This window comes from Lemur catta, chromosome 19 (genome assembly GCF_020740605.2).
Source record: "Lemur catta isolate mLemCat1 chromosome 19, mLemCat1.pri, whole genome shotgun sequence".
Classification (NCBI taxonomy): domain Eukaryota; kingdom Metazoa; phylum Chordata; class Mammalia; order Primates; family Lemuridae; genus Lemur; species Lemur catta.
In genome coordinates this window covers 17,175,485-17,463,842 of record NC_059146.1, presented here as the reverse complement: position 1 = coordinate 17,463,842, position 288,358 = coordinate 17,175,485, and the positions used below count along the sequence as shown (strand labels likewise).

Sequence of the window (288,358 nt, the reverse complement as noted above, 5' to 3'; positions counted from 1 at the left end):
CAGGTGGAGGGTGTTAACCCACAGATTGTCAGCTGCTTTCTAAGCAATGATTAAGGCCTTAACTCCCTAGTGAGGGGCGTAGAAGCCACGTAACACTTGAAGTTCTACTGTAGTTCTGTTCTGTGCTGTAGGAGAATGTTTCCTTCTCTCCACTCTAGAAGTCCAGTTTAGAGTTGATCTACGTTCCCCTCCCCCCGCCAGTTTTCATCCAAGTGGATCCAGTCTTTGACCTCTGAAGAGGTGAGAGGTTTCAGTCCTGCTCCATCATTAGTTATCAGGACAGGTGTTTCTCTAACAGGTCTACCCAGGTGAAGGCCAGAAGTCACTTAGAAACTGTTCCTGCAGATAGAAGACTAACAAGCATGTTTTAAACAAAGCTCCTAGAGGCATTTGAAGAGTTTATGTGACTTCAGTAAGTTAGCTAGGGGAGTGGTCTTGCTAAAGTACCTTTTATATTAGATGTTAAGCTAATGAAGAACAGGTGCCTTTTCAGAAAGTGAGGCTTGAGGAATGAGAGAAGTCTCAATTTGAAATCTCATCTTAAGCTACCACAGGGATTTTTTTATAGAAGCCTCTGGCTTCTCCTTCGCTCTGGAAGGTCCAGGTGTCAGGAAAGGATCTTTGGAGTCAGAAGAAAGAAAGAAGCAGTCAGAATGTCCGAGAAGTTGAAGGCGCTGCATTCAGGAGAAAAACGAGAGAAAGAAAAGCCCAAGTAGTTAAAGAAGTTTCTCCTCTTTGCATTTTGAGAAAGAAGACATGCCAGAGAAGCTGACTTCAGGGGGCTGCTATGACTTAAAGTAGGATTTTCTTTACACCCAGTAACTTGTTCCCCTTCTCTTAGAGCTTATTGATCTGCTCACTTAGGGTCCCTCATTTTTTTCCTCGTTCTCCTTTCACTTCTAAAGCAAGCTGCACCAAAATTTCCCTTGAGAGGTATCAAAAGTTCGGTCTTTGCCACCCATCCCTCCCAGCACGTAATATGCCTGTAGAATTTTGGCACACAGTCACCCTGACCGACCCCAGCTCGCCCACCAGCAGAACTGCCTACAGCCCTGCCGAGTGCCTCTTGTTTTATACTCAAAGCCACGCCTTCTTCTCGGGCGAGGAAGATTGAGAATGCCTAGCAGCTGCTTTGGCCCTACAGTTGGTTCCTGGCTGCTGGCAGGTGAAATCAAGCCTCTGGATGCCAGAGGGCTCTCAGGTGTCCTGCTTTAAAGAGGTTGCTACCCTCCCTGCTTTTTTTCTTTTTGGTACTATGTTGTGAAGCCTGCTGAGTATTTTGAGAAAATAGTTTAGAGTCACCTTCAAACAGTAGCTGAGTCAACTTTCCTTCTAGTACGTAAATCTTAACATGGAATGCGTTTGGCACGTCCTAAGGAATTGAAGAAATATGAGTAGCTATTTGGTCAGACACTGGGTGTTACAGTCAAATGTCCTTAACCTCAGATGAAACTGATGACTGTCATCACTCACCTGTGTGTGATTCATTTGTTCTTTCGTCCACGAGTCTTACTGAGGCTTATGAGGCAATGGAAGGAAGTTATCCAGTGAGGCTTTGGGTTTTGTCTGTGCTTCCACAGTTATGTGTTACCATTAGGAGAAACTAGTTGATGGGAATATGGGACTCTCTTTATCCCTTAGGTTTTATGTACATCTAAAATCATTCTTACATAAAGCATTTATTTAAAAGAAAAAATAAGAAAAGGAAATATATCGTAAAATTTGCATGAAATTTTAAGAAAGCAAGAGCCTTCGAAGAAATCTTGTGCTTACAGCAGACTGTTTAAACTCTGCCTTCTCAAGAGTACCTGGAGGCACTTTTCCATTGTTAGGGGTAATTTAGAGCAAAAGCTTGAAAAGCTGCACGTTTAGCTAGATGCATCCCATTGCTGCTTGGAGGATAAGAGGAGAGGCCAAGAGCCACCTGGAATGGAGCTGGGATGTAACCAAGGCTAAGGAAACAGGTCAGTGCACACCTAGCTACAAAGTGGCCTAGTTTGTTCCTGTGACTGCCCCCAGGGCTTTCTGGGAATTTGCTGATTCCACAGCCCACTTTCATCCTGGGTTTCCATGTATCTGTAGTCAGGAGAAAGGAGATGCTTTTCTTCCAGAGTATCCAGCTGGCATCAACAAAATGCTTGAGAACAATGTGCTTTTAAAAACTTTTCAAGATAATAAAATTAAAAAACACCTACTACGGGAGACAGGTTTAAGTAGTGGTTAAGAACACGGGCTTTACAGGTAGACAAACCAACCCGGGTTTAATCCCCAACTCTACTACCCACTAGCTCCGTGACCTATACTAGTTAACCTCTCTACGCTTCTGTTTCCTCAAGCTATGAAAAAGAGATAAAAATGGTGCTTACTTGTAAGGTTGTTGTGAGAATTGATGGATATTATGTTTAAGAAGCATCTAGAACAATTCATGGCACAAACACATATGACATTTATTATTACTCTGATCTGTTCCAAGTGTAATAGATATTGACTGATTTAATCCTCACAACAATCCTGTTATTGGTCCTCATGTTCCACGTGAGGAATCTGGGCCACAGAAGGATAAACACTTGGCCCACGGAAGCACAGCCTAAGTAGGAAAGCTGGATTCAAACCCAAACAGCTGGGCTCTAGAACCCTCGCCTTTAGCCAACACACTGCCTAACATTGCTGCTTCTGCTATCAGAGAGGAAGAAGAAAGGAAATGTGGCATATTGGAAAGTCCAAGAAAAGAGGTACCTTTGTAAAAGGGAAAAGATCAGCCTTACTCTAGAATTGCAAATGTGTAAAAAATGCAGGAATGAATTTGGAACAATACCAAATTCATGTCCAAGAGCCAACAATGGTAGCACTTGCTTCTGCAGGCCCAAAAGTAAGTGAGAATCTTCATCAAAAAGTCATAAAATAGGCTGCGCACAGTGGCTCACACCTGTAATCCCAGAACCTTGGAAGGCCAAGGCAGGAGGATATTTGAGGCCACGAGTTCAAGATCAGCCTGAGCAACATAGTGAGAGTCCCCCCATCTCTACAAACAAACAAATATATATATATGAATATTAGCCAGGCATGGCAGCACACACCTGTAATCCCAGCTACTTGAGAGGCTGAGGCAGGAGGATCACTTGAGCCCAGGAGTCTGAGTTTGCAGTGAGCTATGATGACACCACTGCACTCCAGCCTGGGCAACAGAGCAAGACCCTATCTCAAATAAATAAATGTCATATAATAACACTGTAAAACTAAAGCTTACCAAATAAGAGAAACTCCCTCCCTACATGCTTATCTCCATATTTGCTCAGTTGACTTCCTAGACAGAAAGCTCAAATACCAGATAGTCCAGTTCAAAACTAGACACATGACAATCTTCATTGTCAAGAAGCCAGCCAACATTCCAGTGTTAGTCATCATTCTTCAGGGCCAAAGGCTGGGGCCCCAGACCAAGCCTGAGGCTCGTTCTTGAGGCTCCCACTGCTCCCCAGCCTAAGTAGATGGCAACCACAAAAAGTAGAAGTCCAGCTTGGACTCCAAATTTGACCACCCCATCTCTAATGGCCTGCCCACATAGTAAGAGTTATCACCCTTTGCCTACTCTGAGCCAGGTACTCTGCATATTTTAGTTCATGCATCTATATGATAGATATTGATAGTCCCATTTTATGAATGAGAAAACTCAGGTTCAGAGGGAGTAAGCAACTTTCCCCAAGTTACACAGCTGGCAAGAGGATAGTCAGAGTCAGAATTGAAACCCGGCTCGTTTAAATCCCAAGGCCCTGCTCTTCAGCACTGAGTGCCACAGCTGTCTGTAAAGTGAGCCTAGAGGGCTGGCAGAGCCAATAACCTCTTGTCGTGGCCCTATTATCCTTTTTTCCAACGAGAAGTCCCTGAAACCCACAAGAGAAAGATAAAATGCCCTTCCTGGCATGGAGCTATCCTTAGGGCTACAGGCACAGAGAGAAGAGGTGTGGGGAAAGCACTCCAATTTTTATTTCAACAGCTTTATTTCAATTCTATTACTCTGGAGCCAAGATAAACTGCTTCGGAATCCTAATCTACCCATCCTTTTCCTTTCTGTCTCTTGTTTTTCCTCGGCCAAAACCTGAGTCAGTGAGGAGGAAACAGGAAGGGGAACTAGGGTTCGTGCAAAGAACAATTCTAGTTCCAGTTTTCTTAACCCGGATTCTGAGCTGGACTGATGCCAGTAGGTTATTCAGCAGAACTAACTGCCTCTCTTGCTGCATCCCGATGCCTGCCTGGGTCCTTGGCCTGCCAGCACAGAACAAAGGCAGCCGGGGGAACAGGTGGTGGAAGGTGGCCACTCTCCATGCCAGCAGGGCAGGAAGAACTCTCTGTGCTGGTGGTCTGCCCTTCAGAAGCTCGGATTTGTTACCATCTAACTCATTATTTGGATGAGGCTAGTGGCACTGCACATACAGGTATATAATAGCCTGTATGTGATCTTTTACAACATTAATATGCTATTGAATCCCAGAATGTGCAAGCCTAATTTAGAATATATGCAGAGGTAGAACTTTCCAGTTCCCTGCCATGGCTATATTTATACAGCCCCCGTTTAAAATGAGAAAGCAGCTGCAAGGACTGTACTGAAAAGGCCACCGAGGGAGAGTTTCTCCTGCATTCTCCCTCCTGGGCACCCACTCTGCCACTTCCTAGCTTAAGCCCTCATTTCTTATCCTCCCACTGGCTTTGCTACTTCCAGGGCCCACTCTCTGGACCCTTCTCCACACTGCATCCAGAGAGCTCTCTCCAAAACACAAAGCCCTTTCCTGGTTCCACATCATGTTCAAGAGAAAGACAAAATCCTTGCCAGGGCAAAAAAAAAAAAAAAAAAAAAAAAAGTAGAGAAAAAGGCCATTTACTGCCTGCCCAAGTCTTTGACCAGTTTTCTGAACGCCATCTGTGCCCCAGCCCCTCCCGGGGAGCTCCTCCTAGCATTTCCCCAGTGCTGTCCCTCTTCTAGTGCACCCTCTTCTCTTTTTCACCCTCCCCACCCACCTGGCTAGTTTCCACTTCTCCTTCAAGGGTCAACACAAGTTTTGTCTTCTTCAGAAAGCATCTCTTTGCTAGACTTCTCTCTTCGTCCGTTCTGGCTGCTGTAATAAAATGCCATAGACTGGGTGGCTTGTGAACAACAGAAATTTATTTCCCACAGTTCTGGAGGCCGAGAAGTCCAAGGTCAAGGTGTCAATTCAGTGTTTGGTGAGGGCCCACTTTCTGCTTCATAGATGGCACCTTCTCGCTGTGTCCTCACATGGCAAAAGGGGCAAGGGAGGTCTCTGGGGTCCCTTTTATCAAGCCACCAATCCCACTCATGAAGGCTTTCCCCTCATGAGCTACTCACCTCCCAAAGGCCCCACTTCCTAATACCGTCACCTTGGGAGTGAGGATTTCCACATATGAATTTGGAGGGACACAGACATTCAGACCATAGCTAGCCCTTAAAGAGAGTTAAGAACCTCGCTGATGTCCTCTCAAAGCAAAAATGCTAACACAGCTCTTATTATAACTCCTTTGTCACCATCTGTTCACTCGTCTGTTTCTTTCACCAGCACTGAGCTCGTGAAAATAGAACATCTTGTTCACCTGTGTCTCCCCCGCTGCCACGATAGCTCCTGGCCAGAAATGGTAACTCAGTCATGGTTTTTGAGGGAACGAAGGAATGAATAAATAGCTGGGTTGCTGCAACTAGAAGGAGATGGTAGGCTTAGATGGTGTGATTGAGGAGAGTTTCATAAAGGGGCAATTTATAAAGGTGCAGCTAGGTAAGGGAAACCCGTAAGAAACAACGAGGCATCCCTGGGGCCAGCTACAGCAGCAGCTGTCACCACCTCTAGGCTTGAAGATGCAAAGGGAAAGAGGAGCTCCCAGAACCCAGTCACTGCAGGGGAGGACCAAGCGACAGGAGGTGCAGCCTCCAGTGGAGGATACTTCCCACCTACAGTGACCTGGCAAGATGGGAGCTGAGGGCATAAGTACCCTGAACTTACTCCCTCCTTTCCCCCATCTCCTGCTACTGCCACTCACTGGCCCAACCAACCAGAAGCCAAAGGGTGAGCGAGCCAGTGACACAGTCGGTACGGAGTGGCCTCCCTTGGCACAGAGCAGGGTTGGGAGGAGTAGGGGAGCAGATCTGGAAGAGCAATTGGAAAACATCCAACACAGTTTCTTTCCAAAGAAAGAATCGTTGACTACATTCTAAAGGTTAAGGAGTTCAAGAATATACTCAGAGAAAAAAATGATCTTAGCAGCTGGTAACAAACATGGTTCTAGGGAGAAATACTTTGATCAGCCAGTTGTGGTAAAAGAGCAATGGGCTGGCACCCAAGTTTTTGGCAGAGGAAGCACATTTCTCATGATAATAAAGGAAGAATAGGGAGGGAGAACGGGGCTAATGCATTCTTGAGGTAGGTTTAAGAGTAGGAGGAAGATGGTGGCTGAGGACCAAGAAGAAAGACTTAGGAAAAAGATAAATCTGGTGGAGATTTTTCCAGTGAAATTCTAGGCCCTCTGTGTGGTGAGATATCTCCCTGTGATCTTACGAACCCACAGTAAGAATGGATAAAAGACCACGATATGCTCAGTGTGGATGGATTTCTTACAGAAGCTAATACAGGAATTAGGTTTACATCAACCATGAGAAATACATATCCCTTAGTTAAACAGAGAAGGAACTGGGCTCCAGAGAGCTAGTGTTGTCCTAGACCAATGCTAGGAGAGACAGCAAGACCCAAAACCCAGTCTGTCTCCAACTTTGGGCGTTTCCACTGTCAAGCTGCCTCCTTCCATGATATCTCTAACACAGAAGCAGAGAGGTAGGGATGTGCACATGCTTATACCTCCCTGAATACTGAAATGATATCTCTATAATTCTTATTGTTTACAGATACATAGGGGCTAGATTTATGCAGTACATACTGCATGCCGAGGGCTTTACAGGTGTTATCTTGACTAATCAAAGTATCCCAAGAAAGGTTCTATTACTATCTCATTTCACAGATGAGGGAATAGATTAGAAAGATGAAGCAACTTTCCTCATGTTGCATAATTAGGTAAGCTTGAATTCAGAAGTCAAACGTAGGCACTCTGTATTTCTAGATCACCTCAACAGCTATCCTGAATACATTTCTTTGGTCTAACCATTTAAAAAGGGAGGATTTAGGCTGGTCCAAGTGCAGTGGTGTTTTAAAAAGGAGGGTTTATACCTTTTTAAATGAAGACCTACAAATCAAGGTGTTTTTTGAAGCTGGGTCGCTTCCAGCTATGAATCTGTTATCATGAGTCTCCCTTGATTTTTAGTCCCAATCCCTGCTGTCTCGCATACCACAAGAGCTACTGCCATTGTATTTGTCACATTTTTCTCCTTGAAATGAGACTGCCAGTGGCAGCTTTGGAATCCCGCAGCACTTCCGCAGGACCCAAATGTTAGAAAAGGTCCCCTGTGACGCTCTCGGCAGCAGCTCGTCTCCACACTTGATCCTCTCTGCAGGCTGCTTCGGGTCCAGAAGCTCAGAAAAGGAGGCAAGTTTCTTTTAATAAAGAAAAAGAAGAGGAAGCCTTGTTATTCTCTGTGGCTCCTGTTCCAAACAGGAATTTCTCCAGGCACTTGGATTTTGGCAGCATTTCATCTGACTGTTACATCCAGTAGGAGTGGTGTTCTGCCTTTATCTGGAATGTCCTTGATGAGCACTGTGGTCTAAAATGCTGGTTTGACATCTTAGACTTTTCCTTAAAACACTTAATCCACGGATATCAAAGCATGTGTTAACATTGTTATTATATTTCATATCACCTGTGAGTTTTGAGAAGGTATTATTATTCCATTTTATAGACAGTAACAAAATGTCACACGCAAAAGCAAGTGACTTGCCTAAGTAAAAAATCGGTGGCAAAACTGGGACCAACAGCCAGTGTTCCAGACTCCAAGTGAAATTAATTCATCTCCTAAAAATATCCTATTTTTTCTTCTCCTTTTGTCCGAAGCCACCCTTACCTACAGGGTAAACTACCAATATTTTAATGCTACATAGGAGGGCAAAAAGCCAGCACCAACCTTCCATCATAACTTTAAAACCCAGTAGACAAAAACATTTGTTTTGGAGTCAAAAGAAGCTGAGTGTGAATCCCAGTTCCATCGCTTGCTAGCTATGACTTCGTGGGTAAATTCCCTCACATCTCTGAGTCTTCGTTTCCTATGAGAAGGTAGACACTGCTAGTTGCCTGACCCATATCTACTCCTCTTTCTGTCTTTTACCAGAAACCTGATTGACCCAGAGCATCAGTGTGCCCAGGTGGAAACTCCTGCTTCTCCAGACTGTCTCAGCCAGGAGAGCCCCATCCCATGTGACAGGGCTCTGGGCAGGGAGCCGTAAGCTGAGGGTCCCAGAGAGCTTTGGTTCCCTCAGCAAGTGCCCACCCCACCGCCTCTGCTCCTGCCTGCTTAGTCCCACTTCCTTCGCTCCCATACTTGAGTACTCATTTCCCTGTGTATGTTCATTACATTATTTCTTGAATAAAATAACTAGTTGAAGTGAGAATTCTTCTTCCTTCAATAGCAGCCAAAGGTACATTTCCAAACTCCCTCCTCAGCACCTCCCTGGAGAGCCTGCCATATCCAGATCTTACTTGAAAGCCTGAAGTTATGATTTATTTATGTTTTCAGATGTCTCAATTTTTTTTTTTTCCTTTTTTTGAGACAGAGCCTCACTCTGTTGCCCGGGCTAGAATGCCGTGGCGTCAGCCTAGCTCACAGCAACCTCAAACTCCTGGGCTCAAGCAATCCTCCTGCCTCAGCCTCCCGAGTAGATGGGACTACAGGCATGAGCCACCATGCCCGGTTAACTTTTTCTATATATTTTTAGTTGTCCAGCTAATTTTCTATTTTTAGTAGAGATGGGGTCTCACTCTTGCTCAGGCTGGTCTCGAACTCCTGAGCTCAAACAATCCACCTGCCTCGGCCTCCCAGAGTGCTAGGATTACAGGTGTGAGCCACCACGCCCAGCCAGAATGTCTCAATTTTTTAGGAACAAGTTACACCATCAGCAGACGATCCAGCCCCACTGTCCTAAAGAGGTTTGGCACCTTCTCTGCAAGAGGACAAGAAGGAAAGGAGCAAGGTGTCATCTTTCTGTTCTTCACACCCATCCTCTCTTCTTCCCCACATGTTTTCCCCCCAGGAAACTGAGTTGGTGGCTGTGCCAACAGGGTTCTTGTACTCTCTGGCTTCTGGTTGGGTCCGGTGGGAGCCCTGGCAGAGATTGGTGGGAGGGAGGAGTATGAGGTCAGGATATTTATTCCCCTGGCTCCCTCCCTCAGGCAAGCTGTAAGGTCATATATCTTCTCAAGTCATATTTTCTGTGGAACTCTTTCTTTTGGGTTCCAGCAACCCTCTCCTCCTTCCGTCTCCTTGGGCCTGGTTTGCTTATAGCTTTGCTGTTTCTAGCCCTGGCGCACCGCACTATGCCTTGTGGTTTCCCCACATCCCACTTTGACCTTTCCAAATAGTCCTTTTAGTAAACCCTCTTTGAATTATCCTAATTTGAATGTATCATCTGTTTCTCTGACAACATTGACTGAGACAGATGAGAATATCAAATGGTTCATTTTGGCCTCTCAATAGTGCTCCTCAGATTTCACAGTATCCGGGGTCCTCACGCTGAAGGGTCAGGTGCTCAGAAATCCCACTACCACCACCCTGCAACGCGGTATTCCCCGCTCTGTCTGTTGTTCTCACCCCACACTCTCTCCAACCTATTCTATATCCTTTTCCCATGATTCTGTCGTCCAACACGAGTGAATTCGCTGTGGGTACATTAATAGACGAAAGCTGGCACAGTGTTTAGCAATGCCCATTGGCTCTTGAAGTGTGTTTATTCCACTCTTGTCCCACAGACGATAATTCATCAAACAGCGGAGATTCACCTAAAAAGTACAGGTTCTACTTCCTTACTTCACTGAAGAAAAACCAAAAAAAACAGGTTACAGGTTTCAGGCTTTTGATGTTTGAAAATTATCGTTGACTAGGACATATAACCTCAGTTTGCTCTGGGGCTTAAAGGCAAACCTCTTGGTGAGATTGGAAATCACAGGCTCAGAAAGGAACTGAGTGAATACACATTGTCACCCTTCTCCAGGTTCAGTCTTTAGCTTTTTAGGTCTAAAAATCGTTTTCTCAGAACACTCAGTGAATATTGATTTCACAAGGACTGTCTCACTCTAACCAAAATATTAAGAAATTGAGGCTAGGTACAGCGGCACACCCCTGAAATCCTAGCACTTTGGGTGCCCAAGGTGGGAGGATCACTTGAGCCCAAGAGTTTGAGACCAGCCTGGGCAACAGGGAGACCCCCATCTCTACAAAGAATAAAAAATTAGTGGGATGTGGTGGGGCACACCTGTAGCCCCAGCTGCTCGGGAGGCTGAGGCAGGGGGATGGCTTGAGCCCAGGAGTTTGAGGTTGCAGTGAGCAATGATGATGCCATTGCACTCTAGCCTGGGCAACAATGAACAAGATGCAAGCACTCTCCCAAGAAACTCACAGACGGTTTTAAAAAGTCAGAAGGGGTGAGATTTAAGCCCAGAGAACAGCACATCCCTCACCAGACCCCTTCTATAACCTAAACATATTAATATTAAGTGTTCTATGCTCTAAGAGACACAACTTCAGAGATTTTCAGACCAGCATAGCCTCTCTACAGGCACTAGATATTAAATAAGGATGTGCCCGATTGTCTGCCAATCTATGCTGCTGGTCACTGTCTGGTGCCACCCTCAGATCCCCTGTGCTGATAGCTGCCTGCCCAAGATGACATTTCTCTCACCAGGGCTCCATAAAGAATGGAGCTGCCCAGTTGGTGATTAGTCCTATTACACAACAGCTACACTTGCAGCACATTCCCAGGTACATCTGCGTTAAGGTCTTTATCCTTGTCCTGGTTTCAGAATGTATTTGTGCCAAATGTGCTCATTCCCATTTTATTAATGCCTACCGTTCCGTTTTCCCATCATAATCGTTTATACAATTGTTAATCAGTTCTCTCCTTCTAAAGTAAAAATTAACAAAGCTCAAGACAGACTTAACTGGATCACAGACTGGATATAATCTTAAAAAAGATTACAACGAGAAATAATAACAGTCCTCTCACCTAGGATTTAAGAAACCCTTTCCAAGAAGACAAGAGTCTTGGGAGCTTTAGAATTTTTTCTAACTTTGGAATGAGAATGTTAAAGCTACAATGAACCTCAGAAAGTCACCTATCCCAAACCCCTCATTTTATAAAAAGCAAAATTAACTCCAGAGCAGTAAAGTAACTTGCCTGAGTCAGACAGCTGTGGATGGACTGGACTAAAACCCAAGATTTCTCCTCCCAACCCAAGATCTTTCGAGCAGCTGCCCTACACCCAGTCCATCTGGTCCCACAGCTGGTTCTTCTCCTTCCATATTCTAATCCTCAACAGGTCCTCTTTCTTTCATCTTATGTCACCCACAGCTTTCTTTCCTTCCCTTTTCCTTCTCCCTCCATGGGATTTTAAATTCCTGTCAGTTCTGTGTTGTGTCGCTTTTGCAGACCCTTTGTTTTTTCTGTCCTTGCTATTAAAGAAGAAAAGTAGTATGCGTGTCTATCTTTGTACCTTCTATATTCGGTACTTTTAAAAAAGTTTAATGTATATGGAAATTCTGAACTATCTTTAAAATTACAATTCTACAAACATAAAGTCTACTGGAAAAAAAACTACCAAATTCTCAATACTAAATACTTAATACTAACATACTTCAGGGATAGCAGAGTAGGTCTTGGAATGATCACATAGGGGCCCTCAGGACTTCAAGAAAAGATACAGCCTGGGTGCCGTGGCTCATGCTTGTAATCCCAGCACTTTGGAAGGCTAAGGCAGGAGGATTGCTTGAGTCTGGGAGTTCAAGATCAGCCTATGTAGTGAGACCCTATCTCTACAAAAAATTTAAAAGATCAACCAAGCATGGTGGCACCCGCCTATAGTGCCATAGTGCCAGCTACTCAGGAGGCTGAGACAGGAGGATCACTTGGACCCAGGAGTTTGAGGTTGCAGTGAGCTGTGATGTTGCCACTGCATTCCAGCCTGGGCAACAAAGTGAGACCCTGTCTCAATAGAAAAGAAAAGATATAACATTCCTATAAGGGAATTACAGTCTTATGGAATAGAATCAAATCAAAATGTAAGGGATGATATTAACTCTCTCTAGTAGCAATGGAAATGAATGAGGAGTAGAAACAAACAACAAAAACAACTACATGCCATCACACTAACTTGAGAAAGCTATATGGGGACAAGTTGATGCACAATATTTAATCAGGTCTTGATGGGACAGTGCTCAGAATGAGACCTACTGTTCTGCATTCACGCTGTCCAAGCATGGACTTTCTGATTACCATTCAGTTTCCCAGGTACTCTGCTAACAGGAAAAGCATGTTTTTGATGACAGGCATGAACATTCTAGATCCAAGGAAGGAAAATCCTCAGTATAAATTAATTAGTTGGTATCCCCATTTCCCTTCACTAAGAGGCTGTTCTACTCCATGTGATAGACTCTAGCTCTGGGCTGACAGAGCTGAGGTTCTGACCTTGAACTCCAGTGACCCCATGAAGGTGCCATCACCATGAACTCTGCCAACATAGCCAGCCAGCCTCCCTCGTTAGCATTTCAGGGGCCTCTCCAGTTTCTGCAAGTCGATAAAATAACAAATATCTACTGAGCATAATTGCATGGCCTTGAACATGGTAGGTTATTTGCCCTCTGAGATTGGACAATCTCATAAAGATTTGATTAAATCAAGCCAGGTGCATGCCTATAGTCCTACCTTCTTGGGAGGATGAGAGGGAAGAATCCCTTGAGCTCAGGAGTTCAAGTCCAGCCTGAGCAACACAGTAAGACCTTGTCTCTTTAAAAAAAAAAAAATTGAGGAAATGGATAGCTATGTCTTTGCTCTGTGCCGTCTTTTCATGTTTTTTGAACAGCACAAAGAAAGGAAAGAAAAGCAGTCTTGAGAGACTGGTGGGGCTGGCCCTGGGTAAGCAAACACACAGTTCTCTGCATGCCTCAGATGAAGGAGAAGCTCCTATTGTAGGCCCGTGTCATGCCTGTGTGCTCTCAGAACTCAGGGGCCGGGCAACTGCAGAAGGCAGTCAATCATTGAACCCCAACCAGGGCTCCTTCCCTAAATGCAGGCAACAGCTGTGAAGCAGCTGCACCATTGTGCTCTAAAGCCGCTTAATGTGAGATGCAAAGGAAAAAGGACTCGCCCTCTGAAGCTATGTGAAAAATACAGCCCCCTGCAACAACAGCTGGCAGGTAACATATCGTGAAGACGTGGTGGCATTAGGATGGATACATAACGAATGAGATTTAGAACAGTGTGGGTAAGAGTTTTTCCCCCATAAAAGTTATGTACTCAAATTGTTTCAATTTGAGAAAAATGAATTTAAAAAATGGAAAGGGAAGAACTATGGCAGCTGGTACAACACAGGCACGGAGGCAGGTAAAATGCGACTCACTGTCATCCTCACCTCCTTCCCCTGCCCCTGCCCCATGTCCCACCTGAAAATGGCCCAAGATGTTTCCCTGGAGCAACCAAGATGAATGTGTCTGCTCCTGGAGCTGGGCCCCAAGTTCAGGCACAGCACCACTTCTTAGAGCTGGCAGCTTGGCTTGCCTTTGATCTCCTTTCAACCTCGCTCCTCTTTAATGTGCAAGACGGGACAAGAGTGCAGGCCAGGCAGGTATAGCTGCAGGCAGGGCTTTCTCCAATGCTAGGCAGAAAGGCTGTTTCCTGCCCAGGCCGGAGGGCAGCCGCTGCAGTTGCTTGCCTGCCACGTCTTCTGGGAAGGAGTCCCGGTGTTCCGGTGTCTCAGGATGCACGTTGCCCGGTGTTGCGAGAGCTGGCTCCTGGGACCAAATGGAGGCAGACACAGGTTACTTTCTGAGCCCAGCTTTTGGGGTCTGTGATTTTTCCTCTCATCCCTTTTAGCAACACCTTCCTCTAAGCCCTTTAGGAGTCTAATGATCTCATTTGCTTTTCTGAGTCCTCCTCCCCCATCCCTGTCAAAATCCTCTGGCATGGAAGTAGGAAAATTATCACCGACATGCGTTATTAATGGAGTGTAATCCATAGCCCCTTTCTGGAAAGCAAGTAAACACTACATAAATTTTAAAATGTGTATTCTCTTAGATCCAACATTTTCACTTCTAGAAATGTATCCTAAACAAACGATTATACAGGCAAGCAGAAATGTATATACAAGAACGTTTAGTACTGTTTGATTTAAAATACTTAACAATTGGAAATAACCTAGGCATCTATCAGAAGGGGATCGGTTAAATAGATTATCACTTAAGCATGCAATGAAACACTCTGCAGCCATTAAAAAGAAGGAAGTAGTTCCGTATCTATTGTCACTGACATATGCCCCTGATATAATGTCAAATGAAGAAAGTAGGTTGTAGAAGAGTATTTAGCGTAGGATCCCAATTATGCAAAAAGTTTGTGTTTATACTTGCATAAAAAGAATGAAATGATAAATATTATTCTGTTGATGGTGGCATCTCTTTTTTGAGCCCGGGAGTTCAAGGCTGCAGTGAGCAAGATTGGGCCACTGCACTCCAGCCTGGGTGAAAGAGCGAGACCCTGTCTCTAAAAAAAAATGTTCTAAATAAAGGGGAAAATGAGAGAGTAGATGGGGAGAATGAGCTAGACTCAAGTGAAACATTACAAAGCGCTGGTCGCTGGTCGGGGTAACTTTGATCATGCCAGCCGTGTCTGCTAGCTGGCGATTATCAGAAGTTGGGAGACAGCAGCCCTCTCCTTCCTGACCGGTAAGTTTCAAAGGAATGGCTTGCAGGGCCTTGAGAAAGACACTCCTGAGCTGTGAGAGCCACATCTCAAAGGGACAGAGAAAGAATTCGTGGTTGTAAGCCCTTTTTAGTAGTGCTCCAGGAAAGGAGGAGGGGGCCTGCCTCCAGGTGTTGGCGGGAACAAACAGCAAGTTCTTTTCACAGCCCCGAGCTTTTCCAGACAGGAACTCAGAAGAGGGCCGGGCTGTCCCAGGTTCGCAGCCTCACTCTGCTGGAAGCCACGTTCAAGTTCGATCAAGTCTCCTAGTCAGAGGTTTGAATGGAGTGATTGTGCGGAGACTGTTTGCCATTCTCAGTGTTCTCCCCTTTTCAAATTAAAAAACTTCTCAGAGAAGTAAAGTGGTGTGGGACCTTCCAGAAAGAACTTGCCATTCCACGGCAAGGAGGGCAGTAGCGGGACAGCCTCCAGCTCCAGCACCGCCGGAGCCCACCTCCATGTTTGTGCGGAAGCCAAGCCCTTCCTGCGTGTCCTCAGCCAACGACGGGGCAGTCGGAAGTGTGAGGTCAGGCCATGTCTGCCCAGCTCGGGCTTCTTCCAGTCCGCAAGTTCTGCTCTGAAGCCCCGGGTTAGCTTAGTTTCCATCAGCTCTGTGACATGGTCCCCGGCTCTCCCTGCTCAGCCCTCCTGCCTCACCCTGTCCTGTTCACAAGCGTCACCCCCAACAAACCTCTTGTGCTTCTGACTTGCCTCAGTATCTGCCGTGGCCTGTTATGCAGGAACGAGGAATGAACACAAAGAGACACACACACACAAAGACGGTACAAGACTGCAGCGTCTTCTTGCTGCAGCGTCTTTTATGTTTAACACAGCCTGTTTGGCAACTGTCCCTCCGCAATTTTCTTGTTCCCACACTGTCCCTACTCTCAGCACGTCCTATTCCTTGTTGTTTTGTCTCCTCTGAGAGCCGATGTTTGCATCCTGAACTCTCTAGCCCCTCCTGTTTGCAGGGTCAGGGTGCCCTGGCTCGCGTGCAAGCCCACAGGCATGTTTTCTGAACAGAACAACAAGGAGATGTTCCCAGGGACATTTCCCAGGTTCGGGCCACATATGGCCCGAAATGTCCTCTACAGTATCTGCTTCACGGGGTACCTGAACTTGCCCAAAACTGCATTCACAGCTAATAGGTGGTTGAACTCTGCCTCAAACCATAGCTTCTGAATCCAGGTAAAGTGTAAGTCCTGTTGGAGATGTTTGCATTTTAACCAGACTCAAAGTGTTCAGCTAAAGGAAAGCCATTCTCAAAGTGGGAATGGCAGAATGAGCTGGCGGGTAGCAAGGATGTGAAGGGGCGCCAGAAAGAGGACGGGCCATCAGGGCTTCCTTTACATGACTGAAATCACACCACATACCTCCCGTTCCACGCAGAGGATCAGGAGGACACGCAGAGGCAAGACCAGGACACCAGCATAGCACCTGGATATATTTCTATTACTGTCTTTCTCACGGTACATGATATGTCTGCCTCCCCCATTGGATTCCAAGCTTCTCAAGGGTAACAGTGCTTTAATTCCCGTTTGCATTCTCAGTGCCTGGGACAAGACTCTATACATTATAGTAGCTCAATAATACTTGAATAATTGAGTCTTTTCAGGAAGGTGAGAGAGTAGAGACAATAGTGGGATGATAATTACTACAGCCAATATTTACTGAGTGCCTATCAAGCACTGTTCCAAAAGCTTTATTTTGTACCATCTTATTTAATACACATATAACCCCATGAGGCAGTGTTGCAGGTGACAGTGTCCAGCAAGCATACTCTGAGACAAAGTTTAGGGTGCACAGTGTTCATTAGGAAATGCCCTTGAGATCAACACCCAGGAAGGGGGAAGAGAAACAAGGTCGGATGGAGGGAATTGAGCTACGATGCAAGCACAGCAACAGCCTCAGCAGCTGGAGGCTCTGGGGCCAGAATGACCCACTGGGGTTGTCCTGTGTTGGACCAAAGTGACCAGGCCTGCCTTCCTGCCTTCCTTCCTCCCTCCCTCCCTTCCTTCCTTCCACTACGGGGCTACAAATGTTTAGGTTACGTATATTGCCTTTGCCCCACCCAAGTCAGAGCTTCAAGCATGTCCATCCCCCAAACAGTGTGCACCGTACCCATTAGGTGTGAATATACCCATCCCCTCCTCCCCCTCCACCTGCCCAACACCCGATGAATGTTACTACTCTATGTGCACATAAGTATTGATCAGTAATACCAATTAGATGGTGAGTACATGTGGTGCTTGTTTTTCCATTCTTGTGATACTTCACTTAGTAGAATGGGCTCCAGCTCTATCCAGGATAATACAAGAGGTGCTAGATCACCATTGTTTTTGTGGCTGAGGAGAACTCCATGGTATATACATACCACATTTTATTAATCCATTTACGTATTGATGGGCACTTGGGTTGTTTCCACATCTTTGCAGCTGTGAATTGTGCTGCTATAAACATTCAAGTGCAGAATGTCTTTCTTATAGAATGTCTTTTCTTCCTTTGGATAAATATCCAGTAGTAGGATTGCTGGATCAAATGGTAGATCTACTGTAGCTCTTTGAGGGATCGCCATATTACTTTCCACAGAGGTTGTACTAGTTTGTAGTCCCACCAGCAGTGTATGAGTGTTCCCATCTCTCCACATCCACGCCAACATTTATTGTTTTGGGACTTTTTCATAAAGGCCATTCTCACTGGAGATCAGTGATATCTCATTGTGGTTTTGATTTGCATTTCCCTGATAATTAGAGACGTTGAGCATTTTTTCCTATGTTTTTTGGCCATTATTCTGTCTTCTTTTGAAAAGTTTCTGGTCATGTCCTTTGCCCACTTTTTGATAGGGTTGTTTGATTTTTTTCTTGCTGACTTTCCTGAGTTCTATATAGATTCTAGTTATCAGTCCTTTATCGGCTGTGTAGCATTTGAATATTTTCTCCCATTCTGTAGGTTGTCTGTTTGCTCTCGTGATAGTTTCCTTGGCTGTGCAGAAGCTTTTTAATTTGATCAGGTCCCATTTATTTATTTTTGTTGTTGCTGTGATTGCCTTTGGGGTCTTCCTCATAAATTCTTTGCCTAGGCCAATATGACCAGGCCTTTCTTCCTGCTCCTGCCTCAGGCAGCCATCAGAGCTGGGCCCTCCTGAAAAGGGTGTGACCGTGGGTGACGCAGAGCTCTGCTGCTGAGGCAATCCCCGGAGGGGCTGTCAGCAGAAGGCTGCCTGCCAAGGCCACTCCCAGTGGCCAGGGCATCTAGGCAGTGCACTTCTGTGTCCCTTACAGGTAACCACTCTTATTAGTCCCTTCATACAGATGAAGAAACTGAGGCACAAACACTTTAGTTAACACCTTGCCAGGTCGGATAGGAAGTGGCCAAACCAGGAGTCAAGCCCTTACCATCTGGTGTGGAGCCTGTGTTCTTCACGGGCTACAACTTACTTTTTTTTTTTTGAGACAGAGTCTCACTCTGTCACCCTGGCTAGAGTGCCGTGGCATCAGCCTAGCTCACAGCAACCTGAAACTCCTGGGCTCAAGCAATCCTTCTGCCTCAGCCTCCTGAGTAGCTGGGACTACAGGCATGTGCCACCATGCCTGGCTAATTTTTTCTATATATTTTTAGTTGTCCAGCTAATTTCTCTCTATTTTTAGTAGAGACGGGGTCTCGCACTTGCTCAGGCTGGTCTCGAACTCAACATCTTACTCTTTTTGAATTTTAAGGTGCACATAATTATAGCGGTGGGCTGTGGCCTCCCACATACCCTGTTAATGACTTGAAATCCTAACTTTGGAGAGGTTGAATTCGTCCTCACGTGTGTGGAAGTTCACCTTCTCAAACTATGAATCGCTGCAACCAAAAATGGGAAAGACATTGTCAGGTGTGATCTGTGTAGAAAAATTTCTGAGTTGTATTCACCCACTAGACACCTTGAAGGATGTACAGGAACCAGAGCACATGGGCTCTTCTCATGAGAAGCTTAGAGTTTAGGCAAGAGGATAAACCACAGACACGTGAAATAATTACTGGAAAAATCCCAGAGCAGTAAATGAGTACGTGTGAGATGATTGGTACGTTGAATAATAGTAAAACAGGCAAAGGGCACACAAGCCTTGAGCAAAACAGTCCTCTGTTGTTCCAGGGTTCCACCCCCATTCACATTGAATGACTCTGAGTCTTGGAACCCAGAATAATGAAGTTTAAACTATAACCTAAGTGTAAAAGAACAGGGGTTGGGAAAGATCCACAGGCTTGAGTACAGAGAATTTTCCAGGGTAAATTAAAATCCCCAGCTTTTAATGAGTCCTTATTTTCTCTGCCAATATACTGCCTTGGATTTTTACATTACTGCTTTAGTCTGGCTCCCAAGTAAACAAAGACATTTTTACTGTAAATCTCAGCCACTTTCCCTTTCTATGGGTGAGAGCACTTAAAAATTGAACAAGAGACTACTGTGCTTTATTTTACTGGTATTATGAGTAGGATTTTCCTTAAAGGAACTTTTATTATTTCATTCATTCAACAACTGTTTGGTGAGTACCATCAACTGTGGGGTACTAGTTTAGCAGTGTGTTTAAGAGCTGAGTGTTTGGCAGACAGACTTGGTATGAATTATAGCCCTGCCAGTAACTAGATCTGTATCAAGGTACTTGACTTCTCTAATCCTTAGTTTCTTCATATGTAAAATGGGACTAATAGTAGTACTTGTCTAATAGCACTGTGGTGAGGATTAAATAATTCATGGTGGTTCCTGGAACCTATTAAGGGGTTAAAAGCTACTTGTTACCAGCAATAGCAGCAGGAGGAGTATGGCCCAGAGATTGTGCTGAGTTCTGGGCATTCAACAGAGAACAGGAGAGACAAACAGCTCCTGCCTTCCCAGAGCAGACAGGTAAGGTTAGCAGACAAGGTGGACAGACAAGCAAGGTATTAACTGCTAGAATAAGAAAAAGTATAGGGTTTTATGGAAACATGTAGCACCGACAAGGAAAGTCAAGTAGTTCCGGAAAGATTTCTTGGAAGAGAACGTCATCACAGCTATTAAAAATTTTATTATTTGCTATGAATTGTTGGGTTCCCCCACTTGACTGTAAATTCCTTAAGGGCAGGGATGTTGTGTATTGTGTTCGGCATTATATAGCAAGCACTTAATGTAGCACTGGGCACATAAGAGGCATTCCAATAGTTGGTGGATGAATGAAGGGACTCCTAGGGTGATTAAGTAGGAGTTTGAGGATGACAGGGTGTTCCAGCCAGAGGAAACCGCGTGCATGAAGGCCCTGAAGTGAGCGAAAGCATGGTGAGCAGGAGGAACCGAGATGCAACGAGGATGGAAAGGATGTGGATGTGGATGCCATGAGACAAAGCTAAAAATGGAGCAGGGCCCAAATCAAGCTGGGTCTTGCAAGCCATTGCAAGGAGTTTGAACTTGATGCTCAGGAGCAGTGAGAAGCCAACAAGGATTCTTAATCAGAGGGAGGAAATAAGTGTGTTTTTAAAAGTTCATTCTTTATTCTGTTAATACACTAACAATTCAAATCAATTTTAGGAAAAAATGGGAACTACAGGTAATTTTTTTTTAAATCACCTGTGGTCTCCATTTGACCATTTGATCATAAATAACAAGCCATCTGGCTGGACGTGGTGGCTCATGCCTATAATCCTAGCACTCTGGGAGACCAAGGCAGGAGTATCACTTGAGGTCAGTTCAAGATCAGCCTGAGCAAGAGACCCCATCTCTACCAAAATTAGAAAAAATTAGCCGGGCATGGTGGTGCATGCCTGTAGTCCTAGCTACTTGGGAGGCTGGGAGGCAGGAGGATCGCTTAAGCCCAAGAGTTTGAGGCTGCAGTGAGCTATGATGATGCCACTGCACTCTACCCAGGGTGACAGAGCAAGACTCTGTTTCAAAAAACAAAACCAAAAAAAAAAAAAAAAAGAAAAGAAAGAAAACCCGAAACAAAACAAATAACAAGCAATCTGTCTCAGTTATCTATTGCTATACCACAAAACACCAAAAAATCTAGTGGCTTAAAACAATGATTTATTATTTTTCATGAGTCTGTGAGTTGTTCAGAATGAGCTGAGTGGCTCCTAGGTTCTGTGGTGTAGCTGTGGATACAGCCACATTTCAGCTGGCAGTTTAGGTGAGGCTGGAACATTCAAGATGGTCTCTCATTCTCAAGAGCCTTTCTCCACATGGCTTCTCATCTCTCAGTAATCCAGCCTGAGCTTCCTTACAGCAAGTTGGCTGGCTTCCAAGAGGGAAGAAAGGGAAGCAGCCAGTCCTCTTAAAGCCTAGATTTGGACACAGACTGAGTTTCTTCCACTGCACTCTCGTGGGCAAAGCCAGTCACAAGGCCAGCCAAAATTCAGGAGAAACAGACTCCAGTTTTTGGAAAGAGCAGTAAATGGGTGAAGACTCATTGGCTGTCATATTGGGAAACCTATCTACCACACAATTTGATTTGCTAAACACAAAGACAATAACTTTGTGACCATTTCTGGTACGAAATAATTAGGAAAACTGAGTTCAAAAGTGACAAATCCAAACTACCTTGTCCTTGTTCATATATGAATCTGAGTGGGTTGCCTAAATAAGGCAACACACACAATTTGCATGTGTGGTGAAGGAGGAGGGAAGTAGAGAGAACACCATATTGCAACGTAGTGTTGAAAGGAACTGAAGGAAAAAGGCAAATCCTAGATAAAGAAAATGGGTAAAATTGTTGAGAAGTGTTCTGCAACCAATTTCTTTACAGTTTACCTGAGTATGTATCAACCCCAAGCTTGACACGCAGTTAAAGTATATCATTTGTCCATTCTCAGTTCCTGGGCGAAGGAAGCAGAAGCAGGGGCAAATGCTGGAGACCCAGGGCCCCGGCCCAATACTTCGCACGCACAACAGCAGAAGCAGCAAAGTGCACAAACGACATCTCAGGAAATGACAGGGTCAAAACCTGAAAAGCCAAATATGTTACCAAGTCAAGGGGGGCAAGTATGAGGCCAAAATGGTAGGTAGCCTTCTCCCCCTCCATTCTGAAAGGGGATGTGGTTCATTCTCAATTTTATTCATCACAGTCATGGGAAAACTGATTCAATGGCACAAGGAGAGCATAACCAGCCTCCCAGACTTGCCTGTGAGCCTCCTAATAATAAATACCTAAAGAGAAAGGGTGTACTTCTCAGTTTCCACCTCTCTTCCTCATCCCCACTTCCATTGGCTTAGTTCGGTCCTTCCTCACCTTTTGGATTTTTGCAGGATGCCTACCGGCTCCAGTGCATCTTCTAAATAGCTGCCAGAATCAGCTTTCTTAACACACATTTTTTAGTTCTAGGAAATGGGAGGGGAAAAAAAGGGCTGGAGACAGGTGCAATGTTTAGATTCGGTGGAGACTTGCATGTCATGATTTAATTTTCTCCTGACTGAGGGGGACCCATTGAAAAATTTTCCAGGATAGTCAAATTTGTTTATTTTAAAAGGATATGCCAGCAGCAAGTTAAGAGATCAGGCGTAAGCTTGGAGACTGCAAGATCAGTAAGACATTGCCGTAACCCTGCTGATGTTGAGTGCAGATTGGAACCAAGCCAGTGGCTGAAAAAGAAGAGACAGATGTAACAATACAAATGAAATCACATAAATGATGGAGGCTGGCAACCTCCAGTAAACAAACAGGCATAAGGAGATGAGGGTTATCACCTAAGTTTTCAACTTGAGTAGACAGAATTCTTATTCATTGAGAAAGACATACAGAACAGCAGGCTTGGGAGTGATAAGAAACTTCCAAGTGGCATGGCCAGTTGTGAAAAAAATAGGTTAGGAGCTCAGTATGAGGTCTAGACTCAATATACTGAAAACCAGATGGGGGAAAAGATGAAGCCATGATGAGATTCAGCAGAAAGAGCATCTAATAAAAGCAAAACAACCTGGAGGAACTAAAGGTGGTTGCAAGACTTGGAAAGCCACAAATAACTCTTACATGTCAACAAATCAAAATCTAAAAGCAGAATATATTGCCTACGATTTACTGAAATTATTTAGTAATGAGAGGGAGAGTCAATCTCAAGTAGAGATTCTCCACTGGGAGAGTAGGAAAACATGGCTATGCTTGTATCTCCAGAGAAGTTCTTACTAGAAAACCATATTCCATTATCCATAATTCCCTAACCAACTAGAGAAAACAGAGGTCTACCAAAATCAAACGAGATGGATAGGGAACCTATGGGGAGAAAAAAGGACCACCACTCGCAAAACCACCTGAAACTTGGAAAAAGAGGTCCACAAGAGCCAGAACCTGGCAGGGCTCCTTCACAGCTAACACGTTATGCTCATTCATAAAGCAACTTTCTGATTAGATTTTGGTTTGTCTCCACAAAGAGACTGAACTGATCTGCCAACCTGAGCATTCTGGTCTACTTGATACCTGTTGCTTTTCACTGTAAATTAATAGGTATTATTCTGGTAATACACCAGTCTCAGAGAGCTTGCTTAATAGGAGTCCACCCCAGAGAAAGCTTAACTCTCAAGTGACAGATTCACGTTTGGTATCTCCAAGGCTAAGGGCCAAACTGTGATGAAGAACCATTACTTAGAGAACTGCTGGAAGCCAGTGAGAAGGCTTACCCTGGAACCATTCCAGCCTCACTCAAAGCCTTCTCATTGAAATACAGCAAGCACTTTTATGGAAAGATTAAAAATTAAGATGTGATTGCAAACAAGGAGAATTCATTAATAATTTTATTTTGAATTATAATGTAATTATTACTTCAAAAAGACCATTTCTGAAAACACCCAATGGATGTTGACTTACCAGTAAAAAAGCCATCAATGTATGACTGATAATTCAGAATACACAATAAATTATATTTACATGCAATGACTAGACTATCACACACACAAGGTAAAAAAATACAGTATTTTATGTACATTTTTAAAGATTTACATTTTCATATACAGTTTAAAAAATTAAAAATTCTCTGTACAAAACCTTACGTGTACAGAGTTTACGTATCCCCATTCTTATGGCTGTATCACCACACAGATTTGCTTAAAACTGTAATACTACAAACACTTGGGCTCTTTTCACTTCATATTCAATCTTGGCACCCATATACTAAACACATTACTTTTGAAATGTGAATTACAAAGGAAATAAAATGCAATCATGCAGACATTTTTTAATATAGAAAATGAGATAAAATGTACTCCTAGATCAACACTTACTAATTCCAATAGTTACCTAGTTGTGTTCAACTGCCTGCACTGCTTTCATACAGACACATGCAAAACTAGCAGATTACGCATTTTTTAAATAACATTAAAATAATACTATAGTCTGACAATACTTAGGCATTAGGAATGCAACTAACAGCCTTAGCCTGTCGATTATTTCTGCTTTAGCAGAAACTTCAATTAAGACGTTACATACCAAAATTCACAGAAATGTCAATACAATTGTTAAATTTATAGGAACTGCATCAGATAGACACTGATCATTTAAGAAACAAAACAAAAAATGGTGTTTGACATTTAAGAGTATATTCTCTGTTCTGAGAAAGGAAGGAGGGGGAAATCTGAGATAAACCATTCAAGGATTATCTATTGTCCCTGCTGAGGAAGCACTTGCACACTTCCAATCTGCTTAAATAAAGACACCTGAAGGCTTTATAAAATGTTCAAGATTAAGCTACGCTATTTATCTTTAAAAATTTTTATGAAAAGTAATAAATTGAAGGTATAAGCACCTTCCCTCCAGCCAAGTACCTAAAGATCCACGAGAAAAATAAAGTGCCAATGTTTAAATTACTGTTAATTATTTAAGAGGCACTAACCCATTTGATGGCTTAGGATACATATGAAAATAGACCAGATCTGATCTGAATAATAAATAGAAGGCAGGTATTCCAGTCTATGTAATTCCTGCCTAGATGGGGGCTGACCCAGAAAACTACCTACTCCCCCATTTATTGCTTTGAAACCTGTATACGTAAATTCTAACATAGAACAACCAGATTTCTAAGATGGAAAGCACAGTGTCTGTGCCACTTTGAAGTTGAGAAAGAAGGTACACTCTTGATCACCGGAGGGAGAGCTGCTGAGACTCTCCTCCCCACAGCTCATATCTTCACAGGAGTCTTCACTACAACGAAAAAGACAGACAACAGAGAATACCATTACTTAAAATACACTTAAATGTTTGACAAGCAAAATAAAACCACTATATGAATATTTCTAATCTTAGGATTTTTTATATTCAAAATTTAAGCTTTACAGAGACAACACTTAGAACTTATAAGGACTTCCTAAAGTGAAGTCTATAGTAATTTCATCAGAAAATGCAGATTTTCTTAAGAAGTTTAAACAAATTACTATTTGCCAAAGTATTATTCTTGTACCAATGAATAACTACTATCAGCAACTAATTGTAGGACTCTAAATATTTTAAATCCGATAAATGCAGACTACAGACAACGTATCTTGTATCACATCATCTATTTAGATGTCTTTCTTACCTCAATAATGGCATCATTAATACTCTCAAATATCAAAGCAAGAAACTAACAAGCTATGAAAATCTCTACAGCATACAACAGTCAAATTTAGTAAAATTAAATAATTCACTTTACAAACAAAAATAATTAAACTCTGAATAAGAAGACAACATTGGACAAAACTGTAAGAACATCTATAGAATTCTGCCCCATGAGTGCTGATGGTTCCCTTTATTGTCTGGTCCAGGCGTACCTCAATCTCTTCCCTATAGCACCATATTAGGAATTCATATCAACATTAAAAACCCCAAAATGCTGTTTCAGTCTTCGGGTTTTCTTTCTTTCTTTCCCCGCCCCTCCCCTCCAACAAAACTCTATTTCAAAGAGCAAGAGGAAAATAAATAAATAAATGAATAAAATTTTAAAAAGAGCAAGGGAGATGAGGAGGAAGATGAAAAACAACCAGTTTTTAGAAAGAGCAGGAGGGAAGCCTTATAAATCATTACCTATTTTAACAAAACTACTTCTGGTTAATTTTGTTACCTGAAGAAATGATGTTAGAGTAAGGCTTTCTCTGATGCCTTATATTTTTCCATAGTTCTGCTTCAATCATAAAATCAGTAATATTTAGTTTGGGGAAGTTTAGTTCGTCAAGGAACCTGCTTACCTTTCACTTTCATCAAAACAACCCCCCTCAGGTATTGTTGGCAGCTCAGGAACACTATAGTAGCTGTTATGGAGGTTCTGGGCTGTGCGCCTTGAAACAATCCAAACCAACTTCTTAAGATCTGGTTTGCAACATTCAGGAGAAGAATATTCGGCGAGACATTTAGAAACTAACTCCCTCCAGTAAAAGAACTCAGTGTCGTTAATCTGAAAAGAAATATTTTAATGAAGAAATTATAGCAGTGTCTCCCAAACCTTGCTGCACCTTGGAATCACCAGGCAATCTGTAAAGAAATATTGACGCCTGGCTCCCAACCCATATATTTTGATTTAATTGATAAGGAGTGTGACCTGGGCAACAAGTTTGTAAAGCTCCCTGGGTGATTTCAATGTGAAGCCAAAATTTGGGAACCATTGGTTTGGAGAAAGAGAACCATTAAGTATAATTTACATAGGATTCGATACATAGAAAAGCTCTCTCTGCCTATTCTAACACACTGGCCTAAAAACTTTCTGGGTCTGTTAATAAACCAACTATTTTAATAGTTTGAAGGCAAAGGAATGTAACATTCCTTTTGTTACAGAAACATGTTGTTACAGAAACCAATAGATTGTTTGGAATGCTAATAACATATTATTTACACTACAACACCAGATACAAACTAAAGGAGAAGTGAGCAATAGAAGAGAAATTCCCCAAAAAGTTCCTCCACCACTGGGGAATGCCCCAGTTTATTTCAAGGAATCAATTTTCACTGAAGATGTTTCTAGATATTGCTATCAATAAAAAGTCCAGATGAAAACTAATAAAATCATGGTAAAAACAAAAGCTATAAAGTTATCCATGTTACAAACAAAATACTTCACACACATGCACTTTCACCAAAAGATTTGTTTGAGTATCATCTTGGCCTCCATTTCCACCCAATACATCTACACCTTAACCCCCTTCTAATCTGACTTCTGTCATTCCCTCCTCACTACTCTTTTGACACTACCTCTGAGGTACCCAGTGACCTCCTTTGATTTTCACTATATTGAACCTCTCATCAAAATCCAATACTGTTGAGCACCTTCTTCTTAAAAACCTCTTTCCAATCTGACACTGCTCTTAATTGTCAGGATGTACCTTCCTTCACTGGGCTCCTAGTGGGGGAAAGCCCAATGCTGGAAGCCCCAGAGCTTCAAATGACACCCTACTCAAAGGATTTCACAAATTTCTTATGCTTTCAACTATCGCTTCTTCATGAGAAATTCCAAATCTCAATCTCCAACTATGGTTTATCTTCTGAATTTCTATTCCAGACAGCCAAATACCTGCTAGACACCTACCTACCTGAGTTACAAGCACCTAAAATCATACTTTCATCACAAATTAACGTCTCCCAAATTTCTTGCCAATGATGCCAATGTTCTCTCCACCATTAGGTCTAAATTTTGATCATTCATGACTCCCTGACTCATTTCCATGCTTGGCTTCCAAAACTACTATTTGAGTTTGATAGCCTTACTCCTGCTTGCAACCATCACCCAGACATTCTATCTGTAAGCCTACTCTAAAATGACTTCTTGGGTACAATGAACACTATTCTGGTGACAGGCACACCAAAAGCCCCGACTTAAGCATTATACAATGTATCCATGTAACAAAAACATCTCTACCCCTTAATATTTTGAAACTTGAAAAATAAAATTTAAAAAATAAATAACTTATTATGAAAAATATAAAAAAATTTAAAAAATAAAATGACTTCCCAAACCCATCTTGTGTACCAATTTCTTGGCCATAAGCCTTTGCTGGCCAAACCTTCACTGTCAAAGATCCTTTTGCTCCAACCAGGCTCCCAGTCATAGTGCTTTTGATCGGCCCTACTTCTTTGCTAGCAAAAACCCAAAGTACTCCCGATATTCATTATTATCTGGCACTGGGACACAATAACAAATGACAGAACATACCACCTCATGTTAATTTCCATATTTCCACGAGACTATCAGCTTAAGACTTTAAACTTTTGTTTGTTTTATACCTCTTTATGACTGCAAAGACTTACTGGGCTGGTTTGTCTAAGGGGTTTAAAAAGAGACATTGTGGTTTAAAACATCAACATTGCTGATGTTATTTGGTGATGCTACTAATGGGATGATAATTCAGCCCTATAGGTGCAATGAATGCCACCCTATTACACTGAAGTCTACTTCCTAGTATGAATTTTAGAACAATGCATGTGTTGCAATGTACACAGCTGTATTACCATATGGTATGAATACTACAGAAAGAACATGTACATGCAGAAAGCAGCTGGGTTAAGTGACCAAGTTCCCCTCCAAATTAATACCATCTGGGTCAAAGCTGCATACTGAGAACTTTTAACACTTGAGATATAAGAAAAAATGACCGTGTTTAAGTCACCACAGAAAAAATAAAACATTAGGAAAGAAACTTGTTTTAAAGAATAAGGACTGAAGATATTTACCTTGGAATGTTTTTTAACTAGCAAGAGAATTTCCAGTAATTCAACGGATTTCAAAGTTTCTACTTCCAAATTGAGAAGGCACAAAGCTAGTACCGATGGCTACAAGAAAAAACAAAAGTTTGTTTAAACATTCAAAATAGAAACTGTAACTCATATGTAAACAAGAATTTGACTTACTTTTGCTTTTGAAAAGACAAGTCGGCAGTTGCAGGCTTTCAGCTGAGCTTCTAGTTTATCAAGGTTCAGTATTTCTTTCCTACACAATGCAAAGAAAGACAATAGATTTATTAAACTTCCAAAGATTTAAATGATTTTTTTTTTTTTTATTCTTTGTAGACACAGGGTCTTACTACGTTGCCCAGGCTGGTCTCAAACTCCTGGCCTCAGGCGATCCCCATCCCCCGCCTCCGCCCCCAGCCTTGGCCTCCCAAAGTGCTGGGACTATAGGCCAGAGCCACCCTGCCTGGCCTTAAATAATTTTAAGGACTTGCCACTAAAAGTCCAAGTTGAACATTTGAAGGGGGTAAAATTATAAATTTCACTTTCATTCTAATTCTTACTGTTAGCTATGGCAATGCTCAAAGTACAAAACTTTTATTTTTAATCCCACTGACCTTTCTGAAGTATGACAAAGTACAATAGTATGGTATAAGTGCAAAAAGTTTAAGGCAGTAGTAGCTTCCAATTCATAGTGCAATTTTTCTGAAATTATTTTTTCCATCCGTTTTATGTCAGAAGCAGTACATTTACACTGACTAATCCGGATTACATCATGAGTGGATGGAATATTGCATTCTTCTTCAACTATTCTAGCAGCCAGCAAAAAACAACAGACTCCAATGCAAGACAAATGTTTAGGTTTCACCTAAAAAACAAAGAAAAAAAGGCTTCTTTTAACAATTTTCACTTTGATTTACCAAAGACACTTAAAAGACTATTGTAATGATGTTCCTACCATTAAGACAAAACACGATCAAGCTGCTTCCCTTATATGTAATTGCCTTTCACTGACAATTACACTCATATTCACATTTTAGACTTTCTTAACCTCCCTTTAAAATAAAAGAGGCTTTTTGAACTTCTATATCACTTAATTTAAATTTAAATGCAGGTAAAAAAAACTTCCATGCAGGTTCAAAAGCTAGATTTCTAGCATTGAGTTATGCTTTATATTTCAGACTTATGAAACTCACAATAATACAATCGCCCCCAAAATAAATTAAGCCTTTCAACACCAAAAAAATATACTACCTCTCTGGATATAAAAATAGTATTTTCTACTTATCTGTTTACATACAAATCTTTAAGAGTCATTCCATACTTCAATGTAATTTTACCCAAGAGAAATATCACATCAGTGATGCAGAGTGGGACATATGTAAAAGCTGCCACAGACAGATGGCTGCCCTTTTCTTCTCAGTGCCCTGAAAACTGACCCAGCAGCTGACAGCAATCCTACTGGCAAAAGAATCACCACATTTTTCTAACAGTTGTCGGTGATTGTTAGTAAGACTGTGGCTCCCTGCTTCAAAAAGACTTATAGTGAGTCACCTTTCATATACTGTTGTACTTCATTTGTCATGTTTCAGTATTAAAAACATCTAGGCTCCAACAGAAATATGATGAGAGATGAAAATATGAAAACCTTATTTTGAGGACTGTATACATAGACTGAATACCTAAAAAAACAGTAGTCTCCATTTTGTCACATCTTCAAAGAGACAGTACTTAAGAGGTACAGCAAAAGCTAACTTAGAATACACCAATACGCTTAATTCTGTAGTCTCTTAGTCTAGTACCAAGAGACTACAAATAATCAATTCTGATTGTTATAAATATGTACCGTGGGCATTATTACACTCACTCAATAAATATTTATTGAACCCTCGTGTGCTAAGCATTGGGCATAAAAAACGAAGATGTACTAATAAAAAAATGATTGAATACCTTCATAAGAGCCAAGAATCTGTCCAAAATATTGACAGCCAAGACAAAAGTTTCAGTGCAAGATCCAAAAAAGTTAGTTAAACTCCTTAAATCTTCTACTTTGGCATTTCTCAATCTTGGACACAAAGTGTTGTCATTCTGCAATGAAAACCAAGAGCCAAAGTTTATAATTTTCTTAGAATTAGATGGATAATATACAGATTCAAACAATAAGGTAATTTTTTTGCCTTAATCTTCAAGAATATAGGGGAGAAGAGTGGTATCACTTAAGGTATACACTTTATCACATGGAAATCACTTGCTTTTAAAAAATACCCATCATAAAAGCACTTCAGCAATTCAATATAAGGTGAACTGTTGCCACATTCCAGAGGATTATAGCAAATATAATTCAATTCCCTTAGAATGAAGATAGAGCCTTTCTTGTTTGCTTCTTTTTGTTTTTCTAAAAATCATTTAAAAACCCATTATAAATAAATATCCCATAAGCAGAGGAATTTCCACAAATGAATTGCTCAATTCACAAGGAGTCTCCCACCCAGAAGCTGCAGGCTGGGGATGCCACATTTGGAGAAACACTTCTGTACACTAAGTATCACTACTCTCATTCTTGCTAAGAAACAAAGCATGACCTTGTAATAACGTTTACCTTGATACTCCAGTAACACCAATTTTGGTCTTAAACTTTGCAGTCTTTAGTCGAGATTCAATTGCGTTAAAAATAAGTTATCTCCTCCTAGCCCTATCAGCTGCTTGAGCAAGTTATCTTTTCTGCCATCTTACCTCCGGGGTAGCCTCGATCAAACTCAGCCCTTTTTCTCGAGGTTGGAATCTCTGTTCTTGCTCCAGGTAGAGGGTCAATAATCCGAGGAGCTGGACCCTTTCACGGCCTGCCAAGCGCTCTGCCCCCAAATCCTTCATCTGCAGCAAAGACACCACACAGAATGTAACCTGAGGGTGACAGGGATGGGGAAGGAGAGCAGAAAAGACTGGAGCCAATACCTCCAGGGAGGGGCCCCGCAGCACGCCCCAGCACACCCCGGCGAGGAGCGGGTGAGGGGACCGTCACGTCCGCCAGAACCCCGGAGCAATCCTCCCCACGGTCAAGGAGGTGTGGCAGGGGGAGGGGCCGCGGTCACGGCGGTCGGCCAGCGCTGGGTCGGCCCGGCCAGCCGTTTCACAAACAGGAAACTGCCCGCGGGCGTCGGTGTCCCACGGTCCGCCACACCTGAAGTCGCCCGGGGAGGGACCTGGGCCCTGGGGACTGCACCGGGGTGGGCAGGGGCTGCAGAGAGTTCTAGGGGTGCGGAGCTGCACAATAGGGGGGAGGGGAGGGAAAGTCTCGCGACTGAACAAAGAACCAGAGGGAGGAGACTCCAGAGCCCAGCCCCGCCCCGGGGGCCCCGTTCCAGAAGCCCCTCTCGCTCGAGTCCGGGCCTCGCGCTTTCCCCATCCGCTGCGGCAGCGCCTACTCCGGACATTCCAGAGTGGCAGACACCCCAGGGCGAGGGAGCGGTGGTGGCGCGGCCCGAGCGGCTGGGGTCGGGGGAAGGAAGTCCAGCCCGCCCCGCGCCCGGACAACACTCGTCCCTCCGCTGATGCCCCCCGGTTCCGCAACTCTGCAGAGCCCTGGGGCTGTCAATCCAAGAAGCGCCACCCCGGCGAGACCCGAGACAAAACGAGGGGGGAGGGCACCGAAGCGGAGAACTGCCTTTAGCCGCGTCGCCCCTCCCTCCAGCCCACCAGCACCCGTCGCCGGGCGCCAACTCCCACAGGGCCGGGGCCGAGGACAAGCTCCGGGAGTGAGGGGTGGGCAGCACCGAGGCACGGATACCACCTCCCCTCGCGGCCCCGACCACGAACAAAGAAACCCGGGGCGATCCCGGCTGGGCCCACTCACCGTGCCGGAGACGCGCCTCCACCGGCCCGCGCGGCCTCGCGGTCCGCAGGGACTGGGCGCGGCGGCGGCTTCCGAGCCGTTCTCCGAGGTCGGGGACCCGCCGCCTCAGCGCTGCCCCTGGACCCGCATCCGACCCTTCCTCCCTGCCACCGCCGCTTCGGCCTCACAGCCCCGGCTCCATCCCGCTCCCCGCGCCCGCCGTCCGCAGGGACGCGCGCCGGCCCCTCGAGGCCCGCCCGTCACAGCCCTGCCGCCGCCCCCGCCTCGGCGCCCCAGCGGAGGCCGCAGCAAACCCCTTGTTTTTGTTTTGAGTTTTCGACGCCCCCAAGGGGGCGGGACACGTGACTCCCCGCGGAGGGATCTTCCACCGCCACTACAGACTTCGAAAAAGAGTCCCGCCCTAGGCCGCTGTTTCCTTCTCTCTTGTGGCTCCCTCGGCTCTCCTAGGCTTCGCCGAGCTTGTCCTCCCGCCAGGTGCCAGGGCGGAGGGTGCAACCTGAGCGCCGCATTTATTCCGCGATTGATCCGGACGGGGAGGGTGGGGACGGCGAGAGGGTTGAGGAGCGGAAGGAGATCGTTTCTGGTCGCATTGCACCTTTTAAAGGTCCCCGATTTGTTTTGTTTTCGCTGTTTTGAAAAGTCCGCCCAAAGCAGCCAGCTCTCTGATTGGATACGGGTGGGGTGAGCAAAGTGCGGAGGACCTGATTCACTCTCAAATCTGGATTGGCTAACTGATTAGTCTTCGAGCCCTCTGATTGGCTTTCACCGTATCCTGCGCCTCTGTCTTCCTCGGGGCCTTAGCAACTCTGGGGTCTGCGTTGCGCATGCCTGGGTTGGGAGCTTTGCAGGCGCTGGGTTCCCTGTCTTTGGGGTCTGTGCCTTCCCTTCCGGCCGCCGCCTGCCCGGGGGGATGCCTGGCTCGCTTCGCACCTCCTAAGAGCGCGAACAGCTAGATGACCTACCTCTGTGGCAACCCCTTCCGCCCCAGGAGAGTTTTCTAGGATCCTTCTTTTTTTGTCCTGTGGGTCCATGTTGCAATAACCAATGAAATTATTCTGACATTTTCGGGGTGCGTTCTGAAATAGTCAATAAATGCTACATGTTTTGGTATTTGTTTTCAAATTTTCTAACCCAAGAGGAAAAAAATGGAGGAGATAGATGAAACGAGATGAGCAAAAAGTTGAGAGTCGTTGAGGCTCGGTGGTGGGGACACGAGGTTTCGTCATACTATTCTTTCTACTTTTGCGAGCCTTGGAATTTTTCCATAATTAAAAATTAAAAGGAGGGACTTTCTAATAAAAACTTTGCGCGTTAATGAGGGTACATAAAATCTAATAATTATAATAGCATGCCTCCAGAGGTTGTAGTTTGTGCTGTTGTTTTAATGAAGACTCCCAGAGCTGCTTGGTCCATGGTCACCCATACATTATCATTTATTGTCCATTATAATTAGCGTTGTTATAATTGGTGACACCTCTCTCTAGGCGGGGCAAAAAGCAAACAGACCAGGTGCCTTAGGCCTGAGAAACTCTCACTCAAAATATCTATCGTTGAGGGATGTAGTTGATTCCCCTGGAACATTTATGGTTTGTTTACTTTCTCGCTCCTAAATTAGTAAATAGCACATTGGAGAGTGCTAATCTAAATAATCAGCCCCTGGGAACAGATTTCTCTTTTCTGCTCTTCTGTATGTTTTCTGTGAATTGTTTTGTTACTTGTGAAATATGGGAAGGCACTTAACATAGCTTTAGCAGCAGCTCTCTCTGCTTTCCAAAGCACCTAGGAAATTTTAGAAAGTCTCTTTGCATATTAGCTAGGGCTAAACACAGGCATCAGTCTGGAGCCCAGAGAGCTAATCCTCTTATTTCAGAGAGGTGTGGTCTTGTTGAGGGTTTTGGAAAATAAAATTAGCACATTATTTTTAAATGATTTTACAGGTTATATAATTTTATGCAATGCAGTTGGATCTTTCAAACATTATTTAAACAGTTACTTTTATTCAACATAATCAAATTGCAACTAACTTGGAGAATAGAGCTAAGAGTAAAATTGCACAGATGACAGCTCATTGTACAGAGTGTACAGAGGGTCCATGGACAGTCCATGGAGATACAGAAAGCAGCTGAGCAGAACATCCACCATGAGAGAAAGGGGAGTCTGTGACCAAAACATGAAAGAGACTGGGGACTTTCTTTTTTCCAAATAAGAGGCCAAAAGTAGAAAAGGAACATAAGTCATAAAATAAGTGATATGAAAGAGGAAATGTGAAATGATGTGGTAGAAAATTTTTAAAATGGCAATATGTAAGACAAAAAGGAAGAAATCTAGAAATTGTCCTTTCCTTAGATCACTAAATTTTATAAAGTCTTACAAAATGTGTACTATATGATATTTGTAACTGGTATCTTCTGTGTCTTTTTACAGGCAGCCTCTTGAATGATGTGAACAGTTCTCTGAGAGTAAGACAAGAAAGCTTTGTGAATGGTGTTGAATTTCCTGCTCTTGGCTGGCCCCTGCTCAGCACAGAAGAAAAAGCTGATCAAGTTGTCCAAGATGGAGCCCTTTATCCACTTTAGTCCACTTATGTAAGATTAAAGGAAAGCAATCATTAAAAATATTAATCCAGTAGTTACATCATTCTTTTTTTCAAAATACCTCCTTTTTTCCCCGTCAGCAGGGACAGAAATAAAAAAAGAAAAAATACAAAAAAAAAAAAAAGAAAAAAAACACCTCCTTTTAACAAAGATGCCATGGGGGAGGGGGGTGGATTATGCAGGTTTCTCTGCTGATTTTTTGCTGTTTGTTAATATATCTTTTTTTTTTCTTTTAATAACAGCCCTTCTTCAGATTCTCTTTGTCCTTACCACCTTGGCTTATGTTGCTAGAGCTGAAGGTGTTATTTACTAAAAAAACATTATTCCCTGTAGGCTAATCAGACTTTACCCATCAGCTACCTTTTAGCCTTTCCTGAGCTTTCTTGAGGGCAACTTTCCTGCAACATGCACACGTACAAAATAAGGAAATCAGAAAGCTGGCAGCCCCCAAGAACAACTTTGAGAGAATTTATTTTTAAGATATTTGATCTTCTACAGCACAGTGAGAGGGGTGCGGTGGAGTTGGGTGATGGTCTATCCCAATAACCCCGTGAAAGCCTGACACAGAAGCCCATTGTCCTCAGTGACACATGAGACTGAACTAGAAGGTGAGCACAGAACAGGTAATGAGCAGGGAGAGCCCGAGCAGAAACAAGGCCGACATTCAGCGAATCTGACTCCTGAGGGGTGTACTTCAAACCACTTAAGCTTCTACCTTAAAAAGAAAATAGGGCATTCCCAAGGGGTTTCTGCAGTGCTTCTCTGAATGATTTATACTTAGACTTCCTTGAACTTTTTTTTCTTTAATTAAATTGTCCTCTTGTGCCTTTAAGAGCCAGTCCTATTCTTAGGATAGTTCTCCTAAACTGAGAGGGAGTTTGCTGTGTGTCCTGCCAGACTATTCCCTGCACTTTGTAAGGCATCAAAATTCCCACAACTTTCTAGATATCATCTTTTTCCTGAAAGATGATGATGTTTAACAATAAATCCTAGCTTTTTATTCAATAGACATTTAATAAATACACACTAAGTGCCATGCATGATACTAGACACCAGGTATTTAAAAATTGGACAAATAAAACAAGGTCCCAGAATATAACCTATTATATATGAGTTGTAGGGCAAAGCACTGGCTGAGGATCAAAATGGCTTTGAATCCCAGCTTTCCTACTCATTAGACATAGTACCTTGAATACCTTGAATAATTCCCATTGTCCTGAGCCTCAACCTGAAAAAAAATGAAAAGCCAAAGGTAATTGTGTCTACTTCATATGGAACAATTAAATACCAACATTTGTGAAAGCAATTACCTATATATTTCCAGGCTCTCAGAATTTTTCACAATGCTGTGACTTCATGAAGGGAAAGGGATCAACCCTAACCTCATCAAAGCAATCTAGTAGAAGGCAGCCCTGAGAGGAGAGAACCTTACCATCAGGATCTGTTAAAGCTGACATGAGTCTACTCACTATTTCTGCCTCCCTGGCAGGGCTGTTTTCTGTCATTAAAGGTGGTTTGCAGCCTCAAACTCCCTGCTTAGATTAGCCTGGGGAGAGGAAAAGGAAAGGTACACAAGTGCCATCTTGAAATGATTCAGATTTTTCAACCAAGCGCTCATCTTTTAATCTGAACCTGAAAGAATGAGATGATTTATATACCAGACAATTATCATTTTTTTCAAGCAATCAGTAGAATAAACCTGTGAGGCATCTCATATTTTCTCCTTTCTAACATTCTCATGGACCAGATCTTCTCAAATCTGAAATCAGCAAACCCCACATTTTACAATCATTTATCATATAAATATTGTGTTGCTTTTGTTCTTTATGCTTGAAGCATGTCCTCTCTTTCTAGACGAGTATTTAGTTATTAATATCTATGCAAGGGTTGGTGATATTCACAACACAGTGAATGTCCAGACGTTGATGAATCCAGCTTTGGAATTGTGGGAATTACCCACACTGTAGAGACTATTGTTTCCAGCCAGTTTAGCCCCTCCCAGCTCTACTAGCCTGCAAGAGAGTTAGCCTTGTGCAAACTATCTCTGATACCTGAGAACTGGCTTCTCGTTTGACTGCAGCCCGTCTCATTACTTTATTATCTAGTGCTCTCTGTAATGCCAAAAGTCAACCAAAACAAATGAAGTAGGCTTGACAGGACATGGAAAGGCTGGCAAAGGACAATGAACTGAGAATACAGCAATTCCTGAAATCAGAGCTAATTATCTCAAAATGGTGGGTCTGTCCCAAAGCAAATATATATTAAGTGGCTCAGACTACATTCTGGAACATTGTACATTATTATTTACATACATATTATTGTTTTATGATTTGTTCAAAGAACTATAACCTAACTCAAATATTTCCTGTCTTTTCTTGACATCACAGCATGATATGAAGTTGACACTGTCAGCAAAGAATAATTTAGGTGACATCTGTTGAATATATCATCTTATTCCCAAAAGAAGTTTTACTGTCTGTGAAAGTCACGATCTCTTATTTTGATCTCAAATGAAAAGGCAATTGACATTTAAAGTGATATCAATACATAGTATAAGCTTAAATTTTGCTTTGTTAACTTGTGTTTTCAAAATGAGGGGTTTTCTTTAACTTCTAAGAGAGATTGCTTTATATCAAAGCTTCTCAAGTCTGTTTAATTAAATATATTGCTATGTTTTCAACCACATTCTGAAAAATAAATTGTGACTACTTACAGGAGTAGAATCAGATTTGGAGGAGTGGGTTTGAAGTTTTACAATTTGGAGAGGCTGTCTTTGGGAAAAATAGTAGGATTTACAAATAAAAAATAAGGTATGAAAGCCAGTATTTGTAATGATACAAATTAGGACTTAATGTAAATGGCCAAGTGCGGTGGCTCATGCCTGTAATCCTAGCACTCTGGGAGGCCGACGCGGGAGGATCGCTGGAGGTCAGCATTTTGAGACCAGCCTGAGCAAGAGCGAGACCCCATCTCTACTAAAAATAGAAAGAAATTATCCAGACAACTGAAAATATATAGAAAAAATTAGCCATGCCTGTAGTCGCAGCTACTCAGGAGGCTGAGGCAGAAGGATCGCTTGAGCCCAGGAGTTTGAGGTTGCTGTGAGCTAGGCTGACACTATGGCACTCTAGCCTGAGCAACAGAGTGAGACTCTGTCTCAAAAAAAAAAAAAAAGACACAATGTAAAATTTTTAGAAGTTGGCATATACTCACTGCTATGCAATGAATTACCCCAAAATTTAGTGGCTTAAAACAACAACAATAATTTTATTATCATCACTCACAGTTCTGAAGGTTGGCTGAGCTCAGCTAAGCAGTACCTGTTCAGGGTCTCCTATAAAGTTGTAGTCAGATGGTGACTGGGGCCGGAGTCATCTTGCAGCCCACTCACTTACGTGTCTGGAGTTGATGCTGTGGGCTGGGACCTCAGCTGAGGTTGGTGGCCAGAACACTTACATATGTGGTCTCTCCACATGATCTTTCCACTTCCTCATGGCATGGTGACGGGGCCTGAAGAAAATCAGGTGGATTCTGTATCTCCTTTTTTGAACCAGCCATGGCAGTCATATAGCTTCTGTATTCGTTTTGCATTGCTGCTGTAACAAATTACCACAAATTTCAGGGTTCAAACCAACACACAGTTACTACCTTATAGTTCTAGAGGTCAGAAATGTGAAATGGGTCTCACTGGGCTAAAAATCAGGTGTCAGCTGGGCTGCATTCCTTCTGAAGGCTCTAGAGAAAAGACATTTCCTTGCCTCTTCCAGTGTCCAGAGGCCACCTGCATTCCTTCACTGGTGGCCCCGTCCTCCATCTTCAAAGCCAGCATCGTAGTGTTAGAGCCGGTTCTCCTCGGCCCCGGGAACAGAAAGACAGAGTCATTGAGGCTGTAAAGGCAAAGGAGTTTTATTTTGACTAGCTCGAGCTAGGGTCCAGGTCCCAGAGCACCAACGCAGTGGTCTCTTTACGAACCAGGACCCCGCCCTGGGGTAAAAACAAAGTTTTTATATTTTTTTTTGCTGGAGTCTGTTGCTAGTTATTTTTGATAAGAGACTCTTTTCCAAGAGATTTCCTCCCAGGAGATTTTCTCCCCAAGGACACTCGCCCTGCACAGCCGGCCTCCCTATCAGGAAGCCACCTGTGGTGCGGTTTTTTTCTTTTTTTTTTAACTGCATTTGAGCATGGTTTTAGCTCTTTATCGTAATCAAGCAATAAGCAAGCAAGCTTTGTGTACAGAAGCGGAATTTGGCTGTTAGCTAAGAGCAAAAAACAAGTCACCATCAAACAAACTAAAATATTGTTTTAGTCCTACTCTACAGTAGTGTCTTCACATCTCTCCCAACTCTGACTCCTCTGCGTCTCCTTTCCATTTATAAGGACCTTGGTGGGCACATCTGGAATATCCAGGATATTCTCACCACCTCAAGGTCATCTGATTAGGGACCTCAATTCCCTCTTGCCAGGTAACATTAACATATTCACAGTTGTGCGGAGTAGGAGGTGGACATTTTTGAGAGACTTTTATTCTGCCTACTACAACATCCCTTTCAGCCACAGTCACAAGTCTGCTCAGGTTCAAGGGAGGGAATATAGACTCCACCTCTCAATGAGTGGTGTGTCAATCACTTTATAACAAGAGTGTCTGGGATGAGAGATACTATGGTGACTGTCTCTAGAAAATAAAATCTTCTATACTCACAAACATCAAAACTCTGAGAAATGCCGTGATATTTTTTATTAATAAGCTGGCTGACATGGCTATAAAATTTTTTGCCAATATCTTTGGCTGCGTACTCTCTGATCCTATCTTTATAGGATAACAATATTATAATTTTCTATAGAGAACTTTTTTTAATTTAGTCTTTAACATGGCTGATGAAATTTTGTTTTTAAAAAATTGTGGCTATTTTAAAGTGTTTCAGTTTTACAATTCATTAGTAATATATTTTATGATTGATGTCTGATTTGGGAAAACCTTTATGAAGCTTTTTCTGTGGATGAGCTGTAAAACTTCAGGGCCTCAGTGAAAACTAGACACACTCATTTTTTTAGCTTGTCTTCTGTTTCCTTATTGCCGAAGCATATTTTGGGTTTTATGTCTTCTCTGTTGATGTCAGTATTTTGTACCAAATCAGCAAGAATGTTCTATTTTTTTTCAGTATGAGCTTCTGATTCCTTCCTCTTCACTGATTAGAGTATCAAACATTCCAAAAACCTATCAATTACTTCTACTAAAATTTTCTCTTTTCCTTTTATGGAAGTACTGCTTTTAGAATGAGCTGGGAAAAAAATTTTTTTATTGTTGTATGTAGTTTGTGTTTTGATGTCTGAACACATTCTATTCACTTCATCGTGCATTTTTATCACTTTTATTTCCTATCATTAACTTTTTACCTAAATTTTCTCTTAATTCTTTAATAAAAGCACTTACAGATGACAAAAGAGGGCACATTTCTTTTATATCCAAATTAACAGTCCATAATTTCTCAATTGTTTTGAAATATTCCAAAATGTTTTTCCAAATTTCAGTTAAAATGGTATGTCCCCAACTTAATTTCCCCTTAGCCAGATCCCCAGAATGTTGGTGGACACTCTAGCACCCCTAAATGCAAGGGAAAATTAAACAGTGGAATTTGACATGGAGAGAGATAGCGGCCTTAGCTGATTGCAGTTAAAACCTCTTACTTTCACAAAACTCAAAAAAAAAAAGAAAATTTTATATATATATATATATATATATATATATATATATATATGAACTACATTAGTCAGGGTTTTCCAGAGAAATGACCAATAGGAGGATATATACAGATACAGTCATGCATAGCATGAGTATTAATATATTTCAATCAACAACAGACCACATACACATTGGTCATGTATTTTTACTGCACTTTTTCTATGTTTAGATGTATTTAGACATATAAATACTTACCATTGCGTCACAGTTGTCTACGGTATTCAACACAGTAACATGCTGCACAAGTTTGGAGCCTAGGAGCAATAGGCTATACTGTATAACTTACATGTGTAGTAAGCTGTACCACTGAGGTCTGTGTGAGTACACTCTACGATGTTTGAACAAACAAAATTGCCTAATGACACATCCCACTTGTTAAACAATGAAGGACTGTATGTAGAGGGAAATTTATTATGAGGGATTGGCTCACGCATTTATGGAGGCTGAGAAATCCCACAATCTGCTGTCTGTAAGCTGGAGACTCAGGAAAGAGGGTGGTGTAGTTCAAGTCCAAGCCCAAAGACCTGAGAACCAGGATAGCCAATGGGAAGTCCCAGTCCAAGTCCGAAGGCCTGAGAATCAGGCACGCTAACAGCCAATGCAAGAGAAGATGAAATGTCCCAGCTCAAGCAGAGAGAGCTAATTCACCCTTCCTCTGCCTTTTTGTTCTGTTCAGTCCCTCAAGGAGCTGGATGATGCCTGCCCTCACTGGTGAGGGTGGATCTTCTCTGCTAGTCCACCAATTCAACTGCTAATCTCTTCTAGAAATACCCTTGCAGACACACACAGATACAATGTTTTTACCAGCTATCTGGATATCCCTTAACCCAGTCAAGGATTCTGCTGGGGGTCTCCTAAGAACTTGAAGAAAGCTGTGCAAGTGAAGCTAAATTTTGTTAACTTCACAATAAATCTACTTAGAGTAATCAGTAATTGTCAAGCACTGTACTAAGTGATTTACGTGTACTGACGTAATTTTACTGTCCAAAATACATGCAAGTGGTAAGTACTATTGCACAGATCCAGAAACAGGGGCCCAGAGATTTATGTAACTTGATCCCACAGCCAGACAGTGGTAGAATCAGTAGTCAAACCCAGACAATCTGACTCCAGCACCCACACTCTTTTACGTAGTGATTCTGGTATTAAGGAAGGAGAATAAAACATTATATCTGTGTGTGTCTGCAAGGGTATTTCTAGAAGAGATTAGCAGTTGAATTGGTGGACTAGCAGAGAAGATCCACCCTCACCGCTGATTTGGATATATTTGATTCAATTAACTATATTTTCTATTACATTCACTTAAAATGGTTGCATCAGTAATTTCAGTTAGCTTAAGCCAAGGCAATGTGGATTGGATGTTTTGTTAGGAAATTTAATTGATAAACTATTCACCTGTATACCTTTGTGTATGTGTTTTTCCTTTTTTTTCCTCTCTCTCTCTCTTCAATAGGAAGTGCATATACTTTTGAGAAATCTTAAGATTTTTCTCTACCGAACTAATCTGAAAAGAAACTGTCCAGAGAGATCAGCCTGCCAGGATCGACTGCCCTCAAAGTTTTGGATTAACGTGTTTCTTCCAAAACCGGCCAATTGCTTCAACACAGTTTCACCCCTCAAATCCCAGGAAAGCCAGTGGGGTAAGGAAAAAGAGGTTCTTTTCTGCCTGGGGAAGAGGTCTCAAGACTGGAGACATCATGGGAGGGTGTCATATCAGTAGTTTGCAAATGTTCAGGTGCTAGGAAGAAAGTGTTACTGTGTTGCTATTGGTCTTGATAAGGACAATTTTGCAGACATTTGGGCTGTTTTCCATCTTATGACAAGGAAGCATTTTGAAAGCCTTTATAACAGAAAGATGGTAATCAGCATATGCTCCCATTGCTCTACAATGGCTGGTTCTGCTATTTTATTCTCAGAACCTGCATACCATCATCCTAAGAGGAAGTCAAAGCCCTCTGATAACTCGCTGCTAAAAATAGCATGTTTGAGCTTTACAGCCTGTGCTGATCGTAGGAGGTAGAGATGGTGAGAGGTGGCACAAATACAGTATGTGGAAGAAACTTCTCATGTGCCCGAAGTTACCACTTTATTGTGTTGTGCAAAGTTTGTAAGTTTTTATGATGGACATCATATACTATCTCTAGATCTTATATTTAAACATGACAGAAACTTATTGACTCATTCTGCATGAAGATTAGCTTCCAAGAATATTCAGGTTTCTGTAGCCATGTATCTTACAAATGCAGCCCCCACTGCATTTTAAAATCTTTGTTGCTTCTTTTGCTCAGTTTAATAATAATTTTCTGGGCAGCTAGTCTATTCCAGACACAGTGGTGGAAACAGGAGATACAAAGTAACTATAATTTAGACCCTGCCCTCAGAGAGCTCAGAGCCTAGTCAGAGAAAACGAGTGGGCAAATCACAATGCTGCTCTGTGATTTGTGCAACAAGAGCAGTGTGTACAAAGGATAGCAGCAAAACAGGGAGAATATAGTTATGTAAGGAGAGAGGGATTTAGGTAAATCTTTGCAGTGGAGGAGGAGATTATTGGCGCTTCTACTGTGTCTTCTTCCTTCAGCTCCGAATGTTATTTAATATATACATTTTTAAGAGTGAGCAGTTTTCACCACAAGAACAGATTAACAGCATCTAAACTACTCAAGACTACATACATGTTGGTAGAACTTCCACCTGCAGGATGCCCATTTAACACTGGTGCTTCCCAAATATTTTTTTGTGTGTGTGTGTGGGGGGGGTTGTTGTTGTTTTGGTTTTGTTTTTTGTTTTGTTTTGTTTTGAGACAGAGTCTTGCTTTGTCCCTGGGCTAGAGAACAGTGGAGTCATCATAGCTCACTGCAATCTCAAATTCCTGGGGCTCAAGCAATCCTCTTGCCTCAGCCTTCGGAGTACCTGGGACTAGAGGTGTATGCCACCATGCCTGGCTAATTTTTCCTATATTTTTGTAGCGACAGGGTCTTGCTGTGTTGCCCACGCTGGTCTCAAACTCCTGGTCTCAAGCAATCCTCCTGCCTTGGCCTCCCAAAGTGCTGGGATTACAGGCATGAGCCACTGTACCCAGCCTGCTTCCTAAATATTTGTGAAACCCATTATCCTAACTAAAACTACTTCAAGTTATATTTTTTTGGCTTTTTTAGGCTAAGTCAGAATATTGCCATTTCCCTATAAATGGATTACTTTTCATTTTAATTATGACAGTAATAAAAGCACATTACAGAACATGTGGAAAAGAAAAAACGAAATCACCTGTAACCAGTCTAACATATCTCACGTTATTGTAGTAAATTCTTCTAGTCCATTTTCTGATATTTTTCAAAATTGTATTGTGAAATATACATACGAGAGAGAGAGAGAGAGAGAGAGAGAGAGAGAATGTGTGTGTGTATATATACATGCACAATTCAAAGACCATCAATAAAACAAGTAACTGTGTATCCACCACCCAAGTTAATAAATGAAATATAACCTGAAATCTCAAGATGCTCCCCTTGGATCACATCCTCCACCCTCTCTCCCTAAAAGTAGCCTGAGTATGAAATATTCAAATAATCATTCCCTTCCTTTTTAAAATAGATTATTTTCTATATCTCTAAATAATATATTGTTTAGTTTAACTTTATATGAGTGAAATCACACTCAGTATATTTTTCTGTAACCTTTGTTTCAACTTTGTTTTTGAGCTTCCTCCATGTTTGCCTATAGCTATAGTGATTTTTATAGCTGTATAATTATATTGTATAAAAATACTATACTGAGAGCAGTTGAACTGATTTTCACTCCCATCAGCTCTCTGTGAGAACTCCTATTGTGCCATATTCTCACCAACACATTACCTGTTTTCATAATACTTAAAAACAGGAGCCAGAATGGCTTATATTTCTGTATCCTCCTCTTCATACAAAAGTCTACACAGAGCAGATATGCAATAAAAATTCTCTGGTTGCTTGATTTGGGGGAATATACTGTAAAGTTAAAGACAACTGTACTTACATGTGTAACAATTATTTATTTACATATGTAGAAGAATGCCATGCTTTTATTTTTAAATCAATAAATACATATATATACAAATACATACAGATGCTTCTCAACTCAATATGGGGCTATGTTCCTATAAACCCATTATAAGTTGAAAATATTATTAAGTTGAAAGTGATTTTTCAACTTACCATATTTTCAACTTAACAATTTTATCTGATTTAACTCCATTGTAAGTCAAGGAGCACAGTGAATGCATTTCACTTTCATATCATCTTTAAGAAAAAAATCATTAAGTTGAACCATCATAAGTCAGTGACCATCTATTAATGTATTCAGACATATACACATAGACACACGACTGACTACATAATGTTTATTAACACAAAAATTGGAAGCAAGGAAATAGTACTTCTGTAGTTAAAAAATAGATATTCTGAAATTTTCCTACCTCAAACACATGTGTATGTGTGTTATATGTGTGTACCTCTGCATGTATTAATACATGTGTGGATGAATGTGTATACTGCCTTAGACATTTGCATCTGTGAATAAAATGAGTTTCAAAATACTGTCATTCAAACATAGTAATCTGCTCCACAAGTCAGCATTTGGAACCACTGATTAGAGTTTCTCAATTATCTGTATAGAAGTCAAATTAAAAATATATCATTTAAAATGAGCTAAAAGACGCACCTATCCAAGTAGAAATAGTACTTTAGTGAATTTCTTAAAACTCTAGATTTCTCTTTTCTGTGTACAACAGATTGTCATCCTACTACCATCCCCACCAATTTAAAACTAGCTTTGTTTTAAAATATAAAACTTTTATTCATCTGTCAACAGAATTTCAAGAAAATCTTGAGACTTTTAAAGCTAAAAATAGTGTATTTGTGCAATTTCAACAATCACAAAGATAAAAATTTAAGTTATAATTCTAAAAAAAGAATGAAAGTCATTTCCCAGTCAAATACATTATTCTTATCTAAAATTAAAATGGTTACTAAACAATAATATATTAAAAAGAATATGACAAAGGCATTTGTTATCTAATAATTTTTTTTAAGAGACAAGGTCTCACTCTGTTGCCCAGGCTAGAGTGCAATGGCATCATAACAGCTCACTGCAACCTCAGACTCCTAGGCTCAAGTGATCCTCCTGCCTCAGCCTTCTGAGTAGCTGGGACTAAAGGCACATGCCACCACACCCAGCTAATTTTTCTATTTTTTGTAGAAACAGGGTCTCACTATGTTGCCTAGGCTGGGCTCAAACTCCTGGCCTCAAGCAATCCTCCCAGCCTGGCCTCCCAAAGTGGTAAGATTACAGGCATGAGCTACCATGCCCAGCCTGTTAGCTAATAATTTTGAGAGAAGAAAACAGTGTTTTTTCAGATACTTCAATTATGGAAAAGTTTTGTTCTACCAGTTAGAAAATATAATGGAATAAGAAGCAGAGAATATAAGCTTCCTAGAATCACCCCTGAGATATTGTATATGGATCTAATACTTAAAGTATTCTACATGCTTCATTGGTAACATTAATTTTATTAAACAAAAACGAAGTGGTTGGGCCCTGTAGGGCCTGAATAATCTGGGTAATGTGAAATCTACATTTCATTTTGTACTATACAGACTTTAATTTCACAATAAATATGCATATGCCTGACCTCAGCTGTCTAATAGTTGAAAGATCCTAAAACCTGGCATCAGCACACTTGGATTTCTGTACCGGCCCTGACACCTGCTAGCTGAGTGAACTCTCAAAGCCTCCCCTCCCTCATTTGTAAAAATAGGATAACAACCCCTGATTATCTCACAAGTCTGTCTGGGAAGATTAAGCAAAAAAATGTATATAAATACAATTAGTAAACCATAAAATGCTAAACAGATACAAATTACTATCTTGGGTTCAAATTTCAGCTTTACTGCTTACTATTTGTATGACTCACATGGCAACATACTTAACTTTTCAAAGCCTATTTCCTTACCTGAAAATGGCAGCTTTAGGAGGATTAAATGAGACAATACACAGAGAGATTAAGTAGGTGGTAATAAGGGATTGGTTAGGGTAAATAGTATTTCTTACTGTCACTTATTACCCATATCAAGAGAAAAATTGCTTTGAGTTGTTCTTCCAATAATTATAATAGATTGTTTCAAACTACCCACATGATCAAATAACCTGTGCTCGGGAGAAACCCGAAATAGATAGCATACAAGATATAGCAAAAGAACAGATCTTTTCTTCGTAGAGAGCCAACTGGCCAATATGAAAACTGAACCTTGTCCTTATTAGGTACCTGGGTGAACCAACCTGGACACAGACTATATAAACCAATTGCACGTGCCAAAAATGTCGTTGCCATGCCCAAGGATCAGCATCAGTATAATTTGATGAATAGCACACTCATAAAATATTTGGATAAGAATTAATATTGCTTATTTCTCACAAGGACACTTCGGTAATGACCTATGTCTTTCTCTTTGCTTTTGTTTTACATCACCCTGTCCTTGCAAATGTGTACTCTGTACCTCTTTATCACCCATTTCTACAACCAAATGGCTTTGGCTCTTGCTACCCAGCTGTCTTTTTTTCCATGTTGTCCTGAGAGGTGGACAAAGTGGGTCACTATGGAGGAAAGCCATGTGCTATCTCTCACAGACTTAATTCAATTTCCCCTACAGCCCTTGAGGTCAGACTTCTCCAAGCTGTTTGTGACCCAAATTCAGATCTGCAACATGCCAGGGAAATCAGACAGCTGTGCGGGACAATTCTAGCTCCAAATGATCCTAACCCTTCTGTGATTCCATTTAAAAAAACAAAGCAAAACAAAAAAACTAAGGTGACACTCAATTGAAAAAGTACAAAATTTAGGGTGAATTGTAGTGTGTGGCATATTGAAAAATAGTAATATAAACCAAGTAGTTATTATATCATTTCTCCATAAATATGTAAGACTGTGTGTTCTCAGAAGCCACTGAATCACGGTAACTTCTGACCTTACCCCAACCAGTGACATAGGTACTAGGGATCAAACACCTGTTTATTTAATGTAACTGAGGGTTTCAGTGGCTCTAAACTATACATCCATATTCTATTTCAGACTAAACAATGTATTTCATTTCATATATGGATTTATTGTGATAATCAATTTCCTATAATTTTCTATTTGAAAAAAGAACCATGCTTTATCTATCATCATGGCATTCCAACACTGCTCCTGATCAAAGAACTCATTTTATAGCCAAAGAAGTACACAGCGGGCTCATTCCCATGGAACTCACTGGTCCTACCACATACCCCATCACCTAGAATCAGTTGGCTTAATTGAATGGTGGATCAGCCTCTTCAACTCACTTGCTGTTCCAGTTGAGGGATAGGGTTCTATTAGACGAAATACTCTTTGAATCAGCAACCAACAGATGGTGCTGTCTCTTCTATAACCAAAATACGTGGGTCCAGGAATCAAGGGAGAAGTGGGAATAGACCCCCTCAGTATTACACCTAATGACCATTCACAGAAGTTTTGCCTGCCAGACTTGCCATTTTCATTTCTGTTTATTTCGAGGTCCCGGTTCCAGAGGGAAGAGTAATGTTGCCAGGAGATGCAACATGTCTACACTGAATTGAATGTTGAGACTGACACCTGGCCCTTTAGGGGTTCTTTATCGTACTGGCTGGGATGATTGCTCCAAATTACTGAGGAAAAATTGTGTGGCTGCTACACAATCTGGGCAGGAAGGATGTCTGGAACCAGGGAGCAACGATGTCTAAGATTTTTCTGAGAAGCCTCTTAGTACTTCCATGTACTATGATGATAAAATTTAATGTAAAATGATAGCAAAAAAAAATATTCAGGACAACTGAATATTCAGATGCTTCAGTATTTAGAGTTTGGGTCACATTACTAGACAAAGAATCCCAATCAGCTAAGGTCTTACCTGAGGACAAATGAAACACAGAAAAAAAAAAAAAAAGGGAGAAAGAGAAATTATAAATATCAACTATGGTCTTGTGACTCAGTTATAAAAATAAAGACTGTAGCAGCTTTGTATATTTTCTTCCTAGCTTACTATGTATATGTGTGTGTATATATATATATATATATGTATATATGCAAATTGTTTTCTTTTCTCTCCTCATTATTTTACATGAGTTTTTCTGGAGATTACAAGTTAGTCTTTAGTAGAAGAATATTCAGGTGAGGCTATGACTGAATTTGAGGATTAACTGACATGGTGCAGAGATGGGGGTGTGACTGTCTTTGAGAAATGATTCAATGAGTATTAGCACCTTGTATCCCCTCATTTTGGGAGAAGGTAAAAAAGGGTGCTGTGTAGATGCTGAGTAGCCAAGAGGCAGACTGTGTCAGTTGCTAAGCTATTATCTCTCAGCTGCAAAGGCACCCATCTGTACCGTGCTTAATGACGCCAGTTCAGGAACTGTCCAAACCACAGTTCTGCTTTGCCAGCTGGCTTCCGCTTAGGCACTGAGAACAGGGTGTTCTAGAAGGGCACTGCAAGGGGTAAGGAGAGTGAAGGGACTAGCCACATGTTTTCTTTCTGACTTGCTTTTTGTGCCTGTGAGCATTACCCTAGCATTATTTCTTCACACTAACAGGACCATTCTTTTCTCCTGTAGCAGCTTAACTGAGTTTGCAGTTTTTTCTGTACTCACAGAACTGTCCTCATTTTTGGCCCACCTTAGGACAGCACCAACTGAGCAGTGCCTCAGCCTCTGAGATCTAAATTTCAACTCCACAGGACTCTACCCAGTCTTCTTCTTCTTCTTTTTTTTTTTTTTTGAGACAGAGTCTCACTCTGTTGCCTGGGCTAGAGTGCCGTGGTGTCAGCCTAGCTCACAGCAACCTCAAACTCCTGGGCTCAAGCAATCCTCCTTCCTCAACCTCCCCAGTAGCTGGGACTACAGGCATGCGCCACCATGCCTGGCTAATTTTTTAGTATGTATATTTTTAGTTTTCCAACTAATTTCTTTCCATTTTTTTTAGTAGAGATGGGGTCTCGCTCTTGCTCAGGCTGGTCTCGAACTCCTGAGCTCAAACGATCCACCTGCCTCGACCTCCCAGAGTGCTAGGATTACAGGCATGAGCCACCACGCCCAGCCTTCTCTCCAAAATTTAAAAGAGGAAATACAAAAAAAATCAGGTGTAGGTGGCATAGAAGCTGGGAGCGGGGGAAATACCCAGAGAGGAAACGGGGCAGTGAGGGCTATGGTGCACACATAAGTTATAATGAGCCGAAGCTACAAGAAAGGAGACACAATGAGTGCAAAAAACAATGAGGGAGAGAAAAGAGGCTGAAGAAAGGGTGAGCAGCAGAGGCAGAAGCAATCAAAGGAGAGACAAAGAGGAACCAAGTTGCTGTCAGGGTGAAGGGCCAACAACCTTCTGCTACTGAATGGCAATCTAGAAAATTCAGGGCTTAGAGTTTCCATGCCAGGCCTTAACTCTTAGCTGAAATTCCTTTTCGTCTGGGTATATTCTTCCAAAAACCCACTTTTTAAAAAAATAACTTGAGTGAGCCTCTGTTCTTTGTGTCCAATGGAGCCTAATTAACTCATATTTATTGGGGAAGGCATCCCACTCCGTATGTTCACTTCATTATCTCATTTTTGAACTGTTATTTCTCAGTTTAAGCATATGTACCAATAATACTTCCAAACATCAGGTGCAATGGGAGATAACAAATTGGCATGGTTTTTATGTTTCATAAGCCATACAGAGACCACAGCCCAAGGGAACCGTGTAGTTGAAGAGTTTGTTGCTTTGCCCTCCTGGTTCAAAAACAGAAAAACAATTGAACTACATAGCATTAGGGAGATAAAAGAAAAAGGCATAACCGGTTGGGAACCTTTAGTTACAGAAACCAAATCCAGTTGAATTAAGTTAGGCAAACAAGGAGAATTTATTATATGACTACAGGGGTATCTGATGGAAGCATAGGGATGCTTGGGCCTCAGAAAGAGCCACGCCTGATTTCCTCTGTCCCTCCCATCTGTGTTTCTCTCTGTGTAACTGCCACATTCTTCTGTCCATGCACCCAGCTTACCCTCTTTCCCTGTGTGCCTGGCAGAAAAAGGCCACCCACAGCTCCTGAGTTCACAGATTACTAGTCTACCTCACAGGAAAATTAAATCGATCTCCCTCCTTCCCTCTATTCCTCATCCGCTTTGATTCCAGATTTGTAGGGAAAGTGCTCTGGTTGATCCGGCTTGGGTCAAACAGTCACTCTTGGTACAATGAACTACAGCTGAGGGACAGAGTCAATGAACCCCGTTATGCAAAATGGAAATGACGGTGGAGTAGCGTGGGGGTGGGGAGGGGTTGGTTGTCACTGTGGATCACCAGCTGGGGGCAGTTAAGTGGAGGTGTCATTATTAGTTGGCTGGTTCCAAAAGACGTCCACTGCAAGGGATGAACCATTTGTCTCCCCTACATTAGGCAAAACAACACTTAAGTGATCCCAAATGAATGAGGTTCTATCTCATGGCCTTGGAAAAGGACATTGCAGATCCAACTCCTCAAAAAAAAAAAAAAAAAAAAGGCTTGCTGACCACCAGCAACAATATCAAAGCAATACCCCAGATTCCAGACCTCTTTCTTTCCTTTCACTCAAGCAAAATCTAATGTTACATATCATAGTCTTTTTCTCTGTGATAACAGCTGGAAAAGAAACCTGTGTTAGAACTTTTATAGTCTGATACTGTTCACCATTCTAAACAAGACATGTTTACTAGATATAATTTCATATTTTAGAGGAGTGATTCTGATGGTAGCAGCAACCTTGAGCCAACTAAAAGAAAAAAGAGATACATTAAGTCAGGCTGTCTGTCACTGTACTGCTGACAATGCAAACCTTTTCTCCTAAAATGTAGCACTTGGCCTTTCCTTCTGTTTCCATTCTAAACTGGCATCTTATATTTTCCAGACCTACTTTGTAAGTATTATCTCTGTGTTTTCACATTGTAGCCATCATATTGTGTTCTTTGCATAATAAATAAGATTATAAACCAGAGGCAAGACATACAAAATCCTAAGCAGTCTGCATTCGTGCAACACATTCCAACACTAAAGAATGAACAAATTCCATTTTTAATGAGTTCTAAGGGAATTTTCAAAGATGAGAGTTTTCTAAAATTTGAAGTTTGTGTCCTCATAGGATGCAAATACACAAACACCCAGTAAGAACTGTTTTTAAAAGGAAACATTGGTGTTTATATGCATTTTGGTAAGTATTGCCCACACTTTTAACTGTTTTCATTTAAGGAGCTGCACATCATCCTACAAAGTGACCTACTTAATTGAAGATTCTGTCTATAATTATGGTACAGTAACCAAGATGAGGTTATAAATTATTCTGTCAGACCCTCCACCTTACTGTCAGCTGTAAAATCTATATCCAGAAGATCTTAAGCTTCAAGTCTCTTAATTTCCCAAACAAAAAGGCAGTATGTCTTAGTGGTTAAACTAGGGACTCTAACCAGACCTCCTAGGTTTAAATCCTTCAGTCAATAGGTGGGAGATTTTGGGAAAATTGCTTAAGTTCTCTGTGCCTCAGTTTCCTCATCTGTGTGCCTTAACTACGTAAAAGAGCAAAGGGGGGAATATGATGGCTTGAGAGTAAGGAGAATGGACCACAGGAGTTACCTCCACCATTAAGAAAATTGGCATTGATGTTCTTGATCATATAGTCACAAACTCACCTGTCAAGATACATGAATAAGGAACACAAGAGCTGAGTTTCCCAACATGTTAGAGCTTTACTAAGTATGATTGCCTGTGCTAAAAGGCTACCAGTTTTGTCCTACATAGTTTTTATTCCATAATTCTGTAAGGAGCTTGGGAGACGTTTTTTTGACTGAAATAGCTTTAAATTACCACACAACTGTGGGAAAGTGCTATAACACATATGATTCATGTGTCATACATATTTATCATGCTATGATGTTAGTCCATTCCTCCAAAAATATTAACCAAAAGATCACATTCAAAAACTAGATAATTCAGTCTTTAGAAGAAAAAAAATAGGGTGTGGGACAGCTCGATCATGTTAAATGTCCTCTGGATAGTAGAAAATGCTGGGGTCTATTAATTTACAGACCTGCATAATGTTACAGATCCTTCCCTAGTCAATGTGTCTAGGAGACCGCTCCTAACCAACAGCATCACTTGCTGTCGTAGGTTGGGTTTCATAGAAGCAGGGCCTGAGGCCAGGGTGCTAGTGTTTGTACTTGACTGAGTATCTGCTCTTTAAGAAAAATCTAAGGAAGGGAAGGAAGATAGGAAAGAGCTGAACAAGGATATGGCTTCAGGTAAAGTCTGGGGTGGGAGGGAAGAGTGTAGGAGAGTGGAAATGAGTCAGTCCTTGGTCACCCTTGGAGAGAAGAGAGGGGTGGAACGTCTCCAGAGTCTCCAGGGAGGTGGCTCCACTTAGCTAAGGTCCAGCCTCTGGAGAGAGTCACAGATACCAGCTGTTTGCCAAGGCACTCGAGCAGGTGAAGGATAGCTGCCCTGGCCGACCAAGGACACCTGGGCTGGGCAAAAATGTCTACCACGTTGCTCCTCATTGTTCTTCTTTTTAATATGTGATAGTAGAAACTTTATTTTGTGCATTCTTTGTATCCCTGATACTTATCACAGTGCCTAGCATATGGTACGTTTTTAATAAATTGGTTCATTTAAATTACATATTGAGAACTATTTATCAAATTTACAAAGCAATTTCTTCAAAGAGCCATCTAAATTTAGATTTTATTTTATACTCTCACTAAGTAGCATTGTGGTGTTTTCATTCACATCCTATCACCGTCCCAGCTGCTTCTGTATTGTTCTCTGCATATCAATTATAAGAGAGGAAGGAAATGTGGTTTTGAGGTGGAAAGAGTAGTTTGAGAACCCAGAGATCCTAGCCTTGCCTCTCTCTTATTGGGTGCCCAAGCAAAGTCACTGGACCCCTGAAAGCCTGCAGTGTTGGGAAAGAAGAATAAATCCTTAAATGGTCGGTTTACTTCAGATTAACTATATACATCTTTCATGCTTTTCATGTTAAACCTTTTTATGTTAAACTTTGCATATGAGAACCACCTAAAGCACCTCCTTGCTAGAGATAGGAGTCTGGAAGTTCTGATGTTTGGAGAACATGTTTCTGGAATCTTAGGATCCTGAGATGTTGGGCTTGGCACACTCTGCTGTAGATAGAGGCATTAAGATGAGCTCATTTTTGCTTATCTGTCTTAATGCACGTGAACAAACTGGCCTCATTCTCACGGATATACATAAAAGTAGGCAGAAGGGATCTGAGGGGTGGAATCTGATCAGCTTACTACCAAAGTAATCGTACCCCTTCAGTGAGGGTGCATGGAGCCCCTCGGAATGCCTCTTTAGCACTCCTTTAGGTTTCATCAAACTTTCTCCTAGATCTGGAGAACCTGTGTGGTATCCACTTTCTCCCTGTCTACAATCATCAAACCATGCATGTCCACAGAGCAGAGGGGGCTGGATTATGTCCAAGAAGCTCTCTTTTTTTTTTTTTTGAAGTATCATGGTATTGAAACTATGTAACTGAAGGCATTAAATCATAGAAAATTAGGGAACAGGTACCAATGAGGAAAGTGCAAAGATCTTCTTGTATAAGATATATAAACCCAAACACTCTCATAGAATTAATAGTCCAATTAAAATAGTTGCTCATAAATTACATCTAGATTAAGTTATGAATTAATAAGTGCTTTTATAACCACAAATTATGCCAGGTGTTTACTTCATAAATAACCATCTGGCTCCACCAGAGCGGAGGAAGTTTGGACTTGACGGAAAAAGAGGAGGGACTTTGTAAACCCCCTGATTTAAAGATTTTCTGAAATTGACTGTGTGTGTGTGTGTGTTTGCACTCTCAGTGTAAATCACTGAATATGTGACACGTGAGGGAAGCTGGGGTGGGGGAGAGGGGACAAAGAGGCATAGGATACTTTGGAAGCAAGCAAACAGAAAGTTCATAGACCTCTAAAGGTAAGTCTCATGTATTTCAAGAATTTCCCAAATTGTTGTTTATTCTCTCAGGGACTAGATAGAAATCAGATTCCCCTCTTTAGATACTGAGGTTCAAAAGATAAGATGTGTTAGCAAGTATGTGGGGAAAGGGGAACCCTTGTACACTGTTGACAAGAATGTAAATTAATACAGCCATTATGGAAACTGTATGGAGGTTCCTCAAAAAATTGAAAATAGAACTACCACATGATCGAGCAATCCCACTTCTGGGAGTATATCCAAAGGAAATGAAATCAATACCTTAAAGAGATATCTGCATTCCCATGTTCATTGCAGTGTTATTCATAATGGTATTCATTATTCATATTCAAGATATAGACTCCATCGCAATGTCTATTGACAGATGAATGAATATATATATGAATGTGTATAAATACATATGGATAAACACACACAAATGGAATATTATTCAGCCTTAGAAAGGAAGGAAATCCTGCCATTTGCAACTATATAAATGAACTTGGAGGAGTACATTGTGATAAGTGAAGTCAGTCAGTCACAAAAAGACAAATATTGTATAATATCACTTATACATAGAATCTAAAAAGCCAAACTTCTTGAAAAAGAGAGTAGAAGGGTGGTTATCAGGGGATTAGGGAGGGGGAATGAGGGAAGCCTTGGTCAAAGGATACAAAGTTTCAATTACGCAGGATGAATAAATTCAAGAGATCTATTGCACAGCATGATGACTACAGTTAATAGTAATGTATATTTGAAATTTGCTAAGATTACAAATCTCCAGTGTTCTCACCCCCAAAATAAAAAGGTAATTATGTGAGATAATAAATATGCCCATTAGCTTTATTGTGGTAATTATTTTCTAACATTTATGTATATCAAATCCTCACATTGTATACCTTCAATATATGTACAATTTTTATTTGTCAATTGTACCTCAATAAAGCTCGGGGGGGGGGGAAGGAAATTAATGCTTACGGGTGAGAACTGCACGACCACCCTCATCACAGAGGCAGGACCAGATGGAGAACTCCAATACCCCATCTATCATACCACGGCAGGGCCAGAGCATAAATAGGTCTGGAAAAAGGAAAGTTGGTTTCTGCTAGCTTCTCCCTTCCCAAGCCTGGGAATCTCACCCATTGAGAGACTTATTTCCTTTCCATATGTCACCCCGACTGTCCAAACTTTCTCCTTTCTTAGCCTCTAATGTGTCTCAGGTAACTTACTGCTGTGGTTAGTCGTCAGGAATGGGCATAGGTATAGTCACAAACAATAAGTTGAAGACCTTGGGGTTATCACTGCAGAGTACGTGGGTGCTGGATTAGATGGGGCACCAGGAAGTGGGGGAATAGGGTAGAAACTTACCGGTGCTCATCATAACAGGTTTTCCTCTCTTCCTCGGCGCACAGGAAGATGCCCTTGAGCCTCCCCTGAAGTTAAGCTGGGGCAGTGTGATGGGCTCTTCTAGCCAGGGAGCAGGGAGTGGCAGTGATGTGTGTCATTTTCAGCTGATGGCAGTTGAGGGCATGTGTGAATTCTTACTCGCTCTCATCCCCTGCTTCAGTGTCCCTGAAAGCTTTGGTATTCCACACAGAGCAGCTGTTAAAATGAAAGCAACTGGATTCCTCCATTATGGCTTCGAAAGGAGGTGTGCTGAAAAGCTGCTGGCCCTATAGCATGAGTGAGCTGAGAGAGGCTTTAAGGTTTGTTTATTATGCAACATAGCAGAGCTCTGCTGGGGAATGTAGGCAGGAGGCAGAGATATGAGGTGCCGGGAGCCAGTCCTGCTTTCCTCCGGACTTTCCAGAACCACAGAGAAAGGGCCTCTATGCTGGGAAAGAAGGCATAAAAAAATCTTCCATGAAGGTAGACTTTAGTATCTGTATACTTTGGTATTATCTTTTAAAATAAGCATGTACTTCACATATAATTTAAAAAATTTAAAAGTTAGGGTTGGGCACTTTGGGAGGCCAAGGTGGGAGGATCGCTTGAGGCCAGGAGTTCAAGACCAGCCTGAGCAAGGGAGAGACCCCGTCTCTACTAAAAATAGAAAAGAAATTATATGGACAACTAAAAATATATATATATAAAGATTACCCGGGCATGGTGGCGCATGCCTGTAGTCCCAGCTACTTGGGAGGCTGAGGCAGTAGGATTGCTTGAGCCCAGGAGTTTGAGGCTGCTGTGAGCTAGGCTGATGCCATGGCACTCTAGCCTGGGCAACATAGTGAGACTCTGTCTCAAAAAATAAATAAATAAATAAAAGGCTAGCACATACTTCAGTTCCTGTCTCAGAAGACAAATTAGATTTCTCTATTGAAAACCAATTTTAAAAGTGATAGTGGCAAATATATGGGTACTGTCCAAAAGGGACTCAGCAGGAATTGTCACATTTGGAAATTTTTGTTTGAGCACCTGGAATTTAACTTTACAACACTATGCTAAAATGCAACTTCACAAGTAAACACAACCCCACTCAGTGTAGCATAGGTTTATTATGGTTTACATAGACCATCTGTATGTGCTCACATTTGCAACTACATGATAAGGTTGTAAGTCATGTTAACAGCTTTAAAACCCACACAGGAACCCTTCCAGGAAGCAGAGGGCTATGGTATTGTTTAATGACAGGTTCTGAAGAAGGCCTACAACAGGGCTGCATTCATTGGATACAATATGCTTTCTGTGTCCCAAGGATTCTCTTGGGACATACTAACTTACCTGGAGCAGGAAGACAAACTCACTGGGGAATGCAGCCTACACCCCAGACATGCTTTTGTCCTGAAGCACAAAGGCAGGACTGAGAACCTGAACTTGGCACAGGCACAAGCAGGCACTGACAGCAGTTGAAGAAGGAAAACTTTGCAAATGAGCCACAGAGCCTCAGGGCTTGGTCGAATAGGTTATTTCCTAACATTCTGGCAGAGAGTGACATTCTTTACAAAGTAGGAAAGATTTTTTTTTCTCCATTTGGAGCTAGAAAGTTTTGTATCTAAAATAAAGATGATTCATGTTCCAAGAAAGCTTGGTTCTAGAGAATTCTGTATCCTTGGCTGACGTACCCCTCCACTACCCCTTAGGCTCTGATTTCTGATTCTCAACCCTGAGGTGAAAACTCTACCCTTCATTTTCAAGGTCCAGGAAGATCTGGACCCTCAGGAGGTCACTCAAGAGGAACCAGTCTTTGGGGTAGAAATCATGCAGCTTTTGTCCCAAGAGTTTGTTTGAGCTCCAATTATCAGAAAAATGTGATAATTCCATGGTTTCCCGCCCCTCACTTTGCTACCTCTGGAAGTCCCCTAAATTTACTTAACAGTATTTCCCCAAAGCTATAAAGTCAGGCTATTTTTTTCCCCTTGAACTCAACAATATTTTAATATGTAAATATGAATTCCACAGAGATTTTGCTCAAGTACTACAGTTTAGGCTGTCAAATTAGTTCAGTATTTTAATTCAGTAAACTACATTAACTGATTTATTTTCTACTTTAAATTAATATGTGGGTCATCTCTTCAGATAGGTATGTTTTAAATTTTATACATATTAGCAATCAGTTAATGTGATAAATTATTAATTCACTCAAAAAAGCATTCTTGACTCATAAGATTAACCAAAGTTTATACTGTTATTATTATTATTTTTCTTTTTTTGAGACAGAGTCTCACTCTGTTACCAGGGCTAGAGTGCCGTGGCATCAGCCTAGCTCACAGCAACCTCAAACTCCTGGGCTCAAGGGATCCTTCTGCCTCAGCCTCCCGAGTAGCTGGGACTACAGGCATGCGCCACCATGCCCGGCTAATTTTTCCTATATATTTTTAGTTTTCCAGCTAATTTCTTTCTATTTTTAGTAGAGACAGGGTCTCGCTCTTGCTCAGGCTGGTCTCAAACTCCTGAGCTCAAACGATCCGCCTGCCTTGGCCTCCCAGAGTGCTAGGATTACAGGTGTGAGCCACCACGCCCGGCCTATAGTATTATTAAATCTATTATTATTTATACTATTATCAAATCTTTGTGTGTGTGTGCATGTGGACACTCGCACATGCATGCATTAATATTAATATGTTGTTAAATAAAATTTCTGGGAGGCTACTGTTTTGGACTGAGTTCCTACACTAGGCTCCAACAAACCAAACCAAACCAGAATGAAGTCACTCAGGTTAGATGCCACGGAATCAAACTAGACTTTAAAACAGGCCAGTTTTTTGACAGACAGGAGATTCACAGCAACCAGTTAGAAGGGAGCCAGGTTACTGGAGCCAGCATGATAAAGAAGCCCCTCTGTTTTAACTCTGTAAAGAAAGTAACTTTGTAACAACCAGTGTACTTTTTGTTCCTTGTTTCTGCTTTCCTCAGCCTTTTTCTAGCTATGAAGCCCACCTCCTCTGTTCAGCTCCCTGGAGCACCTTTCTAATTTTAGATGGAATGCTGCCGCCCCATTCATGAATTACTAACAAAAGCCAATTAGATCATTAAAATGAATTTGTTGAAATTTTGTTTTTTGCCATGTATGTGCGTTATACAAGTATCATAAGCACTTTATGAAACATATATTAATAAAATGTGTTTAGAACACAATAATTTCAGTATTGGAGTAATTTTTAAAAACAAATCTCATTATCTTTTTTCTTAAGTTGCACTTAGTATTCACGTGTTTCTTATTTTGTGATATGGAAAAATAATATTTATGGGACATTTTTTTCTCCTGAATAATGAAAATATGTACCGAAATATTAGGAAATTCATAACTATATTTTGAGGCTTCTGATTTTCCTTCTCTTTATTGGCTTGTTCTTTCTGGTTATAAAGCAACTACATAAGAATTTAACTTTCTGACAAATTCCACTTAACCTTTGTATATACAATTTGTATTTCTTCTTTCATACAGTGACAATTGAAATACCAAGTAAATGTACCAAAAAAGAGAGAGAGAGAAAGGATATTATTAAAATCTCATTCACTGCACTGAGCTCTTAGTTTATCTCAAAGTGCATTCAGACGTGTTGGGGCTGCATGCTACAATGCAGATTCCAGGACTTCACCTCATAAATTGTTTCAGTAGGTCTGGGGTGGACCCAGGAATCTGTATTTTAATAACACTGTCAGGTTATCTTTATGCCCAGTGATATTTCAGAGCCACTTATTTAAAAGATATCTGTTGTGTTTCTTTTCTAATGCCTCAATTTCATACCTAATTTTATCTTGATAATTTTACATTCTTTTCTTTAAAGTCTCCCAAGCTATATAAGCTTCAAGCACCACAAAAACCTCAATCTACTCCTGGTATAGGTGACTTTGTAATCTATATCTTTGTAGTTTTAAATGATACCTACATGTAATTCAAAGAAACAGGTGGAAAATATGGAAGATTTCAAAAGAAAATGTGAAGAAGTTATGTCCAAAATGAGACAGAATCCAGAGATTTAGATGTCGCACCTTTCCAGAAAGCTAATACCTATGCAGAAGAGTTTGCAGCCACCAATTCTTGAGAATGAGTGCATGAGAGTAAGAGGCAGCAAATTATCTGGTCATGGGAACAGCTGGCCTGCGGTGCCCTTTGGAGGATCACTCCTGGTACCAATTAAAGTGTTTTTATAACTGACCAGATGTTTAGCTCTCAGACTACTATTCCAGGACTGACTCTGATCATCCCAAATTTGGAGTAAGGTTAAAAACATGAAACAGATTATGTCTGCACTAGGTATATCAATCATCTTGTTTCCATCCACAACCCATTCTAAAAGAATCTGCCCTCTATCTGCAGCCCCAGTGGTCATGCTTGTCTCTGGTGACCCCAACATCCTGGTTACAACTGATTGAACCAGGGACAGACACCTGATCCAGGATGAGCCAATTAGATGTTGTCTTTTGAGAATGTGAACCAAAATAAAGAGATAGAGGCTGTTTCTATTGTGCAGAGAAGCTCTGAGGTGTGGGTGCATTTGGACAAACACGATGCCATGGCAAATCACAGCCATGGCAAATCACAGTGCAATTTGTGGGGAAGCAAACCTCAAAAACCTTGGACAGATCAGAAAGAATGAAATAGAAGAGAAGGAACAAATGGACATACCCAGAAAAGCAGAGTTGGGAAATCATCTGATCCCAGAAAGGGTAACTGTCAGATGACTACTTCCTATGAAATAGGATTCTGTATTCTGAAATTAGATTCCCTGATATGTCCCTGAATCCCTTCAATAAATATCCTTCCTGCCTACACCCATAGAGCAGAGTTGAGGAAGTTTTTGTTTCTATCAACAGAGATTCCTAATTAGGACAATCGTATGCTTATCAGCCATGGGTTTCAGAGCAGTGAAGGAAGGAAGCACACATCCTGTGGAATACGCTCAAGACTGCAGAGGTTCCTGTGGAATGCAAGTAGAGTGTTCAAGCTTTGACTGGTGGAATCAAAGAAACAGGAGATTGAGGGGGGACAAGGCATGCAGCTGGGGTGATGAGGCCCCAGACAGGAAGATGCCCTATCTACAAAGAGTAATGTGAAAGGCAGTCAAAAGTATTGAGATTTTAGCTGCACAGGAAAGAGGTACATTCAGCTTCCTAGTCTTAACTAGTATTAGTTATATCTTTAATATATCATAGTGTCAGTGCAGGTTACATATTTTGCAGGGACAATCCACACAGGGATATCACAGCATAGAGATCAGATCAAAAAGTCTTTCTTTTTATCTTACTAGGTCCAGCCCCCTGCTCCGAATACTAATAGAAATTTCAAAGGAACTAGGATGGAAGAACTGCACTAGCCAAAGCACCAACTGCTAGTTATTGCTTTTTAAAAAATTCTTTTTAAGAGATCTGGATAATATTAGCATGTGGTTGAGTCTGCTAATTGTCTCTCAATATCATTTATCTCTTTTTATACTACTAAAAAGCTAGGTCTAAATATAGCTAAACATTGCATAGTAAATGGAAAGTAAGCAGAAGTGACATATGCAACTTCTAGGTCAGGTGCTCCATTCGCTCTTTTCCCTGTAAGTGGGCTGGAATGAGGATGTGGTGGTTGAGATATTTTCAGGCACAAAAATGAAGCCAACTCCCTAAGGAGGGGAGAGCAATAAAATGGAAGGAGCTGGATTCTCTATACTATAGGGCCACCATTTGGGGATCTTTGTATTTTTGAGTTTCTTTCAGAGGTGAGGAACCCGTGGCCTTCTGATTTCAAGACTGTTCTTTTTTAAGCACCAAAGGAGGCAAGAAAAGTTTCATCTTTCTCTGCTGCACCCCGCCCCCCTTTTTTTGAGACAAAGTCTCACTCTGTCACCTGGGATGGAGTGCCATGGCGTCAGCCTAGCTCACAGCAACCTCAAACTCCTGAGCTCAAGCAATCCCTCTGCCTCAGACTCCTGAGTAACTGAGACTACTGGCGTGTCACCCAAAAATAAGAAAATAAAAGAGCACTAATCTCATTCATGAGGGCTCCATCCTCTTGACCTAATTATCTCTCAAAGTCCTCACCTCCAAATACCATTGCATTGGGGATTAGGCTTCTACATATGAATGTGGGGGGACACAAATATCTACTCAATGACATAGCCATCAGAAAAGCAAAAGGAAGCATTTGATTCTACTATGTCAGAAAAATTTCACACCAGACCACTGGAAAACGGTAGACTAGTCTTTGAGGTTTTGAGCATTTGCTTCCTTCTGGTTTAATCAAATCCTGAGAATATTAAACACAAACTCAATCCAATGTTGGAATAGATCAAAAATGTCCTTGAATTAAATGCTTTATGACTTCATGGGCAATTTCATTCCAGATGTATCCAGAAATTTCTAATTTTGTTACACAAAATACTTTCATAGTTGTTCCCAATTTTCCCTTAAAATTATGATCACTGCATATTTCCCAATAAGCATATTTGTATTTGTAACATTATCTCCTGGTTTTGTGGACAGCTTGATGTTTTAATTCAGCCCAAGTCCTTGTATGTAGCTGATGCTCAGTAACTATTTGAATATTTGTTTATTGAATAAGATAGGGTCACACAACTCCAGTTTTTACTAGTATAACAAATGTGGGTTGCCAAATCAACTGATAACAGCATCAGTCTGAACCACACACTGTAATATTGTGTTTAAATGGAAAAATGCCTTAGAGAAGAATTTATTGCATGCTGGGTCTTACAGAAATTGAATGGGTGCTTAAATTTTACTCTTAAAAATGTATACTCTTGGAAGAAAAAGAAATGGGGATTCTATTGAAAAGGCATAATTTCATCGACTTTTTGGCAAATACAATATGGAACAATTTTGCTTTGGCCAGGATACTTCATCCCTGGAAATAATTCCTCCCTGCAGCTTCTATGTAGGTCCTACTCAGAAAAGAGGCTTGAGAAAAAAAGCAATTGAATGTTTGTAAGAGATCCTAAAAACCTTTAATGCTAAAGAAACAAGTTGGGGGATCTAACCAAATAAAAAAATGTTTCCCATAAGAAAACCAAAACTTAAAAACTGCATAATTAAGACTAATTTCAAATGTCATCTTCAGGTACAATGCTTTTTCCTTACCTCTTTCTGAACTAACAATATTAAATGAAGAATCTTTTTATTATTTATTGAATAGAATTTTTATGTTTCTTCTTCTTTGTTGACAGAAAGTGAATTACTCTTTTAAAAAGTAAACATTACATTTAACATCGGGGCTTTTTTGGACTCTAGAAAGAGTAAATTGGAGCAGGCCAGAGGAGGCTCTGAGGGGCCTCCATGGAGAGAGAAAGAGAGAAAATGAGAATGCTCTGGAACTCATAGCAGTCTCCACTGAAAGGGTACAGGGGAGAGACAGGGCTGCCCCCTAATTTCTTTGGGGTGACCTGAAGTGGGCAGGACCCTTAAAGGGATTGATAAAGTAGCATCATATTAAATGTTACTTGACCTGGTACCACAGAAGTTGACAAGAGTGTAAGAACTAAGAACCATAAGGAAATGTGTCAACATAAAATTTAACACTGTGAGCTCTATAAAAATAGAAAGCAAGGCCACCTTGTTTAGAAATTTACTGAAAGGACTGTAACACTGGCCGATGGAGGATCCCACTTTACTCCACTCCCTCATTACCTAGAATAACATAGATGTTGACCTCAAGGGACCCAATCAAGTATCAGCAACGGGGGACTGTGATGATTGGTAAGTACAAACTATGAGGCAGTGACCTCCAAGTGGCATGCCAAGGTCAGCACACATCTAATGAGTGCCAGCATGACGGCTGTGCCAAAGCAACCAGGCACAGAACAAAGAGATGGAATTCTCTTAATGGCGGTCAAAAAATCAAGTTCACTCTTCTAGGATCTGCCAAGGAAAGGAAGAACTTGAAGCGCTGGGAGGACTGGAGGATTAGCGTGCCAGCATTGACACAGGTGGGGCTCAGAGCCAGAAACTCCCGTTGTGGGGACACTTACTGCCTTAGTTACACCCCTCCTCTCAAGCTGCTGTGGAATATGAGGACACACTATATATTGATTACATTGCAAACTTTACTAAACTTTTAAATATAAATTGGTTGACTCTTAATACAAGAAAGTCCTTCTACTCAAAAACATCTTTTGAAAATCTTTCCTAATGTTGGCCTTTACTCTAATTCCAAACATTAGGAATAATTTTAACATTACGTGAAATATTTTAGCTTTGTCAGTTTAGAAAATTTCATTTTATCTTGGTTCTTTTTTTAATGTATATCAAACCTATAAAAGTCAACATGTACTATTTGATATTTTCATTTTTATAAATTCAGTTTTAATTCAGTGACTAATAAGAACTTAGTGAACAACTACCTGGCTTTTGAACAATTTTAGGAGCAAAAACAGTAATATATTTTAAAGGCAAGACAAATAGCAACATACTATGCATAAGCATAAAAGCAATACTATTACTAACGTAGTTTTGTTTTTTGCATATGGACAAGACCAGTTTCTATGACCTTAACTGTAACTTTCTATAGTAAGGAATATGGTGCATATATTATAATGCATATGGGAGTAGCTGTCAAAGGAAGTCTGTTCTATGTTCTATTCAATAATTCTCTGCGTGAAAAAAAAAACTGACTTGGCATTCAAATCAGTCTTTTAATATTTATTACCTATTTATATGTATATTGTAAATTCCTGATAGCAGTTAGGAGGCCAAGTTTCAACGAACCTATAAAAACTGATCAGTGGCCCTCTCCAAGAGACATGATAGAGCATATCTGATATGCGAGAAGGGGAAGATCCCATAGAATATTGTAGGTTCTGCCCTATAAAGATTGATTTCTCTCACCATATTTTTTTCCAGTGTTATTTTTCCCTCCTTACTCAACCTTGTCCAGAAGACATTTTAGATTCTGGAGTGAAAATTATCTTACCCTTTCGTGGATTTTGGACTATGTATAATTTTTTTCCCTAAAATATAAGTGGTTATTGGTATAAATAAGCTTCAAGTCAAAATTAGATGATCATTTTCTACATGGGTTGATCCAAAGAGTTCTTTTGTGTGGTTAGATCTTTGAGTCTAAGTTTCTTCTATCATACAGTTCCAATGAGTAAGAGTTAAGAATACCTTCCTGAACACAATTAAAAGGAGAATAATATTCCTTTGGAATAGATTACTTAGAGAATTTATAGAATACCTTCCCTGGCAATCTTTCAAGGTAAAATAGGAAAAACTATTTTTCTAAGATGGCTTAGGTTTAATTTTATTTAAGACAGAAAGATAAATTGTCAAAATCTCCTCTATATCAATGATATAACACTTGTGTTGATACATTAGAAAATAAAAGAAACTGGTTTAGGTGAAACTTTTATGTCCCTTCATGCTACTTATGAAGCCCTCTCCCAACCTCATTAAAGATAGAAACCACACTTGACTGGGCTTGCAGGATTATCAGTATGACATGGGGAGGTTTAGAGGGGACACAGAGCAGCACCGAGGAATTAAATTTTCCTTTTTTTGGAAACTAGCATCTCCCTTGAATGGTTTTGATGTCTTCTTCACTTATGTACAAATTGTGCTCATTTAATAGAACTCACCCAACTGCCTAGTGGTTTGAAACTAACAAATTATATGATGCTGTTCTTTAGAGGGATAGTTAAAGATGGGATATTATGTCCACAGAACTAGCTCCCAATCCTCTTACCTTGTTTTATGCTTTACCATGAGGTCTCAGCCCCCATTTATTCTGCATCCAGTTCTGCTTTTCTTTCCAGCTTGTACCTTTTGCTCTACTGTTTTTCTAGATTTTGCTTCCTGCTCTCTCCTAGTAGGGTGTTCTGGTGGCCTCATGACATTCTCCATTCCACCCCCAATTATCTGTGTCTTGTCCTCAATGGGAACCCAGACTGGAGTGTTCTAAAACAGCGGGCTTGGGCTCAACGTGACTTTAAATTCTGAGGCTCCAAGAAAAATGTTAAGTTTTCCTGCTCTGTGTTAGCTACAGAGAGAATTATCTCCAGCAGCAAGGCTGAAATAGCTTTTCTTTTATGTACCCTGTGCAAAGAAATGAAGTTTGAACAATATTTCTAACTTTGGAGTCAACCTAGTCCAGCTAGTCTCCAAACTGGGCCCTTTAGTTCCCACCTACATTTCTGTCTTCCTTCCTAAATTCACATTTCACTCTAGCAGAAGGCGTGGGTAAAAGGAAGCCTTGAAATAAGGCCTCAAAGAGAAAGAAAAAGTTAAGAGGAAAAAAGTCCAAACAGGGGAGAATAAATAATAGAGAAAAATATTTTTGAAATCTAAGTTATTATTTTGAAATATATGAATGGTATGAAAAAGACTAATTACTAGAAATATGTGGACTAAGAAGGAAAAGTATTGAAAGGAAAATATATAATGAAATAAAACCCAGTCTGTCATGGGTCAAAACAGGATTGAAGATCAAGCACCACAGGCAAATATTCCAATATATACTGACTAAAGGAATTATAATATTCTATTATCCCCCGCCACCCTACCTTCCCTACCAATATTAGATGTTCAAGGTCATGTCTCTCAGAGAGAGCCACTGGTTAATATTCATAAATCCAAATAACTGCTTAGTATGGCATTGTTCTGTGGTGAGCAGAACCTACCCCCAAAGACTAAGGGAGCATAGAAGCTAAAAAAGAGGCTGATAAATTCAGTTTCTCAGAAATATTTAACAGGCAATTACAAACAGAAGCCCTGTCTTGGGCAGCCACCAGATAGATAGCTACCCCCAAGACTCAGGGCTTACATACTATAGGGAAAGGGTATACCTGCCTTGGAAGGAGTGTGTCATCAAGGTTGTTTTGACCTAAGGGCAAGATTTACAGTAAGTACTTGCTCTTAACAGGAGATAAAATAGAAACCTTAGAGGCATCCCCAGAACTGGGGTTAATCAAAAGTCAGCCTGTTGGATTAGCATTCAAGATAGAGTCGCTTTAGCCTCCACAGGCATTCAAGGCCCCTTGTAATCTGAACTCCAATTGTCACTATTGTATAGAGCAGTGTGATAGTAATCTTATACATCAACTTGGCTGGGCCAGGGTGCCCAGATATTTCATAAAACATCTAGAGTTTCTGTGAAGGTTTTTTTTTGTTTTAATGGATGAGATTAACATTTAAATCGGTGTACTCCACGTAGGTAGGCCTCATCCAATCAGTTGAAGATCCTAATAGAACAAAGACTGATTTTCCCTGAGCAAGAAGGAATTCTGCCAGCAGACTGCCTATGGACTCCAAACTGCAGCTCTTTCCTGGATTTCCAGCCTACCAGCCTACTCTGCAGATCTTAGATGTACCAAGCCTCCACAATCATATGAGCCAGTTCCTTGAAATAAATCTCTCTTTCTCCACACAAACCCATGCACACATATACACACTCCTTGTTAGTTCTGTTTCTTTGGAGAACCTTGACTAATACAAATAATGATAAAAATCATGGATTCTATAATCAGAAATGCGGATTTAGGATCTGGATCTGTCATTTACCAACTCTATATATTGGGAAAGTTACTTTACCTCTTTAAGTCTCAGTTTCCTCATCTTTAAAATAGGAATAAGCCGGGCATGGTGCTGCACTCCTGTAGTCCCAGCTACTCAGGAGGCTGAGGCAGGAGGATGGCTTGAGCCCAGGAGTTTGGGACTGCTGTGAATCATGACTGCACTCCAGCCTGGGCAACATAGTGAGACCATGTCTCTAAAAAAAAAAAAAAAGGAAAGAAAGAAGAAAAAGGAATAACAGGAACGATCTCCTCAATTCTCTAGCCATGTTAAATTGCAAGCCACGTAATACTCTATTCCTTTGTTTCTGCTACTCCCTTTGCCTATCACAAATTTGCTCCTGTCTACTTACATAAACCTTATTTTCCTTCCATATCTGTGGTGGCTTTAAAAATAGATCCACAAATTCTTTGATACCCCTTCCTTCAGATTTAATTCCCTTCTCCTTCAGTATAGGTTAGACTTAGGGAGTTACTTCTGATGAATATAGCAGAAGTGGCAGCTTTCCATCTCTCTCTTTCTCCCCTCCCACCCCCATAACTTAAGTGGGAAGCCAGCTGCCTGGTCTTGGGCAGCCCTATGGAGAGGCCTAGTGGCAAGGAACTGAAGCCTCCCGCCAACAGCCGTTGAACTTGGAAGCAGATTCTCTGGCTCCTTTCTGACTTTAGTCCCAGCCAACAACTTCATTGCCACCTCATAAAAGATGCTACCCTGAGCCAGAATGATCCAGCTGAAGTACACACAGGATCTTGAGCCTCAGAAACTGTGAGATAATAACCATTCGTTGTTTTAGGCAACTAAGTTTTGAAATAATTTGTTATACAGCAAATAACTAATACCACACTCAAATCTATAAAAGCCTTTCCTGACCAACACACAGAATTTCTCCTTTCTCTGTTTCCCCATTGTATTTTGCATATAACTACTACAATACTTATATTAACAATGTTCATGTGTTTGTCTCCCTGGCAAATCATTAACTGCTTGAGAGTGGACTATTCTTAAGTGAAAAAAAAAAAAAATCAAACTCAAGCCTAGCACACAAAGGCCCTTAAGTTAAGCTAAAAATTAGTGTTTCCTATGTGTCATACATTGTTCTAAGCCTTTTGTAAATATTATCCCATTTAATCCTCATAAAAACTCTAGGTGATATATTATTATTACCCTCATTTTACAGAAGAGGAAACAGTTCAAGTTATAGAAAAGCTGAGTAACTTGTCTAAGGTCACACAGACAGTAAATGTTGCTGAATTAGAGAATGAATGATGTTTTTTACAAGCAGGACCACATTTCATTTACCTTAGAATCTCTTACAGTGCCTAGCCTCATATACAACTGGGACTCAAATATCTGCTAAATCCCCATCTTATAATAAAGGCAGCTTAGTTTTTCCAGAATGAAGTCTTGGAAACCCTGATTGTGGATAATTTATATTGTGGATAATTCCCCAAATAGAATTCTTTTCCTTTACTGAGAAGAAATAAGTGGAATAATAAACATATATTGTGAGGAGACTAAAAATAAAACTTTGGAAGAGTTTTACCTTTCTCTACTCCTCTCCCCCTATAAATACTTGATGAGAAATAAAGTGTGTTGGTAGTCTGATTACATAAGATATTTATAAAAAAGATTTTTACTAAATTTACTAAGTTTGATTCTTGATGCTGTCAAATAAAAGTTATAAGAGGCTATTGTTTTGGACTAAGTTCATACATTAGGCCCCAACAGACCAGACTGAAAATCAAAATGGAGTCACCCATGCTAAAGTTCTATGTCACCAAACCTAAACTAAGTTGTTATCTGACATTCTGAGAAATGAGGAGAGAGCTGTTAACAGCCAATCTCCCAGATAGGCCAGTTTCAAACAGCCTGATAATGAGGCTCCCTGGTTTTTTTGTTTGTTTCTTTTTGTTTTGAGACAGGGTCTCACTCTGTTGCCTAGGGGAGAGTGCAGTGGTGTCATAGCTCACTGCAACCTCAAACTCCTGGGCCCAAGTGATCCTCCTGCCTAAGACTCCCAAGTAGCTGGGACTACAGGCGTGCACAAGCATGCCTGGCTAATTTTTCTATATGTTGCAGAGACGGATCTCGCTCTTGCTCAGGCTGGTCTCAAACTCTTGGGCTCAAGCGAAGCTCCTGCCTCGGCCTCCTAAAGTGCTAGGATTACAGACATGAGCCACCGTGCCCAGCCCCTCTAGTTTTTTTGTTTGTTTCTTAAGAGATAGAGATCTGTTATGTTCCCCAGGCTGACCTCAAAGTCTTGGGCTGAAGTCATCCTCCCATGTAGCTGGGACTACAAGAGCATGCCACTGTTTTAATCCTTAACCTGAAGTAACCTGATGTTAATCAATCAGCTATTGTTTTATTGTTGTCTTTGTTCCCAATTTACAGGCAAAGTAACTTTGAAATGACCAATCTGCTTTCGCTCTGTTTCTGCTTTCTTCAGTCCCTTTCTGTCTACAAAGCCAACCTCTTTGCTCAGCTCATTGAAACACTTACTCTATCTTATAGAATAAAGTGTTGCCCGATTCTAGAATCACAATAAAGAGATCTTTAAATTTGTTGCAACTTTGTCCTTTGACAATTCAAAACAGTTCTGGAAAAGAATAAAATGATATATTGTTTTAATGATATATTTTTCTCCCCACAAAAATAAATTAAATATTTCTACTGAAGCCTTTTGAGATACAAATTTCAAATAGGTGGTTGCTATTTAATTTCTGTGGCTTCTCTTAATAAAGCATGAAGCCAGTGATCCCTCCTGGTGAGACCTTTGTAAATAAATACCTAAATATGAGAAACTTAAAGCCAGTCTACATTCACAGTTGGCCAAAGTCTGGAAAACTGTGTGAGGTTTCTTTCTTTTTTTTAATGCCCTATTTTCTATTTATTTATTTATTTTAGAGATTGGGGGGGGGTGTCTCACTCTTGCTCAGGCTGGTCTTGAACTTCTGAGCTCAAATGATCCTCCCGCCTCGTCTCCCAAAGTGCTAGGATTACAGGCATGAGCCACCATGCCTGGCCTCTTGAGGTTTCTTAGTTCAGAATTTTTGACATTTTCTCTCTGAGCACTTTCTCCCCACTTAATATTAAGCAGGAGGTCTTTAAATTATTCGGTGGATGGGGACTCCTTTTCTCTTGATGTCTTGACAGTTAGTTGGGAGGTCTACTCTCACATTCTGCTTCAGTAGAGCAGTTAGAAGCTGTTAACAATCCTTAAGTGTAGTAGGATGCTAAATAAGTGATTATAATGACAGTAAATCATTTCCTTTGTTCCTGAAGACTTTAACATTTCTCCTAAGAAGATAGTAACTTCATAAATTGTCTGGTGGCAACATTACCTAAAAATTCCATTTATGACAAAGGAGACTAGAAATTTCTGTCATTAAACATTAAATAACCTTGCCTTCTTTACTCATAACAATGTAAGGAGTGCATTTCTAATTGTATTTTTTGAAAGATTTAATGATAGCTAACCACTTGGTGTTTGTTCATCAATCTGATTCCCTTCAGTAGTCCTAGATTTCTGAAGGGGTCTCACTTTATTTACACTATTTTGCAACACAGAGCCTTTATTATGATAGCCGTTTCTCAGGTGCTTCCTTACTCTACCACTCTGCATTTGAAGCAAAGTATGTTTTTATTTCAAGATTCAATATTCCAGTCCTGAAATAAAAACAAGTCTGAAACTCTTTTCCAGTAAAAATCAACTCTTTAGACACAAAAATTACAACCACTTGCTACATTTAAAAATATACATATATATTTGTTCCAGAATTAAAGGTATGCCAAAAATAACCATAAGGTGAGTATTTTTGTCCTAAAATTTAATGCAAGCCAGAAATATCCACAGAACGAGGCAGTGAAGACTAGTGATTGAAAGCACACTATGCTTTGGAGTCAGTGAAGCTGGGTTTGAATCCTGGCTGTACCTCTGTCTAAACTGTGTGATCAATCTTGGGGATTTACTTTATTTACTCTTTATCCTCTGTAAAACGGGGACTATAAAAATACATATTATAGAGAGTACTGTGGGAATAAAAACAAGAGAATGCAATCGAAGTGTTTAGTATAATGGCTGGCACATAGTGAGTCACCAGTATGTATCAGTTATTATTATTCTCAAACACCAATGTAGAATGGTAGTCTCATTTTACTATTTAGGGCAAAAGAGAAATATTCCTAAAAAATATAAATTCCTTACCAATACATGGATATTAATATGTTTTCTTTATATGCCTTACTTATTTTCTCAGATTGCATAAACTTTCCACTTTTTATAGCTACAATTCATTGGAAAAACAATATTACATTATTAAGATAAAAGTAACGTTAAGTTAAAGTAAGGTTTTAATGAATGAATAGTGAAGAAAAAGAATGTCCGTATTTTTTGTTCAGGTAACTGGAACTACCTTTACTCACCTATTAATTACTTGTAATTATATTTATAGTAATATAGACTAAATTGTCATTGGCAGTCTCACAGACAGTAAGACAGTTTTAATAAACCTAGACTTCAAAAAGGATAAGTATATAATTAAATGGGAGCTTTTAAAGACTCCTAGTTACATTTTAATTGGTTCAACCCTCTGCCAAGCAATTTTGCAAATGGGTATTCTTCAAAAGCCATACGAATGTAAATACTGTTGGACCCAGCAATAACCTCAAAGAGGTCATGCATGAAGATTTAACTGAATCCTTTTTTTTCACTTTTTGAGTAAAAGCGTTATTATCATTCACACACCACACAATTAATCCATTAATCCATTTAAAATGTACAATTCGATGGTTTTTTGTACAGGTTGAAAATCCCTAATCTGAAAATCCAAAATGCTTCAAAATCCAAAACTTTTTGTGTGCAAACATGATGCTCAAAGAAAATGCTCATTGAAGCATTTTGAATTTTCAGACTAGGGATGCTCAACCAGTAAGTAAGCACATAATGCAAATATTCCAAAATCCAAAAAAATTCTGAAATCCAAAACACTTCTGGTTGTTAACCATTTCAGATAAGGGATACTCAACCTATATATTCAGAGTCGTGCAACCATCATCACTATCAATCTTAGAACATTTTCCTCACCTGAAAAAGAAATTAGATGCCCTTTAGGTATCACCCCTCAAACCCATGCCCACTCTCAGCCCTGAGCAACCACTAATCTACTTTGTCTCTATAGATTTGACTATTCTGGATATCCACATAAATGAAATTTTATAATATCTGGTCTTCTGTGACTGGCTTTGTTCACTTAGCATAATGTTTTCAAAGGTCATCCATGTATTAGTACTTTCTTTTTATGGCTGAATAAGATTCCACTGTATAGATGTAACACATTTGGTTTATGCATTCATCAGTTTATGGACATTTGGGTTGTTTCGCCTTTTGGCTATTATGAATAATGCTATGAACATTTGTGTGTAAGTTTTTGTGTGGAGATATAGTTTCATTTTGGGGGGGATATGTACCTAGGAGTGGAATTTGTATTATTCTTATAGGAGTGTGGGAATGAAAATCAGAAGCAATTTTATGGTCCAACAATGAAATTATGCTATACTCTCAACAGCATTATGCAAAAATGCTACACTCTCGAGTATGATGCATAGAAAAATGTTGGCTTTCTTGTATAAAGACCATGTAGTAATACTGGAAAAGGTTACATTAAGTGAAAAAAAAAAAAAAGTAGGCTACAAGCCACTTGAAATGCTTCTGGGGTTTCCTATTCCCTTCTCTGTCCTATGGAATCGGCCCCCTGCCTTCCCATCTGGCCTCAGTTTGCTCTCCAGCAATTGTCAGAGGGCCGGCCGCACTAGCTGACAAGAGGTTTTCGGAATTTCTAAGCTTCAGAGAGCCTTTGCACACTTCGCTTCCTCTGCCTGTATCATTCTTTACCCAGTGGTTTCAAATCGCATCTTAAATGTCACTTCTTCAGAAAAACCTTCTCTGATATGCCAAACTAGGCTAGGGATAAGTGTTTCCGCAGCAGCCTGTATTTTCCATCTTAATGTTTTTGATACTGGTAATTGTTTATTCAGCCAGTAATCAAATAGTGAATCTTTTACATGCAGGGATACAGGGTGAAAGAAAACATGCAAGATCCCTGCCATGTGTGACCTTATTTTCTAGGAAAGGGATACATGTACAAGCAAACAAATCACAGTACTGAGTAATTTTAGACAGTGATAATTAGCTCAACGGCCATTCTGTTTGGACTGTAAACTGCATGAAGGCGGGAGCTATTTCTGTCTTGGTTACTTCCGGTTTGCTAGAGTCTTGCCGCTAAGCTCCATACATATTTTTTCAGTAACTATTAAAACAGGCACATTAAGACAGAAATGAAAAAAACAAATGAGACTACGTCTATAAATCGTTGAGTCTGAGGTTCCCTCTCCTTTTCTTTCAAAACTTTGTCATACTACATATTTTAAGTAATTAAAACAATTAAAAGATGAGCAAAAAAATTACCAGAACACCAAATAAAACACATTTCTGTCACCGCGCAGTAGTTAAGAACCTGGTAATAAAACCTCCTCTGAAATCCTCAGACGTGTTGGTGAAGCGGATAGAATTCCCCTGGCGCATCACCAAGCAGGTTCCCAGCCATGAGCACTGTAATTTACGGCTTTAAATGACCCCTTAAACACCCAGAATATGATCCCCTTCAATTTACCGATTTCTGAAGCGCTTTAGAATATCTCCCTTCACTTACCCGACATGGAGCGAAAAAACCCGCAATTCTATTTATATGTTAACGGTAAATAGAGAACACATAACTTTTTCGCCAGGTCACAAAGAACCTAAGATCTCTACACAATACATCAGCCGCCCCTTCACAATAAATCCTGCAAGCCCTGGAAACCAGCCGGCTTGGAGGAAGCCAGGCAGCGCCACGTCCGGCCAGAGCGCAGACCGAAAAAACCCCTCCCCCACGCGCAGCTCTCGGCCGCGGCTTTCTTCCCCGGGGCGCATGCGCAGCGCACTCTCCGGCCACCGCACGCCTCTTCCAGCCAGCCGAGGAGGCGCTGACGTCACCGCGCGGCCGATGAAGAACTCTTCCGCTCCGCCAAGGAAAATGAGTCCACGCACCTTTGGCTTTTTTTAGCCCACAGAAAATGTCCTCCCTCCTTCCACCCCAGTTCCAAAGACCTCCCCAGCGTATCTCCAACAGCCCAGCTTTTGGCGGGCCTTCTCTGTACATTCGTTGGACCTGACAGTCGCCCCAGAAGAAAAAAGAGGGAGGGTGAGACTCCAGTTCAGTGTTGTTTACAAAGACAGAGACATCCAGGATCGGTCCGCGAGGGCGGAGCCGAGGAGGCCGGCACTTCTTCTTCCTTCCCCCTCCCTCCCCAGCCTTCCCCGCGAGCGGACGCGGCAGCGCCTCTGTCTCGCCTTTTCTTATTTTTTTCCCCCCTTTCCCCTTTTTTTTTTTTTCCTTTTTCCCCCTTTCCCCCCCTTTCACCATTTCCCCTAGGAGGTGCTTCCCCCGGGCAGGGGCAGAGCCGGTCTCACCCCCCGCCTCTCCCCGGCCCCCGCCGCCCTATGGCGAGAGGGAGCCCCCTCCCCACCCGGGCTCAAGCGGCGGCGGTCGGAGGAGCGGCACCGGCGGCGGCGGCGGCCTCAGGTCCGGGGTCATCATGGAACTAATTCGCTGACTGACCCACCGGCCGCAGCCGTGCGTCCCGCGCCAGCGCCTGCGCCCTCCGGCCCGGTTCCCCCTCTTCTCCCTCCTCAGTCGGCCCGGTCCTCGTCCCGCGCGCCCCGCCGCCGCGCGCTGGGGAGAATGAGGTGGTAACGGGTCCCCGGATGACCCCGCGTCACCGTTGTGAGGCCTACAGCTCTGCCGAGGAGGAAGAGGAGGAGGAGGAGGAAGAGGAGGAAGAGGTGAGGGGGCAGGGGCGGGGGGCTTGACGCGTCTCCGCCACCGGCGCCCGCGCTGGGTCCCTGCCGCCCCCTCCGCGCGCCGCCCGCGTAGCAGCGCCCGCTGTCGCGAGCTCCTCGCCAGAGACCCGCCCTCCCGCATCCCCCCCTGGAGACCTAGGGGACGCCCCCTTCGTCCTCTCCGGCCGAGAACGGCCCGGCACCTGCCCAGCTTGAGAACGGCCGTGCTGCCTTCCTTTCGGGCCAGTTCTTGTGTCAGCGAGTAACTTTTTCGTAGCGGCGGCGAATTACCCACCCTGCGGTGTGTGCTCGCGGCGCCGCGAGCCTGTGTTAATACACAAAGAAGGGGACACACCCCCACCCTCAGCCCTGACCGCTCCCGCGGGGACTACAGCAGGATAACTCATTGCAAAGCTGGGTGAATGCCAAGTGATTGGGGGGAACTGCCAGTGCTGCGGAGATCCGGGGGAGGGGAATGTGACCCAGAGGTGGGGCGGGCGGGTCGGGGAGACCGGAGGAGGTGACATTTGAGTTGCACCCTGAAGGGCAGGTCAAAATACCGGAATTTTGAAAGGAGGGCAGAAGTGCCTCTGCTGAGTTAGGGGTTCCATTGCAGACCTTTCGACAGGGTAGCAGAATAGTGGAAGGTATGGCGGGAGGTAGGATGGATTCAGATGGATTCAGACTGTGTAAGTCTTTGTCAAGCTGAAATATTTAGATTTCATTCTGTCAGTGGAGAGCCCCTCAACTTTTGAGCCGCAAGAGCACGATATTAAATAACAACACCACTTGATGAGGCTGATTATCTGCCAGGCACTCTGTTAAGTGGCTTGCAATTCATTTAATCCTCCAAAGGACTCCTTGAGGCAGGTAGTAGGAGCCTCATTTTACAGATGAGGAAAACTGAGATACCGCAAGATTAGGTAACTTTCCCCTTAGGTAATAAAGCTGTAATCCCTTGGCCAGAATTGTCTGACTGTATGCTGTGTGGTCTGTGTCCTGAAAATGAGTCTGTTGAAAAGACAGTAGTGTTATCTGGTTTTGGCTTTTCCAGGTCATTTGTGGCAGATGAAATACAAACGGACCAATAGATTAACAAAGAATTGGACAGGGATTAGATTGGCTAATCTGGGACCTGAGAGATGAGAGATTCTGGACTGGGAGAAGTTTCTTAATACTGATGAAGGGCAGATAATAGAATCAGCTTGTGTGGGAAGGTGCAGTAGAGGCGATGTGCAGTTGCAGATTAAGAGTTTATGTGGTAGTGTGACATCCTAGTAGGTTAGAATGGCACTCTTGAATGTGTCTTATGATTGGAAGCTGAGAGTGTGTCCATGTTTTATTGATCGTTTAAACCTTAAAAATGAGTGAAATACTTGTGCACGTTTCTTTATCTTTAAAATAAGCTTAACGATACCAACTTAATAAGGTTGTATGAGGATTACATGAGTTAATATGGCATAGCACTCTGAACAATAGCTGGCGAGTAGTAAGCACTCAAGTGTTTTCACTTGTTAGTAAGCACTCAAGTGTTTTCACTTGTTAGTAAGCACTCAAGTGTTTTCACTTGTTACGCGCTTAACAAGTGTAAGCTATTATTATTAGGCATAGTGCTAAACTCTGGAAATAATTTGCTGTCAAGAAACTCAAGGTTAGTAGGAAAGGCAGGTCTACAAATTTTCATGGAGCAACTAAATGTAAAAGTAGAATTATGTCCAAGTACAGATGTAGGAAGGTGGGCACAACTGCACAATTCCAGACAATCCTGTTCACAGACTCATGGCAGTTTTAGGAAGGGGAGTATGAGCCAGAGGACAGTTCAAGTTGCAAGAACAGTGTGTGGGAAGGCATGGAGATTGCGAAAGAAAGAGGACACTGTTTTGGAACTAGAATTACTGTTTGTTGTTGCTGGTGCATAAAGTCAAGGAAGGAATAGTAGACCGTGAGGCTTTTGTATGGTCACTTTAATCCCTCCTCTCAGAACAGGGACTAAGATCCAGAAGTCAGCACTAGTACAGGATTATTCATAGAATTTGCATGATGATGATAAATACAGTAATTACATATTAATGAAGTTGTTTATATTGTGTACCCAGCGTGGTGCAGCACTGTCCTTGGAAGAGTAGGAGGCCCTGTATATATCTCTGTAATACAGTAATTTATGCTGTATAATAAGCGTTTTATAAACTGTTAGACATTAAACTATTTGATAAGCATGGAGAAAGGAGTAGAAGAAGCAATTGAGAGAATGGGAGGAGAAATGTGAAACTGTCAAAGTTAGATGTGTGTGGAATATGTCAGCCCTAGCAGTCTTTTTGTTTTTTAATTCCTAGAGACTTTTTTAAAAAAGCATTCAAGGCCAGGCACGGTGGCTCACGCCTGTAATCCCAGCACTATGGGAGGCTGAGGCGGGCGGATCGTTTGAGCTCAGGAGTTCAAGACCAGCCTGAGCAAGAGCGAGACCCCATCTCTACTAAAAATAGAAAGAAATGATTTGGACAGCTAAAAATACATATAGAAAAAATTAGCTGGGCATGGTGGCTCATGCCTGTAGTCCCAGCTACTCAGGAGGCTGAGGCAGGAGGATGGCTTGAGCCCAGGAGTTTGAGGTTGCTGTGAGCTAGGCTGACGCCACTGCACTCACTCTAGCCCAGGCAACAGAGTGAGACTCTGTCTCAAAAAAAAAAAAAAAAAAAAAAAGCATTCAAAATTCTGGATGTGACCAACAGAGAGCATACAATAACAAGATAGACTATACAGTTCTTTTGCTAAAACAGTAAAATTGTATTTTAAATGTATTTCTTAGCAGGATTCATTACTCATCTAACGCAAATAATCTGTTTTACACATTAGAAAATAGACACATTAACATTTTATCCCTTTTTTTCTTTTGTTCTCTCTCCCAATGTATAACATACATTATGACTCTTTACTCCTAAATTTTTCACTATGTGTTTCCTAAGGATAGGAATATTCTCTTAGAAATCCCAGTAAAGTTTTCAATTTTAGTCAATTTAGCATTGATACATTTAATCTACATGTGTTTGATACATGTAATCTACTGTGTTTCAGTTGTGTCTTTTGACCCAATGATGACCTGTACAGCATTTATCTCCCTCCACTACAGGATCCAGTTGAGGGTTAGGTATTGCACTTTCATTTCTCTATGGCCTCAATTAATCTGGAACATCCCCATAGGTATCCCTCCATCCTTTTTGTCTTTTACTTGCATTATGTTATGGCTCATTTTTTTTTAAGTTTAAGAAATTTTGAATTCTGTTTTCTCTGTTATATTTCCCTAGTGTGAGCAAAGAATGACTCCTTTTTTTTTTCTATTGATATGATGTATTGCATTAATTGATTTCTGAATGTTAGAACAACCTCGTATTCCTGGAACAAATCCCACTTGGTTATGGTGTATATTACTTTTTTTTTTTATGTTGCTGGATTTAATTTGCTAGTATATTTTGTTGAGGAATTTTGCATCTATATTCAGAAGAGATAATAGTCTAGTTTTCTGGTGAAGCCTGTCTGGTATAGGTGGCAGGTTAATAACTGGCTTCATACAGTGGGTTGGGAAGGTTTCATCTTCTGTGTTTTGGAAGAGTTTGTAAAGAATTAAATTTTCTGTAAATGTTTGGTAGAATTGACCAGTGAAGCCATCTGGGCATGGAGTGTTCTATGATAGTAGTTTTTAAATTACCAACTAAATGTCTTTACTTTTTTCTATTTCTTTTTAAGTCAGCTTTAGTAGTTTGTTTCTAGGAATTGGTGGTCCATGTCATCTAAATTGTCTAGTTTACTTGCATATAATTGTTCATAAAATTCCTTTATAACTTTTCTTATTTCTGTAAGGTAGGTAGTAATGTCCCTTTTTTATTCCTGATTTAGTAATTTATTCTGTGTTCCTTTTCTTGGTCACTCTGAGCTAAAGGTTTGCCAAGTTTGATCCTTTCAGAGTAGCAACTTTTGGTTTCATTGATTTTTTTTTCCTATTTTTGATTCTCTACTTCATTAGAGAATTTATTAGAATTTCCATTTTAATGTTATTTGCTTGCTTCTGGTTTGCTTTAGGTACCGTTTGCTCTCCCCCCCCCCCCATTATTGTAAGGTAGAAGAAGATCTAGGAATGGGGAACCTGCAGCCTTGGGGCCACATGTGGCCTTCTGGATCCTTGAGTGCAACCTTTTCACTAAATCCAAATTTTACAGAACAAATCCTTTTAATAAAGAGATTTGTTAAAGGATTTGTTCTATGAAGTTTGGGTTCAGGTGAGGGGCTGTGCTGGGTGATCTGGAGGGCTACATGTGGCTCCAAGACTTGCAGGTTCCATGAGATGTTCTTTTTTTAATGTAGGTGTTTTCAGGTATTAATTTCTTCTAAGTACTGCTTTTGTCGCATCTCATAAGTTTTAGTATGTTATGTCTTCATTTTCATTCATCTCCAAAGTATTTTCTAATTTGTCTTGTGAATTCTTTGACCAAATTCCTTTGTTTTAAAAATGTTACAACATCTAAATATTCAAGTCTTACTAAGGGCCTTAATTGTAGGAGATTGGAGAACAGGAATCCTTTGAACCTGGTCTTACTCCTCTTTACGTGATTCTACCCTATATGTCTTTCTCTATTCTCATCTATACCTTGAAAAAATAATCTTCAAAGGAAACCTTGTAAAGGAACGGTAATCACTAGTGACAGCTAGTCATTGGGGTGTGTTGAGAAGGCTAGTAGATCTAGTTGGATGTAGCTAATGGCATGGAAGAATTACTTAACTTTGAGGTTTTTGACAAGAGTTTGGAAGAAACTTTTGAACCTATGAAGTCTAATCTCTATCCAGTATAGCGGTTTCTTCTAAATATTTCTTGAATGGTGGTCATCTAGTTTACATTCCATTTCTAGAGTTAATATTTATGCCTGTATTAAATGAAATTATAGAGAGAGGCTGCTTATCATATTGTGGAAGATCTGAGAAAAGTATCAAGGCAACAAAATTGGATCTCAGAACATCAGCAGAATGCAACAGGGAATAGAATCTTACAAGATGGCTTTTTTTTTTTTTTTTTTTTTTTTTAAGGAAAGAATACATTTAAGGTTCTGAACAAGGATGTGCCAAAAAAGCACCAAAAACCCACTTCTCATGGTGTGGGGCAGGTGGTAGGGAGGTTGGGCTAACAATGTACCTGAGAAAGTCTTAAGAGTTTTTGCTGACCATAGATTTTATCTGAATTGATAGTGAGGTGTGGCCTTCAAAAAAATAACTGATGACTTCAGATTGCATTTGCAGTAAAACTGGTGCTAATTTAGAAAAGCCGAAGTGTCATGTGAGGAATTATTGAACAGTTTTTCAGTTATGAAAAAGATGAATTGGTAAGCATGACAGCAGCCTCCAAACATTGGAAGGATTGGCTTGTGAAAGATTAGACATCATGGGTTTGTTTTGTTTTTGCTTGTATGTTTTTATTTTGGGCCCCGATGGATGAAACTGGAACTGTTGGTTTAGTTCCTGTTTTACCAAAGTACTATGCTGTGGGCACAGTGAGTGGTAAAAAGGTGATATTGGTAGATATGACTTCAAAGGAATTTATATTTTGGTTAGGGAGATAGTGGAAAACTGCTTTCAGAGAAGAGAAATCACATGATTAGAGAATCAAGAGTTTTTGGAAGAAATTACCTTAGAGATGGGTCTTTTAAGATAAGTATTAATTCTTTTCCTTCTCTAAGTTATTTACCTTTTGTTTTCTTAATATGGAAATGCTTCATGCTCATTATAGAAAATTTGCAAAAACTCAGTTTAAAGACACAAAAAGAAAAACTTAATCCAGTTAAGTGGAGGTAGTCTGTAGTAAATTGAGTAGCAAGTAGGTAGTGTATGTGAAGTGATTAATAGGAAGGAGGGTAGTAGCTGGAGTTGGGGTAGAATGTGGAAGATAAGGAAAAGGTTTGTTATTTTTTTCTCAAATTTTTAATTATCAAAGATTTGGAACTTTTCATGTTAATTTTGGACATGTAAAAAAATTTTTAGATTCCATGAATCTGAAGCACATAATAACAGGTACATAATTGAAACGGTTCAAATAGTTACGTGAAGTTTATAATGAAAAACAGCATTTCCCTGCTGCAGGCCTTTCTCACCCTTTTCTCACTCCCCAGAGGTTAACCACTCTCAACTCTTCTGTCTTTGTCTTGTTATTTAAGATCAGGTTTTGAAATAACTTGCCCTCCTGCTGTTCTTTGATATTTCAGTTTTAGATATTTATGGATTTACTACTAAGAAATATAAAGATGTGTCTTTCATTCTACCCTCTCCCAACACCCATATTTGTGTCCCTTCATCCTCCCAATGTAGTTTTATCACAATGTATGTTGAAATCCCTATCTAGTATTTTCATTATTGTTATATAAATATTGTCATATATTTACTTATATAATCTTTTTCTGAAGTTAATTACTTTTTTAGTTGCTTAGCTTTCAGCAAATCCAACTAAGTCTTTATACGTTGTTCAGCAGGCTTCTAAATCCAGTTTTCTTTTTCTTTTTTTAAATTTTGAGACAGAATCTCACTCTGTTGTCCAGGCTGGAGTACAATGGTATGAACATAGCTCACTGCAGCCTTGAAATCCGGCCTCAAGCGGTCTTAACCACTTCAGCCTCCCGAGTAGCTGGAATTATAGCTTTGAGCCAACATGCCTGACTGTCAATCCAATATTTTACACACAGTCAAATCTCTGAAATCTGTAGTTTCCTTTTTTTTTTTTTTTTTTTGAGACAGAGAGTCTCACTCGGTTGCCCGGGCTAGAGTGCCGTGGCATCAGACTAACTCACAGCAACCTCAAAGTGTTCTGCTCAAGCAATCCTTCTGCCTCAGCCTCAGTAGCTGGGACTACAGGCATGCGCCACCATGCCCGGCTAATTTTTTCTATATATTTTTAGCTGTCCAGATAATTTCTATTTTTTTAGTAGAGACAGGGTCTCGCTCTTGCTCAGGCTGGTCTCTAACTCCTGAGCTCAAGCAATCCTCCCGCCTCGGCCTCCCAGAGTGGTAGGATTGCAGGCGTGAGCCACAGAGCCCGGCTTTTTTTTTTTTTTTTTTTTAAAGAAAACCTAGAGACTTTTCTCTTGGATGTCAGTTGCCCTGTACCACTATACTGTTGCTCTTTAGGCTTACTGCTCATTTCAGAATGCCATTCACTGTAGTGTGGAGCTTTCTAGATCAGTACAGCCTGGTAAAACTTCATAACATTGATAGAAATCTTCCTTTTCTGCACTTTCCATTAGAGTATCCACTAGCCACATGTGACTATGGAAGTGGAGCTGATGTGCCTGAAGAATTGACTTTTAGACTTTATTCAGTTTAAATTTAAATACACATGTGTAGCTAGTGGGCACTGAATTGGAAGCACAATTTAAGATGGTTTTGTACTTAAGGGGATGGTTTCGTACTGAAGAAGTGGGAATGGATAGGATTTAATGTAATTGATATAATTTTTTTAAATGAAGAAAACAAGTTAGTGGCCCTTATCTGATTAGGTTTTTAAGAGGAATGTTTGGATCAACTGCTACTTTATTTAGCTAGTTTTAGAGACAGAGTCTCTGTTGTCCAGGTTGGAATGCAGTGGTGCAATTATATCTCACTATAACCTTGAACTCCTGAGCTCAGTCCTCCTAAGTAGCTAGGACTACAGGTGCTGGCCACCACACCCAGTTAATTTTTGGTAGAGATGGGGGTCTCACTATGTTGCCCAGGTTGGCCTTGAACTCCTGGCCTCAAGCAATCCTCCTGCCTCAGCCTCCCAAAACATGGATCAACTACTCAGAATTCTTAGTGACAAAAACTGTGACAGTTTGACACAGTGTTAACATTTTTTGATCAGAGTCCAAAGGTTCTATCAGTTATATATGGCCTTGTTTTTATTTTTTTTATAACTGAATTTCAGACATAAAATGAGGATGTTTTAGATAACTGATTATTATTGTAACATTTTAATATATGATATTTTAAAGAGCTATAAAATCGTATACTGCCTCTAACATTCTTACAATATTTTGTTCTATGAATTGCTTAATAAGTACCAACATTTATATATATATATATATATATATATATATATATAATGCTGTACTTATCCTATAATTAAATAAACATACTTGATTTTATAGGTAGCTACATCAAGCTGGGTGGCAGGCAGATCCAAAGGATATCATGAAGTTTCCAGGACCTTTGGAAAACCAGAGATTGTCTTTCCTGTTGGAAAAGGCAATCTCTAGGGAAGCCCAGATGTGGAAGGTCAACGTGCCGAAAATGCCTACAAATCAGGTAATGATTTCTCTCTTTAGATAAGTATTATTAGAAATTAGTGTACTACTGCCATATATTACAGTATCTTGGAACTGTATTGGAGGAATATGTACCATTAAAGGATATGCTCTATTCTTTGGGGAATATCTTGTTTCTTTTTGAAAAAAGAGTTTACTGTTTTTATTTACATGTTTTGTTGTTATCTGAGTTACAGCTTTGGGAAGATAGTTAGGTTTGTTCTCTTTCCTTATAGTCTAATGCAGTAGTAAGCCATTTTTATTTTTGCTAATCTTTGCCGTATCATTCCAATTTTAGTATATGCACTGCCAAAGTGAGAACCTAAACCTTTATTTCTAGATATTTAGTTAGCCACAGAGTCTGAACATCTTCATACTATTGTCTTTAGAGAACAAAAAATTGCTCTTCCTTTCATCAATATTTATAAGGAGTTCAAGTAAACTATTCAGGTATTACCCGTGTTGAAAGCTTTTTGGGAGGTAGCCAGCTGATCTCTCAATTACTATTGGCTGTATGCCTTTTATTTTAGAAATTTTTACACTTCTGTCGTATAGTTATTTTGTTTTTACAAATCATCATGAAGCTTATCCACTCCAAAAGTTTACTGTATAAGATGTCTTACATGTCTTTTTATCCGTAGTATTTAATGTAGTGATTGGGATATAAAATAGTGGCCATGAAATTTTCTATATGCATGAGTGTGAATGAATGACAAATACCTAAGTTCCTCCTGTGTTCTTCTAGGTTATGATAGCATGCAGTATTATAATTGCCTGGTGATTTCGGAGTTTCTTTGAGAGGGTATGGTTATGTCATTTTTGTTTACTGGCATATAATAGGCTCACAGTTAAAATGTGTTAAATGAATGGTGATTATCTTTTTTTTATGGTTCGTTCAAGTACCTTACTGTGTTCTTGGCACTTGTAGAGCAGTTCTTTTATGTAATAGTATTTTCAAGTTTGTGATAATTTTGTTATATGAATTTGGGGAAAAAATTGAAAACCAGTCAAAGTGATACACATATCAGGTATTCTCAATTTATTTTGCTAAAGTACTTTTGATTTACAAAGATGAAACTCTGCCACAAACTGTTTATATAAAAATGATTTTCATTAGAATTTTGGAACTATAAGAAATCTTAAAGGCCATCTAATTTTGTGGTTTCCAAATACAGGATCTTGAACCATTAGACTAATAGGTGTATCAGAATCACTCAGGAGGCTTCCTTAAAAATAGATTCCAGGCCCCACTCCCAGAGCTATTGGGCTTGTGGCAGCTGTGGATATTTGTATTTTTAACAAGTTTCATATTATTATGGATATGTGTTCACTTGGGGAATGACAGTAGTCTCACTACATAATAAAAAAAATTTTTCCCCTGACAGCTCTGGTAAGTGGTTTTTCTTTCTCTAGATACACTCTTTTGTTTTTCCAAAATGATGACATTTCAGATGTCGTCATTAATGAGCAATAAAGTGAGACTATTACCTCACTTTATCTTGGCTTGGTAATTTCACTGATGTAGCTGTAAACTATTTTTGTTTCAGCAGCAATGTCATGTTGGTTTATATTGCACTTTTTCTTTAAAATCTTGTTTTTATCTATTTTTAAGCATTTTTTTGTTGACTATATGTATTGCAAATATCTTCTCCTGGTCTGTGACTTGCATTTTCACTCCATTTGTGTTGATCTTTGAGTAATAAAAGTTCTTAATTTTAATGACCAAATTATCAATTTTTTTTTCCTTTTTGCTTAGTCCTTTTAAAGGAACGTTTGCCTAATTTAAGGTAATAAAGATATTGTTTGTGCTTTCTTCTGGAAACTTTATCTTTGACATCTAGATCTACATTCCAGTTGGAATTGATTTTTTTTCTTTTGGTGTGATGTGAAGTAGGAGTCAATCATTTTTCTCCATACAGATGTTACCAAAAGCTCGGCACTTATTTTTAAGCCCTCATCAGAAGACTAAGAGAACAAGTGGTTTGAGGAGAACGAAAGAGAAGTTTATTACTTTGCCAGTAAAGGAGGAAAAATGATAGACCTTCTTATTTCAAAATCCAGATTTCCTGAGCATAAGCAGAAATACAGAGCTTTTAAAGGGAGGGCCCCTCAGTTCTAGGCTATTGTGGTTAACTATTCTAATCGCCCCATCTCTGCCAAAGACAAAGGCCCACGGTGGTGGGGCCCAGGCTGCTACTAGCCTGGGATACAAGAACAAAGGCCTTCTGCCTGCTCCTTCCAACCACTGCTGGGAGGCAGGGATGCAGGTCTCAGTTCTCAAAAAGAGTGGGGTAAGTTTTAAAGAGACAAAATATTTTTGCTGTTTTTTCAGGCCATTCCCTGTTACATAGATAACTAGCATCATTTATTTAAAAAGCATATTTCTACACTACAGTGTACTTTTGTCATAAATCAAGTGACCACTGTATATGTGTAGATATATATATGTGGGTCTGTTTCTTATTTCTCATCATTGATCTGTTTGCCTTTCTCTGAGTTAATGCCAAACTACCTTAATTATTATAGTAATATAATAAGACTGTTGTGTGGTATAAACCTTGCTTGAGATGGTCTTGGCTATTTTTAGCCCTTGCCCCTCTGTATATCTTTTAAAATATACTTGTCAATTTTTAAAAAAGAAACTGGGGGGGTTTTAGTTTTATTGACTCTATAGGTCGATATGGGGAGAATTTACATTTTTACAGTTTGAATCTTCCAATCCATGAACATAGCATATTTCTCCATTTTTTTGAAAAGTGGTCTTCAGTGTCTTTTAATAATGTCTGGTAGTTTATGCTTATTTCTGGGTATTTGATTATTGATGCTATTACAAATGGTATAATTTAAAAGTTTTTATTTTTATATACTTGTTTCTATAGTGCTAGTATATAGAAATAAAATTGATTTTTAAAATAAACGTATAAATAATAAATTACTATTATTATTGGCTACAAAGTCTTGTTCTGTCACCCGGGCTAGAGTACCGTGGTGTCATTGTAGCTCACAGCAACCTCAAACTCCAGGGCTCGAACAGTCCTCCTGCCTCAGCCTCCCGAGTAGCTGGGACTACAGGCATGGGCCATCATGCCTGGCTGATTTTTATCTACTTTTTAGCAGAGATGGGGTCTCGCTCTTGCTCAGGCTGGTCTCAACTCCTAAGCTCAAGCAGTCCTCATGCCTTGGCTTCCCAGGGTGATAGGATTACAGGCGTGAGCCACCCTGCCTGGCCTGCGCAGTGGGTTCTTAATTTCGGTTATTTTTCAGATTGGGAGTTTCCCCTTGAAGTTTTTTTAATACGCTTCATTTCTCTAGTGAAATTCTTCATCTTTTTTAATCTATTTTCCTTTTCCTCTTTTTTTATATTAATTTTTTTCCTGATAAAGATCTAGATCTTTCTGTTGCCTGTTTTTTTTCTCTTGGTTTTTGTTCACTTGGTTCTTTCTCTTGCCAACAATGTTTGATTCAGTGCTGAACACTGTGTATGAAAAATTGTAGAGACTCTAAATGATGACACCTTCTTTCATAGAGGGTGTCTTCCCTCTGGTGGGCTGACTGAGTCACGGAGTAATCACTTTACTCCAAGGAGGGACTGAGCTGACAGGAGACTACATTGGAATTGGGTGTGGCTTCATCTACCTCCGATTTGCACCACTTCCTAAAGGGGAGCCAAAGATTCCAACAGAGCTTGGAGTGTTCACTAGGACCCCTTATTTCTGAGGGGGTCTGAACTCTCCCCTGAACTCATTGTTTTCAGAAATTTTCTGCATAGCTTCTTAGATCCCTGTCCTATCTACCTTCAGAATTTTATTCAAAAAATATCGAGGGGAAAATGAGCTTGAGTGACACGTGCAGATCTCTGACCCTCCCCCTCCCAACTAGGTTCTTGGCTCCTCAGGTCTCCAAATTTTGTCTCTAGCCCTGTAAGACTCCTAAAAACTCTGTTGGCTTACTGTAGCCTCTTCCCCACTCATAGGATGGGCAAATACCCTGAAGGAAAAGCTGTTACAGAATGTTGACTCATCTTTTGTTACCTCTCTCCAGAATCTTGAGTCCTCAAGGTCTGGTTGTCCTAGCAGTCCTGGTGCCTTTAAAAACGGGTTGTTGTTTATAGCTTTCCTAGTTTAATCTTAGAGGGAGTGTAGGTTTGCTCCTACCTACTTCATCATAGCCATAAATTTAATGTTTTAAAAAAATGTTGCACATAACAGGTGTGACAAGAGATGTGGGAGCACAGGAAGGTACTTAACCCCAGCTTGAATTATGAGGAAGAGTGTCTGGTGTGGAGTGACCATTGAAATAGCTCTTGAAGGATATAAAAAGGTGGATGAAATAGAGAAGGAAATGTGTTCCAACCAGAAGGAACAATATAAACAAAGGAGCAATGGCGTAAAATAACATGGGACAAGGAAGAATCATAAATACAAGCTCTGCTCTTACAGTATGAAGTTTAAGACAGAAAGTGAAAGAAAATGTGTTAGGCTGGAGATATGTCAGAGGGATTTGTATGCCAGGCCTGGAGGATTGTATTTAATCGTTTAGATAATGGTAAACTTTTTAGAGTTTAAAGCTGGGAGGACTTGTGTTTTAATAAAGAGGCTAGTAGTATGTGAAATATAATACAATACTGTAGTAGCCTGTGTTAGTCAGTCTATTATAAATTCTCTTTGGGATTATTTGTTCAACTAAATTTCTGAATTCTTTTAACCCTATTTGAGCAATCCATATGGAAAAAAACCAGTTTCCTTGATGAAATCAGGAAATACTGTTTGGAGGGGCACACTGTCTCACTCTCTTCTTTCATTCTTTATTTTTAAATGAATGGAGTTCATCTAAATTCATTTTAGATGAATGGAGTTGCTTAGGCACAGAACTAACTTTTTGAGAGCTTGTTTGGAGGTTCTAGCAGGGGAGCGCAGCTACTCGTATACCCTTGACTGAAGAATGGTCCTCCTCTATTGGGGAAGGTCATCCTCTTCCATTGAGCTCGCAGCTTCAGGAGGGAAGCACATGGAGCGATGAGGGAGGAAGGAGGACACCTGTCTAGTCAGCCAGATCAGCCAGCCCAATCAACCCTGGTGATCAGTGGGGTGACTGATGTCACAGCTGGATGGCCCTCACATCCCAGAACTTTTTGTAACACTATCCTGGTACTGTTTAGTACATGTTTGAATTGATTTGAAAAAGTGATCTTAGCCTAAGTATTAGTTCAGTTAGAGTGGGTTTTCAGACTATTATCTTTTTGGTTTTTTTGTTATTGCTTGTTTTGGTTAGTGATGATAACCCTGGCTATCAAGGATTGCTTTCTTGGCCCTATCCTTAAATTTTAATATAAGGTATATTAAAGTTCGAAGATACTGTCATGATCTCTTTCATGACTAATTGTATAATGTTTAAAAGAATTATTCATACATAATTTATAAATTTGTATTGTCTGACATCATTAGACAATCAGTTTAAAGGTTGGAAAGGAGAAAACTAATATTTGAGTGCCTTTTGCATTCTATAATGTGTGCATTCTATATATGTATCGTTTAATTATCATAACTATAATATAGTAATCTCCATGTAACTGTGTTCCCTTCTGTTATATGCCATCTTTTGTGATTCTTGTTACGTTTATGTTTGTTACTTGTTTTATGCCAAACACCAAATAATGACATTATTTAATGTAATCTGTCATTCAGAGATATTTTTTCTCCCATACCCCCCATTGTATCTCTCACCTGAAGGTGGAATTACTGGTATTCTTGTTCCTCACGGCTGTTGTAGATCATTGTTCCTTTTGTCTCCCGAAAAGCCTGCCCAGTTTCATCAGATTATATCACCACCTCTCTTTGTGTGAATTTATTTTCTTGTCATTGATTTGTTTGGCTGGTTTACTTAACATTACTTTCCCTTATTTGTTTTGGCATTTTAGATAAAAGTTTATCTTGGTAGGAATTTAATTTCTCTAGAATGCTTAACTTTCTCCACCCAGAAGTTTGTGACTCCCTTCACCTTGGTTCCCAGAGACCTTTATGTGCCCCTAGTCCAGAAGTAGATCTTAAAATAGCGCCTCAGGACTCTATGGAAATACGGGATATTGTAGAACTTATGACCATACTAACAGTTGCTTGATCCCGGTCCTAGCTGTAAGGCTGTGTCTGCTTCCTCTCATCTAGAGAAATCATAACTCCAAATAGTGGTGTTTTGCTCCCTGTTTCAGACTCTTACAGTTGAGAGGGAGAATCCAGCTCCTGGCTTTAATAGCCTGGCTCCAGTTTCCTCTGTCATATTGGACAGTAGTCTGCAGAATGTAAATTCCCTTGCTACTCTGTGCACCTGGAACCCATCAAGCTCACATCTTTAGTCCTATGAGCTGTCTTAAGTTCTTGTTCCCTTTTTGACTCATAGAATTGTATGATTGATTCTCAGAGTATCAGTTTCAGGCAGTCTCTTCTCCCCACATTGATTTTATTTACAAGTCTGAGGAGCTTAACTAGAAGTTACTGCCGTGAGGTTGACATCATTACTATCCTTTAGAGTAAAGTTCACAGGCTTAAAAATGTCGCTCTTTTCCTTGCAGTGCAAATAATCAACCCCGTCTCCTCACTTTTGTAGCTTTTAAGGTACAAGTTAGTTGTCTTTTCCAAGAAGCTTTCACTTTATTCTCACACTGGGCCAGGTGCCCTTCCAGTGTGCTCCCCAGAACCCTGTGCATACCTCTGTTTTAATGCTTACTATATTTTATTGACATTTTCTGATTGCTTCACCATAAGACTTTAAGTTTTGGAGTTTAAACAGCGATTTTTTTTCTTTCATTCACCAGCTTAATAGTGAGATATTAGTATAAGAGATTGTAAATTTTCTTTATCTTATTTTCTTATTAGTAGTTTTTATGCATCATTCTAGTGTCATTCTTTGTTTGCCAAAGGGAATTGACTAGAAGGTGCATGTAAAAATATCAGTTATAAGTGAGTTTAGAGCTAGATGTAAAAATTATGTAAGTGTCATTAATTGGTTTGGCAAACACAAAAGAACGCTTTGTCTTGCCAAAGATAGAAAGTAAAATGATAGGAGGTAAAGAAAGAAGAATTAGAATAAGATGAGAAGAGAGATTAGCAGTTGCAGTAGCAGAGGTTATAATGAGCAGCAAGTCTTGTATTCTCCACAACACTAGAGAGAAAGTCAAAGGAGAAAAGAATTCCAACTAAAATACCTGTTTGAGAAGATATGTTGTCATATACAGCCCTTTATACTTTAATAGCTCTTAATGCTTCTTTGTATGATGAATTAATTTCATGAAGTTGACTTTAGTGAGCAGGAAAAAGATTTAAGCTATGAGCTCTGTACTTTGTAAGGAATGAGATAAGTACAGTCATACACTGCATAATGGCACTTTGGTCCACAGTGGACCACAAGTAAGACCTGTGAGATTATAACGGAGCTGAATAATTTCTGTCATCTGGTGACATCGTAGTCATTGTGATGTCACAATGCATTACTTGTGTTCTTGGTAATGCTGGTGTTGTAGTGTTCAATACCACTTGTAGGATGGCTATGTTAATTATATATAATATATAGTTTGAAATAGCTAGAAGGAGGTTAGAAGTTAAAAAAATTAAAAATAGAAAAAGTGTACAGAATCAGGATATGAAGAAAATATTTTTATACAGCTGTATAATGTGTTGGTGTTTTAAGCTAAGTGTTATTACAACAGAATCAAAAAGTTTAAAAAAATCAAAAAGTTTATAGAGTAAAAAAGTTGTAATAAGATATGGTTAATGTATTATTGAAGAAAGAAAATTTTAAAAAATAAATTTACAGTGTTTATAAAGTCCACAGTAGCATGCAGTAATGTCCTAGGCCTTCATATTCACTCAGCCATTCACTCACTCACTCACCCCGAGCAACTTCCAGTCCTGCAAGCTCCATTAATGGAAAGTGTCCTATATAGGTGTACCATTTTTCTCTTTTATACTGTACTTTTACTGTACCTTTTTTGTGTTTAGATATACAAATGCTTAACCGTTGTGTTACAATTGCCAGCAGTATTCCATACAGTAACATGCTGTACAAATTTATAGCTTAGGAGCAATGGGCTATACTATATAGCCTAGGTGTGTAGTTGGCTATACTATCTAGGTTTTATTAAGTGCACTCTGATGTTCACACAATGATGAAATCGCCTAACACATAACACATTTCTTGGAACGTATCCCTGTCATCAAGGGATACAAGACTGTAATATATTTTTGAAGAAATTTTCATCAAAAATGGTCATGATGATAAAGACTACAGCGCTTAAATTCACTTATATTGGAACTTTCTGTAGTTTGTTGTGTTTACCTGGTGGATAGTACTCACAAGGATCTGTTAAATTTGGCTTTAGTAGATTACTAATTTTGTTTAATGACTGTGAAACTCAAGAGTAGAGTTATCTCAATAACTAGTGCTGGCAAGGATGTGGAGAAAGGGGAACCCTCAACACTATTGGTAGAAATGTAGATTAGTACAACCACTATGGAGAACAGTGTGGAGGTTCATGAAAAACCTAAAAATAGAACTATCATATGACCCAGCAGTTCCACTTCTAGATATATATGCAGAAAAGGGGAAATCAGTATATTGAAAAGATACCTGCACTCCTGTGTTTATTGCAGCATGATTCATAATAACCAAGATGTGGAATTGACCTCAGTGTCCACCAACAGATGAATGGATAAAGAAATTTTGGTACAGATACACAGTGGAATATTATATAGGCACAAAAAGAATGCAGTCCTGCCATATGCAACAACATGGATGGAACTGGAGAACATTACGTTAAGTGAAATAAGCCAAGCACAGAAAGACAAATCTCATATGTTCTTATTCATATGTGGGAGCTAAATATGGAAACAATTGATCTCATGGAGACAGAGAGTAGAATGGTGTACCAGAGACTGGGGGAGGGTACTGGGGGAGGAAATAAAGTGGGGATGGTTAGTGGGTTCAAAAATATAGATATTAATAGAATGAACAATATTTGATAGTACAGCAAAGTGACTATACTGAACAATAAGGTATACTTTAAAATAACTAAAAGAGTGGAATTAGAATGTTCTAATACAAAGAAATCATAAATGCTTGAGGTGATGGATATCCTAATTACCCTGATTTGATTAATACACATTGTGTGCCTGTATCAAAACATCACAGGTACTGTGTAAAGATACACAACTATTACGTACCCACAGTAATTAAAATTTTTTTAAAAAAGGGTAAAGGTATCTAATTATTGTTTTAAAGTATGTACCTTCTAAAAATTAAGCCTGTACTCAGCAGTTAAGAATAGTATGTAGGAAGATCAAAACAACAATGTTTTGTGTTTGTGGAACTCTTTCCACATAGTAATTTAGTTTAAGTTAATTTCCTCCTTGATATTTTTTCATAATCTTTAAATGTGTAATTCATCTGTTGTCCTTGGTGTCTTTCCTTTATTACTATTGATTTTAGTTTTTTTTTAATGGGCTAACATTGTTATCATAGTCCATTTGTATATCCTAAGATAAGTTAAAGGCTATTTGCTGCCTTAAAAAGAAATTCATTGTATTTTCTTACTCTCAAGAATTGGGACAACTTAATTCCAAAATTACTGTCAGTTGGTAATAGTGTTACTTAAATTTGAAATGCTGTAGTCTCTGAACATCTCAGTTTAATTAAGCTATAGATATTTGGTGACATAGTAAAGATTTTAATAAAGAGTAAGGATATTGGATTTTGATATTAAATGCAGTAACCAATACATGAAGTTTTATCTTCACCTATCTCAAATTTGATGATTTTGAATAAACTTACAAACATTTTTAACATACAAACACATTTTTTGTAGTATTTGCTAACCTTTTATGAAAGAAAATTCTAAACATACTCTTGATGATAACTTGAAACTTTAATTTTAATTTTATTTATTTTTTTAAATTGTTCGTTTATAGAATGTTTCTCCGTCCCAGAGAGATGAAGTAATTCAGTGGTTGGCCAAACTCAAGTACCAATTCAACCTTTACCCGGAAACATTTGCTCTGGCTAGCAGTCTTTTGGACAGGTTTTTAGCTACTGTAAAGGTAAATATTTTAAGATACCATTTACACATAACCTCTTGTTTTACTGTTTATATGCTAAACTGGAGGCTATTAGTAAACATTCTATAAAGTGGAAACAAGTGGAGAACCTTCCTGGGGAACGGTGGATGTACCCATAGGAAAACATGGTGTCTTCTATTGTTTTAAATTTTTAGAAGTGTTTCTAATTGTATTCTATAATTATCTTTTTGCTATAAGTGTTCATAACTTAGACTGAAATTTTTGATCTCTTGATTTTAGTATAAAGTGCCTAGCATTGGCAGAATGTTTACTCATCTAACATACTGGTGTACTAAAGGTGGACAGTAAATCAGACTAGGAAGGTATAAGCCTATTATACATTTTTCTTTGTCACTAATTTATTGAATATTTATATTGTGTGTTTTTCTAAACAATATGTAAATACTTTCTAGTGGCATACTTTGGGCTATAATAAGATGTCATAAAACAACTCTGGTATATTTTTGTTGAATGGCAGCATACAGAACATTAATAAGTTTTATATTGTTCCTATTGCTCTGTGACTGGCTATGTTAAGTCATTAATAGTTGGCCCTCAGCATTTTTAAAGCAGCATTTATTTAATGGCAAGTCATGAAAAAGTAGAAAAGTAATTCAGCTGTAGTCATTTGTATGCCTAGGAATATGTAAACTAGGGGAACTGAGTTAAATGCTTGGTTATTAGGTATAAAAAGTAGAAGGCGAAGAATTTAAGGAGTGTAAGTTTGGATGGCCACTCAGTTATGTTTCAAACTTCTACTCTTAAGAGACTTGAAAGAACCCTTAATTATGATGCTAACTGCCTGAAATCTGGGTTATCTGGGAAATGCCTACTTTTATCTCAGCAACATGTCCACATCCCTCCTCCCTCTTTATTTACCGCAGCTAACTCACCTTTCACAGATAGTGCCACAGAAAGATGAGTTTAAGGTTAGTGTCCTTTCTTGGGTTATATATTCTTCAAGAATTATTAATGAGCTTATTGTTATGGCTTCTATCATGAAAGAGGTGTTTTTTTTTTTTGTTTTTTTTTTTTTTGAGACAGGGTCTTGCTCTGTTGCCCAGGCTAGAGTACAGTGACATCATCATAGCTCACTGCAGCCTCAAACTCCTGAGCTGGAGCATTCCTCCTGCCTCAGCTGCCCAAGTAGCTGGAACTACAGGCATGTACCACCACGCCTGGCTAATTTTTCTATTTTTTGTAGAGACCGGGTGTCTCCCTCTTGCTCAGGCTGGTCTTGAACTCCTTGGCCTTAGGTGATCCTCTCTCCTCGGCCTTCCAGAATGCTAAGATTACAAGTGTGAGACACTATGCCTGGCCAAAAGAGATTCTTAAAATGTTTAATAAACATGTTAACAAATTTGGGTAAAATTTTTTTTTCATATGTCTTATTTATTGGGTCCTGTCATGTTTTAGTAACATTAGAAACCCTTACTTACAGATGGTTAATCTACATTAAAATAATCTAAAATGTATTTGTAGCTTTAATAAAGGCATTTAAAACAGACTATAAAAGGGCTACAACAATGAATGGAGCCTCAATCCTCCTTGTGCGGAAGAAATCACTATGTAGCTCTTTAAATGTATGGAATCTGAGCTCTATCTTAGACCTACTGAATCTGAATCTCTAGTTGGTGAGATCTGGTTGTCTGTGCTTAAAGAAGCAAAACCAAATTACATAAATGATTCTAATAGTCAACCAGAATTGTGAACTACTGTTTGTTTAAAAAAAAAATCACACATTTGCTGTTGGCTTTTTTTTTTTAATTACTAAATTCTTTTTTTTTTTTTGAGACAGAGTCTCAGTCACCTCAGGTAGAGTGCAGTGGCATCATCATAGCTCACTGCAACCTCAAACTCCTGGGCTCAAGCAGTCCCCCGACCTCAGCTCCCGAGCCACAATGTCCGACTAATTTTTCTATTTTTAGTAGAAACAGGGTCCTGCTCTTGCTCAGGCTGGTCTCAAACTCCTGACTTCAAGCAATCCTCCTGCCTTGGCCTCCCAGACTAAATTTATTCTTAATTTAAGCATTGTATTACTTACCCAAAGTTTTAAGTGTTAGGCTCTTTTTTTTGTAATGAACTCAGGTTACCTGAGGGATGTGAGTTTTATATATTGCATGCATGAGAAAACAGGGAGCCTGGAAAACTGTACTGGCAGCAAGATCTGATTTCATTTCCTAGATCACCTGTTTGTGTCTCTTAACCTCTGAGACTGTTTTCTCACCTGTAAATTAAAGACATAACAGACATGATGCTATTTATGGAAGTGCCTTCTAAACCATAATGCTCTGATTAATACTTAAAATTATTTTAAAATATTGATAGTATTGAACTAACTTTCATGTTATGTGGACAGAGGATTGGAAGATTCCTAGAGTGTATGTAACTTATAGTTGTTATTGGCTTGTTTATTAAATGATAATCAAGACCATACTCTGGTCATCAGAATTCCACAATGTTAGGGGAATGTAATATTTTATTTAAGTATAACATAATATTGAAACAGGTTTCACTGGTGTTCTTTTTGTGTATTATTTAATTTGCCTTTGTGTCATTCAGTATAACTTGAACTACACTGTCCTAATTGTAGAAAACTGGATTCTGGTGCTGTGTTAGCAAACATACTGAAAGTGAGCCTGCTTTATTATAGGTAGGGAAACAGGCAAATTGGAGCCCTCCTATGTGTGTCAAACTGAAGAAAGATAATTTTTTTTTCACTAACTGATCTTGTATGGATTTAGAACCTTTTCATTCTTATCGTGCAACTTGAATATAGGTTTGTGTGGACACTTAATAATTAGAAAATTTTTACTCATCTGCTAGCATCCTATAATTTTTTAGAGTATTTGAAGTATACTAATAGCTTTATTTTTATATTCTCTTTTTTTCCTCTTTAATTCTCCTAACACCTTGTATGTTACCTTACTGATTATTTTGTTAGGTAAAGAAAATTAGAATTAAAACAAAATTTTTTACACACACAAAAGTATATCTTTTTAAATTTTGGGAATATTATTAAAAACTTACATTCTAAAAAGCTTTTCTCTGCTGGATAGAAATTTGGCTAACTGGTTTTAATTAACTTCGAGCAATGGAATACTATTTTCATAGACTATCACATGGCTAGAGTTGTAATGTTAAAAATTATCTCTGATCTAGAAAGCAACAGTAGGAATCAAATTAATTGAATTCCATAGAATTGTGTACATGTCTCATCTGCATATCTAATCTTTAAAAACAGCTATAAAAAGTTAATACACCCTTTTTGAAAAATCACTAAAGTTTTTTTTTCCCCCCTCTTCACAATTTTAGGCCCACCCAAAATACTTGAGTTGTATTGCAATCAGCTGTTTTTTCCTAGCTGCCAAGACTGTTGAGGAAGATGAGGTAATAAATCCTTTCAAGATTGGTTATGTTTCTTTTGTGAAAATTTCTCCCCATTCATTAATGGGCTTTTGGTTTGCTAAAACAAAAATTGAAAATGAGTTTATTTCTTTCTCCTCTTCCCTGTGTGTCTGTTTTCCTTTGTTTTGGGTAGAGAATTCCAGTACTGAAGGTATTGGCAAGAGACAGTTTCTGTGGATGTTCCTCATCTGAAATTCTGAGAATGGAGAGAATTATTCTGGATAAGTTGAATTGGGATCTTCACACAGCCACACCATTGGATTTTCTTCACATTGTAAATATACCTGAAGTCTCTTACTTTCTTATTTGAATATGTAGTCTTGTTTCAGTAACTTGAAAAATAGATTGCCCACTCATTTATTTTGTAATGATTTTTAGGAAAAGGAAAACTATTGAAATTAGCCAAGGAAAAATTAGAAAGTAGTATATATGTCAAGTCACTGAAGCTAAAATTACAAAGTTAGACACCGAATAAGTTGTATCAGTTTCTATACATAATTTCCTAGACAAATAAAATGATGTTTTTGTGGGGGTTTTTTTTTTCCAGTTCCATGCCATTGCAGTGTCAACTAGGCCTCAGTTACTTTTCAGTTTGCCCAAACTGAGCCCGTCTCAACATTTGGCAGTCCTCACCAAGCAACTACTTCACTGTATGGCCTGCAACCAACTTCTACAATTCAAAGGATCCATGCTTGCTCTAGCCATGGTTAGTTTGGAAATGGAGAAACTTATTCCTGATTGGCTTCCTCTTACAATTGAACTGCTTCAGAAAGCACAGGTAGGTGTCAGTCTAATTAAATAGTGTTCATTTTAAGTTTTTCTGTTGGAATACATAGGGTAACCAGATGGTTATAGAACTAAGAAACATTTTTACTCTTGTAATCGCAAATCATTCTTAAGGGTAGACAAGAATAGACAAGGGCTGGGTGTGGTGGCTCATGCCTGTAATCCCAGCACTTTGGGAGGCTGAGGCTTGAGGCCAGGAGTTTGAGACCAGCCTGGGCAACATAGTGAGACCCTGTCTCTACAAAAAATGAAAAAGTTAGCTGGGCTGCTGGTGCATGCCTGTAGTCCCAACTACTTGGGAGGCTGAGGCAGGAGGATTGCTTGAGCCCAGGAATTAAAGGCTGCAGTGAGCTGTGATTGCACCACTGCACCTCAGCCTGGGCAAGACCCCATCCTTTAAAAAAAAAAAAGGTAGACAGAGTAAACCAGAGTAAAGTATACACTTTAAATTTATGAGCTGGTGGGCTAGATGTTCCTTTTTTTCCTTGTAAAATTTAGATAGTATTTTTAAAAATTATTTTCAGGGTTTCTCCTAAATTAAGAATTTCGAAAAATTAGTAAGATTCTCAGTAATATATTCTGCTTTAGTTTTGTATAAAGAAACTTCCCAGCTACCATTTGTAGGTTTCATGTAGTACTTCTCTACTTCACTTATTTTATAAAAAATGTCAGATACATAAATTGTAAGAAGTTGCTTTTTAGACAAACAAATAATTTTTTGTTGGCTAGTAGGTGAAATATTTGTACCACACTTTGGCAGTTGGAAGCTATCTTTCTGAAAGCTTTTTGTTCTTACTGCGTAACATTAGTTTGTAACTTGTATCTACAGATTGGTATAAAATGTATAGGTTTATAAATTATCAACCACCTACATAAAGCATAGAGGTTTAGTGAAGAAAATTCTTATTCAAGTGGAAAATTGGTAATAGGGCTGTATGTTCGCAACTACTTTGAGAGAAGCCTTACTGATTCTATTCATGTCACAAATTGAACTTACCAAGTTTAGCTCTGCTGCAAACCATACTCGTCAACTGAGTCCATAAAAGACTTAGGAAATCTACTTTTACTTTATGTGGCCCTATTTATTCTCATTTATCAAGTTATTCTGATTTGTTTTATTGGATTTTATTTAGAAGACTATTAAATTCTGAGCTTAAAAACACTATGCAATAAAAAAACTAATTATAATAAAGAACTGCAGTTATTCAACTAATAAAACTTATAAAAGAATACTATAAAAGAAAAACAATAATGCTTGAATTTGGGTTTTTGTAAGATAGTTATAATTGATCTTATAGCAGACATTTAAATATCTCAGTGCTACCCTCTCAACTTCTGAGAATTTTAGGCTCTAGTTTGTAAGCACAGGAGGGCTGAGAGTCTTTTCATAAAAGGCATGATGAGCTTTACCTATACACTGTAACACAGGCTATTTCTCCTTTTCAAGGAATATATGTTCTTATTAATCATGTATCTTAGTTTGAAAAAACTTAGAGAAGTGTTTTCGTTCCTTTGAAATAAATGCTTTAATGAAAATCCTAGGAAGTAGTTGATATTTAGTGAGAATTTTGAAAAACTGTCATAAACCATCGTTCAGTGGTGTAGCACAGATAATTTACTTTGCCTACCTAGAGTGCTGGAAGGTACAATTGAATATTAATCATTCACATCATTCTGAAGTGGGGCAACAAGCTTACTAGAAAACCTACATTACATTATTTTTTGTTATTGTTGGAACAAATGACATCTCTCTAAATGCCTCCTGATTTGGTCTCTTCCTTTTCTAAAGTTAGTGCAGAAAAGATTTCCTATATAAAGTGTTAGTGTTAAAAGAAAGGACAGACTTTGAACCATAAGTAATAAGAATGTTGTATATGGCATGTGTATTCTGTAGCTTTGAGAACCTGTTCTTTACTGAAGAACACTGGAGAATGTGCTTATTCTCTTGTGTAAGTTTTCTGAGGCTAGAAGAAAGTCGTCACTGAAACTTTTCTCCTTAACTGAAGGAGTATTATACTTGGGATTTGACAGAACCTTTGTGGAAATCAATTCAGTCCCTTTATTTTATAGCCCCAGTTCAGGGAACTTGAGACTTTCTTAGAGCCATGTTGAACTACTTGGTAGTAAAGAAAACTAAAAAGAACCAGTACTTTTTCCATACCATACAAACTTTAAAAATTCCAGTTCATGGGTTTTCACAATTTCCTTTGGAAGTAGAACCCTTTCTCTGTCCCCCTACCCCCAACAAATTCTGTATACAAACAATCCCAAAATACAGAGTAGAAGAGTGGAATTGTACTTGTAATATGTGTTTAGAGCAGAGACATGTCAGGGTGCAGAGCCTACTCAACATGACCTTTTCCCTTCCATAGCTATTTAGACATAGTTTGAAAACCACTTTTGCATTCTCTTATATACATATGTTAATACTTACATTCCACAAACATTTATTGAGAAATCTATGATCTATACACTGAGGATACAGTGATTTTTTTTTTTTTTTTTTTTTTTTTAAGTCTCTGTCCCATATGTATAGTGTTCAAGTTGCAGTGGGGAAGATAGTGAACAAAAACAAATAAGGTTGCGAAACTTGGTAGAGACTTTGAGACTTGTTCTAGCAGTTCTACTCTAAAACCAACTTGGACTAATAACCAACCCATGTGGCCCAAACAGGAATGGCTCTTGGTTCTTCAGGACTCAGTTATGTCTTTGCTAAGTTTACCTGTGTTCAGGTAGGAACACCAGGTCTGATATTTCTGTGATTAGACCTGTGACAAGGCCATAGTAGTATCATATATTCCTCCTGGATTTCTGATTCTAATATAGGAAATTCTTGCAGATCAGATTGGTGAGATCTTGGCAGAATTACTTCTGACATGATTCCCAGTGTCTTGGTTTGAGGAGGGTCCATCACAGACATTTCTTGCTATGCAGAGCCCACTATTACTAGCTCTGCCTATCTCTCTCCTCTAGACTTGAGACAAAGAATGTTGAGTGTACCCAGGTTTGAAAAGCAAGCTTCCTCTTGCCCTTCCTAGCCTCCCACCCCCACCCCATTGAGCTCTCCTGCCACTTGTTGGTCACCATTCTAGGATTGCTAAACCCTTCTCTTACCCTTTCTACCCTTGCTCTACTTGTGTGACTATGTTCCTGTCTCCTCCTTTTCTGACTGATTTGGCCCACCCTGATAATTTCAGGGTGTTAACTCTACCTAGATTAGCAGGGGATTAGTGGGAGTAGATGTCTAGTTTAATACTAGAGAGTTAAAGAAGCACACCCTTCCTTACCATGGTCTCTTGGTTCTTCTTGAAGATGGCTAAGGTTAGGCTACTCCAGCAGTTATTTATAGTGCTTCTTACTGCCCACCAAACCTGGATCCATCTGGACCTATAACTTATGTCATTTATTGTTATGAAAAATAACAATAAAAGTTCTCTTGACACCCTATTATTAGAAATTGTAATTAGAAAGTTCATTTTAAATCCTTTTAACAGAGCTCCACTAGAGGACTTGTGGGTGTCTAGAGTTGTAATTCTAGTATATGTGCTTGTGTTGTTTCCTCCTAGATCTCAACAAGGATCAAAATTTTTTTTTTTAGAAGAAATTCATATTGTACTAGATAGGAAGGAATTTATTTTGATATATTATTTTGGACAAAGGACTTACTTGGTACTTGGGTGGAAGTGCAATTCATATAGATGGCTTTGGTTTGAATAATTTCCAGTGTCTTTACTAGCCCTATCATTTTTTGCCAGTCTTCACCTCTAAAATATAACTATTTACTTACTTTTTTTACACAGGAAGATTATATTGACATAAATAGTCTTACTTAAATAGATGTGGGGTTTTTTTGTTTTTTTTTTTTTCCAGGATTATGCCTTGGTATTGATCTGCCATGGTATTTATTATGCCCAGTGACCAAGGCATTAGAATATTTGTGGTACTTCTACTTTCTAGGCCACTAGGTATCATTCAGTTGCTGAAGAACAACAGTTCGTTAAACTAGGTACAGCCAGCCCTCCATGTCCGCGGGTCCCGCATCTGTGGATTCAACCAACTGTGGATTGAAAATAGAAAAAATTCCACAAAGTTCTAAAAAGCAAAATTTGAATTTGTCACTCACCAGTACTATATTGAATCTGTGCAAAGGAAGTGATGTATAGGCATTGCATTAGGTATTACAAGTAACCTAGAAATGATTTAACGTATAGGGGGAAGATTGCATAGGTTATATGCAAAATTATGCCATTTTATATAAGGGACTTGAGCATCGTCAAATTTTGATATCCATAGGGTGGGGTGAGGGTGGGGTGCTGGAACCAGTTCCCAATGGGTGGATACCAAGGGACAACTGTACTTACTTTTTAGAAGTAATTTCTATGCTATAGCCTTTTTTCACTTCCCAATTTATCTTTCCTTTCTGTTACCTATTACTTCCCTTTTGTAGGCTTCTTAAAGTATTGGCAGAAGCCCAATCCCTTCTTCGTGCTTTGTGTCACTGTTTTTAGCATGGTTCAGGTGGTTCTGCATCCATGGGGCATATGTTAAGACCTAGCCTACAGTAGTAAACTTGATAGTTGAGGAACTATCTTAATTTTTTTTGTTTTAAGGGAAGAAAAAAATCCCTCTAATACTAATTAATAGTGTCTTACCCATAGCATCTTATCTAGTGCCTTTCAAACTAGGTGAAAACTAGTAAACAAATTGTAGATGTTAAAATCTGCCATTTTCATGTCTATTTCTGACAATATCAGTTATTTTTACATTTGTATTACATGAGGACTAAGAGCATTTCATCCTTCTGTCCACTGATATTTTTCTCAATAACAAATAATATATTTAGAGGTAATAATTTTATGACCAAATGTATTCTTTTAGAATGTGTTACCTTCCTTTATGTTCTCTGTGATATTGCAGATAGTCATTCTATGTGGTTATATAGGGATGAAAAAGACTTGGTCTAGAAATGTTCAAAATACGTATAAAATACCAAAACTGGAAAAAAGTGATCCCTGATTATTAAATGGTCAGTCAGGGTAGGCTTCCTGAAGGTGATGGCATTTAGCCAGGCCTGGAAGGAATGGGTAATACAATTTCAATAGGTAAAAATAGGATGAGCAAGCATAAAGTAAGACAAGGGAAGAATTGTGCATGATAGAGAGTGGGTCTGTTTGGCAGGAATGTAGAACACAAATTTGGGAGTATGCTAAGGAAATAAGACTGGAAAAGAAGGTTGGGGTCAGGTTACAGAGAGCCTTATTAGTACTAAGCTAAGGCACTGGGGTGCTGGTGAAGATAGTGGGGGAGAAATATATGCTGCTACAGGAAGATTGTTTTGACAGTGCTGTAATTATAGGGAAAGTAAGGCAGAGAGCTACTTGGCTATAGGTAATTTGAAGGCCTTCCATGTGAAGTCATTGTGCTAGAAACTTAGGGATAAAAAGATGAGTACAATACAATGCCTGCACCTTGGATCTTGTAATCTATATTGGGAAGACTAAGTAACTAAATAAAAATTTTAATAAAATGTAAATATGACAACAGGTTGATACAGAAACAGATGACCATGGCATTTGAGGTGTTTAGGGGGTTAGGGAAATGTCAGGGGGATTCCAGAAAGGATTGATACCTGAACTGTCCTGAAGGGTAAGAAGGAATTAGCAAAACTCCCAAATTAAACAAAAACATAAGCAAAAACATTTCTTCCTAGTGTTGCTATATCTACTATTTTGTACAAAATATAACTTGTCTAAAGTTCTCATTGTTTTAAAAATATTTTAAATTCTTAGCTAGACAGGTTTCCTTCCTCATCCCTGATTAAAATTTTTTTTTCTTGCCTCTGGCTTTTTCCTTAAATTCTTGATGTTGTATTTATCTGTATTTTGGTCTGCACTGAAGAAATTAGAAGAGGCCAAGAGGGGTGGGGTTGAGGAGTCTTGTAGACAGGGGGAACAGACTGAAAAAAAAAAAAAAAAGGCAGACATTGGATATATAGGAGTGAACAAAAGAGAATAGTTTCTGCTCTCATGTAAATGTCCAGCATATAATTGCAAATGCAGAATTCAAGTTCCAAAGAGATTTATATTAGAAGTACAGATTTGGATATAATTTCTAAGAAAATTATAGGTAGGCTGGAGAAAGATGCGTTTGAAGATGTGGGGAGAGAAAAGAAGGCACAGGGCAGAGGGCACAAGGAGGAAAAGTGGCCAGCAAAGATGACAGAACAGCCTATTAAAAGTTAATTAATGAGTACCTTTGTGGTGTTGTTTTTTTTTTCCCCCCGGCCCAGATGGATAGCTCCCAGTTGATCCATTGTCGGGAGCTTGTGGCACATCACCTTTCTACTCTGCAGTCTTCCCTGCCTCTAAATTCCGTTTATGTCTACCGTCCCCTCAAGCACACCTTGGTGACCTGTGACAAAGGAGTGTTCAGATTACATCCCTCCTCTGTCCCAGGCCCAGATTTCTCCAAGGACAACAGCAAGCCAGAAGTGCCAGTCAGAGGTACAGCAGCCTTCTACCATCACCTCCCAGCTGCCAGTGGGTGCAAGCATACCTCTGCTAAACGCAAAGTAGAGGAAATGGAAGTGGATGACTTCTATGATGGAATCAAACGGCTCTATAATGAAGATAATGCTTCAGAAAATGTGGGTTCTGTGTGTGGCACTGATTTGTCAAGACAAGAGGGACATGCTTCCCCTTGTCCACCTTTGCAGCCTGTTTCTGTTATGTAGTTTCAACAAGTGTTACCTTCAAGTGCAAACTAAGGTAGACTACTCTGGGTAGAACAGGCAAAACCAGGAAAGGCTATATAGAAGGATATATACCTTATCGGGCTGATTTGAAGTGAGCCAGAAAAAAAAACCCTCATTTACTTGTCCAGCTAATTATAATTCAACATTATTTAACCACTTAAAGACCAAAAAAATGATATAAAAAATCCAAAAGATGCAAAATTTTTTAATAAGCAAATTTCTTTTTAGTATGTCAGTTGTACTCTTTTTCTGCTGGAATGTAGTGTAGCTTGCCCCATGTTAAAAATTCACATTTAATGTTTTTTTTAAAAAGTTCCAAAATTCATAGCTAGCAAACCTGTCCCCAGTATCCTGATTTATTTTTCCTGTTGCTTTTGCTTGCTTCTCCATTGAGTACTTAATGAATTTTATGCATGTTTATACTGATTTCCACTGAATAGGAAACCCCCAAAATTATTTTTTAGCAATTTAATGAACATATTATTTCAGTGTGACAGCCATGTTTAATCTATGATTCAAATTCCAATTAATCTGAAAAGGGTACTCTGGAATTGTCCAATATGAATCAGAAGTGGTAATAGAAAAAGGTCTCATATTACCACATTGATTTTATGTTTGTCTCATTTCAGTTTCTTCAGTTTAAAATACAATTACTGTTTCATTTTTGTTTATCTTAAAGTGAAATTTAACAGTGGCATGTAATTAGGATACTCTTAGATTTGTTGAAAGCATTTTTGAATTTGCATAAAAGAATTTGTGATAAAGTTAATATATATCCAGGTGCTCACCAAAGAAACGTATGTAATAACTAAAATTAAGATTTTTGTAACTGCTCCGTTTTCACTCATTAATAATCATAGTAGGAGAGACTGTCTAGGTGTTGGGGCAGCTCTATGATTTCAGCCTATAACATGTAATAACTGAATTCAGTACCCTAGTTTTATGTTAAACTGTTAGGATTTCCTTGATAAAAGTTAATTCCCCCTGCCTCCTCAGCCCACCTGTATTTCTCTTAATGACCTCTGGATCCTGAGCTCCTTTTACAGTCTGGAAAAGGTATTGCAGTCACACCATGTACTGATGATAAAAGCCTCTGGTAGCAATAAAAAGTTGTCCTTAACCTTTGTATCTGTAACTTTTTTTTGCTTGTGAAGAGGTACAGGTTCCTGATTGCTTAAGCACTGCCATTTCAACTAAGGAAAACAATAGAAATCATAAGAATATGCTTACTAAAAATAAAACATGAAGAAAAGGAGATTGGAATGCAATTGAGAGATGTAGGTTTTAGACGTAAGGAACAGTTTTTCTTTTATGGTATTTTCTCATTGGTGGATTGTGGATCTTCCAAACTGGAAATTCTCATCTCAGTTGGACTGTTCATTAGGGCAGGCTCAGACCCGTATCTAGATAACATGTCATTTCTAGCCCACTGATTTTGTTCAAGTTTAGCCGAGTAAGAGTATTTTCAGGTCAACATCTGACTTTCTTGAAACTCTTGTAGTGGGGTTGACTGCCTATTTTATGACCTTACAATCCAAGTAAATGCGAAGATAGCAAGGAATTGGCTTCACAGATACATATAAAATCTCACTCATCTTGATCTCTTCTTAGTTCTGAATTGTGGGAGCTCCAGGAAGTTTACAATTACATATATTCATAGTATCTGTAAAATGGATGGCACTTAGTTCCCTTTCTTTCCCCTATTTAACAGATGAGGACATAGAATATAGGGTCACAGTATTTCATTTGTAGTCCAATAGTTGCAAACTGAACAAAAGTTAGAGGACAATAGGATTTTCATTGCTTGATCTTAAGATTTTCTAATATTAAGAATTGATGGTAAATCACCTTGGAACATGATGTTTTTATGGGACACTGAATCAAGCGAAATGGTTGGGCTGCTAGCTAGCTCTCATGCCTCAAAGCTTATTTAGCTCATAGTTCAATCCATTGATAGTACTTTGGAGACCTGACCCTCCTGAGCATCCTTTCAGTTATACCTTCCCTGCCATGGCTCCAGAGATCTGAGCTCCCTTCTTCATGACCTTGGAGGACTTTGGGGTGAGACAAAAATAGCACAATATTCTTGAACAGCATGGAACTTTACATTAAGAACATTCCTGCTGTTAAGTTAGTTCCCGTTTTACCTGAAACTATTCTCAGCCTGTTCAAGTTACTTGTGTTAAATTTTGGCATCACATCACAAACTCTCCCAAGATTTAGAAACTCATTATGACTTTATATGTCATAATTTCCTGGTGCCTCCTGGTGGCTAAAAAAACCTGTCATTTCATGAAGTCTCTGGAAAGGCAAGGGAATATACTTGATGAACATAGTATTAATAGTTATTCTGTAAATCCTCCAACAGAAAGTGAAAGACCATGCTCTATCTAGTCATTGATGATTAGACTAGGAGAAGCTAAATATTTACTTCATTCTCTGCAAAATTGATAAGTTGGTTATCTGGAGAACTGAATTTTCTCTGCAGACAGATGATGTGTTACTGTGGAGGGGAAAGGGAGAGCTGTGAATGAGGAGTAGATGCCAATAAAAGTTCAGGTATAACTGATTCGTCAGAAGTGTTCCTAACACTGCCTTTGGCTCTGAAGGAAACTAGAAGGTAGCTAGCTCGGCACTCAGCCAAGCTGGTGAGAATTGGAGCCTACATTCTCACTGGTGAGAGAAGTAAGACTGGTGTCTGTGCCCCCAAGAAGTACTTATTTCTTTTCTCCTGTGCTGTGACAGCCACCACTTATGTGTGTCTTCTGTACTCTTTACATACATGCATTTTCATCCTTTCTAATTTACTCAGTTTGGATTTCCTGAAGCAAGAAGGCAAGTTGTGCTTGAGCATTACTGCCCGAAACAGCCTTTTACTTGAAGTTGGTTAAGCTACTGATATTCAGCCAGCATGGTGGGGAGCTTATCTTGTCCCCCAAAAGTCCCGAACTACCATCTTTGAGGTAGTTTGTGCACATTCAACTGGAAAGGAAAGAGGCTGTGCCGTATGTTCTCACAGCAACCCTGCAAGATAAGTGTCCCCAGTTTACATTAGCAAATACAGGATTAGAGTTGTCCAGTGCCACACAGCTAAGAATTGTTAACAAAGTTCAACTTCTAACTCACCTTAAACCTTTACCCTTTATATATGATATCATGAAGTTTTGTCTAAATGTTACTTCTAAAGCCTCCAAAATTCTTGAAATTAGCCTTTATGTTAAAACAATGTCTCCACCTGTTATTAAATAATGTTTTGAGCTTTGGCCACTAGAAGGCACTAATAGAAAAAGAATACAGCGTCTTTTAAAATTTCTGGGAGAAATTGAGTTGTTTGTGTATGATGTTTTGAGCTGTGGCCACTAGATGGCACTAATAGAAAAAGAATACAGCGTCTTTTAAAATTTCTGGGAGAAATTGAGTTGTTTGTGCATACTGTTCGGTAATGACCAGTTGAATACTCCTCTGGTTGCTAAGCCAATACATCAACATTTGCAGTTACAAGTTCACATCACTTAAGGTACAGGAGGCCTGTGCATGCAACACTGAGGGAACTTTAGCAAAATCAGCCACGATAACTGATAGCAAGTCTCAGACCAAGCAAACCCCAAAACAGGCTTGGTGCAGTGGCTCATGCCTGCAATCCTGGCATGTTGGGAGGCTGAGGTGGGAGGATTGCTTGAGCCCAGGAGTCTGGGTTGCAGTGAACTATGATCGAGCCACTGCACTCCAGCCTGGGTAACAGCAAGACATTCTCTGAAAACAAACCTCAAAACAACCAGCTTTACAAATTAAAAATTCCAATCAGTGAGTTGTGCAGCCCTGCAAAGTAGCCTAGAAACACAATTGAGAAGGCTTGAGAATAGCCAAGTCTCAAAACCTTGCTTTGTTTTAGTTGGATTTGACCAATTATTAGGACAGAAAAAATGAAGTGCACACTTACTTGAAAGCTTTCCTTCACCATACTGATGAGGTTAGTGGCTTTTATGATGTATTAATATGTAGGACAGAGCTATAACTCCCCCTTGTGCCACCTCTTGAATATTCTTTTCCTTGAAAAGATAGAGGTAACCAAGAATGTCTCATCAGATATAGAGACTTGAGAAGAGCTCACAATTCTAGTTTTTGTTCCCAGGAGCTTCTGAGTTAAGGATAGAATGAAAACCTCTTTCTCTGGACTCTTAAAGTAAAACCTTCATAGCAGAGCCAATGCCAGAATTATTGACCTTACTGTGTTAAACAGGAAGTAGAAAATAATTTTGAATAGCCCTAGGCCCAGTGAACTGGTTTCTCATTTCTTGGAAACAGCTTATTTTGTTAGGCAATAGGACACTCCAGAATGAAGGGCAGCCTTAGGCAAGCATCCACTGAAAAGCAATTGGTGGATAATAGACTTTTTCCTTTTCAGAAAATGATCTATCTTCAGCAGACAAGATAGCATGGAAAGGGCTTATCTTTTTCTTTACTCCAAAAATTTGCTTTGTTTATGAGACATACAGAGGGACAAGTCCAATTCATAGTGCGTGGCTACGTCCCCAGCACCTAATGTAGGCCTGGTGCTGTATAGAGAATAGAGTACTTGGAAAGAGAGAAGGAATGAGGAAAGTAGATGGGTGGGTGTAAAACAGAAAAAAAGGAGAGCTAGAATTGCAACCCCATAGAGTTCTAAAAGCATTGTACAGACAATGCACAGCTTAACCATATTATGGAATGTTGTTATGCCTTCTCCCCGCTCCAGTACATACACACATTCATTTGTTCTTTCATGGAGCAGGGACCAACCTCATTATAAAAGCCTCTCCTCTGATCTAATTTTGAAAGTTTCTACAGTGGACTAAAAGGCCATTCAATTCATGGCCCTGCAAGTAACTTACTTGGGGCAGTTGTGAAATCCTTTGTATCTCACATGATGTTTCACTGACAGTGAAAAGATCTCATTTGTCTGCAGCTGCTAGTCAGGAATAGCAAGGTTGGAAAGGGAGGTGAGTGGACGCCTAGGGGCACAGTTCGGCTTCTCAGATTAACACCCGCCATCCCTCCACCAGCCCTGGATATGTGAGTTGCTTGCTAGAAATTGATCTGAAAACCAGATGGCGTCCATCTCAGGGACAAGATATCATGGTTCTTAAGAATTCAAGTACAAGGATCTTCGAAGTGAGCCACACTGTCATCACCGTCACCAAGGGGAAAGGTAAGTCATCTGCAAAGCAAGGGGTTTTATGTAGAAAGGTCGTCTAAATACAGTGAAAAGTATGTAGTTTTTCAGAAATTTGGAACTGTTTGCCCACAATCTAGGCCAATGGTAGGCAAAAAATAAGGAAGTTTCATTTGATAAGTACAGTTGATGGGGAAGAAAAGTTCAGTCAAGCACACTGTGATGAGGACTTGTTTTTATCTGTCCCAGCTCAACCAGCACATGATGAGCAAGCTGGATCTCTCCTTTATACATGTGCTGTGTTAACCACAAGTGGACCATCTACACTACACTTGTATAAGAAGGCAGAGTCTGTATCTGAAATCAAGTAATTTTTTAAAAGATTGAATGAAGAATAAAAAGCCCGTTACCAATGAAAATAGGCCCAGATGGCTCAATTCACCCTGCTTTGCTTTTCCACAATCTGTTCTGAGATAGGCCATTCTTATTATTGCCGATAATCATCCCTGGATGGATTCATATCCCTTAATTGGTCAACCAGGAGAACCTGGGAGAATCTACCAGTTTTATCAACACTTGAGAAAAAGAACCACCTCAGGTAAAATGCCGAATCAATGGCAGCCTCTCTTAGGAGAGATGGCAAAGCACTTGGCCAGGGGCGTCCATGACCAGCTCTCCCTAGTAACTGAACTAAGGTTAACCCACTTATAATAGCCTGGCCTCTCCCGTTAAGATGATTACTATTTACTTCCTCTAACTTGGAGGCTAAAACAAAGAGAATAGCAACCAACAGCAGACTGCATTTCTTACTTAAAAAATACTGCCTAATTTGATTTTTAAATATTGCTCAAAAAATATCTTTACAACCTGATGCAGACTTTGTTTTTAAAACAACACGATACAGTTGATATTAAAATATTAAAAATAAGGGGTTTAAGAGTAAAGCCAGTTGACTTAGTGATGACAGTGATCTCACCTAACAGGATCTACATGTTTAACTTGCAAAACTGATAGTCATGCTCTGGTATCAATTAAGGGGTTGGTCCCCTCCACCCACCTTTCCTAATGGTCACATCACTAGCAGATTTCTGTCCTTACAGATTAATGTGTAGTATGAAGGGGATGGCTTTTGACTCTTATGTTTCGATCATTCAATGGCTCAAATGAATCACACTTTACTTACATTTAATAATAGTTTCTAAGTAAAGAAAGCTGCTTGCCAGCTTGTTCATCCATTGTTCTAAATAACCTCTTTCCAGGAATCAAATGATTCAAGAGGAAGGGACTGTTGCTTCATTCACCGTCCAACAGAAGCATATATTACATTCTTATACAGAACGGAACACTGCTAAGGATTTCGACCAAATGCAACTCATGCCACCAACAGTATTTTTATGATCTACCTACTATGGGGCTGAAAAATGAAGATGGAAATAAGCAAATCTATAGAAAAGTAATAAAATTAAAAAATAAGAGGTATGTCTATGCTCTACAGTAGATATGAATTTGAAAACTGTCCCTTGACTTTGAAAACTGCCCCTAAGAGGTGACTGCTAATAAATTAATCTAGCCCTGAATCTGACTTGTCACAAAAGGGTCAGCTTTAAGAAACCATAGGCTCACTCAGCTGGCAAAAGTGCACGTTTGGATGTGGGTGTATTTTTAGTGATCCAGTCCGAGTGCTTTGACTCCCAGCAGGTCTTTTGCAGATATTGTGGAGAAAGCCACCCGGGTGACTCTGAGAAGACAGTGTGAGTCAGAACCATTGTTAATGATGCTGTTATCTGGGAGAGGATATGGACTTGTTTGGGGTTCATTTTCATGGTCCAACACCATGGTCCTGGAAAACCTGTGGACACAAGGTAAGGTGCTTCCCAATAAATAAAAAGGCAGGGATGGGCCAGTAAGTTATTTTAAGGTATCTTTAAATAGAAATCGAGCCCCAGAGGCAGAAAAGTCATCTACCCAACACTGGCACATTTTAAACATGATTAAGACTTGTAGTCAAAACCCCAGTAACAAAAACGGGGATTTTTTTGGTTGTATCCAAGATAAGAAGAGCATATTAAACAGAATTTTGTGACTTCAATTTCCCCTTGAAGTGAGCTTAAAACTGGCATAATTTTGATACCAAAATTAAGTTTGAATAACCAATACAAAAAACAGAACTGGAATTTTTTTTTTTTTCTAAAACAGAGTCCCAAATCCAAAACAACTTATATAAGGGATGCAGGTAACAGAAAAAGAGTCAAATAAAACAACAATGGTTCCTGAATTTAAAGGAAGGATGCCCACTTCTCTCTCTCAAGAGGCAGATGGTCAGCTGAAAAATAAAAACATTGTATCAATAGAACACTCCAAAGAGAAAAAGTGCAGCCATCTCTGTACATGCAATATCAAATGTTAAAAAAAAAAAAAATCCCAAACACCAAAACAACCCACAAAACTAACAAAAGGAGGGAAAATGTTGCCCAGATCGTATGACCTGATGATTGTTGAGGATCCTGATCAGGCTGTCCAAAATGTTGCTCATAGGACAGAGGACGGGAGTTACCATGAGATCAAGTTTGTGGGCCCTGGAGGTGGTGGCTACCTCAGGTTAGGGTACGTGCTGTCTTCAGTCCATGAGATCTTGGATCAGCAGCTTCAAGAACATGACAGCTAAGCAAGAGGGTCCCAGCACAAGACCCTGGGTCTTGGCCCAAGTTCTCTGTTTCAATTAACTTCCTTTTAATTAATATTATTAAATACTACTATTTTTTGGTAGTGGTAAGTCACTTCAGTATCCACTATGGGCAGTGGTTTGTAAACAGACGTTGACAAATACAAACAGCAGTGCAATATTTGACCCAGACTTTAAAGGACTAGGAGGCGATGGTGGAAATGAGGTAACTCTTCCCCGACACGTGTGAGCAGACAGCTCCTGCTCTTCTAATGCTCTATGTCCATTAGGAGAGAGTAGGGCTTGTCAACAGGATGGTTACATAAAGAAGAAGCTACAGAAGAGAAAAGAGAAAGGTTCAGATTCAAATGTGATTCTTAAAGTCTTCAAAAAGAAAAACAAGAAGCTTCTCTACAACAAACTGTGAAAGAACAGCAGCGTGTCAGTTAAAGGGATGACGTCACCGAGCGCTGCAGGGTCAGCAGCAGCAGCATCGCTGCAGAGGCCGGGGACGGAGACGCCTCAGCTGGGCACCAAAGCATGAACCAGCAGGGCGGACGGGTAGAGATGGGCGAGAGAGGGTGGAGGAGATGGGATGTGACGTACAGGACACCACATGGCGACTATCTTGGAGTTGCTGCTGCCCAATGGCAGCGTCTGAAGCCCGCCACACAAGGCAAGAAAGCACAGGACTTGTGTCATCCCTATTTCTTTGATCCAATATAATAACAAGCACGTGTACATACGCATGTCAAGCAGCGACTAAAAAGAACTCACAAAAGGGCACACAAAACAACGTTTGGGTAAAAATATATTTTCCCCCGCTTTATGTCTTGGCACTAGTGATATATGCATAGATTACCTGTCCACCGCTCTCCTACCTTAATAGACACCAAATGACCGAGCATGTTACCAAGTGGTTACTTTCATATTTGAAAAAAACGGTATACTTCACATCAATACAATTATTTAGTTTTTTTAAAAAAGACAAATGTCTAACATGCCGCTTACATAGGACAATTCTGCATTAACATTGAAAGTAGATTACACAACAGTTTTAGAAAACATCAGTTCTTTTCAAACAGCAAAAAATGACAAGGATCTATGACTACGGTTTAAGGCATATCAGCATATTTTAAAATCAAGAAATAGACAAAGTTCTAATGCTGTTCACAGCTTAATTTTTCAATTTATTTAAAAAATTCCCTTCATACCTACACACACACTAGACTTTGTAGGTTATAATTCCCACTAGAGAGTCATCACATACGTGTCCTGTCAGTGGAACCAGGACTTGTGGAAGCTGACACCTGACAATTCCAGACACTTGCAAATGGCAAAGCAGAGGGGTCTGAATGGACGGTTTTGGCAGGACCACACAGACACAGGATGACGTGGGTCAGTACTAGCTGAAAGCCCTGATTCAGCAGTTTGTATGGGAAACACTTATGGGTGTGTGAAGAAAGGAAACCGAGTCTATTCATTTGAGGTGCACAAGATACGCAGCCAAGTGTCACAGCTGGTGAGTTACAAAGCAGAGAGGGAAGATCATAAGTCACCTGTGTCTGGCATTACATTAATCCCCCCGGTTGAGATACCCTTTTTGGACAAAACCTTCACCAATTAATGAAGAGCCTAAGCTGGGAAAACAGTCTCTGAATTGCCAATAAATTCTCATAAATGCTTTTCACCACATCCTACAGCACATAAAACTGTTATGGGTATCTAAAGCCCAGAAGCAAAAAGATGGTCATTATGTTTGAACAAAAGATGTGGGGGAAAGCCAGCTAGAGCTATCTGCCCGCCCCCACAAAAAGGTGACCACTGCCAGCAGTTAGCACCAAGGAGAGACCATTAAACTAAGATAAAATTAAGTGGTCATAAAGGCAGCCTGGCATAAAAATTTTTTTCCTCTTAGATTTTTCCAGTGGAAGGCAGTAGTTTCTCATTCTAGCTGGGTCTATAGTGCCAGAATCAAGGCCCCTCTGAAATATCCAACGATACCCATGGGTGCTGTGTAGAGCACAGGTGGGGATTAGCAGTTTTTGACTTCCACACTGAGATCAAGAAGTTGAATTTACCTGATTCTTGTGGAAAAAAAAAAATAGAAATGTGGCCATTTAAAATGTATCTAGTTGTTTGGCATTAAAAAAAAAAAAAAAACAAAGGCTACTCAAACCATTATCTCCCTACCCCCCTCTAAAAAAACAAGAAAGAAAAAAAATCCATCCATCCCATTTGTTTTCTCTAACTTTAAAAAGTCAGAAAGATCTCAAAGGTTTCTTGCTACTGTACTTACATGCAAAGGCGAAAGCACATCCAATTAGATTTGAGGGTATCATTTATTCCGTGCAGAGCCAAGGACTACTGTGAAAAAAGGCACAGACACAGAAAGAAAAAAGAAGAGCAGCAATAACAAACTAAACAGGGCCGGGGCGCATGGGAGGAAAAAGTTCAGAAGCAACACATTGAAAAAAAAGAAAAAACAGCTTCTAAATGTTTCTTTTGACTCTTTATTCCCTGACTCTCCACATGGTTTATTTTGCTGTGAAAAATTTAATGCATAAAACAGCAGTCAATCATCTTGGAATCAAAAAGTCAGCTGGATGCCTTGCATTGTTAGGCTAATTTTTTTTTTAAAGGTTTTAGTGATGCTAGAAGCAGAATTTAAAAGTGGACTTCCTGTTACAAGGCACAAAAATGCTCAAACAGTGGTTGGAACAAGCATACGACACACAGATTCAAGCTTTTGTCTGGTGCACAGCACATGAGCAAGTTCAGCCCGTGGTTAGAAGCAGCATGCCGGCTACCACGTGGCTGCTCCACAGCTAGCTTCGGACTAGATTGAAGAAAAAAAAAAAAAAAAGCAAAAACAAAAATATTGGTCCAGTAGCTCCTACACCTGTGAAGACCACTACTGCTGCTGTTTCTCTTTGCAGTTTCTATTCCACCTTAATCTGGGCTTCAATGAAACTGATCTTACTTTGCCTAATTAAGCCTTAATCAGTTCATGGAAGACCATTCCTTCTTTCCTCTAAGTATGATTGAGGACAAAAAGGGAAAAAAAAATATTTGTTGGAATCAAATAGGGACATTAATTTTTTTTTTTTTTAAATACGTGTCAGGGGAGGTGCAGCACATTCTATCCTATTTACTTACCCTGCAACTAGTGAAGGCCAGAAGGAAAACGCAGAGGGGAAGTGGGTTCATGAGAAATGTTAACCTTTCAAGTAAGAAACAGGAGACTGTGGTTAGAAGGCTGGGAGGATCTTGTTAGTAGATCTTGGCAGGAAAAAACAGATGAAAGGATAAGCATCAGAAAGGAACAGTACAGAAAAGAGATTAAATAAGCCCTTTTCCATACAAATCAAGCATGTAGCATATGTGCTGGCATAAGGGTTCGTCCTAATCCTGGAGGAGTTCGGAGCCTTAGACATAAAGAGCAGATAGACAGAGCTAGTCATGCTGAGGGGAAAGGTGTGGAAAATTCCTTCAAGACAACTGGATTCGAAACTCCAGCTGTTCTATTTCTTCTTTTTATTCCCATATATTGAAAGGAGACTAAACAAGGAAGCTCGATGTGAAAAATTTCTACTTTCTTGACTCATTGGTTGTGTTGTGTTCCTTCCCATTTCCATCTTAAATTGACAAGGTCCCTTCGAATTTGTGCTGCAGCAGATGACACAGAGTTTACAGCAAATTTTCTATCTGAAGTAGTTGTACAAATTTTCTCCTCTTGATTAGTGAAAAATTTTATTAGAAGTACCAATAGCAGTCATTAGGTCCTCCCCTTGGCCCACTGAGAGCAAATTTAGATGTGTTTATTAAAGATTTTTTTATTTCAAATAGTAAGTAGGTTGTGGAAAGCCCATTATCCTTAGTAGAAGATTCTTCTACTAAAGAATGTTGTATGATCCAACCTTTGAGATCTCTGTCTGTGAGAGGATCAAGGATACACCAGTAAATGTGAACATGGTCTTAGTTTTCTTGTACCAGGCGACACCAACTTGGCTGGTATTTGAAGGTTGGTGTTCAGATGCAGTTTCAAGCCATCAGAGGGGACGGTCTGAACAGACCCACAATCTCAGGCCAAATAATGTTATTGATTAAAACGAAAATTTCATGCAAGTGTAAAAATCATATATAATGCATACCCACCATTCTGTCTGCATACAAATCTACCTTGGTTTGGGGCAAGTGGGGAGAAAAGGCAGTGAGTTTAGGGGACCATGAGATCATGGAGATGAAATCAAGAAAATGCAAGCTGTTGTCATGGCTATTCAGGTTTTTAGTTCAGCTGCTGAGGCGGTCAGAAGTTTTCATGTCAGACGTACAGGCAGCAGTTTACCCCACTTTCCTCAGTCCAAAGCGACATACAAGTGACAGGCCTGCTTCCTGCTGCCATTCGGAACAGGCATAAAAGGCCAATCATTTACTTTCCGGAAACCAAGTCCAGCTGCACAGAGCTTTTGCTGTTATTCCCTTGTTCTATCATTTTCCACCACCCAACAACATTCAGCAAAATGAGTTAATAGTTATTGGTGTTTGGGGAAGGGTGAAAAAAAAACCAAACAAACAAAAAAACAACTAAAGGACACAGATGGCAGAGATACAATATTACTGCAAAAGCAGGTGAATGCGGGAACATCCTTGGCTTGCCAGGCTTTATGTGAAGCTTGCACTGCAAGTTAAAAAACAAAACAAAAAAGTTAGAAATAATAATAAATAAAAAAGAAAGGAAAATTAGGAGCACGCCAGCACCAGCATTCAGCGATGGTGAATGCTCATGCAATGATTATGGAATTGACAGAAATTAAAACCAAAAACTTGAGTAGGCTATTCTACATGACAAGCAAAAGCAAAATTTTAATACTGATTTAAAGAACACATAGTTAGTTTCCATTTGTAATTTAGAATTCACAAGTGACTTCTTGAAACCATTGCATGTTCTAGTGGAAGGATTTACTGTTTGGTTTTTGCTTTCTCAAATAACACAAAACCATTATCTATTAGGTTTGGGTATCACATTAGTATTGAACAGGAGCTTCATCTTCCACTTCTGAGCTGCTGAAGGAGTCAGAGAATAAATATACAATAAATGCCTTTGTACAACTGACTTGAGGAAAAGGTCTAAAGTAGCTTGGGGATTGAAATATACACAGTAGATGGAGGACATGCTATTAATCTAACTGGGAAGGGGGGAAAAAGGACAATTGTTATATGGTTACAGCTACAGCAATGCCAGGAGCTTTCCCCCTCTTTTAGGTACAAGCAATGCCAAACCCAAGACCCACATGTCTAATTTTAGGCAAGTCCAAAACATACAACTTTACTCCTTAGCTAGAATAAAAAAAAATATTTTTTTTTTAAAAAAGATGAGTGGATGGTTATGTAAACTGTAGTTATTAGATGTCAGGTACAATTTTAAAACTTTCTTTAGGATAGATGCATCTGAACCAGTAAATGCCTGCTGGCAGTTGTGCAGAGAGTTTTCAGAAATGACGAACACCACCCACTGACCAGCTTACCCTCAGGCAGTCCCACCACTGTGGTGCAGCCGCAAACGTGGAAAGTGACTTGGTGGCCAGAGATGGCAGAAGGTGGGGTCCAGCTAATGGCAGTGCCAGGGTTAGTTCTACTTTGCCTGTCATCTTAGGAGATGTTAACATACTCTCATGCCACTACGGGTCAAGGAGAAGTATAAAGCCTTACCTATGTTAAAAAAGGAGTGTGTCATTGGAACAGAAAAAAGAGAATTTAAAACTATTAGAAAAACTAAGGTAAGCTCTGAGGTGGAAGCATAGCGGGTAAATAAATAAGCATCTCTTTTTTCACTTTCTATCTCGAGCAAAGCCAGCTCCTAAGTGGCAACTCCGGCGTCTGCTCCCGCTATGCCAGGAGGAAAGTGTCCCTGCGTTTCTTTGCAAAGTGCTGCTCTGTCCCCCCCCCCTCCCACTACTGTCTTTCTGTGGTCCTCTCTAACCACAACTCTCCACTGCCACTGGCAGGTAGAGGGGTGACTTTTATTTTTTTTTTACTTTGACACTTGAGGCCTCCAACTGGCAGTTACTTTTGTACAAATGGGAAAGTGTGGACAAGGGTAAGAACCTAGAAAAAGTAACACAAAAAATGTGTGCCAAAACCTCGTGACAACTGTGAACCGAATTAAGTCTAATGTCATGAAAAATAAAGGAGAATATACAAATAAGGCTAAAACAGAATTCACACAGGCTTCACATAACCTTAAAAGCATCATACATTGGTGAGGCCCCAGCATGGGAAGAAAATAACCTCACGTGTTCAAAATGGCCAGGAAACCTCCCACACTGGGAAGTTTGTTACTAAGACTTTTTTTTTTTAATGGAGGCACAATACTGATCAGCTCTTGGAATTTTTATTGCTTAAAGGCACATCTAGTATACATGAAATACTCTCTTAGCGTTGCTGGTCTTTTATAAACATTTTGAGTTTTAAAACTTGTACCTTTACACACCTTAGTGCTTCAGGGTAAGAAAAGCTTGACTTTGGGTTTCCTAAGCTGTGAGTTGGCAGCTCTTTCTATTTCATTCATGCCTGCAGACACACACACACACACACACACACACACACACACACACACCCTATATTTATCTTGAGTTAGTGTGGATCAACAGGGTACGATGCCAAATGGCTTTGTCTTCACTAGAAGAGTCACTAATCTCTCAGTATCTGCATGGGAAGCATCACAATTAGTGTCATTCTCCAACATTCATAGCTACAAAGGGTTTTCATTATAATCTAGGCAGTTGTTACTCTCAGAATTAATCCAGCTTAGCTAAATTTTGGGCCCTTGGACTCCTTTGGTCACTTGGGTCTCTCTGTCACAACCCCAATTATAATCACGCCTCATCTACACCAACTACTTCTATTATTGCTTAGAAAATTCGCCTACTCCCTTGCTCTTGGGACACATTTTCTCTTGTCTCAGAGCTCAGAAAGGCAAAGTTGCTAAAGCATGATCTAAAACTCTCTCAGTGTGTCCTCGCAGCAGTGCTTGCCGATTTTCACTGCAGGCCACAGAGCGAGACCCCTTAGGGGGGACCCTGCTGCGTGCTAACCCAGACTCAGTGGCCTAATGCCCTGTGTTTGCTTTTCTATACGACAGTCTTAATTATTGTTAATTAAGAAACTCAATCCTATATGCTATATTTTTAAAGAATGTAATTCTTTGCCTGCCCAAGTACCAACACTTTTGTTATCTACTTGTCAGCTTTTTCCCTAGAACCTTGGCCTCTAAGGAGGAACAGCAAGAATCCTGAACAAGTTCTGAATTCTCTGCAGCTGCCTCTGTAGCCTGCACATGAGACAGAGGAGGCTGGATCCACCACTGGGCCACCACGAAGGTATCCTTACCACTGTGCTTAGTCAACCCAATAGCTATTGTCATAAAACTGCACCCTCTAGTCCTTGTGGCGATTCAAAGGAGAGCTTCAACTCACAGGAGAATTTCAAGGGAGGCCCCAACCCGGCACTGGATTCAGGCAACTGCTATTGGAGGATCATAGGAAGTGACCGACTGAAGAACAGAATCCGCCCCTTGGGCACATTAAACCAAGGCCCCATTTAAAAGTGTTTTGTGAGTGGGTTTAGTTGTGGCTTGAGGGTTGGCAGGGGTGTCTTAACAGGGTGAGCATTTTGATCGCATTTCACAGTAAAACAACTCATCATCTTATTGAATTTGGAGGAAAGCTAGTGGCCACTGGCCGCTCGTGCAGAGATTTCATCTTGGGAACAGACTTTCGGTGACTGGCTCACCAAGCCTTACAACACAGAATAGGAAAATAACTTTAACAATCATAATTTTAGGATGCTCTTTACCAAGAGTCATGAGAACTGTCTCCAGAGGGTACTGAAGAGAAATAAACCTGTCTTCTTTGAGAATCCTAGTGTTGGTGCAGAAGATGCTACTGGCAACGCCAGGCTACGCCAGTTCTGATTGCTTGATCAGTGTGGTCAGGTTCTATAAATTAATCTTTGTGTACCCTTTAAAAATGCTTTAAAAACCTTCATCATCTTCCCTGCACTGTAGAGAAAATACTTGCTTTTATCTTTCTGGTAAAAGACCAGTTTCCAGTCTGCAAATGGGAAAAGGAGAGACATGCAAGAGGAATGAATTGTTAGAAGTCCCCAATAGATGGGGGTGACACCTGCTTACTTTTTCTTATCCTTGTCTTTCTTGGTTTGCTGGGCCCCAGACTGCTGGGCCTGGGACTGTAGTAACTGAGCTGCTGCTTTCTTCTTCTGGAAATTGTTCACCTCCTCCTCAAGCTCCTTCTTCTTGTCTTCTACTTTCTTCTTCTCTTCTTGGTGTGTCCGCTTTAGGAGGTCAAACTTCTCATGCAGCTGGGGAAAAAACGAGGAGGACAGGCTTGGTGAAGAGGATGAAAATCTTACCTAGGCAAGGGTCTTGGGATCTGTCCAAAAAACAAAATATGTGTCAAGTGCATGAGCTTTAATCACAGTGTGAAGGACCGTCTCAGCGACTTCCTGGAGGGGCTCAGCTAGGCTGCTGGAGAGCGTCCCTCCGAGCCCTAGACCCCTTGGGACAAAAAATTCCTTGAACACTTTTCCTGATAGTAAGATAAATATTCATTTTAAAAGGCAGAATAAAGAAAATAAAAATTATCTATGATCTCAACAAAAAAAAATTCACTGTATAGGTAAAAGTGGTTCTTCACCTCTAGTCCTTTTTCAAAATGTATAAAATACATTTACGTAGAGATACACACAATCATTACAGATATATATACACACACATATATTAGCTATTTAAATAACAGAAACATAAATAATGGAAACAAAAACTGGTAAGAAGGGAGGGAGGAAGAAAGGCAAAAAATCCTCACTAGAGAATTCTAGATTTTTACCCAACATCCACATGATTCTTACAGCCAACAGCAAATGAGCCTCAACTTTCCTTTCTGCAGCAAAACCATCTTGAGTGATTGGCTATTCAAATAACCTCTAAGTTACAGCAGTTTTTATGAAGATAAATTAAAACAAGAAAATGAGGAAATTATATAGATACTTTGATTTAGAAATATGTTGAGCTACAGGTCAAACACTCGAGATACTCCTTACCTACCACAGAAGCAGACATTTTGCACACACACACACTCAAACACAATGGGATGAGTGTTACAGTAGAAATGCATATAAACTTGTAGGAAGCAGTGAATCTGGCCTGAGCACTGGGACAGAGGGGTCAGAGGACACTGGAGCAGGGAATGCGAGCCCAGCAAAGGAGACACCTGGGCACGGACGTGGAGAGTGCCGAAGCCCCTCCAGTGTCCAGTTCACTGAGTTGTCTGGCAGACTAAGATAGTAATAATAGTCCCAGAATCCCAAATCTTGCATTACAAGACTTGTAAATTGAGGAAATAGAGCTACAAAACCACGTGATCAGCTCTGGAGCCCTAAGATCTAGTTTTAGTCTTGGTTTTGCTGCTAACTAGGTATGTGACTGCAAAAATAGCTAAACCTTCATGACTTTGTTTATCATCTGTAAAATGGGGATAAGAACATCTGATCCATTTTTCTTGCCAGGTTGGTATGTCACTTGTTATAAAATGTATGTAGAGAGTACTCGGGCCATCATGATGTCCTATGAATGTGGTGTATTAATAAAATACCTCCTTTATGTTTCTTTCCCTTGAAGGAGAACAGGTGACTTACTTCTTTCTCTGCCTCTTTAAGTTCAGCTTCTTTCTCCTTCACTCTCATAACGAACATTTGTCTCATTTCTTCTTCTTTCTTCTGCAGTTCTCCTAGGAATTCATTCCTTTTTGCTTCGTATGTCTCCTGAAGACTATTCAAAATCCATAAACGAAGGGCAGAGTCATGAAATTGCATAATACATTTCAGTTCAATTTCTACCCATCTACTAAAGGGCTGCTGCTTACCATATTAAAGCACAAATAAAAGGGGGGCACTGCTTTGTTTTTAGTCACGCTGTGACCAGAAAGATGAGCGCATCAAGCACCAGAAATGGGGCAATAAGCCAGGTGCAGCACTAAAGGCGTGTCTTTGGCCACGTTTTATCTCACACATATTCACGCGACGAAAACCTGGGCTGAAGAGATGATTCAGGGTTTCAGAAGAGGGAGGTGGGCCTGGTGTAGGGCAGTGGAGTCACACAGATCTGGCCACACCAACTGATCTTGGAAAGGCACAGCTTCCCTGAGCCGCCAACATGGGCACAGTCACACTTACCTTCTAGGGACATGACTATGAGAATGAAATGGGGGGAAAGTGAGTAAAGCATGTGACATAGAAATAAATCAGGGCTTAGTGTTATGTTACCCTTCCTCACTCATCTCCCTCTGGCATCCAATAGGGAAAACAGACTTGGTGAACGAACTAGAGACAATTGTAGAAAATTGCCACTTTTCAAGTTATATTACCAATTACAAACAGCAGAGAGGAGTTTTATTTCTATTTTAAATCCCATCCTCCTCCTGACTGTCTACAGAATTTAGAGCCCAGTATTTTACATTGAATGTCACAACTCAGCTTTACCTCTAAGTCAGAACAAATGTATTTACAGAGAAATCATTTTGGTAACACAACTTAAGAAAATGTGTCCCCGCCCGCACCCACACACATACACACAGAGAAACATTTGCTGATATTTTATGAGGTGCTATTTCTGTCTCTTGCAGTTCTCCTAGAACAACAGTTGTGTAGTAATCTAAGTCTGCAGTATTATCTACCTATACCTATGGACCAAATTCATCCAAAGCGCAAACTGCAGACTAGACAGCAGCTGCGGAAGACCCCAGGCACAGGCACGGCCACCCACGACATTCACACCTGTCCATTTAGGAGGAGCAAAGGCAATTCAGGTGGTGGAAGCTCATGTGCATGTAGGTATACACATCTATAATGAATTCAACATTTAGCTTAGCATTAGGAAATATATTAATTAGGCTGGTTTATACTTCTATAATTATTAATAACATTCTCATTAGTTTATTAAAAATAAGTTCTCCTGCCCTCAACACCGTCAACAGTACCTGTTTATGAAGAATCAAGTGTTTTGAGTTTCCAGAGATAAGTTAACTTTCACATTATCTTTTGAGACAGAAACGAGTTTGGCCAATGTTAGTGTTGGCTAATATTAATAGCAACTTGGACTTTAAGATCTATAGCCAGAGATACAGCATTGTGTTGATAATAGAACTATAAAATAATTCATAAATTTTATTTTGCTTATATAATAAACCCTTCATCACTATTATTTGGGTCAGAATTGCCAAAGGCAGAGGATGACTTGTCCCTGCTATGAAATTTTACAGAAAACTCAGTTTTTGTTGATTTCAGGATAATGAATATGTCTCTCTCTTCTTTCTAACAAGCAATGGAACACCTTTTATAGAAACACCACCCAAAATGTGTCCCAGAGGTCACCGGTTTCAAGAGATGTCCTCCAAAAGAAGGGTTCCAAAGTCCAGGGAGTAAAGGGCAAAGGCTACACGTGTCTACTTTCTGGAGACTCACAGTGAGCAGCGGTCCCAACCTGGCTGCATGGCAGGACCCCGGGGACGTTCCCCTGAGCCTTCCTAAACGCACGCTCCTAAGCCCACTCCTGGAGGTGCTGACTCAGGATGACTGGCTAACGCAAAACGGTCTGTTTCTAAATGCATCACAGGTGATCTGATGTAACTAGTTTGCTACCCACTGCTCATCATAAATGCTCTGAGAAGTCCTTCAGGAAAGGAACCTGTTTACTGTGATTATCTTAGAGCCCTCCAAATTGGCTTGATCACAGAAACTTTAAGGCATCCACAGATGTACTTTGGGTGATGCGACCCAAGACAGTGAGAACTTTCACCACGGGCCTATCCAGTCCCAGCCACAGCCTACCCTGTGCTCCAGTTCCTAGAGATATGTTTCAAACTATGAATCGCAACCCAATCATGGGTCTTAACCACTATGTTAAAAGCAAAAACTTAAGAGAAAAGGATAGAAAATACCAGAGTGTGGTGCAAATAAGAGTAGGTATTACTACGTGAAATGTGTGTGCTGGATCATAAGCAGAAACAGTTTCTATACTGAAGGTTGTGGCCCAAACTGGGAAAGCCCTAGTCCCAGAGGAAGTCCAAGGAGCGACTTTGCCAGTGGCAAGACTGGTCTTGACATCCGGGCAGGGCAGGAAAACGGGCTCAGCAATGCTATTTCTTACATCATTGTGTCCTAGGATGAGAACCAGCTTTTAACTCTGACACTGGAAATGATGGTATGTAACATATTAAGAAGCCATAAAACCTTACCCCAAGGAGTCATAATTACAATAAGCTACTTGCAAATAACTTAGAGCCACCCCAGCACCCACAGCACCTTGTCCCCAGGCACTCCTGCCGACTGGCTTGTGAACCAGAGGTACCAGAAACCCTGTGTTTCCAGTCATGGAACACCAGTCCAGAAGGAAATGGTTCTACATTATCTGCTCACAGACACCTAATGTGATATCTTTTGCAATTTTTAGCTCTTCAGACTTCATTTTTAGTTATAGTTCATAACACTTTTTTCTAAGTGAGAAATTTGCAATTGTTTCACAAGGTTTTAGGGTGGTTTGAAACTGAGGATTTTATCTTCTAATTTCCTCTGAACAGCCCTTGCAAGAGGCAGGTTTTTTTTTTTTAGACAGAGTCTCGCCTTGTTTCCCGGGCTAGAGTGAGTGCCGTGGCGTCAGCCTAGCTCACAGCAACCTCAAACTCCTGGGCTTAAGCCATCCTACTGCCTCAGCCTCCCTAGTAGCTGGGACTACAGGCATGCACCACCATGCCCCGCTGATTTTTCTATATATATTTTTAGTTGGCCAGATAATTTCTTTCTATTTTTAGTAGAGACGAGGGTCTTGCTCTTGCTCAGGCTGGTCTCGAACTCCTGACCTTGAGCAATCAACCTGCCTCAGCCTCCCAGAGTGCTAGGATTACAGGTGTGAGCCACTGCGCCCGGCCAAGAGGCAGGTGTTGCGTGTGGAAGTCAAGGAAAGGGAGAGTGAATACAGACGCTGCAGTCCGTCCTTCCTTCTGGTCATTCACGCAGCGCAATTCCCCGCACCCATGCCCTGCAACCATCTCGTGGAGGCATGCCAGAGTAGGGCCATCACCACCGGCACCTGGGGGCAACTCACACATGTGGATTCGCTTCATCCTTACGATAGCCCGACAAGGTAGGCATTGTTAGGGCCTCCTGCTTTCCAGGTGGAGAAACTTGGACACACAGGTGTTTGGCAGTTTGTCCAGGTCGTGCCTGTGACAGAACTAGGATTGCAGCCAGACAGCCTCGCTCAGATGGGAGCTCTACGCCATGCCCTGCCACTCCTAAAGACGAGGGAGTCTCCCGGGCCGAGGGCTTCTTAATGTCGGAGAGAGACGTGGCAGCTGAGCGCCTGTTGCCGGCTGACTGGTGGTGAGCCATGGAGAAGCGGGTATTCTGAGATGAGGAAGGAGCAGTTTGGGCAGAGACTCAGGAGAAAGGAAGCAGGGAGTGGTTCACGGGAGACATGTGACCAGTCCCCACTCGTGTCCTACATCCCCTTTCCTCTTTTACCCTGTAATGCCAGCCAAAACGGGGCCCTGTCTGGGGGAACAAGGGGTCTGGGTCCAGGGAAGGGCTCTGGTTGGTGGAAGGATAAGTTCCAAGGCCACAGGTGGGCACGTGCAGGGCACGAATGGGAACGACCAGCATGGGAAGAGCAGGCTGACACCTGGATGTGCATGCGTTCTGTCACAGGACAGCAGGGGTGAGGGTGTCACCAGGGACCAGCTCTGTCAGTTTGCCCAAGTGCGACGCGTCACTGCGCACACCCCTCCTCCCTCTGTCTCTCACTGTGTAATACCCACACTGATGGCCGCCGTTCCCCAGGCTGGACCTTAGAGGCCACTCTCTGCTTGATGAACACAGTGTAAACACAAGTGGGGCCCAGAGGACAAATGGTGGACAAGGGTGCTCAAAGGGAAGGATGAACTTCATTGCATACCCCGTAGAAATCCTCTACTTTGAGAATATAAAAAAACCTTAATATCACTGAAATCAGCTGTGGCTTCTGCTGTTCCTTAACTCTGTCACCCTTCCAGCAGGGTGTCCTCACTCCACTCCTCCCTCAGTGTGGTCTCCAATGCACAGGAAGTGCTGGGGGTGCCCAGAATTCTTCAAAAGGAAAGACTGAGCCCTTTTAAAAGTAGTGGTTTCCAAGAAAAGGAAAATCAAATTCATTTCACATCACTATTTACCACGACATGTGATTCGAAGCCAACTGTTGGTTCCAAATGATCTTTCCTACACCAGGAGGGACATCATAGTTTGAGTGAGTGTATTTCTAAGAGGAGAAACTGTTCCCAGTTTAAATGGAAAACCTGGTCCCAGTTATCGAGCTGACAGTAGGTATTTATTTCAGAATGTCTACTTTACTTCTGATTTTCTTATATAGGGAAAAGAGTAAAAGCCTTGGCATAAACAAATTTATATATGTAAATTTCCATTTTCATCATGAAAAAGGAAACCTCAGGCCAGTAGAAATGGAACCAAAAGGGGGAGACGTGGACAAAGCACGTCCCCTAAGAGTCAGGCGGCCTCAATGACGTCTCCCACTGATCCTGAAGCCCCTGAAGACGGGAAGCCAAAGCAGTGGGCTGGACCAGCAGCTCTCCCAGGCCTGGCAGAAGCCAGAAGCCCGCCTGACCTACCCAGCTCTACCTCCTTCTGGTGGGCAGTTACCTGGGGTTGCAGGACATGCCTTACTTAAAATGCCAGCCACAGAGGTGACACAGTGGGCTGCGTGTCTGCAGCAGCAAGACATCTTCACCATCCCAGGGATCACAGAGAACCTATGGAGCCCTGGGCAAGACGGTGGAAGGGCTTGGTCTGCCCCGTCCCAGCAGGCTGACTGAGGCCACCTGGCCCTTCCTGGTGGTGGTGGGCAGCTAAGGGTTGCATCACAGACCCTTCAAATTCCACAAATTCCAGAGTTGAAAGGAACACAGCTGTGCTGAATGGTTCTTAACATTTTGGGTAAATTACCTCTAACAAACTTAAGAAACAGCCACATGTATTCTAACTTTTGCAAGAAGTTCACAGACTCCAAGTTATGATCTAGTCCAGGGGCTGGCAAATTATAGCCCAAGGACCAAATCTGGGACCCCACCTGTTTTTGTAAATAAACTTTTATTAGAACACAGCCACACCCATTCATTTATGTTATGGCTTGTGGCTGCCTTCAAAAGACAAGGGCAGAATTAAGTAATTGTGACAAAGACCATTTGGCCTGCAGAAGCTAAAATATTCACTCTCTGGCCCATAACAGAAAAAGTCCTTTTATTAGAACTAATTATCCCCTGATCTGGTCCAGTTCCTCATTTTACAGATGAAGAAACTCAGGCCCAGAAGGGTTAAGAATTTGTAGCAGCACAGCCAAGCCTTGAACCCAGACTCCTGAGTCCTCGCCCAGCACTGGCTGGATTTGAACAGAGGACAGGGGAAAATGAATTCAACCTATGGCGGTTCCTTTTGTTCTGTCCTTGTGCATGAAAAACAAATACTCTGTGAACTGCCAAAGACAGCCTTTCCACACAAAAACCATTTTCATCAGTTAAATAACCACAGAGTGGGCTTGATTTTGTGGTGAATGCATTTCAAGGTTCGATTCGCTAAACCTGTGTACACAAAAAGGCATCCTATACCTTGCCTCAGAAAGTGACATTTCCTGTGGTTGAAGATGGTCAGTTTTATAAGCCCCCAGGGCCGGATTAAATGATACCAACCTGGCTAGAAGTTAACTTCTTGGTTAGCAGCTCTTTATCTGGGGTCACCAAATATACACACATTCGTGGAACTCCACGATGGCACTGCACCAGGGGACCAGCTGAGACATTCCCAAACTTTCTCTAAAGCAGTTCCAAGAATGCCAGCCCCCTCCTACCCCAGTGGCAGCTCAGACCCAAGTGGACAGAATCTGCCCGCACTGTGTACTGGCTGCCTCAGGCTCTACAGCCAACCGGCTTCTAGACATCAGAATGTGTTACATCGCTAGCCTCAGAAGAGGAGGAAACAGTTTTTCCAAGGACTGTGGCCAACTGGTAGAGGCACGTAGCCCAGACACACCTCACACCACTTCAGTTCAAATCCCCATTAAGAAATTGCTTGGGCTCCATCTAGATCATTCTCTCCTCTGCCAGGAGCTGGTGAACCTGGCCTGGCAGCTTCACCTCCCACCATTCACCAAGCCTGGTGTGGGCAAGGACGACCCTTTCCACTGGACTGTGACAGGGACTGGGCTTTGGCTAGTGCCCTAAGTCTACATTCTTTTCTCCCCTTCACATTTTGCATCTTTATCCAGCAGTGATGTGAGCAAACACACAGATTTTCTAAAAGCTATACCCTTCCCTACTGATTAGCTGTTGTTAGAATTGTACTGACCCACTGAAAGCTAGTAAGAGACTTTAACAGCAAGAGCCTCGGGAAGTTACATTTGTATGGCAAAAATGCACGGGCAAGCCGTGCTGGGCGGGCCCGCCCCTGCAAATGCCTCACCGGGCTCTGCACCGGGACCAGGGCTCAGGGCCAGGTGGCTGGGGCTCGAAACCCACCCTGTCACTCACTGCTCCTGGGACCTTGGCCAGGTTGCTTACACTTTCACTGCCTTAGTTTCCTCATCTGTAAAATGCGGATGATAATAATGGCATCACCTACATCAGTTAGTTGTGATATATGCTAGCGATCTTCCCCCAGCAGGGGGGTCCCCCATGGCCAATATCTCAATCCAACAAGCATTTCTGTGATGCACAACGCACCACCCTCGCCACCATCCGGGAGACACCCGATTGCTAAGTGCCCTCGTACCTGAAGGGCTTGCTGTCAGGGTCGGTGTCCTTGAACCCCATCTCCTCGAGCTTACAGCGTCGATACAATTCATAATGGCGGGTGTGGGTCTGTTCTCGCAAGTCCTCCATGTTGACACGGATCAGCATCTCTCGAAGTTTCACAAAATCACAATGGTTTTCATTCTCCACTGCAAGAGACGGGGCAAGCGGGGGAGGGCTGTCAGCAACGATGTCACTGAAAAGCTGAAGTGACACTTCCAAGATGTTGTTACTGTCACTCCGGAAATCTCTGAGGTCTCAAAGCCACCTGAGGATTACCGATTCACCTTAATATTCCTAATGGACACAAGATTTCTGGTAACATTGACCATAACGCTGCTCGTGAGAGCGCTGACTGCTGGTGCCTGCTCAGCGCAGGCGCTGGGGAGGAGCTTGACAAATACCGTCTTTACCAAATCTGCCGAGTGGACGCTGGACTCCTGCCTCGTAGGTCCAGCAGCCTGGCTTTGATCAGCAAGGTGACCTCCCAAACAGAGGTGGCAGAGTCTAGATTCAAACACCAGAAGAGTCCAAAGCCAGACCTATTTCTACCACTCCACGTTGTCTCGAACTGTGCAGGTTTTACATCCCACCTCATTTAATCATGTCAACGACGCTGAAGAAAGCAGTTTCTCAGTAGCCACCCTGCTTACTCTATAGCACTGGATGACCTCCCTGAAAACACACACAGAGTCCTTGCCCCTCAGAGTGACAGACCTGCAGGTCGAAGACTGGGGTCATGTCCTACCGTGCCAAAACAGGTCAGATATTCTCATGATTCTCAGATTTCCTGAAATAACATTTAAGTGGGAGACAACCTTCCCAGAGATGATGGAGAGACAAGTACGCTCTCGTTTGCAAGAAACTTTTTGCCGCTTTTTTATACTTTGCTGATGAAACTGGTTCAAACTCCTAGGGAAGAGCTGTTTCCTATCAGGAATTCACACTGAATTTCCCACACAACCCAGCATCCTCAAGGGGCTGCCTGATGGCCAGGGGGCTCGGCAGCCGCTGCTCCCCACGGTCTCCCCACCTGACTGCTGCTTCTCTCTTCCTCACCTCCACGACCCCCTCCCGCTGCCCGCCACTGTTGAGGACCTCCCTAAATGAGATTAGGGAGGGAAGAGCCCCTGTCCTGTGCCGTGCACATACCCTGCACCACGCCCCACGGGTACTGCCTGGCCTTGGCCATCTTGTTGCCGATCTTGACCTCCTCGGTGCTGCCAACCACTGCAAACGGGAGATGGACCTGCCACGCAACAGGGGGACAGACAGCAGTTACCTTCCACGGCTCTGACGAAGACTGGTTCTCCACCAGCCTCCACGCTCTCCTGCCTTCTGCAGGCCGCCACCTGGCGCCAGGGGAAAAGGCAGGAAGAGTAGAAGAGAGTTCGGTGGGTGCATTATTTGAAACAAGCTTGATTCAAGGGGAAGCTGTAGGAGTCTTTGCGACTATACAGTAAGCTTTAGATGTGCGCTGTCCAATGCAGTAGCCCCGACTATGTGTGACTACTGAGCACTTGAAACAGGGCTTGCAGAACCAAGAAACTGAATTTTTAACTTTTAATTAAGTTACATTTAAATTTAAAATGGAAGCAGTGCCAGGTGTGGTGGCTCACATCTGGAATCCTAGCGCTGTGGGAGGCTGAGGTGGGAGGATTGTTTGAGTTCAGGACTGCAAGACCAGCCTGAGTAAGAGTGAGACCCCATCTCTACGAAAAATAGAAAAATCAGTGGTGTTGTGGCACACACCTGTAGTCTCAGCTACTCAGGAGGCTGAGGCAGGAGGATCCCTTGAGCCCAGGAGTTTGAGGTTGCAGTGAGCTACAATGATGCCACTGCACTCTACCCACTGTGACAGAGCAAGACTCTGTCTCAAAAATAAATAAATAAATAAATAAAAGCAGTGTAAAATCTTTTTCATTATATATAACGGTATTATTTTGGTAAAATTGCATTCACTGTGCTTCAAACTCAAGCCAAATCTTCCAAAAATGAAGACCAGTTTTGTCAAGGTAGATCCAAATATTAAAGAAAAAGCATCTTTTTGGTACTTATTTCATACTGAAAAACTTGAAGGTACAATAGGAAAAATTTGGGTATGTGAATCTACTTTTTTAAGTGTACATTTTATAAAATGTAAATACGATCAAATATTTCTGATGAAAATGTAAAGTCTGAAATGAGATGTGCTATCCTTGTGAAATATACACCGGATTTCAAAGACCTACTATTGAAATATCTCATTAATAATTTTTATCTTGATTACATGTTGAAATGATAATATTTTGGAACATATTGGGTTAAGTCCTTGAAATCAATTTCATATTTCTTTTTACCTTTTTTTTTTTAATGTGGCTACTAAAAATGTTAAGATACTTGTGTGGCTCACATTAATAGCACGACTTTAAACAGCTGATCACTGTATAAATTTTAAGTCAGAGACACACCCTAGCCCAAATTACTGGCTCAAGGCTTGCACTCAGATTTATCTCAAGCAGAGATGGTCTCCAAGACACCCGACTGCTTCACATTGGTTTATCTGGTAGTTATGGCTACATTCTGGGGTGCTGGAACCACTAATTCTATCTTTTTTCTGTGAGCATGTAAGAATAAGAAGATTTGAAATAGCTGCTCTGATAATTATGACTTATGGTTCCTTGATCCCTCGTTCTTCCCCTACAGGTGAGTTGAGAAAAGAGAATATTTTCAAGCCAAATCCTCTTCCATAGAGAGCCTGGCCAAATCCTTGGCTCAGGCTGCTCAAGTGGCATTTTGTCTGATGCTCAAGATGTTTAAATTTCCTAATTTATCTCACATTCTGTAGGAAGGAAAGAAAGCACATTCTCTTTGTCAAACTCCACGTGTGAAACTGAAATGTGTTCCCTGAAGTTGAGGAACAACAGGACCTTTGGTGTAATAACCAAAGAAACTTCTCCATTCAAATGTAACTAAAGTAACCGCCAAGTGGAATCTGTTTTCCTCAGATTTCCACACATCATATGGAATTTCATTAGCAAAAATTGTTTGCAATGAAGAGCCTACAAGAAAATTTCTGGTTCAAGAACTGGATTAATTCGGAATGCCAAAGATCTTCAGTTCTGTTAATCTGATAAAGAGAGAAAGAGAACAAAAGTCCATGGGTATTTTCTTTCCAAGAAGTTTAACACAAATTTAGTTTCATGACCATGAAAAATTATTTAGAAGAATGGGTAGAAATGAGACGGTATTCATTCATGTTACTTTCTGAACTTACACTAACATCCCAAATTGCAGTTCTACAGCAGAATAGAAGTGCCGTGTTAGCCTGAGCTTTTGACTGTGCTGTAAAACAAGTACAGTTGTCCCTCAGTACCTGTCGGAGCTAGGTTCCAAGACCTCCCACGCAAACCAAAATCATGGGTGCTCAAATCCCTGATAGAAAATGGCATAGTATTTGCATATAATCTATGCACATCCCCCATACTTTAAATCATCTCTAGATTACTTACAGTACCTAATATAATGTAAATGCTATGTAAATAGTTGTTATACTGTATTGTTCTTTAATTTGTATTATTTTTTATTGTTTCCCCCCCCACCCCGAATATTTTTGACCCGTGGATAAGGAGGACCGGCCGTACACCGCTGTGCTCGGGTGGCAGTTGGTATAAAGGGTGAGGGTGTTGGCCTGACAGCCCAGCTGCCTGGGCTCGTATCCTGCATCCACTGCCAATAGCTGTGTGACCTCAGGTGTTATGGTGCAGGCTCCTCACACGTGAGGCGGAAATAATAATAGCACCTACCCACGGGACAGCTGCAAGGATTAAATGGAAAGCCCTGAACAGTGCCTGCTGCATAGTTAATGCTCCATAAATGTCAGAAGTATCAAGTGCTACTATTATTTCATAGCTCTGAATACTCATAACCAGAGGATTTTAGAGGTAAAAGAGCACTGACATACTATCCAGTTCAATCCTGCTTAAGAATTCTCTCTCCAGTGTCCTTCTAAGTGGGCTGAAACAGAATCTGTTGTCCACCAACCACTTGTGACGGGAACTCACTATTTCCCAAGAAATAAGGTGTTTCTTCTATCGCGATGGCTCTGAAAGTTAAACTTTCACTTAGTCATGTTGACATCACCATAGCTCACAGCAACCTCCAACTCCTGGGCTCAAGCAATCCTCCTGCTTCAGCCTCCCAGGTAGCTGGGACTACAGGTGTGCACCACCACACCTGGCTAATTTTTCCATTTTTTGTGGAGATGGGGTCTTGCTATATGTTGCTCAGGCTGGTCTTAAACTCCTGGGCTCAAGCGATCCTCCCGCTTTAGCTTCCCAAAGTGCTAGGATTACAGGCGTGAGCCACCACGCCCAGCCTTAGTTTGGGTTCTTTTGTATAAGTCTGGTCAGTCTCCCTCGTGGCAAGCTCCCTTTCACACCCGTTCATACCTATTTCCCAGGGAGAGTCTGTGCTCCAGCTTCTTCCAAAGATTCCAGACCTTTAACTACCTTGAATTCCAGCAACCATCATTGGGTATCTGCTACTTGCAAAGAATGCTGCTTTTATGGAAGTTGTGCATTCCCCAAAGAAAAGGCTGCATGCAGTTATTGTGGCTCCCAGCTGAGCCACGCTGTGAGACACACAAAGGAGCAGCACAAAGACTCAGGCGTCGGCGGGCAGGATGGAGGCTCACCAGGAGGGATTGCATCAGGAGCACACACAGAACCACTGCAGCTTTATCATTTATCTCTTGACAGTTCCTCTCTGTGATGTGGAAATTGTACCATCAACTGCCAGTTTACCTAACGATTCAGGGAGGAGAGGGAAAATAGGAGGGAAGGGCAGGAGCCAATCACCCAAGCAAAATTGAGACAGGCAGACAGGTTTCTGCCAACACTGGCAGAAATGAGCAGAAATCTGTTTCCTTTGAGCTGCTTTGTGTCAAATGGTGCTGGGCTGGCATTTCCTCCCCACAAGATTTGCCATAGAAATCAGAACAGTTAGAGTAGGAAGGGAAATTTGAGATCATCTTTTCAAACTCTCCCATTTACAGATGGAGAAACTGAGGAGCAGGCTGGGTAAATGACTCGTAGTGGGCAAACTGAGGACATCAGGTTCCTAGTCCAGTGTTCTGGCCATTCTACAATGCTGCTACTGAGAAACACTTCCAGGAAAATCACTTGCTCCCATTTTACACGAGGACTTACGCTCATTGTTGCATTAATCTCCGCCACAGTTTCTTCATCGGTGGGAAACTGATATATCTGGACCCCATTGCTGACTAGTTCACTCATGATCTTACTCTTGAATTTGTGCAATTCATTCTTGGCGATGGTGTCAGCTTTTGCAATTATTGGAATGATGTTCACCTGTAAAACAGACATGTCCATTTTTAAACAATTCCAACATAAGAAAAAATCATTACACAAGTGAATAAAACATAGAAAACAAATAAAAATTGCAAAACCTCACTGTAAAAAAACAGAGATGTTATGGAAAATCAGACTTTCTACTTAGATGCGAAATTAAGAAGACAAGGGATAATCTTTTAGTTCCATCGTCGAACACTTTTACTTCCTCCCATCCTGCCCTGAAAGCATACTTGTAATTTCCTCTCCTGTGCTCTCTGATTCTTCACAGAGTAAGAGGAAGTGTTATTATTCTATGGCAAATAGTGATAACCAAGGAGCCTGTTCTTTGAATAACCAACCATGCCTTTTAGGCCCCTCCCAGCTGCTGAGTTTTGCAAACCCCAATAGCATCATAAAGACGTTTTTATTAGTTAGAGCAGTGGGATATTCAGCTCTATGCAATGCAATATCCTTCCTTTCTTTCGATGACCTGAAAATTGCTGGAAGGGGAGAACCTAAGTATTAACCTCAACAAAAATGGTTTCACCTACCTTTAGATTTTTCAAAATCACACAAACTAATTCTTTTGAAAACTGGCTTCTCGATCAAATTACTCCTTGATGCCAGAATGAGACCCAGGGCCAAAAGTAAGGCTCACTTTCAGAGCATCAGTTACAAAGAACCGGGGAGAACTCAGAAAGAGAGCCAAGGATACCCTAGAGTGCAAGCTCCAAACCCCCAAGTGGGACAGTCTTTTCCCAACTGCCCACAGCCCCCACAGTACACATTTTAAAAATCCATGTTTTATGATTAAATTTCTTCCACTCCCTAGTAGGAACAGAGGTTTCAATAAGCTGTTACTGACATCTGATATCTAGGACTAAAGAGAATGGAGCCTAAGGACTTGGTGAGAAAGCCGTCCTGGCTGGGAAACAGAGGTTTTTCAGGTCAAGCCTGCATTCCTTTCCTTCTCCTTTTGTCCAGAGGGCCAAATCAGAACCCCCTGATAAACCAGAATGAGATGATATACTGAAAGACCTATTTTTCAACCTATTCCTCACCCCAAGCTCATCACGCTAGGGCTTCCTCCAGCAAATTGCAGATTCAGAAAAACATCTTTGGTGGTGGGGGAAATGTTTGGATCAGGACCAAGGAACAAGCAACTTCTCTCTCGTTCTTACTGGCTATCTTTTGTACACATTTAGTACTCACTTGATGTCAACAGAGACAAAATGGCAGAGGTTCATATTTTCTTGGTCAAATTGATCAGAGTAGACAAAGAAACCAGGCCATTTAGTTTTAAATCTCTTTGTCCTCATTGGCAGGAGATTGAAGTCTTCTCTGAAATGATCATGTACCTGCTCGACCCCTTCTTTACTTGTATAAATAAAACTTTAAGGATACCATTTTCAGATGCTACCTAGCTCTCCAACTCTGCGACAATACCGGTTCTTTGAAAGTTTCACCTGCCTTCTATTACAGTGGTTTTGTTTGTTTTTATTAGCTGTGTTTGTTTTCCATTTTGTTTTTCCTTTCTAAATCAGCTCTACTAAACATAGTCCTGTCTTTGGCTATCACCCTGGCTGGAGGAAGCCACTTCACTCCAGTTCCTTCAGAGGGTATGTGGAGAACAGGGGACTCCTGAGAACAGGGGGACCTGCCCCTGCTGCCAGGGACACGACAGCCCTCACTGCCCATTATCCCTCCACGGTCACCGCTCACCACCCAGGTCCCAGGGGCTGCAGTGCTGTGGGATTCAATGGGATGAAGAAGGGTTTCTATTTATTCTCCTGAGAGTGCTGTAGCTGCAATGGTCCTGGAGGCCATTAGAATATTTTTCTGTAACCTACTGTGTCTGTGCTGGAAGCCCCAGGAGCCTGACTTGGCTTCAGCCTCTCCAGCCCTTTGTGGACCAGTTGGTTCAGACAGAGGCCTTGGGGACAGGCTGATCTCCAGGGCAGTGTCTCACTATTTTGTCCCTCTGGAGAGGAAGGGTCTTTTAAACAATGTTGTTTGGACCCCCAAAAAAGACACCCAATGAAGCTCTCCAAAGGGCTTTATCATCTAAGGGAAAATACCATCCATGGTTTAGTTTTTTGTTTGTTCTTGTTGCCATTTGCTTCATCTTTATTTCAGAAGTTATTGTCTTCTATATATTTCAAATACACATCACATTAATTATAAAGTAGAGCATGAAATTTTATCCAGTGTTTCGGTCCCTTCCTTCACATGTTGTGAAAAAGAAAGGTTACAAACGTGGCAAGCACAGGGATCAAACTGAAACGAAGACTTGCCTTCTTCTGAACACATGTGTGCAGTTCATTTTTAAAATCTAAGAAGCAGCTGGGCATGGTGGCTCATGCCTGTAATCCTAGCACTCTGGGAGGCCGAGGCGGCAGGATTGCTTGAGCTCAGGAGTTCCAGATCAGCCTGAGCAAAAGCGAGACCCCATCTCTACTAAAAATAGAAACAAATTAGCTGGACAACTAAAAATAGAAGAAATTAGCCGGGTGTGGTTGCACATGCCTGTAATTCCAGCTACTCGGGAGGCTGAGGCAGGAGGATCGCTTGAGCTCAGGAGTTTGAGGTTGCTGTGAGCTAGGCTGATGCCACAGCACTCTAGCCTAGGTGACAGAATGAGACTCTGTCTCAAAAAAAGAAAAAAAAAAAAAAAATCTAAGAAGCTGGACCGTCCTTACCACATAGACAAAAAATTAAGACTTTTATTCCATTCTAAACTTTTTGAATGAAAGCCAAATGTTTAGAAACCTTTTACAGAGATTTAGAGAACGTTTTCTAAGAAAATAAATAAACCTTGAATTTATGTTTCAATTTCCTATTTAAGAACTAAAAATAGTGCGTAGCAAGCTACATGGTTTTGTTTGCTAGTTTTGTTTTGGTTTTGCCTAACAGACAAGAGGTTTTGGAGCTTTTTTCTCACACTGCCAAACCCCGTGGTTCTGTAATACAGAAAAAACAGAGACACTAAAAGCAGAGAACAAATGAGGCCTCAGGATACAGGTGATGTAATGGGAGAGCAAGTGTGACCAGAGTGGCAGCAAGTACCTTACTGTCCAGCTTCTTCATGGTGACCAGGTCCAGGGACTTCAGGGAATGCCCGGTCGGGGCGATAAAGTACAGGCAGGCATGGATCCTTGTGTCATGGTAGTTGAAGAGAGAACGTTTAATCTTCAATTCCTCTTGCAGGTAGGCCTCAAACTGGGCATCGATATATTCCACTATGGGCTTATAGCTAGAATGTAGAAACACATTTTCAAATTAGCATCTTTCTAGTCCCAAACCTCTTTCGAGGCTCATTGTAGACAGTCCTCCACTAAATGTCATCAGTGGCTCCCTTTTTCCCAGGGGCTAACGCCCAAGTTCCTGACCTTGCTGCCCAGGGCCTTCCATCACCTGGGCCCTGAGCAACTCTCAGGCTCATCCCTTCCTGCTCCTCCCTGGCTCACTCCTCCTGTCCCAGCAGCCCACAACCACGAACAGTGGGCCCCATATGTCAAGCCCTCGTTTGCCTCTGGGTCCTTGCTCCTGCTGGCCCCCTGCTGCGAACTGTCTTCTACGCACTGTTCTCCTGGCTAACGTCCATCCTACAAAACAGAGATTATCAATATGAGGAGTGTGCTGCCACTTCCCATGGGAGATACTACTAAGAGACTGTGGCATTCTTTCCTGCTGGGCCAAAACTGAGCCTCAAAATCCATCTCAAGAAAGTGATTTTGACAGCCTTTCCCAACAGAATGGCATTGGTGCACAAAATGAATCTGGTTTGTGGTTTCAGGCTATGGCATCGCCACCTACTAGGAGCTATTCCCTGGCCTTTTGCCCCATCCTCCGGAGAGGAGGGGCTGTCTGTGCTCCTGTGAGCCCTGGCACACGCCATAACTTCATCTAGAAACTGAAGCGCCTGGACTATTACGATTTTCAAGATACCTTCCAACTTGAAAATTTTATGACTTGAAGGTAAACTCCATAACCCTCTCTTCTCCTCACCAAATTATTCAAACCTTTTTTAGATAATTATGTGTGAGTCTATAAACACAATCACTAATAATATGTGGGGAATATGTATTCCATAAACCACATGTTCTCCAGGGAGTAAGGGGTGTGTTAGGTCACTGTGGGAAACCCATTAACTCTTCCTGGTCTCCAAAGGGATGACTCAGGAGAAGTTTATTTTAGCAGCAAAGAGACTGTCTATTAGGAATACAAACAGTTAATTCTTCCCAAGCTTACTATCTTTCTGAGGAATGACTTAAGTTTTAAGAAAAAAACTTTTCAACATCCAAATCCCAGACTCATAAATTAAACTGAAATCCATGAAAGGGAACCACAAATCTTTTATAAGAAGGATGACAGCAGATATCCTAAGAGAAAAAACAAACAAAAAACCCCCCAAAATAAATGACCAACCCCTCCCCCAAGTTTATGACCAAAAATGAAAACAATTACAAAAAGCTTTTTGATGACATTTTTCTTTGGTGATTTTATCACAATCCATTGGTTCAATTTGAGTAAGCAAAATCTTGAGTGGTTTAAAACAAAAAGGTAGAATATACCTCAATAGTAAAGTTCCAAATCACGACAGGCAAAATTCCAATGAAAAGCATGAGCGAGTGGTAAGATTCTTGTACATTTTCCAGTTTTAAAATATAGGCATATGTTACATAAAAACAATAATAATAATTATTATTATTATGAGATAGTTACAGAAGACAGTGGTTACATACACAGATTCAAGCCCAGGCTGCTGAGACCATAATACAGCTGCACAACTTACTAGCTGTGTGGCCTCGAGCCAGTCACTAAACCTCTCTGTGCCTCAATTTCCTGGTAACTAAATCAGGAACAAAAACAGTACCTCCAAAAGAGAACTACTATGACAAATAAATAAATGGGCCTAAATATATGTAAATAACTGGCACATAAAAGTAAGATAACTATTTCATAACATAATAAAAAACAAATACTATAAATATAAGAAAAGCAAGCCTGACTTTTTAAGAATACCAAAAAAAAAAAAAAAAAGAAGGAGAGGAGGAAATTTACACTCACGCGATTCCCTGCTGGTGGCTGTCCTGCTACAGAGCGTGTGCCCTGTAGGAAGTGGACCAGGCCACTCCAACGCACTACACCCAGGCCCTTTCAGTCGAGGCTGATCCTTCAGCCTCCTGACGCTGAGGCAGTGCTTAGGGATTAGGGTCCTTCCCTAGCACCCTCTTTGCCCCAGGGAGAGGAAAAGCACCTCACAGCAATTGTTCCTTCCTGCCTCCCCAGTTTCTGATTTTTTTAGCTCTCAGGACCTCCTCCTCTTGATAGTAGCCCAACTATGCTTCTGCTTTCTATTAGTTCCCCTTCTTGCCTCTGGTTTTGATTCTGATCCTCCAAGGATTACGGAGGCATAACCTCTCTCTCTCTGCAGTGAGGAGCACTTTCTGTGCTGGATTCAAGACATCTTTTGTTCTCCTCTTACTTCTCAGGCCTCCTTCCGCCTGTGTTCCAGAGTCCTGGCCGATCGTTCAGTCTCCCTTCTTTTCACTGTGTGTGTGTGTGTGTGTGTGTGTGTGGTCTCCCTGGAAAATCACATTTATTCCTACTATCTGATGACCTCACAAATCTCTACCTCCAGCCAGATCTTGCCCCAGAGTTTCAGACTCATCCACCCAACTGCTTATAAGATAGTTCCAACTGCTGTTCTAACTAAATGTGTCCCAAACTCTTCATCCTGCCCCCAAACCCACACTTGCCCTGCATTCCTTGGTGAACAGCGCCACGGTCCACACCACTGGCCAAGTCAGAAACCTGGGATTCAACCTGGAGCCCCCTTCTCTCTTACCTGGAGAACAATGTACCGAAACCACTGTTCCCTGTGTCAAAGATTAATTATGCTGATGAAACACTTTGTTGTTGTTATTCTTCTTTTTTTATTTTTTAGAGAACAACTCCAAATCATCTTTTATTTATATAAAAAACGGGCACATTTAACAAAAGATACAAGGAGAAAAGAGTTGCTATGGTCCAGGAGACAAGGCAGGGAGCTTCCCAGCCCTGCTGGGGGAGGGGTTGGTGGTGGGGGCCAGGCAAAGGAGAAAGCCCCAGTTGGACTGACACTGTCAGCAGGTCAAGGGTGGGACCTGCAGCGACCTTACTGCTAACTCTCTCTTAGTGCTGCTGACTGGAGTGAGAGCCACCCCCTGGTTCCTGGAGGGCACCCACCAAGGGACACAGGACAGAAACAGTTTCTCCTGGGTAAGAATCAGGCCAGCCAAGTGGTCTTGTACTCTCACCACGATCCTTTAAACAAATTCTCTGCCCCTGCCTCCAAACCCCTCCCACTCTGGTTATCTACATTTGCAGTCAGAAAGAGAAGGATGCTGAATCCAACTCTGCCGTTTGCTAGGTTCCATTCCTACAGAAAAGACACCCGTTTATTTTCTGTTTGGCCAATTCAAACTTCTCTGGCTTGTGGGTATATCAAGCAGAGGAAAGAGGGCAAATCAAATCTAGTCCTTACAACATTTTTACATAATTTCCTTTTAAGGCATGGGAATATTCCTTGTTACGTACCAGTGACTTCTTTTATACACCTCTAGTCATTAAAAAAACACAATAAAATGACAGGCTGACCCTAAAACTGATGGCAAAAGGTATTTTATGTAATGTTTTCTATCCAGCCAAGTTGCCCACTGACCATTCTTGCAAAATGGCCAGTGCCATCATTTAGGGACTGACTCCATTTATAAGTAACCAAACACTGTACGTTTTTCTCTTATCTAGCTGTTAGCCAGAGACAATTTTCTTTCTCTCAACTACCTCCCCCCAAAAGTGTGATAAAAACTTAGAATGTAAAGGCCAAACAGCCCACATCTCCCTAGTATTTTGTAACTCTGATAAAGATTTGATGAGTTTGAGGATTCTCTCTCAATGGATTTCAATTATCCACAGTTTCGAGGCCGATTATCATTACAGTTGGTGATACGCCATGTGCCGCCCACCTCCCATCTCCCAAATGTGGGGCAAATGAATTATTCTCTTTCCAGCTGGACAAGCAAACTTGGTTTTCCTTCTCCAGACCCCTTTCCTTCTTCACTGAAGAGTACAGGCAGGCAGAACAAGGAAGCCCTTAAACACCAAAGAGTTAAACGTGCTATTAAACACAACAGGAAACCTTACCAGATCTCTCTTCCTGCCCCCTTCTAGCCAGCCTGGTCCGAGGCTGATAATAATGCAGGAATGCTGACATGTCCAAGGCCTACATAAACAAACTGGGACATTCTTGAAGTCTCGCATCTATGGCAGAAAAGCTTGCCTAATCCCCAAAGTAAGCAAAAATAATCATGGGTTTAGAGAAACAGGCCTCCCTTCCCATATGGTTACATACTGATGCAAAAATGCACATCCCACTTCCAGTTTTTTGATGGAAGCAGAGCCTGTCCAAATAACTATTTTTAAACAAGTCATTTGGGTTTACAGTCAACAATGCCGTCCGAAGTACAGGGCAATGTAGAGTTTCAAGTACCACTTAAAAAGGTTATGCAATAGCTGTCAAGAAATTTCAGAGGAAAAAAATATTTGGTATCTAGGTTAGGTTAATATCACACTTCCTCTCTTCTAAATCTCCTTGGAAACTATTATTTGACCCAAATGAGTCAGATAATTTCTTAAAGAGGGCTCCAGCTGCAAATATGAGGATGTGCACTGCACTAGCAACTTGCCACTCAGTGCTAGGGAGCGCAAACCCCCCAGCTTGAGGGAAAGCCCCAGTTGAGGGGCGAGGCGATGACTGAGCAGGAAGACCACTGTGGAATCTCAGCAGCGAGACGCTGGACAGTCTGCGTGCCCGTGGGAGGGAGCCCGGGAGAGTATGGTTGCAGTCCTCTAATCCAGGGATTCACAAGCAAGACATCTCCCGAACCCAGGGAGAAACCCACATGGGGCAGGGAGACAGAGAATAGACCTCGCTCCGAGTGTGTTCTGTGACCGTGCAATGGCCCTGGCTCTCTCCCCAGCCCCCATGATGTACCTGTTCCTTTTCTTGGCACCAGGGTTTTCTCTTCCTTTATTGCACTTGGGATTACAAACAGCCTTCAGGCAGTAACTTGAGGTCGTAAATTAAGAGCAGCTGCTCAGCTGCAGAGTGAGAGCTGAGCTTGTCCCCTGCCCTAACACAATGTACAGATAGCCCATTTTGACCAGAAGCAAAATAAAAATCTTTCTCACTACATCTAACAATTGCTCCTGTGATCACAGGACAATGTCTGCTAAAGAGCATTTAAAGTGCTCTATAGACAAAATAAAGAGCTCAGTGCTCAGCTCAAGAATGAATGAAATATTTCTCTGTCATTAGTATGGTGCTCACATCTACATCAGGAAGAGTTAAAATACCTCCAGGCAATATACATTTCTAGATAAAAATAGTCAAGTTCCTCTTTTAAAAACACATGTGTATAATATATACAGTTTTGAGGCAAATGAAAGAAACAAAATCCTGGTACTAATGCAGTCTCTTAGTCCTAAGCAAACATAACCTAACTTACTGATTTGTGTTTACATCTTCACATTGTTTGTGCTACAGGGCTGGACGCTTATGCCTATAATGCTGTCACTGCTCAAAAATGTCTCTGGAAGCCTCATTCTAGAATCATCTTTGGACCTGGGACAGTTTGGTTGATGATTGAGTTTTTAGAGACAGAGTCTTGCTCACCCAGGCTGAAGTGCAGTGGCAGGATCTTAGCTCACTGTAACCTCAAACTCCCAGGCTCAAGCGATCCTCCTGCCTCACCCTCCTGAGAAGCTAGGACTGCAGCCACATGCCACCATGCCAGGCTAATTTTTTCTTTTTTTTGTAGAGCTAGGGTCTCACTATGTTGCTCAGGCTGTTTTCCAATTCCTGGCCTCAAGTGATCCTCCAGACTTGGCCTCCCAACATGCTGGGATTACAGGTGTGAGCCACTGTGCCCAGCCACAACAGTTTAACTTTCTCAAATTTCTTTTGAGATTGAACATAATATTTAAAATAGGCATAAGACATTTGAAATTGAGATAGATGAATAGGAGGGTGATCTTGAGAAGGAATGTGAACAAAATCTTGGGACTGAGATTAACATGAGTTGTACACCAGTAAGTTTTCAGGATTAACGGCTTCCCTCAAATAATGGCAAATAGTAACTCACAGGGAAGAACCAAATGTACTTGGCTTTGTGAATGAGGTATGTTATAAGCACTCATTATACTGCTTTATAATTATATCTTCTCTTGTAAAGAAATAATTAGTTATCTGGGGCAGATTTGGTGGAAGTTCTAGAGATCTACCTCCAGCATCATGGGTACCAAGCAATAAAAGTGACCAATGGCAAGGGTTTCTGCTAAAACCGTTCTGTGGGGTGGCTGGGTATTTCTCTAGCTTGCTTTTCCTGGTAGGAAAGGCCCAAAACCTGGTTCCACGACCTTAATGGAAAAATGCCATACACTACCTTATTCCCTCCAACAAATCCCTTTCTGCTCATACTAGCTGAGATCAATCTTGTTGTCTTGATTCTGACCTCAAGGAAAATTTCTCAGAGGATAAGAATGTCATGTCTCTTAGGAGACAGAAGATCAAGCCCCACACCAAAAATATTGAGCCTTTGAACACTTGGGATGGATCCTGCTATTTCCTTATCCATTTAGACCCCCGCAAAATCCCAAGATGTACCTGTCATCTTTATTTATCTGGTCTCCAAATCCCACGGTGTCAACGATGGTTAACTTCAGGCGTACATTGCTTTCCTGAAGCTCATAACTTCTGGCTTTTAACCGGACACCTGGTTCATTGTGAGTAGCTGGGTCACTTTCAAATTTGGTGTTAAACAAAGTGTCCATTAACGTGGATTTGCCAATGCCTGTTTCACCTACATAAGCACAAATGAAAAATCAGAGAATGTGTCAGTTTCTCAGACATCAATTCACATCATCAGTAATTTTCTCATTAATCCTGTCTGTAAAGTTAAAAAGTATCATCACAAATCCCACTATGAAGAGGTAATTAATTCTTTCTATGCATGATCCGTGGAATACAACCCTAGAAATGCCTCAATAAACTTCAGAAACTATTTAGCAGAAAACATCTTGAATTTACAGATCAAGATCTTATTCTTTACCTCCAGATAGAAAAATAGTGCTTGTAAGTTTGTGGTCAGTTTGTGTATTACAAGGATATGAACTGTATCTTTTTGTCCTAAATGTAAAACTGTATTACTTAAGGGTCAAAAAGAAAACTATTGCTGAATTTCTGTTACTTGTGGTGGTGGCGGTGGTGGGGAGACTGATTCCATTCATGTTACTATGTTGCCAAAAAGAATTACATTTTTCAAAACACCACTCTTGATGACAAGCTAATGATACTGAGTGGTTACTTTGTGCCAGGCCCTGTGGTAAGAGCTTCCAGCACATTATGGCAATTAAACCCTACCACTATCTCCATGAAATAGGTACTATTGTTTCCTTCATGTTACAGATGGGGCACTAAAGCTTAAATAAGGTTTATAAGTAACCGGCCTAAAGTCATATTGCCAAGTGGCAGAGCCAGGGTTCTAACTCAAGTTGGTATGGTCTAATACAGCATCCTGACTTTACTATTGCACAAAAAACTGACTGCCTAATATTTTCCAGTTATGGTTATAATTCTGAGTTAATCCCTGTGTATTATCTTTATTTTTCTTTCCCTATTTAAAACTGGAGTCAAGATGGCAAACATTAGTTGTAACAATGAACAGAGATAATGAAACTAAATGGTATTAAGTGACCTGAAACAATGGCCCTATTGATTTACACTGATAATTCAAGTCAATAAATGTTTATTGAGGCCCTCATATGCGCAAAGCAGTGTGGCAGGTACCTGGAACCATTATACCAATCAAAGGTTGAAACCCAAATGTGGAGCCATGAACAACTTTAGCTCAACCCTCAAAATAACACCACATGAAATTCTTTCTAGATTCTAATTCTTTTTTTTTTTTTTTTTTTTTTTTTTTGAGACGGAGTCTCACTTTGTTACCCGGGCTAGAGTGCGTGCCGTGGCGTCAGCCTGGCTCACAGCAACCTCAAACTCCTGGGCTTAAGGGATCCTCCTGCCTCAGCCTCCCGAGTAGCTGGGATTACAGGCATGCGCCACCATGCCCAGCTAATTTTTTCTATATATATTTTTAGTTGTCCAGATAATTTTTATTTCTATTTTTAGTAGAGACAGGGTCTCGCTCAGGCTGGTCTCGAACTCCTGACCTTGAGCGATCCACCCACCTCGGCCTCCCAGAGTGCTAGGATTACAGGCGTGAGCCATCGCGCCCGGCCTAGATTCTAATTCTTATGTTGAGTCAAAGACAGCTAGTGGGCGATGAGAAAGAGCTCAGCCTTGTTGCTGGCGGTGGTGGTTGAGCATGTGATGGTGGAGACAGGGAGGTAAAAATCAAGAAACATTAGCCCTAGGGATGCCTTCTTTTAAAAAAAGAATCTGCAAAATTTCTTAATTAGATTTCCAGCTCAATGTAAACATGCCAACATAGAGCAGCCCTTTCGACAACTAATCCCGATAATGTTCCCAGGAATATCCTCTCTTCTGAAGGGTTGCTATATGACTTTAAAGAAGGTGACATTCTACGGAAAAAGGAAAAGCTCTGGGATTTGTAGCCTAGGGCAACTCTCCCATTGTAATGACAAAATTCAGGTACTAATTGTAAGTTCTGTACTGTGTACTCATTGCTCTCAAATACGATGCAACAGTGAATGAAGTAGGATGGAGTCTTTCTGGATTTGAGCTTTGTCTGATTAGAAAAGCCTTCTGTGGTTTGACATTAACTACAACGATTCATTTATAGGCTAAAAGTTTTGTTCGAGTACATTTGCCTTATTCTTTAACCTTTCCCACTGTGTCCCTGATACATCTAAGATCATAGAATTTCCTCTCTTTAATCAGCCTTCATTCAGCCAGTACTTTTCCACGACCTACTACATACCAAGCTTTGTGCCAAGTTCTGGGAATACAACAATGAACTAGCCTGATACAATGTTCTCCCATATCTTAGAATCTGGTCTAGAACATGACTGAGTACCAATAAGACTCTTATTTATTATTACAGAAATAATATTCTATGTGTCTGCCATACCACTTTCTCCTTATAAGCAAGACCACACTTTACACCTGTGATCTTGCTAGTTGACCACAGATAACTGGAGCAGGGCTAGGTCCCTGACCTGAAGGCAACCATGGCAGCCTGATCATTTTGCTCTTAGATGGTGCTCCACACTGGAGGGTGACCTGCCTACCCAATTGGTAATTCTCTCTTTGAGAGTCTGAATGAGACACATATTATATAATCTGCATGCAATGAGATGGTATGACAAAGAACAGACATACAGAGAGGAGTAAACAAGCAGAAGCCATGAGGCAGCAATGCTGGAAGGAAACCACACTGTGGACAGACCATTAGCTGGGAATACAGGAGAAAGAGCCGATAGATATAGCAGAGTACTGGAGATATGCTCTTTAAATTAATACCTGAGCACTTATTATGTGACAAGCATAGGTGTGGGGATGAAATGGTGAACAAAAACAGACAACTGATGCTGTTTGAACTTCTATAATATCCTGAATGTCACTCAGATCTCCGAAGTCTGCCTGTGTACCAGTTGAGACTGTTTCCTCTCTTCCTCACTTTCCTGAATATTCTTACAAAAACCCCATCCATAAAAGTAATACAAACCAGTTTCTGCTCCCTAATGTGATAGAGTTTAATAAGCTCACACTCCCGATTCATGGCTTACCAAATTAACTTTGAGTAAAACAAAGTTACAATGTAATGGATAAAGAAATATTAGTAATTCCATCCTGAAGGTACCTGAGTCATTTTTAAGTACATGTTATATGCGTAATGTTCTCAGGCACAGCCAACTTCTTTTTGGGATTTACCTATTTTGGGGACATGGACAAAGGGACAGAAGCAGAGCTACCTTATAAATGCCTTTCCATTATGCCAAAGTTCTGTCAGCAGAAAGTGACCCACTTAACCCTCATCTCTTTCCCTAAGAACGGCAACAAAGACTTCAACTTACATGCCCAGGATTCTAGGTTACCCAGACGGGACTGAAACTCCCATCTCAATTTTACTAGGTTGAGAATTACTTAAACACATGTGAATCAGGAACACTATTTTTTTTAAAAGGCATGGTAATTTTAATTATCATTTACATTAAGGTGGAAATTACGAACAATTAGCATTCCAGGCCATACATGTAGCACAGAGTTAATCAATGGGTTGAAAAAAACCACTGTTCCTCTAAATTTCAAAGTGCTTTGCTTTCCATTTCTATGCTCTGTGCTTTTAAGAGCCGTAATTAGACACAGCAACTCTAGCAGCCGTGTGACTCACCAAAAGCAATTCAGTAGGAAATGACAGCTTTTGGAATAAAAGGAATTACAGAACTAGGGGTTTTTTGATGCATGAGCTTTTGAGACTTCTCTCTAACCTTTGCAAGCAGGGCCTTGCCTATACTTTTGAGGACCCACAAGAGCAAAAATTTCTAATTGAGTAACTGAGAGCCCACTAGGCATAGGTTTCAATTCAAACCAGACAACCATAACAATATTTTCAGAAAATCTATGCCTAACATTAGCTTTGATGCATTTTGAAACTCCCTAGCAGAGTGCCTGGCACAGAGCAGGCATTTGTTAAAAGTTAATCAAAAAGAAAAATGAGCGTGGTGATAATTTATACTTAGGTTTGCCGCTTTGGTAGATTTTTGAGAGTTTGTTGTTTACTCTATTGTAAATTCATCTGCCTAAACACTTGGTTGTTGGAATAATTAGAGATCCACTCTTGAAGCGCTAACTGTGGCTTGTTTTTCCTGCTCCTGCCAATGCTGGTGAAACTGACGCCCATGTCACAAGGCAAAGCAGTCCTACCTCTACCCCCATTCTCAGGCTGATTTAATCCACAAGCTCTAAGGTGGACAGGGAAAAAGACAAACCAGGATTATGTTATGAGTTAGAAAGTAACTGTAGATTGAACAAATGTGATGCACATCTTTTACTCTAATTGCTAAGACTGGCTGCTTGGATAAGTAATCGTGCATGGGCATCTGCTTGCCTCTAAATATTCTAGATTTTATTCTTGGATGGAGCCAGATAATCAGAGAGCTACACATAATACCTAAGCTGTGTTGGTATAAGTCCTCACAGAGTCGCCTTTGACGAAACTGGCTTTGGCATAATACCAGCCTGCATGAAGGACTTGAAGGAACACCACGTGACACTGGCATTGCATCAATCGATTGCAACAATTTAGGGGCTGCCCAGGAGCCCAGACCATTATACCCACCGTATGCCGTATTTCTTTTCTGAAAATCCATGGGAGGAATTTTCCCAGGTAAAACTGTATTTCACCTGGAGTCACTATTTTGTTTTTACTTTATAGGCACTATAAATCTATCATATTATTTTTTTTAAGTTGTTTACATTTATTTAATGCTAAGAACACAGATACTCTAAAGAGATAAACAAGAAACAGTTTTATTTTTCTAAAGAGGATTTTGACCCCCAAAACACTGGTCATTCAAACCTCTGAAAGAGCACAAAAATTAAGAAAAATGCAAAACATATTTCATTTCTTACCTGAATTGACCTTAGAATACCTAAACATTGTCTTTAAGAGATATCAATGCAGTCATGTGTCACTCAATGACAGGGGTACGTTCTGAGAAATGCATCTTTAGGCAATTTCATCATTGTACAAACACCATGGAGTGTATTTACACAAACCTAGGTGGTAGAACACCCTGCACACCTGGGCTATATGGTATAGCCTATTGCTCCCAGGCTACAAACCTGTACAGCATGTGACTGTACTGAACACTGCAGGCAAATCTGTCATACTGAATTTTTAACTTGTGTTTAGCATATAACATATGCTTAATAAATATCTGTTAAATGAATCAATGAATTCCCTCCATGTTCTGACCACCACGCTGGGAGACAAAGGTATTGCTCCACCAATTAGTTATCCTAGGCAGGTCTGATTACAAGCTTCAAGTTCTGACTCTATCCCTGGCTTCACCTTATTTTCTGGGGTCAATTTTTATCTTTATTCATTTTACCCTGTAAGCCACTTCATATCCTCTCCTGGGAAAACAAGATGGGATAAAAATGTTTAAGACGTGATTGTAAAATTTCACAATTAATGTTGACACTATAGCCTTGGCTCAAATGGCCTTAACCTTGTCTGTTTTCTATTCTTCTTCTCTCATCCCCTCAACACAATTAAGGTGGAATGGTTTAAAAAAAAAATCAATTTTCAAAATGTATTATGAATTTACTTTGACTCTATTGTTGAATTGGGTCCTCTTCAAAAGCAGAGATGTTACAGTATCTTATTCGCCTTTGTACCTTCACAAAGAACTGACACAGCTGGATCAACATTGGTGAGGTGTCTCATGGTGTTAGTGTCAGTTTGGAAAATGAATCAGATACACAAATTTCAAATTATAAAAAAAGGCTGAATACTAATTTAGATCTAATTTAGATTCTCTGCAAAAACACAGCATGGGTAAAACATAAAAGGCTTTATTTAAACTACGGTGTAGCTTTGGGAGTGAGTTAGTGTGCTGTAGGCAGGACGGAGAGTGGGGGGATTATGAACTCCTGGACATTCTGTTATGTGATTTAGCCCGGAATTCCCTTTGCAGTAGAGTGAAAACTACTCTCCCTCTTTCTATACACATTCATTCCCAGGACCCACAGAGATGGGTTTCCGTATCTCTAAAACCAGACTGAGCTCATGAGAGGATCATTTTCTGCCCTGATTTCTTTCCTGTTTTCAACCTACAGGCTCTTGCCACAAAACAAAATTCCAATCTAAGACCTTTTTGATAAAAAATTTTCTTACTGGGATCTTCACTTTTTTCTAAATCCTCAATTCCCTTCCATATTTATCACAAGAAAATAAAATCATGCTATAAGCACCACACACATGCTATAAACACCATACCGTACAAAACATACCAATGGGCAGTAAGACGACAAGGGGGAAAATGACCATGGATGCTCTTAAGTTAAATATGTCACCTTCTCCTCTGTGTGACTGTCCACATATTTTTGATTGGCTAGAATACTTTTTATATACTCTTACTTTAAAACTAGATGGACCACTGATTGACAGTGGGAGTTTTTTCTTATTCAGATAGTTTGCTGCAAAATATTTGCAGTAAAAGGATTTGATGTTTTCTACACTCTGAGGATAAATTACTATTTGATGCTGATACCCCATCTCCCAAAGAGCTAATGTTGGCCTCCAAAGGGTTATAGCAAAGAACCTGGACAGTCAGATATACTGGCCATGAATGGTATCCAAGACTTAAAGTGGAGTGAAACAAGCAAATGCAGAAGAATACGAATAGCATGATCTCATTCGTATAAAAGCAAAACAATAAAGAACCTAGGTACGTGATAGCTGTTTTCATGTGTCCAGCGTGTCCCACGCCCAATCTCCTTTCTGGTAATGTCTTCGTCCCTATAGGGAACCTTTTGTGTTTTGGGGTGGGTTGGGCCCATCTCCCACCCGGGCGGGGCGTGTGACCCAGTCCTGGTCAATCAGAGAGAGACCCTGTGCCTGTTCAGGGAGACGTGTGGGGATTGGCTTGTTCTTTCCCCCGGGGTTGCTAAGCTGGTGACACTGCTGGAGGTCAGACTGCCACCGTGCGGAAACCAGCCCGGGAAGCCAAGCACAAGCGGGCCGGATGGAGAACCAGAGACAGAGCCCTGACAGGGCTCTTTGCACCCTGGGAGCCACCTGTTCTTAATTACACTGTGTCACCTTTTTAGGTGTGTCAGGGGGTGGGGGAGAGTCTTCACTGTGTTTAAGCTGGATTTCTGCACTTCTCTGTGGAAAATTCCCTAATACAAGAATAGTCAGAGGGCGATGCAATGCTGCTGGCTCTGAAGATGGAGGACAGGCTCCAAGAGCCAAGGAATGCGGGCGGCCGCAAGAAGCTGGAAAGGACAAGGAAATGCCTTCTCCCCTAGAGGTTCCTGGAATGCAGGCGGCCCCGCGGCCCCTTGCTGGACTTCTACCTACAGAGCTGTAAAGCCACACCGTGGTGCTGTTTTAGGCCACCAAAAATAATTTCCTAATACGAGAAGACGTGTTAAATCGAAAGTTTCTAGAAGGATCTGACTGTGTTTTATCTCTCTGTGAAATGGAAATGGGGCTGGAAGTTGAAAGGGAGGGATTTTATAATGTTTTAAATAAGAAGCATATATTATGTTAATTAGTTTGAAGAACTACTTCTAAACATGTTCAAGAATGGAACCAGAATAAACATCTAAGAATCCCAGCTATTGTCACCCACCCAGGAGAGTCTGAACAGCAGCCGCTTTACCAGTCGGGCAGCATCGGTGTGGCTTAGGAGGAATTCCAGCCAGCGTCGGGACTGTGCAACCTACCACGAGAGCCAGCCTCCAAGCACGCAGAGCCCCTACACGCCACGTACCCGGCTAAACCAGGACCCCACGGGAAGGCCTTCCCCTGTTACGTGGGAGCCAGGCCTTAGCTCACAGATATATTCTTGAAGCTGATTTTGGAGACAGGGCTGGGAGGCACAGAAGAAAAGCCAGAATAGCAGTTGGCCTAGGATTACAATTTTGCATACTTTTCAATAGCAAACCGACAAATCGCCAACAAATTGCTATGCTAATGAAGAATGGCCCTGCTCTGCAATGAGCATTTACCCTAAGAGAAAGGACAACTCATTCATGCCACTCTGTAGAGCTAGCTGCCATTCAGGAGGTCCCCTGCTGAATTTTAAAAGGCTTCATGCACAGAAGAGGAGACAGCATGAGAGCTGGCTGCTGTGGTCATGTTGCTGTCCAGTCACTCTCCTACCCGGTGCTGAAAAAATAATGCCAGGGAGCAGGCCGGTCTAGTGTGCCAGCCCATTATGGCTTTCTGCTAATGAACGCCCGGCACAGAGGCTACCTGCAACATAGTCCTTGAGAAGCATTTTAAAAAGGAAAATATATGCTCTTCCCACTCCCATAACAAATAAGCAAATGGTAGTTCTCACATTGAACCCACATCTTTCTAAATTCACTTCATCAAATAAGCCTGATACATCGTGTCAAGCTTGGGGGAAGGATGGTCTGCTTGGCTACACACAGAATTTCTTTGGTCTGCCTCAAAGTGAAGTCTCGGAAGGATATGCCCAGAGGACAACAGCAGCAAAACAATGCAGCCCAAACCACGTCACTGCTGTTTAACCATCTATCAGGCGTGACAGGGACGGTGAAGGAACAGCCACGTCTGTCACTCGGACATTTCTCCTTCACACTAACAGGAGATTTATATTTCGATTTTCTTCTTTTCCATCTTCCTCTTCTTAGTTTAAAAAGGACATGGCTAGAGAGATAAAGAAAAATACCAAGGCAGAGGCCTAGTCTAAAGCATGTTTAAGGGATATGAATAAAAGATACTGAGGACACAAGTCCATCAGATGTCTTTAGCCTTTTGCATTTGTTTACGAAGAAAAAACTAAGGTCAGTTTTAGATCCCAACTTAAAGACAAAAGGTTAACTCAAGAGTGTAGGCAGAAAATTTACTTCAAATATGAAATAAAATTTTAAATCGTCTTTTGTACCCAAAGCAAAAGTTTTTAACATTATAAGTTTATTAAAGCAGTTAGAGTAGTTTTAGATTTGACTTATTTTAGGTAGCATATCTTTCAAAAGACTTCAGTGGAGATGAATATTGCACTGTAGTCAGAGACCCTAGACACACATTCTTAAAAGGCTTTTAAATGTTCTCATTATGTATATCTCAGATCCTTCTCCCAACTTCCTGTAGTTCTACTGAGGGTCTAAGTCCCTCTCCTCGCCAAACATTAAAATAAGTGTTTTAACAACAATATTAAACTGACCAGTTGCTTGACTATGCAAAGAAATACAAATGATAATTTGAGCAACACCACAAAATTTACGAAGCCTTTACTCAGATACAACTCTCAATCTTTGTAAGTACGAGAAATGTGCAAAGTAGGTATTTTGCCTTGCTTTACCAATGAACAAAAGAGTAAAAATATAATTCTCATTTCACTGAAATTTGCCCCTCTGACAGTCACCTGCCAATATCTGAGCACCACAGTCCCTGCTTGGCAGCAGGTGACGAATCACTTACCAACACACAGGATGTTGAAACAGAATCCTTGAGAAGTAGACTTGTTGACCAGCTGGTCAGGAAGACTGTCAAATCCAACATGGCCAGAGAGTGACAAGTTTCGTAGCTCTTCACTCTGGAATTTCAGAGGGGAAACGTTTGAGCATCTATGAACTATGCCCCCTGGGTATCGCACATTACATACGTTACCTTCTCCCTTCCTACCGTCTTAACGTGCATGGAAAAAGGAGAATCCCCGAGTTCCCACAGCCTCCTTGGCTTCTGCACAACTGATGGCAGCAGTAACTTCACAGTCACGCTCTTTCCACAAAATCCCCAGCTCCCAGGGCAGACTATCGCCCAGGGTATTTCATCCCTTGTTACGAGTGTACTGGTCCAGGGAAATTTGATCTTCTAGAGGTGGCTATTTCAGATACGCAGTAAGTGACATTAAAAAAAAAAAAAAAAAAAAAAACTCCAACCATTTTGATAGCTTCTATTGCTCAAGAAAAGCTTTCAATTTATTTTCAACTCATAGTCAATAAATAATTAAATATAATACTCTTTCAGATACACAAAAGAGCTTTGAAAAGCTCACAGTGGAAGATACCTGCTCGTTATAATTATGACAATGCTGTAACCACTGTAAATGCAACATGTTTAGAATTTCTCAGCACATGAGCGGGTTCCATCTCCTCTGTTAGCTGTATAGGTTTCCTGAGGCTTCTTTGCTCCTCCCTCCATGGCTCCTAGCACAGGCTTTGGACTTGCTGGACCTTCGCAGAGTTACTGATGGAGACTGGGGTAAGGTAGTTACACATTTTAAAGGAGGGCGATTTATGCTCATGTATAAAATGGCACTGACTGCCTCCACAGCTCTCCCATCCGGGTACTAACCAGGCCCAACCCTGCTTGGCTTCTGAGAACCAGCGTGTTCAGGGTGGCATGGCCGTAGACGGCCTCTATGGTTCCGAATGCGCCCCATGGGTGTTGGAGATAAGTTGGGAAACTTCTCAGGAAATGACATCAGCTACTTTCAGTCCTTCAAGTGCAATACCATGGTTACAGTTTGTGATTACTAGATATTGAAAGCCTTCTCCTCGAAGACATGACTCCTGGTGTTCTGACCGTGTTGCTGATGAACTTTATATTCAAAATACCGATGTTTCAGTGAGAAAATGAGCCTCAAAGTTCCACTTTTAATAAAAAACGCCCAGGATCACTTAGTCAATGTTTTTAAAAGATTGGTTTTCGTTATCCTCCTAGTTTTGTTATATAATCATCAGAGTGATTTCTTTTAATAATCAAGGACTGAGACCCCATCTTCAAATTTCTATGGTCACTAACTACCTATACACAGAAATGTGACTCCATAAATACAGGAATTTCAATGGATTTTAATGGTTTTGTAAACAACAGAACATCTAAAGTCAAACCAGCTCTAAAATTCTGATTGTGTGAAATAAGACTAAAACCCAACACACTGCCTGAATACCATGGTGGCAGCTGCAGCTTTGAGGTCAATGGGACAGAGAACAGATGTCTAGTCTATGAATAGTTTCCTTGAAACCTGCCAACAGTGAATATGAGACTCAAGAGTAGGCACTTATCCTTGAACAGGATGGCACGGTAGACAGCTCCCCAAGCAGCTTCGGGGGCAGACCCCGTGGGCAGCAGTCCTGCTAGCTGGGCAAGCCTCCTGACAACGCTGTACTGCTTCCAGCCCCAGTTCTCGCACCTGACCCTTCCTCTCTAGATACCGCAAAGGTTCAGACAGCAGGTATTTTTAGGGTGTTTACCACATCCGCCAAGACTTGGGCAAGGAGGATCTGAAATGAGTGCTGCGTTATATTTAGAACTCTTTCCATCGCAGCTGTGCAGTGGCTGCTGTGTGTCAGGCTAGGAGAAGCCATGGCACCAGCCCTGCCTTCTGCTGCCGCATCACTGACTGCGACACTTTGTGAACAGCACGAGAGGAGACGAGCCAAGGGAGAACCCCCATCCTACATTCCCTCTTTTCTCCACCACAATAATTCTTTTCATTCTGCGGGGGGGTTGGGGGGAATGGTTTGTTGCTCTGGATTATGGACTGTTGGGTTTTTAGATACCAGATATCCACCCAAGACCCAATCCTGGGAAGGAATCAGAGTTAGTAATTATAGTTCTCATCCCAGAACCCAAAGCTCAGCATCTCATATTCTCACCGTTTCCAAAACATGAGAAACCACCCCCACACCCACTGGGTATTTTTATACCCATTGAAAACCACACACAAAATGAAAGGTTATAAAACAGTTTAGTCTTGACATTTTTGAAATTTAAAGTTTTATCTTTAGAGTCTGTCTTCTAACTTTGTAATATAAAATATGTACATTTTATAAGTTTTTTTAATTTCACAATTTGAGCCTAATTCTCTGCCTAATATTAAAGGAAGCCCAAGAGTCACTACCCATCAGTATGTGATGGGGAAATGGAAATAAATCTTCCTCCTTTGGTTCATGAACAGGCTTAAAAACTGGAAAGCAGTGGAGGAAATGCAAGGAGTGGCTCTGAGCGGCTTACCTGGTGCCTCACATACAGACACTGAATTGAATTCCTACACGCCAACATTTTATGATATTTGCCTGAGCTGTCACTGTGCAAGGAATGTGGGGGTCTCTTTTGAGTCTACAGGGCCAGTCTCAGGGTACTGCATATATTCCCATGTCATTAACACTACCACCCCTCTGGAAATGACTCTCCAAATTTCATCTCCAATACTGAACTCTGCTTGGCTTCTAGTTCTGAATTTCTTTCAAAGGGGCAGTTCTCTTGGGTTGTCCTATCTGTACTTCAAACTGATGTTCCCAAAACTAAAATCATGTTCCTCAATCCCAAACTAACCCCTTCTCCAGAGCTCCCTATTTCTGTAAATGGTACTTACCCATGTTTGAGACGACCTCCTCTCCCACCACCAATTCTGAAGTCTTATCAATGCTACATCCTCTTCATCTCCATACCTAATAATAATTCAACAGCCTCCCAACTGATCTCCCTGACTTGGTCTCAGCCCTCTCTAATACTTCCTCTCTCTACCTTCCTGCCAAAGGAATCCTGGTCCTCAAATGTCCTCAATCCAATCTCCTGGGCTGATCCCAAATCTCTATTCCTACCAAATCTCCTGCTTCTCCCCAGGGAACACCTTACACTGCAGTTAAACTGAATCACTAACTATTCCTGGGACAAACCCAGGTTTTTTCCCATCAGAGTTACTCACATGATTTCCTCTATCTGAAAGGGCCTTATAACCAATGTTTACACACCCAAACCTTCCAGATCCCAATGAAATTTCAGCCCCATCATTGCTCTTTATTAAGAAATCTTGAGGAAAATTTCAGTAAACATTTCTCTTATCCATAAAAGGGAAATACTGATTGAATAAAGGTAGCTCAAGCTATAACTAAATAATTCCATGATCATCATAACAGCTAACATTTATTGACCATTTCCAATACTCCAGAAAAGTCCTAAACATGAGTGAACTCATTTGTTTAACAATTCTATGAAGTAGTCACCATTATTACCCAACCTGAACTTACAGACAAGAAAAGGGAGGCAGAGAAGCTTAGTAACTCGCTCAAGATCACACAGCTAGTAAAGTCAAGGAGCTGAAATTTGAACCAGGAAGTCAGTTCCAGAGCCCTGGGACATCGCTACGCTATCTCGTGATGATTTAACGAGCTCCCAGGTAGCCTCAGACAGTACAATGATTTCAGCTGCTATAAAAATCCAATACGTTAAAATAGAAGGAAAAAAAATTCTCTAAAACCAAAATTATCTGGCAACCATAAGAGATGGAAATTGAGAATTACAACAGGCAAAGTAACTCCAAGCATATTTTCACTGGTCCTGGCAATGCCGAGACCAGACTTTGATTTTTGCAGCTATGGCGCGTGAAACCCATAATATAATGCTTAGTTTTAACCGTTTTGAAAAGAAAGTGCCAACATGAAGCCACTAAGTAAATAACTATAAGACCTTAATTGATTTAGCCCACCACTGGCTAATCTCTCCAGTAATTATTAGACGATTTCTATAGGCCACTCCATGTTGAAATGGGTTATAACTAACCTTGATGGTATAAAATAAAATAGCCAGTCTTTCACTTGATGGTTTCATTTTTTTTTTTAAGAAGATCTCCTCTTGGAAACAATTATTTATTTGTTCATTCAAAAATACTCACTGCTCAAAGCACTAAGAAAGCTATGTTATTTTTATTATTCATTGATAAACACTGTCCCTGCCCTTCCGAGGTTTTACAGCATAGCAGTAGCTACGGGGCAGATGTGAATGTAAGCCTACGAAGGACAAAAGCGGTAAGTAACATGAATAACTGTGGGAAGGATGGGGAGAAATAGCTTTTCGCCAGGGAAATTCAAGAGGCGCCTTTTAGGAAGGCTGGAGTTCCCCATATGGATGAGTGAACAAAAGCCCAACTTGCAGAAGTCTTTTAGAGAAACGCTCTCTACACCCAAAGGGTCACCTTATTATGAATGTGTACTCTGAAGTTCATAACCAGCAAGTTTGTCAGAAGATTCCCAGCTGACTTCATTATGGAGATAATTATAACACAAATTACATAAGAATGTGTGCCACCACCTACATTCTGAGGGCTGCTGTAAAACATGTTCCAAAATTCCAAATCTTGCTTAACCAAAGCAGGACAGCAAAAGGCTTAGAGTCAGACAGACATGGGTTTGAATCCCAGCTGTGCTTTCTACAGGTTTTAGTCTGTTCCACCATCAGTAAAAATGGGGGACTTGGCAGGGTTGTTGGGAGGAGCTCAGGAGGTATACATGAGAATGCCTAGCATGGACTAGGTCCTCAGAAACCTGGGCTTGCTTTCCCTAACTTACGAGGGAAGAAGCAACTATAACTCAAAACTCTGAAATGAATTAGGGGTTCTCTCATTGCTGCTGGGTACTCCGGGAGAAGCTGTTGACCAGGAAAGCTCCCAGACTAACAAAGAAAGTAAAATCACAAAGGTAAGAACAGAGTGAACAAAAAGAAAGTAAAAGAGAGAAATGAGGATTTCAGCAGGAAGAAAATTCACCCCTAAAGAGGAAACTCATTTACAAAGCTGGAGGAAAAGCCACAGAATCGCATTCCTGTTTGCAGCATCGGCAGTTAACAGAATCGACACACTCCACAGCTGGAAAACGTCCTGGAGTCCCCATCTCCACTCTTGCTTCTACAGTCACGCGTGGCTTCGTGGTGAGGATGCATTCTGAGAAATGCGTCATTAGACAATTTTGTCACGGCGTGAACATCACAGAGTGCACTCACACAAACCTAGATGGCATAGCCTACTACTGCGGTTCCCAACCCCCAGGCCGAGGCCTGGGACCAGTGAGTGGCCTTTTAGGAATCAGGTGCACATCACCGCCTGAGCTCTGCCTCCCCCCTGATCCCAGCACCCTCACCCCTGTCCATGGAAACATGTTCTTCCCTGAAACTTAGGAACCTGGGGTGCACAGCAGTACGTGAGCGGCGGGTGGGAGCAAAGCTCCATCTGTATTTACAGCCGCTCCCCATCGCTCGCATCACTGCCTGAGCTCTGCCTCCCCCAGCTTAGAAAAATTGTCTTCCATGAAACTGGTACCTGGTGCCAAAAAGGTGGGGGACCTCTAGCCAGCGAGGCTACATGGTATGGCCTATTGCTCCCAGGCTACAGCCCCGTGCTGCATGTTACTGTGCTGAATACTGCAGACAATCATAACACAATGGTAAGTGTTTGTGTATCTTAACATATCTAGACATAGAAAGGTACAGTGAAAGCACGATATTATAATCTTACAGGACTACCGTCATATGTGCAGTCCATTGTCGACCGAAATGTGGTAATGCGGTGCTGTATTTTAATCCAGCCCAGGGTCTACTGAAATTAACAGACTGGATGGGCCCAGACGGATTGTAGTCATCACACTTAAACTGAAGTGTTATCCCTTTTCTTTACTTTTAAAACTGAAGTGTTGCAGTAGGTGTGGTCAGGTTGCCCATAGTTTCTGATCGCTATCAGCAGGCAGAAGCAAGAGAGCATGTTACCAAGGTGATGTTTTAATTGTTTAATTCAAACAAATTAAAATGTTTCAATGTGAAAGCAAGACTTAATTTTTAACCTTTAAAATCAGATATTACAATTTAAGTTTAGAAAGATCTCCCCTCTTTAAAATTAATTTTTTTACATATTTGAGTTAACTTATGATTGACTGAGAGAGCTGGAGATTTTTGTTTACAAAAAGTGTGATTATATTTTTCTCAAAGCCTCATTTAATGGATAGTAAACTATATTGATCCAAGCCACTTCATCCCAGGGCTCATGTTTCCTCAGCTGTAAAGTGAGAAGATTTAGCCAAATGACCTCTAAGCAAAGTCTGTGGTTCTAATGTTAATTCTAAGGTTTCTTGAGTCTGGAAAACCGAGATGCATAAATCCAATTCTGTCATTTTGCTTAAGGAAAACAAACACAGGGCAAAAAACTCCTGGTAGCATATTTTTTCTTGCCAAACTAAGACAGTTCAATTTTTAAATGACCCATGAAAGGGAGCTTCTATCAGTTATCCTGGGAAACTCCAAACCTAATGGAAATCTGTGTGTGTACTTCCATGCTTTCCAGCTAAACTTTTCATTCCTGCTTGTTTAGCTACACTAAATATGGATCAACTAAGAAAAAAAAAAAGGTATGTACTCATTCTTTACAACTGCCCTGCTTAAAAGCATTTTTTTCCCTTTAGCTGTATCTGCAGTCATCCACAAGATTTTTGAAAAGTGGATTTATATCCTCAAAATAAAACCTAGGAATTAACTCTTCTGTGTAAGTTAGTCATCTGTTCTCAAGAAGAAACATAAATCTTTATCCATGCTTTCATTCATTCAATAAATATTTATCAAGTACCAATGCGTATTAGAGTGCTAAGGATATGATGGTGACAAAACAAAGCAGCCCCAGCTCACTCACGGAGCAGACAGTGTAGTGGAACACACATAGGCCAATCCAATAGTCACAAATGCATAATCACGAGCTATCCAAAGCACACGGTGCTGTGCAACCTTTAACTCATGTGACTGTTTAGTTTTTGAGTGAATTCACCAGCCTATACTCTGTAAAACACATATTGGTTCAAAGCATTGTTGAGTATTAATTTAGTAGATAGCTCCTACATACACGGATGTGCAGGTGACACATATCTGATGAAAACAAGAGTGTTTCTGAGTAGCACTGCCTGGTGGGAGAAGGTAGAAACAATCAAGATTCAAGTCTTAAGGGAGTGATGCCCAATTTTAAATGGTGCTGAGATGGAACCATGGGGAAGGAAACAGCAGAGGAGGAGTGCCCGGCATCTCCCTTTGCACTCTGTCTTGTCCCCATTAAGAAGAACACCCACTTGGAAAAGAGAAGAGGTACATATCTCGTCTTCATCGTGAGTAGTCTCTTTTCTCGAGGTCCTATTGCAGCAGTACACATGCCACCCAGCCAAAGACAGGTAAAGAAAAGAACACGCTGTTTCTCACAAAAAATCCTTGTCTGACCACCAGTTACTTTCCAGTGTTTGCAGAAATCCTGGCCTCACTGCCTGAGAGCTAAGTTTTACCCAAGTACCCTGATTGATCACTACTGTAAATACATACTCTTATCTGACTATGCTCTCGAGAGTAGTGAATTGGCTTCATATACTCTTTTACAGAAAAGAAGGTTGGTGGGAAGATAGGAAACACCCCTAGTTCCCATGCAAAAGGGAAGACACTGGAATGCACAGTACCGGCCCAAACCACAGCTATGAAGTCTGCATCAGGATGTTTCCAAGGCCAGGCATTGCTGGGGTAACTTTCAGAGTACAAAATGTCTGAAGCATCTCATTACCAAGGAGGATCGCATTCTTGAAGGATGATTTGGACAACACGTGCTACTCTGCTTGTCATCTATACCATGAAATCCCAAGGCTGGAGCCAAGAAAACCCCCAAGGAAATTGTCTCACACAAGCAGCAGAACAAGAGGGAGATGAGGAGAGCTGTTAGGAGGAAAACCATATGGAAACTTGAAGAAGGAACAACTTCTTAGTGTAGCCAGCTGGCGGCTGGGACAGAGAAGAAGGGGGCCTCCAGCGGCAAGCCCCAGGCCACAAAGCCAGGTACATCAGCTCTGAATGCCAAGCCCAGAGAGCCACCCTGGGAAACTTCACCAAATAACCAGAAAAGCACTTGATTAATACTGAAAAACTGCCCCAATTCCAAGTGGTATCTCTAAGTAACTTTCTCCAAAAGACTCCCAGTAGAGGAATAAATCTTGCTTTTCCAGATCTTTGCAAAAATAATGCAGTATAGAGGTTTTCTTTGGGGATGGTAGGATTTTAGGGAAATTTTACCAACTAATTGTTATGTTTCTATAACATTTGAATTACTACGAAAGAAAAAAAAAACCCTGCACTTTTATAATAGAAAATAAAAGATCTTAAAATCAGGAAACCTGACAATAATAATAAAAAATAATAAAAATCTTTTTTAAGGAGGTAAGCCTGTGATTTTTATTGTAGTTAACAGGGGATAGAATAAAATATAAGTACTTAATTTTTCTAATAGCAGGATCAAGTCACGTTGAAAGTGGTGAGAGTAACGAGCAAAGCAGAACAGCGCAGTAGAAGGTGTCTGACATGTGAAGACAAAGGCTCCTCTCTCTGCCCTTGTCTAGCTGTATGATGTAGGGTAAGTCATTTAACTTCTCAGCCTCCGCTTTGTCAACTTTAAAACAAACTATTAATATCTCACAAGGCCAGTGCAAGAATTAATTAGCATAGCTCTCTACCCTCTGCTCATTTTATAGACTTTTCTTGGGTGATCTCACCCTTGCCCATGGTTCAGCGGCCAACTATAGGCTAACAATTCCCTAGTCGTGACCACAGCCCACGCCCGCTCCTGGGCTCCGACCCTGGACAATATGGCCCAGGCGTCGCTAAGCCAACATCTTCAGCGAGCTCATCCTCCACTGTTCATGCAAAATGCTAACAACCCACGTCAAGGTATCACAGAGGCCCCCAGAATAACATCTATCAGCACGCATCTGATAAAGTCTGCCAAGTTATAGATCTCCACCCCCTTTGCAGGAGAGCAAAGTCCACCGTTTAATCGTGTAAAACCTTCCCCTGTGCTCTGAATTGGACAGCGAAGACGTCTGGAAGTCACCAGTACCAGGTTAGCTTTTCTCCTCTGTGCCCAGATGCAACACCTCTAACTACTGACCATCCACCACACCGTTTTTGGCCAAACCTTTCCCACGTGGCTCTCTTCATTGACATAACTGCAGCGAGTTTACCAGCTGGTTTCTATTCCTGAGCCCTGAAATCCAATGACTTAGATATTCCTCTTTTCCTAACGCCACCCACGTTAGACTTCACCAAAATTTGTATCCAGTGTGTTGTTTCAAAGAAGTCACATTCTCCAAGCTTCTCGTTTGCAGATGAGGAGGTAGGGACAGTGGCCACTGTCTGGTTTTCCTTTCAGCTCTGCAGGCCAGAGCTGATCGCGCCGCCGGTGAAGCCCAATATGACAGGCCTCAGAGTCCCATGGCCCCTGCCGTCCCCTCGACACCCTACCTTCACACACAACAGTAACCGCCCACATTTCACCTTCATTCCTTCAGGAGTTAGATTTCTCACATGCCCATTAGGAAAAATACTTTGAAAAGCAGCCCCCCAAAACAGGTATCTCAAGTGAACAGAACCTCAGCGGCTGCTCAACCCTGGATGGGTGGGGGCGTCGTTAGCAAAAACACACTTCGGCAAATGACGGCCAAGGGACACAATCCCAACGCCGCATGGAGTGGGAGCACTTTTTTCTTACAGACGGAATGTTTTTCTAGAAGTCTGTGTAAACTCTGGAGAGGTTAAATCTAACTGGATGCCAAGAATTAACAACAACAAAAAAGGCATTTTCTTAGGCTTCCAAAGACCGCAGTCTTTCCGTGAGCCCGAGTGACTGGTGCCTGCGACAGCCGCGCTACCAAGTGCTGACTGCAGAAAGTCCCTGTCTGGGGACGGCGAGGTCCACATGTGCATTCCAGGGACGCCTGCGAGTTGGGCCGTGCTCAGAGGAAGACAGGGTGGAAGGGAAGCTGTGTGACACATGGGCACGAAGTATTTATAAAGGCACGACCCGAATATAAACAGATGTCGCAGCTGTCCCCCCCGCCAGGGTCCGCATCGCAGAGAAGGCGAGAAGCCCTTCAGCGGGCAGCCCCCCAGGAAGGCGAATGAGCAGAACCCCGGGCAGGAGAGGGTGTCACACATCCTTCCAAAACCCTCTCTCTGTCCAGTGGGTCCCAATAACCCAATTCCATTTAAGACTTATCACCTCTCTTGCAGAGGGAAAAAACCAGCCAGTTGTCTCATAGTTCATTTGGGTCATTTTTGATGACCCAGATGAACTTTGCCATGTGTCCTATCTTTCAGACAAGCTTTTTCAAAACAGTGAGGAGTAGCAGATCAAAGAGAATTAAGAGGCCCAAACCAGCTGGAAGCTTTTTCCTCAAGTTTTTTTTTTTTTTTTATTTGAGACAGAGTCTTGCTCTGTTGCCAGAGCTAGAGTGCTGTGGCATCAGCCTAATTCACAGCAACCTCCAACTCCTGAGTTCAAGCAATCCTCCTGCCTCAGCCTCCCAAGTAGCTGGGACTACAGGAATGCGCCACCATGCCCGGCTAACTTTTTTCTATATATATTTTTAGCTGTCCAGATAATTTCTTTCTATTTTTAGTAGAGACGGAGTCTCGCTCTTGCTCAGGCTGGTCTCGAACTCCTGACCTCGAGCGATCCTCCCACCTTAGCCTCTCAGAGTGCTAGGATTACAGGCGTGAGCCACCGCACCCGGCCTTCCTCAAGTTTTTATGTACCACTCTACTCCTCATAGCCACACATCCATTCCTCAGCACTTCCTGTTTGAGAAATATTGTGGCTCAGTTCATATATTTCTCTTCACTGAATGCATTAATCAGCAAATAATGAAATATGGTTGGGACGCTTCCTTCCCTAGGCACCATTTCTATCACCGGATATAAATTAGCCACTTCCTTTTTGAAAGATACCATTTATTTCTGTCCCTTTCTGGAAAGGCAGGGGATTTTCAGTTACACTGATGGCCATGTGATGGTAGTCTCTGAGACAGGAGGTAAAAACGACCCAAGCCAGTTCTCAGGAAGTCACAGACAAAAGCACCAGGCTGTCTCCCTCAGTCACAGCCCGGCCACTTTCTCCTCCCAGGTGTGCTGAGCTCCTAAGCCAGGCTGACCTAGAACATCTCAGAGTGCAGTTATTTCCAGCACCTGAAAATTGAGGGACTACACCAAAAACGACCAAGGTTATGGTAAATACGCTCTTAGGAAATAAACATACAAATTAACACCTGACTTTGCTCTGCAAAGACTACTAAACAATTATGGCCAAAATCCTCAAGACTTCCTAAGAGCCCCACTGTGTCTTAATCTCAGCCCGGATGAAACACTATCAGGATGGAATAGAGGTTGTTTATATAAATTCAGGGCCTATTAGCTTCCTATTGCCATGTAACAAATTATCACAAACTTAATGGTTTGAAACAACACCCGTTTATTAGCAGTCAGTTCCGCAGGTCGCAAGTCTGGGTATGGCAGGGCTGTGCACTCTGCCCAGAGTCTCACAAGGTGGAAGTCAAGGTGTGAGCCCGACTGAGCTCTCCTCTAGAGGCTCTGGACAAAAGCCCTCTTCCAGGCCCATTCAGGACGTGGGCAGACTCAATTCCCTGAAACGGTAGGACTGAGGGCCTTCTCTCTTCTTACTGGCATGAGAGGCTGCACCCAGCTCCAAAAGGTGGCCAACAGTTCCAAGCCACGGGGCCACCTCTGTCTTCAAAGCCAGCAAGGGAAAACCTCCCTCGTGTCCCTTTCGCATTTTGAATCTCTTTCTTCAGAAGAGTCCTGTCCCTGTTAAGGGACTGCCTGATTAGGTCAGGTCCACCCAGCATAATCACCGTTTCTAAAAGCCAAATGTGCCTTAAATATAACCTACTCATTCATGGGAGTGATGTTCACAAGTCCTGGGGGTGAGACGGAGCATGTACACCAGGGAGCTGGGATTTGGGGGCTATCTTAGGATTCTGCCTGCCAGAGTGTGCATTATGATAGCATTAGTATTTCTCCTGTGTAACTCTAGGGTAGGCTATAACAATGTGTATGAGCCTTTCCCTAAATTAAAACACAACTAAGTCTTCAGGGGAAAAAAGGCAGCAACTAGTAAAAGCAGGTGACCAGGGCAATTCTTTCACACTGAATTTGATAAGGGCAGCTCACCACAGACTAGCTAGAGTCTCTTTGCCTCTGAAGGAAATCTTCCGATAATGAAAGTAAGCTTTGCAAATATTTAGGTGCTGAGTACATAACAAGAATTCTAGGACATGCAAAAGATTCTTAAGGAACTTAAATCTTATTAGGGAGATAAGTCACTGAGATACAACAGAAGATGACTTTGAAAGGTTTCATGATGAACTACAGTACGAAGGTTATGGGGTCAGACAATGGAGATTAATGGGGACCAGAGCAAAAAAGTACAGTTTTCTTAATGGGGATCAGATTAGATCTAGGTCATGGGAAGGTGAAATAAGATTTGAATAGTTGCAGAAAAGGAATGGAGATGGGAGGAGAGAAAGAAATAGAATCGTCAAGGAAGGCAGCAGGAAAACAAAGAGGGCATGGAATCCAACGAACCAGAAGAAACTAAAAAATCATTAAGAGTAGATGATATAAGACTTTAAGACTGGTTCATATTTCCATTTACTGGAAATACTCCTTAAAGGGCAGTGTTAAGAAGGCATATACAAGCAGTACCTAACTAAGCATTTACGTGTCCAGGATCTGTTACTGGGTATTCAAGCGTTCCATGGCGGAGAGATCTAGAAACAATTCCTGAGCAGCCACATTGTGAAAAATGTCTGTTTCCTAGGACCTGATGTGCTCATGAACGTACCTTCCCGCAAGACCAGCAGGCCAAGGGATTCTGGGTGTACGGCTGCCTTCTAGCCAAGGTTTTAACTCAGATTACCAGCCTGGGCACCCATCCAAATGGTGCTATTTGATGCAAACTTCCTTCAGAGCATTAAAAAAAATTACAAAGTGCATATCTTGCAGAGAACCTAACAAATTGACTCTATTAGTTATGGCTACAATTTCTGACGATCTGATCAAACTGAAGCTTTCTTATTTCTTCCTTATTCTGTTCTCCTTCTCGAAAAACAGGACTAATTAACCCCTAAAAAATAAAAATAAATAAATACTCCCACTAGCAGAAGAGTCAACTTTCTGCCTTATAGACAGTTAACTGCACACTGTGGAAGCATCCATCTGGCTGTAACAGAAAGTTGTTTAAAGGTTTTCTCACACATACCGGTGTGTTTAGGAAAGCAGACCCAAGAGGCTATATTATTACACTTTTCCTCTTCTCTGCAAGTTTTCCTATTGATGGATGATTTTATATGCTGGCTTTCTCGTCTTTATCAGCTAATGCAGAACAAACCTTCTTTTCACAGGCTGCAGGCTCACAAGAACGTTCCCACAGTCCTCTCCACCCCCTCCATTGTCCGCTGAAAATGTCTCTTAAGGAGGCATTTTCACGATCATCATTGTCATGTTGATGTGCCTGAAGAATCACGCAGGGCCCAAGTAAAATCCTGGGAAAATGCTATTGCATACAATAATCTGTTATAAAATCCCATAAACTCTAAAAAATAGATGACCACATATGTGCAACAGCGGAGGTTACATTTTCACTCACGTCACCACCACAAGCACAAAGGAGTTGGGTCAGCAGCCCCGATTTCTCACTGAGATGGGGTCCGGTTCCACACCAACGCTCCTAGATTAACCGATTAAGAGTTACGGGATATGCGAGTGGGAATAGGTTTCTGACAGTCTTTGACAGCATGATTACAAGGAAGCATCAAGCTGAAATCGAAACTTGATGAGCTTAGCAGGAGATCCTTGCTGTAATCCATACATTCTGTAGGAAGGAGAAACTGAGAAAGTTAAATGAGACCCTGAGTGAAAGACAGACAGGAATTAGCAGAAGTCTTAGGCACTGATCCAAGTAGCTCCCACTAAACTCTTCTAAAGCCTAATGGTTCATTAGAATAATTATTATTCACACAGTTAAAATGAAAGGCAGGCTAAGGGAAATACGTGATAATTACATGGGCAAAAACAAGAAGAACTACTTTGGCCGTTTGAATTTGAGAAAAATCCAAGCCTCAAATCCCTTCCCACATAGAGAGGGTCAGGCCATATGGCTCGCGGTAATCATGGCCACACAGAGTCAAACCTCTTTTGCCACAACTGCACCAGTGTTCGCACTCGGGTTGCTTATTACCAGGAGTGGGTTTAGCGCAATGTGGCAGCTGCAACCGCCAATGGAAGGGAATGACGTTTGGCAGCACTCCCCCCAGGACTCCTCTGTCCAACTTCCCACCCACTCGTTAGCCCAGATATTAATAATTCGAAAGACAGTGTGACAGCCACAAATCACATGCATGAACAAGCCAAGGAACAATCATTGTAAAACCAGATGTATTTGGACAGCAAAAGTAGTGAAACTTTGGTCCCCATGGAGAGTAGAGCACTAATAAAGGTAGCTCATATTTCACCTCATATTCTGGGATCAGGGTAGAAAAGTAGATTGATATCTTTTCAAAGTTTTGTTTAAAGCTACCTGGAGTACCTACATAATGAAAGTTAAGATACTCTGAGAAGAACAAAGAGGGCTTTTTTTTTTTTTTGGAGACAGAGTCTCGCTCTGTTGCCCGGGCTAGAGTGAGTGCAGTGGCGTCAGCCTAGCTCACAGCAACCTCAAACTCCTGTGCTTAAGCGATCCTCCTGCCTCAGCCTCCCGAGTAGCTGGGACTACAGGCATGCGACACCATGCCCAGCTAATTTTTTCTATATATTTTTAGTTGTCCAGATAATTTATTTCTATTTTTTTAGTAGAGACGGGGTCTCGCTCTTGCTCAGGCTGGTCTCGAACTCCTGAGCTCAAATGATCCACCCGCCTCGGCCTCCCAAGAGTGCTAGGATTACAGGCGTGAGCCACCGCGCCCAGCCTGTGCTGTATTACTTTTTTATCCAGAAAACCAAAAAGAGGGATCTAATATTTCCCTTGATCAATCAATCAAAAAAACAATTATTGGACATTCATGTAAAGACCACAATACTAAGTATGGTTTAGCAAAAACAAACAAGGTACTCCAAGGCCACCATGCTTGGTCTGCCCTTCGAGTTTCTCAATACATTCCTGTCCCCAACACAACCATCAGGAAAACAGTAACTGCTTACTGGGTGCTGTTTGCCCAGCACCATGCCGGCTCCTTTAAAAAATCTTCCCACTTAATCCTCATAATCCTGTGTAGTAGATAGTATTGGCCCCATTTTACAGATGAGGAAACCAAAGTTCAATTAAATGGCAGAACCAGTATTCAAACCAGTTTTGCCAGATTCCAAGTCCACCACCACCCACCCTTAAACTGGACAGCTGACTCTTCCAAGCACACATACCTCTGCACAGAGAATGCCTCTACCTTCAACTCCACCTGTCAAATCCTTCCTGAGGCAAGCTCCCCTACAATCCTCAAAATTCCAGGCAAAATGCCACTGTATTTATGAAGCCTTCCCTGGTTCCCTGAATTAGACTCCGTTGCTCTTCAATCTGACAAACATCTACTGTATTTGAGTCATTCGTCACATCTTGCATCTAGGGAGACACTGAGTTTTCCACTTGTCAGGCCCCTAGAAGAATGTAAGTTTTTGATGACAGGAACCCTGTCTTACTCATCTTACTCTGAACTTTTACTTGCCACGGTGTCATGTGCAGCCAGGGCCGTACGTAGAAAATGAATGAAAGCAGAGACTCAGTTCTCACAAAGTCCACAATCCAACTTCCCCAACCAAAATCAACTGCCACTGAGCAGCAGTGTAGCAACAGAGAACTTGCGAGAGGGAGCACTCAGTAAGGGCTGAAATGCCCAGGGTATGTTTGGTGGAGGAAGCTTAAGAGGGCCCTTGGCAAATGGAGAACAGAATTGTCAGTGCTCCAGCCACATGCTTCAGTATGGACCCTTCACGACCCTCAGCTGCAATCCGGTGTGGGGGAGGGAGAGACACGACAGTGAAGGGGTCAAACATTGGAGGGGTGCTTGCCCTCAGGAAAAAATTATTCTGCTAAGGTTAAGGTTAACATTCATAAAGCTCTTATTTTGTACATATTTGCTGGGCACCATCCTGGGTACTTTACATGGATCTCACTTATTTCCCACAATCCCCTCTGAGATATGTGCCAGTATTATTCCCATTTTACGGTCGAGGCCACTGAAGCTCAAGGAGATTAACCTGCTCAGGGACATGCAGCAAGTAAGTGGTAGGGCCTGGATTCAAAGCCAAGCAGCCACTCCAAAGCCCATGCCGCCAAGTGAGCAAGGCCTGGGAGCCTAGAAAAGCTTCTTCTGGCCAACCTTTTAATGCAGAGAGTGACAGGTAGGTGTTGGCCATCATGGGACACCCACAGCTCTGCCCAAGCACATCATACTGCAGAAGTAACCATCTTCCAAGGTCAGAAATAGTAGGAAAGGATGGCTGGGCACGGTGGCTCACGCCTGTGATCCCAGTGACTCAGAAGGCTGAGGCAGGAGGACCAATCGAGGCCAGGAGTTCAAGAACAGCCTGGGCAACATAGCGAGACCCTGTCTCTAAGAAAAAAAAAAATCTAAAAATTAGCCAGGCATGGTGGCACGCACCTGTAGTCCCAGCTTCATGGGAGGCTGAGGCAGGAGGATCACTTGAGCCCAGGAGTTTGAGGCTGCAGTGAGCTATGATAGTGACACTGCACTCCAGCCTGGGCAACAGAGTGAGACCCTGTCTCTAAAAAGAGAGAGAGAGAGAGAGAACCAGTAGAAGAGGTACACAGGCCCCATGCCACCATGTGGAAGCACACAAGGGAAGTAAAGTAGGGACTATCGAGAGTGGGAACAGCAGGAAGTCAGGGGGGGAAGAATCTGAGAAGAGACTTCCACCACCAACTGCTGGAGTGAGTGGATTTCTTGTATTTCTCACATAAAAGAAGCCGAACAAGGCTGACCTAAAGATTCTAGATAAGGTTGAGCAGCCTACAGCAATCACTTACTCTCACTCATCTAAGAGCAAAGATTATCAAGTCTCTTGTACTTTTCTCAGCCAAAGCTCCCAGAATGGCAGAGAAAAATCAACCAAAGCTTATGCAGAAGACGCAAAGAAAACAGAGAGAAGGAAGACAGGATGCAGTTTGCAGTCCTGACTGATTAAAACCACATGACTAGCACATCAGAAATTCCCATCACTTCCTCCTCAGCTTCACGCAGCCCACAGAGGGCAAACACGCATATGGTTGCATTGCCAAAAAACTCTCAGTAGTAAAGGCTGGGGAAGAAGAAATATTTTCTGTACCCTTACCTACCTACTATGTGCAAGGAACCAGTAAGCCATTCTATCAATTTAATTATCCTAAAAAAAGATGCACCTTTTGGGATGAGAGAACATCTCCAGATTCATTCCTTTACCTTGTCTAGAGAAGAAGGCTAAACAAGCTCATTATAAAAAATTCCATTGATTGACTGATGGAACTCCATTATCTACTTCTTCTGAACTTATATTAAAAAAAAAAAAAACCTTTAAAAACTAGTAATATTTTTACCCTCCGGAAAACTAGTATTCATGATACTAAAAGCCTACCCTTGCGTTAGTTGGCAATTTCACTTATGTTGTTTCACTTAAGAAATACAATATTTACTTAGACTCCCATTTCTTAAGGCATTTTAATGACACTTGCATTCCTTGACATGCATTTCTCTGCAGCCTGCAATTTGGAACCAATGTTCAAACCACCAGCCACCATGGCACCAACACAAAATACCTGTTTTGCTGCCGATTTCCTAACAATCCATGACGCAATTACAAATAGTTTACTTGGGTCTTTGGAAACTATATTCAGATGTCATCTACTTAGACAATAATATTTCAATAAGTGCAATAAATGGCAAAACATTCTAAAATCAAACTTTAATAAATTTAAAGCCATAGCTGGGCGCAGTGGCACATGCCTGCAGTCCCAGCTACCCAGGAAGCTGAGGCGGGAGGATTGCTTAAACCCAAGAGTTGGAGTCCAGCTTGGGCAACATAGTGAGACCCTGTCTCTAAAAATAATAATAATAATCTCAAAGTCGCATATTATTTAATATCATATTCCCTCTCCCTCTTGAGCCTTTTCCTATGGTTTAATTTCTCTCCCACCGAAAATGCTTTTTTTAGAATGTCATTCTCTCCTTCTCCGCCTCATTCTATATTATATTGTATAGCTGGATTTATCTACCTTAAAACAAATAAGCACACACACACAAAGCTACTCTAACCATTACACTCCCCATAATCTTCCAAGGCTTCCAATCCTATCCCAGCTGGCATCTGCTTTAAATGACGTGGACCACCATTCCCCTGGGTTTCACTTTCATCATCTGTAACACGGATTGGTCTTTGAGGAAGGACACACAAAAATCTCTAGTTCTACAGTATGGGATTCTAGCATTCGCAATGAGATAAGAGATTAAAGGTTGCCAGAGCCCACATTACAGTGGGTATCAGGCTTCAAATAAAATCTTATTAAAAGTCTTTGGTCCTACAAAACAAAAAAGTATAAAACGTCAATGCCAAATGAGAAGAATCAACAAACAAAGCAGGATAGATCCCACAACAATGCAAGTCAAATAGTGGGCTACCCTTTCCAAGAAGCGCAACTCTACTATTGTTTTGAGACCACAAAACCAGCCTGTTATCTAGCAAAAAGCAAAACAACCAACCAGCCCTTTAAGGCCAGGGTCAGTGTGACACAGGAGGCTTAACGTGGTAGAAAGCCATTGTTACTGGATTTTCCTGCTCCGAAAGATCTCATAATTCTAGCACCACACTTGAGCTTGAGAGTCTCCAGTTTTGTTTATTCATACAACAAGTAGGGAATCACAGACCTTAGATCTTATGTTAACACAAGTACAGGAAGTGGAAAATAACTGTGATCGGTAACTCATGCAACAAAACGGGCATTTTTAAAAATCGGGCCTAGAAAGATTGAAGAAATCTAAGCCACAAAAGCAGAAAAGGGTGAATGAGGAAACTAACGTATTTATTATTGCCAAGTACTAAAAACCAGAGCTCCCTTTAACATGTGAGTGAACACTCATATTTTATACACATATGAGTGTGGAGAGAGTTTTCAGTGTTGTGTGTTATCTGTAAGGCATTAGTTATTCTATTATAACATATCTTTACCATGCAAAGAAAATAGAACACCACACACCCAATATCCAGCCCAAGAAACAGAACATTACCAAAAGCTTTGAAGCCCCAGAGAACCCTGAGTGATGGCGTCCCTCTCCCTCCCTCTGTGTCCCCCACCAGAGGTAAACACTTTCCTAAATTTACCTTAAATCATTTTCTTGTTTTTCTGTATAGTATCACCTTATTCGCCACTATCAGGGCATAGTCACTAAAAGTCCTAACTTCACAATAATGGAATTGCTCACATCCTTCTCCAAGTCATCCATCACGAAATTCAGGTCTCCTTCCTAGAGGAGACTGAATGGGCATACCGAGGCTAGGAGAGTGGTTCTCAAATTGTGGTCAGAGAATCCCTGGGGCCTCCCTAGGAACCTTTTTGGGGTATACAAGTTCCTCCTTTTCCAACCACATATCTTTGTGAGGCTGTATCTTCTTCACGTACTTCAACAAGAACAATAAATTGCATCAGAGTGAACGGAAAGCAGATCTGATGACTCAGCTGTCTACTGTTAGGTCAGACATTAAAGAGATTTGCAAAAATGTGAAATGATACATCTCAGCTCACTAATTTTTTGGTTTGAAAAATGTAGTTATTTTTCCTAAAAAATTAATAATGTTATTTATGTCAACATGTGATACATTTATTATTCTAAATGAATTAATAAGTAAATATATTTAAAACTTAAAGTAATAACAATAATCGAAGTGGATTGAAGTTGCAACAAAAACCCATAGGAATGGCTGGGGGAATTACTTTGTTTTGGTATAAAGCTTAGCAACTAACCATGTCCCAAGCTGACACAGTCATAATAAACATTTTGGATACCAATTGGATATCAGACTGGGATGGAGGGTGGGGGGAGGGGATGGGTGTATGCCTACATGACGAGTGCGTTGCACACCCTCTGGGGAATGGTCATGCTTGAAGGTGCAGACCCGGGGAGGTGGGGGGGCGGGGAGGGGATGGAGGTATGACTACATGATGGAGTGCCAGGCGCACTGTCTGGAGAATGAGAACGGACGCACTTGGGACTCTGACTCGGGGGGGGGGATGGGTGGGACATGGACAATGTATATGACCTAAACTTATATACCCCCATGATGAGCTGAAATAAAAAAAAAAAAAAACATTTTGGGATGGTAGAGAGAGTTTTTAAACAGTGTTCTGTGTTATCTGTAAGGCATTAGTTATTCTTTCATCCTGAAGGTGCACACAAGAGGCATCAACAGTAACCTGCACTGTGTTGCATAAGCCTTTTTACAAGGGCTCATATTTTTTACGAAGGGCGGCTCGCCATAAATATCCAGCTGCATCAAGGACCAAGTTAAACTTGATTCATTCCATCTGCAGCCCAGCTCCAAAACTGTGAGATTCTTTTCACCATAAATTAACCAATGACCAGGGTCCTACACACAAGATCAGTGACCAGAAAGGAAGTTTTGGTTTTCTGCACCGGGCAGTGGGAAATCACTGAAGAATTTGCCTACAAACTACCTATCTAGAACACCTTAGTTCGACTGTCCTTGGATTTGTAATGCAAGCAAAAGTCAGGGGATTTCGCTCCAGTTCTGAGTCTGTGGGTCTTAAGCAGGTCACTTACTCTCCTGGGTCTTGGCTTCCTTCTCTGTAAAATAAAAGAGCTGGTTGAGATGATTTCTTTACAAGTCCTTCCTGCTCTAACACTCCAAAATCCCAAGCAACAAAAACCTTTAGTGGTATTCACTTTGCCTCTAGTGTCAATGTGAGCATGACTTACTCACCTTTAAACAGTCGATAAGTACCATAGCAAAGGGTAATTTCAAGAAGGAAGAGGACAACAAACAGGAAAAGGAATTTGAGAGTCAACACAGGACATCCACGATGTTTTCATCCAGATTTCAGCTGCTAGGGGTAGAACTTATGAACAACACCCATATCTGAGGGGAGAGAACTCAATACTTCAGGCTTAAATGCAGGGACAACATCTGAGTGATCAAAAGATTGGCGAAAAAGGACAGACCCAAAGGCAGAAAGAAGTATTCTGGGGCTCACGTGAACCCTACTTCTCTAGAGACCAGAAAAATGCCTTGATCTATGAGGGGAGGTAAAATGATATCAATTCACTGAAACTATCAGAGATATAAACATGTCCATGAACCGTTCCGAAATAGTATCAGGACTACCACTCTAGAAATAGTGGCTTAGTCCTTTAAATTGTAAAACTAGCTAACATTCAGAAGGTACTATTTATATGCCAGGCATTGGTCTACATGCTTTATATGCATTAACATTTACATCCTCACAAGCCTATAAGGTAGATATTATTACCCTCGTTTTACAGATATGGCGACAAAATCACAAAGATACGAAGGAACTTGTCCAAGACCTCAAAGCAAGTGAGTAACAAAGCCTGGATTTTAACCTGCTTTAATAAACACTATAAAGTTATACCACAATTCACTTCAGAAGTTTTCCATATAAGTACATTTTAGTTTCTGTCCTGTTTGCTTGATATGGGTCACACAAAAAGCAGTGGATAAATTTTCACCCAAGTGGAAGATGATGTTTGGGATGAAATGGGTGCTGAGCGGTTTGGAGAACTGAGCGTGGAAGGAGGAGCCCTGGGGAGGTGGCGTCCTCTGAGCATCAGTAGCTGAGCCGTGTCCCTCATGCACGCTCCGTGTGGCTGCTCCACACATACGTGTGTTGTATCAGGATACACATGCTGGCAAGCCACAGCCTATCTGCCCGTGCCACAGTAGCAGGTGGGTTTCCCGGGGACTAAGTTAAGGCTTCTGGGGAGCAAGGCTGGAGCCTGGAAAGAGACCCTGGCCCATCTGCCACCCTGGGAGGAGGCAGCACAGCCAGTATGGAAAAGCAGGGACCCTGGGAGGGATGGGGTTCTGACTTTTTTTTTTTTTTTTTAACAAGGTTCAAGTAGCAAAGTCCTGCAAAAACTTCTCACTTCTATTAAGAGCAAATAATTCTCTCAGGGCACGCCAGCAGATACTTGGTAGAGCCTGATTTAAAGCAGGCCAGGCACAACCATTGACTTCAACGACCCACCACTCAGCATCTTCACATATACTTGTTATTTTTAAAAATACTTAACAATCACATTTGGGCAGCTCTGAGGGCAGAAAGAATTGAGTTCAAATCCTGACACCAACTGCTTACCAGCTGTGGACTCTGGGCAAGTTATTTAACCCATTTGAGCCTGTTTACTTGTCTGTAAAATGGCATAATTTTGGCACATAATCATAAGACTGTTGACTGAACAAGATAACGCACGTGAAGTGCTTGGACACGGTGCCTACCATCGAGGGAGTGCTCAGTATTATTACTTACTATTGTTATTGATAAGAGCCCACGTGAAAGAAGTGTTAAAATGGGATCTCTCCTTCACAACAGTAAACGTTTACCAATCTTTGTGAAAGCCTCTGTCACTAACTTGCCGGCTTCCTCATCTTCCACCTAGCCCAGTCAACTGCTAATTACAAGGAAGGTGTTAATTATCCCATAAAAGTTCTTCAAATAACAGAGCTTTCAATGCCTGCCCTGCCTAAAAGCCTGGGTTCCCCAGTGCTCTCCCTGTTCGTGCCCCGGGTTCCAAGTTCTGCCCTTTCTGCCTCCTCTCCGAGTTGTTTCTCACTGATTAGTTCAGGACGTCTCCCACGGGACGAATGAACTGTGTTTCTTAACAGTTGCTACTTTCTTGTCCCCTCTCAACCACTGAGCAAAAGACAAAACAGTGATTTAATATAACGGAATGAACTTCAGTGAAGAGTGAACTAGATTTCTAAAACAAGACATGAAAAGTACAAATCAAAGAGAAAAGATGGCACAGTTAAAGCTTCTGTACAACAAGACACCAGAACAAAAGATACATGGCTGACCAGGAGAGGACATTTGCACCTATAACAAAGTATGAATGTCAACAAGATAAATAGCCCAACAGGAAAAAAAAAAAAAAAAGTAAGGATGCAAATAGGTAATTTGCAAAGAAATAAACATAAATGGCCAACAACCATATGAAGAGTTGTCCAACCTCACTAAGTCATGGTAATTAGAGATCATAACCACCTAGAGCTTTGTTTCTGGTGGAGTCATTGGGCATTTTTACTTCACAATTACTTTAGAAAAATAATGTACGTCCCCCTGTTTTTAAAGGCCTATTTTTTAAAAGACCACACAGAGCTGGGTAGGACAGAGACACTGTGCCGATCCCTTGGCATTTCATACCTAGACTGTCACCGGCTCATTCCAGTGCTCTTCTAAGATGAGCAGGGTTATCAGTGAATAGCTCCAGTGTGTGCATTTGAAAGTGGTTTTCTTGTTCCCACTTTCCCAAGTGAATACTACCTTTCTAAGAAGCCTATAAAAGTCTTGGCAACTCCATAAGTGTTGTGCTACACCCAAGATTCAAACATCATAATTAAGAAGTACTTAGCTAAAACAACCACCTCAATATTCTGTTCCATAACAATGCATAAAATGATTCAAGCTGAAAAATAGTGTTTCCTTTCACCAAGATACATTGCAGGCAGGTCTGCATAAAGTTTACATGCTATTCTTCAATTTAGTATTCAAATCTCAACAGCTTATATGATAGATAGGCCTGAAAAAAAACCTCTCTGTAATTAATATAAAAAAATGAAGCAGCATGGCATCGTGCGACAAGCATTGGCTGGGAGTCCGTCAGAAGTAAAAACTCCAGCTCTGCCACTTTTTAGTTGCATGACTTTGGGGCAAATTGCTTCTGTGCCTCTTTATCCTTAATTGTAAAATGGAGATAATATTTACATCAGAGGTTTGTTATAGTTTCAACTGAGATAATAGAAAGCACCTAGTACAGTCTTAACCCACATTAAGCAATTCCATAGTAGACAGTACTTAAAATGTTCTTCTCTGTCAATTCTGCTAGACATTTAAGATATTCATGTAGATATAACTTATATAAACTTTTAAAATGTAAATACTTCTTCCCACGAATACTGTATCCACAATTCCACAGGGCAGTATGAATAACCACCGCTCACATTACTATTTCTAGAACTTTAATCAAGCATGTTGGCAGTTCTCTAGAAGCTAATAAATAATGAGAATGAAAATACTGAAAGCAGCCCACTAATTTCCACACAAAATAGCTTCAGGGATCACTGCTATACATATAATTTCAGCTATTAGGGAAAATAAGCCCAGGGGAGAGATCTGAACAGAGCATCAAAGGGAACTACCCATACCACTCACTGAGGCAGCCTGGCCAGTTTCTGATTGACAGGAGAAAATTATATTTCACTGCCAACTCCAACTGGTATGGTCTGAGCAACACAAGGCTGAGAAAAACTGTGCTATGACTAGACACAGGCGAAATGAAAATTAAAATCTTAAACCCATTCATTGCATGTCTTCATTTTTCAGTCCTCCGAAAGCTCCCTGCTGTCAGATGCTCAAACATTACATACCGATAACTATGAGAATTCCTGGGGAAAATTTAGCAGATTGTTAAGTTCTTTGATCTGCAATCTCCTTCTAGGATGTTATGCTGCAGAAATTTTTTCTGATTAAGTCCCTCTACATAGGAAGAGACCTGAGCCTGTTAACTGCACAGTTACATTTGAAGCATTTACAGAATAACTCCTTTGTGCCAGCTACTACTCTATGCTGTGATTAAGATACAAGAATTAATAAGGCATGAAAACTATTATGGTACAAGATATCTGCTGACTACAGGAGCCAAAGATAAATGAGAATTCAGAAAACTAGTCCTCCTAACTCTGCCTGGGTCAGGGGAAAGCCAAGAAGCCTGGAGTCTTGAAGGCCGAGGAGGTGGAAAGAAGGGATGTGCAAAAGCAGAGAGAAGAGAGGTGAGGGCAGAGGACACACACAGGGCCCTGCAGGCAGCCTGCATGTATTCCACAGGGAACAGAGTATGGAAGAGCATTTTTGCAGACATAAATTAAGAGGAGAAAAAATAGATTGATTCAGTCTCTGCAATATCTTTTTCCTTTGGAAAACCTTTCATCTCAAAAAAAGAGCCCTTTAGTTCTACAGTTCATGCAAAAGCATTATGAAACACTTTTTAAAAACTGGAGTAAAGCATTTGGATTTTTAAGTAATAGTCAGAAAGGGGGCTGGACACGGTGGCTCACACCTATAATCCTAGCACTCTGAGAGGCTGAGGCAGGAGGATCACTTGAGCTCAGGAATTCGAGACCAGCCTGAGCAAGAGTGAGATCCCGTCTCTATAAAAAATAGAAAAAAACTAGCTGGGCGTGATAGTGCATGCCTGTAGTCCCAGCTACTCAGGAGGCTGAGGCAGGAGGATTACTTGAGTTTCAGGTTGCTGTGAGCTAAGCTGACACCACTGCACTCTAGCCTGGGCAACAAAGTGAGACTCTGTCTCAAAAAAAAAAAAAAAAAAAAGTAATATAATAGGGCCTGGAAATGTCAGAAGTGAATTTCTAACTAACCCTCTGGTTTGAAAAATCCCATTTCCAAGTTGCTGTTTGTGATGGCTCTTTAATTGTGTTTATTCAGCTGTGGTACACTGATCATTATGAACCGTGAAGTTGGTAGAGTTTGGCTTATGCCGATTGACTGGATTTGGGGCGGATTTCACTTTTCTAATTTCTTAAGAAAAATGAGTATGCATGCATTTATTAATTCCCTGGATGCCCAAAGTCAAAGATTTATTGTATTTGGTTAGGGGCCTGAACTATGATTCAGAGGTCATAACGTTTTCTCAAATTTTTCCACAACTTTCAAAGTTAAGCTCCAATATCTCTTATTTTATGCTTATTTTTGTAATCTCCAAAATGCTAAAATGTCACTTCTTTTACAAAAGTTGGTTTGACCAAGCAAATATTCAGTGGATTCAATTTAGAAAACTAGCAGAAAAAAAGATCTAAAGCTTATGATATTGCTCTCTGTGGGCCCACTCACTCCCCAGCCCCCAAATCAGAATTAGAAGGATACAATTACTATTGTAATGTCCGAGACAATGTTTTCAAGAGTCCCAGATGCTTAATGCAAGTTGTAATATTAATAACCACATATCAAACTATTGTGCTCTTGACCAAGACTGAGCATGAAAAGCACTTCCATCTCTAACTTGCTTCTGTGGGCCTGAAAAATTAGAGACAAATCCACCATCTTTAGCTGAGGAGTCTTCTCCAAGGCAAGGGATGTGTTTCAAGCCAAACATAACATGTGGAAAGAAGACTGTTCCACGTGTGCACATGGAACTTTTAACTTTCAATTCCACGTTTCTCAATAAAAATGCTCCAGCATAAATGTTTGAGCAGGATAAACTGAGAGGGGCTGAGTGCTCAATGACCACATAAAACACCAAGGATGTCTTTAAGAATAGGAAGACATCCCAATACTCATTACCTTGTTGCTCAAGCTCCTACCTTGAATCATATGAAACTATCATTTTTGTGGTTCAGAAATGGCTGAATATCAACTATTTCATGTGGTTCAGCTCACTACCAGGAAATTCTGCAGAACTAAGGGCAATTTTGCCACTTTTTTTTTTTTTTTTTTACTGTTGACGATCTAACTGGTTTTTTGCTTCTTAGAAACATTATGAAAGAGTAGGCCTTTGGAAAGAAGAATATCAAAGCTCATACAAAACAACAGAAATTTTGTCAATAAAAACATATCAATAATTAGACAGGCTAGATTAACCTTCTGGGAAGATGTTTTCTAAACAGTCTGTTTACAAAATATCTGCTTTTTTTGTTTTTCCAAGATTCTCTAATTGCCACTAACAGTTCCTGGAAGATACATACATCTTTCTATACGCAGGAAGAAGAGAAGGAAAAAAAAAAAGAGTGTTCTAGGTTCAAGCTGGAGGGGGAAAGATTAACAAGAAATTTAAGCCTCAACTTAACTCCCCAGGCTTTAGTAAGGATGAATTAGAAATTTAATTCCAGAACCATGGGGGTGTCGAAGAGAAGAAAAAGGTTCCTGCTGTGGCAGAAACCTTAAGAAAAAGCGAATGAATTTCGCAGAGCTGAAGATCAAACGCCTGAGAACGAAGTTTGCCCAAAAGATGCTTCAAAAAGGCAAGGAGGAACCTTACCTATGAAAAAGCTAAGCAGGATCACAAGGAACACAGGCAGATGTACGGAACTGAGGCTTGAATAGCTGGGATGGCAAGAGAAGCTGGCAGCTTCCCTGTACCTGCAGAACCCAAATTGGCGTTTGCCATCAGGATCAGAGGCATCAGCCGTGTAGGCCCAGAGGTCTAAAAGCTGTTGCAGCTTCTTCGCCTTCTCCAGATCTTCCACGGAAGCTTTGCTAAGCTCAAAAAAGCTTCGACTAACATGCCGAGGATTGTAGACCCATATAGTGCCTGGGGGATACCCAAACCTGAAGTCAGTAAATGAGCTAATCTACAAGCGTGGCTATGGCAAAATCAATAAGAAGCGAATTGCATTGACAGACAACGCTTTGATTGCTTGATCTCTTGGTAAATATGGCATCATCTGCATGGAGGACTGATTCATGAGATCTGTACTGTTGGAAAATGCTTCAAAGAAGCAAATAACTTTCTGTGGCCCTTCGAGCTGTCATCTCCACGGGGTGGAATGAAGGAAAAGACAGCCCATTTTGTAGAAGGTGGAGATGCTGGCCACAGGGAAGACCAGATCAACAGGCTTATTAGAAGAATGAACTAAGGTATCTACCAGGATTACTTTTGTAATCTGGTCAGTTAAGAAACAGTGACTGCTTTCAAATTGGGAAAAATAAAAAATAAAGAAAATTTCCCAGGCCTCGGTTTCCTTTTCATAAACGAAGGCCCTGGATTCAGTGACCTCTAACGTGCCCCCTGGCTCTAGCACTAATAATGCACTGGAATTTGGTAACAGACCTTATTCTACCTATATCCGCTTGCATTTTATATCATGTCATTGCCAAATTCATAAATAATTTCACAGCCTGTAGGAACAGCCATTAACTGTTACTGGACCTCAACCAAAAATACAAAATCCAACCCCATTCACTATATATAGCACATGCTTTTGCAGAGGCACATTGGCTTGTCTGCCACACACTCTAGCATCCCTCGTACTCTCTCTGCTGTGGGTCCCACCCACGCCACACATCGACTCTTGGTTCTCCCAGTTTGATCTATGCCCCAAACTTGTTTGGAGAGATCCTGCTAAGAAAATAATTTAGAAGTTTTGATGCCATCCTCAAATAACCTATACATTCTCATATCAGAGTTCAAGTACTTGCTTCACTTCTATTTTAAAAGCAAGCACACTTTCCACACACACGTGTACACACACAAAAACGCTTAAATTGTTCAAATGTTAAAGCATTCTAAAAGACACATAAAAAAAGAAGCTTTAATGTTCCTTTATTCAAATACAAGAAAAACAAATGAATTATTTCCAATGGAGAACAGATTTGCAAATTGGCACTCAGCCCACAAATGTGTTTATGTGACCTACACAGTATTTCTAAAATATTTGCTTTAGTTGCCAACATTTTCAGAGGTGGAAATTTCACCTCGAATTCTAAATGTCCATCTTCTCTTGAAAAACTGAAAACTATGGCTCCAGTAGGTCCTCATTTCCTCATCAGAGCCAAGGAGTGGCAAGTGCTTGCCCAGTTACAGCGGTTTAACTGAAGAATCTGAGAGTTGTCCTTTTTTGTACTTTTCCTCCCTCAAATAAATGTGCTACATAATGAAGCTCACTCTGGTGAAAGATGGTTTATGTATTTGACTCCCTTACTATCTTACCATGCCATCAATCATTCAATACAGAACCAAACTGAAGCCTCCCAAACCATGATAAATCATTGGCCATTAACTATATTAAAGAAAATATATGTTTCTATTTCTTATTAATCTTAAGACTACATCAAGTTAACCTTTTTTTTTTTTTTCTTTTTAAGAGACAAGGTCTCACCCTGTCGCCCAGGCTGAAGTGCTGTGGCACAATCACAGCCCACTACAGCCTCAAACTCTTGAGCTCAAGCATCCTCCCTCCTGCCTCAGCCTTCTGAGTAGCTGGGACTACAGGTATGCACTACTATGCCTGGCTAATTTTTTCAAATTTTTGTAGGGACAGAGTCTCACTGTGTTGCTCAGGCTGGTCTCCAATTTCTGGTCTCAAACAATCCTCCTATCTCGGCCTCCTAAAGTGCTGGGATTATAGGCATGAGCTACCACACCCGACCACGTTAAGCATTTTTAAAGTGTAAGCATTAATTGAGATCTAGATTATATAATTGTTTTCTTTTTCAAAATGTTTGGCCTATCATGAAAGCATTTCAAAAAATCTATAAACTTAATACATTAAAAAAAAAAAGCCCTGATACTCATACTAATCTTGTGCCCTCTTTGCTAAAAATAGTTCCTATATTTGCCTAACCAGGTCATAGTCTTTTTAAAAGCCTGAATAGTTTCCTGTCTCTACGTTGCATGAAAAGGATGGGGTAACTGATTTGACCAAACATCTTCCTAAATCTTGTTCTTAGCCCTACCATGGATTCAAATGTCTCTTGTCAAGTAGAAATAAGAAGATTCATTTCATGGGAGTATTATTTGCAAAAATGGCATAAATCTTGAGTTGTGGTAACATAACGTGTAGGGTGCTATCCAACTACTCCCCATCCCCACGAACCATGGAATAAAGCAAAATTGGACTGCAACACAGACGATGAGATTAGACATAGACTTTCTCTCTCTTCCAGGAACATGGTTAACAAAAGACTAAGGGAAGGCAGACTCCACCGGAGACAGAACCATGTGAAAGAAATGGCAACCTCTTACAGCTGAAGGCTTGCAGTTGTTCTGAACGTTGCTGCAAATCTCAGTACAGCTCTTTTTCTAAAGCATATTATCTTTATCCATCAATAGGACAGCTGAGCCAAGGCCTGGGAGTTCTGATGATACAAGATTCTCCTACCCTCACAAATTCATTCCCCTTAATCTTAAGATCCTAAGTTTAGGGTTCCAAATTTAGAATATACATATTCTGTACTCTATCATAAAGAAGAAAATCATTAGCTCCTAAATTCAACCATAAAAGCACAGCAACAATTCTTGCTTTATATTGTGAAGAAAAATGCACTTTTAAATATCACTGATGCAAGCATTATTTCCCTCAATGTGTCCACATGACTAAAATGTGCTTGCTACAAGAGTTTCTTTTATAAACAGAAATATAGAAAACAAACGGGCATTTCTTATAATAAATTATGTATAATAATATATATGGTATATAAGATATATATGTAACTAATAATAATATTACTGCACCAGTAATAGGCATAAATTCTCAGCCCAAAAGATAAAAGATCATAAATGACTCCTTTATACTGTTAATGACAAAAACATTTCTCTCCAGCAATACCAAGCAAGTAGACTTAGGCATAATATCTCTGCTCTCAGAGAGGACATGTGACTCTGCTGTTTTAAAAACTAGGTAGGAGGGACTTAGCAATCCAAGTTTTAACCCAGTGAATCAGTCATTCTGGCAAGTGTGGTATATAACAAAAAGCACTTGGCCCTTCAATGTGAACTCAATCAAATCAAGCTATTATACTTCTCCCTGGAACTAAGCTTTCTGATGAGATTGGGCTATAAAAATGATCCTCAGCTTTCTCTCCACCTTTTAAGGGTCCCATGACTCCACAGCACTGCTGGTATTCAATAAAGCTCAATGATAAATATTGCATATGAATAATGTTTAAGTGTATTAAATTATGCATAAACCCAAAGTTCAACATAAGCACAGGTAAGCAAAGACTGGCACAGTAACTGTTCCATCTCTGAGTTCAAACTTGGCTTTTTATTATGATGATCATGGTGATGAAACAGTTCATGCATACAGAGTATCACCTATCGATATACTCATCACCTATCTTTATTAAACCATGACTTTTACCATCCATATACTTCATCTTTTTTTTTTTAATCACAGATACATTTGAAGATCCCTGAGTACCTCTCTGACGCCATTCATTCCTCTCCTTCCCCCAGGTCACCAGCTTGGCTCTTCAAACAAAATGAGATCAGACTGTGCCCAAGATTGACTTCAAAATAATTTGGGGAGGAGTGGAGGGAGGAGGCCAGGGAGGGAAGAGAGGAGGTTAGAGAGAATGGGAAATAGATGACATAAGATTGGCCATGGCTGATGGGATGGAAAGTATCATTATACCATTTTCTCTACCCCTGTATATGTTTGGAATTTACATTAACAAAGAAGTTTTTCTAAAACAAAAAAAAAGAGAGAAAAATCTGACTGCAAACACTTCTGACTGTACTTCTAAAGCTGCTTTATACAATATGGTGGCCACTAGCCATATGTAATTGTTTAAGTGTAAATTAATTAAAATTAAACAAAATAAAAATTTCACTGCTGCAGCTGCACTAGCCACATTTCAAGTGTTCCAAGGCAATATATGGCTGTGGCTACCATAATGGACAATGCAATAGGAGAATATCCTCCCTATCGGGAAAGTTTTATTTGACAGCACTGTTCTGTAGCCCAGGGTGGTATCTCTATAGGTAAGAAAAGGGTATAAACAACAGTCAGAAGACTTGGCCTTAAGATCGCCATCTTGGGCAAGTCTGAGTCCTGATCCATCAAACAGGGTCTGAAGGTGTTGGGTCAAATATAATACCTAGTCAACCCACCTCATAAACTTGTAAAGATCAACTTTTACCCACTAAAATCTAATCACAGGAAAAATATGTGAAATTACACAATTTCAATTAGGAAATCATTGCAGTGCGTGCAATGAGTTTAGTGGCAAAGCCAATGTTTAAGTTAACAAAACATTCCAAAACTATATTTAAAGACAAAAAAAATCCCAAAAAACTCCTAAAAAGGATTCCAGTTTTAGTCTGAGAAGTGGAGAAATCACACATTTCAACTTCCAGTTTGCTAAGTTTTCTCCTCCCACTCCCTTTATTTTGGAATAGAAAAACTTTCTATTTGCTTTTTGAACACTTAATTTTCTCATGGTTGGGATTAAAAGTTAACTCAAATTGCTGATGGAAGATTAGTCACAGATAGCTGGAATGCACCATTTGGGCCCCAAAGCCAAGGCACTTGAATGAATGCAAAAACCCAGGAAGGCCAAGTACTAAGTGGTCTCAGCTTTTATCTACATATAATAACATAGTTTCTTCTTCCCAGACAGATTGGGTACATCTTTGAGCTATCCGTTATCATTGGTGCACACAAGCATGTGTGTCTGAGTGTGTATCTCAAAGAAAGACTTTGAAGATCGGTAAAATAACCTTGCCTTTCCAAAATGAGATTATTTTGCTTCCAAAATCACATTTCCCTTTATTCTGGGCTAACTTAAGAGAAACTGATTAAATAGGTTAATATTTCTAAACCTGACATTAGAAAAAACAAAAAAAAATCTTGATAACTTTACAGCAGGGTGTAAAAGAAGTTAAATACAGGTAATGCCAAGTGAGAGATCTGCATCTCAACCCAGGACAAACTAGTAGTTCTCAACCTTTTTTTCCTATTTACCCACGTGGAGATAGTTCCAGAAACACAATGATCCTCATCCAGAGGGCACATGTGTTAGAATAAGGAAATGGGTGAACACAAATTGGAAAGGAAAGTTGTTTTGTTAAGAATAAGACCCTCTAGCCAAGACTATTAGTAGCAGACGTTGTACAATCTTAACATCTTAAAAGGCATTTAAAGACTGGGATTTTAAAAACACTAGCTATAGCCTAAACATTTTATTTTAGCTTAAAACACCTAAACATACATTCATACACCAATTTTTCGACAAAGGGCCAAGGCTTTTTCATCATAATGGGTCAGAGGCATTCTAATAAGGGTGTCTTTCCAGCACAAATCCATAGGCATCATCTATAATTTCTAGTCTGTTTCTTTAAAGTGGAGCCAGAATTTAAAAGTATATTCGATGCAATCTGAGTGCAGATTCTTTAGATCCTTGCAATTGTTTCTCCAACTTTTTACAATTTCCTTATCTATATTAAATTCACAGTTTTACTTTAGCAAAAGTCTCATCTTTACTAAATCTTTTCAAAGCATCTAATTTAGAAGGAACACAATTTTTGCAGTTCTATTTCATGGATTTACAGAACATTAAATTAAATTATGTAATCATGATGACTACAACTGGGATAAGCAGGCTTGAAAACAACTGACCCAGTAAGCATACAACTGTGTTGGTGGGTACAGAAATGCATGTTCGGCCCTAGAATACAAGACAGTCCCAACTTAGAATGGTTCCACTTGAAATTTTTTCAACCATACAATGGTGCAAAACTGACATGGATTCAACACAGTATTCAACAAATTACATGAGATATTCAACACTTGTGAAATAGGCTTTGTGTTAGATGACTTTGCCCAATGGTTGTCTAATGTTAAGTGTTCTGAGCAAATTTAAGGTAGGCCAGGCTAAGCTTTGATGTTTGGTAAGTTAGGTGTATTACATGCATTTTTAACTTGCAATATTTTCAACTTACGAAGGGTTTATCAGGATGTACCCCCGTCGTAAATTGAGTAGCATCTGTAGTAGTCTACTAGTCAAAAGCATGTGGCATGTTGTGGGCAGGGAGAATGTTTTATAGAGGGAACAGAAAGCACAAATTAATTTGGCAGAGAGCTTAAAAACATTCCCTCTAGATTCTGATACAACTTTCCAATTCCCTTTGGTGTGCCCTTCTTATCCCTGCCTTAAATAAAAAAAAAAAAAATTTCTAATGGTAGCCTGGGAAGAAAGAAAGCTGGAGGTTACCTTTCGAGTACTCCTCAAATTACATTATAAAATGGGAAAAGATGAGAAATAAAATAGTCCCTACTCTTTCTGAGCACTAAGCCAAGTTCCTGATGTTTACTAAGAAAAAGAGGAGGTCTGAATACTGGTTAAAAGAGCCTGACAAGATCCTCCCAGTCATCGAAGTTGAGCATTATCTGAGTCTCAGCCTTTTATCCCCAACTACATGGAGTTGGAAACACAGAAGGTCCTCAAGCATCTGACTGGTTGATGATACATGATTATGAATGAGTTGAGATAGGAAGTAGGAATGACAAACAAGTCTTGGTAACTCATCCCTGAATTCAAGCCTAAGATTTTGAACCTCGGTGATAAGGAGATCCAATTACCAAAAATAGATCTGGGTTCTGGTTTGGTCTGGTGGGAGAGTGAGAAGGAATATGGATTTGACATCTTCACTCATGCATGGCATTGGCTGGGGTTCAATGTTTGGTGACTTAATGAACAGGAAATAGGAAAAGCCACTGAATAATAAAAACACAAGTTCTTCAAGAAAGAGAAGATTTAGTAATATTTAGCAGTATCCCCAACTCCCCAATATCTCTACATAAATCTCCATTGCATAAAGTCAATGAGTCCTCATCACCCCCAGCTTTGATCGGGTTCTAAAATCCAGTTTAGACTCGGTCCTCTTCTGCAGAGCTTGAAAGTCAGCTTTGGAGCAACAGCTAGTGGCAGCAAACTAATTATTAGTAATTTCAATGGCTGAGACCTTCTCTTAATTTTCTGCCTTAAGTTCATAAAACACCTTGAAATTTTAATTTCTGAATGGGGCAAATTTGATTACCAGCAACTAAAAGACTTCTTTGGAAGGCTCAGAGATAAAACTATGCTTCAACTCCAGACAATCTAACATTCCCTAGGGGTTAAGAGGTTGACTAAGGATTGGGAAAGGCTTTGAAAACAAAGAGGTATGTAACAGATAAACAATCTGATCTTTCTATCAGGTCAAGGTACTGCTCTCAGGCTGCCCACCCACAGAGGAAGTCAAACTAAACACCTCAGAGAGTGAGGGCAAAGGTGACAAATTTGGGGAGAACCTGAGAATGAGCCAGCTTGGTATATGCAGTTTCCAGGGATCACCGAGACATTCTCAGAAACTGCCTCTGCGCTAGGCTCATAGAAAATGAAGTGGTAATTTGAACAATTATCCTAAAAACTCTTAGGGAGACATTTAAATTAATCCAGGTCCTTAAAATTGCTTAATATTAGTTAATTAAAGTTGTTTCAAGAATTATTACCCCATTTTTCCAATCTATGCAGACGGTATTAGCTCAAAAATTTCTCTGATTTTTTTCAAAACAGTTTTAAGCGTTGGCCCAAGTTCACAGCTCATGTACCAAAACAATAGTTTCCCCTATTCATTCTGTATCTAGTTCCTAGAATATGAAAATATAATTAACTTGATATGGGTAAATTCAACAAATTACAGAACAAAGTAGGCACTACACACTCAACAGGAAGCACCCTTATCCTGAGACTATGAGAATTCCATTCCAAAGAATTAGCAATGAAAATTAGAGAAAAGTTAAAGTGATGCATTCAATTTTTTTTTTCTTTTCTGAGTCTAATTTGTAAAAATTTGAAGTCTGTCCTCCAAATAGTAGTGAAAACCTGGTAAAAGTTTAGTTTCAGCTGGGTGCAGTGACTCATACCTGTAATCCTAGCACTTCGGGAGGCCAAAACTGTACCTGGCAGTTAATGTGTTAAAAAAAAAAAAAAAAAAAAAGGTAAAGTGGGGGAACTCCAGAGCACTATGTGGGTGACACGTGAGTGTTGCAGACAATCACTGCTGTAGGAATTCAAAGAAAGAAAAATCACCAAAACTTGGATTGGTGGGTGGAGGCTTCAGACAGGTTAAGTTTGCTCGGTGCCTCCCAGGTGTGTTCTGGTTGGGCAATGGGAAGCCTGCTTGTTTCAGGTGCGCAAGAGAAGGGGCAAATGCTCACTTCCTACTGGGGTGAGGTGGCGTGGCAGTTCTGATTTGAGCCCAGTCTTCAGTACAAAGCCTTATTATTTCAGCATCCATTTCCCCCATAAGTAACTTTTACCCAGGCATCAGTGCAGGCACTTTGTGTGTACTAACTCATTTAATCTGTAACTCTTTGAGTGAGGGATTGTTACCATTTTACAGATGAGGTAAGTCAGCGGTCCCCAAGCTTTTTGGCACCAGGGAGTTCAGGGAAGACAATTTTTCCATGGGCTGGGTGGGGTGAGGAGGACGGCAGGTGGGTGGAGCTCAGGCGGTGATGCCAGCCACGGGGAGCGGCTGTAAATATAGATGAAGCTTCACCGGCTGCTCACTTCCTGCTGTGTAGCCCGGGTTCCTAAGTTTCATGGAAGACAATTTTTCCATGGGGTGTTGGGGGCCCAAGCTCAGGCAGCCCAGTTCCTAACAGGCCACGGAGGACTGGTGCTGCTCTGTGGCCCAGGGGTTGAGGACCACAGAGGTAAGCTACTTGCCTAAAGACACAAAGCTTAGCACCCGAGCAGCCTGGCTCTGGGGCCCACGTTTTTGACCAAAATGCTATACACTACTGCCTTTCAGTAGAGAGAAAGCAGCAAGGGAAAGAGGGTGTCATCTGATCCATCTGCATTTAGGAACAGATGGCTGGGAAAGGTCTGAAGGGCCAAGGCCCCAAGGGACATAATTCTGTCAAGCAGCTGGAAGTCCTAACGGTCTCAAAACCATTTCCCAGAGAGTACAGTCCCACAGCTGAGGGGTCTTTCAGAAGGTCACCAGCCATCACTTGCTTGGTGGTGATGCCACTGGAAGCTCATCATGAGTGAGTAGGAGCAATCACACTGCTTTCTGTTCATTCTGACTGCTTAACTCACTTGCACATGCAAACACACACACACACACACACACATACACACACACACACGCACACACATACACCCCATTCTACCATGTCCAGCCGGAATCAGAGTAGGCCAAACAGAGTAAGAAAAATCATTGCAGACAGGGAGACAATTTAAAAAATAAAGACCCTCGGCTTCACAGTAAATTCCCGGACTAGGATGCAGTGGTCAATTGTTATTATTCAAAACATTCACTTCCTCATCCCATGGCTTTACCAAGCCTTCACCTTCACCTGCCACTTTTTGCAGGAGGATTATCTATCCCCATCCCATTGAATTTAGGAGTGGCCATTTAATTTGACCAATAAAACTTGTGTGCAAGCAACCCATAGAAGTGCTTGAAATTCTCCCTCATCCTGGCTCCTTAGAGACATGCAGCACGGAGCAGACCTCAGAGGATGCAACAGACAGGAACCCAGAGCGAGAAATAAACCTTTGCTGTGTAAGCCACCAAAACATGGGGCCAATTTGTCACCTCAACCTTCCTGAGCATAACTGACTCAATCAGATGGTAGGTCTGTGTGTGTGTTGGTCAAGGAGCCTTTGATTCCAAAGCCTGGCTTTCTCCCACTAACCGGCTGTGCCAGATTAGGTAAGTGACAACTTCTTCATGCCTCAGTTTCCTTGTCTATATTACTTCTCAGGCATTTTGTGAGGATAAAATGAGATGATTGTCTTAACAGTAATTTGAATAAATTTAAAAATCAAGAGGCTGAACAGGCTTCCTGTGCACGGAGGCTTTTGGTCAAGCCTTTTTTTTTTTCCCCTTAAACAGTGAGTCCGACTAAACCTGGCGGGTACTCTGTGAGATTCACAAAATCTATACTTGTATGAAAACAGTACTCACAGAGATGAGATGAATGAAAAAGGCATTGAGTCTTACAGAAACCCTGGCTTTTATTAATAACGGACTTTTCTCCTATTCTCATAGGATCCAATGAGTTTTTAATTTCCTTTTTGGACAACACTGAGGGCCACGTGAAGTCCAAGGTGGGAGGAGTCCACCCTCCCCTGTTCCCCCGGCCCCTCCTGTCAGGACTCAGTTGCTTCAGGTCTAAGAAAATAAGAACTTCTAGTTCTGTACCCGAGGAAGGGCTCAGTGCATAAGACTGGACAGAGGAAGACCTATTGTTGTCATATGTCGTCACTGGATCCCTCCTTCTCTGTGTCCTTCCTCAGTCTTCATTTCCTCCATTCTTTAAAGGCTCAATTTGGGCATGGAAGGAATCAACTCCCCCATCCTTTCTATCTTTCCTCTACTGAATCCTTAAGAATTAGTAGTACTCTGCAGATTTTCAGTGTCTTCCAGCAACTGAATTTAAGGATCTGAGATAGCTTAAGTTAGGGGCAAAGAGTGGACAGAATATAAAGCATTTAAAGAGCTATATGGTAAATACAGGTCTATAAAGAATGCACTGAGGCTGGGAGCGGTGGCTCACGACTGTAATCCTAGCACTCTGGGAGACCGAGGCAGGAGGATCACTTGAGGTCAGGAGTTCAAGACCAGCCTGAGCAAGAGTGAGACCCCATCTCTACTAAAAATAGAAAAATTAGCCGGGCATGGTGGCACACACCTGTAGTCCCAGCTACTCAGGAGGCTGAGGCAGGAGAATTGCTTAAGCCCAGGAGTTTGAGGTTGCTGTGAGCTAGGCTGACACCAAGGCACTCTAGCCTGGGCAACAGAGCCAGACTTTGTCTCAAAAAAAAAGGAGGTAAATTTTATGCTATATTTTATATGTATATATATTTTTTTAATTTCCTTTTTGCACAATTAAAACAATGCAAAAAAAAAAAAGAAAAAGAAAGGTGGCAAAAACAAAACTCCTACTCGTCAGATACCAAAGGTGTTCCTTTGGGAATATGTCATCTTTCCTACCTCGCTACCTGAGTCTGTTCCCTCTCTCAACATATCACACTCCGTCCCACGCTGTCACCATTCAGCAGGTGGACAGATGTGTCCACACAACTGGACTGCCTGCATCATTTGGCTTGAGCACTGTACTTCGCACTCACTGGCACCAGTCTTAAAAGAAGGTGGCTCTAGTCCCCTGGCTTTAGTCATACCAGGGAACAGACTCCTGATTTCTATCTCAGACCAGGCCTGAGATGACACAAATTTTATTTTAGATCACCCAGAAAATTCTTTTTAGAAGTCTGCCTGTATCACCTTAGCCAATTATTGTTTTTATGTTCGACAGCAGCTGCATTCATGGGCTGCCAGCAGGGTCTGAGTGGGTCAGGGGAGTTATTGTTTAGCTGGAAGAGAGTTTTCTGTCAATCTAGATTTAAAACAAAACAAAACAAAACAAAGCGGGTATCGATTATACTGTAAAGTAGATCTCCTTGGAAAAAAGAACAGAAGTTTCAGGTCTGCTGGGTTTTGTTTAAATAAATGGTTCAGCTTTGCTGATCCCAGTTGAGATAACTCTAGCTAAGACTATGAAAGACAGATCCCAACAAAATGATAAAATTCGAAAGCAGCCTCTGTCCCCAACCAAGTCTAAGGCCCTATAAAGAAAAGTACAGGCACAGAAAACTCTGTATCCTGCTCCAGAGTCTAAACCCAATGATCAGTATCAGCATGGCATCATCAGTGGATACAGTATAAACATTTGGTCTTTTGGCAATCAATCCAAGTAGGCCATCCAAATTATGGAAATAGCAGAGTCCCAAAATCATTCGTTCCTTTGTCTGGACACAGACATAGAGTGGCCCATGCCCAAATACTAAGTAACCATTTCCTCCACTATCAGAGTGTTCAAATGGTCAGACTGGGCCAATCCAGGCACACAGTTTGATTTCTAAGTAGCAGTTTGTAGAAGGTAGATTGTATTTGTGGATGTAAACCTCAAAAAGTTGATGAAAATACACTAACAACCTAAGAACTATTTTATCAGTATGGTAGAATATGGGTAGTTTCGTTCTTTTAATCAATTCCTGAGTCTATTTTTCATTGTAATGAAGACACATCATTTTTTTTTTTTTTTTGAGAGAGAGAGTCTCACTCTGTTCCCCGGCCTAGAGTGCCATGGCGTCAGCCTAGCTCACAGCAACCTCAAACTCCTGGGCTCAGGTGAGCCTTCTGCCTCAGCCTCCCGAGTAGCTGGGACTACAGGCATGCACCACCATGGCCGGCTAATTTTTTTGTATATATTTTAGTTGTTTGGCTAATTTCTTTCTATTTTTAGTAGAGATGGGGTCTTGCTCTTGCTCAGGCTGGTCTCGAACTCCTGAGCTCAAACGATCCGCCCACCTCGGCCTCCCAGAGTGCTAGGATTACAGGCGTGAGCCACCACGCCCGACCAAGATACATCATTTTTAAAGAAGATCATTTTAAAAGATTAAAAAAATTAATCTACAGCTTTCAAAAGATTTAAAAAAGCAGGACTACTATATCTTAAACACTTCTTGCATTCCTTAGTAATTGCTTGTAGAGCCTCAATGTGTATAATTTAAATCACTGACTAAAGAGTTCTAATTTTTAAAAACCACCCATAGATGACAGCCCCCTTTATCATCTAGATGGCCCTCCCCTGGACCTTTTTCAGTGCCACTAATCTTTCTCCAGGGACACCAGCCAGAACCTTCCATCTGGGGCTACATCCTCAAGTCACAGACATGGCAATTTTATAACAAGGGAAAATATCATTTGATTGGCAGTACTCACCACCCCCACCACTGTGCCCCCACCCTAAAACAGACCTTATCTTTAATAATTGTCTGTAATTATCTCCAGACAGATGAGATCCTTGAATCATAATTGTCGACTCATTAATAGGCACATAACTCCCCTTCTCCCTCAGTGGTTTACAGAGTCCACAGAGATTTGTCACTTTAATACACACGGACACTAAATCTCTCAGAAAATAAAAGCTCCAGGTAAGAAGGCAATTTCTCTCTTGTCCACTGCTGTATCCCCAACACTTAGAGCAGTACCGCGCACACAGTTAGGTGCTCAATAAATAGTGTTAAATGAGCAAATGGTGAACTTGGCTTTCCATTTCTTTTGGCTCAACAGATAAAAGAGCATTAAGTGCATTTCTTGAAGGATATCATAGAGAAGTCACCACTGGAAAAGTTTAAACACAAACCTTTTGTTAGGGATAAAGTAAGAAATATTTCTGCACTGAGGAGAAGGCTAAACCAAATGACCCCTAAAGTTCTTCTCAACTCTTTAGAATCTATAACTTAATGAACACCATACCTTAAGAGAGAATGAATCAGCTACATAAAGCCTGATTCCCAGGTAGAGTAAATTACAACGTTCTGTTTAAAATAAAAGTAATAGCTGCCCTGGGACTTGGATGCAAAAATAGTAATTCATCCAAAATGTAGACACATCGGGGGTGCTCTTGCTAATCATCAGTTACTCTCTTGGAACAGCAGACAGACATGCTTCAGGGTCTTCTCAAGGCCAAGCCGTAAAATCATCAATGGGGAAATGGAAGGCTAGGCACAGAGATTAAAACGGAAATAAACAGTATCACGCTAAACTGAAGCTTTTGTTTTCAGTCAACAACAAATCCACTTAAGAAACATATCTGAATTTAGCCTTGGGTTTCAATCATCACTGAATATAACCACTTCATAAGACACAAAAAAATGCTGCAATTGACATGTGAGCATTTTTGCCCATTAAAATGTCATATTTACCCGGGATATAACACTAAGATGTTCCAATTCAAGAAGGTCTAAAATTGAGGGCAAGTTATTCAGATTAAATTCTTCTTCAAGTTGGATGGGAGAAGCTATTTGTAGGGAAAGAAGACATGCTCCTGTTTTCCTAAACAACTTCTAAAAAAATCTAACTCTAAGGGAGTAACCAGGGAAACTCCATTCACACACATAAATCAACTTCGGAGTGGGTTTGGACAATCTTTCCCATTCATTGGCTTTGTTTTGAAGACATAACTGCAGAGACCACCCTTAAGACAATAACTCAATGAACAAAGTGAAACAGTTCAACAATTCCCTAGAAATGTGATTACACATTTTCTATAGTATATTAAAAGACTTTTCAACTTTGTAGTCAATTCCTGATCACCCATACAACTCAGAAAAAAAAAAGTCTTCTGTTTTTAAATCATAATTCTAATGACAACAGGGAATGTGCGGAAAGAAGTTACCTCCTCTGTACACATATATTTAAAAAAAAAATCTCTATTATCTGAAGAGGGAGGTTTTACACAAGAATTCTGTGGGATTAAGCTCACATATGGTTGGCAGACCTGGTGTTGGATGTGATTATGGCCACACAACTAAATCTTAAATCCACATGCTGTTCCTAATTAGCTGATACAGATGAACTAATTTATAGAAAATGTGCAGCAAATTATTTCTTCCATCTCTCCCATCCCTCAAGAATGCACCAGTAATAGATGTTTCTGAAAAAGACACATACTCCACAAAATATTTGCATTCCTAGACGCTTGCCAATTTATCTAAAGCAGATATTGTTATTTCAGTTCTCTGAATCTGTGCCCTGCTAATAAGTACAGGGAGAGGAGAGGGTTGGGGAGAGTAATTTAACCAGATAAAACTGGACCTCAATAGACTTCCACTTCCTTACCAGAAAGATAAGAGGATTAGCCCAGAACTATAAGAATTCCCTCAGTAACAAAAATCTATGACCACTAATTATCAAGAGCGCAATTTGTGTGCAAGAGGAGACCAGAATTCTTAAGACTATGTCATTAAATAGTAGAGTTTAAAAGGCCTAAAGACACAGTTACACTTCGATATGACCGCTGCACATTTTCTGACCATCGTGGAAAAAAGATATTTGAAAACACCGCGGCAACCAAACCTCGAAACCGAATTAGAAAACGCAGAGGGACCCCGCGAACTTCCCGCGGGGGCGTGGGGTGCAGAAGGCGCGCGTATCTGGGGAGGAGTTAGGCGGCGAGAGACGGAAGAGCTTTGCATTTCTGGGGGTTTAGAGCTTCCAGCATCCCCGTGCGACTTTTGTCTATCACCACAAACTCTCCCAAGCCACCACCTGCAGCTGTACAGCTGCGGGGAGGGGAAGAAGAGAAAAGGAACAAGAGGAGGTGGTAGGCCGGGAAGGACCTCGCCCGAGGCGTCCCCAAAGCCGGCGAGGCGAAAGTGGACTCGGAACAACGACAAAGAAAGGGGGAAAGAGAAAGAGGACTCCGCCTTTCCCACCCGGCTCGGCTCCTTTCTATAAAAAGGAAAGGCCGCCGCCGCCCCTTCCCTCTGCCCTTCACACAGGGATGCGGAGCAGCCAGGGAACCGCACCCTCGAAGTCCCGCTCCCTTCCGCGGGGACCCGAGTCGGGACCCGGCCCCGCACTCCAGCAGGCGCGGCCCGGGCCCAGCCCGGCGCCCCCCCGGCCCCCGAACCCCGCGCGAGGGGACTGTCCTCCCTCGCTTCCCCCTCCCTCCCTGCCTTCCTCTTCCTCGCGTCCCCGCCTCCTCGGACCGCCGCCCCCGGCCTTCCAGCCGCAGAACATTTCCATACTTCCACCCACCCCGACAAGGGAGCCTTTTGAAAACTTTGTGTATCCAGGGCTTTGTCCACATCCTGGGCAGGGCCCGGTCACCCCCGTGGGTGCCTGGGGGTGTCCGGGATCTCACAATGCGCTGGGGAAGCCACCACGGAAATCCCACCCCTTTGACCCGCGTCTACAGCCGTGTGACACACGGCGTTCCCGCTCACAATTCCCGTGCCCCGGTCGCCCCCCGGCGCGGGGGAGCCCGAGGAGAGCCCCGCACCCCGCGCCTCTGTCGACTGTCACGGGGTAAAGGTGTGCGCGGGCAGAGGGAGGCAGCTGGGAAACGCCGCGGCTAACAGAATCCTTTTAAAGGGAACACAGGAAAGGGGTCCTTCCTTCCACGTCCCCCGAAAAGGGGCGCGACGAGGCGCTACACTGTTGCATCACGTAGTAACTGAGCCTCCGGGTCCTCAGCCTCCCCTCAGCCCCAGACGCGCGCCCAAATCCACGCACACGCCCGCAGCCGGCGACGCCAGGGTCCCCTGCCCGGCTGCCCGTAGCCCCCGCCGGCCCCCGCCCCGAAACCGAGACCCCCCGGCTGCGGAGGAGCCGCGGGCAGGGAGGCGAGGCCCCAGCACTCACGGACGGTCTCCCCACGGCCACGGCCATCGCGGCTGCGGCTCCCGCTCCGGCTGCGCCCCGGTGCTCTCCGCCGACTCCGGCCGCCGCCAGCGCTCAGGCTCCGCTCGCCTCCCCCGCGCCTCCCTCGCGGCTGCGCCCTGCTCGCGCCCGGGCCCCGCTCGCAGCCAGCGGCATCTGCGTCCTCCCCGCCGCCCCTCCCGCTTTATCAGAGCAACATGGCCACCCGCCTGGAAGGGACCATTCGCTTCCCCGGGAAGGGGGGTGAGCTGCGCGCCCGGGCGCAGGCGGTGGGAGGGAGCACGGTGGGCGGGTTCCGAGCTGGGGCTGCCGGCCCCGGCCGCGGGGCTCGACCTCCCGGGATTTAGCCGCCGCCTCCAGGCGACCCTCTCCGGCGCCACGGAGATGCCCCCAGCCTAAGCGCCGGCTGCCATCCCCCGCTCCACCACGTGCCGGAATCCGAGTAAAAGCCCGGGCGCGGAGGTCCCAGCCCTGAGTCCCCTCCACGCGCTTTGCGAAGCCGGTGGCTGGGGCGGCTGCAGAGGGCCTGAAGGCAGGCTGGGAGAAGACAGGACACAGGGACAGCATCTCCCAGGAAGTTGGCCCCAAACTGGCACGCCCTGCCCGGAGGAACGGGCTTGGAAGGGGATGCAGGCCACCAGGGCCAGCGGGGGGCGACCGAGGTGGGGCTGGGCGGGCCCCTCCACCAGTCTGGGAGAGACCAAAAGACAGGCAGCTGGAAGCTGTCACTGTAGCGGGCGGCCGGGCAGGGGACCGCATTGGAGAGGAAAAGGGTGTAGTACTTGGGCGGCGGACGACCCAACACTGCCTGCTCCGGAGGTAATAGAGCAAAACGCCTCCGCTGAAGAATTAAAGCGGCTATTGCCGGCTCTAGCGCGGAGGAACCGAGGCCTCCCCCGGTGTAACCGCAGAGGTCACACGTGGGGGATCAGCCGATTTTATTCAGTCGCTAGAGACCGACCCATTGGCCCCGAGGCGTGAGCGCTGGGGCGCGGCGACGGGGGCCTGGCCGTGGCGCCGGCGGGTGACTGGGGCGCGGACACGTGGAGCTGGGAACTCCTCTGTCGTGAGGAAGGACGTTTTCCCAGCAGATGTTGGGGTGTTCACTGCGGGTCTGTGGGGCGAGCGGACTGGCGGGGTCCGGGTGCGTGCCGGGTGGTGTGTCAGATGCGCTGCAGACTCCCGCATCTCCTCGTGGCCAGAGAGGGGGACCCACGACCGCAAGGTGATTGGGGATAACGACCGGATGTGGCGGGGAACCGGTAAGATGGAGGCACAAGGAAAGTGGTGAGGGCGGTGATCAACTCACGGGATTGCGCCCGCGGGGAAAACCCAGCCTACTGAATTAAGTACAAGACAAACCCACCTCTTTAAACTGGGGCGCCCCAGAGTCTGGCCTGAGCCTTCAAACTGCCAGGTTTTGGGGGGCCTTGAATCTGCCCTTCCCGCTGTCCGCCTCTGGTGGGCCTCGGGATTCGAACCCCGGCAGCCTTTGGCTAAGGGCGAATAGTCTCCTGGCGCAGGTTGGCGGCCGCGGAGCAGACGCCGCGAGGGGCTCAAGGCCACCCAGGCTGAGTCCCGTCGGCGGGACAGCGGAGGGACAGCCTGAGAACAGAGTACGACGAGGGGAAAGGCGAGGGGCGCTCACGTGGGGCCTGCGCACCCTGTAGGCAGACCCCGACCTGCAGAGCACCAGCCTCTTCAGTTTCATCAATTGCTGCCCTCTAGACTTCAAAACTTTTGAGAATAGGGACCACCATTTTATGGCAAACATACAGTAGGCTCTCAGTAAGAGCTGAATTAAGATTGCATGTGAATGGGTGCTGTGCAAAGGGAGGGGAAAGACAGAAATACTTTTCTTCTGCAGCTGTGGCATATGGACATTTTGTTGTTTCTCCCCTAGGAAAGAGGAGCCGGCGAAACTGCCCATGGACGAGAGGCCTCAGGGAAGCCTAGAAAAGACGGCTCCACACTGCACACAGGACGTAAGGGCGACGGCAAAGGAGCTCTCCACTCGGTGTTATATTGACCAGACTGCAGAACTGATTTTATTTTATTTATTTGTTCATTGATTCAAATTTTTATTTTTTTAAATTTATTTTGTCAGTGCTTATGCTGTAAACGCAGCTGATTAGAAGAATATGAATCCCCCACCTTGGTGGGTATGTTGGTTCATTCTAAAGTCACTTACTCCAACATCTCATGTGAGAAGTGAGGATGCTACAGGGGTAGTCTGGCACTGCTTGAGTGTAGGAGCCTTAGAGGGAGCATGGTAGAGTGGGGAGAATACGGCACTTCCGCTACAGATCACCACTTATTAGCTTTGTTACATCCAGCAAGTTAGACTTTCTTCATTCCATTTTTTTTTCCCTATTGTAACAGCCCGTCTTGATGGAGGGCGTATTCTGTTTGCCAGATCCACTCTCCATCCTGCTCTCTGCCCCTGGGAGCCTGAACTCAATGGCCTTTCTTTCCGTCTGGCTTCCAGTTGAGTTCAGGCAATGGGGAGCAACAGCAGAACAGAGCGAGGAGTATGAGTATTCATGCCCCAGGCTCCCTCCATACGGTACCCTGGCAGGCTGGCTGCATCCTGAACCAAAGGTCAGTTACTTCCCTAGGATGACCTGGAGTAAGCCCCCTATGGTTTCCCCACATTTTGCCCACACCTTGATAAATAGTCTTTTGCACTAAATTCTATTCAAATTATCCAGTAGGAATGCACCGTCTCATTTCTGCTGGGACCTTAGCAGTCCTTCCCAGAATTGTTTTGAGAATTAACTGAGAACACTTGGTTATATTATTATTAGAATGACCTATAATTTATTGTCCAAACTTTGAAACTTCTGAGATTGAAAAAGGGGATTGGTGATGTTAATAACCACACTAAGACAATAAGAAAAAACCAGGACCTCTGATAACCTGTTCTACGGTGAGCGGGTCTATGTAGACCTACCACTAAAGGAAACAAAATAAAACTTGAGTTTTATCTTTTGTTTGTGATCCGATAGCATTATATCATCAGCACCAAGCAGTAGCTTTCATCCTTTCTTGTTCACCCGGTGTGGCAAGTACTACTTGAAAAATAAAGACAATTTAAAATTTTCCTGGTATTCTCCTTAAAGGCAAAAATTATGTAAGCCTGCAAGGAAATTTCCATCTTTGTAGGCTTGTGCAACTCTTTAAAGCATGCTCTTTTAAAATCTGATCACAGCAAGCAGCATTCTGTGAAGTGACATGCTCCTTGGAGTATGGTGACTTGGCCTGCTGGCCACTCTCCTTGGCAGGCAGCCCTGGAGCTGGTCATTCCCCCAGGCTCTGGCACTGCCCCTTCTCAGATAATTCCTTTCTCCCTCTGGTCACTCATTGCAGTGACAGTTATTATTCCTTTTCATGAGCCTAGAAAATTTATGTAGTTGAAGTCCCTTTGAATTATAGATACTGACTTATAAGACAATCATACATACCTGTGTATTCTGACAGCGATATCCCTTCTACCGTCTCACCTTTTTCTCATCCTGTTCACCATCGTTCTACCCTTATCAGTTTCTACCAGCTGAATAACTCTGTAATGCAGGAGTTCCTCTGCACCCTTCTCTCTCTTATTGTAGACCCGTTCCTTTTGAATGAGGTAAAACTTTTTTTTTAACTTCTTTCAGTCATAAATTCCTTGCTACCTCAAGTACCAATATCTGTTGGATTATGTTCATTTTGTTAATTTTGCCAAGCTCAATTTGCTTTGCGCCTAGTTCTCCCTTTCTAACCTAAGATTTTGGAAGTCATCAGCATTATATTTCAAGTTACTTCTGTTAGTTTCATTTAGTCCCACCTGGATCAGCAGAAGTGGCTATTGATTGGTTGGCGTGATGAATTTTGAGCTACCTCCTTACTCATCAGCCGTGGAAAACGTGGGCTTGGGAGTTAGGATGCTTGGGTTCGTGTTCCTACACTGCCAAACATCATAAGCTATGCATTTTTTAAAGTTGATGTATTTGTTTAGGTATAGACTAAGTTGCTATAATAGAGATACCCCAAAACTCATTGGCTCAAGAAAGATGTTTCTTTCTCATTAAATAGCCCAGGGTTGGCTATTTAACAGCCCAGAGAAACCTGGCAGCTGTGCTTCCTGAGGTCATCAGGGATCCATGTTCCTTTTTGTTCCATTAACTCCTGATTGTTACATCATCTACTCTGATCAAGACTGGTTCACCAGCACCATATCCATATTCTAGCCCAGAGAAAGGGTGAAGAGGAGGAGGTAGAAGGATGTCGATTTCCTTTTAAGGCATTGACATGGGAATAACCTAAGTCACCTGTGCTCACAGCCCATCAGCAAAAACTCACCTGAATGTACTTAGCTGCAAGGGAGGCCAAGATATGCCCTACTAAAGGTCAGGGGTTGGAAGGGGAAGAGTCCTACTTATAAAAGGAAGGAGTGGGGAGGGGAGGAGTCAGCAGCCTCAGGTAATATATTCACATGGTTAAATAATAATAATATAAAATGGTATCAAATGAGGTTTCTTACCCTATTCACCTTTTCAGTCCTCACCCCTCTCATCAAGAGGTAAATACTTTATTAGTGTCTCATGTATCTTTCCAGAATTTTCTTAAGCAACTTTAAATATGTATTCTTATTTCCTACCCTACCCTATGTTTTACATAAAAGAAAAACATACTATGTATATGATTCTGTACCTTGTTTTTTTAACTTATATTTTGCAGTTCCTTTTATATCAGCACATAGTTATCATCCTCATTCTTTTATACAGCTGCCCAGTATTCCTAAGGATGTATCATTGATAAAGTCTTATTGATAAATTCAGAGTTATTCCCAATTTTTTACCATTACAAACAATGCTACAATAATAACTTTGTGGTTGTCATTTTGAACTAGTGAAAGTATATCTATCTGCAAGATACAGTTCTAGAAATGGGATTAGCCAATCACATGATATTGAGCCAATCTTTTGATCTCTGAGTCCTTTTTTTTTTTACTAATGAAATGAAGCTCATACTCAGCTCAGAAAGGGTCATTATGATAATGAAATAACCATACAAAAATTATTGTACAGCAATATAAAAAACAAAATAGGAGTAAATTTATCAAAATATATGCAATATCTATACTCTAAAAACTATAAAACTCTGTTGAGAGAAACCTTTAGAAACCTAAATTAATCCATGATCATGGATTGGAAGACTCAATATTGTTAATATGTAATTCTCCCTAAATTGATCTATAGAGTCAATATAGTCCCAACTGAAATCCAAGAAAGCTCTTTTATAGAAATTGACAACCTGATTCTAAAATTTATGTGAAAACACAAAAGACCTAGGATAGCCAAAACAATTTTGAAAGAGAGGAACAAAGTTAGAGAATTTACGCTATCCAATTTTAAGACTTTAAAAAAGCTACAGTAATCAATACATTGTGGAACTGGCCAAAGTATAATCATACAGTCCAGTGGAAGTATATAGACAGTCTAGATATAGACATATATGTGTTAATTGACTTTTGACAAAGGTGCCAAGATAGTCCCATGGGAAAGTATAGTTTTTAACAAATTATGCTGTAACTATTGAATATCCATATAGAAGGAAAGAACCTCAACCCTTATTTCAGCTATACAGGAGATTGAATTCAAATGGATTATAAACCTAAATATAAACAGTAAGATTTCTTGAAGAAAACACAGGAAAAAATCTTCATGACTTTGGGTTAGGCAATGATTTCTTAGAGAGCACACAGAAAGCACTAACCAACTTGACATCATCAAAATTTTTGCTCCTCAGAAGACACCATTAAGAAACTAAAAAGGGGCTGGGTGTGGTGGCATATACTGTAGTCCCAGCTACTCAGGGGACTGGGCAGGAAGATCGCTTAAGCCCAATGAGCATCGGTTTTCTCATCTGTAAAACGGAGAAAATAATAGCTGCTGTGGTGGTCAGCCTCCAGGATAACCTGTAGCGATCTTGCCTTCTGGTATCCACACCCTTATGTAGTCACCTCCTACATTGAATAGAGCTAATGTGATAACCAATAGGATATTGTGGAATGATACAGTGTAATTTTCTAAGGCTAGGTCATAAAAGACCTTGTGGTTTCCATCTTGCTCTTTGCTCTGGTCTTGGATCACTTGTTTTGGGAAAGTCAGCTGCCATGTCATAAGGACACTCAATTAGCCCCATGGTGAAATCTCCATGGAGAAAAACCAGGTCGTCTCACCAGCAATCAGTGCCAACATGCCAGGCATGTGAGTGAGCCACCTCGGAAGCAGATCTTCAGCTCCTGCCATGCCTTCAGATGACTGTAGCCCCAGCCAGCAGCATGACTGCCACATTATAAGAGACCTGAAATCTGAGCCAGAACCACCTAGGTAAGCCAGTTCTGATTTCCTGACCCACAGAAGCTGTGAGATAGTCACTGCTGATTGTTTTAAGCCGTTACACTTGGGGTAATTCATTATGCAGCAATAGCTAACTAATACTCTATATCATGATATATTAGTGTCTTTTTGTTTGATTCATCTGCTGCTCCAACATCAGACAATTGAGAGATATTTCAGATAAGCTGAGTGCTTGTTCATGGAATTTCTTACAAGGTAAGAATGCATTTCAAATCAAATAGTGACATATTAACAGCAAACAGCAACATACTTTTTAATGCATTTGCCTAGGAAAGGTATAGATTAAGAAATGATTAAAAGAATTCATTCCCAGCACTGAAGGAAATAAAACATATCTGACATTCTTTTAGAATTGTCATGTTAGATAAAGCCAAATAAATGACCTATTAATGATTGAGCAATTGTAGAATAATGGAGAATAGTCAAGAGATTTCTATTTATACATAGGTTGTCTCATATTATTGATACTCTTCTACTTGTTCTTCAAGGAAATTGTACTCAATTCATGATATTTTATACAGAAATAGAATAATGACTTCAGTATGAAATAATAAAAAGAAGTGAGAAAGTAAAAAAAATTCCTTAGCAAATGCTACTTTTCTATGCCAAAATTTTAATCATACTTGGTTTCCCCAGTTACAAAATTTTCTTTGCATTTGTTATACCTCATAAAATTAATTAAATATGCTTTAGCAGGATATAAGCATTAATTAACTATAGAAACACAACCTAAACAGTGCCTAGACCATGAAATTCTCTTTCAACTGTCAGATACAATAATAATAATTACTATCTGTTGGGGTCCTATTATAGGATCTAGTAGGTGCTTTACACACATGTTCTCAATTAATCATCACACCAACTGTGAAATGGGGTTTCCCAAAAGCAAAACCTGAGACAAGAAATTATACGAGGGTAATTTATTGGGGAGATGATTCCAGGAAGCACAACAAGGTAGTGGGAGGAGTGAGACGGGAGGAGAGAGATTGATTCACCAATATAGGGTGAATTAAAGGCAGATTATTGCTGTAGGTGACTGGGGCTCAATCCAGTGGGGACCCACTGAGGAACTGTGCCTCTGAATTATCCCATCAAGGGTCGGGAAGAATTTTGCCTCTCACTGGTGGAGGTTTTCACCTGGGGGCATTAAATCCCTGGTACTTCTGGGCTATACAAGTGCCTGTGACACCAGAAAAGACCCTGGGGCAGCAAAAGAGACCACAGCAAGCCCAGAGGTGGGCAGAGGGGCTATGCAGCAGGGCATCAAGGGTGTCTGCTGTCATATCATTAGCTCTGTCTTAAAACTGAGTAATGGGAATTCAGAGAAATCACTACACAGAGTTACATTGGTGGTCAGTGGCAGAACTGGGGATCCATTTCATGTGACTACAATCTTGTGCCCACTACTGCTACTAACATATGTTAATGCTGTAGGCCACCCTGAAGACTGTGGAACGAATCACAGAAATTTGGAGCTAGGAAGTGCACTAGAGATTCTTGAGTTTATTCCCTAGGATAAGAACCTGAAATCCAGAAATGCTACACTAACTTGCAAGTCTGAGCTCACAGAGTCTGATGGTTTCAGAGCACGACAGACCCAACACCTAGATTTCCATACCATGCTCTTTCCACTATGATCCATAGCCCTTTATGTAATACATCTAACCCACTGAGAAAATAAAAGATACATATGCATTTATCACAAATGTAATAACAATGTAATTACATTACATTTGAAGGTTAAAGTTACTGAATAGTCTCATTTCTTCTAAATAGTGTCAGAAGCCCTGCGCCTGATGGAATCTTAAAGATTGTTACATATTTGATTATTTATCTTCTTGCTGCCTAATACTTTCTCCTATGAAGTCATTTCCTAAATAAAAGTATTACAGCCCAAATTAAATTAGCAATTAAAATAAATGAACTACTTATTACAATAATCTCTGTGAACCCCTTTGAATGAACTAAAGTGTTATTCAGTTAGCAAACTAAAACTTGTCTGCATAATTTTATTCATGTTCACAATTTCCTGAAGGTGTTTTGAACAGACTCCTGTAGTTTAAAAATAGTAGGAAGGTAACATAAGATGTTTTCTCTAATGCAAAAGGCAGTCTATAAAGACTCATCGTAAGACTATAATTGCAGTCTTTTAAAATGAGAAAAGTATTGATTATACCCTTTTTATCATGATTTGATGAACTAATTTAATGAAGTACAGTAAATATTCTCATTTGAAATAACACTAAAACCACTGCTTGTATCTGGGGAAACAAGTCTTTTATTAAAATTTTAACTTGCAAATTAATGCTGTATGTTGGGGATTCTGATTTGGTAAGAACACAGTCACAATACGCTAATGATATTATTCCTCACAAGGAAGACTATATCCACACACACTGACTAGCTCTTTCTTCATTATTTTTGCAGTTGCTTAAAAAAAAAAAAAAAAAACCTCTTGTTATTTATATTCATTTAAAAAATATTTATGTTATATTATGCCACATCAATTGCTTTGAAGTTTTGTCCCTGTCCAAATTTTAAAGCATGCTCCTTCTTTTCTCTACTCATTGCCCTAAAGATCAGAAAGTATTAATAATATCTTTTATTCCCGTCTTGTTGGAATGATGTAATTTTTTTACAATGGACTGTTTCTTGTCCCTTTCAAGTCTTGAGTATTTCTGCCACTGTGTATATGAATTTCTAAGAATATCCTCCTTCCTATCTGGGGATGTAGTGTACACAAAAGGAGGCTAAAAATAAAGAAGGGTGCAAGTATCGAAATAATCAACTCTTCCAAAAGAATCAATGCAATAAAAATATCTATTGAAAGAAATATAATGTGTTACATTCATACCACCATTCACACTTACTTGGATAGGAGCAGCTATTTTGTTTCAAGATCCTCTGAGACTTTCTCCGATGGAAATATATGATGATATAGCTAAGAGAGCCTTCAGACAGATCCACCTCTAAGTAATTTTGGGTAAACAGGCTTCATTATCACTGATAAGGTTAATAAGAAGAGAAAATGTTGTTTGAAAAGTACGCCTAGCAAATATTTGTATGGTCTAGTACAACTCAACTCTAAAAATGTCAACACTTTTATCTCTTACTTGACGAAGTGCCTTGAAGTAGCACAATTGCTACCTTCTATCTATATTCAAGGTCTGGTGCTTTTGTACTAAGTACTTTTCTGGAGTGTTCTCAAACTTTTGAGATAATGACCCACTTAGCAAATGCTACCTTCCCTCGTGCACTCTAACAATTCTCCAACATCAACTGGGTGCCCAAAAATTCCGTTCAATTCTGGCACTAACTACCCCGAGTTAGTGCAGACCCCGCAGGTTATGGGCTCAGTCCCACAAGGCTGCCCTTACTTCTTCAGATGCCAGCACAGTGCCAGGGGTCACCCACATTTCTTTCCAACAGGCTTGGCTACAAATTCAGAGGTTTCCACAACTCCCCTTCAGATTTGACAATTTGCTAGGAATGACTCACAGAGCTCAGGAAAGTGCTATACTTACAAGTACCATTTTATTATAAAGGATAAGACCTAGAAACACCAAATGGAAGAGATGCCAAGGCGAGGTCCGGGGGGAGGAGAGGTGGCAGCTTCGGGCCTGTGGACTGGGGGTGCACCATGTCCCCCACCCTTATAGTGTATGTTTAACAACCAGGAAGTTCTCTGAATATCCTTAGAGTTTTTATCAAGGTTTCATTACACAGGCATGATTGATTAAACTAATAATCATTAATTAAACCCTTGTGATTGAACTCAATCTCCAGTCCCTGTCCCCTCTCCCAAGGTGGAGGGATGGGTCCGAAACCTCCAACCCTCTTATCATGTGTTTGGTCTTTCTGGCATGGCCAGCCCCTCCCTTGGAACTATCTAAAGGTTTAAGCTGAGTCACCTCATGAGCATAAATTCAGGTATTGTTGAAAGGGGCTCATTGTGAGTACGAAAGACACTCCTATCACTCAGAAAATTCCAAGGGTTTTAGGAGGAACCAAGGACAAAGACCAAATATACAGTCATGTATCACTTGTTTTCAGGGTGATACCCTAGCAGTATAGTAGCAGAACAATTGTGTCACTTAACAGCAGGGATACGTCCTGAAAAATGCTTCGTTAGAATGCACTTACACAAATCTAGATGGTGCAGCCCACTACACACCGAGGCTACATGGTACAGCCTGTTAGTCCTGAGCGAAAAACCTGTGCAGCCTGTGGCTGTACTGAATGCTGTAGGCACCTGTAACACAGTGGTCTCTGTATATCTAAACATAGAAAAGGTGCAGTAAAGGTACAATATAAAGGATAAAAGATGGTGCACCTGCATAGGGCCCTTCCCATGAGTAGGGCTTGCAGGACCGGAAGTTGCTCTAGGTGAGTCAGTGAGTGATGAGTGAACATGGAAGCCTGGAATGTTACTGTATGTTCTTTCAGACTTTATAAACACTGTATGCCTAGGCTACACTAACTTTATAAAATAAATTTTCTTCTTCCATAATAAATTAACTTCAGCTTACTATAACTCTTTCACTTTATAAACTTTTTAATTTTTTTAACTTTTTTACTTTTGTAATAACAGATTAAAACACAAATACATTAGACAGCTATACAAACATACTTTCTGTATGTACTTATTCTATAAGCTTTTCTCAATTAAAAAAAGGTGTTTTTTTTTTTATTTCTTAAACTAGTTTGTTAAAAACTAAGAAAAACACACACATTAGCCTAGACTTATGCAGGGTCAGGATCAATATCACTGTCTTCTACCTCCACATCTTGTGCCACTGGAAGGTCTTCAGGGGCAATAACAGGCATGGAGCTGTCGTCTCCTATGATAACAATGCCTCCTTCTGGAATACTACTTTACAATTAACTTTTTTTAAATAAGTAAAAGGAGTACACTCTAAATTAATGATAAAAATTATAGTACAGTCAATACATAAACCACTAGTCATTTATTAATATTATTGATATCAAGTATTATGTACTATACATAACCGTATGTGCTATACTTTTATATGAGTGGCTTATTTTTATATGACAGGTTTATTTACACCAGCACCACCATAAATGTGTGAGGAATGTGTTGCACTAAGACCTATGACAGCGGCAATATCACTAGACAATACCAAAACATACTAAAATGTCATTATGCAGCACATGACGGTACTGGGGCTTGGTATATGAGCTGAAGATAGTGGAAGAAGCCATCATGATTAGCAATATCTTTACAATTGTGTTTTTTATTTCTTTTTATAAATTCTATTTATGTTTGCTTTTATAATGTACCTAACATTAGTGTAGAGGTATGTGCATATAATTTAAAACTCAGGCATACCTAGTTTTATTGTGCTTCAGTTTATTATACTTTACAGATACTGTGATTTTCAATGGGGAGCAGCTGTAAATACCGATGAAGCTTCACTCGCTCAACTGCCACTCAGCTGCTGTGCAGCCTGGTTCCTAACAGGTACTGATCCACAGCCTGGGAGTTGGGGACTGCAGTACTGGGAAACCAGAAAACTCAGGTGGCTCATGTTATTGCAATACTTGCTTTATTGCAGTGGTCTGCAACCCAGCCCGCAACAGCTCTGAAGTGTGTCTGTAGATGAATTGCCCTGGGCTACTTGGCACTCCTTAAGCCTGTTACACTTTTTCTACAGCTTTGAACTTTTGTTATTCTCTTTCTCTCAGTCTGGTTTCTCTCTTCTCCATTTGGCAGAGTCTTAGTGATTGCTCAAGCCTTGTCCACCATCTACAGGCACCAATAACCACTCTCTCCTCCCTCTTCCTTTGGAACTTGCCTCTATTATGGCCCAGCTCCTCTTGAGTTATATTTGTCTTGGTAGTGTCTCTCCTAGAAGATTGTGAGTTTTATTTTGTCATCATTTTGTCCCTAATGCCATGCAGTCACAAATAGTGTTCATTTAGTTTAATCATCTCAGAACATTCAGTGTTCTAAACCTCAAACCAATGTAAGATATATCATACATACCATATATAAATAGAAAGAAACAGAAGGCTATGGTGTTAATGCAAGAGCCTTCACTTCACATGCAGCATTTTATAAGAATGATTCTCAAGGCCCCCCTGAAAGAATGTAAATTAATTTCAACAAATGTATTAATACATCTTTATTCATTACATGTGAAGGGTATGTGATTCCATAGACTTTCGTTTTTACATGTGGCTAAGGGCAACTTATTAGTAACTTGCCAAATGAGTTATAAGATTTGATATTTATATACTACAATTGGCACATATCTAAGCAGTGCTGAGGATTCTAATTTAGCATGCTACTAAAAAGTCTGGTCGCCAGAAAAATGCTTGGCAAATGCACATATGCAGATCGTTGGATTTTCCCCACATTTCAAAAGCCAGTTTCTTATGCATCGTCACTATTACATTGAGGTAATCGAGGTTCTGATTACAATTCTTCTTGCTTATTAATCATAAATTCCTGTTTAGTTTTATCATTATCAGTTTGTTCTGGGTTTCATTAATTTGTTGGTGTCTCTGCAGGATAGCTATAGGCTGGTGCTCTGGAGGCAGGGAGTCTGCTGTGCACACTCTGTGTGGACTGGGAAGTTATCTAATTTTTCCAAGCCTCACTTTTTCCATCTCAAAATGAAGATGGAAGGGTGGGGTTAGGAGTACTTATCTCCTTGGTTTGATGTGGGAAATCATCAAGTTAATGTATGTAAAGTGCTCTCACAGGATAGTCCTTGGCATACGGTAAGGGCTCAATAAATGATATTTGTTGTGACACATATTTGCATCACAGGTATGTGGCTTGTAGACAGGCAGACCTGTATGCGTTGTGGATTATAGAGGCATAGCAGGGAAAGTATGAGTAGTTAATGAGAATACAAGTGAGACAGTTGAGAAGGTGCCTGGCACATAGTCTATAAGTTATATTTGTTAGGATTCAGTCCAACTAAGAGTAACAGAAACCAAAATAACAGTGACTCATTCAAATAGAAGTTTGTTTCTATCACACATAACCATGGGCTGTCCAGAGTTGGTATAACGGTAATCATCATATACCCAGATTCCTCCCAGCTTGTTGTTCCACTATTTCTCAAAGTAGGACTTCCATTCATAATCGAGACAATGTGCTATTAATGAATTCCATTTTAGTGCTTCTTGTAGTGGGGTTTATACCACAAAAAAATGCATGTAGGACATTTATTTTTGGCAAGTCTTAAAAAAATTGAAAATTTCCTTATCCATCAATAGAGAATAGACCCCAGAAACTTTTAAATCCATCCCAGGTTTAACATTGCTTTGATTTAAGATGCAGTTGTGTATAGTTTTAAAATGCAAATACCAGCACCAGCCACCATATCTGCATTCCAACTAGCAGGGGAGAAGAAAGGCAAAGGGAAGAGCATAACTCTTCTCTCCAGGGACATCGTCAAGAGTTGCACATAACACTTCACTCACGTTCCATTGGCTGGAACTTAATCACATGGCCGTATCTAGCTGCAAAGGGAGTCTAGGAAATAAAATCCTTATTTTGGATAGGTATGTTCCCAACTAAAAACTAAGAAGTTTATTGTTCTAGAGCTGGGTTTATCAACTGGAGCGCTATTGGCCTTTTGGGCAGGACAAATTCTTATTGCAGGGACTGTCTTGGGCCCGGCGTGGTGGTTCATGCCTGTAATCCTAGCACTCTGGGAGGCCGAGGTGGGTGGATCACTTGAGGTCAGGAGTTCGAGACCAGCCTGAGCAAAAGCGAGACCCCCGTCTCTACTAAAAAAAAAATAGAAAGAAATTATCTGGACAACTAAAAATATATGTAGAAAAAATTAGCTGGGCATGGTGGCGCATGCCTGTAGTCCCAGCTACTCGGGAGGCTGAGGCAGTAGGATTGCTTAAGCCCAGGAGTTTGAGGTTGCTGTGAGCTAGGCTGATGCCATGGCACTCACTCTAGCCCGGGCAACAAAGCAAGACTTTGTCTCAAAAAAAAAAAGAAGGGATTGTCTCATATATTGCAGGACATTCACACCTCCAGGCCCCAGGTACTACCTGCATGCCAAGTAGCACCCCCACCCCTCATCATCGTACCAACCCAAAGGCACCTACACATTTACAATTACCCATAAGGGGTGGTGCTATCCTTAAATTTTAGGTTTCTGTGCGGATATCTATTATTTGCCAGTATTTCACTTTATTGCTATTTGTATGCATGTTGAGTGGACGGACAGATTATATTATTTAGTTTTAATTAAGTTAATCTTCACCAAGAAGGTGAAGGTGAAAATAATCCTTACCAAGAAATCATGCATTAAAGATAATAAAGTTACGGTATATACTGAAAGCAAACAGGCAAGGATGCCACATTTCTCAACCTCCCTTGCAGGGAAATGTTGTCATGTGAGTAAATTTTTTGGAATGGAATTCGAGCATTAGTGTTGTCTACCACTTCCATGCCGGGTCTATAAAAATGTCCCGCACGCCCATCACCAAGACCTTTCCCCTCCTGTCAAGCTGTTTGATGATATGGAAGCCATGTGTTAAAGATGGCAGAGCTGCCATCAGCCTTGCTCCTTAAATAACTGCATGGAAAATAGCTGCCTGCCTGTCTGCAAAAAAAAAAAAAAAAAAAAACCAGTCCTAAATATGATGTAAGTGAGAAATAAACCTGTGTTTGAGTCATTATGAGTTAGGGTTTATTTTTCATAGCAGTTTAGCCAACCTTAATTAATATAATAGCCACTTTTCTCCTCTCGGCTCTTAATGGAAAAAGTGGCTCTTCCCTGTCCAGTCCCAGGGAATCCCTCTACCTGAACTGTGGACTCCAGCCCTACCCAAGCCCTGTTTCATCAATTATTTACTCTCTGCTCTAGGTCTTCAGCGTATCCCTTCCTGGCTCTTTTCCCTCAGCACATACACATGATCATATCTCTTGTAACAACTACCAAAAAAAAAAAAAAAATCTTACATTACATGATCTGATATTTTCCTCACCTAGAATTCTCTTTTTCCTTCCTTTTGTGGTCAAGTCTTTCTCACCCCACTCCCACCCCACTCACTCCTCAGCCTTCTGTGGCCTGGCGTCTGTCCCCACCACTGTTCTGAAACTGCTCCAGAGCTGGCCCCAGTGACCCAAAAGGCTATGGTCAAATTTCACTTCTTATCTAAGTTGGCATCATCTTCTAGAACGCTGTTCTTCTCCTGCTGCAGTGCTCCCGTGACAGTGCACTCAATGGTGCTCTTCTGGAGCCACTCTGAAAGTCTCCTTGACAGGTTTCTTTTCCTCTTTCTCTTTGGTAAATGTGGATTCACCCTCTAGCCCCTTCCCTTCCCACTGCTTATATATCCCTTTCTCAGTAATTTCATCCTTGCCTGTGGTTTCAGTGATCATTAATAGGTGCTACTATCACACATTCTTGGAGCCTCAAGCCTATATTACCAACTGCTTTCTAAATAGTTCTATTTTTATGGCCCATAGGCACCTCAAACCTAATATGGCCAAAATTGAATTTATCATCTTTCCATTTCCAAAAACTATTCCGTCTATATTTTCTGTTTGGGTTGATGGTAACAAGCACCCATCCAGCCACTCAGGCTCGGTGTACATGAGCAAGCCAAGCTGGTTCCTTGCCCCAGACTTCTCTGGCTCCAAATCCTGTTTAATTCACCTACTAAATACCTCTCACATCCATCTGTTTGTCTCTTTCTTCTCAGCAACTGCTCAACTGGGACCTTTTTCATCCCTTTCCTGGATCATCTCAGTAACTTCTGGACTGTTCTCCCTGCGGGCAGCCTCACCTCCCTCCTCCAGCCTAAAGATTTGATGTGGTTTCTCTCTTTGTTGGTTTTCATTTATGTGATTTTTTTTCTTTCGTGTCTTTTCAAACTAAAAAGCAATATATTCTCATTGCAAAATAGTCAAATCGTTTATAAGGCTATTTAAAAAAAGGTAAAGTCATCCCTTATCTAGTCCTTAAATCTTACCCCTAAATATATATATACACACACACACACTTTTTTTCTAAAAATAGGATCTTATTAAACATGCTGTATTTCTGATATTACAAGAGGCATTTTTTTTCACATTTTAACATCTCTGAAATCAAAATGTGTCACACAATCAATGGTGTCTGGTCTGGATAAATTCAATATTGTTCCGCAATGTGCTCTTTTTACTTGTTCCCCAAATATCTATGCTAAGCCAGATCTCTCTGCCTTTGCGCTGATGTTTCTTCTGCCTTAAAGGTTTTTCTCACCTTTTCTTCTCAAAGTTGCCTCTTACTGGAAAATTGTCCTGATCCCCCCAGCAGAGCCCGAGTTCTTCCTTTATGCATCTCAACTTCTGTAGTATATGGTGCATGTCTGTTAGATCACTTAACACACAGGTTCATGCCCTTCCTCTTGTTGTTGCCAATAAACAGTGAGTTCTCAAGCACACTTTCTTCTTTATACCCATTTCCAGCAGTGTTGGAGCAATGTAGTTACTTCACGAGTATTTTTGGAAACAACGAACTATATATGAGGGAGGCAGGAAAATGCTCCCTGAGATAAGGTAAGGAACATTCTAAATAACCATCCCTTGACTCTGGGACAAGAGAAAGAATGAGGAGGATAGAAGGTCTAGATGCTGAAGCACCTGAGCACCCAGAAATTTAAAGCAATCAGATTTTTTTCTTCTCGTTCCCTCCAGACCTACTGATTTCCACCTTCAACTAAAGGTAGACCAATCTCAACAACCACACCCTCATGACATCTCCTTCACCTCCAACCCCCATCTTCCTTTATCTCTAGTCCTCTTAAGTCCTTCAAATCGAAACCTCAGTCTACATCATGGTCCCCTTTTGCAAAAAGTCCCTTATTTTGTAACCAAATATTTTGAAAAGTACCAGAGAAAGATTTTTTGCACTTGCCACTCTAAAATGCCTACCTGAGTTATCCATCTGGACTCCCTTATGCCTTAGGTATAGACATACTTCACTCAATCTCACCAAGACTCAACACCAGGAAATAAATACAAAAGAAAGTCAAAGTTCAATACAAAACCTTTAATAAAGGCTTGATGTTATGTAAAGACATCAGTGGAAACAGTTATCCCCCTCTCACCACAGTATTGGGTTTGGATTCTAGAAAATGCCAAAAATAGACAAAAATGTTTCCAGTTCTTCTTTCTGACCTAGATAATTTAAAGCCAAGGATTCCAATGCATTCATGGAAAAGTACCAGGGTACTCTTGGGGACTTAAAATAAAGCTCAGCTAATGGGTCCTGTAGCACAGTCACTAAGAATGGTCCATGCTAAAACATGTTAACAATTGCAGGGCCAACATATGCACTTTCAATACACTCTCAGCAAAAAAGAACAGGGACTGGTGAATAATCAGAAATTATATAGCAAAAGAAGGAAAAGTGGAAAAATGAGAGGAATACAAGAAAAAACAGAGGCAGATGACAGAGAAGGAGAAAATATAACAGAGACTTAATAATGAAAAGTTAGAGCAGGCATAAGAGGATGCTGAGAAATAGACATGTTTGCTGTCAGTTGAGGCTGAAGGTAAACTAGGATGTCTTGTAACTAAAAGAAATGGGAAAGCCAGCAAAAGAAAAGAATGAGAGAAGGCTTGGAGCCAAGATAGGTAAAGAGATAAAAGATAAAAAGAAAAGTATCAGGGCATGTAAACAAGACTGACAAAGAACAGTGACAGGCACACAGATCTCAGTGCAAAGACCCAATGATCAACTTGTGGGAAGATAAAATCGAGGATGGAAAATGCTAGGGGCAAAAGGGCTGTTAAAGACAGCTCTAGTCTACAAATGATCACCGAATTGGAGGGACGTCCACAGCCCTTCTATGGAAACTGAGTCAAGCGGCCACTGAGAGCAGTGGGGTCAAATCAGGCCAGCCTGTAACATGCTCAACTTTGAACCTGTGCGGGAAACCTTACATTCTGAAAGAAAAGACTCCACCACCAAGCCAACACAAAACAGACTGTACAAACCTCTGCTGTTCACAAATTTTAGAGTAAACAAAACAAAGTAGCTCTAGGCATCAAATACCTTAACTGGCGAGACATAATTTCTGTTCATTTTCGCTGCGGGGGTTAATAAGCTATTAAACAGTGACTGTTTTTTTTCCCCAGCACCTTAACGTGAGACAATTATGAAGGAAAAAGGCCAAAACCAGGCATTGGTGCCGAGTAACTCTCAGAGTGATTTCTCTTTTCAGCAGACTTGGGTGTATTTGGACCCCTTGGAGCTGGCTCTGGAAGGAGCGGCCCTGACAGTATCTGCATATCAGGAAAGATTTGGTTTGGATGCAAAGTCTACACTGCCTCGGGGAACCTGAAATTATCCCCCCCCCACACAGCGTTAGTAACGAGAGGCACCTTTCGGCGCGAGCTCAGCCTGTTCATTTGCACCCCCGCCCCCATCGACTTCAGCCTGAACTTACGCAGCCAATGGAGGGGACAGGAACCGGCCTTCCATGCTTTTGTTTCCTACGTGGCGGAGACTCAAAGGGACGGCCGGTCGCCTACCTGCCTTCCAGCTCCCGGGTCAGGAGCGGCTGCGCGTCGTGCAGAGCGGTTCGCTGCTGGCTCTGGTTCGCTCTCTCCCGCCTGACTCATCTAGGATGGGTGGCGGGGGTGGGGGCGACCTCAGAGGGTGGAGGGACACCGGGAGGCGGGCCAGGCCCTTCCCCCAGAGCCAGGGAGGAGGCGTCGCCAGGGCGCAGGTGAAACCGACTCCGACCTATCCCGGGAACTTTCGCTCCGGGGACTCGCCGCGAGAGGCCGGCGTCGCGCAGGGGAGGCCTGGGCGCCGCCCTCTCCCACCCAGGCTGCGCGCTAGGTCTCGGCCCGGGGCCACCCCCTGGGGACCCGCGGCCCACCTGGCGAGCCCAGGGGCAGCGGGCGGCGCCGGCCTCTGCGGCTGATGGAGGCGAGTGGCTCTCCCCCGGGCGCAGGTGACACACGCCCGGCCGGGGTTTCTGCTGGCCCGGGGAGAACACCGGGAGGGCGAGACTCAGACACCCCGGGGCAGAGAACGACAACGCAGCGATGGCCCGAGAGCTGAGCCAGGAGGCACTACTGGACTTTCTGTGCCAGGCTGGGGGCCGAGTGACCAATGCTGCTCTGCTGAGCCACTTCAAGAGCTTTCTCCGGGACCCTGACGCGCCCCCCAGCCAGCACCAGCACCGCCGCGAGCTCTTCAAGGGCTTCGTCAACTCGGTCGCCGCAGTGCGCCAGGACCCCGACGGCACCAAGTACGTGGTGCTCAAGAGGAGGTACAGGGACCTTTTGGGGGAGGAGGGGCTGCAGCGACCCCGCGAGCCGCCCGCGGCCGCCGGCCCCGCAGGGGGAGCCGCGCCCTGCCCCCCTCGAGGCGCGCGCCCGGCCCAGCAGCAGCCCGGGCGGCGGCCGCGCCAGGAGCGGGAGGAGGCGCCAGCAGGTGCCGCAGCCCGAGCCGCGGGCGCAGGTTGCAATGGATTCCCGGCCGGCGGCGCCCGGGAGGCGGCCGGGAAGGGCGGCGGGCCGCGGGACGGCCCCGGCCAGGGCGCGCCGGTGCCCGCAGCTGCGGCGACAGCCCTCCAGGCCGGAGCGAGGTGCGTGGCGGCGGAGACGCGGGGCCAATGCTGCTGGGAATGCCTCCAGAACAGCTTGCAGGGGCTCCCGGGGGAGCTCGGCGCACTCCCGGACCCCGCCACGGCCGGGGAGAAGCCGGCGCGGAGTCAGCCTGCCCAGGATGACCGCGGGGCCGCCGGGCAGCGGCGGGAAGGCGCGTCCGCTGAGCCCGCGCGGGCGCCTGCGACGCCCCGCTCGCCTCCCGCCACCGTCGAGGCTGCTTCCCCGCCTGCTCCGCTGCCCCGCCTAGCGCCCCACGGAGCCCGCCCGGAGCTGTGGACCCCCGGATCCCTGCACTGTTCCACCCTGCAGCAGCAGCAGCAGCGCACTCGAGAGTGGGTGGCCAGACACCCCCAGACGCCCGAGGCCCGGGACCAGCACCCCGTCCGGGCCTGGTCTGTGCTGCCCACGGAGCCGGGCTTCGGGGTCGCAGGGCCAAATTCAGAGCCGCCAGACCCTCCTCTTTCCTCTCATTCTCTCTTTCCTGCTCCGGATGAGTCCTCAGAATCCTGGCCAGGGAACTCTCCATTGACTGTCTTTCGTAGCATTCGTTGTCAGCTTTCCCTCCAAGATCTGGATGACTTTGTGGACCAGGAGAGCCACGGCAGTGAGGAGAGCAGCAGCGGGCCCAAAGAGTCGCCTGGGGGTTCTGAGGAGGGGCTGCAGGTTGCCGTGGGACCCCCAGATTGGGGAAAGCTCAGGAATCCAGCTAAGGGCCTTTCTGTGTCTCCAAAGGAGAGGAGCCCCAGCTGGACTCTTCAGAGCCTCAGGAACAGAGCGGATGGTCACACCTGCCCGCAGGTCCCAACAGGGGCGAATGGCCTTGCAGGCCACCCCCAGGAGCCTTTGCCTTGGCCGGCTCCTAAGTTAAGGCGATCCCTCAGGAGGAGCTCTCTGGCAGGGAGAGCCAAACTGTCCTCCTCTGATGAGGAATACCTTGATGAAGCCTTGCTGAAAAGGAGTCGGCGACCACCTCGATCCAGGAAACCCTCCAAGGCTGGAACAATGCCCAGTCCAAGGTTGGATGCAGCTTTGACACCAAAACTTGCAGAGGTTAAGGCTGTTGTGGCCCAGCAGCGTTGGCCACATAGCTGGTGGGCCCCCGGTGGGGAGGGGCCTGCGGCCTTGGTTCCCCACAGACCTTCTGAGCACAAGTCGTCCCTGGTCCCCCTAGATGCCAGGGAGCACCAGTGGATTGTGAAGCTTGCCAGTGGCTCCTGGATTCAGGTGTTGACTTTATTCTGGGAGGACCCCCAGCTGGCTTTGCACAAAGACTTCTTGACTGGGTACACTGCCTTGCACTGGATAGCCAAACATGGTGACCTCAGGGCCCTTCAGGACTTGGTCTCAGGGGCACAGAAGGCAGGGATTGCTCTGGATGTAAATGTGAGGTCCAGTTGTGGGTACACCCCACTGCATCTTGCAGCCATTCATGGCCACCAGGCGGTCATCAGATTGCTAGTGCAAAGGTTGGCTTCTCGGGTGAATGTCCGGGACAGCAGTGGCAAAAAGCCATGGCAGTATCTGACCAGTGATACCTCTGGGGAAATACGGCAGCTACTGGGAGCCCCTCGGGGCAAGCCCATTTTCCCTGTCTATCCCTCAGTCCAAAGCTCTTCCCCCACCAGGAAGGCCAAGAGCCGGGAAGTATCTAGAAATGTAACCCGAAAGTCTTCCTTTGCTGCGCTTCTCAAAAGTCAGCACAACAAGTGGAAATTGGCCAACCAGTATGAGAAATTCCCCAGTGCAAGGGCAAGAGAAGAATATAGTGACTGAGGTGGGCCCCTCTGTCAACACGTAGCCACCACACCCTTGAGCTACCCTTGAGCTACTCAGTGAGAGAATTCGGGGGAGTAGAAACACTGCTGAGGATTTGGTAGAGACAGAGGTCAAGTGAGGTGGCCTCCCTAGCGTCACCCTCCCTGGACTGATGTCAGCACATCCTGCACCTCCGGGGTCATCCAACCTTTTTGAAAGCTCAAGTCCTTGAACCGGTGGCAGAGCCAGGTGCTCAAAACCCAGAAGGTGTTCTTCCTCTTCCCTTGCCACCACAGATCTGGGCACAGCAATCCCAGGCCTTGGCTAGAGAGGGAAAGGAGGTCTAACAAAGAGGTAATTTGAGGAATTGATGAAGCACAGACAAAATCCTCTCTGGCTAGTAGCTCTCTGGCTTCTGTTCAGTTGGAGAATAAATCTTGGCTGAGAGTTGGAAGCACCAGGTTTGAAATCAAATAGCTTTATTTTATTTTTGGCATTCAGATCACTGAAATAAAATTATTACTGGAGAGTAGAATTTGATTTAAGCGATTCCTCAGCCCTGTCCCCAAGTTTTTTTTAATTCCCCCTACAGTGGCTAAGGAGTGAAATGACTAGTGCCCTCTTTGGGTCTCTTCATTGATCAGAGAAGCAGCTGGATAAGATCCAGTATGACCTTGCCTTTACTCCAGAGAGAAATGACTGGGATTCGGGCCCTGCTTTTTTGTATCAACCCAAAGGGAACTTTCCAAATATAAAAACCATGTGGCTCATTTGCATAGTGACTGAAACCATCTTTCCTGGGAACTCCCTGTGTAACAAACAGAACTATCAGTAGTAGTTGTCAATAGCTTGAATGGCCAATGTTCATACTGATGAAAAGAGAAAAATGCTTTCACTCTGGGGAAGCAGTAAAGCTTAGGAGCAGTATGCCTTCCCACCCGGACTTTTCTAAGCTGCTAAATATAAGTTTATTTGCACTAAACTTGTTGCCAATTAAGAGTAAATATTAGCCTTAAAGTACTGTATTTGTAACAGGAAGTGTTCCTTTTAATTGCTTGTGAAGGGACTGATTCCTAGGTTCATGGAATGAGAGAATGCCTAGTCTGTGAACTTCAGTAGAACATCAAGATTTCAGAATGTAAGTTCAAAGAGAGCTGAAAAATGAAATTGTTCAAGTGGAGACTGTTAATTTTTGTGGGAATGTTTTCATGTGTTGTGGCAATGATGCTGTGTTTTAAAAGTATTTTTGTGTTTCTTCTGGTTATTTTCCCCCATTAAAAGATCCACAGAACTTCATGATTTATTGTACTTATGTTGATAACTGTTACTTTTCTTCTTTACAAAATTGTGTCTCAGTGAGTGTCAAATATTTTTGTTTCTTTGATTTTTACTTTATAATTTTGCTGAAATAAATATATCTCTGTTCTACTAGGAAAAAACATAGTAAATAAATCTAAGAGTTTTTTTTTTCCCCCCAAAAAGACCTATACAAAAGATGAAACTTCGGAAATCAAATCAAGAAAAAAGACAACCACAGATGCTGGAGGCATAGTTTGGAGAGATAAAAATTTAAAAGTATACACGATAAACATCTTTGTGGATACTCTAGTAAACTGGTAAAGCACGAGTAAACTAGTGATTTTTTCAAGGTAAAAATTAGAAAAATGTCAACGTTAAAAGCCAATGAATGTTTTTGCTTTACCATATTGTTATCACTACATCAATTTATTCAACAAATATGTTTTGTATGGCGCTGTGGGATTTGTAAAGGTGAGTGGGACATGACCTCTCCCCTCTTGAAACTTAAAATCTAACAATATTTATTCTTCATTGCTTTTTACCCTATCTTGCTCCCAAGGTGTCTTTTAAAGCTGTGTTATGTTAAATCATAGGCTTGTAAAATGAGGCAAAGAGAAAAAAAGGTGGCACCGGGAATGAGGACAAACAACTGCAAAGCAAGAACAAATTTTCAAAGTGTCACAGGTAGGAAATTAAGTACTCTGGAGGATTTCAGAAGAGAGAGAGAGAGAGATATCCCTTTGGGCTGAGGAAATCAGGGAGGGCTTCATGGAGGCCAGGAATCTTTCAGTGAATGATACTGGCTTTCCCAAGAAACCAGCTTTATTAGTTCTACCACATTCTTGACTTCTGCTTCAGTGTGTGATTTACATAGCACGCGTTTTGGCTGATGATTGCTCACTGGTTAAAACACCATCCTAAGACTCCAGCTGGTTCTCATAAACATTGGTTATGTCTCTCTGGGCTTTGTCCACATGTCATACCCACCTCTGGTCAACTCCCTCTCCTGCATGGTCAACATACTATGCTGGGGAGGAGTCAGGGCAGAGAGGGTGTAGAGAACAGAGTAAAACACAAGTCTGATCCTGTTGTCCTCTTGCTCATGTCGTAAACTTCAGGCTAGGAGGCTGCCAGGTCCACCATACTTTTCCAGCCTCCTGCCAGCCACTCCCTGCCATGAACCCCCCACTGAAGCCACACCAGACCCACTGGGGTGCTAATGGCCCTGTCCTCTAAGTTTCTGTCTTGTGCTGCACCACTTAGAAAACCTTTTTGCTGTTTTCCTGGTAAACTTACTCTTAGTCCTCGGGGGACAGCTCAAATGTCACAACCTGTATGAAGATTCCAGGGCAAATATCTCAAAGCCAGAAGATATATAGCCCCTTCATCAGAATTCTCATATACTATGTACACACTTCACTTACAGTTTTTGCTACCTGGTATTTAAATAGATTGTATGTTTCCATTTTCCTTAAGACTTCGAACATCTGGAGATTAGAGAATATACTTTCAATTCATCTAAATTTACCAGCTATTTAGGGAACACTTACTATGTGAAAAAGACATAATTCCTGCCTTGGAGAGCTCATAGTCTACTGAGGAAGGAGATGTGGGGGCTCGGGGGAGAAGATCTCTGAAAAATGCTTCCAGCACAGTCAGGTAAGTGGATAGACATGCACGGGAAGGCCATGAGAACACAGAGAAGGGGATATTATTCTACTAAAACATTTTCTATGTGCCAATCTCTATGCCGGAAATGCAACATTTAGTAAGATATACCTATTTCCTGCTCCGATGTTCCTTTCCTGGGTTGTGGAAATCAGGAGGTAAAAAAGAATTTAGAAAGGTTTTGAAGGGCCAAGTGAAGAACAGGGTTTTGGAAGAATATCCCAGGAGAGAGAAGGCACATGAGCAAAGCCACAGGGGAACACTCAGCCACTTCGTGAGGCAGCAGTGAGGCAGTGTGGAAAGAGATGAAGATGGAAAGTCATTTAAGACCAGGTTGAAAGAAGGGTCTTTTATGGTATGTCAAGAAATACAGGCCTTTTCTAGGAAGTCAGGGATTGTCAAAGCTCCTCCCAGAAAACCTTAGTGTTATTCCAAATCGAGATGTTTTTCTGAAGTCTTAATTTGAAGACAAAAAATATATCAAGGTATTGGATAGAATGTGCTCAATTTTAAAGTTTCCCTTTCAAATTTTTCTTAAGTCTCTGGTTTTGTTAATGCTTGTTTGCTAGCGAATAGTGGTGGGCAATGAAGTAATTTAATAGATGGCAATTTCATATTAAAGACAAACATTAGAAATTGTTGATAAGCTTAGCTCAACGCTTTCTTCGTAGACGTAGTTGTAATGAATTTTAATGTTATATACTATAAATACTGAATATACTGGAGTCTTATTTTATGCTAATAAAAGTGCTTATGGTTCAACATTTGTATTACACATAGCATGCCATGACTTCCAGATGCTTTGATTCCTCTTCTTAAAAATACCTTTTTAGAGGCCAGGTGTGGTGGTTCATGCCTGTGATCCTAGCACCCTGGGAGGCCAAAGCAGGAGTATTGTTTGAGGTCAGGAGGTTGAGACCATAATGAGCAAGAGTGAGAACCCATCTCTACTAAAAATAGAAAAATATCAGCTAGGCAACTAAAAATAGAAAACAAAATTAGCTAGGCAACTAAAAATAGAAAACAAAATTAGGTGGTGCACACCTGTAGTCCCAGCCACTTGGGAGGCTGAGGCAGGAGGATTGCTTAAGCCCAGGAGTTTGAGGTTGTTTTGAGCGAGGCTGATGGCACAGCACTCACTCTAGCCCAGGCAACAGAGCAAGACTCTGTCTCAAAAAAGCCCCCACCTTTTTTGAGATATAATTCACATAGCATACAATTCACCTATTTAAAATGTACAGTTGAATGGGTTTTAGTATAATCACAGAGTTATGCAACCACCACCACAATAAATTTCTGTATAAATTTGAGAACCACTGACCTAGGCAATGGGGAGCCATTGACAGTTTTATGTAGGGGAGTGACATATAGGCTGGAATGAAACAAAGATTCCTTTTGCTGCAGTCAGGGAGATAATCTAGAAGCAGAGATCAGATAAATTATTATAATATCTTAGTTTCATATTGGAAATATTAGGAATGTTAATAAGCTAGATAAGGTGATAAGGTTGGATGTTTTCAATGAGGAAAGAAAATTTAATTTGGAGGATCTGATTTAGGTGGTAAGAATAAGGTAAGATCCAAAAAGAGTCTGCATTTCCTCTCACCTCCAAAATGCCCTGGTTTCATAATTAAATCACTTCATTACTATGATGACTATCTAGGTTCGTGGTGGAACTGAATCTAAGAGTGTAAGCTCAATCTCTGTACAGGCTGTTTAGCATAGCAGTGTTGCTGTGTGTGCCTGGGTTTGCTGATGTCAAAACAAATTTAAAATGTTTAATGAAAGGTACAATAGTGTTAGTGCTTAAGCTCATGGCAATGAAGCTAGGCTGCCTGGGTTCTGTCCTGATTTGGAAAAGACCTTCAAATTCTCTGTTTTTTCATTTATAAGATGGAAATAATATTCATAGCAAAAGAAAATGTGTTTTTTTTTTTTTGAGAGGACAAATTAATACCTGTACAAAGTCCTTAGAAAATGCCCGGCACATAATAAACTTCAATAAATGTTTGCTATTATTACTTTAACACAATTCAAAATATTTAGTTCACTTAAATTTCCATCTACGCAGAAGATAAAGAAACCTGCTAGTTGATTAAAAAGGTGCTAAAAACCACAATTTATTGATAAAGCCAAACACTTTTCCTTACGCCTCTGCATAAAAAAGATGCTTGTGTTTCTCATTTCAAATGAAAAAGACTATTCAACTGTCTCATGTGTGTTACAATCATTAGCTATTATGATATATCATCAAACAGAATTATGTCTAATTGAAGTCACAGAAGCTAACACCAGTCAAATTAGCAGCTCTAGTGTAGCCTAGAACCAAAACTTGACAGAGCTCTCAAGCAGTGAGGCTTATGGGGAGATGAGTGTGTGTGTGTGTGTGTGTGTGTGTGTGTGTGTGTGTGTGTGTGTGTGTAAAGCCACTATCACTCAAGAAATTTGAAAAATCTAAATTTGACCATGCAGTAAAAATTCCACTAATTTGGTCAAGATGAAGTCTTACTGAACTGGATTAAAAATTATTGACCTATAGAACTATTCCCTCTTTATGATGTGAAAATAGTACTTCTTCATCCCTAGCTACCAGGTTGACTCTTCTTTTCTACTTTATTTATTTATTTTTTTTTTTAGAGTTTGATCATTTCATTTATTCGGACTTTGTACATTATCACCCTCTGAGCACTGTTCTGCATGTGGCCCAGCGTCCTCACACAGCTCCACGGGCTGGAGAGACCATCGAAGGTGATTACAGCACTGAGGGGTCCCGGGTGAGGCCAGAGGAGCTTGGGGAGAGGTGAGGATGGGCCAGGGTCTCAGGGAGGAGGTGATGTCTGAGCTGGGTCTCCAAGGACAAGCTATCACTTAGCCAGGGCCTCTGTTTCCGCACTGAATCGCTGGAGTAGGACTTACTGAATTCAACAAATTAATGACCCAAGCTCAGGTTAATCAGCTTTGAGTAATATTTTACTTTTGTTTTCTCTGTCTCCCCTGCTAGGCTGTTGTCCCGTGAGAATGGAGACCTGCCTGCTTCAGCGTCTGCCCTGCTCTGGTGCCTGGCACAGGCCCAGCATGCAGCCGGGCCTCAGTGAACATGCATCGGGTGAGTGAACACCGATTGGAATTTGTCTTCCTGCTTTGTCCATCCATTCCCGCTAGAGTGTCAGCTCCTTAAGGACAGGAATGTCATCAGTCCTGTTGATCCTGGATCAGCTGACCTAGTGAGGCCCTGGCACATGGTAGGTGCTCAGTGAGCGTTTGTTGACTGAGTAACTGATTACAACAAGACACAAGGGTGGGCCTTGAAGCTGGGACTGAATCCCAAATCCTACCTTCAAACAGGAAGCCCTGCTCCTTTTTGGAATGGGTGAAATGGGGCGTGGGAAGGAGGTGGTGGGAGAGGGAGAAAACGCTGTCATACATTGTGACCACAGAGACAGTGGTGTAGGCACAGGCACGTCCAAGAAACGGAGAACAGAAGATGCAGAGGCTCGACCCTGAGCCTGCTCTCTCGAGCATCACTCCATCTTCCACTGGGAACAAGTGATCGGCTCTCAAGTTCCCCTGTAGACAGAGGCCACATGACCCCGACCTAGCCAATCAGCAGACATCCTCCCCGGCCACAGTGATTGGCTAAGGTCTGGCATGTGACCAACGATCAGGCCTTAGGAACCAGGAGGGAAGAGAAGTTCTATTTCTGTTGGGTTGCTGGGGCAGTTGGTGCCATCCTGTCACCTTGAAGCTTATCTGCGAACAGCACCAACACAGAGGAAAGTAAGCAGAGCCAAGGGTTTGGGACAGGTTGCCACCATCCAGCACCCAGGTGCAGCCAGGTGAAGTGGGCCCGGCACGCTGTCACCGCCACTGGAGTGGTTATGAAGGTCATCCACAAATGTCAGCAGAGCAATTCCAGCGTGTTGATTACTATTACTAGTTAGCAAAGTTTGTGTAGGTAGTATTCCTAGCGAGCATGCCTAGTTAGGATGTGTAGTTAGTGTGGTTAGAAGGTGACCATGTGGCAGGGCCTCGCGGCCGTCTCTGCTGAAGAGGAGACTACAGGCTTTCGCAGACCTTGGGCCAGGGCAGCTTTACCAAGGTGGAGTTGGCCCTGCACGTTGTCCCTGGGACCCGGGTGACGGTGAAGGTCATCCCAAAAGAGCAGCCCAGCAGCTCGCCTGCAGAGCCTATGCGGTGGGGTGAATATGATGAAGGCCCCGAATCGCCCCAGCAACAAGCCCGTCCCCGTGATTGACCCTGCAGACACACAGCGCTTGCTCATGGGCTTTACCACTGCGGGAGAGCTACGCGGCTCTATCCTAGAGCACGGCGCATGAAGGAGGAACGGGCCAAATTTGGTCAAATGGTATCTGCCGTGTAGCATGGCCACCAAAAGACAATTATCCACAGGGACCTGAAGCCTGAGCACTTCCTTCTGGATACCAATCACAACATAAAAATAACCGACTTTGGCTTTGACACGAGGTTCAGTGTAGGGAAGAAACTGGGTGCCTTCAGCGGGAGTCCCCCCTTAGGCGGCCTTGGAACTCTAACCCTTGACCCCAGGGAGAGGCTCCTACTAGACCACACCATGGGACACCCATAGATCAACAGGGCCAGGAGGAGAGACACTAAGGCCGTACCAGGAGCTGCCCTCTGATCACCAGGGCTCCCAAAAGACAGAGCTCATGGTGTCTACGGGATGTGAGGCAGACCACATCTAGGAATCCTTGTTGAGACAAAAATTTGATGACAGTGGCGTTGTACTGGCTCCTGGGCTACAGGAAACCCGAAGTGTGAGGCTCCATCATCACAGTAAAGCCCTGCCTTCAGTGGATCCCACCAACGGCCGCAACCCTTCCCCATCATGCAGAATAACCTCCTATATTGAAATATTAAACTTGAGAAGATTGGAAAAAGGTGCACAGTCATATGTTCTTCATTTATCCACTCTTAGGTGTGTCCAAAGTGTGTTGTCATTCAGGGCTGGTCTAAATATTGTGGATTAATAGAGAATTTGAGGTATGATAAGGCCAACAGATCAGGAAACAAGTACAATTGAAGAGCTAGTTTGTTCCAGTCCCCAAGAGGAGGGACAGATGCACCAGGCAGGGCTACCTGGGGAAGCACCAGGGCGGGTCAGGAGGTAGGGGGAGGAGAGAACCGTGGGCAAGAGCCTTCACTGTGCTGCTTCTCAGCTTTGCCCAGGAAGAGCTTGACAATGGCTTGGATGGGCGGACTGGTGTCCAGGGGAAGCCAGCTCACAGGGCAGGCCACCAGAGGCCAGCAGGCCACACCGCCACTGCAGTATGGCAGGAGCCTTGAGCTCAGTGTGTCAGACACCTGCATCCAGTCTGTACCGCCTGATGGCACTCCCTCTTTCCTGCTCTCAAGATTCGTGTTCTTTAAAAAAGCCATTGCTGTACATAAATTGTGCCTCAATTAAGAAAATAATAAGACAAGTAAGGAGAGAGATATTTTTCAAATGCCTGTTGGAGCCAAAGCCACGACTCTGTTTTGAAAGTGCTTAATTCTTCCATGCCCGCCCGCCCTCCCTTCCTCCCTTCCTTCCTTCCTTCCTTCTTTCTTTCCTTCCTTCCATCCTTCCTTCCTTCCTTTCTTCTTTTCCTTCCTTCCTGTCTTTGTAAGAACAGTGAACACTCCCAAATCTAGCAGCTATTAACAGGCATTTCTGTATCATCACTCTTTCTAAAACCGTAATTGTTAATCATACAGGACTTGAAGATTTTTGCTATTATATTTATGTCCCCAAATACAATTAACTTTCAGGTGAACTCATACCCTTTAGTGTCAATTAGGGAAATGCTGCAGGAACATAAAAGACAGTGAACCAAGTGACATACCACAATCCCGTGATAGGTCTCATTGCCTAAGAGACAGGATTGGCCAAGGTCGGGCTAAGACAAGAATTTCATCCTATGACCCTGGAATTGGGCCAGAAATAGCCCTATTTCCTTAGTGATTTGAGGACTGGGGACTTTTCAGGGCTTGCTAAATCTCATAAGACTGTCTAGATCAGAGTATTGTATTTGGAGTTTCTGATTAAAACAGACTTTGAAAACGAGCAAAATGGATATTTATTCTGCTATGACAATAGCTTTGCCTGCACTGAGGATCCATGTAGAGTCACACTGAATTTTTTCCTTCTGGAAAGGGCCACAGGAATCACCATGCCTTTATAGGATTTGCATGTTGAGTGGCTGTTTTTATTTTTCCACCTGCTTTGACCCTAAGAAGTTAAATGCCAAATGTGAAATCTCTGTGAATCTTGATTTTGTGAGGAAAGGAGAGGGGAGAAAGAAGAAAAACATACAAATAGAATCAAATTAATCTAAGCTCTTATATTGTGCTAAAATACACAGTATTACTAATGGGTGGCAGCAAATGGGCGGGGTGGGGGGGAGAAGGCTGATTTTGCTTTATCCTGAGGCCATATATTCTCACAATAGTGATTTTAACTCTCAGTGTTTAAGGGGCATGTGAACTAAGTAACATTTTATAGCAACATATAATTATCCTACCTTGGAATCATCTTTCTATGTGCTGTGGAAAGTTCACAAAATATTGCCCTGATTTCTTAGGCAAGATTCCTGATACCCATCATAACATCTCGGGAAAGCTGAGTCCTAGAACCACTTTTCAAATATGGGGTACAAACATTTCTTTGGGGAGCAGAGGATTCAATGTGGATAATCTTTCTGAACTTTGTCCTTGTTAGTCAATTGTAGAATTCAGTCAGGAGCTGACAGAGGGGTTGAAACTCAAGGCTACTTGCTCCTTGTTAGAATTTTTGTATTATTTGAAGTTTCAGTTATCAGTGTTATTGATACTCTGCATCTCTCCATTCTCCCCCTACACACACACATACACTACAGCGTAGATCATGGGGAATTGAATAGGTTGTATCTATATTCTTGCACCATAAGATTTATTGTGCTTATTTGAGATGTCTCCCAGATTTTTTTCCTTTTTCCTTTTCCTTTTTTCTTTTTTTTACAGTTGAGCCTCCAAAGCAGTAAACTCCCAGATTTTTAGTAAAAACGGCATCTGCATTCAGCTACTGATTCTGAGACCACTAAAATTACTAATCCTGTGGATAGCCTGTGATTCTTTGAGAAGGGAAGACAGTGAATTCTGTAGACACAGGGCAAGGACACACATATGCAGGCAGAAGTTGTATTAGGTGCCACCTGACCATAAGCCTATATCCTTCTATGTGTGGCATGTGTGTCACCTCACACATTCTTGTGACCTCTTGGGCTCAGGTGTTTTCTTGCCAAAAGCTGCCTCAAGGCCACCTGGAAAAGCAGAGGGGCAGAGCAGGTGAAAGAGTGTCACCTGGTGATCGCAGTGTCCTGGACACTTATTCTGCCCTGGTTAATCTTTTCTCTGTTACTGTGGTTCACTTCTGACTCAAATTCAGTTTTGGAGGGCTTTTTGTGTGGTATTTCCTCAGGTTTAAAACTCCTTTATTCGTTTTCTGAATTGAGAAAAGAAAATCCCTATCTCTTACAAATTTAAAGCCACAGCGTGTGGATACTGCCTTATGACGGAAAGTGACTTTGAAGCTATGAACTGTTGGCATTTCTAAAGGGAAATAGATAATATAGGGAGACATGAAGAAGCACTTTGTGATGTAAGAAGGTACCACAATAAAAACTCCCACTAACTGGTAGGTTTGAAAAATGGATTGTTTTGATTAATAAATTATTCTAGTTAATTGGGATTTCTCACATATACTTTATATGGTGAACAGTTTTAAGAAAATACAAAAATTGCAATGAGATATACTCAGCACTGAACCTAAACAGAAAGTAATTTGTGTCTTTCAAAAAAAAAAATACGAGATCCTGACACGCTTTGTACTCATCAGTCATTGCTTTCTAGATACACAGAACTAAAGTCTGTGCAAAAGGTTGTGTTTTATGAATTTTACATCTACTTTTACATTTTAAAGAATTTAAAAGTTATACAAATAATACATGTTTATTGTAAGGAAAAATCACAGATAAAGAAAAAGAAAAGAAGAAGGAAACAAAAACTGCCCCTAATTTCACTACCTCAAGCTAATCACTGATAATAGTTTGGTGTAAACCCTTCCAGAATCTACAACAAAAATAAAACCATGCTGTATGTGGTTGGCAATTTTCCAGCCTATTTTATTGTTTAATGTATCATCTTTTTTTTTTTTTTTTTTGAAGAGACAGGGTCTTGCTCTGTCACCCAGGCTGGAGTGCAGTAGCCCCATCATAGCTCACTGTAACCTCAAACTCCTGGCCTCAAGTGATCCTCCCACCTTGGCCTCCTAAAGTACTGGGATTACAGGCCTGAGACACAGCACTCGGCCTCATTCTTCCATTTGAACTGGGTACTCTATATTTAGTTCAAGATGAAGAAATTTTAGGTCTTCAGATGACTGAACGTGGGGCAGTGGAGAAATTATTTGTAGACCAGACCAAGTTTCAATGCCACGTCTGTTCTCTGCAGTCTAAAGGGCTAGGTCCTAAATGTGTTAGGTTTTAAATTATTTTAAAAATCATTCCTTGCATTTCTTTGACTTAAAGCAATAAATTTTCCTTTGTTTTTGACTAGTTTTTTTGCCCAGTGTTCAGGGAGCACAACTTTTCAGGCAAGAGGCCCCTCCTCCAGGAAACTGGCTGTCTGGTCCCACTCATAGCAGAAAGACAAGAGGAAACTCCCAGCTGTGACCAACCATCTCGCACCTGTAGCTTTTCTGTTTGCTTGTGTGGCAGTGAAGATATTGAGACATGTGTGGGCCAGATATGATTGAGAAACATTTCCTATGCTTGATTACAACTTAAAATGGGCTAGATCTAGCAGTATTATCGGGCTGGTTTTTTATCTTTACTCTTCTTAACAACTAGGGAGAATATTTTAGAACTACTTTATCATTCAATGTAATGATCGGGAAGGAAATATAGGACTCTAAAATATGTTTTTTCCCCTCTGATTGTATAGATCTTTTAGTTAATGCATTATCAGAAGATGAAGATTGATGCTAGTTTTATTTTTAATGATTTTTTTAGAACTTCAGACATCCTCTCAGAAGATATAAACCAAGAAGTAATAAGTTTTAATAATTTCTAATCCTGTAAATTCCCTTTTAATTTTGTGTTGCATAATTTTAATCAGCATGCATAGTTTATTTTACCTTCCACTACTTTCTTTAACAGAATATTCCAGATATTAAAATCATTTTCCTTGTTTACATTTTTAATAGCCAGAAAGCATACCACTGTATTAATATATGGTAGTTTGTGTATTCCTTTACTCTTTGACATTGAATCATTTCTCACTATTACAAATACTTTAGTACTGATATAAGTATCTTTGTAAAAATAATTATGAGGTTCTTTTACTTCTTGGCTATTTTCCCAGGTGCAGTTTTATAGCTTTTGCTACATTTACCAGCTTATACTTCAGAAAAACTGAATCACATTAAAGTGCCACCAGCAAGCATATCTCCCGAGAGCCCTACCAACAGTGGGTTTTATAATTTTAATTTATTTCTCATTTCAATGGATATTCCAAGCGACTTTTACATTGAGTTGTGTATCTTTTTGTTGCTAGTGAAACTCTTGTTAGATTTTTTAAAACGACCTTACTACTACATACCAGAAATGTAATATTGTAATTTATTATCTATTGCCATGTAACAAATTACTCCACAATTTATTTATTTTTATTTTATTATACTGGGATTGAACCCAGGGCCTCATACATGCAAAGCATGTGCCCTACCACTGAGCTACATCCCCACAACTCCACAACTTAGTAGTTAAAAAAAAAAATCAAACACTTCTTATATCACAGTTCCATAAACCAGGAACAACTTAGCTGGGAGGTTTTGGCTCAGAGACTCTCATGAGGTTGTAGTCAAGATATGAGCCATAGATGCAATCAGTCATCGGAAGCTTGATGGGGTCTGGATGGTGGTTTGCAGATGGCTCAGCCACATGGCTCTTGGTAGAGGCCTCAGTCCTCACCGGCTATTGGTGGGAGCCCTCAGTTCCTCCCCACAGGGCTGCTTGTGAGTCCTCACAGGTGATTGTCTTAGCAGCTGGCTTCCATTAGAACAAGCGATCCGTGAAAGAGCTCAAGGAGAAAGCCCTGGTGTCTTTTATCATGTAGTCTTAGAAGTCACACATGGTCACTTCTGTCATATTCTACTCCAAGGAAGAGTCATTAAATCCAGCTCACACTCAAGTGAAGGCGAAGAAGCCCCAGCTCTTGAAAGAAGAAGTATCAAAGACTTGTGAACACATTTCAAAACCATCTCATGCGTGGATGCATATAAACAACAGTGAAAAAAAATCAGCCCCTCTTGACTTTTCTTTGTTTCTGGTTTGGCTGGTGTTTCATTACCAACTAACGAAGTGTGGGAACACTTGCAGAAGATTTACTTACCTGACAGTCTCACCTGGGCCTGTCTTCTTGGTCTAACGTTAATGACAATGGATTCATATTATTAAAAATAAATAAATAAATGAATGAGAAATTGTTTGGAATATCCCTTCAAATAATCCTTCATCTGACTCAAAACAAGATTTCCTTCCATTTGGTAGACTGACAAACAAGAGGATGAGTTGTGATTGGATACTTGGAGCCAGGTGATTAAGGGTGTGGTATAAAGGTATCATAGGTGATCCAGGAGTTCAGGTAGATTAGAAGAAAGGAGATCGGGGTCAGAATGGAGGTACCAAGGATAGAACTTCAGACATGCTGGCACAGAAACCAGGTAGGATGGTAGAATTTTTGTTTGAGAGTAAGCATGTGAAGGCCATAGTAATGAATCTACTTTAATCACTCAGACTTATCCAACAGCACAGATCCCCGATGCCATTTTCTTAATAAAGTTCTCTCTATAAAAGCAGTTCCTGTTGGCTTCGGGTTGTGTTTAGGAACTAGTCACAAAGGACAAGATTTCCTCGTGGCATGTAATGCAATGTAATATACTGAGTATTAAAAAACTTTGTGGGGGGGAGCTTACAAATAAATTAGAAATGCGTTGCTTTTTCTTGCTAGTTATATCCACAGCAGTTATTCACTTTAAAAGGGTCCTGAAAAACGTTTCACCTGGTAACAGTATCTTACAAACTCTTTATTGACTAGTCTCAATGTGCATTTGGGGACATTGAACTAAGCCAGTAGCCTATTAATTCATCCTTTCCTAGTGAGGGAAACTTTAGAGACCATTCCTGGGACCCTACAACCTTCCTTATTTAGCCCTACTCCTTGGGGCAGTTCTATGACTTTCTGATGAGCTATGCCTGGCATTCCAACCTGTATCATCTGTGAAGGGTTCTTCGTAGCCCCTCCTGGCATAAGTAGAGTTAGCCTAATTTCAATCATCTCAAACTCTTCATTATGTATACTTGATTTATCTAAGTGTCAAGTTATCATAAAACTCTTTGATCAAGAAATTCCACTTCTGGAAATTTGGCCGGGTGCAGTGGTTCACGCCTGTAATCCTAGCACTCTGGGAGGCCAAGGTGGGTGGATCGTTTGAGCTCAGGAGTTCGAGACCAGCCTGAGCAAGAGCGAGACCCCGTCTCTACTAAAAAAAAAAATAGAAAGAAATTACCTGGACAACTAAAAATATATATAGAAAAAATTAGCCAGACATGGTGGCGCATGCCTGTAGTCCCAGCTACTCAGGAGGCTGAGGCATGAGGATCACTTGAGTCCAGGAGTTGGAGGTTGCAGTGAGCTATGATTATGTTTCTGCACTCTAGCCCAGGTGACAGAGACCCTGTCTCAAAAATAATAATAATAATTAATAAATGGAAGAGAAGATAAAATCTCCTATGCAGAAGAATTCAGATTAATTATGTAGGCTTCTTAGGTGTAATAGCTCCGCTGGGACCTATGAGGATGAATGCTCCAGGCTAAGAAATGGCACATTCAAAATAGCTCAGGGGCCAATAAAAACGTCCTGGAGAGGGAATGCTTGCACAGTTTCTCAAAAAGTTAAATACAGAACTACTATATGACCCAGCAACTCCACTGCTAGGTATACAGCCAAAAAGTTGAAAATACATATTCATACAAAAACTTGTACATAAATGTTTACAGCTGCATTATTCATGATATCCAAAAAAGTGGAAATACCCCAAATGTCCACCACTGATGAGTGGATAAACGAAATGTGGTATACCCATATGAAGGAATATTATTCAGCCATAAAAAGGAATGCAGTACTGACACACGCCACAAGGTGGGTGAACCTTGAAAATATTATGCTAAGTGAAAGAAATTAGACACAAAAGGCTGCATACTGCATGATTCCGTTTATGTGAAAAGTCCAGAACAGGTAAACTGAGAGAGACAGGGAGTAGATTAGCAGTTGACAGGGGATAGGTGAAGGGAAGAGTTGGGAGTGACTGTTAATGGGTATAGGGTTTCTTTTTAAGGTGATAGAAATGTTCTAGAACAAGATAGGGCTGATGGTTGCACTACATTATGAATTATACACTTTACAATGTTTAAAATGGTGAATTTTATGTTATGTGACTTTTATCTCAATTTTTTTTAATTGAAAAAATATTCTGGAGGCTAGCAAGAGCTTACCACTTTTTTTTTTTTTTTTTTTTTTGAGACAGAGTCTTGCTGTGTTGCCCCGGCTAGAGTGCTGTGGCATCAGCCTCACTCTCAGCAACCTCAAACTCCTGGGCTCAAGCAATCCTTCTGCCTCAGCCTCCTGAGTAGCTGGGACTACAGGCATGTACCACCATGCCTGGCTAACTTTTTCTATATAGATTTTTAGCTGTCCAAATCATTTCTTTCTATTTTTAGTAGAGAAGGGGTCTCACTCTTGCTCAGGCTGGTCTCGAACTCCTGACCTTGAGCGATCCTCCTGCCTCGGCCTCCCAGAGTGCTAGGATTACAGGTGTGAGCCACCGTGCCTGGCCTGTAAAGATCAAATTATACACACACCCCTACACACACTGCAGGCCCACTGAAGATACTACAAGAAGTGATACCAATTTGAGTACAATCGTTATGCCCATTGTTAGGGAGGCTATAAATTCTTCTACGTTCTATCTAAAGTCAATCTGGTTCTTCACCCTTTCCTGGTATGTGAATCCATCTCGTTATTTTTGGATGCACATGCCGTTCATCACTTTAGATAGTGCTGAATACTGAGAATCCTCTATCACCCTCCACTGCGAACTACAGAGATTGGAGGAAGCTCCTTTGTCTCCTTTTGCTGTAGAATGAAGGAGAAATCAAGGACTTGAGGCGAAGGGCAGGAAGCGATTTGTCTAAGGTTACACCGCTGATAATTTATGGACTCAGTATTGATTCCCTAGCCAGACTGATTTTTGGTCTCCCAAAAGGCCAGAGAGTGGGAATAATGGAGGACTTTTGGTACAACTTGTTCTTTACCATTTGTATTATTTTTAGAGACAGTATGGAAAGATGGTTAATCTGACCTGACCCAAAGCTGTAAGATAAAAATAATATTTCATTTAGAATTCAAGCATTATTAGCCCCAGCTTAGTAAGCATAAGCAAGGAACTTATTTAACTTTAAGAAAAATCCTGTTTAATTAGTTTATTGTAGGCTACAGACAAGATTGAACCACGTTTACAAAGTGACCGGGAAATTTCCCCAGAAACCCATACTACTAATCTAGGTTTCCAAAGATCACTGTTACTTGCTTCTTTTCAATCTATAAAGTAGAAGTCATTGCACAAATAGCCCAGATAATTACAACACAGTTACCTTTTGAGCTGGTGCGACATTTTGGCCTTAATTCACTGGTTTCATTGTTCACCACTGGTGCTGTTTATGCCACAACTTTTCCATTATCAAGTTCATTTTATTTCTCAGTTTGCCGAATATGCCTTGGAGTAAGCTATTCAGAAATAGTATGAATGCGGTAGATTTTCTGGATCCTTGAACAGCTGGAATGTATTTCTGTGGCCTTCATGCATGAACAACAGCTCAGCTGTGCATAGACACTTTGGGTTGCAGACATTTCCCCTTTTAAGGATAGACATAGTTCCACTTGTCAACAGAGTCAAAACATTTCACAAGTTCCAGAGAAAGGACGGGCATAAATCACAAAGGGACAGCACAGACACCTTCAGGCCTTGGTTTAGGTGTTTTGGATGCTTCTGAGGGTACCCACAGGTGTCTTTTAACAATCTGCTAGGGAGTATTGACTCTGCACTGGAGGGTATGGACAGAAGTTGGAAAAAGGATCAATTTCCATGGCAACATGAATAAGCCTCCTTTTGTTGCAATTTCAGGTTCAAAGTTCCCCAAAGTACAAAGATCTGAGGTCTAGCCTCCTGCCAACAATGGAAAGGCCGGCAGGCTGGGGCTCCAGTTTATCAGCGGAAGGTAAGAGCTCAAAGTCTATTAACCCTTGCAGTGGACACTTCAAGGCCAGTAAATGCCAGGATAATTTCATAATCCCTATTTCTATGACGCAACCAGTGGATATGGCTCCACATACCACACTAATAATAGCTAATGTGTTCTAAGCGCTTACACATAGTAATTCATTGAATTCTCACAACCACCTCAGGAGGTAGTAACCGTTACATCAGTCCCATTTCACAGATGAAGAAACTAAGACAAAGAAGAGCCAAATCATTTGCTCAGGGGCAGGTGGTGGAACCTGCAATAAAATTGGTTGAGGCTGATATTAAACACCTCACTATACTGACATCATAACATGGTACAGCTTTATCAATGTAAATTTCATTAAGGTTTCACTATTGTATTGCCTGTTAAAAAGAGCTTGTTGATTCTGAGTATAAAGAATATTGTGGAGAAATGTTTAATGAGTACATTAATGAATACACACTCAACTATTTGGCTTGAGATCACTGAAGTACCTTTTGCCAGGTGATGTTGCCTCCTGCTGTTACATCACTCTTTCCCCTTTCATGCCTACTTCTATTATTCGTAAACACAATTCTTAAAATTATATGTACCATCAGAGACTTTAGATGAGATAATCATTCAGGTTTCTTCCAACTCTAAAATTCTGTGATCTTATAAGATTAGTTTTAGAAAGGGGCTTTGCCTATGAAAATCATCAAAATAAATTGAAATGATAGAAATATATTGGATGGGCTAAGGGGAAACAGATGCACTCATACATTTTATAGTTCTATTTGTTAAATTTTTTGAGTGCAATTTGAATGTGTGTGTGTGTGTATGTACAGGTATAAAAATCTGGCCTTTCCATTTTCAGTGGATTAAATCAGTAAGGACTGCTTTTGACCACAAATAACAGAAAGCCTCACTTACAGTAGCTTAAATGTATAGAGGTTTATGTTTCTGGCCTATCAAGAGGTCACACAAACAGTTCAACTCTGGCTGGGCGTGGTGACTCACACCTATAATCCTAGCACTCTGGGAGGCCGAGGCGGGAGGATCGCTCGAGGTCAGGAGTTCGAGACCAGCCTGAGCAAGAGTGGGACCCCTGTCTCTACTAAAACTAGAAAGAAATTAGCTGGACAACTAAAAATATATAGAAAAAATTAGCCGGGCATGGTGGCACATGCCTGTAGTCCCACCTACTCGGGAGGCTCAGGCAGAAGGATTGCTTGAGCCCAGGAGTTTGAGGTTGCTGTGAGCTAGGGTGACGCCACAGCACTCTAGCCTGGGCAACAAAGTGAGACTCTGTCTCAAAAAAAAAAAAAAAAAAAACGGTCCAACTCTGTTCAGGATGGACCTCTGGGATCTCCTGACCTCTCCTGTTTGGTCACAAGAAGGCCTCCTGTGGCAGCCATGGAAATTCACCACTCTGATCTGTCACTGCAGGGAGCAGAGACGACTGACAGTCCCAGCTGTATGGATCCACTGCAGCATTCCTGCAGGCCTGCTTCTGGCCAGCCACTGAACACAGCGGGGGAGGGGGGGGGCTGTCGGGAGGCCCATTCCTGCAAGACGCTCTAAAGGACATTAGTGCTGGCATTGGCAAAATTTGAATAAGGGCTTTAGATTAGAATGTAGTAATGAATCATTGTTCATGTCTTGATTTTGATAATTATACTATGGTTATATAAGAGAATGTCCTTGTTTTTAGGAAAGAAACATAGAAATGTTTAAGGGCAATGGGATGTCATATCTATAACTTACTCTCAAATGGTTGAGAAAAATGTATACAGGGAGAGAGAAAATAGTAAGGTAAACAAGAGAAATGTTAACATTTGGGGAATTTAGTGTATGGAAATACTTTTTTGCAACTTTTCTGTTAAAAAATACTCCAAGATTCAAATTAGGCTTCACAATGGCTATGAATTTGTCAGGTTCTAAGGCATGATAAAGAGGGAAAAATAGTATGTTGTTACCAGCTTACCCCATCTTGTATGTTATTCTCTTATCTCCTAGCACTGCCCATGTTATCGAATGTCAGTAATCACTTTATGCTTCTCAATGTAAATTTTTTAAAAATAGCAGTTCGTAAGGCCCTTTTATATGGGAAAATCAGCAGGAAGCAGAATTTGGTGGTTCAGGTGTAACTCTGCTGGAGTGGGGACTCCCAGGCTCACCTGCTACACCCTTCCCCCTCTCCACCCCCCCTGCTTAGCCTCTGACCTCAGGTCCAACCTCCAGGATCCAGGGCTAGTCTGACCTTAGTTCTTGTCCCCTTTGGTCTGGTGCTTTGTGTTTTCCCCAGGGTTAGGGTCTTGAAGTCCCTCTGAATTAAACTTTAAGATTATCTCTTTGCCCGTGGTTTCCTTAAATAGTAATTTCCTTAAACATTAATAATTTTAAAAAATTTAAATTTTAAATTAAAAAATTTATCATTTCCTTAAATATTAATAATACTCTTTGTCTAACCCTGGACTTTAGAACCCACCGCTCTCCCCTGTCCCCTGGCTCAGGGAGCTGTAAGCCGTACTACTCACCCCTCCCTTAACTGGTCAGAGATAAAACAAAACCCATTGTTTCATCCCTTCAACAAACATTTATTAAAGACCGACTAAGAACCAGACACTGTTTTAGGCCCAGGGAACAAAATAGAAGAAAACTATACCCTCATGTGAGAATCTACATTCTAGTAGTGGGAGATAGAAAACAAAATAAGTAGGCCAATATGTAATTTGATTGATGGTGATAGATTGTTGGGGAGAAAAGCTTGTCTTACGGGGCCTGTGGGTCCAGACCCAAAAGGCAGTGACTGGGAATTCAAGAAAGCAGGGGGCAGAGGTCCACTGCGAGTTCTGAGGGGACCAAACAAAGGACACTTTTCTCCTAAGAGAAACAAATACCTATTTCACTAAATCAAGCTGGCACAAATCGATTAAGTTTTTTCTAGGAAACAGAATAAGCAAAGTGCACTTGGACCTTCTTGGAAAATAAGTGGTGTGATCTCTTGCTAGTAAAGACAAGCACCTCACTGAAAACTGGCATCTTGATTTCAGGCTGATGTGACAATAAGGAGATTCCAGGGACTGGGAACCTCCAGGGTGTAATTTGTTATCTTCACCAAAGTCTCCAAAGACATTGAGGGTGTTGTATGGTTGAGAGCTGCCAGTTCCAAGGGTCCAGGTATGTGCTCAGTGTCGGAGTCAGGCTGGTGGCCCTCGGTGAAGTTTGGAGCAGCCCTGAAAGTTGCCAAGGGGCTGCTGTGCGGGGTCAGGAATAAAGGATTCCCTGTCTGTGCCTCTCCTGCCTCTTCCTTCCCCAGCTGCAGGCCCTAAGTATCCCAGAGCTGCCCCTAAGCTCCCTGAAGACCCTCATTGGGCTTGCCTTCCCCCAAAACAGGGGTGACAGAGGCTGCTCCAAAATTCTTCTCACTCCACTACCTATCTTTCATTTAAAAATTCTTTTTCATGCTTTCATGGTAGGAAATCTCAGAAACAAAACAATCTAATGAAATCATCTCATTTTGGCTGTTCTCAAAGTTGAGCGTACACATCAATCATCTGGGGGAATACAATGGTGATTCTTGGGCCCCAGGGCAGATCTACTCGTAGTCAGAATCTCTGCAGGGGATCCAGGCAAACTAAAGTTTGTTCACTAAACAGGCAACTGGTATGTTGACTAAAGTATGTTCTCTACACCTAGGATTGCCCAACACCTTTTTACAAGAGGCACTCGTTTTCCAAACTGCCCTGGTAAGATGCCCATGGGGCGTTATTAAACAAACTGACACACAAGCCCATCCAAACATCTGAATCAATTCCATGACAGGCCTGAGAATCTGTCCTTCCATCAGCCCCTTGTATGTTTTTCTCATTAGAGAAGTCTGAGCTTGCTGCTCTGAAGGCCTACCTATCAGAATGACTTTTTAAAAATGGAACAGGGAAGTCACCATCAGACTAGCTGGAAACACACATCACAGACCAATCATGGACTGGCTACCCTTGGATTAAGTATCCTTTTCCAATTTAATCTGCTATGGCCAGTTAAGATGGGGTCACGTGGTATAAAATGTGACCATTTATACCATGGAAAAAAATGTCAGCAGTTCTGGAATCATAACAACAACAGCAGCAAAAAGCACAGATGTGATCTAACTTCTGAGTAAAGGCTTGAGTGGTTTTCAATTTATTGCAAACGAAATAGGCAATTCCAATACCAATGAAACAAGAAATAATGTGAAATAAGGAGAGTATGAGATGAAAACTTACAGCACAAACACATGCTGCCGTCTTAGTTTTTAGTGGTTGTCTTTGTTTTCACCTTTCTTGAGCTTGCTTGAGTGGATCCTTGACCTTTGCAACCAGGGCAGAGCTGCCCATTGAGCAATTGCTGAGAAGTGAAGTGTCATAGTCTGGCTGGGCTGCTATAACCAGATATCATAAACCGGGTGGCTCATAAACGACAGAAATTTACTTCTCTTGGTTCTTGAGGGTGAGAAGTCACCATCAAGGCACTGGCAGATTTGACATCTGGTGAGGGCTGCTTTCTGGTTCACAGACAATGACTTCTAGCTGTTTCCTCATGTGGAAGAAGTGGACGAACTCCTATGGGCCTGTTTTACAAGGACACTAGTCCCATTCATCGTGGTGTAGCCCTCATGACCTGAACACATCCCCAAAGTCCTAACCTCCTAATACCATCATTGTAGGGGTCAGGAATTCAACATATGAATTTGGGGGAATACATAAAAACCATAGCATAAAGGAAATGGATATATTATAGAAGCTTTGATTTCAGATTGCTTTCCTCATCAAATTCCTAAAAATACTTCTGATGATGGAATAACCTCTGACTATAAACTTGGAGCCCACTCTCTCCAGTGATCCTCTGGTGTGTTGTAGACATGTTCCACCCATGGCAGGTCATGTGCTTCTCCAGACCAGAGATGCTCCAACTCTTTGGTTTTAGGACATTTTTATCCTATTCAAAATTTCTATGGGTTATTTCTATTGATATTTACTGTATTAGAAATGAAATTGGAGCATTCTTTCAGATTTTTAGTTCTTCATTCATTGAAAAATAGCAATAATAAATGCATATGGTAACAAATATTTTTCAAAAAAATTTAAGGATAAGAATGTTATTATTTCACATGTTTGCAAATATCTTTAATGTCTGGCCTAATAAAACACAGCTGGATTCTCGTATCTGCTTCAGTGTTTGTTCAGGTACAACATCACATGTCACGTTGCCTCTGGAAAACTTCACAGCACCCTCATGAGAAAAACAGAGTGGAAAAGTCCCCATTGGCCGGGCGCAGTGGCTCATGCCTGTCATCCTAGCACTCTGGGAGGCCGAGGCGGGAGGATTGTTTGAGCTCAGGAGTTTCAGACCAGCCTGAGCAAGAGCAAGACCCTGTCTCCACTAAAAATAGAAAGAAGTTATATGGAAAGCTAAAAATAAATATAGAAAAAATTAGCCAGGCATGGTGGCGTGTGCCTGTAGTCCCAGCTACTCAGGAGGCTGAGGCAGAAGGATCGCTTGAGCCCAGGAGTTTGAGGTTGCTGTGAGCTAGGCTGACGTCATGGCACTCTAGCCCGGGCAACAGAGCCAGACTCTGTCTCAAAAAAAAAAAGAAAGTCCTCATAGACCACCTCAGAGAGTCTTGGGGATTCCCAGGTGTCCCCAAACCACACATTGAGAACCACCACACTAGATATTGCAGTTAAGTAGAAACATAGCCCAGTCCTTGGGAAACATAAACTATTTTTTGTTCTTTAATATAACACTCTCTTGCTTGGCTCTTAAAATATTCTCTTAGTTTCCCGTTTCATAACCTTCTCTATCCCCTCATCAAATTCATTCTCCATCACTATCAGCATCTTAAAATAATGAGATAATATTTATTGAGCAGTTTCTATATACCAGGCCCTTGACTCAGTGCTCTACATGCAATATCATTTTTTCATCTTTTTTCTTTTGAGATGGGGTCTTGCTCTGTCACCAGGGCTAGAGTGCAGTGGTGTCATCATAGCTCACTTCAACCTCACACTCCTGGGCTTACGTGATTCTTCTGACTCAAGCTCCCCAGTAGCCAGGATTACAGGTGCATGACACCATGCCCAACTAATTTTTCTATTTTTTGTAGAGACAGGGGTCCTGCTCTTGCTCAGGCTGGTCTTGAACTCCTGACCTCAAGCAATCTTCCCACCTCGGCCTCCCGGAGTGCTAGGATTACAGGCGCGAGCCACCACACCCAGCCTCACTATCACTTTTAATCTTTATAACGACTCTAATAGCCAGGCATATTGTTATCCCTATTTTACTGATAAGAAAAATGAGGTATGAAGAAGGCAGTAATGTGCTCAAATCACAGAGCAAGTAAGTGAAGAAACTGGGAATCGAAGCTAGGACCATCTGACACTAGATTTCATGCTTTTAATCAGTTGATCTTTCCAAATAGTAAGTACCCTATCTCAAACTCAGATATAATAATATAATTTTAAAACAAAATTTCTCATTTTATGCATTCTGTGTGTGTGTTTCAAATTATTTTCAGTTTTTGGAAATTCAGTTCAAAAGGTTGCATGTCTATCGGGAACCCTAAATTTGAAATTTTCTATTCCTATTTGTGTTTATCAGGCATTGTCCTTTGGTGGCTTCAGAGAACTTTGAGGCTTTGGCTGCATGTTGGTTTTGGAGAATCTCGTCTCAAATAAACATCCTTTGAGTTTTTTGGTTTTTGTCATTGCTGTTATTCTACCCCTTTGTGGTGGGTTGAATAGTGTCATCCAAAAATTGATATCATAGTCTCATGTTACAGAACCTCAGGATATGACCTTATTTGGAAATCCGGTCTTTGCAGATATAATTAAGATAAGGCTTGAAATGAGACCATGCTGAATACACCCAATGATCGTGTCCTTATAAGAGACAGAAAAAGACACAGAGAGACAGAGGGAAGAACGTCATGGCAAGATGGAGGCAGAGGTTGGAGTGATGTTGCCACAAGCCAAGGAACGCCAGGAGCTACGAGAATCTGGAAAAGGCAAGGGAAGATGTTGGCCTAGAGCCTTTGGAGGGAACACAGCCCTGCTTGACACCTCTGGCCTCTAGAACTGTGAGAGAAATAAGTTTCTGTTGTTTTAAGTCGCCTAGTTTGTGGCAATTTGTTATTGCGGCTCTAAGAAACATCATTCTCCAAGACCTGGACCCAAATCCACTTCCTTTCTATGGCCTCCCTTGTCAGCTAAGATAGAGGTATTTCTTTTTCCTCTGAATTTCAAGAGCACTTTCTGTCTGCACCATAGCCAAGGACTTAGGTTTTTATTGCATTTATGTCAGCTTCTCTAGAAGGAAAAGTTCTTTAAAATTCTTCTTTGAGCCTCTGCTTAGCTCCTAGTCCAGTGGCATACAGTAGTTTCCCCTTAGCCACGATTTTACTTTCTGTGGTTTCAGTTACCTGTGGTCAACTGTGGTCTGAAAATATTAAATGGAAAATTCCAGAAATAAATCATAAATTTTAAATTGCATACTGTTCTGAGTAGCGTGATGAAATCTCACATCATCCAGCTCTGTCTCACCTGAGACATGAGTCATCCCTTCTTCTAGTGTGTCCATACTGTAAATGCCACCCACCCATCCATGAGTCACTTAGTAGCCACCTCGGTCAGCAGATCGACTGGTGTGGTGCATTGCAGCACTTGTGTTCAAGTAACCCTTATTTTACTTAATGGCCCCAAAGTACAAGAGTAGTGATGCTGGCATATTGTTATAATCGTTCTATGTTATTATCAATTATTGTTGTGTGTGTATAATCTCTTCCTGTGCCTAATTTATAATTCAAACTTTATCGTAGGTATACATGTGTAAGAAAAAACATAGTACAGGCCGGGCGCGGTGGCTCACGCCTGTAATCCTAGCCCTCTGGGAGGCCGAGGCAGGTGGATTATTCGAGGTCAGGAGTTCGAGACCAGCCTGAGCGAGACCCCGTCTCTACTAAAAATAGAAATAAATTATCTGGCCAACTAAAATATATATATAGAAAAAATTAGCCGGGCATGGTGGTGCATGCCTGTAGTCCCAGCTACTCGGGAGGCTGAGGCAGTAGGATCGCTTAAGCCCAGGAATTTGAGGTTGCTGTGAGCTAGGCTGACGCCACGGCACTCACTCTAGGCCGGGCAACAAAGTGAGACTCTGTCTCAAAAAAAAAAAAGAAAGAAAGAAAAAACATAGCATATATAGGGTTTGATACTATCCATAGTTTCAGGCATCCTAGGGATCTTGGAAGGTATCCCCCACAGATGCGGGGTGAGTACTGTATATATATTGTCTAATGCATAAATGTTGAGTGTGTGGTTTTCCTAATTTTTTCTTTTCATTTAATGAATCAATTCAGAAGGTTTATTCAATATTTATTGAGTACCTAAAATGTGTCAGGAATTTTTTGTTACCTTTGGGATAAATCCATGCACAAAAAAGACAAAAATTCTGTTCTCGTGAAGCTTACCTTCTAGTGAGAATGTAAGGTTATGTATTGAAATTCGGATGTCCTAACCTAGCCCGGTGTTTTAGACCAGGTTCCTGCAGCCTTCCTGCAGGCAGGCTGCAGGGCACAGGATGTATCTTGGCATCCTTACAGATCTTCCTCTTGACTGTCAAGGTCAGGAGAGGACAGATGGGAGTGAAGTGATTTGAGGGGCATCTCAGTTCTCTCAGCGTCGTTCTTTCTCATACACCATCCTGTGTCCTGAACTTCTCTCTGCCCATTGAAACATGTTTGTAAGCCGTTTTGGAGCCAACTTCTGGAGACTGTATTTGCAAGTCTGGATGCAGGCCGAGAAAGCAAGAAGGCACATGCCAATCTGGGCAGAGGATTCACTAGCACTCGGTGCTTTGGTCTAGTCCCAGACAGGTGGCTGGTGCCACTTTTGCCAGGATCTGTGGCTGATCATGGCTGATCAGCTGTCCGCTATTGCTGCCAAACTAAGGGATTCTTGTTTTTCTAAATGGGGACAAATGCCAGGCACCAGGATCACGTGTACAGGAGAAGTAGAATGTGTATTTTGATAGGGGAAGTGTGCAGAACACAGAATGTGTTCTCTAGTTTCATTTTGATTTCCAGCCTCCAGGGAATCTTACTGATATGAGAGTCAATCTGTTTGCAGCTAATTTGAGGAATGGGGATAAATAGTGGTGGAGGAAGCATACCAATATGTCAATCAACCTGTCCAACAAGAAAAATGCATATTTAGAGAATAATACTTACTTGTTTGAGAGGGTAGTAAATTAGCTGTCTCATAAATTGTTATTGGGAGGAGACAGAGCAAATTGATGCAAAATTTCTAGTGAGTATCAAAAACCTTAAAAGGTTCATCGTCTTTAATCAAGTAATTCCATTTACAGGAATTTATCCTGAGGAAATGATCTTATATTTGCACAATAACTTATCCAGAAAGATTTTTTTTGCAGTGTTATTTACAATAATAAAAAATAATGCAAATGTTTATCAATACAGAATTGGTTAAATTACCAATGCTACATTTTTGTATTAAATTATGAGGCAGCCATTAAAAATTATATTCAAATATTGGAAAATATCAATAATTTTTAAGTAAAATAATGAGTACATGACCATTCATTATGATATTCTCTATACTTTGGAGTACGATTGAAATTTTCCATTTTAAAAACTAAAAAAGTCTCAAAGAATGTTTACATCTAATGGAAAAAGCTTAAAAGACATTATTAAGTGAAAAAGGCAGGTTATCAAAGAGTACATATAAATGTATGGTAGGATTCCATAGGATTCTAATTTTGTAAAACAGACCAAAAATCCTGATATACATATGTATATACATACATATAAATATTCATATATATTAATTTGATTTATGATTCGTATATACTCATTTTATATACATATCTTTCTGTTGATTATATACATCAGAATACATACATATATATAATTTGAACAAAAGGATATGTTAACAGTGGCTATCCCTGGTTGATGCAAATATGGGAACTTTAGATTTTCTTTTTATAGTTCTTCATATTTTCAGAGATTCATTTAATAAGCATGCATTACTTTTTTTTTTTTAGAAATGGAGCCTCACTCTGTCATCCTAGCTAGAGTGCAGTGGCATCATCATAGCTCACAGCAACCTCAAATTCCTGGGCTCAAGCCTTCCTTTTGCCTCAGCCTCCAGAGTAGCTGGGACTACAGGTACACAACCACCACGCCTGGCTAATTTTTCTATTTTTTGTAGAAATGGGGTCTTGCTCTTGCTCAGGCTGGGCTCAAACTCCTGAGCTCAAGCAATCCTCCCACCTTGGCTTCCCAGAGTGCTAGGATTACAGGTGTGAGCCACTGTGCCCGGCCCACATGCATTATTTTTTTATCTTCAAAAATAATGTAACCATGGGACCAATTAACCGTTGCTTAAGTTGTTACAGGTGACACAGAGCCAAAATTGTCCAGGCATGCGCAAGGGAAGGCACTTAAACCTCCTAATTGTTACCACCACCAGCCTGGCAAACCGGCTGCATTGGCACTAACTGGGACTAGTTAGAAAGGCCATAAAAGCTTGACACCCATCCCCCACAGATCAGGGAGGCGGATTTGAGCATTACCTCTTGTCTCTGTGCCAGTTGACTCTCAGTAAAGCTTTTTTCTTTTCTCAAAAGCTGGTGCCATAGTATTGGCTTCTCTGTGCATCTGGCAGGGAGCCCATTGCTTGGTAACAATTATAATTCAATATTAAAATGGGAAGATAGTCTTTTTAATGAAGGGAAGAATCAGACAGGTCTGGGTCCTGGCTCCTGCCTTCCCAGCTGCGTGACCTGGGGCAAGTTTCTTAACCTTCTTAACCCTCGGTGGATGTGTCTATAATAAGACAAAAGTTTGCACCAACTTTGTGGGGTTTATATAAAGATTAAATAAAACAATGCAGAAAAAGTTTTTAACATTGTATCTAATAGTAAAGGCTCAGTAAAAATTATTTTAATAAAACCCAAGTGTCGGCCGGGCGTGGTGGCTCACGCCTGTAATCCTAGCACTCTGGGAGGCCGAGGCGGGTGGATTGCTTGAGCTCAGGAGTTCGAGACCAGCCTGAGCAAGAGCGAGACCCCATCTCTACTAAAAATAGAAAGAAATTATATGGACAACTAAAAAATTAGCCGGGCATGGTGGCACATGCCTGTAGTCCCAGCTACTCGGGAGGCTGAGGCAGAAGGATCGCTTGAACCCAGGAGTTTGAGGTTGCTGTGAGCTAGGCTGACACCATGGCACTCTAGCCCAGACAACAGAGTGAGACTCTGTCTCAAAAAAAAAACAAAAACAAAAAAGAAGCTAAAAGAAAAGATTAAAATAAGCTCAAAGCACATAGAAGTTAGGAAATAATAAAAGTAAAAGCAGAAATCAATGAAATTAAAAATGGGCAAAATAGAAAAGCCAATTAAAACAAAAGTTGGTTTATTTGAAGGTTCAATAAAATTGGTAAGTCTGTAGCCGGACTGAACAAGAAAAAAGGGGAGAGAACGCAAGTTACTAGTATTAGAAATGAAAGAGGTGTTACCACTACAGACTAAGAGCACTTATGACAACACATTTGACAACTTAGATGAAATTGAGAAATTCTTCAATGACATAGAACTGAAACATAGCAAGAAATGGAGCGTAATGTTTCAGAGACTGGACTGTGGAGTGAGGCTTCCAGGGTTTGGATCTGGGCTCTTTCACTTATCAGTTGTGTGAATTTGAGCAAATTCCTCAACTTCTCCTTGCCTCAGTTTCTTCTTCTGTTATATCAGGATAATAAGGTTTTTAAGAAGATTAAATAAGTTATTTTGTAAAGATTTGTGCCTTGTGCTATATAAGTAGCTTTTATCATTTCTTAAATCTTATATATTTTTTCTGGATTGAGGCTTATTATTGATTCTGATGGCTCATATGAAAGAGAGTTGAAGATTTTGGGGTAATGTTATAGCTTTTCTTGTCAATAAGATAAGCTCTTAGTGGATATAGCTAGAAAGTTCATATATACAGTTCAAAAGTCTATCAGTAGTTTGTTTAAATTGAACATAGGAAATCAATCAACCTCAAAAAGAAAAAAGCCCCGATGAAACATACTTCCCTTTGCCATGACCCTCCGAGCCCTTGACATTATTCACAATTCGGGAAGAGAGTTACAAGGTTGACCTCATGGTGCGTTGGGAGAATTATGTGTGTTCAGCCGTCAAAGGGCAGCTAAAAGTGACTGTTGGAAACAGGAGGGCTCCTGGGTCACTTGGCAAATGAGGGGAGATGGCAGCTTGTCCTCCATGGCTTCCAATCAACTAGGAAGAGTTTCTCACCCCAGATTCTGAAACACTGGAAGTTTCTTGACCATCCCATTTCCTTCTTCCTACAGGCCCCCAGAGGCTGAGCCATGCTTTGCATGCCCTGAGGTCACTGCTGTGCAGTGGGCCGCCAGCCTGCTGCCACCCGTCATGCTGAAAGCCCTGGCGCGAGGCCCGGGGCTCTCCGCCAGCAAAGAATGGCAGCCAAGACCACCACCCGATGGCCAAGGCGGCGTCTCCTGCGGGCCTCTGCCTGGTGCCTGGTGAGGCCAGAGGTTGTCTCCTCACAATGCCCTGCTCAGGAGGGTTCTTGTCCTCGGTTGCTCTGTTGGGACTCAGTCCCCACCAAGCATCAACTGGATGGCAATGCCTCAGGCAGAAAGGTTAGCCAAGAAATTATCTACCACAAAAGAACATGAACCCAAGCTGACTTGGAACATCTGTTTCCTATGTAATGCCCTTCAGAAAGCCTGGTATTGTTTGTTTTCCAAATCAGTTCCCAGCATAGCAATCAAGGGAACCAAACAGCCATCAGCGTCTAAGGTAAGGGTGGGTCTTCTCAAAGAGGACATTAGTTCTCTCTGTGCCCTGGGGTCCTGAGGGATCTCCAAATGGTCAACATTCAAAGGTCCTGCAGACAGGTGTCCTGGCAGACTCTATGAGTGCTGCTTTTCTTGAGAATCCTGGAGCTCTCCAAAAAAGGGAGAGAAGTAGGCATGCATTTTAAAACCCTTGGAAAATTTGGGAAGAGGTTGAATATTAAGGCAGAGTATAACCATTGATCTTAGAAACCAGATCTTGTGAAAATTTTGTAGCCAGAGATTCCACAAACACATGGCCAGAGCATGGGCTTTGGGTTACACAGACCTGGGTTCAAATCCCTGCCCTGGAATTTATGAGCCATGTGACCTTGAGGAAGTGATGTAATTGCTTGAAAATAATGATGCACCTCTTACAGGGTTGTTGTGTGGGTTCAAGGACCTAGCTGTTTGTAAAGCACTTGGATAGTGCCTGACATCAAGTAGATGCTTAATATGGTTATCCATTATTATTATCATTGTTAGGCTCATATCATCATCCAGCAATCCTCATGAAACACAGCCTATCTGGCACATTGGTATTTTTATAGAATATAGAAATAAAATATGTATTTTCTGCCTTTGAAGAATTTATATCCTAGAAAATTTAATATGATTAACTCAAAGGGTAAGACTAACTCATTCATAATGGTGGGAGGTAGATCAAAAGGGGAAAGGTTTATGAAGGAAGCTGGAGAGTAGGGCCTTTAGTAACACTATGATGACCACTCTACTAATTTGCAATTCCACTGAAATCATTGATTCAGTTATGTACTTACCAACTAATTTATTTATCAATATTTGCTAAGGGCCCTTCTGTGTATAGTCTATTAACTTTAAGTATAAAAGGCCTAAGATATTGTGGGCATGGTGTGGAACAGAAATAATAGCCTGGAGATGAGAACAGAAATAAGCTAGTTTGATTAAGCCAAGGTTCTTGTTAGATAATGGTGGCTCCCAAAGAAGTTTTGAGGAAGGCAAGGATTGGTTACTTTCTCGCAACTTCGCTATTAGCTTATAATGAAAACAAGTTTCAACCCAAATCCTGCTTCACCTACAGACATTATTGGACAAATATTCACTCCCCAGCAGGTACAACACAGTTCATGCCACCTGTTCTGGGAGCTTGATAAAGTCCTAGGTCTCAGCCATTTTATGTGTTTCCACCATACTCCACATGAAAGCTTTGTTCAGGGCAGGCTTCTGTGACTTCTAGTTGGCATCAGGTCATCAAATCCTCACAAATCAATGGCTTCTCATGGAACTAGTTAGTGATTAAGCTAAAGATTCAGGCTTAGGCCTCACTGGGTTTTTATACACTGTTCATATAAGGACAAGGAGCACTTTTATAGTATTTTATAGCCACCTTAAATACTTTTAATCTCACCAAGGAAAGCCCATTTCTAAAATCAATAATGCCTATTAAAACATTACTAGTTACCCCCCAAAAAACCATCTCTGACATTGAGTATATTTATTTGAAACTGTTGGTTGAGGCATGAAAATGCAAAGACTGGCTCTAGAGCAGGGTATTTTCTGATACAATGCTATGATAGATTCCTGTGCCTTCACTGTGCATTCTTGAATAGTCCCAGGGTTTTGGCTTCATCTAAGAAACCCACGTATAATATTACATTGTAAATGCTGAAATATCTTAAATTATAGACACTGTAACCCCTATGTACGGAGGACTCACAGTGTGAACTCAATAACATCTGGGATCTGACTCTCAGTTTGCTGGGCCAGACATCTGATTTTGTCCTAACACCACAAGGAAAAAGTTCAAATTCACCAAGCTTATGGAGCCTGGTGTATAAAACCAGAAAGTCACATTATTTGTTTACAATGAGAATGCAAACTTTTATGCAGCTTTGACATTGATGGGATAAGCATATTTTCTCCCTGGATACCAATTTAAGGGGAAGTTATGATGATAAAGTTGCTTATTGAACATTGAAATTTGAATAAGAAAAGGCTGTGGTTGGCTGATCTGCAACAGGTATAGACCCGACAGAGTATTTGAGTCCATAAGCCAGGACACAATTTCTCCTTCCCTGAGCATTGCCAATTTCTCACTTTTTCAGCTCCATGACCCAAGCAGCCCATCTCCCTTCCATTCACACAACAGGCCACTTATTCAGGCCACTATGTAATTCATTACATTTCCATGTACTAAATCACCATGATATTCTAGTCCTAACACCCTAGAAATACCTACTTTTCCTTTATTGAAGCTTATAGTCAAATTCTCCCATTACACATTGATAGGAAGATAGCTTATAACATACACCTGGAGTGTGTAGATTATACTGGCTGAAATTTCGGGGGTGTGGGGATCATTAGGTTGTTCTTTTAATCATAAGGGATGGAAAACCCAACTCAGAATCTGTGAAGTTTCTGGCACAGCTGGATCCAAGGGTTCAGACAATGTCATTGACCTAGTCCTTTGGATCTGCTCTCTTCCACATTGGCTTTATTTTCAAGTTGGTTCCTGCCAGATAGTAGCCCCTACAGCTCCAGGCACACATCTTCCCAGTGTCAAGCCCCATTGAAAGAGAGCATTTCTTTTTCTCAATAGTGTAATAAAAACTCCTACAATTAAACCTCACTGGCCTGGCTTGGGGTATGTGCCCATCCCTGAACCAATCATGGTGCCCAGGGAGATGGAATTCATGATTGCCTAGACCTTGGTCACATGACCACTCCTGAGATCTGATTTTTGTGCATGGATTGAGTGAGTGTAAAATAATGGTGCTGGTAGACAGAGTCCAGGCAGGCAAAACCAATGGAAATCTTCTGGAGAGGCAACCTTGTTTCTCTTATCTCCAAGCTATGGGGAGTTGGAGGGAGTATTTTTCTGTTGTGCCATGTATGTCCAAATCCAGGTGGGATGGATAATATGACAATGTATGTCTGCGCCATCCAGGAACTCAGTCTAGCAGCGAGAATAGATACGTGCACAAATGATCACAACCAATGAGCAAGTAAACAAAGTTAAGTATCATATGAACAGTACAGAGGAAGCATGGGACTTATTGAAGTTTAGAGGAAAGAAGAATTACTGTCATTTGAAAAGATATAGGAAGGCTTCGTGGAAGAGATGGCACTCAAGTCTTGGTGGATAGGTGGGGTTTTGACAGGTGGAAACAGAGGGTTTGACACTATGAGGGGGACTGCATGAGCAAACCTGCTGAGATTGGAAAGAGGACAGCAGGTTTGCACTTTGGTGTCCACCAGAATTGCTGCAGACTGTGAGTGCAGGGTGGGGTAAAGGAGATGCAATGTCAGGTTGAACGGCAGGAATGCGGTAGGTATGAGCGGCTTACCTAGGAGGAGTACCCTCTGCAGAGGATAAAGGCAGGTGAGTTTTAGAAGCTGTGAGGGTATCTCATACATAGCTTCTGTTTCAATGTTTCTAAAAGTGTGGTCCAGGATGCTTTTCAACATGCAGATGTTTGTACTGATCTCAGACCTTACAGGATCAGAATCTCTGAGCTATTAAGGCCTTATGCTTTCCATCTAGGGCTGAGCCCAAGTAGATTTCGAGACATGTTCAGCCCTGCCTTCCATTTTGACAGGAAATGTCCACTTTCAGTGACATCACTTAAAAAACCCCACAGCCCTCCCAGACTAAGGCTCCTCTGCCCCATCCTGCCCTATCTTCATGGCTAGGCTGAGAGGACAAGAGCTAAGTGTAGAGGCAGAAAGGGCAGGGTACAGGACTCCCTTGGCCTTAAGAAGAAAACAAGAGTCTTATCAGATCCACAGGACTGGCCAAGCGGTTCTTCCTGTAACTGCTCTTTCTGGGTAGACCTAGAGGAGAGGGTTTCCGATTTTGTTTGGAAAAAGCCAGACTGCATGACGTCCCTCAGCACTTAATCTCCAAAGGCAGAGAGTACTAACAGGCACAAACTGCAATTCAGTGGCCTCCAACCCTTTGTAGGAGTGGGCGGGTTTATACTCCAGGTAAATAAACACTGCAATTCAATTTAACACACACTGCCAAGAGCTCAGAAGTTTTGCCTGCCACCGTGCTCTGCGTTGAGTGGCCTGAGCACTATTAACTCTGAATGAAAGGAAGTGTCCCTCTGCAGCAACCTTTCCCCGTTCGCAGTACACTGTGCATCTTGGGGACTGTGGCAGCATTTCTGGAAAGGATAACAGGGGACTATGCTGTTTATATTGTTTAAATGGAGTGATCAGGCTCGCTTAAAACTTCCAAAGCTCTACCGGAAACTGAAGAGCTAAGTAAAGGGCAGAGAGACTCCGTCCAGTTTCATCATTTTCTTTTGTTTATTATTGCAGATGCCTCTTGCCTGGGGACCAGGCGCACCCAGGTGGGGCCTCCCGGCTGCTATGAGTGCTGCAGTCCCCTCACCGCTCCACCCTCCTCTGCTTCCCTCTTGGAACTGGGCTGCATCAGCAGAGCTGCCCGGAGTCCCCTTCCTGGGTCCCCAGGCCCGACTCCCCTTCCCGAAGGGCTCAGGGGAATCACCCAGCAATTTTGCCCTTCGAATCCTGCTCTGTGCCTCCACTGTACCTGGCGTTCGCCTTGGCCCCAGGCTCACGACAGTTAGTTCAGGGCGGGCAGATTCAGACTTCAGCCCCCAAACTGCAGCATTTTGAGCCCAAGAGCCTCATCTGCCACTAGTCTGGCTCCGCTCAGCCCGGGATGGCCATTGTGTCCCTTCCCTTACTCTGCACAGGGACCCCATCTCACTTCTCAGCTCCTCTGGTTAAGTGTGAGTCCGACTCCTCCTGTGTGACCCCTAGCACGCGGTGACATCTTTCTCTCAGCTTCCTGGCTCTGCTGACGCGACCTTTGGAATCTCTTGGCTGCCTGTCAGAAACCCCGGTTTTTCCCAGCATCTGTTTCAGCACCAGCTTCCGGGGGCAGTGCCCTTTGCCTTCCTAACCTTTTGTCATCTGGCTCCGAGTTGCAAAGGGGATTGTACTGCCTGTCGGGGCAGGAACAGTGTCCTGTGGCTAGAAGAAGGCTTAATAATAAATTTCCTTTGTGTATGGACTTGCCAAAGTTTCATAGATCGGCTCTTGGGGAAAAGGTCAAGGCTTCTCTGTACGTTGTTGCAAAGCAGCAGCCCGTAGCCGGGGATGGTGGCCCTCCTCGGTGGGGCCAGCCTGCCTCCCACCCCTCCTCCTTTCCTTCCGCTTCTGCATGACTTCATCCAGCACCCCTGCTTCCGGCACACTGCCCAAGCTGTCACCTCTGCCAGCACACCCTGGCCCCACCCCCTTCCTGCCCAAGTTCTAAGTGTCATGCCTACGCCCTCCCTACCTAACAATGTCTCTCCTAGCCCTGGCACTCCCATCGTGCTATTCTTACATATTCTTGATCCTAAGAGGCACAGGTTTTTGGTTACAGATATACAGTAGTCCCCCCTTATCCTTGGGGGATGCGTTCCAAGACCCCCAATGGGTGCCTGAAACCGTGGCTAGTACTGAACACTATGTACACTATGTCTGTTCCTATGCATACATATCTATGATAAAGTTTAATTTCTAAATTAGGCACAGTAAGAGGTTAACGACAATGAATAATAAAATAGAACAATTATGACAATATAATGTAATAGTTATGTGAATGTGGCCTCTCCCTTTCTCTCTCTCAAAATATCTTCTTGTACCGTGCTCACCTATTTCTGGACCACGGTTGACCATGGTAACAAAAACGTCAGAAAGTGAAACCTTGGAAAGTGAAACCACGGACTACTGTGTTGAGATATTATTCACAGATTACAATTCACCCATTTAAATTGAATGGTTTTTAGTATAGTCATAGAGTAGTGCAACCATCTTCACAACACCTTAAAAAGAAAGCCCCTACACTTTAGCTGTCACCTAACAATCCCTCCATCTTTCCCAGCCCTCAGCAACCACTTACCTGTTTTCTGTCTCTGTAGATTCGCCTGTCCAAGATATTCCATGGAAACAGAATCGCACTATATGTGACCTGTCATGTCTGGCTTCTTTCACTTAGCATCATGTTTTCAAGACTCATCCATGTTGTAGCATGTATCAGTACTTCATTCAAGGGGCAAATTCTAAAAACATCTTAACATCTCTGAAATAAAGATGCATCTTTTTTTTTTTTTTGAAATAGAGTTTCACTTTGTTGCCCTGGGTAGAGTGCTGTGGCATCAGCCTAGCTCACAGCAACCTCAAACTCCTGGGCTCAAGTGATGATCCTCCTGCCTCAGCCTCCCCAGTAGCTGCGACTACAGGCATACACCACGATACCTGGCTAATTTTTATATTTTTAGTAGAAACAGGGTGTCGCTCTTGCTCAGGCTGGTCTCGAATCAAACTCCTAAGCTCAAGCAATCCTCCTGCCTCAGCCTCCCAGAGTGCTAGGATTTCAGGTGTGAGCCACCACACCCAGCCAAAGATGTATCTTTAAATCGATGGTGTGTGTAGTTTAATTAGCAGCAATTCTTCTTTCTTAGTAACTCCTGAAATCATGATGCATGTTCCAGTCAATGGTGTCAAATTTGATGAAATGCTAAATTTGGCTGGACAAGGTGGCTCACACCCTCAATGCTAGCACTGTGGGAGGCCAAAGCGGGAGGATAACTTGAGGCCAGAAGTTTGGAACCAGCCTGAGCAACAAAAAATAGAGAAACTAGTTGGGTGTGGTGGCATGCACCTGTAGTCCTAGCTACTCCTGAGGCTGAAGTGGGAGGATCTCTTGAGCCCGGGAATTTGAGCTTGCAGTGAGCTATGATCACAATATGGCACTACAGTCCGGGCAACAGAGCAAGACTCTGTCTCAAAAAAGAAAGAAAAGAAATACTAAATTTAAGTCCCCATATTACCCCTTATCACAATCAGCTTTGTGGCCAATTCATTTGTTTATGTGTCTTATCTTGTCTCCTAAATTGTACGCTTCAGATGAATAAGAGCTATGTCTTAATTATTATTGTGTCCTTTAAAGCAGCGGTTCCCAACCTTTTTGGCACCAGGGACCGGTTTCATGGAAAACAAATTTTCCATGGACAGGATGGGGGTGGGCAGAAGTGGGGGGGGGTGGCCCAGGTAGGCGGTAAATACAGATGAAGCTTCACTCGCTCTCTAGCCGCTCACCTCCTGCTGTATGCACCCCCGTCCTAAGTTTCACGGAAGACAATTTTTCCATGTATGATGGGAGGGTGGGGAGACAGTGGGGCTCTAACAGGCCACAGACCCGTCCACTGCCTGGGAGTTGGGGCTTTAAACGACCTAGTACAGTACTTAGCTCTTAGAAAGTAAATATGAAGAAGGAGCTGATGTTACATTTGGGGACATATTCTCCAATAATAATATGTGCCTCATTGAGCACTTGAGTGCACAGTGTGTTTATGATTAACTATTTGATGACTGATATAGTTAATTAACCAAATATTTGGGAACCTCCTGTGTGCCGTGTCCTATGTTCTAAGCAGACAGTGTTACAAAAATGACCAAAATATAGTCTGAACTCAAGTTTTAGAATGACATTTATAGAAGCGGTTATACAACAGAGAGACTGCATGTGGTGTAGGGCCACCAATGCTGTGTGAGAGGTGGGAGAAGTCATTTATTGGGCAGCGCATGTACTTAACAAGTAGGTGCTAAGAACGTACGTTTACACTCTGATCATCCTGGATTCTGCCACTTCTTTGGGAACGTTGCATGAGACTGAACTCTCCACGTCTTATTTCTTGATTTGCAAAATGGATGTAACAAGAGTATGTGTCTCGCAGTTGTTATAAGAATTAAAGGAGACAAGTGTGAGGTATCTGGCATATCAGTATCTGTTCAAATAGATGATAGTTCTTCTTGTGAATTTCAGATAATTTTGAAGCTCTGACTCGGGGGGATGGGGGGAGGCATGGGCAATATATATAACCTGAACTTTTGTACCCCCATAATAAGTTGAAATAAAAAATATAAAGAAATTATTGAGTTAACCTCCCTCGCACACACCTAATCTGATGCAGTGAGATCTGTCGCCCTAAGTGGCTTGCCCTTCACCTGGGGCAGATGGGGTCAGGCTTCCTGGAACGCAGACGTTTGAAGGATGAGAAATGTTATGATGGCTGAGAATTTTCAGCGAGTCACATGGTGTGTTAGAGTGAGTTTGAAGAGGTCTGTCTCTCAAGCCTGACCCATTCATTCCCCTTTTTTCCTCCTCGTGGGCAGTACTTTGTTTGTTTTAATGGAGCATTCATATTTATATGTGCAAAATATGCCCTGTGTTTGAACAGCCTTTAGCAAGAAGTTCTCAGTCCAGACTAGTTAATAAGCTCCAGTTTTTTTATGGATATGATTTTTATTTCCTCAGCAAACCTGTGCACCTCCTGAGCTGCCAGGGGCTGAGGTTTCTGCATTTTAATTCCTCAGGTATCTAGCATGATGGGCAAAGGGTTCTGCTTAACAGGCATTTGTTGTTGTTGTTGTTTTTTTAACTTTTTACTTTGAGATGCTAACAAGTACTGTTGAATGAAAGAATAAATGACTACATATTTTTTTATTTTTTTAATTTTTTTCTGTAGAGACAAGGTCTCTCTATGTTGCCCAGGCTGCTCTCGAACTCTTAGGCTCCAGCAATCCTCCTGCCTCAGCCTCCCAAAGTGCTGGGATTACAGGCATGAGCCACCACGCCCAGCCAATGACTATATTTTGAATGAATAAACGAACAAACAAATGGTTACAGTGTTGATTATAACAACTGACTCCTCAAATAAATTACATTTATTTTCCAAGGGGAAAATCAGGTATAGAGTAAAGCTAAAACAAATTGTATTCATGTATTAACTTTTTTTTTTTGTTTTATAAATAGCATTTATACCACTGTACAATCAACAGAACTACATAATTAGGTTCATGTAGTTTGCTTTTTTCCTAACAGGAATGGCACCAGGAAAACAATGTTTTATTTTTCTGCTTAGTAGACAGACTAATACTGCTGTTGATTCCATGGCTACCGACCTTTGTCTAAAGGAAGGTACAGGGAGCCAGGAGGCGCTTTTTGAAACTGAGGTCTTGAGCTTCTCTCCCTGTGGGTGGCAGAGCAAGGGAAGGGCTCCAGTTTCAGGACATGGGGCTCTTCAACCTGGGACAGCATGTGGTGCAGCCCCAGGTGCACACCCCAGAAGGGGGATGGTATTCCCAAGGGGGCACAAGTATGTTGATTTAGTTAACAGAAAAATGCAGGAGAAAATCTAAATTAATAGGGACTTAAGCAAGCTAGAGTTCATTTCTCTCGCACAGAAAGACTCCAGATGCAGATGAGGCAGGGCAGGCACAGCGTGGGCCCCGCCCGCTTCCCTGCTCCACCCTCCCTAGGACACGTCCTCAGTTTCCAAGACAGCAGCTAGAAGCCCAGCCACATGTCCAGAGGGGACCAAGAAGCAACAAAGAAGGAGGCAAAAAGCGTACATCATTTGCCTTTTAGGAAGATTTCTGAGGAGTTGCCACACATGGCTTTAACTAATACCTCACTGACCAGCACGTAACCATGGAGACACTAGGCTGCAAGGGAGGCTGGGAAATGTGGTCTTTATTCTAGATAGTCAAGGGCCCCGACAGAAACCACAGTTTAGTGACTGAGGGGAAGGAAAAGAATGAAGATAAGGGTAGCAACTATCAGTCTCTGCCATGAGGGTGTTTGGTCCCAACACTGCCCCTGAGGGTCAGGGTACACACGGAACAGGGACAGCAGTGTGTCCAAGAAAGCTCTGCTGGGCAGCAGGCCCATGGCACATGTTGTCCTGGGACTAGCAACTCTCCTTTTCCTCCATAGAATCATTTAAAAGGCTTTGCTCCCTTCTCTTAAAAGTCCCCATATCCCCACCATGGGGGCTTTTCTGGATGCAACCGGGACATTTTGTCACTCTACTTCACCCCTTGCCCATTCTCTTCTGACACTAGATTTGAAACTAGGCTCAGCCCCTTGGTAAATGTATAATTTTAGGCAAGTAATTGAACATCTCTGCCCCTCATTTTCCATACTTCTAAAATGGGGATAATCTATAACAATAATAATACATAACAATCACCAGGTCCGACATAAAGCAGGTGCTTAAAAAATGTCAACTTACTTTCCCAACCAGATGGGCTGTGTCAGAGTATTGATCCCCACTGTCCTAACACATTGGTACTTTCTTGAGATATTCCAAAATTAACTCCTACTCTAAATCTCATCTTCATTCAGTTCTGCTTTTGTTAATAGTGTTAGCATTTATTGAGCACATACTATGTGCCAGGCACTGTTCTAAGTGTTTTGTATGTATTAACTCATTTAAGTCTCACAGTAACGCTATGAGCTAAGTGCCATTATTATCCCCATTTTATAGGGAGAGTTTAAGTATTAATAATGTGCTGGAGCTCTCACCACCTGGAAGGGAGAGAGGGAACTAAGACAGGAATCCAGGGGGTCTGGCCCAAGCCTTTGAGTTAACCTTGGGTGATAATTCCTCCCTGTGGAACCCTCCATCTGCTCTCTCACCTGTTGAAGATCTTAATCAAGGCTTTGTAAATGCAGCAGGATCTGAACCTTCTGAAGGTCCAAAGTCCCTCCTATCCTCGCCATCCTTTACCATCTTAACTTTCAGTCCCTTACAGAATCCTTTTTACCAAGGTTAGTCATCAGTTATTCAACAAATATTTGTGTCAAGACACAGGCTTTGGAGGAGAGAGTAGAATGATAGTCACCAGGGGCTGGGAAGGGTGTGAGGGGGGTGAAGAGAGGTTAGTTCATGGGTACAAACTGTATGTTAACCAAGGGTTAATACAAGGAATAAGTTCTATTGTTTGATAGTAGAATAGGTGACTATAGTTAACAACAATGGACTGTATATTTCAAAATAGCTAGAAGAGAGCACTTGAAATGTTCCCAACACATAAAATGATAAATGCTTGAGGTGATGGATGTTCTAAATACCCTGACTTGGCCAGTACACATTCTATGTGTGTAACAAGATATCACATGTAATCCATAAAAATGTACACATATCATGTATCAGTAAAAAATTTCTTTAAAAAAAGCCACAGTCTTTGTCTCTTAAGAGTTCACAGTCTGGTTGGGAAAACAAGAATTTAAAAGACAATTACACCATATGGTCCAGCAATTCTACTTCTGAGTATATGCCCAAAAGAATTGAAAGCAGAGACTTGAACACATATCTGTAAATCAACATTCACAGCAGCATTATTCATAATAACTAAAAAGTGGAAACAATCCAAATGTCCATCGAAAGACGGATGGATAAAGAAAATGTGGTATTCACATACAATGGAATATCGTTCAGCCTTAAAAAGAAGGAAATTCTGACATATGCTACAACAGAGATGCACCTTGAAGACATTAGGCTAAGGAAAACGCCCAGACACAAAAGGACAATACTTTATAATTCCACTCATATGGGGTACCTAGAGAGTGGTCAAATTCTAAGAGACAGAAGGCAGAATGGTGGTAGCTGGGGAGAGGGGAGAAGGGGGAATTGTTATTTAATGGGTGTACGGAGTTTCAGTTTGGGGGGATAAAAGTGTTCTGACAACGGACGCTGGTGGTGGTTACATGACAGTGTGAATGTACTTAATGCTATTGAACTGTACACTTAAAAATGGTTAAAATGATACATTTTATGTCTACTCTACCGCACACCCGACAAGACAATTACAGCGCAGTGAGGTGTGCGCTAAGAGGCTGCAAAGTAAAGGCACATGACTACGGCGACTTGCCTGCGCATCTCTTGGGACGCTGATAGAAGCTTTGCCTGTCTCCTCCTTGTCCTTGCTGAGGCTGACAGCATTCCCCGCCCTTGGCCCTCAGCGCTGGACCATGTGAGCTGCTGGGGAATGGGAGAAGTTTGCTAGAGTAGCTTGTGGCTGCGGGGTGCTGCGGAAACCTGGGGGTTGCGTGCAGGTTGCCGGGTCCTGGGCTGGGGCAGAGTCCAGGCCATCTAGAGCTTAGCGGCGGGGGTTGGAGGCCTTTATGGCTAGTAAAGATGGGGGCAAGAAGAGATGCGGAGAAGTGTTGGAATTTGAGACAGTTTTGGGATGCACACTTGATCGAACTTAGTGACCTGGGGGAAAAGTGGCATGGGGAAAAGAGCACCCAGGAAGGACCTCAGGTTTCTGGTCTGGGTGACTGGTTGGAAGGCAGTGCTGCTCCTGAGCCGGGGACATGGGAGGATGAACGTGTTTGTTGGGGGAGACGATGACTTCTATTTTCTAATTTTAGACACGCTGAGTCTAAGGTACTTGCAATATATCCAAGCAGCCAGCTACCCTAAAGGATATATCAGTTTTAATTTTATTCAAAAAAGACTCAGAAAGATCCACTAGGAGAACAGATTGAGATTTAAAAAAAAAAAAAAAGCGTTTCTCAGAAAACTTCCAAAGAGAATATAAGACCAGATGTGCAGCTTGCATAATTCTGGCATCTTTCTGTGTGAGTCTGATTTCTGATTTATGTTTATTTTCAGCAAGTAACCCACACTCGCTTTGCTTCCCTTGGTTTTCATTAGCAAAGTCACTGATTGGGATCCAGAACTTGTTATGTGGTCCTCCTGGGTGGAGTCCAAGGCATCCTCTCCAGCGCTTGAAAGGGAAGAATAAGACCCTTTAGCTTTGGGGGATTATAAAATGCAACCCCCTAATTTTACGTTATTGGAAACAGTCTTTTGTTTCTAAGCTTGACTTGCCTTCAAAAGGATCATCCTTGGGGAGATATTTCCATCATTTAATTTGCTTTGTTTTTAGATTATTTATGTTTACCTCCCATTTTAAATCTATTATCCCTACAGCTGCAATCTTCAGACATTACTTTTGGGGACAATACGCTTTCCAGCCTGTCCCCTTCTCAGGCCCCTCTGAGGCTTGAGGATACGCCCACAGAAACCATCAAGCTCATACCCGAGGCTTTCCTCCATCCGCCTAAACTTAGGAGAGTCTCTCTTCACACATTAGCCGATTTTCCTTCCTCTTTCCTCCGGGGAGAGACACAGAAGAGTTGGCCCCTGGCACTGCCTCACTGCTTATCAGCTTGTGTGACAACAGGCAACCAGAAACAATCTGGTGCGCTTTTTTGTGCACTACGTAGCAATGTACCAAGTACTTTTACATTTATTATCTCAGTATCACTTCCTGGACCTCAATTTCCTCTTCTGTGAAATGGGGATATTTTGTACTTCACACCTGCTAAGAGATAGGAGAGCCCCTGGGAAGCTACCAAATCTGATTTTAAAAGATATATTGTATTAAACTGATGGCTTGTGTTTCTGAAGCTCCTCACCAGCTATTCTCCTGGTTTTCTTTTCCTTGAAAGTTTCTGCCAGCTCCTATTCCAATGCTCCCTTTACATGTATAATATTCATTAAAATTAAGCTACCATTTATCAAGCACTTACAGAGTAGATAATAATTCCATTAAGAGTCCTGTTTAATTCTCAGCCTTGAGAAGTGGGTATGAATATGCTCATTTTACAGATGAGGAAACAGAGCCTCAGAGAGGTTAAAATGGCCAGCCTTCATCCACACAGTGATAAGTGGCAGAGACAGGACTATAAGCCAGGTGTGAGGGACCCTGGAGCCCCTGCCCTGGACCAGTCCAATTTCTTGACTCACTAGCTCCTCCACTTTTCATGCAAAATCTTCCTGCTCTCTTTTTCCTCTCGCTTCCCTTATGGTATCTTTATCCCCAGGCCTTGAAAGTGTCTAGTTTGGAAACCACAAAGTAAATTAAAGCAATCTGGTTGGAGGCCCCACAGGCTTGGGCAAGTCCTTAGTGTGGGAAGCGGCAGTGGGGGGTTGGCGGGCTGATGTTTTGACTGTTTCCTGCACCCCTTTCTCTCTCCCGGAGGAGAGGTGACAGATCCATGGAACGGGATTCCAGAAGATGAGAGCCCCCCCTCTGCTTTTCAGCTTCCCATTCTCTGGATTCTTCTTTTTTGACAGTGATGTTTTCCACCAGGAATCTCGCCTGGCTTGGGGGCCGGCCAGAGGAGGGAAGGAAAGGGAGCCCAACCGGAAGGGGGGTGGGGTGAGGAAGAAGATTAAGAAAAGAAAAGCAGCTGGAACTCATCTCCTGGGGACCGGCCAAGAAGGAGGCCCAGGTCCTGGGAAATGTGCTTGTCTCCTGCTAAGCAACCCCTCTCCCAGCTTCCTTCTCAGTCTGCGTGACCCAAGGACTCGGACCACGTGTGGCAGCTTCCAACAGCAGGCCCTGCGGATGTCCCAGCGGAGCGGAGACCCCCACTGGGAGACGAGAACTGCTGCCAAAACTTAAAAAGATGTCCTTCCAAGTGTCAATGTTGCAAATCAGAAAAAAAGAAAAAAAATCCCTGGGTATGCACGACTCCTGCCAGCAGGGCAGCATGGCCAGCAAATATGTGGATTTTTAGTGATAGAAGGATAATAAAAGTACTGGACTTGATAGGAGGAAAAATTTAAGACTTCAGCCCTGTATTTCTGCAGGATTCTGGTCTCCAGAGGAGCTCAGCAGAAGGTAGGAGCCTCGTGCAGGGAAAAGAACCAGGAAATGAGTTTGATTGAATAAATGTGGGGGAGAGGGAGAGAATCCTCCATGGAGGGTCTTAAAGTCATTCCAGGCTTGTTTTAAATTTAGATAAAATTAGGTCATTCTGAAATCATCCTTGGGCTGTGCACGAGGTCAGGAGAAACTATTTTGGAAAATAGATCATGTCACGTCACTTGCCTGCTCCCAACCACTGGGAGCTTCCATTAGAATAAGCCCTGAGCTAGCCAGGCTGAGGGAGGAGGGTCCCTTGGGCCTAGGAGTTCAAGACCAGCCTGGACAACTTAGCGAGACCCCCACCCCCCCACCCCCACCAACCCCATCACTGAAGAAGAAGAAGAAAGAAGGAGGAGGAGGGACAAGGAGCAGGGGGAAGAGGAGGAGAAGGAGGAGAGAGAAGAAAGAAGAAAGAAGAAGAATTCCTGAACTCCCTGCTGCAACATGCAGACCTTCCTGGCAGGCCCTGACCACGTTTCCCTCTTCATTCCCCACCCCCAGCCATGCTGGTCTTTAGATCCTGCAAGCTCCAAACTCAGGCTTTTTGTACCTGTTGTTCCCTTTGCCTGGACAAGTGGTGTTCCTGGCCTCAGCTTCTGATAGTGCTTTTCAAACTACAGGTCATGACCCATTAGTGGGTGGTGAATTAATTCAGTGAGTCGTAACTAAATTTTTTAAAAAATGAATTTAAATATGTGGTGCATTCTATTATTTTCCATTATAATAAGCATAGGTATCGTTTTATGAAACATGTATGTGTGTGTGTATGTTCTGGATTCTGTAAAATAAATTTCTTACTAATGGGTCTTAGCCTATAAATTTTGACAGCCTCTGGCTTAGGAGATGGTGATGGGTAATTCCGGCTTTTTCTTTTCCTAATGAGGAGCTACTTTTGATCTATAAGAAGTGTCGTGATCTCTTTGCAAAGGCACTATTACCCACGTTTGATAGAAGTTAATTGTGCCTGGCCTCAAAGATCATTAACCAGCTTAACAAATTTTTGATGTGTCATGTAGTATAAGAAAAGGAGTATCACTGTTAGCAAAATGATCACAAATTCTTCCCTTCTCTGCTCTCTTGCCCTTGCAGTGTGATTACAGCTCCACCTATCAACGAGAGAAACTTTGTTTCTCTGGAACTTCTGTGGCTTGCTTTAACCGATGGTACAGGTAGCAAACGTATGTAAGTGGAGACTTGAAAACTGCTTGCATATTGGGGCTTGTCCACTCTTGCTACTCTTGAGAACTCTGCAACTACCATCTTATTTCTGAGCCTGAGCGAAGCTACTGGATAATGAATGACACATGGCCCTGTGACTCCACTACCCCAGCTGACAGCCAGTACCGCCCACCAGACACGTGAGTGAGGCCATCCTAGACCAAGCACCCTCCACCGACCCACCAGTGCACCGCAAACACATGTGCGAGCCCAGCTGAGGTCAGCGAGGCCTGGCCCGGGTCCGAAGAACCCACGACTAAACCTGTAGACTGGTGAGCAATAATTTGTGGTTAGTGCTTTAAGCTATTAAGTTTCGGGGTGGCTATTGCAGCAAAAGCTAACTGATACAAGGAGAGTGGGGATGGAAATGGAAGTTACAAGAGAAACTGGATGAAAGTAGAACTTAAAATGAAATGAGAGATTGTTGGCAATCTTCAACCCTTCTCTCTAGGTCTAAAGGGAGGCTGGATTCCTGGTTCTATAGGGCATTAAGTCTATTCCTGCATCTCAGAATGGTACTGCAGAGCCCAGCTCAGTGTCCAACTTGTAGAAGATCCTCAACAAATATTTGTTCAATAAATCAATGGCCAGTGATTTGTAAGATAAGGCTTAGAAATTGGCTAGTAGCTTACATTCTCCATGTTACATTCCTTCATGGTATTAATAGAAAAATGGCTACATATGGGGGTCCATGATTAAAAGTTCTGTGGTAAACACTGCTATTTAGCCAACCCAATAGGCTTGCCCAAACTTCTATTCCTCTGCAATGTTTTACTACAGAGGCTGGGAAAGCTAAATATTCTATTTTTCCATACTCCCTTGTAGCCATGTGATACAGATCAATGAGATGTAAATGAAAGTCTGCTGGAATATTGCCAGAAAAAATTTTGCTTTTCTAATAAAAGAAGGTGTGGTCAGTACTTTCAGTGCAGAAGTGAGGCCTCTAGCTGTTTGGATCAGCAGTGGCCATCTTTTGATAATGAGAGAAAGTCCAGGAAATTCACAGAGCCTGGGTTTGATCATTGGGAGTTCTGCAAACTCCACTTCTATCACATTTGCTGATATTCCAGTGACTGAAGCCAAACTGAGTCAATATGGCAGAGGACTACACAAGCGTGTGGATACTAGGAAACGTGATTCACTGGAGCCATTAATATAACAATCTACTACTCCCTTCCTTAAGACATTTTATTTCCATTTATCTGGTGAAAAATTGTTGTAGTATACTCACCTTATTAGAATAGTTGGTGGTCATCTGTCAAAAAATTGTTGTTATAAATACACAAATCTATGATGTCTAAAATGTGAACGGCACCCTCATAGGTGTGGCATTGTGCTGCAGTGCACAACCTGTACAATCATACCTAGCAGCCCTAATAAGTCTTATCAGCCCACTTTGATTATGTGTTGAGGATTAGGTTCAAGTTTCATGTGTCTTTAGTGCTTCACACTTAAGACCGTGCCTGACATTTTATAAATACATGTGTTCTGTCACTTTCTCCAAATTCTATTTACCTACACAGTGCTGCCACAGTTAACTTTATAAGCAAAATAACAACTGATATATTTTTAGCCCTTCCACTGTTCTAGGCACTGTACTAAGAATCCCATTTAACTCTCACAACCACCTTAGGAGACAAATGTCATTATTATTCCCATTTTATAGTTGAGGAAACTGAGACTTAGACATGTTATATAACATGCCCCAAATCACACAGGAAGTACAAGGTAGAGCTGAGACTGGAACTCAGGTCTGATTGCCTCCAAAGTACATGTTGGGCCTTCGCTGAATAGTATTTCTCACAGCGAGATCTCCAGACCACCTGCATCAAAATCAGTACTTGCTAAATGCAGATTCCTGGGCCCCACACCACACTTACTGGCCTAATGGGTAAAGCTTCAGCTTCTTAGCATGGTGTCTTAGTCTGTTTGTGCTGCTGAGACTGGGTAATTTATAAGCTTCAGAGCTCATAGTTCTGGAGGCTGGGAAGTCGGAGACCAAGATGCCAGCAGATCTGGTGTGAGGTTATTCTTTGCCTCATAGATGGTGCCTTGTTGCCGCATCCTCTCATGGTGTGGAAAGGGCACACGTGTTCCTTCAGCCTCTTTTATAACAGCATTAATCCCATTCATGAGGACTGAACCTCACTCCCCAGAAGGCCCCACCTCCTAATCTGATCCCATTGGGGATTAAGTTTCAGCATATGAATTTGGGGGGACACATTCAGACACAGCACATGGTTTACAAGGTTCCTCATCATTTGGCCTTTGCCTTCCCATCTAGCGTCTTCTCGGGTGGGTCCTCCTGCTGTCCCCAGTGCCCCCGCACACAAATGCACATCCTACAGAAACACACAGATGTACTCAGCAGGTTTCAATCCTGCTGGACCCTCACTCTGGAATTCGCAATTCCTTTATGGGATAACTCCGCCTCTTCCCACTTGTTCAGTCTGGTGAAAATCCTTTTCTCCTTCAAGGCTCAGCTTAAAGGCCAGATTCTTTGAGAAACTTTTCCTGTTGCCTCTTCCCTGATTGGATGCTGCTGTCCTGAGCGTTGCCAGGTACTTCACCGTTAGCACTACTTCAAATTTACCAGGAAGTCTGTCGTGCTTTTCTGCACAGCTCACCTGTCATGGCTTCATTTAGTAAGTTTTAACAAATGTTTTTCAATGAAGTCAACTGCTTTAAAATAATATTTTTAATGTAAAAAAATCATAACTTAACAATAAACTGGGTCTTATATCTCAGATTATACTAAACAAACCTCAGACACGCACGACACATACAACCACAAAGTGAAACTTTTTTTCTTGAAAAAAAACAGGAAATAGGAAGGGTAAAAGGTGGTTTTCTCAACTTATAAAGGGAAATTCAGAACATTTTATTCCTAATGTTAGTATTGAGTACACATAGATTCAAGCATATCTTATTTATGTTTGATTTTTAGTATGGAAAATTCAAACATACACAAAGGTAGAGAGAACACCACAACGATCCCTTGGGTACCTATCACCCAGCTCCAGCAATGAGCCATGTTCTGCTATTCTTTCAAATGAGGCTAATTATAAAAACACTTTTATTAATTCGGAACTGAGAGCTAAAAACCAATGACATGAAAAACACCCTTGTGTGTGGTGTTGAAAAACCAGCCATGGTTTCCAAAGAATAACTTTAACAACCCCTGTCTCGTCTGTCATCAGTGAACACCTCCAGACAGGAACCCACAGTTTTCAGCTCTTGAGTGCCCAGGCAGGGGAAACCCAATACCCTGCCTTGCCACTGTCAGCGGCTGGCTAAGAACAAGATAAGAGAGCAGATAAGATATGTGAGCGGAAGGTTCTTCAAGGGGAAATAGATATCAGAGGTTTGGACTGGGGCCCCCCATTCGCCAAGAGCCTCCATGTTTAGACTCTACATATCTTCAGTAAATGGTCTAGTCATATTGTTTTATGAGTACGTGTTAGGGAATACTCTGTTTAATGTAAACATCTAAAATATTCTGCAATGTGTGTGACCTCTTTGGCATTTATCAATTTTTTAAGAAGAGTACTCAGGGAGCCTCAGCCAAAGGAAGTGGCCTGAGATGCTCTTGACCTCTGAAAGGCTCTGGGAGAGGTCAGGTTCAAAACCCAGCTGCTCTTTTCAGTTTTGTCTTTGTCTCAGGTTGTCTTCACGGCTGGCTCCTGTCTGAAGCTGACTGAAACAGTGTCGAGGATACAACTGGGTTCGAGAATGGCAAAAATGGAAAAAAGACCAGGAAGTCATGGGGTAAGATGGCTGGAGAGGCAGCAAGGAAACGAGAAGGAAACAAATCAGAGACGTGGGTGGGAGGGGAGGGGCACCCTTCTCTTGCGGTCCACAAAAGGAAATCTGGACTTAGATTTTATGTAATGCAAACGCTTTCGCCTTTCTTAGAAAGGAGGAAGCCAAGGCACAAAAAGCCAGGGTCTTGACAATTGCATTTTTTAAAACTGGAAAGCTGCTCCCAGGATGCCTTCCTAGAGACATAGGGACAGCACGGGACAGAAGGACTAGGGAGAAGAGCCCGAATTGCTGTTTCTTAAAGGAAAGACTAAAACCCCGGAGGCTTTCCATCCTTCCCCACCCCCACTCCAAACTGAGCACTCGCAGACTCCCGGGGGCTGGGGAGGGGGCCCTCAAGGTCTGGGGCTGAGTCGCTTCTCAGCAAGCGGGAAACAATGCGAGGAATTCAGGGTTTCCAACCAGGCTGGCGCTGAAGCCACCGAGGGGAGCCGGCCCCCGGGCAAGGCAAGGGGGAAGGACGGTTGCCTGGGCCCCCCTTCCTCCCCTGGAGCTCAGCGGGGAGGGCGCTGCGGAGTCGCCGGCGTCGCGGAGCAAGGGTGGCCTTCGTGGAAAAGTGCAGACTCAGCTCGATGCTCGGCATGACCGCCCCCCACTTCTCCAGCGGGAGGGGACGGAGCGCAGCGAGACGGGCGGGGACGTCACCCACCCGGGAAGGCCGCTCGGCAGGGCCGTGACTGGCGACTGCGGGGCGGAGAGAGAACGAGGTCTGCGAGGGCAGCCAATGGGGGAAGCCGCCGGGGTGGCGCGGCCAGGCGCTCAGCCACCCAGGCAGGTTGAATGACAGGCAACTGTGTGGCCCGAGGAGCCGCTCACACAGCTGAGGGTTGGAGACTAAACAATATGCAATCACGGTGATTTCCTCTGCGTGTGATTCATCCGGGAGGGTGTGCAGGAGATGGCGGGAAGAGAGACAGAGAGAGAGAGGGAGGGCCTGGCCTTCTTTTTTCTTTTCTAGTAGCAAGTGTGGAGAGCATGAGCAATGACAGTAAGTCAGAAATGCATTTCTCAGAAATCTAAAAATAAAGTGGTTTTGTCACAAATATAATTATCAACATTTCAAAACTATTTTTGTCTTGCAATGCCTAATTAATTTGATTTTTAAGTTGTGCAGGGCTCTTTGTAATGCATAAACACACGGTTCCCCCCGCCCCTATATAGGGGAGAAAACAGAATGTTGGCTTTTGCAGTCTGACAAGTTTATGTAACAAGCAGCATCCTTTTTGATGTTTGTGCATGAAGGGAAGCCGCGTGGAAATGTAGAGGAGGAACAGAATCCCAAGATTTTGATAAATACCAAACAGGAAAAACTTTACTTGTTTGGGGTGAATGATGTTCTTTGCCAACTGTCAAAGCATATTGATTCCAACGCAGGGAGGGAGGAAAGACACCTTCGGGGTGCATTTAGCAATGCATTCCTGCTTCCCATGTCCCTGGCGTCTTTCCTTCCTAGAACTCTTTTATCTTTGCTGTAGAACAAAGCCTCTTTCAACATTGCTCAGCTTGCAGATGGGTAACCAGGCCTGAAGAAGGTGAAGTATCCAAACTGGGACCCAGTATGAAACTGGTTCTGAAGTCGACTTTTCTTTAGACGTCACTACCTCTGCTATAGGCTCAATTTTCCTCCCACCAGCCCCCTCCACACCTCATCTCAGGCCACCTCCCCTCCCATCCCTGCGCGTTTGTGGGCGCAGAGCCCATCTCAGGCCTGGGAGAGGAGCAGACGCGCCATTGGATCCTGGCCTCATGTTCACCGAGGGCCTCACACATGGCCTTTGGACCTCACCTCCGGGTGAGCTCATATGTGCCGGCGTGACATTAGTGCACGCATGTCAGGAGCACTGGTGTCAAGGTGGACCTTTAACATACACCATAATTAAAACTTTTTGTAGTTGTTTTGGCATGTCTGCATTTTTAAAATATATTCAGAGCTTCCAAACGAAGTGGCCCAGGCCCCTTTCACCCTGGGAGAAGCCTTGAGTGCGTAGTTATCGAACTCACAGGAGCAAAGGGGAACAGTCCTTGATAAGTCGGGGGGGGGGGGGGGGGGGGGAGAAGTCCTGGGCATGAAGTGGTCGTCCTCGGGAAGCAGCCAAAGGGCAGATGGCGGACTCTGCCGTGCAGGGGCGCCCCTGGTCTCCGGAAAGGGTACCCTTCCCCCGTTTCACCGGCCTGGGGCATTTGTGGGGGCCTGCAGAGGTGCGTCCCCTGCAGAGCGCCGTCCTCATCCTGTCCTGCAGAGAGGGCAGGTGCTCCTCGTTAAAAAGCAACAATGATGAAAAGCTGTTTCCCCTCTGAGCTAATGCGAGCAACGTGCTTATCTGGTGGGGAGGCCGGACCTGCAGGGCCTGGATTTCACGGAAATGCAGCGGGCGGAGGAGAAAACCAGCCTTGGAGACCTGGAAGAGCCAAGAGCCGGCTGCTTTTCATCTTTGGGACCCTGAGAGTAAGTAAGCTGAGAAGGGACCGAGAAGGGACGGGGTCAAGGCTGGGGCAGACTATCGGGCGACAGCCTCGGGGACCCCAGGGAGGCTGAGGCCGGGCCAGGGCAGCGGGGCAGACGCTCTGGCGCTCGGGTCAGGCCACCCCCCCCCATCCCGCGTTTGTGGGCGTCGCAAGGACACAGTCACGAGGGCCTGGGAGGGCCTGCTCCGGGCCAGGCACGGTGCTAGGGGACAAGAACCCTGAGGCCAGGGGCTCATGGCCTGGCGGAGATGGGCGTTGTGAGGAGAATGACAAACAGGTGGCGGGTGCTAATTTAGGCATTTTAGACACAGTCACAGTGTGGTGCCAATACAGAGGAGCTGGAGTCAGGGTTGTTACAATGCTTTATTTAATGTTTGTCATTGCTATTGTTTTCGGAAGGCTGTGGGCTCCCGCAGGAGGGCAGGGGCAGCTGTGTCTGTTTTGTTCATGGCTCTCTCTGTCCCACCTCTACTAACTCCTGGCAGATACAGTGAGAGCACCCACTGCCCAAGTGCTTGTGATAGATATACTTCATATGTAGGAAGTCATCGATTCTTACATACCCTGTGAAATAATAGCTCCATTTTGCAGATAATCAAACTAAGGCGTGGGATAATAGTGAATTCGGGTTTGAACACAGGCTGTCTGGTTGCAAACCTATGTTTTTAATCATAGCATTGCAAATAGATATTTTGAACTGAGGCAGACATTGACTTATCAGGTGGAGTTTTCTAAAGCCTTCAGAGATTGGGAAGCATTTGACTCAGGACTTGAAGAAAGACTAGGAGATCCTGAAGGGTTTTTGGGAGATGAGAGATCTTTGCTTTAATTTTCACGTTTATGCTTCTCAGGCGGTTGAAAGTCTCTAAAAGTCCCACTCATGTTTTGTGTCCACCCAATTGCCTGCCTCAACTCTTAGCAAGTGTTTCAGGCACTATTGCTCGTGGTACAGAGAGGCAGTGAGTAAACACTAAGCTCTGATGTCTTTGTACAGAATTATACACTGTTTGAAAGCAAAGAGGTGCAGCCATATTCAGGTGGGCAAACGTGAACCGAGTGAAATTCAAGTTGTACGTTCTCTTGCCTAGGACTTTTTAATCTCTTAGATACCTAGCTGCTCTCTTCCTCTGTGGCTAGACCTGTACCGTGCTTAGAGAAAGAACTATAACTCATGCACACCAGGTGCAAATGGCTAATGATGTTTATATCTTCAACAAGCCGTTAACGAGCCTACCCCTAACATTTGATTCCTACGTGGGAAAGGAGAGGGAAGAGTATAGGTTTAAAAAGGAAATAAGAAATCTTTGTCCTTAAAGATCTTTTAGTCATTACAAGAGATAAAGCACGTATATGAGTATCCGGGTTCAAAATCTGGGATATTATTTTGAGATCATAAGTCAGGTTTTTTTCTTCCCCCGTCTGAGGCAAGGCGTATGGCTAAGTGGGGAATCTAGAAGAAGTCTGCAACTCTTTGTGGCTTTATGTCTGAAAGTCTGAACTCTTAGGAAAAGGAAATCCCCTAGGACACACAATTCCTCTAAGAAGAGCAGAGGAGACCAGTGGTGCTTCCTAACTCCCCAGATTAGCTGAGTTTCTGGAAACAGGGGGGCTCTGCTGGCCTATTGGCTTGTACGAAGAAGTAGTAAGTGCTCAGATTAGATAGTGGCTGTGTGTGGTTTAGGAGAGGGTGGTCACAGAATTTACTGGCCAAACCAGGACATGGTTGACAGTGAAAGGGGGCAACTATTGGTAATTACACTGGGACAATAGGCATAAACCGGGACTGTCCAGGCGGACTGGGTTGTATAGCAGAAGGGAACACAGGCAGCCTCAGGAAAGATCCTAATGTCCTAAGAAAGAAGGACCAAGCCACTGGGCCTGAAGGGCTCATGCAAATAGGAGTGATGGATGGATGCCCCATTAGTAATCTTGGTGACAACTGATGACCCCTGGAATCCCCTCAAGCCTTAGAACTCCTGAAGCCCCCAGAACCCTGGCACAGCCCATGGTTGATGCTGAGGGAGGGGGGTCAGTCTGAAAGGCATCAAAATAAAACGAATACTGCTTATCTATTCATTAAACATGGAAAGGGAAAAAGAGGGAAGGAACAACCAGATCGTTATAAGCTGTAAGCCTTGAAAGAGCAGGGATCGCGTCCATTTTGTTCAACAATTTCCACCAGGAGCATTTCAGAGCAAACTCCAGTAACTATTTATCGAATGAAGTAAACCTGTGCCCTGTGCTAATAACTGATACAGAGATAGAAAGTGAAATGGGTTTAGGAGGGAAGACGGTTTTGAAAATACTGGCTTTCAGGTGTCAGTAGTATAGTTCCGGGGAACTCAGTGAATCAGCTGTCTTGTGTGCAAATGGAGCAGCAAGAAAGGAAGCCAGTGCTGGATTTGGGAGCCAGGTGCATGTTAGTTAGTACTGACTGCCGTGGTATGAATACGATCACTGAGGGAGAGAACAGAATGGCACTGAGTTCTAGGGGCGAGCAGGACAAAAAGCCAAGGGAGGCAATAAAGAATGCTCTAACTATTATTTGAATTTCAACAAAGGTCAAAGTTTAAGTTAAAGGAATGACTCTCTAAGGATGGAATTTAACTCACAGGGAAGGTGGGGTGGGAAGGAATGGGCCATCTCAATCACCAAGTAAACATTATCTGCTGAGGCACGCTGTTAATTGGTCCTAGTATCTGTTTTTCCCAACAATTTATTTTGAAAATGCTCATACAACAAAAATAAAAATTTTATAGTAAAAACACGTGTACACACCATCTAGATTGTACCATTAACATTTTATCATTCTTTTTTATACTGATCATCTGTCTATTTTCAATTTTGATGTATTTCAAAGACAATTAGATGCTCCTAAATTTTTCAGCATGCCAGTCATTAACCATAGTTCAAAATTGTTTAGTTTTTCTTTTGATGTAAAATTTAAATACAATAAAATACACACATCTTAAGAGTATATGCAGAGTTTCTCCCATTTTATTATAAATTCTTTCCAAATATACGGCATAATTGAAAGAATTTTATGATTCTCTGTATACTCACCACCTAATTTTACCGTTAACAGTTTATTATATTTTATCAATCTATCCATTTATCCATTAATCTGCCTAATTTTTGAGGCATTTCAAGTACTTTTTCTTCCAAATACTTCATCATGCATATCATTAATCAGAGATAGATATGTTTACAACTTGCTTCCATTTGATGCAGAATTTACATGCAGTAAGATACACAGATCTTAAGTGTACATTCACTTAATTTTAACAATCACATACACCTGTGTAACTCGAGCTTCTATCAAAGATCTAGAACATTATCATCCCCCTAGAAAGTTCACTCCTGCTCTTTCCCACTAAGTCCCTGCCCCGTTTGCCCCGGAGATAATCACAATTTTAATTTTTTCCACCATGGATTGGATTTGCAAATGAATCATAACAGTATGTATACACTCTTTTGTGAATGGCTTTTTTCACCCAGCATAATGTTTTTGAGATTCATTCAGATTGTTGCTCGTATCAGAAGTTCATGCCTTTTTATTACTGAGTGGTATTCTGTTGTGTGAATATACCAAATTGTCTGTTCTATTAGTGGATACACCTGGGCTATTTTCCAGTTTGAGGATGTAACAAGTAAAACTGCTGTGAATGTTCCTGTGCCTTTTTGTGGATCTGTGTTTTCGTTTCTCATGGGTAATTCCAATCTGGGATTGGAATTGCTGGCTTCTAATGGTAAATATACGTTAAGTTTTATAGGAAACTTCCAGATATTTTCCCTGAAGTAGTTGCCACTGGTTTGCACTCCCATCAGCAGAGTATAGAGCTCTGGTCACTGTGCGTCCTCACTGACATTTGGGATTGTCAATCCTTTAAATTTTTGTCATTGTGATGGGTATGTAGTAATAGCTCATTGTGCTTTAAATTTGCATTTCCCTGATGATTAATCATGGTGAGTACTTTTTCATGTGATGACTAGCCATTTGTATATCTTCTTTTGTGAAGTATTTTCTCAAATACAAAAAATTGGTTATCTTTTTATTATGTTGTGGAAGTTCTTCTGTCAGATACATGATTTGTGAATATTTTCTCCCTATCTGGGGCTTGCCTATTCATTAACGTAATGATAGCTTTTCATGAGCAGAAGAGTTTGATTTTGGTGAAATTTAATATATTTACTGCTTTCTGTGTCTAGTTTCACAAAACTGTGCGTCTCCCTGAGTCTTAATGATATTCTTGTATGTTTTCCTCTAAAATCTTTATGACCGTAGCTTTTCTGTTTAGATCTGTGATTTGATGGGGTTCAGGAACACTACCATAAAATATGGCACCTTGCTGCTGAGGAAACCAAAGAAGCAGGAAGTTCACTCTGTGACCTCCTCCCACCCTTCTTCTCTGAAGCAGGCCCTAAAGAATTCTCTGCCCTTCCCCTGAAGCAGGTCATAGGACCTGGATGTGAGCTCTGAAGACAGAGGGACACAGAAGAATGTGTATAAACAGGCCTTGCTAAGTTCCCCCTAGCTTATTACCATTAGATTGTACCGCCTTTTGTCCAATCATACTTCTCCACAGCTATCTACTTCTTCAAACTTAGCAGAAAAACAGTTTTTGCTGTTTCTTTGGGTCTTGGTTTCTGAAGGGTCCTGTGTCACATAAAATGTGTAATGAATGTGTGTACTTTTCTCTTATTCATCTGTCTTTTGTGGTAGTTCCTCAGCCATAAACCTAGTGATGGGTGAGACAGATTCATTTAAAATCAGTTTGCCGTATGGTGTGAAGAAGGGCCGGGTTCATGTTTTCCATGTGGATATCCAGTTATTACAGCATTATTTGTTGAAAAGGCCTTTTTCCCTATTGAATTGTTTTGGTGCCTTTGCAAATCAAATGACCTTACAAGTGCTGCCTTGCATCTGGGCTCTATTCTGTTCCATAAATCTGTATGTTAACACTTTAAGGCAGTGCCACACTTTCTTGATTAATCTAGTTGTATAGTAAGTCTTGAAATCAATTAATGTCAGTACTCTAAATCTGTTATTTTTCCAAATGCTTTACGTATCCTGGGATCTTTGAATTTCCATATAAATTTTACACAAGTTTGTCAATGAAAAAAAAAGACTTTGAGATTATGATTAGATTACATTAATCTATGATCAGTTTGGAGAGAATTGACACCTTCCCATTTATTTAAACTTATTTAGTTTCTCTCAATGTTTTATAGTTATCAGTATAGAAGTCTTGCATGTCTTTGGCTAATTTAATCCATGAATATTTTATTTTTTAATACAATTATGAATTAAATTTCTAGTCAGTTTTCAGTTGTTTGCTAGTATATAAGAATACAGTTGTTTTTGTATATTTATCTTGTACCTGGAAGCCCTGTTAAATTCACTTATTAGTATTAACATTTGTTTATAGATTGCTTAAGATTTTTTTGTAAATGATATGTCATATGCAAATAGAAATAGTTTTCTTTCTTTGCAAACTTTTGCCTTTTGTTTATTCTTTTTGGCTATGGTAAAGGCTAGGACCTCCAATACAAAGTAGGGGGATATCAATAAAAACATTTTAAAAATCCTTACTTTTTCCCTTTATTTAAACTGTGTAGTTCCTATTGATCTATTTCAAGTTCATGACTCTTTCCTTCATCTCTATTTTTCCTTAACTCCATTGTGTATTTTTCATTTTAGATATTTTTCAGTTTTATAAATTTCCATTTGTTTCTTTTTTATAGTTTTTACTTCTGAGATTTCCTGTCTTTTCGTTCATTATGAGCCTTCATTTTGAACATTTTCCTTTACATCATTGGGAATAGTTACAATAGCTGCCTTAAAATATTTTTGTGTTAATTCCAGCCTGGGTCATCTCAGGGTTGGTCTTTGCTGATTTTCTTCTCTTTTGAGATTGGGTCACATATTCCTGTTTTTTCCTATGTCAAGTAATTTTGGACTGTAACCTGGACAATGTGAATATTGTATCCTGGAAACTCTGTATTCTGTTACATATTTCTCTGAAGAGAATTGATTATTTTTGTTTTAATGGGCAATTGATGTGGTTGGAATCAAATGTCAAGCTCCATCTTTTGGGTGACAGTTCGAATCTCAGGTTAATTATTATATTTTTTGATTGTCTTCTTACGGTCTCCATGGTTCAGGGCTCAGCCAGAGATTTGGGCAGAATTAAAACACGGGATTTAGAGCTCTCTTCTTTCTGTGATGCCTTTCTCCCTTTTCAGCATTTGTGGTTTCTCGTTCATGTCCTCTGCTTTTTTAGGCCAGAAAGATGGTGGTTTTTCTATCAGATTTTTAGCTGTCCCACAAGATGCTGACTATGACCTTCTCTCAGGATACAAGCCCTAAAAATGGAAAATGCCCTGTTCCTTTTCCAAAATGTTGATGACTTTCCAGACTCTGCTTACTTTTTCTCATTCTCCAGAGCCTTGATGTAGATGTTTTTTGTACTTTGTCTGGAGTTTGTAGTTGATGAGTGCAGAAGGATTAGTCTATTAAGGTATTCCTTCACCATATTCAGAGTGGAACTCCGCGATGGATTTTAACCTAAACACACAGTCATTCACATGCATTTTCCAGGTATGACCACGTGCCTAAGTCCTTGCCAGTGGGTTGTAAGAGGAAATGACGTGTGTAGCTTGGTGTGTGAGGGAACACATCCTTAGAAGGAATTTGCTTGCATCCTCCTTTTTCTTCCCTTGTGGTCTTTGACGACACAGATGAGGGTTAAACCTTAGGGGACCGCAGAGTGATAAGAAGGAACCTTGGAACCCACATAGTCTCATGAAACAGAGCCACCTGGCTACCCTTGAATGCCTACCTACTTCTTGACTTTTGTGAGAGACAAATTCCTATCTTGTTTCAGCCACTGTATTTTTGATCTATTTGTTACAGCAGCTTAGGCTACATCCTAACTATGATAAAAATCCCTGGAGTTTCTATCTTCGGGATCCCCAATAATTGGATGCAGGATACAAACCAGTTATCTAGTTATGTAGCCAATGTCAAATAACTAGTTGGCCCTAGTTTCTCCCTTTCTTTCTCATGATTTTTTAAAAATTGAAGTATAATTAACAATATATAATGCACAGATCTTAAATATTCAGTTTAATTTTGACAATTGTATATGCATATGTAGGGGAGAAAAAATACGTTTTCCTCTATCCACCTTAGGTCCATAGCTGAGGCCCCATAACAAAGACAGATTAACAAACGAAAAGCACAAAATTTTATTTAATGTAAGTTTTCTGTGACACGGGAGCCTTCCTACAGAAATGAAGACTCAAAGAAATGGGTAAAATGTAAGTACTTTATGCTAGGTTTGATGAAGAGTGAAAGTCATGGAGAAATATAATAGGGCAAAAGGGGTATGATCTATGGCTGTGGTCCCCAATCTTTTTTGACACCAGGGACTGGTTTCATGGAAGACAATTTTTCCATGGGACAGGGCTGGGTACGCAGCGTGTGGGGATGGTTTCGGGATGATTCAAGCCCATTACATTTATTTTGTACTTTATTTCTATTCTTATTACATTGTAATAATGAGTATACAACTCACCATAATGCAGAATCAGTGGGAGCCCTGAGCTTGTTTTCCTGCAGCTGATGCCACTACTGATCTGACAGGAGGTGGAGCTCAGATAGTGATGTCAGCGATGGGGAGCGGCTGTAAATACAGATGAAGCTTCTCTTGCCTGCCCACCGCTCACCTCCTGCTGTGTGGCCCGGTTCCTAACAGGCCATGGGCAAGTACTGTCCGCAGCCCAGGGGTTGGGGACTGCAGATCTATGGTAATAGACTAGGAAGAACTCAGCCAGGCCTGTTTGTTCAGATTCTCTCTGTGTGCTTGTGTCTTCAGAGGTAAGGATGCTCCTTTTCTTTGGGCATTAGGAGGGTATCTCTCCCATGAGGGTCTTACGACCCACTTCAAGAGAAGGTCAGAAAAATCCTTCCTAGGTTTTATGACCTGCTTCAGAGGAGAACAGCGGGGGAAGGGCAGCAAGACCATCCTGTACTTGCTGTTTCTCAAATTCCTTCAGCTTAAAATATTTAATTTGCCAAGGTGCCATATTTTGGGGTACATGTTCTGATCCCCATCACATGTAACCACCACTCAGAACAAGATGTAGAAGATAATATTTCCATTTCCAGAAAGTTCCCTTTTGCTCAGTTTCCCTCCATCCCTAGGCAACCACTTTCTCATTTCTGTTGTTACAGATTAGTTTTGTCTGTTGAAGAACTTTATATGAATGGAATCATGCAGTCAAGTACTCTTTTGCGTGTGACTTCTTTTGCTTAACACTATGGGTTTGCAATTCATCCACATTACGTGTATCAATCATTTATTTTTTTATTGAAAAATAGTATTCTGTTGGATTAATATACAGCAGTTTGGTTTATCTGTTTACCTGTTGGACATTTGGGGTGTTTTGACTTTTGATTAATGTGTTTCAAGCTGCTATGAATATTTTTACAAATGTCTTTAGGTACATATATTTTCATTTATCTGGAGTAACTATATAAAGGTGGAATTGCTAGATCACAGGGTAAATACGTTTCATGTCGTAACACAGTGCCAAGCAGTTCTCCAGAGTGGCTCTCACAGTCACCAGCGATGCACAAGAACTCCATTTCTTCCACATACTCACCGGCACTCGATTTCTGGGGAGTGTAGAATGGAACTCATTGTGGCCTAAATTTGCATTTCCCTGATAATTTAAAGATGTTGATCACCTTTACATATGAGTATTAGCTATTTGTATATCGTTCTTTGTGACACGACTACTTAATTAAACTTTTAAAATCAGGCTGTCTTTTATTGCTGATTTGTATTTATATATAATGTCTATGACAGGGTTCAGTAGTTACTGTCCAAAAATATGATACCTGGCATTTGAGAAAATGGCAGAAGCAGGAAGTTCTCTCCAATCTTCTCCTACCATTCTCCCCTGAAGCAGGCCATTAAAAAAAACCTCTCCTTCCTCTAAAGTAGCTCATAAGACCCTCATTCCAGAGGGTCCTCCCTGTACCTCTGTAACTGGAGGAAAGGAATAAAGACACAGAGAAGAATCTGATCAAACAGGCCTTGTTAAGTTTCCTCCAGTTTATTACCAGTAAATCATACTCCTTCTGTCCAATTGTATTTCCACACGACTGTCCCCTCTTCCCTGGACCTAAGCATACAGAGTTTCCCCTGTTGCTTTGGGTCTTCATTTCTGAAGGCTCCCGTGGCACCTAAAACTTACATTAAATAAAGTGTTACGCTTTTCTTTTGTCGTTATAGGGATCTGAACTATGAACCTTGTAATAGGTAAGGAAAGGGTATTAATTTCTCTCCCCATATGTAAATACATATTTATATTTATGCATTATAGATACTCTATTTTCTGAACCTGTGTTTGCAAGATTTATTTAAATCGTGTGATTATTTGGGGTGACTGAAGGGGGGACACTGAAGTAGATCGTGCGAGAGGCTAAATTCCCACCTGAGCCACCCCTCGGTGCCATGGTGCCACTTGGGGGCTTTGAGCCGAGCCCAGCAGGGGATGGGGCGCAGGGACTGGCTGGGGGTACAGCAGATTGTCATTGCTTAGGAAAAGGCAGGGGCCAAGAACTGGCGCCTCTACCACCTCCAGATTTGGTACTAAAGAGCAAGCAGAGTGTGTGGCCACTCTGAGCAGCAGCCACGGCACTGTTTCCTGGGATACAGGGGCTGCTTCACCTACTGTTTTCGCAGGAGGCAGAGTGCCATGTCGGCTCTGGCGTGAAGGGATGGGGGTAGGCGGAGGGGCTCCGCGTGGCCGCATGGAAAAGCGTGTAACATCTGCTGACATCTTGGCTTGAGGTTACTGGGACACCAGGTGGTTTGGTGGTGGCTCAGCCTCAGAGGTGGAGAGCTGTGGCTGCTCACTCCTGCCGTGGTTGAGTGGATTCCAAGATGGCATGGCACAGTAGTGGTGCAGGCCACAGGGGGCAGGGCCCAGTGTCAGCTCCTCCCCAGGGGGAGCACAGCTATGCGGACTCCAGGCAGCCCCCTCAGCTGGCCTCAGTGCCTGTGAGGACTGCAGGGGACCCCAGTGGTGAGGTCTGTAGGTGTCCGAGGTGCTGATGGAGGCTGCTGGGCTGCTCTTGGTGACCCCCTCCCCACAGGGAGAAGTCGCTTCTAGTTCCCAGTGGATCCTGGCGGTTGAGGGCCAGCATTCCCTCCATTCCCTGTGTGGCCCTGCCAAGTTTCTGCGCTCACCAGGGTTTCTGGTACTTCTCTCGTATACTTTGGTGCAGTCTCTCACTTATTTTTTGCTAAAATGTAGTCGTTTATTCATTGTTCTGGCTGTCTTTGTCAGGGGGATGAGTGCTAGGGGCTTTTGGCTGGCCATCTTGCTCAGTGCCGTAAATCTCCTGTAGATAGAAGTTCTTTGGTTAGGTACTTCCCACTGATTTCTGATCAATGTGATCTGAAGAGCTGTAGTTCTATTTTAGCAGACATCTATCTTCTCAGCCCTGCCAGCGCACATATTTAACCGTCCAGAGTAGCGGTGCACATGCACGTTTCCCACTGTATGTCTCTCCCTGCAGACGCTCCCTCGTCCACCTGTGGAGGTGCATTACTGAAACGGAAATCGATTTTCTTAGTTTCTTATTCCTAAGCACACTGAGCACATTATTGCTCAGTTAGCTTTCGACTGACATTTGCAAGAAGCCTTTACAATTTGCTTTTAAATCCTTGGTTACATCTTTCTTCAAAATTTATCCTCTAAAAACAAGAAGTCTTTAGTAAAATTTACAGGAAAGATGAGGGAATACATTTTGAAAAGGAGCAAAATGAAGAGGTGGAGGGAGGAAAGAATTTGCCTTCTCAGTGTGAAGTATGTATCTAGTCAGGGTTTCAAACTCAGGTTAGAGCAATTATTCCTTGATTTGGGCATTTCCTCAGACATCGAAACACATCCAGTGGCATATTATCAAACTAAGGCTGACTTTCTGAGTTAACTTAGAAAATTTTGTTTGTTATATCCTAAGCTGATCTTCATTTTCTGTCCATCTACTTGTACTAGAAGAGCTATCAGACTATCTTCCTGCCTTTCAATAAATCCGCTCCCAAACTATTTCATACAATGTGAATGTCTTTTCTTTTTCTTTTAATCTTCAGGCAGGAGAGTAGTCTTTCAAAATTCTCATTCCAGTGCCCGTGAGCCAGTCGTCTTTAAGTTGTTCCTTTTTGTCAACTCAATGTACCAAACAAGCCAATTCCTATATTCTGCCCTAATTAGAGCTGGGAAAAGCTCTCATTCACTCTTAAACCTGTTTAAACAATATTGCAAAGTCTTCCTTTTTATATCTTTTTTTTTAGCCTGAATGAGGTGAAATTCTTAATTTTTCTTCCAGATTAAGAAAAAAATGAATATTCTTGACTTTACTCATAGGTATTCCCATCTATGAATAGTTTTTTACTCATTCCCACTTTTTTATCTTTTGCAAGTCACCGTATATATGTAAATAAATACATAAAAATTGAACTCATCTTGGGAATGAAAGAGCAGGAAGATGACAGTTGTAGACATTGAGACAGAAAAAAATACACAACACACTGCGACACACCAGAGAGACACACAGAGGTACACAGAGGCAGAGCTTGGCAGAGAGAGAGACAGACTGATGGATACAAAACTTGTACATGTTCTTAAACAGGCCTCCATCTGAATCTATGGATTTAGGTACTTTGAGTAGTATAGGTGCATGGAACAGATTTAAAGCAAACAGAAATGAGAAACTGCTTTCCTTTTGACACCTTCTCCTTCAAGAGATGGTAAGCTATTTGATAGGTGCTGTTTTCTTTGTTGTCTGAGAAATGGTTCTTGGAGAATCGACAACTGTAAAATTCTACGTGATATCAGAAGATGATGCCACAGTAATGATCTAGAAGAATATATCGGTGCCAGTTACCAGTTTGTTGCCTCTCCGCTCCAAATTCCCCCTTCCGTCCTACGTCTGCCATAATGATCTGCTTTCCACCCGGCGCGCTGCCCAGCTCTGTCAGGAGAGGGCGCTGTTGCGGTGCCCGCGGCCGCTGCCCGGCGGGTCAGCGGTGTGGGCGTGAGCGCGTCTGAAGTTCTGCCTATGCAGAACTTGTGCCTCAGCGGCCTGCAGCCCCGGTCTGGTGCTAACCTTTTCCAGGGCCTGTTGACTACAAGCCCGAGCCCTGAAAGATCCCTCCTTGCAGTGGTGCCCCGAAGGCTTTGGGCCAACACCAGCCCCCCGTTCCCTTTGTAGGTCCTGCGCAGGTCACCTGCAGCCCGGAGGGTTCCCCCTAAGCAGCCACCCCTTCTGTAGGCCCCAACTTCCTGTGCACAGCCTGGCCGTGCGTTGCTCGTGCACCGCACCCGCCCGCACTCTGGCGGGCTTGCTTCCTGCTTGCCCGGGGACTGCAGGACCCACTCTAGCCTGGCCAAACTGGCCAACTTCCCTGTGTGGGCAAGCAGGGTCCCAACGAGGTCTGCACCCGGCCTTGGGGAGGGGGCTGCCCTCCCGGTTTGTCTTTTCTTGGATTCTCTCCCTTAGTTCTAGGGTACCATATGGCATTTCCTTATATCCTATAGTCCCTTGTTCATCAGAATTTAATGATTCTTTATATTAAATTTCCTCTGTTCAACCCACTGTGTAAAGCAGTAGCAATAGTGATGTTTTAGCAAGAAATGCAGCTGCCTTTCCACTTACAGATTAGAGAGGAATTTATACATGAAGTAGGAATAAAAAGTTTCTTCATTCACAACTTTTTTCCTGCCTAATGTTGACTTTAGGGTTTTGAAATTGGGTGGTAGTTCCTTTCACTTCTCAAAGGAAATTAATATACTCTTGTTTCATTAGCTGAATAGTCCAAATGCAAGCCACGAGAGGTTCTAGCTCATGTGTAGCATAAGACTCGTGAGGAAGCAACAGAAATCTGAGTAAAGCCACCACGGAAAAGGTCAGTTGTGATTCATTTCAGGCAGGGCAGAACTTCAAATTATCGACAACATGTGATAAACTGATTCCTTTTGAGGAAAAATAATTAGTGCAATTGGACCTGAATCAGAACTTAGCTTCTTTAAATTTAAAACAGATCGAAGGAAGAACAGAGAGAAAAATCTGTATCTCAGTCTTGGGGATTATATCAAAGCAGTGGAGACAATATAAACTAATAATGTAGCTAATGAGAGTAAGTATGACAGGGCTGTGAACTTCTGAGGTTATTTTTGTTTATTTTTTAATTTTAGTTTAAAGTTTTCGATTTTAAAAAATTTTTAAATTATTTGGGGATTATTACATACATTAATGTATGGTAGTCTTATTGTGATCATAACAATAGAAACTGTTCACGATTGTTGTCAGCGGCTGTCAAATGTGAAAGTGCATCAGAGTAACCTGGGGAACTTGTTAAACTGCAGATTCCCAGCCTGCTTGGTTGTGTTACAGCAGTTGGTATTTTTAACAAGCATTCCAAAGATTCTGATGCAGATACTGTCTTGACCACACTTGGTGAAACCATCATTTAGTGTCTGAATGGGCTCCCATAAGAAAAGTAAGGTTTTGTTTAGAAATAATAAGGAAACTGTTTATATGTCCCTTTCTGATATGAGAATGATCTCTATCATTTTATACTATGCTTTACCCCAAAGAGTTAAGGCGGCTGTAAATACTTTGTCCCCTACGATCTGTGTAGGATGGCACCTTCATACTCACCTGACCACTGTTTACCTTGCTGGAGATGAGGTTCTTCTTCCTTTTTCTTTCCAATAGTAAGGTGAATAAAACTGATGTTTCCTAAAAATAATAATAACTCCAACCTAACAGAATAAAGCCAGTATTATCATGGACAGTTGAACTAAACAGAAATAAATTTGGAACCATAAAAGAATAAAAAGCCAACATTTTCCTAGGGATCCAGAAAAAAACCAATATCTTAGCAAAAGATGCTTAAATAATATACAAATTTAAAGGTAGAGTTCAAAGCATATGTTTACCTTTTAAACTCAGTGATTTTTAGATCAGCTGTTGACCAGGGAGTAATAGGAAAACTGTGACATCCCAGGCTGTTTCTCCTTTATGTCGCTCAAAAGACCTCAGTCAAGCCCTTATTCCTCACCTCAAAGGACAGCCACTGATTCTTAAGGGTTGACCCAAACCTGCTAATATTCCAGTCTGGAAATCAGCTGTGCAAAACAAAACCTAAAATGTTTCCCTGGAGCAAAGGAAAAAAACGTTTGGTTTTGACAGTGCCTCTTACAGAAACTTGGACACTTTCACTAGGAATCCTTCCCGCATTCTTTGGGGTTAAGCAGCCACCACAAGAAACAAAACAGCATTAAGAAAAGGCTGAGTCATCAGAGGATTGAAGAACATCAAAAAAAAAAAAAGAAAGAAAGAAAGAAAAGCAAAAAGAAAAAAAAAAGCTGAATCAACAAACATGTAGCAACATGCCCAGGAACTTCTCAAGTGACCCAGGAAGTGGAGGCTTCCCTGATTTTGTCAGAGGACATTGTCCTTTTCTGGACATAGGTCACAAACAGAGTGATCTTTTCTGGAACTTCCAAGGTTTCTAGAGTATCCGCACTGGGAGTATTATGAAATTATCTCACCTGACTTCTGATGGGCAGTGTATCTCCAAACTGATCATACCCACAGGGACAAGTCATTATTGACTATGAACAAACATGCCCAGTGACATCAGACATGTCCTGAAACCCTGACCAGCAACATGCCCTTGAGTGCTGTTCTCATGATCTTGGCAGAAAATATTGTTGGAAGAAGGGTGGTTTCTACTGGACATGATTTTTTTTTTAATAATGGGAGAAGAATGCAAAATGGGAAAGGATAAGTACATGGGTTTCTTTTCTAGCTAAAGGGATTTAAAAGTAAACTTGGAAAGTTGGGGCAATTTCTTCAAAGCACAGGGGTCAAATCCTGTTACAATAAATATGTCAGCCTAAGAATTAGATTTCAAAGTCCTACTTGGTACCTCACTCATTTCACATAACATAATATTGCAGTGTAACGAAAGAATGGATGCGATCCTAGGAGTGTCGTTCAGTGTTCAGATACTAGTGGCATGCCAAGCAGCGTCACCTGTTACTCTGCTCTGGGAGGTCACTTACTGTTACATGTACAAATTTAGGAAAGTTATTGAGAAAGAATGAATGTGCAAAATGTTCTTCAAATCCTGAAGAACAATCATCTTGAAGAGTGCTGGGAATGGGGAGTAAAAGAATTCCTTTGAGGAATGTCACCAAGAGCAGCTGTGGACCTTTGCTGGCTGGCTTCAACCCGGGCTGGCTGCGGGGACCCACTCAGTATCGACAAGACACACAGCCGATTATCAGTTGCAGTTAATTTCAGGCTCCCATGTTGGCCTGGGGCTGATGACCATATAGTGTGGCTGTTGAATGCTGTCACTGGTTCCACCAATTCCCTGGGAGATGGGACCTCTGAATGTAAGAGAAGCTTTTGAAAACATTCCTGGGAAACAAAAATGCTATCTTATTTGTAGCAATGGAGTCACACAGTATATACGCTCCAACGAACAACAAAGCAGTAGCTTTGGTTGATTGCTCACAAACTGCTGGGTGGCCTATTGGTTTTAAGTTAATCAAAAGATATCTGTGTTGGGGACCAAAACTACAGATGTATACAGTTTCTATATTCTTAACTAGAAGATAAAATTTCATTAAGTACTTAAAGTGTACTAAAGAACAAAGGCATTTTTTTTTTTTTTTTTTTTTACCTGTAAATTTTACTCTCCCAATTTTCTACGACTGGCTGCTGTGATGCTCATGAGCCCAAATCAACAGAGGTGGCCACCGGCCACAGAACAAACATGAAGAAACCGGCCAACCTACAGCATAGCCTGGGATGTGCTCCCTGCTCAAAGTATTAGGCTGTTGCGCTCTCCAGGGCTATAAACTTAGCCTGGCCTCTAGTCCATGGCCTCCTCATCTTGCCAGTTTG

At 41.8% G+C, this 288,358-nt stretch overlaps 4 protein-coding genes, 1 long non-coding RNA gene, 1 other non-coding gene and 1 pseudogene across 15 annotated transcripts; 4 read left to right on the top strand and 3 right to left on the bottom strand.

The window, feature by feature from the left end:
• Nucleotides 1–23,592: 23,592 nt before the first annotated feature.
• CCNG2 (cyclin G2) lies at nucleotides 23,593–37,546 on the bottom strand. 4 transcript variants are annotated; one of them, XM_045532873.1, is made up of 8 exons: nucleotides 36,415–37,546; nucleotides 31,235–31,372; nucleotides 30,452–30,589; nucleotides 29,119–29,369; nucleotides 28,682–28,760; nucleotides 28,505–28,603; nucleotides 26,032–26,237; nucleotides 23,593–25,012 (listed from the first exon to the last, which is right to left on the bottom strand). In XM_045532873.1, exons 1-8 carry the CDS (start codon nucleotides 36,448–36,450, stop codon nucleotides 24,889–24,891), a joined length of 1,071 nt encoding a protein of 356 aa, XP_045388829.1. In that variant the 5' UTR covers nucleotides 36,451–37,546; the 3' UTR covers nucleotides 23,593–24,888. The 4 variants fall into 4 exon arrangements, with proteins under 4 accessions (XP_045388829.1, XP_045388833.1, XP_045388830.1 ...); XM_045532877.1 differs by lacking the exon at nucleotides 36,415–37,546 and adding an exon at nucleotides 36,133–36,149; XM_045532874.1 differs by lacking the exon at nucleotides 36,415–37,546 and adding an exon at nucleotides 32,352–32,937.
• On the bottom strand, nucleotides 35,757–35,846 carry LOC123624902. Its single transcript, XR_006730264.1, has one exon. It is a non-coding gene; the product is annotated as a small Cajal body-specific RNA 11 (non-coding RNA).
• A 37,437-nt stretch (nucleotides 37,547–74,983) lies between the features above and the next one.
• CCNI (cyclin I) lies at nucleotides 74,984–106,018 on the top strand. Of its 2 annotated transcripts, XM_045532871.1 has the most exons (7): nucleotides 74,984–75,538; nucleotides 83,692–83,848; nucleotides 93,804–93,932; nucleotides 97,266–97,340; nucleotides 97,492–97,632; nucleotides 97,906–98,136; nucleotides 104,434–106,018. In XM_045532871.1, exons 2-7 carry the CDS (start codon nucleotides 83,735–83,737, stop codon nucleotides 104,875–104,877), a joined length of 1,134 nt encoding a protein of 377 aa, XP_045388827.1. In that variant the 5' UTR covers nucleotides 74,984–75,538; nucleotides 83,692–83,734; the 3' UTR covers nucleotides 104,878–106,018. The 2 variants fall into 2 exon arrangements, with proteins under 2 accessions (XP_045388827.1, XP_045388828.1); XM_045532872.1 differs by lacking the exon at nucleotides 83,692–83,848.
• A 3,390-nt stretch (nucleotides 106,019–109,408) lies between these two features.
• On the top strand, nucleotides 109,409–125,388 carry LOC123624753. Of its 2 annotated transcripts, XR_006730200.1 has the most exons (6): nucleotides 109,409–110,086; nucleotides 111,310–111,526; nucleotides 111,760–111,912; nucleotides 119,962–120,094; nucleotides 123,413–123,616; nucleotides 124,109–125,388. It is a non-coding gene; the product is annotated as an uncharacterized LOC123624753 (long non-coding RNA). The 2 variants fall into 2 exon arrangements; XR_006730199.1 differs by having other exon boundaries at nucleotides 111,310–111,912.
• Nucleotides 112,216–217,341, bottom strand: SEPTIN11 (septin 11). 5 transcript variants are annotated; one of them, XM_045532865.1, is made up of 11 exons: nucleotides 217,229–217,341; nucleotides 154,161–154,275; nucleotides 144,659–144,854; nucleotides 138,016–138,202; nucleotides 134,806–134,967; nucleotides 130,769–130,865; nucleotides 129,597–129,765; nucleotides 122,427–122,559; nucleotides 120,907–121,094; nucleotides 115,012–117,393; nucleotides 112,216–113,046 (listed from the first exon to the last, which is right to left on the bottom strand). In XM_045532865.1, exons 1-10 carry the CDS (start codon nucleotides 217,316–217,318, stop codon nucleotides 117,378–117,380), a joined length of 1,353 nt encoding a protein of 450 aa, XP_045388821.1. In that variant the 5' UTR covers nucleotides 217,319–217,341; the 3' UTR covers nucleotides 112,216–113,046; nucleotides 115,012–117,377. The 5 variants fall into 5 exon arrangements, with proteins under 5 accessions (XP_045388821.1, XP_045388826.1, XP_045388823.1 ...); XM_045532870.1 differs by lacking the exon at nucleotides 217,229–217,341 and adding an exon at nucleotides 198,284–198,508; XM_045532867.1 differs by lacking the exon at nucleotides 115,012–117,393.
• LOC123624786 lies at nucleotides 161,483–182,239 on the top strand (annotated as a pseudogene).
• Nucleotides 217,342–217,455: 114 nt separating the features above from the next.
• Nucleotides 217,456–221,047, top strand: SOWAHB (sosondowah ankyrin repeat domain family member B). Its single transcript, XM_045532864.1, has one exon. It carries the CDS (start codon nucleotides 217,751–217,753, stop codon nucleotides 220,088–220,090), a length of 2,340 nt encoding a protein of 779 aa, XP_045388820.1. The 5' UTR covers nucleotides 217,456–217,750; the 3' UTR covers nucleotides 220,091–221,047.
• Nucleotides 221,048–288,358: the final 67,311 nt, after the last annotated feature.

What these genes read in the sequence shown, in the direction of transcription:
- SOWAHB (XM_045532864.1), top strand. Translation starts at nt 217,751, where the DNA reads ATGGCCCGAGAGCTGAGCCAGGAGGCACTACTGGACTTTCTGTGCCAG.
- CCNI (XM_045532871.1), top strand. Translation starts at nt 83,735, where the DNA reads ATGAAGTTTCCAGGACCTTTGGAAAACCAGAGATTGTCTTTCCTGTTG. An exon ending in GGTTTTTAGCTACTGTAAAG is followed by an intron (nt 93,933 to 97,265) that starts GTAAATATTTTA and finishes TCACAATTTTAG; the next exon opens with GCCCACCCAAAATACTTGAG. An exon ending in AACTGCTTCAGAAAGCACAG is followed by an intron (nt 98,137 to 104,433) that starts GTAGGTGTCAGT and finishes CCCCCGGCCCAG; the next exon opens with ATGGATAGCTCCCAGTTGAT.
- CCNG2 (XM_045532873.1), bottom strand. Translation starts at nt 36,450, where the DNA reads ATGACAGAAAACAGCCCTGCCAGGGAGGCAGAAATA. An exon ending in GATTCTTGGCTCTTATGAAG is followed by an intron (nt 29,370 to 30,451) that starts GTATTCAATCAT and finishes TTTGTTTTTTAG; the next exon opens with GTGAAACCTAAACATTTGTC. An exon ending in CTTTGTCATACTTCAGAAAG is followed by an intron (nt 28,761 to 29,118) that starts GTCAGTGGGATT and finishes TGCATTGTGTAG; the next exon opens with GAAAGAAATACTGAACCTTG.
- SEPTIN11 (XM_045532865.1), bottom strand. Translation starts at nt 217,318, where the DNA reads ATGAGTCAGGCGGGAGAGAGCGAACCAGAGCCAGCAGCGAACCGCTCT. An exon ending in TTTCAACATCCTGTGTGTTG is followed by an intron (nt 144,855 to 154,160) that starts GTAAGTGATTCG and finishes GTGCTTATGTAG; the next exon opens with GTGAAACAGGCATTGGCAAA. An exon ending in CAGATAAATAAAGATGACAG is followed by an intron (nt 138,203 to 144,658) that starts GTACATCTTGGG and finishes TCTACATTCTAG; the next exon opens with CTATAAGCCCATAGTGGAAT.